Raw genomic sequence first — 267,716 nt, forward strand, 5'->3', positions numbered from 1 at the left:
TTTAAAATTAAATCGCAGCGACGCCATCTTGCGACTGGCCGCAAGACTCCATTTTGGAAATGAGATCGCAAGACGCCATTTTGCGAATGGCCGCCTAAGCGCCATTTTAGATAAACTTACCCTTTAGTACATGTGGCGATATTACTATTAGCAACATGCAATTGCATCTTTCATCATTTCTCATACACACATTAATACGCACAATTGCGCTGTTAACTAGTCACATATTAGCGAATGCATAGGACTTTGTATGAAACCGCTGTATAATTAGCTTTGTGCGCACGCATCTACCCCAAGTTAGCTAGCGTCCTTATATCAAACCCCGAATACTTATACATTACATATTCACACATAAGGTTTAGTAAGTTCTAAAGTATATGATTTAAGTTGGTTCAGTTAGTTTAAATGCTGTGAAATAAAGATATTTGATAACTTAGGTTCTGTACATGATAAGAAAGCAGTGTTTGGGTTCGTATTGATGCGTACTCTTTCATCAGAATTCCGGTACTATCGGTGTGGAGATCGCATCATGCATTCGCAACTTATGGACCGCCGAGACTACAAGCAACAAAATGTATATTTTAGGAACAACTGTTAGGATGCAGCAATGAGGGTGGGAAGGCAAGACCCCCAGCTGTTAGAGGCAGGGAGAGTCTATTTGAACCAGCCTGTTAAAAGCTCTGTAACAGATGCTTCTCCCCTGGGAACCAATGACATCAGCAACAAACTCCTCTATTGTCCGTTCTATTCTGGGGGGTTATAAAAATGTGTGCACAAATGCTGGGTTCTTGTCTTCTTGCTGAATGTTGAATGACGAGGGGTCTCTTGCTGATACCTATCACCGGGTCCGGAAGCTCTGCGTATGTATACTGTGCTTGGGTCTGTATATTTCCTTTGCGTCTAATTGTGTCTGGATCAATAGCGTGTAACTGACTGTACTTTTACTTGAATAATACTTTGTGCTTTGGAACCACATGTTCTAAGTCTGGAGTTTCTATTTACTGTATGATTGCGTACGCAAATTAACATTATTCTTAGAGGTTTATAGGAAGGATTTTAGAAGGTATAGGCAGGGGTATATAGAGGTTCAATTTTAATATCGTCAGATGGGGGCTCGTTGAGTGAAGTCACTTACCTACTTACACAGCACATTAGTTTAGCAATATCTCAGCAAAGGGTGGAGTGGCCACATACAGGGTTTTCCTGTAACCGCTTTGTGCTGAAAGATCGCTATCCATTTTCATGTGAGCCAAGGAAGCTGACTAGAATCTAGGGACAAGAAAGGAAAAAGTTTGTTTTCCTTTGTTGATAGAACCTAACGCTTAAAGGGGTGCCGCAGTATTGAGTACGCGGCTGAGACGCATTTTTGCATACGCAGTTAAAAAGTCATTATACGATTGTGTGGTAGTTGCATTATTGTGTATGCGGCTGGTCGCACAATAGCGTATACGCACTTCCAGTTCTGCTGCCACGTGTTTAAACAAAGCCGTCGAGGTTTACCTTTTTCAATTGTTATCAATATCTGGGTTAACGTGTATTTTTCTGCACAGGAAAAAAGTGTGTAACAGTGAATATTTGTTGGATAAAGTTAAGGATATCGTATGATCCTTAAGGGCTAGGTGCAAGGGTTAGTCTAGCCGCTCGGTAAGTAGCTTTACCGTTCTATACACAGTAGCAGGTGTGCATGTTGTCTTTGTTGTAAAGAGGTGCGTAGGAGCGGCTGACATATAAACTCCTATAGGTGTGGAAGTTGCCTTACTAAATCTTATCCGTGTGTGGAAGTTGCCTTTTTCAAATCTTACCCAGGTGTGTGGGCGCCGCCGATTTAAGTCGTCCACAGGTAAGTGAAAGTATCTTGATTGTCTTTCACCAGTTTAAATCTGTATTGAAAAGCGTAGGATTTTGTCTCAGAATGGGAGCCAAGCAAACAGTGGAGATGTTAGACAATGATGTGCTGCTAATGGAGGCGCCGATCGGATCGGCCCATCGTATTATGCATACTAAGGCCCTGATTCAGACCCACTCGTGAGCAGCTGTCCGCTCGCAAGTGGGTCGATGTTCTGCACTGAGCATGCGCACGACGGAGGGAGCTCCGTCGTGCGCATGCGCCAGACGCGACGAGCGAAGGAAAGTCCTTCGCTCGTTGTGTCTGATCAAAGGGGGCGTGCTGTCGATGTTGATTGACAGCACGCCCCCTTTGGTGGGCGTGCCGGGGGCGTGCCTCCCTGACGGGGGCGTTCCCACGGGAACGCCTCCCATCAGAAGCCGGCCCACTGACATCACTAGTGATGTCAGTGGGAGTGATTTTGGCTCTGATAGAGCCAAAATCACTCCGGAGCTTGCGGTTGAAAACCTCAACCGCAGGCACCAGCTCGCAGTTTCGATGGTCGCGATGGTCACGACCATCGCGGCCATCAAACTGAATGCTCGTATAGGCTGTGGGTGGTGACCCACAGCTATACGAGCATCCAGGAGGACGCTCCATTTTTATGGAGGGCGGCCCTCATTCAGAGCGTGCGCTCTGCTCAGAGCGTACAGCTCTGAATGAGGGCCTAAGTACGGTACTTATGCAATAAGGTATTGTGATGCATGGTTTAAAATGACGATGAAGAGTGTTAGACCGTTTCCCAGAATTGGTAGTTTTGAAAAGGATGTGTTAGATAACGTCTGGGATCACATCAGTCTGATGCGCTCCCGAGAGAAAAAGGTCAAATATTTTGAATGTTTAAAATTGTGGCAGCATGAGGGAGATGCGTGGCTTAAAAATGTGCAAGCGACGCAAACTAGCGTTGCGAGCGCATTGCCAGAAAATACATCCGTGACACTAAATTGCAATACAGGCGAGCCGCAAATTGGCGCGCACGTGCGGCAAGGTAGCATTGTGGAGAGTATTGACAGCAGTTCACGCTCACCTCCCCCACCTTATGTGGATGGAGATGCAAGTACAGTTACCAAAAATACCCATAAAAATGTAACAAGCAATTTGTACCCCCTCTTAAGTAACCATAAAGAAAATGTTTATGATGTAGATGATGAGCCTATTGTAATGTCTGTCATTTCCCATGCTGTGCAGATGATGGATACTGCATCACCACAATCATGAGTGGTGCCGCCATCTCCATCAGTAACAGCAAGGGAAGTGTTAACACACTCTGCACCCGTAGAGGAAGTTGTTAATACCATACGTAGCAGCAGCAGATTAAACCCCCAGCCAGGTAACCAGGTCAGAGGTAGCAACGCTACCAGTCTGGATCCCATTCGGACGATAACTGTTCCGAACGGAAATGCAGATGCGAACGGTGTAGTGCCCATGAGGGAAGTAGTAATGCATTGTCCTTGGACAAGAGCGGAACTAAATTCCATCATAAATTATTTCCCCGATCCCAAAAAGGAACTAGCCAAATGTCAAAGATTTTTGAGGAATTTGGGTAGTTCTCATGAGCCAACTAATAAAGATTGGCGTGTTGTGTTAAGGGCCTGTCTGCCACACAATACCGACGTGACAAAATTTATCACGGATTGTGTATTGGATGGTGACGTTCCCTTAACAGACCAAGTAAACCAAGGTAACATTTCCCGCATTGTGACTCAATTGGGTATATATTTTCCAATAGTAGTTAACTGAATCAAAATTTTCACAATCAAACAAAAGGAGAGTGAAACTGCAGAAGACTATTGCGACCGGGATCTGTAGGCTATCACCCAGTACACTGGGATAGAAGATATTAAAGATAGCACTCACCACAGGGGAATGATAGTCACGATACTAATGGATGGTCTGAAAGAGAATTTAAAGACTCGGGTTCAGACCTCACAGCCTGGCTGGAGGGGACTTACAATAGATAACCTCATAGAGTCTGCCATAGCACATGACAAAAACATCTCAAAAAAGAGGGAGATCCAGAGTGAAAAACTAATGGGTGTCAGTATACAAGCTCTGGAAGGAATGACGGTAACATCACAGCCAACAGACACACTCGCACCTGCACACACTTACACCTGCCCTCACTAACCTCACACAACAACAAACACAGCTCTACTCCACTAACCCAACACAACCACAGGTCCCATACTCAAATCCCCCACAATACCCTTACCCTCCCTATCCTTACCCATATCCACCACCTTTACCCTCTGCTTAAACTTCACCACAACACATGTTGTCACCTTAATCACGGACATGTTTCAATTGTAAACAAACAGGACACTTAAGTAGAAATTGTACTGTAAAACGAGTAGGAATCCCAAATCAGGGGAGATCTGGATATCCCCATAAGGGATATGCACAGAGACCAGTACATGTTCAACAGGCACCAGCTCCAATTGTGGCCATAAATGCTTTATTGGAGAATGGTAGCCAACGCTAGGGGTCAGGTCATACCAGTAGTCTACAGATAGTCAGGTTAACGGGAAGTACTAGGGAAGAACCGGTCATGATGGTTGATGTAGCTGGTACTGAATATCCTTTTCTTGTAGACACAGGGGCGACCAGGTCAGTGATGAAATCTCCCGTTAATTTATAGGTGACCAATGCGACAATACTAACAATGGGTGTAACAGGTAAAGTGGAATGTTATCCTTTAACAAAGTCCACAGAGGTTACTATTGGGCCGTTGCATACCAGACATTCTTTCCTTCTGGCTGCTGCGACTCCTACTAACCTACTGGGAAGAGACTTGTTATGTAAAATGGGATGTGTTATATATTGCACCCCTGATGGTGTATATTTAGATATCCCAGAGAGAATGGTATACGAGGTGCGGGATATGTTAGACACTCCTCAAAGGATAATGTATCACTCTACAGTTTAAAAGAAAATCCATCACAAGTAGATGAAAAGTTGTCCCAAATTCCAAATTCTCTTTGGACTAAGGATGGACAGGACACTGGATTAATGGCAAATGTAAGCCCTGTAATGGTAAACTTAAAAAGCGGTAGGCAAGCTCCAAAAATTCCCCAGTACCCACTAAAACAGGAGGTAGAATTAGGGGTATTTCCAATAGTTGAGCGATTATTGCAACAGGGAATTTTAGTTCGTACAGCTAGTGTAGCCAACAGTCCCATCTTTCCAGTAAAGAAGAGTGGTGGGAGGGGTTATTATCTGGTGCAAGACCTTAGAGGTGTTAATAAGGTAGTAGAGAGCCAATTCCCTGTAGTGCCAAATCCAGCTGTCATCCTGATGCAGATCCCACCAAATGCAACCCATTTCACTGTCATTGACCTCTGTTCTGCTTTCTTCTCTGTGCCTCTCCACCCTGACAGTCAGTACCTATTCGTATTCACATGCAGAGGTGTGCAATATACATGGACACGATTATCCCAAGGTTTCATAGACAGCCCCAGTATCTTCTCCCAGGCATTGCACGACTGTTTACAATCTTTTCAACCTGCCAATGGATCTGTTCTAATTCAATATGTGGACAATTTATTGCTATGTTCTGACTCGTTTATGTCATGTTTGAATGATACTAAACTTTTGTTACTTCATCTCTCGCATACAGGACACAAGGTGGCTAAGGACAAGCTACAACCATGCCAATCCAGAGTAAATTATTTGGGACACTGCCTAACCCAGGGGTTACGACATCTTACAAATGATATAATCCTAGCCATACAAAACATGACACTGCTGCAGAATCAACAGCAAATTCGTACCTTCTTGGGAATGTGTGGATATTGCCGAATGTGGATCCCAGGTATTTCTATTCTGGCCTTGCCTTTACAGGAACTAGTCTCTTCCTCAAAGCCCGATCATGTCATACACACAGAGGAATCAGAGCAGGCTTTCCTTAATCTTAAGGATAGCCTGACAAAAGCTCCTGCATTGGGTATACCCGATTATGAAAAACCTTTTGATTTGTATTGTACGGAAGCCGATGGTTGTGCTGCAGGTGTCCTTACACAAAAACACGGTGATGCCAGTAGGCCCGTAGCATACTACTGTGCCCAATTGGACACGGTAGCAAGATCACTCCCCACTTGTTTGAGAAGTGTAGCAGCTACCGCTCTATTGGTGAGTAAAAGTGAGGACGTAGTATTGGGCCATGATATGATTGTCTACACTCCCCATGCTGTATCTGCTCTGTTGAACTCAGCTCAAACCAGAGACGTCTCTTCAGCTAGGTTTACCAAATGGGAATTAGCCCTAATTGCACCCGCAGACATCACTGTTAAACGTTGCAGCACGCTGAATCCAGCAACGTATCTACCATATGTACAACATGATGTACAAAGGGTGGAGGGAGACGAGTTGCTGGCGGGAGGTGAGTTCAGCGGACATAATGATACGCACGATTGTATGACATATCTGAATCAGACCTTTACTGCTAGACCTGACATACTTGACACACCTTTAGAGAATGTGGATGTGACTTTTTACACGCATGGGAGTTGTCATAGACAAACAGACACAGGTGAATTATGTACAGGTTATGCTGCTGTAAATGACACAGACATCGTGGAAGCTAAACCTCTTGGTCCTCCTCACTCAGCCCAGGTGGCAGAGTTAGTAGCACTAACTAGAGCGTGTGAACTGGCAGCAGGCAAATCTGCTAACATTTACACTGACTCGAGGTATGCGTTCGGGGTGGTGCACGATTTTGGGCCTCTATGGCGTCTGAGAAATTTTATGACAGCAGCAGGCACACCAGTTGCACACTCCCGACACATAAAACACCTTTTAGAAGCAATCCAACTGCCCAAAACAGTGGCAGTAATTAAGTGTAAAGCCCATACATGTGAGGATGACCCGGTGTCATTGGGCAACAGCAGGGCTGATGAAGCTGCAAAATGGGCAGCAGGGTTGAAAATGTTTTCCCCAACTGAAAAACTTATATCTTTCCAAGCAATTGGCATGCTGAAATTAATTGAGATGCAAAATTTGTGTTCAATTCAGGAAAAATCCATGAGGAAGTCCAAGGGATGTGGGCAAGAGTCCTCCGGGCTCTGGAGGGACGGACAAGGTAAACCAGTTGCCCCCAAGGCATATTACCCCAGCCTGGCTGAGGCAACACACGGTCTGACTCATCTAGGAAAACAAGGTATGTGCAAGTTGGTGAGGGCATACTGGTGCGCACCAGGATTTTCTTCACAAGCAGAAAACATAGCAATGTCCTGTCTGACCTGCTTAAGGAAGAACATAGAGAAAGTGATCCCTACCGAAACCGTCCCACATTTCACCGACTGATGGACCTTTCCAGGTGATACAAATTGATTTCATCCAATTACCACCCTGCAGGAACCTTAAGTATGTATTAGTGTGCACCGATGTATTTTCTAACTGGGTTGAGTCCTACCCAGTGGCCACTAATACTGCTGCGTTTACTGCCAAGAAAATAGTCCAGGAATTTGTATGCAGGTACGTTATCCCTAAAATCATCGAGAGTGACAGGGGTACTCATTTCACAGGTGTTGTTTTCCAAAATATGTGTAAGCTGATGGGTATTAATAGCCGACTTCATACCACCTACCGACCGCAAGCATACTGGTGCGCACCGGGGTTTTCTTCTCAAGTGGAAAAGAGAGCAATGTTCTGTCTGACCTGCTTGAGGAAAAACATTGGGAAAACGATCCCTACCGAACCATCCCACATTCCACCGACTGATGGACCTTTCCAGGTAATACAAATTGATTTCATCCAATTACCACCCTGCAGGAATCTCAAGTATGTAATAGTGTGCACTGATGTGTTTTCCAATTGGGTTGAGGCATACCCAGCTTCCACTAATACTGCTACGTTTACTGCCAAGAAAATTGTACAGGAGTTTGTATGCAGATACGGTATCCCTAAAATTATCGAGAGTGATAGGGGTACTAATTTCACAGGTGATGTTTTTCAAAATATGTGTAAACTGATGGGTATTAATAGTCAACTTCACAACCCCTACCGACCGCAAGCTAGTGCCAAGGTAGAGAGGATGAACGAGACTATTAAAAATAAATTAAGTAAAATTATGGCAGAGACTGGACTAGGATGGCCAGAAGTGTTACCTTTGTTCCTACATAGCATAAGGACCACTCCTAGACCCCCTCTAAATCTGTCCCCATTTGAAATACTGTTCGGTAGACAACCTCATTTGATTATAAGTCCTCAGGAAGACTTGAAGGGTAACAGCGAGGTAACTGTAAAGTATCTTATATCAATGAGTAAGCAGTTAAAGCAACAGCAGCAGAAACAGAAATTGTTGTCTAATGATATGCCTAAAACTAGTACTACATCTTTGAAGGTGGCCGAGAGAGATACCTGGGTCCATTCCACTCCCTGCAAAAAGGTCAATCAACCGGTGGAGAAACAAGTCGGAGACAAGGCTGATAGTGTGGACCTGTCGCTCGCGAGCTAGTTCTGGGAGGATTGAAAAGGTCGTAGTGAGATACCTGAACTGAGAGAAATTTTGCAGGACTTGTTGTTAAAATGGACGGGCCTGCTGTGTTAATTTTCATATTCTCTTTTAGAGTGTTCACCATCCTGTTCAGTTCGGAGATATCCAGTGTCTGTGATGGGGGACCGATTGAGGAAACAGGAGCTGATGGCAGTGCTGATGGAGTGGAGTCAGGAGGAGTGTAATGCCAATCAGGGGAGTGTCTGTTATTGTTAAGAGAGCTGTCATTCCAGATACTGGGGGAAGATGTGGAAGTTTATCGTCTGAAGATTCCTGTATTTGTGAGCTTTGTGGGTCCCTAGTTGATGAGAACTGTATCCAACGGTGCCAACCTAAATATAATCCGTACTGGGGTGGGTATCCTCTTGAGGATTATCATAGCATGGTAGGCAAAGTGTTAAATCAAACTGATTGCTGGGTGTTTTCACATGTGCCACAGGGACAGCATTCATTGGTGCCATTTCCACTGAATACCATGGAAAGTTTAGAATTGCAAAAAGGGAAAACCTTGGATGGAAACTTTCTCTCATCCAAACCACCTCATTTCAAACTCTATCAATTTCAAGTAGATAGATCACTTTTGTGTTTAAACATAACCAACCCCAATAAACCCGGAGGTTGGGAAGTGACGGGGAATAATCAGATGATACCTTCTTACAAAGAGCTGATAATGAGTCCATAAACTATGATCTGTTACGCTCAATTAAATCAAGTGGGAAACATTTTAGGTACCGGTATACATTGAATTCCACCAAATAAATTATTGTTAAATTACCAGATGGTTATTGTGCTAAAATAATACAACCAGAAACTTGCATATACCAGATGGAAAAGCCTGAGATAGGATTGTTTGCAAGGAAAATGTGTTTATTGATAATGATGCATACCATTCCTTATGTTCTTCCCGATAATGTATATTTTATATGTGGAAGAAAGGTGTATAAGTGGCTCTCCCCGAGTTCCGAAGGTTTGTGTTACCTGGGAAGAGTAGTCCCAGAAGTTATGACCCTCACACATGTTGAAATGCTTGGTATACATAAAAACACACCATCACCATATCTTCACAAGCAATATGAACACAGAGGCAAGAGAAATATGATACCTGGTGATATGCATAAAGCCGCTCAGTTAATTAGTGAGACAACTGGCTTTCAAGTTTTAGTGGCACTGGATCCCACCAGAATTGCTCAGGGTACATTAAATTTTAAATATATTCAGGAACTTGCTAAATTGATAGATAATATCACCGATATGTACGATGACACATTCAGGTACACAGGGAGAGAATTGCAAGCGTACAAGAAAGAACTGGTGCAACACAGGCTAGTGTTGAATTATTTAACTGCTGTTACTGGAGGGTATTGCATAATGTTAGCCACCCAATTTGGAGTAAAATGTTGCACTTATGTCATCAATGATACCAGCGACCCTAAGGAGGTGATAGACCGGAAGATGGATGAGATTCTGCAGCTAAAGTGGGTATTTTGTAAGAACCATAATGCTTCAGTGGCTGAAGTAGGGGAGAAGATAGAAGGATGGGTGTCATGGCTGAACCCAGTGAAATGGTTCTCAGGTCTAGGAGAATGGGTCCAGGAAGTGATCGCCAGCATAGGCAAATTCTTGATCCTTATACTAATTGTCATCATAATAATTGGCATATGCATCCGGTGTGTTCCTATTGTGTTGAAGTGTGGAAAATGTAAAAATGGAGTGAAATGAAAGAATGAAATAATGATGGTAGCCAGTATGAATGCCGAGGTAAATACAGAACTGCATTACAACCCTGAGCTAGGAAGTACCATCATTTAAAGTACTATATTTAGACATGCATAGAATATAATATTGAAATGTTATTTTTAAAACACCTCAGGTAATGTCAAGTCTCAATTCCCCTTCAAGACTGCTTTTATAAGACTGGTGCATCCCCACACCTTTCACATGATCTTCCAAGATCCGCGGTGTGCGTATACTAGTAGTTTTATGTCCCCACTCAGAGATACATTATTGATGGATTAAGAACCACCTTGTGCCATCCCATAATAACGCTAAATAATATGTAAATGTAAGCCTAAGTTCAGATTCCAGCAACAGATTGTGATAGCAGGTTGTTTGCTAACAAAGGGTGTACTGTCGAAGCTGGATAATTGGCTGAGACTAGATCAGTTTAAAATTAAATTGCAGCGATGCCATCTTGCGACTGGCCGCAAGACTACATTTTGGAAATGAGATCGCAAGACGCCATTTTGCGAATGGCCGCCTAAGCGCCATTTTAGATAAACTTACCCCTTAGTACATGTGGCGATATTACTATTAGCAACATGCGATTGCATCTTTCATCATTTCTCATACACACATTAATACGCACAATTGCGCTGTTAACTAGTCACATATTAGCGAATGCATAGGACTTTGTATGAAACCGCTGTATAATTAGCTTTATGCGCATGCATCTGCCCCAAGTTAGCTAGCATCCTTATATCAAACCCAGAATACTCATACATTACATATTCACACAAAAGGTTTAGTAAGTTCTAAAGTATATGACTTAAGTTGGTTCAGTTAGTTTAAATGCTGTGAAATAAAGATATTTGATAACTTAGGTTCTGTACATGATAAGAAAGCAGTGTTTGGGTTCGTACTGATGCGTTCTCTTTCAACAGAATTCCGGTACTATCGGTGTGGAGATCGCATCATGCATTCGCAACTTATGGACCGCAGAGACTACAAGCAACAAAATGTATATTTTAGGAACAACTGTTAGGATGCAGCAATGAGGGTGGGAAGGGAAGACCCCCAGCTGTTAGAGGCAGGGAGAGTCTATTTGAACCAACCTGTTAAAAGCTCTGTAACAGATGCTTCTCCCCTGGGAACCAATGACATCAGCAACAAACTCCTCTATTGTCCGTTCTATTCTAGGGGGTTATAAAAATGTGTGCTCAAATGCTGGGTTCTTGTCTTCTTGCTGAATGTTGAATGACGAGGGGTCTCTTGCTGATACCTATCACCGGGTCCGGAAGCTCTGTGTATGTATACTGTGCTTGGGTCTGTATATTTCTTTTGCGTCTAATTGTATCTGGATCAATAGCGTGTAACTGACTGTACTTTTACTTGAATAATACTTTGTGCTTTGGAACCACATGTTCTAAGTCTCTATTTACTGTATGATTGCGTACGCAAATTAGCGTTATTCTTAGAGGTTTATAGGAAAGATTTTAGAAGGTATAGGCAGGGGTTTATAGAGATTCAATTTTAATATCATCACCGTATACCCATAACGCCAGCGGGTGGGAGAAAGGCGTGTTTTTTCGGAGCCGGCTATTACTGATTTTAAAAAATCTTCAGGCAGTGCTACGCCCTTCAGGCTTTGGCGTCAGCCCGATGTGTCATAATTGATGTCACAACTAGGCAGGCATTTACATGTGCCCACTCAGCTGAGCTGTCACTCATCGGCAGCCTCTGCAGCAAGTGTGCGGATGGTCAGGTGATGCACAGCACGATGCAATAATATATTCACTGAGCTGATGCCCAATATATATCTGCACAGTCCATGCAAAATTGCTGTGAAAGACGTTGTTCACAAACATATAGGGCCAAATGTAACAGGGTGAGAGGTTTGAAAATGTGAGTTTTCACACACTTTTTAAACACGGCCAATGTAATAGAGTCCGAAATCAAAGCAACAGATCAAACTTGCATGTTTTTCAGACTCAAAAAACTCTCACGATTTAAAATATTCATTCAGATGTTTTCCCATTTTGAAGATAAAACTCGACCAATGTGAGAGATTACTGCTAAACTCTCACATTTTCTAAACTCCCACCCTATTACATTCGGCCCATCGTCTGTAGACACTGGCCGACACACACACAATTGAGTGGCCGATATATCAGCCAGTGTGTACCCAGCATTAGTGTACATTGCCTGTCTCTGTGATTCATTACAAGGCCAGAGGCAGTTATATGACTGGAGGCCATGTGGTGAAATGGGAGGTCTAATAAAGCTTCTTCTCAAAGAGGATAAATAAAGTTAATTTATTAAGCAAACATAAAAAGGATAATGGGCAGAACACAGGGCCTGATTCAGAGCCGGACGCTCTGACCTGAGCGCTCGCTCTGAATCAGGGCCCTCCTACCTAAAAATGGAGCGGCCTCTTCGACGCTCGCATAGCTGTGGGTTACCACCCACAGCTTATGCGAGCGTCCATGATGATGGTCGCGATGGTCAAGACAGAGCCAAAATCACTCCCACTGACATCACTAGTGATGTCAATGGGGCCGGACCCAGACGGTAGGCGTTCCCATGGAAATGCCTCCATCTGGCAGCCTCGCCCCCGGCACGCCCACCAAAGGGGGCATGCTGTCTGTCACCATCAACAGCACGCCCCCTTTGGTGCGAGACCCGGAGCGACAGCTTGGCTGTTGCTATGCGGGTCTCGCGCATGCGCACGACGGAGCTCCCTCCGTCGTGCGCATGTGCATTAGGGCACCATCAACCCACTTGCGAGCGTCCTATGCTCGTGAGTGGGTCTGAATTAGGCCCACAGTTCACAGCCACTGGTTACCAGTAGGCTTGGTGAATATAGTCAGATCAGGAAATGAGATAAGTTAACAGGGAGGAGAAAGCTGAGGGTAGCAGGGATAGGTAAGAGTCATAGGGGTCTATTTGCTAAGCCTTGGATGGAGATAAAATGAACAGAGATAAAGTGCCAGCCAATCAGCTCCTAACTGCCATGTGACAGGCTGTATTTGAAAAATGACAGTTAGGAGCTGGTTGACTGGTACTTTATCTCCATCCACTTTATCTCCATCCAAGGCTTAGTAAATAGACCCACATAGGTTCTTAAATAGTGCTCACCAGCAAGGAGCGTTCTGATGCCCTTGTATAAAGCTTCTCCACTGCGGTGCAAACTGTAGAAGTTTGAGTAGTTATCTCATTGAGTGTCCTATGCATCTATTATGACACTCAACAGCAGAAACGAAATGTGAGTAACGTCCCTGTTATGCTGTTGTTTCTATGGGCATTCTGCTCTCCGGCAATCCCTCACTCCTCACAGATAGCATTTGGCACAGGTGAGGAGCAGTAGAATGAGGAGTAGTAGCTCTATGCTCTGACTTTCCTTATTATATACACTCACTATTCATATGAAATAATGAAATGATGGGTACAAACTATCATATTTTATGATATTATTTGAAGTCTTATTGTAATATATATGTGACTTAATATTTTGCAAGTAAAAGGAGGATATGAATTATTCTCCATTTGCATGAGCATAGTAATGCTAGTTAATGTGATCACGAGTGAAAATGAGAGAATATATTTTGTTAATGATATCTGCAGAATTATTTTTATTGTATATGTCTACACATTCCAGTGGCAGAACTCTCGGAGAATATGGAGTCATGTGCCCCATTGCTCCATTGTCACCCGGCCGGTCCGGATACTGCTGAGGAGGAGCTGCATGGAGAAGGAGAGCCGCTGATTGGCATCCTTCTCTCCGCTCTCCCCCCTCCTGAGCTCCAGCTGCCGGGTCCCGCAGTGCACTATGGGAGTGACGTCAAGACGTCACTCCCATAGTTCCGAGGAGTGGGCGCCGGGGATGGATGGCAGCAGACACTGGAGAGAGGTTTAAGGTAAGTGTTGTGTGTTTGTGCGTGTGCAGGGGGGCTTACTACTGGGGGCACTACAGGGGGCATTACAGGGGCTTTACTACTGGGGGCATCATATGGGGGCACTACAGCAGCCTTACTACTGGGGGCATCTTATGGGGGCACTACATCATATGGTGGCCTTATTACTTGGGGCACTATTGGGAGCACTACAACTGGGAGCACTAAAGGGGCCCTTACTACTGCGGGCACTCAAAGGGGCGTTACTTCTGGGGCACTGCAGGGAGCATTACTACTGGGGGCACTACAAGGGCATTGCAACTGGGGGTACTACAGGGGCCCTTACTACTGGGGGCACTGCAGGGGGCATTACTACTGGGCGCACTACTACAGGGGGCATTACTTTTAGGGGCATTATTACCAGGGGCATTACTACAGGGGGCATTATTACTACTGGGGGCACTGCATAGGGGAACCACTACTGGGGGCACTATATAAGGGGCACTACGGGGGGCACTGCATACGGGGACTACTACTGAGGGCCCTGTGTATAGGACACTGTATAGGGGGACCACAACTGGGGTCACTATATAAAGGGCACTACTGGAGGCACTGCATAGGGGGACCACTACTGGGGGCACTATATTAGGGGCACTACAGGGGGCACTGCATAGGGGAACTACTAATGAGGGACCTGTGTATGGGACACTGTATAGGGGGACCACTACTGGGGGCACTGTATAAGGGGCACTACTGGAGGCACTGCATAAGGGGACCACTACTGGGGGCACTGTATAAGGGAAACTACATAGGGGGACCACTACTACTGCCAATATTTCTCTAAAAACTTGTTACCTGCCAATATTTCTATAGTGTTCAAGTAATCTGGATTCTACTGAAGATCTGCTGAACATCTTGCTACTGTGCAAATTATTTGTGCTGTTCAGAAAATATGCTAGAAACCATGCTATGTGAAAGATCTGCCCAGCAATTATCTGCAGTGCAATCTATTCCGAGGATCTGCCAAGCTTATATATATATATATATATATATATATATATATATATATAAATAATAGTAGTATGAAAATTGCGCCAACTTGGCACAACTCTCCTCTTTGTGATGATTAGAAAGTGTTAAAGGCAACCACACACCCTAATGTGATAGGTGTCTGCTAAAAACAACTGATATAGGACAATGGGTTAATTATCCTCAGAAAAACATGTGTAGGTGTAGTTGAAATAAAGCGCCTGGTGTATTGCATACAATATAAGATAAAACAAAGGGTCTTAATGGATTGTCTACAAAGTGATAAAAGTGATATTCATATACAATTTATTCACATAAAAACATATAAACATAAATCAAGGGGCCTGCAAACAGTAATAGCAGCAATTCAAGCTCTATTAAGATGTTTATTAAGTGCAGTATGCTAGACAAACATATACCATAAAACAGACATAAAAATTAATCAAATGGCCTGCACACAGTAATAGCAGCATACACAGGCTCTATTAGGGTATTATAAAGTGCAGTGTGCTAGACAAACATATATCATAAATATGTAATTCATAATAAATTAATAATGAATAAATACCGCATATAGCCGATCATATGTTTAAAATTCAAACATTAAATAATTCTTTAAAATACAAAAAGAATTATTAAAACGACAATGCTTATCTGGATATATGACAAAAGTTCATCAGGCAAGAATATACGTATTAGCATAATGTATCAATTAGTCCTTATCAATGGGGGTATAAGTAAGATACACCCCAGGACAGCAACACCCCTTGATAAAGTCCCTGAAGGACGAAACGCGTTGGGGGCTGCCTCTTTCTTGCTTGATGAACTTTTGTCATATATCCAGATAAGCATTGTCATTTTAATAATTCTTTTTATATTTATATTGTATGCAACACACCAGGCGCTTTATTTCAACTACACCTACACATGTTTTTCTGAGGATAATTAACCCATTGTCCTATATCAGTTGTTTTTAGCAGACACCTATCAGATTAGGGTGTGTGGTTGCCTTTAACACTTTCTAATCATCACAAAGAGGAGAGTTGTGCCAGGTTGGCGCTATTTTCATACTACTATTATTTATCTATTTTGGGTATTCTTGTTTTGTGCGGCCGCCTGTAGCTACTCCTCACTAAATACAATTATGTTCAGAATTAATGACAGGACAACCAAAAGGAGTGATCTCTGTCAAAAGATCTCCAATGAAAGTAACACTATAATAAATAGTGCAGATCCAATAGAGAACCTAGATAATATGTTTTGGGACATCGAAAAATCAATGATAAAAGAAATTAAGGCATGATGGGACATCAAAGGCTTAGAACATTATATTTCTGTGGATAGAATTCCAAGAGGCCTTAGAATTGTAAAAAATCCCACCTTTTGACTAGTCAAACCTGATTTTATTAAAGAATGGGACAGAATTTTACACAATTGCTCCCTTGACCTCATGAAGCTGATTATATGTGAGAAAAAGAAAACACTCTCTGATCTAGAAAAAGACATTATGAATAAAGAAACACAGATGCAGGATCAGAAAGAGAATGAAGAGTACAAAGAAAATGAGAAAGTACTCATTAAGAAATTGGAGAAAATTGAAGAACTAGTCATCAAAGGCAAAGAAAAGAAATTTATGAGAGATAAACAGGACTACGAATTGAACAAAATTAAGAACTGGAGTAGAACTGGTGCAATAACTAAAGATCGACCTGCATTTCAGCAAGTAGATAATTGGAAGCAAGCCCCGAGACGGAAGTTCTACAATAAAAGATATGAGGATACTGAAGAATGTCCAAGATTGAACACGGTCCAGAATCGTAATAGATTTAGAACATTACAGCGACTTGATTCCAACAGTGATACGGACTATTTTTTATCTCCAGGACCAGACACGCAAGGAAATATAAGAAGACCACCGCTAAGAGAGACCACCAGACTAGCCTCACCTATGAAAAGGAGGAAAAGAGAAGAAGAGGAACTCGTGGCGGTAGGAGGAAGAAACCTCAAAAGGAGGTACCTCTGATAGACCTAAAGCAAAAAAGGTATCTTTAATCTCTCCAACCACACCTTGACCATTCCTGAAATAAATCTGCTCAGTAAAGGACTTAAATATGCTCCTACAAGCAACATGAGCAAATTCGATGTTTTTATTGATTTGAACAAATTTGTGAGGAATTTGAAGTTAAAGAGACATTTTTCAAGAAAAGAATTGGCACCTATTAGGAATTATAATGAAAATCCATCTAAATCAGGCCTGAAGGGGAAATCGACGTACTATCCACTGGAGTCAAAAGGAAGTCACATAGATATTTTTTACGAGAAGGTAAAGAAAGATTTATGTGAAATAGATATGAAAACTTTGAAGAAACAAAATTTAAGGAATGATGAAAAACAGGCGTTGAAAAAATTACAAAAGGATACTGATATTATTATAAAACAAGCTGATAAAGGGGGGGTTGGTCATAATGGATAGATCATCATACTTGAAAGAGGCTATGAGACTATTGGGGGATGCGGATTCCTACACTAAATTGGAGAAGGATCCACTAATTGAATATACAGTCGAATTGAGAACTTTATTGGTGTATGGATTGCATAGTGGAATTTTGACTAAAGATGAATTCCAGTACCTCATGATGACCAATCCCACTACCCCCATATTCTATTTCCTGCCAAAAATACATAAATTGTTGGTAGACCCTCCAGGTAGGCCAATAGTGGCAGGCATAGATTAATTGACTTCACATCTATCCGAATATGTGGACATTTTCCTCCAAAAATATGTTACAGGATTAGAGTCATACTTGAAAGATACTGTTCACATTTTACGATGCATAGAAGGAATAAAATGGCAAGAATCATACAATTGGGTCACAATAGATGTACAAGCATTGTATACATGCATTGAACATGAAAAAGGAGTGAATCCATGTAGAGACATGCTGGAGAAGGATGAGTCCATCAGTGCCACACATCAAAAATTTTTATGTGATCTTATGTATTTTATCTTGAATCACAATTATTTAAAATTTTTAGATGTGTTTTATCGACAAACATGTGGCACTGCAATGGGTACTATCTTTGCCCCAAGTTTCGCTGATATTTTTATGGGATGCTGGGAAAATCAGTTCATATACAAAAATAACCCTTTTAAGGAAAAAAATGTTTTTTATAAGAGGTACATAGACGATATTTTAATGATCTGGGAAGGATCGGAAGAGGATTTTAAACAGTTTTTATTGTATATTCTGGACAATGATATGAGTTTGAAATTCACATCCCATTTTAATAAAACATCCATAGAATTTTTAGAATTAATCCTTATAGGTGAAGGAGAGATAATCCGAACAAAAAATTACATTAAAGAAGTGGATACCAACAGCTATGTACACTATAAGAGTGGACATCAAAAGAAGTGGAAAGAAAACATTCCATATTCCCAGTTCCATAGGGTGAAACGAAATTGCACTTCAAGGAAAGATTCATAGAGAAAGAGTATCCTATAGAACTTCTATCAAAAGCAGAAATCAGAACAAGGAACCTTGATAGAAAAGAACTTTTGGAATATAAAACAAAGCATAATCATAGTGGTACTAGAATACCTTTTACCACCAAATATAATGGGCATGAGAAAGATATTTGCAAATCTCTACATAAGCATTGGCACCTTCTCCAGATGGACCCTGTACTAAAAGAGATCTTGCCCCCGAAACCCAAGATACTGTTTAGAAAGGGGAGAAATTTAAAAGACTCTTTAGCACCCAGTATGATTAAGATTATGGATATTAAACAAAGCCAAAAACTACCGAAATGTCTGGGCAGTTATAAATGCAGACGATGTGTTATATGTAAATATCTACATCCACAAAGGAAGGTTTTTTCCAACTTTGACAACACTAAGGAATTCAAAATAAAAAATTACATGAATTGTAACTCAACGTCTGTCATATATATTTTGGAATGCAAGTGTGGTACTAAATATGTAGGAAAAACCAAGAGACCACTTAAAATAAGAATACAGGAACATATCCGGAATATAAGAAACAAAGTGGAAGGACATGCCGTCTCTAAGCATTTTATCTCACATCACGGATCCAATCCAGAACATCTGACATTTAAAGCAATTGAACATGTCACCCTTGGCGAGAGAGGAGGTGACTTAGGGAATAAACTGTCAAGAAGAGAGATGTTTTGGATTTTCGAATTGAACACTCTGACTCCATACGGCTTTAACGAAAGCTACGAGATAGCCCCATTCCTGTGATGGTTGATTCTTAAAGGGTGTAAATTGCAGTTTTGATACCTGCAGCCAGACCATTATGTTAATGCCCAATCTCGTCCGATCTTGGAAGCTAAGCATAATTGGGCCTGGTTAGTACTTGGATGGGGGACCTCCAGGGAATACCAGGTGCTGTAGATATTACTGCACATATGCCTAAGGGCGCATAAGTGAAGGAATTTTACAGGCTACCTGAAAGGCATATTAGGAATAATATGTTCAGAGTTAAGACCCCCTTTTTTCTTCATGACATTTGGTCTAGAATTATGGACTACAAAATAGTGCTTATCCAGAAGAAACAACTTGAACATTAAATGACTGCATTTTTATAAGAAAATATAGGACATTGGAATTTCTTTAAAATTCCTCTAATTTCTCCTACCATCATGTTTGCCATCTGTGTGGATCTTAAACTCATTATTTCAACATACTCATGATTGTTTATATGTCTACTTGTCGCAGTCATATAAGCCCATTTAGACATGACATTGAAACCTCTTTCTAATTTTTCATATGAGCCCATATAGATATGACATCGACACCTCCTTCTAGGTTTTCAACTTCTACTATCAATATGTTTCCCATAGTTATGAATCTTAACAGAATTATTGGTGTTTATATGTCCATTTGTCACAACTATATGAGCCCATATAGATATAGGCTTAATTTTATCTGCATCTTAGACTTGGAGAAATAATATATATACCCAATCTAATATTGTTCTTTTACCATAGTTTACAGACACTACCTAAATGGTAATTTGGAGAAATGGACTAGCATCATCTGCTGTCTATAACCAATGGACTTCACTAAAATGGCGGTCAGTAACGAGAGGCAAATTGTGACCAGATTTCCACATGAAAGCTAGACGCATGTGCGAAGCCGAATGGAGGTGAATGGACATTGAACAGGAGAAGGGCAGAGAAGGACACTGCCAGTGTCATGGAGCGCGCATGAGCATAGCAATACCAGGAGACGGGCGGAAGCCAGCAATATGTATGGGCAGAAGTGACGTGGAGACCTGGAAGTGGGTCCCACATCCACGATCTCTTGAACTAAGTATCCTTTGGCTATAGACATCTTCACATGGAATCATCTTGATGTAATTACTCTTTTGAGGTGATGGTCACTCCAATCCTGCTGGAATTGTCCCCAGAACATCATGGTTGCTCAGTCGAAAACCAGAAGTGATTTCACGATGAATTACCATAATGTATCAATTAGTCCTTATCAATGGGGGTATAAGTAAGATACACCCCAGGACAGCAACACCCCTTGATAAAGTCCCTGAAGGACGAAACGCGTTGGGTAGCTGCCTCTTTCTTGCCTGATGAACTTTTGTCATATATCCAGATAAGCATTGTCATTTTAATAATTCTTTTTATATTTTAAAGAATTATTTAATGTTTGAATTTTAAACATATGATCAGCTATATGCGGTATTTATTCATTATTAATTTATTATGAATTACATATTTATGATATATGTTTGTCTAGCACACTGCACTTTATAATACCCTAATAGAGCCTGTGTATGCTGCTATTACTGTGTGCAGGCCTTTTGATTAATTTTTATGTCTGTTTTATGGTATATGTTTGTCTAGCATACTGCACTTTATAAACATCTTAATAGAGCTTGAGTTGCTGCTATTACTGTTTGCAGGCCCCTTGATTTATGTTTACATGTTTTTATGTGAATAAATTGTTTGTGAATATCACTTTTATCACTTTGTAGACAATCCATTAAGACCCTATGATTTATCTTATATTGTATGCAACACACCAGGCGCTTTATTTCAACTACATCTACACATCTATATATATATATATATATATATATATATATATATATATATGGAGAAAGGTGCGCCCACCTGAAGACAGTTGCAAAAACTGAAATGTTGTTGACGCTATACTCCAGTCTGTGAATTATTTTCAAGTTGTGAGTGCCGCACCTTTCTCCGTGTATATTTAATATTTAGTGAGGGCACCGACCACAGTTGTTTATCATTATTGGGAGTGCCGGACCAGCCGTGATTATTTATATATATATATATATATATATATATGTGTGTATATATATCTATATTTATATATATATATATATATATATCTATATATAACTATATATATATATATATATATATATATATATGGTTTTAGTATGTTTTTTGAAGTGTCCTCTTCCCTTTAAATATGTTTCTCTGATCTTGTGCCTGTATTACCTAGAGTTTATGAACAAACAGAATCAAACCACAGAATGTTAACAAGTGAATATGTCAGAAATGCTACACAGTACATGGCAAATTAATGAACAAATTAATAATACCAAAAAAAATGGGATTAAAAACTTCCTTCATAATTTGAAAAGTTAATGGAATGTGAAAAGAAAAAGTGAAAAATTAAAAAAAAAAAAAAAATGGAAATGATAAAAATAATCTACATTGAAGGCTGGTTCAATATGCTTTTATCAGCCATTTATGATATGCTGATTCTTTTTGCATGTCCTTAGTCAGCAAGCAGAATCACCCTTCTGTAACATAATGCGTAAAACCATCCGGTAGCTTTCATGGCGAATTGGATCACAGTCTGTCTGATGTTCTCTGATCGATGATTGAAACAACAAGAGTAAATTTACTTGAAGTTGTAACTACTTGTATCTTCTACGCAGCAGGTGAACACAAAATTCATAGGGATGCAAATGATCTCAGGACTCTGGATAACTGCAGATGTGTATTTACTCACTGCATCATGCTGAATAATGGCTGCAGCAGCACTTCCTGAGAACAGTGATGCAACATCCTGCTCTATACATTACAGCAACACAAATTGTTTCAAACATGAACAAACAACAAACAGCTGTGTGGGTGAAAGACAGTGTAACAGGTGTTAGATGCAGGGACAGTGTGCAACAAAGATCAAACACAAACTAAAAAAATGGGAGGTTAAGTAATATAGTACTGGAATTTTGGATTAGGTCTGGAAATTCTCCCAGATATGATGACAAAGAAACTGACTAGTGATGTGGCAAGTGCCTGAATGGGTTCAATATTGGGCAAGGGCATGGTACTGTCCTGATAAGAAATAGGTGCTTCTTCAGGTGTGTCATTGTCCATAATAATGGGGATTAATTGTCTATGATGACTCATTATCCATGATGACACCCTAAGCTGGTGTCAGGGGAGGTGGAAATGTTGGCTCACACACCTCTAGGAGCTGTTGGGCCACATAGCTGTTGGGAAAAAGTTTCAACTCTGTCAAATCCGACAGGGGTCTGGATGTGGACAGTCTGTCCAGGGAACAACAGTCTTAAGCTATGGGATGTTTTATCATGATTGGCTTTGAGCCGCAACCTGGAATTCTGCAAAGTTGCTTGCACATTTTTCTCAACTTGTGGTCTAAGGGCCTGATTCAGAACCGTTTGCTAAGTTGCGTTCGCACGATGCTGGGTGATTTTTGCTATCTGCGCATGCGTAAAAGATGCAGTGAGTGTGCGTGAACCAGTCATTGCAATCGGGAAGCGTTCGCAGTGAGTACACAGACGGCCCACAAGTTTGAGTGACAGAATATGTCGTCTGTGACTGGTGACACGGGGAGGTCGATGGAAACTGGGGTGTGGTGGTGTGAACGCAGGCGTGCCTGAGCATCAAAACGCCGTTTCTTGGGCATGCATAATTAAGATGCAGCATCATAGTACACATCACATGGCTGTATTACACACTGCAGCACTCGCAGTGCTTGCGGTAGGGTATGGTCAGCCATAAGCGCTGTGTATGGTTCCGATGGTACTTGATGTTACCGATTGTTGCATACACTTTCTGGAGATGACGTGTGTAATGAAGGGAGAGTGGGCGTCTTATGGCTGGATGGTGGGCTTCTAAAAACATACCGCGATCGCACGCCAAGACATAGTGGGTGTGCTAATGGTTTGCCGTGCAATCGCAGGATTTGCACACTGTAACAGCTGATTGCTTTGTGCGAACGGGTCTGAATCAAGCCCTAAGTTTGAACTTGGTGGTGGGAATGATGGTGCAGGTACTCCTGGACAGAAGGCGTTGAGCAGGAGAGGGAAGTCCATCTCTCTGAGTATTTTCAAATTGAGGAGCGCCATAAACACATCAGAACCATCTCTATAACATTTATCTAACAAGTACTTTGCAGAATGTACTGCCCTTTCTGCTTGTCTGATGGACTGTGGATAGTGAGGACTGCTTGCTGAGATGTCCCAATCACTCATGAAAGCCTGAAACTCACCATTAATCAGCTGCATGGCATTGTTAGTAAGTATCTTGCCATGGGCAGAAAGGTGTCTTTTCATTTTGCTGATGACTGTGGCACTTGTAAGTTTGGGAAAATAATTTATCTCAAACCAACCACAATATGAATCCACTAAAACAAGGTGCTCTTTCCCGCTCTAGTCAAAGATGTCTGCAGCAATGATGGATGAAGGGAGGTCAGGAATCTCATGGAGAGTGAGCATTTTCTTGACATGATGGACCCATAAAGCATTGCAGAGGGCACAGGTAGAGACAACTTGCTCAATGTCAGCAGCCATTGAGGGTCACAACAGGGCATCCATAGCTTGCTGTATGATGCCCAAAGGGAATACTGGTAGGTAGGCCTGCGGAGCAAAAAAACCATGACGGACATAAGGTATCCCAAAATGCTGATCACAGAGGAGGATGCCATCAGAGAGGGACAATTCATCATGGAAAGCAAAGAAAGACTTGAGGTCACAAGAAAGTTCCTTGGAGTAAAAAGGCCAGCCATGCAGGACAATGCAAGACAACCATTGGCAGAGATTATCCCTGAGTGTCCTCTCCTCCATGCGCCTGGAGGAGAGGACATCAAAGGGTATCCCTCAAAGAATGCTCCATGCAACATTGGAATTCTTCACTGCTAGTGCATATGATGTAGGGCATTCACAGGAAGGTGTACCTGCCCACAGATGTTATGAACAGGGTGAGCATGGATGATTCCCTGTCTAATATGATCTGCCAAAATCTTCACTGGCATCCAGAGTGGTAATTCTGAGGGGATAGTGCGGTCCCATCAGAGCTTTGTTCAGATGCACAGGGTCAATGTAGATGCTTACTGGCAAATTTATTTTTTTGCTGCAGCAACAATAGCAGACACCACACAGGGTGGCTTCTGTGGTATGCAGTCGGGAAGTCGGTGGACCTAATCTCGACAGCCGGCTTCCCGACTGTCAAATCCCGGCAAGGGTCTAAAGACAGACGTCGATATGCCGATGCCTGTTTAGACATATGCTGGGAACCCGACGCCCGGCATCCTGATCGAAGGGACGCCGGGCGCGGATAGCCACGGGAGGGGGAGGGTTAGGTTTGGGGTTCCCGGGGGGGACTTAGGGTTAGGCAGCCCCCCAGAAGGAATCAGTATGAAATACTGCCAGCCGCATGGCCGGCAGTTCGTTTCCCGGCAGCGTCAGGCCGACAGTAGAACAGTTCCCGGAAGCGGCAGCCCGACAGCGCTGGAAATCCCGATCGTCCTCAGGTAAGTATAAACTAACCTAACTTACCCCCCTAACCCTAACCTCCCCCCAAGTGCCTAACCCTAATCCCCCCTCTAAGTGCCTAAACCTAACCACCACTTCCCCGCTGCCTAAACCTAAGTCCCCAGGGGGGGTGCCTAACCCTAACCTCCCCCCAGGGGTGCCTAACCCTAACCCTCCCTCCCCCTAGCCTAGCCCTAACCTCCCGGGGGTGCCTAACTCTAACTCCACCCCGGGGACTTTAAACCTAACCCTCCCCCCCGCGGCTGTTCACTCGCGGTGCCCAGCATACCTTCGATCGGGATGCCGGGCGCCGGTCTCCCAGCGTCGGTGAAATGAGCGGCGGTCATTTCACTCTCGTCGGGATATGACAGTCGGGAAGCCGTCTGTCGGTATAATGTCAGCCGACTTCCCAATTGCATCCCCCCCAGAAGATTAGGTTTAGGCTAGGGGAAGAGGGGGTTAGGGTTAGGCACCCCCATAATACCTCGCAGTCCTGCCTATACATCGGTACCATCAGAGCACATCGGCCTGTCATGCACAATTACAGCAAGTCTGATCCGTCGCAGAATCTGCAAGTCTCGTCACACGCAGAGGGCTCTCAAGCTGCGTATGCAATCATAGTGGCTAATTTATGTAACGACGTTCAAACAGACAGGTACGCCTGCGTTTCTCTGACCACTCCCCTGTCACCATCCCCAAATGCTGTCATCCCGTCACTCACTCTGTGATAGCTTTCTATGTGCGTGCGTGATCGCAGTGCTATTGCTGACACCGTGGAGCATGCGCAGTACACACCATCAGCCGATCTGCGTACGTGGTTGTAATTGCAACCCATGCTGAATCAGGCCCTGAATCAATAACTTGTGAATAGTATCTGTGATGTTCCAAAGAGTTTCTCCATCCACTCCCCCGTCACCATCCCAAAATGCTCACGGCCTGTCACTCACTCTGCGATGGATTCATATGTGCGTCCGTAATCGCAGAGTGATTGCAGCACATGTGCAGTGCCATACAACATGCATCTATAATGCAGTCATAAGCTGGGCTATTAAAAGCCGTGTCGGGGTCCAATACTGATGAGGGTGTGTGACCTAATCGCAGGAGGCTAGGCCACGCCCCATTTACAAAATTTAACAAAACCCTGTTTGCAGCGCCGCGAAGGAGGGGGGCGCATTGAGCCCCTCAGCCTGGCACAAATCCAGGGAGGGGCGCGATCAGTGTGATTGCTATCTCCCACAGGCAGAAGATGGGAGACCACCGCTGCTCAGTGGCAGCAGCAGTCACCGACAGCAGCCCAACACACAGCAGAGTGTGCTGGGCAGCGGACAGGTTGGAGAATGGGGGTGCAGCATCCGATCTGGGCTCCTGCTGGGCCCCTCCAACAAACCCAGTACCTGCCATCCCTCTTTCTGGACACCCCTGGTCATAAGGTTGACCTGTAATTTTGCTGATGGCTATCAGAGATTGATATTGCCCCTTCCACAAATCGTGTTTTTATTTTAAGGACTTGTAATTTATTTAGGGATGTGCGCCGACCACCATGTTTTGGTTTTGGTTTTGAATCTGTATCTCCTTCAACATTTTGGATCTAGATTTGATTTTGGAAACCACCTTCAAGTGTTTTGGTTTTGGTTTTGGAAAAAAAAAGTTTTAAAAACAGCTAAAATCATGTAATTTATGCAATCCAATACCCGAAATTTGGATTTAAAATCCGAATTTCAAACCGCAAAAAGATCAGAACCGTGACCCGGATTTACCCGTATCTCCTCAGGAGATTAGAACTGCGACACGGATTTACCCGGATTCATGAAATTCGGGTGGATTCGGATTTCTGGAGAATGTAACCGCACATATAAAATACAATTTAAAGGTTTATTTGGGTTCCTAAGCAAACAGCCACATTACTCAGTATTTTTTGCTGCTTGCTATTGGAAATCTGATACCGTACCTCACACAAAACCTTTCACATAGTGTATTAGCGCTTGGACTTTTTTTTTACAACTAGAAAGAACTGCAATTAAAATAGGACAGCTCCTGTGCAGATACAAAGCAAGCCACCTGTATTTCTGTGACCTGATATCAAAGATCTACCACTGCCCTCACACTATACCCTTCAAATGCTATATTTTATCATTTATTTTACTTTTTCATTGCTGCTGCTGAAATAGTTAAAGAGCAACCTGTTTTTGGACACTGGCTAAGCTTTAGTCAATGCACTTTGACACACAATTCCGGCAAACTTTGATCACCTGGCTTCACCCCTTCATGTTCTCCAGCCCAATCTTACAACACCTATCATTCAACCTCTTTACTGGCTTTCTAGTGTAATTTGGCGGCTAAGACCAGGAGGGAGCTTACATGTGATCCAAAACACACGCAACACGATATTTCCATGAAAACTAAAATGTTGCCATATTCTCAGATTCAGATTTGGGGGCTTATGTAATAGGTTGCGTTCTGCAACCGCAGTGGGAACTCTTTCAAGTCTTCCCATATTTTTAAAACGGCAATCATTTTACAGGCAAAACCAAAACATGAGAAGACCGGCAGTAGTACACTTGTTGGGGAAGATTTATCAATGAGTTTTATCATACATACCGATTTATAAAAGTCGTTGCGAAAGATAATGGTGCTCCAGACAATCAGCTCCTAACTGTCATCTGTTTGAAAAATGACAGTTGGGAGCTGATTGGCTGGAGCACCATTTATCATACTCAACAAGTTTTAAAACTCGTTGCATATGATAAAACTCGTTGATAAATGAGGCCCTAAATACCATTCATTCAGCTGCTAACTGTAATTTTACAGGCTGTGTTTAAAAAATTACAGTTAGGAGCTGATTGGTTGGTTCTTTATCTCTTTCTACTCTATCTCTATCCAAGCATTGATAAAACTCCCCCTTGAAATAGATGTACAAGTGAGTCCCAATGTGTCTCTTTTATAAATATAAACTTTATCCTATTGCTTAGTAATATAAATGGTTCTACTATTGTTTTCCACGAAGAGTGACAATCTTAGGTGGGCCAGGCACTTGCAGTCCACTGCTAATTTTCAAAGTTTGAACTGACTAGCATGAAAAGCTTTTTGTGATCTTCAGTTTAAACAATAAGACATAAAGCATCGCGTTGGTCGTGGTACAGATGACTGCGTGCTCTATGCCTGACAGTGGTGGAACTAGTGGCGGTGCAGCCGGCAGCTTGCATCGGGGCCTGCTGTGGTGCAGGGACCCATAGCCGCCTGCATCCCACAGTGCCGCTGCACCCGCCCCACAGTATTTAAGTGCAGTGCAGACCGCAGTGAGGGCAGTCTGCACTATACAGTAACAAATACAATAGTGGATGACCTGACCCTCCCACAGAAATCGCTAAACTTCCTGCAGGCAGTGAGTTCTCAGGCTGCATATGGGTTTGCTGTGGATAATTTATGCAAGCCTCTGCAATGGCATTCGAACGCACTGACATGCCTGCGTTCGCACAACCAACCCACCCCCGCTCACCACCCACAAATTGCACTTCCTGTAAATCACTGAGTAATGGGTCAGCATACTGCCTTCGTTTGCATTTCCAAACGCTGCGCCTGGTTCGTGCACACGCCATGCGTCTTATACACATGCGCAGATCGCGAAAATCATCCTTGTGTGTGCATCTAAGCACTTGCGATCCATGCTGAATCAGGCCCTACGAACCCTGGCCTACAGTATAATTCTGTGAACATCAAAAAAAAAATCATGGCAGCGAACTGTTATCAAAGGAAAGTGAATTTTCTCAAACCAGCTGACATAGTAGATTTAATATCAATAATCCAATGAAGATTATATAGTGATTACATGCCCATAAATTATCTACAGTCATCTCTATGTCATCATGCAGTGTCACTTCAATGTCAATAGCTCACTATGGGCTCTATTTATTAACATTATTTTGACAAAAAAAAGTGAAAAAGGGTGTTTTCACACCCTTTTCACATTATTTTAGTATCACCTATAGTTAATACAGGGCAATTGGAGTAGAATTAGTAAAATTCTGCTCCAACCCCTAATTATCACTTATTTTTAGTAAAGTAGATCGCATTTCTCATAACTGTAATGGGAAATGTGATCAGACCAGATTTACTAAAAACAAAATGTGAAAAAATATCGTAGAAAGCCCTGTGATAATAACGCTACCTGGAGGTGGCGTTATCCAGGGTCTCCCCCGGTTACCGGAATCCTGCTCCTCTCTAACGGGGAGAACATAGCCGGGAGTCGGTTCCAGTAATCAGCTTTGTGGTCTAAACAGACCGCAAGCTCATTACTATAAAAAAATGACTGACTCCAGGGACCGGTGATCGGGCATCCGGTGATGACTCCCCTCCGGTCAGCTGGTCTCCCATAGTGCACTGCAGCCCGGTCATCAGGTGATCGGGTCCCAGTGCAGTATGGGAGATCACCTGACCGGAGGAATGGAGAACATCACCGGAGGCCTGGAGCATGCAGGTAAGTGTAATTAAGGGAGAGGGGGGGCGTAGGGGGTCTGCGATCACAGGGGGTAGGGCTTAGCACCGTGGGCGGGGCTTAGCATCGGGGGTAGCAGCGGCTACCGGTCGGTGCATGCGCGGACACTTAGTCACGGTATTTTTTGCGAAAATGCCGTGATAAGGCTCTGAAGGGGATTCGCAGGGACAGATCTTTATCACAAGCTCTGTTCCTGCAAGGGATTTGTAGTAAATCCCTGTGATATTGACTGAATTCGCAATGCGAATTCAGTCGTTAATATCACACTACAATCTGCATTCAATATGCAGATTGTAGTAAATAGAGCCCTATATCAGGTGTCTTATATTATGTCGACACCAGAATGTCAACACCAGAATACCAGTATGGGGCCGTATTCAATTAGTTTTGCACCCGCAATACTTTTTTGCCTGGCGAGGTTTTCGCCTACATTGCGTGTTTTACATGCGAAAAGATATCGGACACTCTCCCGCTATTCCCTGTATTCAAATAGAAAGTATGCGAAAACGGCACCCAATGAAACTTGAACAGGCGAAAAGTCCTGTCAAAAATGGGGAACTCAGCCTGACACCCCCCAAAAGATGCACTAACATTGGGGATCACTATAGTTGCCCCCGATTAGCCCTAATGAATGTATTTGGGGCACTTAAGTTGTGACAATTGCTTTGAATTAGCGCCTTTACACAAGTAGTGAAGAATAGCATTAAGCAGTATTTTTAGGAGAAAATAACTACTCCCATCAAATTTGGGGCACATGAAAATGGAGGCTAGCATATTTTAAAGTTGCTAAAGTGGAGTTTTAAATAATGTAAAAAATCCACCTGCCGCAAGCACCTGCAATCATAAAAACACCTTCCCCACACTTGGGGACGCCTCAGAAGTCTATTTCGCTAGTTTTTAAGTTTGCCCCCCAACTTTGCATGTTTTCGCACCCATTTTTGAAGTAATTTTTTGGGGTGTCCCTTATGTTTTTTTTAGTTTTTTTTTATGCAGTTATCCTTTGGGGGAACTGTCCCAAGGGTGCAGGGAGGTTTCCCCAAGAGTTTGCACCCCAAATTCTGCACTTTTTTCTGCCTGCTATTCATAGGCGCAACTTTTCCGCCGGTACATTGCATTCGCTTTTCACGTATGCAAAAAGTCTTTTCAATTGAATACGGCGGAAACTTTTCGTCTGGCGAAATGACTTCACCCATGATACTTCTTCGCGGATTGGGACTTTTCGCCTGGAATTGGTCTGAAAAAATATCAACATGGTCAAAATGTCAATATTGTGCATGTCTATAGTCAGCATGTCGACACAGCATTTTTCTAATATTAAAGCCCATAACCGTAGCCTAACCATAACCCCAACCTAAACCTGTACTGTCGAAATTGTGTAGTCAGCATTCTTAGGGCTCTGGGCCTGATTCAGAGCCGGACGCAATCAGCCGTTCGCTCGTACGCATTCGATTGTTTTAAACCAGGCATGCGTCCGGTTCTCATTGCGCATGTGCGGCCGGATCATCTTTGCGGTCATTTTTCGTTCGCTCGTTTACACAGTGAACAGGAAGTGACCTATGTAATTTGATTGACAGAATGTTCCGTTTATGGGTGGTAACGTAGGTGTAGATGAGAAAACGCAGGCGTGTCCAGACGTTTTTTGGGCGTACATGTATTATCTTGTGCGAACATCTAATTTGGACGGTCTTTTGGATACGTCACTGTGTGATCCAGTTTCCATTATGACTGCTCGTTCAGCTTGTGGTATGGTATTGGATCTCGCAAAGACGATGGTCTCTTAGTAGCTCCCTTAGCGAATTGATGTTTTGCTACTCTCCTTTACAAGGCACAAGACCAATCACCTAATCATTGGTTCACTTGCGAGAAGGTGATTTGCAATGGCCATGATTTATTAGCTAAATTTGGAATGCATGTTGTGTTCCCTATTTGTTTGTTTTTTTAAATCACAGCAATCACAAAATAAATGTTTTAATAAAGGTAAAAATGTTAGCTGTTTTTGCTGTATTCCGTACGCATGTTGTTGTCAGAATTTATTTTGTTTTTAAAAAGCCAAACACCTTTTTTTTTTCTTTTTTTTAAAAAGCCCAACACCTTTTTTTTTTTTTTTAAAAAGCCCAACACCTTTTTTTTTTTTTTTTTAAAAAGCCCAACACCTTTTTTTTTTGTTTGTTTCTAACATTTTGGTTAAAATATAAAAAGACAATCAGCTACTAATTGCTTTGCTTATGTTATTGTTTACTTACCTGTTACCTTTTGTTTTTTGAACTTAAACCTTCTTTTAAGTATATGACCTTTGTTATGTATTTAATTATGTTTGTTACAGTCCCTTTTAGCCATTTGAGAATGAATTAGATAATTTTATTTGTTTTTTGTTTTTTTATTTTTCAAAAAATAAATGTTCAAATTTTTTTTTAAATTTGGGTATTTTTTCAGTCAAAAATTTTTTTTTTTTACTTCAAAAATATAAAGTAATGTAAAAAAAAAAAACAATTCACAAGAAAGGAGAGGGAGGTTTTGAGGTGCAAAAATATGTGGCAAACACAGATGGAATGTGGGGAAATTTGCCAGTGCTGTCAACGCCTTCTCCCCCGCTTGGCTTCATGTTGGAGGGAGCATGACTTTGTCCGTCTGGTCGTACGCCTTGCCTGGCCAGAGGTAGCTTGTGTTTCCTCTGGCCTAGGCATAGGGCTAGGCACATTTGGAGGGTTGGCTGATGTTGCACCAGAGGTGGAGGGCCCTGATGTTCCAGCAGGAAGGGAGGCCGGCTCCAACATGCGCAGGCGGATGAGCTGCTCCAGGGCATTAACTATTCTGACAATGGCCGCAGCGTTTTCCTCCAGGACGTCCGCCACCCGTAGCAGATTGGCGTCCATCCTCATCAGAATCTCAGTGTTTTTATCCGTTTTTCTCATTGAGATCTGAGAGAAGGGCCACTGACTGCGAGGGGGAAGGCCCTGGACTGTCCGCCACAGGGTCCCCAGCCGGAAATACTGCTTCCTCCCCTGCGGAGCCAGCAGATCTACTGCGGCCAAACCTCAGTTCTGGAGCAGACTCGTCCTCTTCTGTGAAAAAGAGAGATCAGACAAATATTAGTAAATTTTTCAGTTTTCACAAAAAACAAATTTAAACAGTTTTATCTCAATTACCTGCGGGAACATGTGGAGCCGCAAAGTCTGGCATGTCTGTGTCCATGTTGGACACACCAAACACCTCCTCTTCCTGCACACACCCCTGTGCCAGCTCCTCCAAATCGGTCAGCTCCAGTGACACAGGGGTTGGCCCACCACCTGTCCCCCCTGCATGCCTAGCCCTATCAGCCAACTTTTGCTTTAGCCGATATTTGAAGTCACTCCATCTGTTGGTAAAAAAAGTAATTTTAGATTTGAAATGTTCCTCCACAATTTGGAAATTAGGTGAGAGCATTTACGTACTGGTGTTTGACCTCTTTGGTTGAATGGACAAAGTCACCAACCCCATTGACAGCACTGGCTATTTCTTTCCACAGTTTCCATCTCTGGCTTGCACCCATATTTCGGGGTACCTGTGCCAAGTTATCTACGCACTTTTTCACCAAAGCCTCCATCTCCTTTCTTGTGAATTGTGGCTGCCTTTTTCTTTTTGCCATGGCCTGGGTACTAGGCCCCGCAGCCTCCTCATTGTCAGTCTCACCACCTTACAAAAAATATAGAAAAATAAATGAATATATAATTTTATTTTTTTTGTGCGAACTTTCATTTTGGAGCTACTTACTGTGACGTCCTGGATTTGGTCCTTGCTGCTGTTCAGTAGACATGTTTAAAGCCTGGAATTCAGCAGACCCATTGTGTGCTCTCGTGACGTTTTTATAGATGCGTGTGCATTATACGGGCGCATCTATTGTGCGTCATTGATTTGTGCAGGAAAGTTCGGTCTATTTAAGGCTTTTTTGTGGCCTTGTTTCGGGGTGGGATGTTTGAAGTGGTTGGAGTTTGAGATTGAGAGTAGTGGTTGAGAGTAGTGATTGAGAGTAGTAGTTATTTGCGTTTTTGGGGGATTTTGTGAGTTTTCTGTTGTTTGTTTATTTTATTTAGCATTTTTGCGTTTTTTTTATCTCATATTTTTTTTTAGGTAAGTTTTTTGGGGCGTTTTTTGGGTCGATTTAAACTTGCAAATATTTTATTATTTTTTAATGTTAATACGTGTTTTTTTTTTTATTTCCCTTTCATGTTGTGGATCCGTTTATTTTGTTGTGATCGACTTTGTGTGGTAAGTGTTTTTTGTCATACATTAGACCCTGTTATTTTTAATAATTTTTCAAGTTTATTTAACGTACACTATGCATATAGGTGTACGTTTTTTTATTTTGTATTTTTCCAAATGGTTTTTTGCAATGATAAAAGCAAACTGTATTGCGTATATTTTGCTCATCTCCTGTCTGTGGCGTTAGCATACCATTTAGCGGTATTTTGTCACCTCTATTGCGTATATTTTGCTCATCTCCTGTCTGTGGCGTTAGCATACCATTTAGCATTATTTGTCACCTCTATTGCATATATTTTGCTCATCTCCTGTCTGTGGTGTTAGCATACCATTTAGCGTTATTTTGTCACCTCTATTGTGTATATTTTGCTCATCTCCTGTCTGTGGTGTTAGCATACCATTTAGCGTTATTTTGTCACCTCTATTGCGTATATTTTGCTCATCTCCTGTCTGTGGCGTTAGCATACCATTTAGCATTATTTGTCACCTCTATTGCATATATTCTGCTTCTCTCCTGTCTGTGGCATTAGCGTACATTTTATTTTTCAATGAAAATCCTAGAATAACAACATCATCTGTGTAGTGCATGCATTCTTTATATTTTTGCCTTAGCCTGTCTCTATTTTGTGTTAATTTTAACTATTTTTATGGTAAATCTAATTTGTAGGTTTAATTCAAGATGTCACTGCCCGACCCTGTAAGATTCTTCTTAATGTGTCAAAAAGATAAGTATATTTTCACATTTTTAAATGTTGTTTAAATAACTACATTGTCAAACATTTCAGATTGATGTTGGGCGAATTATAGTGGCGATGGTCCACGACCCCGACCAAAATGAACATCCTCCTAGGCGTAGGCATCATAGGCGTGCAAGGCACCTGATATTTAGAACACGTGTCACCCTTTTTGGAATGCCTGATGATGTGGTTTTACAGCGTTATCGCCTACCACCCCAAATCATCATAGACACTCTTTCATTAATAGAGAGGGATCTGGAAAGGCAAATTAACAATCCAACAACAATACCACCACTTACGCAGTTAATGTCGGTGTTACATTTTTGCGCCTCAGGATCCTTCCAGACCACAGTTGAGATTGTTGCTGGCATTTCCCAATCCTCCTTTTCAAGGATGCTGAGGGCAGTAATGGATGCACTCTTTAAGCACCTCCATCATATTATTAATATGCCATTGGATATGGGGTCCCTTAATGTGGTGAAGCAGAAATTTTTAGAAATTGCAGGGACGGCACTCACATACCACTTCAGCCTCCAGCAGCTCTGGAGGCAATATTTAGGAACCACAAACATTTCCATTCAATGAATGTAATGGTGGTATGTGATGCCTCCCTCCAGATCCTGTCCCTAAATGCCAAATTTCCAGGAAGTGCACATGAGTCATTTGTCATCTGGCAATCAGGGCTTTGGCACAAATTAAACAACCTACAAGCTGGTGATGCGTGGCTTCTGGGTAAGTGGTACCCCTAATTTTTAAAGCAAACACTGTTGACTTAGAAATGGTACTGAATGTTTTTTTATTTTCACAGGAGACAGTGGTTACCCTTGCACGCCCTTGATGCTCACTCCTTATTTGGTTCCTACACCAGGGCCACAAAGTCCATATAATTCCACACTTACTGCCACCAGGCAGGTGGTGGAGCATTCTATTGGCCTTTTAAAAGGCCGATTTTGATGCCTCCACCGCTCTGGTGGTGACCTCATGTATTTGCCGGCTATGGTTTCAAAAATTGTGGTCCTGTGTGGGATATTTCACAACATCGCCATAAGGAGTGGTGTCCCAATGCAGCTAGAGGATGCCTTGCCTGAGGATGGCCACCCAGAGGTTGGTCGGAGGAGAGTGTCAGGGGGGGCCATACGTGATGAGGTAGTTACATGCTTTTTCAGGTATTTGAATTTCCTTTTTTTTACATTTGTTGACATTGTGACTAATGAAAATTATGTGTGTTTACTATCCTATTTGAATTTTAACCTTTTTTTTGTGCAAAATCCAAACAACAACCATCTTCCTGAAAATGAACGCCTGTGACATTAATGACTCACAAATGACCTTTACACCTGGACAAATGTGTTTCTTACCTGATTTGGGACAACATGTTGGCATGCACCATCTTCAAGCAGTTCTTGATTTTTTTTGTTCAAATATTTGTGTGTATTTTTTTTGTATTGTGAGAATGTGTAATAAACAAATTTTATTTTTAATCGTTTTTTTTACATGAAAAACCAGCAAATGGACAGTACCTTTTAACTTAATTTCCAAGTGTTTTTGTTGTATTTTTTTTTTTTTAAAACAACATAACAATTAACAACATGTTTGCATAGTTTGCCCTACCTTTTTTCCTCTTTATTATCCTATTTTGGGAGTTTCATGGATAATTTATAATAAATTAAATAATTAAATAAGGGTATTTTAGCGAAACATTATGGAGTTAATGTCAATTGTACCAATTATTTGAATGACAAAATGTCTCTTTAAATTCTTGGAAACCACTCTTTTTTTTTTAATTTAAAATTTTTAAAGAATAATTACTCCAAAAATTTAGTCTGGCACATTGTTTGTATTTTCATATGCAAATTCCAAAAACCCAAATGTTTTAAAAAAAAAAAACATTGATTGACCTTGTGAGCTAATGTTTGAGTCAATAAATGAGATTTGTTTAAATAAATAAAACTTTTCTTAACAAAATCAAATATATAAAAAATTAATTGCGCAAAAAAACAATTAAATGGTGTATTGAGACCAGCAGCTGGACCAAATGGCCCCTCATCACCATTATATGGGCCAAAATCGCCTGATCCCACCTCCTTGGGTCTGTTGAAAGACAAAAATGTGTTTTAATTAAATGTGAATTTTTTAAAGAAAACATAAAAGAAAAACAGTATGATTAACACATCAAAAAAGTTTATATAGCATGCTAATTTTTCTGCTAAAATATAGTGGTAACATGAATTTGCCTAAATTACCAATTGGCACAAAAAACAATTTAACAAAACATGAACATGAGAATAGTGGTTTGAACAATCACTTTGGGATCTAAAATAATCCTTACACAATTTGTATATTGATTTTAGTCTAGAAATTTTAAAAAACACAATGAAACTTGTATTTGGCTCTGGCATTTGTGGTTATTTTAAAGTTTATTTTGTTATGAAACATGAATAAATTTGGCCAAAATTTAGGTAAACAAACTCCAAAAAACTTGAAAAAAAAAAAAACTGAAAAAAAAAAATTAATTTGTATATTGATTTTAGCCTAGAAATTTAAAAAAGCACAATGAAACTTGTATTTGGCTCTGGCATATGTGGTTATTTTAAAGTTTATTTTGTTATGAAACATAAATAAATTTGGCCAAAATTTACGCAAACAAACTCCAAAAAACTTTAAAAAAATAAAAAAATAAAAAAATAAAAAAAAAATTAAAACATTAAATTTGTGCCAAAATGTAAAAAAAATTAGCACCCAAAAGAAAAAAAAGATGTTTTAACCCAAAATAAAATAAAAAAAAAACATTGGACTGCCCTTAGATTGTAAGCAGGGATACCACAGTGTATGCATATAGGGCATATTTTAACAAAATAATTGCAAACATGAAATTCAAAATACCTGCAGGTTCAGGGCCAGGAAGAAGTGGCCAGTGGATGGCTGAAGAAGGTGGGGAAATGTCCAGTGGGGATAAAGGGGAGGGAGTGGAATCAGGAGTGGGTGCATCAGGGCAGGGTGTGGGAATGTGGATGGGTAGGACAGGGGAGGGAGGGGTTATTTGGATTTGGGGAGCAGGAGAGGGAGGGGAAATAGGGATGCCCAGGTTAGGGGAGGGTGGAGAAATTTGGGAGGAGTGGGCAGGGGAGGAGATGGAGGGAGTTGGGGAGAGGGGTCGGGCAGGCCTCCGCCTCCATCTATGGATCCGCTCCTGACCTAAATGATGTATAGTTTGTAATATTAGCAAATATGTATACCAAAAAATATTTAAAATGTAAAACATTAACTCAAAAGAAAATAATAATTAAAAATAAATAACATTAACAAGGTATCATTTAGCCCGAAAAAAAACGCATACTGCACACATGCACACGCATTAATGCAAATTTACATTAGCAAAGACATAAAGTAACAACAGATTGTCATAGATATATAAACATTCAAATATCCACTTACGCCGACGGATCATCATCCGAAGATGCGCAAGCAGGTGTGGGGACCGGCGGCGTAAATCCGACCACCGACGCTCTAATTGGCTGATGGTCCTCCGAAATCCTAATGCCCGCAGCCTGCGCCGCACCTCCGCGTACACCCGTCACTTGCTTTGGTTGGTGACGGGGGAGGCATGTCTGTTATTCGCCGATCCAGCACTTCAATGAGCACCAGCAGCTCACGCCGTGTAAAAGCACTGGCTCTCATGATGGCAATGGTTTTTTTTTTTACACAAATCAGTTTTATTACAGAGACCCCTAAATTTTGATTGGCTAATGTACTTTCATAAATAACATTGGTTCTATTGGTTAATGTGTGAGTCATGTGAACAACCCCTAAAAATATATTGTGACTTAGGATTGGCTTGCTGCATTTGGATGTGTTAGCAACAAGCCGGAAATAAAACAATTTCTAAATTATAAACCAAAATAAATGCTATTAAAAAACCAAACTAACAGCCTTTGGATTTAAAAAAAAAAAGTTTGCCATTAAAAGCGGACGGATTCTACGGACCAAAATGAACACAAAACAAACAATAAAGTTTATTGACATTCAAAAAAGAAACAAGATTGAAAACATTCGACCAACAATTAAGTAAATTAAGGTAATGATTGGCACCAATCGATTCACGGATGTTTGACGAACAAGAAACAAGGCAATCAACAAATGACAGGCCTACTTCTGGTCGTACTTGTACGAGCGAACAATTCATCAAAAAATGAGTAGTGCGCTCGCTATTTCGGACGCTCGTTAGCTAGAGGAGGGGTTGGGGAAATATGGGGCAGAAGACTCGCTACGAGCGACCACACGTGCAAGCATTTGGTTTGACATTTGGACGGACGTACCTCCTGCAGGCGAACGGCTGATTGCGTCCGGCTCTGAATCAGGCCCTCTGTTTATTAATATTTTTTTCTAAAATAAAGTGAAAAAAGGGTGCTTTCACACCCTTTTCACATTATTTTAGTTTCCCCTAAATTTACTAAAGGGCAATTGGAGTAGAGTTCGTAAAATTCTACTCCAATTAATTATCACATATTTTTAGAAAGCAGATTGCATTTCCCATAATTGTAATGAGAAATGTGATCTGCCTGGGATTTACTAAAAATGAAATGTGAAAAAATACCAGGGGAAGCCCTGTGATAATAACCTGGAGGTGGCGTTATCCAGGGTCTCCCCCGGTTACCTGACTCCCGATCTGCTCTAACAGGCAGAGCAGAGCCTGGAGCCGGCCCCAGTGATCAGCTGTGTGGTCTAAACAGACCACACACTGATCACTGCTTAAAGAAAAAAAAAAAACTTTCCTGAGTCCAGGGCGGGTGATCGATGCTCTAGTGATCGATGATCCGGTGATGTCTTCCGTTGCTCCGGTCAGATGGTATCCCATCCTGCACTGTGACTCGGTCAGCTGACCGGGTCACAGTGCAGAATGGGAGGCCAGCTGACCGGAGCCACGGAGGACATCACCAGAGCACCGATCACCGGAGGTAAGTGAAACTAAGGGGGTGGTCGCAGGGGGACCATCGTGGGGGGGGCGCGATTGCGGGGGAGTAGCGGCAGCTGGTTGGTGCATGCGCGAGCACCTTGTTACTGTATTTTTTTAAGTAAAATACAGTGATAAGGCTGCAGAGGGGATTCGCAGGGACAGAGCTTTATCGCAAGCTCTGTCCCTGCAAGGGATTTTTAATAAATCCCTGTGATATTGCCTGAATTCAGTCGGTAATATCACACTACAATCTGCCTTTAAATGCAGATTGTAGTAAATAGGGCCCTTAATGAACACAAATAATAATCTGAATTCTGGCGCAACCTTCTAAAATAACAGGACCAGATAGGGTAAGGTGGGATCTATGGTGAAATGGACAAGTTCACTAAAAATAGAAAAAAAAGTCCTTCTTCAGTTTTCAAACAAACACCAAAATCCAACTGATAAATCCCTCGTAGGTCACATGTAAAAAAGAGAGAGAAAAATCGCAATATAGCGTAATACAATTTAATCACATAAAAAAATCACATATAAAAACATAAATCCTTCACCAACATATGGGAAGCGTACCAGAGATAGCGGTGTATAATGCACACCTATTCACATTTGAATAAATCAATCCCAAAATTTCCCGGGAAGAACCTGCAATTGTGGCTCTTAGGTGTGTTTCTCGCCAAGATGGAAGTCCTCTGGTGCTGGGTCTCTGTCACCAACGCGTTTCAACTCCTTGTTGGAGTCTTTTTCAAGGTGTGTTTGGTTGGTTTTTAAACAGTCTTTAAATACCACTCACATACCTCTGATAGGTGAACAGAGGGGGAGGAGCTAACTGATTACATAAGTTATAACATTAAAAACAACATATAATGTATTTTCCAAAGATTGAAATGTATCATCCATATAGGTTTATCAACAATAAATGGGTAATGTATAATATAGAAAGTGTTTACCTCCTGGAACACATATTCCTAACAGCGGGACGTCACTTCCTGTTTATCCTTTTCCGGAAATCATGTCCCGAAAATTAACATCAGATACTACTTAAAAATCATGCTGTATACTTTACTATAATTTCTATATATTTAAATAACTGGCTGCTGCAATCCTCATAGCTGGAGATCGCGCTCACTCACCTCCTAACTTTACATGCAGATCTGACCAGAGTGTAGCACGCTTCCGATCTAGAGGCGTGGAACGCATAATTACCCCGTGTCCGGAAGTCGCACTCGCGGACCTCTTCCTACGGCAAGGGGATACAACAAAGTTGGGCAGAGTGTGGCACGCTTCCAATCTAGAGGCGTGGAACGCATAAATACCACGTGTCCGGAAGTAGCACTCGCGGACCTCTTCCTACGACATGGGGATATACCGGAAACCTGATAATGTATTCCACACTTCTAATAATGAGGCGTGGAACGCATCATTTCTCAATGTCCGGCTGTCATTCTCACGAATTTTCTCTTATGACATGGGGATAATAATGAACGCCTTAAGTACCCCTTATATTAAGATGTGGAACGTATATACATGGGTGTACCAAAATTGGCATAGCAATGGAAGGGTTAAACAAGGTACTGCACTTCCGATGTAAACAAATACATATAAATACTATAAAAATATTATAAAAGTGGAGTAAAATCTAAAAAATCGTTAAAAGACTAAGGGCTCTATTTACTACAATCCGCATATTGAATGCGGATTGTAGTGTGATCTTACCAAGTGAATTCGCATTGCGAATTCAGGTAATATCACAGGGATTTACTATAAATCCCTTGCAGGGACAGAGCTTGCGATAAAGCTCTGTCCCTGCGGATCCCATCCGCACTCTAGTCGCGGTATTTTCGGAAAAAATACAGCGACTAAGAGCCCGCGCATGCGCCGACCGACCACCGCTACTACCCCCCCACCGACGCTAAGCCCCGCCCCCGGTGCTAAGCCCCGCCCCCCGCGATCGCGGACCCCCGTGACCCCCCCCGCGACCCCTCCTCCCTTCATTACACTTACCTGCATCCTCCTGGCCTCCGGTGGTCTTCGCCGGGCTTCCCGATCAGGTGATCTCCCATACTGCACTGGGGCCCGATCACCTGATGACCGGGCCCCAGTGCACTGTGGGAGACCAGCTGACCGGAGAGGAGCCATCACCGGAGGCCCGATCACCGGTCCCTGCATTCAGGTAAGTAAAAAAAAAAATGTTTAATTCTTTTTTTCTTTTTTTTACAGCAATCAGCTTGCGGTCTATTTAGACCACATAGCTGATTACTGGTACCGGCTCCCGCCTCTGCTCTCCTCGTTAGAGCAGAGTGGGAGCCCGGTAACCGAGGGAGACCCTGGATAACGCCACCTCCAGGTGGCGTTATTATCACAGGGCTTCCCCCGGTATTTTTTTACAATTTATTTTTAGTAACTTGCACACAGATCACATTTCCCATTACAATTATGAGAAATGCGATCTGCTTTACTAAAAATAAGTGATACTGGGGGTTGGAGTAGAATTTTACTAATTCTACTCCAATTGCCCTGTAATAAATACAGGTGAAACTAAAATAATGTGAAAAGGGTGTGAAAACACCCCTTTTCACTTTATTTTAGTAAAAATAATGTTAATAAACAGAGCCCTAAAACCTTTATAGAAACCATTTAAGTTCAAAATCAATATTCAAACCCTTAGGTGCTAAAGTGCCCAGTTCATAAATGGTTTTCATTTCTGATTGTGCCAATGACGTATCTATATCTCTTTTCCTCTAATGTCCCTCAATTTGTTTAATACCTATAACTAATTTCAAATCTTTGATGGAACATTGGTGGAATTCTTTAAAATGTTTAGAAAGTGAATGATTCTCGTATCCCTTTTTTATATTTCTAATATGTTCGGCCCATCTCACTCTCAAAGGTCTAGATGTACGGCCTACATATTGAAGGCCGCAACTACACTGTAATAAATATGAACAGTTTTTATTATTGCACGTAATGAAGTCCCGGATTGTATGTTCTGAATTCCTTGACTTGGCTATATATTTTTCTACTTTACTGGGTTGATTTTGGTGGTTTCTACACATGATGCATACTCCACATCTATGAAATCCTTTTGTCTTTATTCTTCCTTCTCTTTTCTTAGGTATAGCTCCTTTCACTAACTTATTCTTTAACTTCGGAGCTCATCTGTAAATGAATTTGGGATTTTTAGGAATGACCGACTTAAGTATAGGGTCTTCTTCTAGGTGGTGCCAATGTTTTCTTATTATCTTCTCCACTTTTTTATGTTGTCCATTGAAAGTCGTAATAAAGGGAAGAATAATTTCTTTCTTTATCTTTTCTTTCTTAATTAAAAGATCATCCCTATTGACAATGGTCATTTCTTCTATTGTCGGATCAATATCTTCAGTTTTGTATCCTTTGGCTATCCCCGCTCTGTACAAAGGGGAACTCGCAGGGGCAGTGGTTGCGGTAACAACTGTCCCTTCAAGTTACTTCCCTGGCATTTAGTAGAAGTCTTTCACAGTAGTGAAATACTTGCCCTGTGGAAGCTGACACTGCAAGCGCACAGTGTCAGCCTCCGGAGCCAGTGGGGGCTGCGAGAAGAGTTCGAAAGATCTCGCTCCTGCTCCTGGATCCTCCATAAGCTTAAAGCAGTTTACACCATCTAAAGATGGCGTAAACTGCCAGGGCAAAACGCCAAAAAGCTTCACTTGTTGGAGTTTGGTACATAGGGATCAGATCATAGTCCCCATTGATAATTATGAGGACTGTGATCTGAAGTGGTAATTAGCACTTTGCCGGAGATTTCTGTTAAATCTACTGCATTGTGCCATTAGTACATTTGAAAAATACATAAAACTGCAGTTTCTGTATGATTTTACAGTATGTAACAAACAGCTTAATACATAGGCCCCTAATTCCCTATTAATAGTATTTTTATATTGTTATATTGTACAGTAAGTAACTAGTATTATATATATTATTTTAAAGTATTTTTTATTACTTCCGATTGCATTCCATATACTGTAATTTTTTTTTTTTTTATGTTACTGCAGCTACTATTTGATCACAGTACCAGCCCAGATGCCATATCCTTCAGTGGAGAAAGCTTGCATTACCATACTCCATCTGCAGGGGGAGCTAAGACTTAAGATGGAGTTAAAGAAAGATGAGAAAATTAAACTTTTGACAGAGGAAACAATAAACACGCCAAACTATTTCCACTGTTATTCTTTTCAGGTGAGTACAAAATCATGTGTTTGTACTTGGAAAGTAAGCCTGCAAAAAAGTATTGCATCACAGTTTGCTATAGACAAACACAGGCGATAGCATTTTACATGGGCAGACATAGTACCTCTTTACTTCTTCTGCAATCTGCTGTTGTAGCTCACTTTTTCAACACAATTATACTAAACCGTTACTTTGAGGTTTATAAGAATTAAATACACAGAAAAGCATCAACTGAACTGGGAGCACAATCCAATGAATTGGTTGCATCTGAAAATATGACAGTATGGGTTACAGTATGTTAAGTGGATAAATTCACTGAGCAGCATCTTTCAAATAAGAGAGAAAGCCCAACATGTAGTAAATAATAAATTAGGTAATTATAAGCATTGCACCGCTAAGTGAATCGTGCAGGATCGGTGGTGGGTGAATAGAGACCACGGTTTACAATACTCTCATCAATCACACAAAAATGTAAGGGAAGGCCTATCCCACTCACATTAGTGGGTAGTGGATAAAGCCTATAAAAGGTTTCTTTCCTATATCCTGGGTCCTGTAAAGCCTTATTCCCAATGTGTCTAAACTAGAGATGAGCGGTACGGATTCTGTGGAATCCGAACCGCTCCGAACATTGGGGATCCGAGTCCACCCGAACCCTGTTCAGGTGTTCACCGCCTGACTCGGATCCCCGTTCGGGGCCGAACGGCGGCCGCCTGATGTCGGATTCTCACTAGAGAATCCGACATCAGGGCTCCTATTGTGTAGGGCAGAGCGCTGTGATAGCGGTCTGCCCTACACAGACACAAACACACAGCCGCCAGCGGCAGCTGTGTGTTTGTTACAGCAGCCAATGAGAGTCACACAGACTCTCATTGGCTGCTGCACGGAGGGAGCCGGCTGGAGCTCACACATGAGCTCCGTTTTCCGGCTCCCTCCTCAGCGTGTGACAGCAGATCGGACGGCACAGGAGCGGGGATACAGGTAAGCTTTTATTTTTTTATTTTTTATTTGTGCAAGGGCCGGGGGCGCTACTTGGGGGGGTCTGCTACTGGAGGGGTCTGCTACTGGGGGTGCGGGGGGGCCATACTCCTGGGGGGGTCTGCACTACTGGGGGGGTCTGCTACTGGGGGGGGCTATACTACTGGGGGGGCCATACTACTGAGGGGCCTGCTACTGGGGGGGCTTTACTACTGGGGGGGAGTCTGCTACTGGGGGGGCCATACTACCGAGGGGCCTGCTACTGGGGGGGCCATACTACTGGGGGGGCATACTACTTGGGGGGCTTACTACTACTGGGGGGGGGGTTCTGCTGGGGCAGCCTACTACAGGGGGGCCATACTACAGGGGTGCCCATACTACAGGGAGGGCTACTACTGGGGCAGCCTACTACTGGGGGGGCCATACTACTGGGGGGGCATACTACTGGGGGGGCCTGCTAATGGGGGGCATACTACTGGGTGGCATGCTAATGGAGGGGCATACTACTGGGGGGGCCTGCTAATGGGGGGCATACTACTGGGGGGCATTCTACTGGGGGCACTGCAAAGTGGGCCCTACTACTAAGGGGACTGCATAGGGGGCATTGTGTAAGGGACACCGCTACTGTGGGCATTGTGTAAAAGGGGCACTACTGTGGGCATTGTGTAAAAGGGTCACTACTGTGGGCATTGTGTAAAAGGGGCACTACTGTGTGTAGTAACATAAATAAGAGACACTACTTTATGGTGTAATGTGAATCAGGGGCACTATGTGTGGTGTAATGTGACTCCTAGGGCCGTAGCCCACTATGTAAACAAGCAGTGATTCTGCTGGCCGTACCACACTGGGTGGGTGCACTACTTTTCATTTCTGCCACTGCTGTGTGGCAATGTGTCATAGATGTGCTTTATACTGTGGTGTCTGTGTCGTTGTGCCGCTGCTTTGTCGCTTAGAAACCAGTCAGCTCACTGCAACCTTTGGCCAATAATGTTGAAAACAATATTATAAGCTGTGATATGATCTAAATTGACTGGAAATTAATGTTATTGAGGTTAATAATACTCTAGGAAGAAAAAAAAGACCAATTTATGTGATTTTAGCTTTTTTGTCAATTTTTGTAAAAAAATCCAAATCCAAATCCAAATCCAAAGCCAGTCACCGCAGTTTGGCAAATCCAAATCCAAATCCAAAGCCGGACGACGAATTAGAACCAAATCCAAATCCGGCAAAAATGGTCCGGCGCACATCCCTAGTCTAAACGCCATAAGTAAATGGGCATACCTAACTCACTAGTAAACCCTGTATGTCTCGCATATAAAGGTTTCTTCAAAACTTCAAGAATATTTTAATGGGCGTACCGCACTCAGGATTTTGGAGCTCTGTAGGTTCTTATAAAGGTACTTTTGTGCCTTCCACAATTTTGTGGTGTCACTCTCTACAAACCTCCGAAATGATGGTCATATGTGGGAATAAAACAGCCAAAGATGGTCAAATAAAAAACAATGGTGAAATGAGATTTATGCACAAAAATATTCATTAAATAATAACAAATTGATATTGGAGGTAAATTCCATGTATAACCTAACACTCAATAATGTCATAAAATGAGTGGAGATAGTACATACCCCCAGATTAGATGCACATAAAAGACAGAAATTGACTAATGCCAGGGGTACACACCCGCCGATGCACTCGATATATATTGGCCGTTCATCTGAATTAGATTTAATTTATGTAGACTGTGTCCAACAAAAGAATAGATTGGAGCAATAGAACAGAAGAAGGGGTTGGGGCCAAACAGAGTGGACACACACACACACAGACACACAGATACACTCAGTGGGAACAACAGGCAAATAGTGGGCTTTATATTTCCTAGAAGTGCCTAAGGTGCCTGATGATCTGAATCATTCTGTGTCTCTTATCAGCTCCCACCGGTTGTAGAGAAAGAAGAGGTTTTGTTGTTCCATGTGTCTGCTCAAGGGGAGAACATAAACATTGACCAGTCCAAGAAGGTTATGCTATTGAAAACAAGCCATCTGACTTTCATCCAGACGGATAAACCCCACTACAAGCCTGGGCAGACAGGTACTATCATTAAAACGCATCATATAAGTCACTTTTTGAATGTCGTCACATCAATTATCATTATTGTTATTTTTTAGCTTTTCGTTTTAAGAGGCCAAATATTTTCCACATATTATATTATAGGATGTTAGGAACAGTAAATGTCAACAACACAAACAATAAACTTAAGCACTGAGTGATATGGGGGAATAGAGAAAAAAATTATAATGTAAAAAGAAATCTAACGCTAACTCTTACCCCTACCCTCAGGGGCGTCGAGGGGACAGTTGGCGGGTACTAATCACCCAGACCCGGGCTTGCTAGAGGGGCCCGGTACTGCCCCCTCCTCCCTCTTATCGCACAGCAGCCCAGCACACGCTGCTGTGTATAGTTAGAGAAATAGGAATAGGAAGGAAGCAGGGCCGTACTGGGAGTAAAAATAGGCCCTGGCATTTAAAGAGCTCACAGGCCCACTTCGCGTCAGCATCTGGCTCCTGGCATAGACTCCTCCCCTTACTATTCCTGGCCCCTCCCACTTCTTAGTCTATTCTCTTACAAATATAATTGATATTAGAACAACATACTGTACAAGTACACATCATTCTCTGTATTAAAAATGTAATACCTACAACAGAGCTCATCCTGCAGAGGATTCATACATGTGCCATAGTCAGACATTACTGGTGTAGGTCACACACGAAGATAAGGGAACGCATTTTCCCAAATGACCAATCCCTGGTTTAGCAGTTGTACAGGATTAGATAGTGGTCACTGCAGGAATTTTTTAGGGCAGAGGACACATCTGTGCACAACAAAGCAGAGCTGTAACTACACATTTTGTCAAAAGAGCATTTGTGCAGCAAACCACAGGTGAAGCAGGGTGTGGTCTCACTGGGAAGGTGCGTAAGTACATAATAGTACCGCAATTCAAATTATGCAACACAGTAGTGCCTCTTAGTCACATTATTATTATCCTCTATTTCTATGGCACCATAAGTGTTTAGCAGCACCTTACAAAGTACAGTACATAAACAAATAAGTGAACAAGAAACCAGTGACTTTCAGTACAATAGAATACAGAACAAGTATATGCTGCATTAGCAATCATAACGCTCAAAATAAGCAGCAGGGAGTCAGCAATCACGCAGTAGTGCCCCATAGTCATGTTATGTCATACAGTAGTGTCCCTTATTCACATTACACCACACAGTAGAGCCCATTCAGTTATGCCACCTAGAGTCCATTCACGTTATGCCACACAGTAGTAGTGCCCCTTAAACATTATGCTATGCAGTAGTAGTGCGCCTTATACATTATACTACACAGTAATACCCTGGCATTTGCAGATGGCGTCTGTCAGCAGATCATGAGGTGTCCAAAGATGGCATCCAGTCAGCTTCTCACCGCCCTTACCATGCTTTTCATCCATCGGCCGGCCGAGTCATGACATCACTGCGGCCGCAAGTGATACTCCAGTTACTCCACCATGTCCTCAGCATGGTGCCACCGGGCAATCCTGCTGGCAGCTCACAGGAGCTGTCAAAATGCCGTCCAGCCAGTCCTCCCAGATTATTCCCAGGCCCGGCCCCTGCCGTGCATCACATACCAGGCCGCATCACTAAGTAATGACGTGACCCAGGGCTGTATTAAGACTTGTGGGGGCCCCATCAATAAAATTGCCAATGGGAAGGGAGAGAGAGAGACAGAGAGAGGGAGGGAGGGGAGAGAATAATAGAGAGAGAGAGAAGTGGAGGGAGGGAGAGAGAAAGAGGGACGGACAGGGAGTGAGATATATAGCGGCCTATTCATCGTCACTTAATTTTTACAAAAGCAGAGGAAAATTAACATTTTCACCTGCAATTGTAGAAATTAGGTTTTTGGGCCATTCATCAAGAAGGTAAAGCAGGAGATATAACAGATATCTCCTGCTTACCTTCCTCTTGCGGAATGGCCCATGTCCCCATACGCTCTTGTGCGCATGCGTGACCCGTAGGTGATGGAGAGAGACAGAGAGTGAGATAAAGGAAGAGAAAGTGAGGGGGGACAGGAGTGGGGACAAAGAGAGAGTGAAGTGGAGTGAGGAAGAGAGAGAGATTGAGAGGTAGGAAAGGAGTGTGTGTGTGCACTGCACACTCTCTCAATAGCACTTAGTTACCAGCTTTTCTAAAGGGGGCGGGCACTTTGCGGCATAAGGCCACGCCCCCTACTCACTGCATTGTTTCATAAAGTTAAAAGGGTGATGCTGCCGGGACATGGGAGCCAGCCAGGGGGCCCTAGGACGACCGCCCTGCCTTTAATTCGGCCCTGACATGGCCGCACATAGTAGCTGCCAAAGCAGGGCTGCTAGGCACTGTAGGCAGCCCTGCACATTGAAAGCTCGCAGGACCCATCTGACTAATTCACCTGCCCGGGGGTGGATGCTGCCTCGGTGGAGCTTGACCGCCAACCGCGCCATAATGCGCCTGCGTCATGATGCCATCACGCAATGACACGGCCGCGGTTTTAGAGCATGGCGCCACTTGGGAGGTAGTTCTGCCGGGAACGACAGCGCTTTGTCAAACTGGCCCTAGTGGCCATCGGCCCTTCTGGCATTTGTCAGAAGTGCCCGATGGCCAGTACAGCCCTGCCCCAAACCCTCCTTAGGGGTGCCTAACCCTAACCTCCCCCCTGGGCCTAACCCTAATCCCCCCTCTAAGTGCCTAACCCTAACCCGCCCTTCCCCGCTGCCTAAACCTAAGTCCTCCAGGGGGGTGCCTAACCCTAACCCTCCCTCCACCTAGCCTAACCCTAACCCTCCCGGGGGGGTGCCTAACCCTAAGTCCCCCCCCGGGAGCCCTAAACCTAACCAACCCCCCCGCGGCTGTCCCCTGGCTGCGCCCGGCATCCCTTCGATCGGGATGCCAGGCGCCGGTCTCCCGGCATCGGAAAAATGACAGGCGTCTAGGTTTAGACGCCTGTCATTTAACCCTCGCCGGGATAATGCAGTCGGGAAGCCGGCTGTCGGGCTTACATCAGCAGGCTTCCTGATTGCATCCCGAAGGGGGGGTAGTATCGAAATCCTGTCCATGCTTATGTTAGGATTTATTTAGACAATTTGCTTTCATGTAGAGGTCACACTGAGCAAGCACCAGCTGGCCTCTTCTTAAGGTTTTACATTAAATATATATTTTTCAGACCAACTCGTGCCCACGACTGCTGGGGAGCTCCTGTGGAGAGTACAGGGGGAAATCATACACATGGGATTGTGAGCACATCGCCATATGTGTATACACCTTTAATTTGGGCAAGGCAATCCACTCTGAGACCTCTATAATGGAATCACCTGAGACCTGGTGAATGCAGTCATCTCAGAGACTTTGGGAAAGACAGCAAATTGATAAAAAAAAAATGTATGCTCAACTGTAATGATGCTCTGTACAATCATAATAGTTATCTTGAGCAATGGTTCTGAACCCAAAGACTCTGCTGCTATGTAAAAAAAGACCCTAAAAACTCTTAATTAAAAAATATCACAAGAATAGCACTGGGAATTTCTATATCAGTGATATAAAGTTCAGAAAGAACTTTTATTTAAATCTCTCATAAGCATTGATTAAAAATGAAATGCATATGCTACAGTTAACACAACAGGACAAACTTGTCAAAGAAAGCTACACTTGTATAACAGAAATAAAAGGTGAATAATGTAATGTAATGTAATGATTGTAGTAGAGAAATCCAGATTTTCACATTACAATGAAGTCTAATCATTAAGAGAAAAATTTCCCTTCTGATAAGGATTGAAGGATTGAACTCGCATTTATCATGCCTCCTATACATAATTATCACTTCCGCAAAGTTGATCCTTTTCTCTGAGAAAGCTTTTTGGAACAAGGGGACTTTTCTCCTGCTGCCTGGACTCTTCACAGCCTGTCTTCAAGACAGGAGAGAAGTCGGAGCATTCCAGGCCCCCTACCCCCCCAACAGTGCACCTCCTTGCTCACCTTGCTTGCTCCCAGCCAACCCTGCTGCCTGACCCCTGACCGCCTCTGCGCCCCACCGTGTGAATCTCCTGCCGCCGCTGCTGTGCCCTCTCCCTTGCTCCCGGCTCACAGGAACAGAGCTCGGGGAGCTGGGAGGGAGCTGTATTAAGGGCACAGCAGAGAGGGATCTTTTCAGATCCCTCTGCTGTATCGGGTGCTGTACGTCATCTCAGGATGGCATACAGTATCACTGTCAAGTTCTGATAAAAATGCTTTTTTGGAATTTGACGAATTTCATAATTTCCACATCCCCATACTATAGTAGTGGAAGTAATCAGGGGACAATTGTAACCAGGAGATATCTGTGATATGCCCTGCGTTACATGAATGATGAATTACCCAGACACTTAATTTCCACAAAAATAGGCGGAAATCTTAATTTTCAACTACTTTTGTAGAAATTAAGTGATGATGAATAGACCCTAAAGCCTTATTAATAGGTTTGTTCCAGAAGCTTGTTTTGCTCACAGTAACATACCATGCTGACTACCATTACTTGGCATTAAATGTCAGCACTCAATTAGGGAAAAGTCCATCGCATTGATACTATTGTCCGTGAGGTTGAATATAAAGCAAATAAAATACTTGCCAGCAGCTGCAGGACCTTACACATCAGTATCTATCTCCCACAGCAATCTCTCATTATCAGCCAACAGAGAAAACAAACAGAACTAAACCAGAATCCAAGAGGAGGCAAAATGTCCCAGATTATAATCCTCCCTCCAATGACCCTGTAGGCCTTCACTCAGCTAAATGTGGACCAAAATATTATTTTTTGACGCAGGTGTACAGAGAAAATAAAAAAATAAATATATATAGTACAATGCACAGCATTTTCATTATTTACTCACAACAGGTCTCTTGCCACTCCAATCTGTCATCAATGCTGCTGCTTGGCTCATCTTCCTCTCCAAGTATTCTACATCTACCTCCCCTCTCCTACAAGTACTAAACACTACTTCATCTTTATCTTCCATCTCTCATCCTAACACGCTGCTCCATGCTCCTTCTTCCCTGTGTACCGCATCTGTGTCACCTCTGTCTGTCTGTCCCTCCCTTGTACGTATACTTTCACGAGCAGGGCCCTCGTCCCTCATGTGCTTCTCTTTCTTTTAATCATACTATCATCTACTCCTATCTCCCCACAAGGGCACCTAACACCTGCTGACGCGCTGCTGCTTGATAAGTGTTATGGTCACTAATGCAGCACTGTTTATAAACCATGTCCTTGTCCTGCATTGTTTCATACTGTAAGTCACTGTTTTCTTGTTCACACATTTGTTCATGTACATTGTAAGGAGCTGCGGAACACTTGTGGCACCATATACAGTATACAGTAAATAAAGAATAATAATAATAATAATAATAATAATAATAATAATACAGGTTGTGTCTCCCATATCCAAATATTCCGAAATACGGAATATTCCGAAATACGGAATAATTTTGGCATGACTGAGATAATGAAACCTTGATTTTTGATGGTTCACTGTACACAAACTTTGTCTAAGGCACAAATTATTAAAAATATTGTATAAAATGACCTTCAGGCTGTGTGTATAAGGTGTATATGAAACATAAATTAATTTCATTTCTGTACACAAACTTTGCTTGAGCTACAAAAATATTGAAAATATTGTATAAAATGACCTGCAGGCTGTGTGTATAAGGTGTATATAACACATAAATGCATTCTGTGTGTATATTTGGGTCCCATTCCCAAGATATTTCATTATAATATGCAAATATTCCAAAATACAAAATATTCCGTTATCCAAAATACCACTGGTCCCAAGCATTTTGGATATGGGAGACTCAACCTGTAATAATAATAATAATAATAATAATAATAATAATAATAATAACAGGTGAGATCTAGTGGATTTATTGCTTAATGTAAATTGCAGTGTCCTAACCCCTACTCAGGGCCGTGTAGTGTTAGCCATTAGAGGGAGCTTTTGTTGGCAGTAATATTGAGAATATGTATAGAAGTATTTTACTGTTTGACATTGTGACATTAAATTATATTTTCTGTCATTTGTTATGCATATTTTGGTATCCCCTACAATGTGTGTTTCAGTGTTTAACATACATATTACACATACTTACCAACATTTACATTTTCCTCTCCGGGAGGTGACCAGAGAGGAAATGCAGATGGACAGCGATGGGGGGCGGGGCCAGCCTATTTGCATAATTAAGCCCCACCTCCTTCACTGTAAAATGCCAGGAATTCCGCATATTTAACTAGGGACGTTGGCCAAATGACGTGATTCTAATATAATTGTGTCATTAGGCCCCGCCCCCTACTCAAGGACCCACAGATCCCTGGGAACATTCTCCCCATTCTGCCCACTTCACTAGGAATGATACAAAAGTATCTTGTATTAAATGATTGTAACCGCACAGAGGTCTATTTGGTTACTGCTTATTTATGCATGAATAAAGCAGACACAGTGAATGGTTTGGGTACTGGATGCCGGATCTCAGGATCCCGGTGGTCAGAATCATGATGCCAGCATCCCAACTGGAATACTAAACACTAAGCAGCCTAACCCTAACCTTCATACCCGCAGCCTAAACCTAACCCTCAAACTAGTTCCTGACTCTAAACCTAAAAATATATATAATGGAAACCCCCAACAAAAATCCTGCATTTGCCACTGCACAGTATTAAGATTCTTTAATAGCCTTGGACTTTTTACGGAGTTTGCCAATTTGACTTATATTGTACTAGCTGATGTACATGGTTTCACCCAGTTTTACTACTAACACCCCAGCAGCAGCACCCAGACACACACTTCAACCTGCTTTCACTACCAACACCCCAGCAGTGCACAGACACACACCCTCCACCTTACATTCTATGCTAACACAACAGCATCACTCAGACACACTCTCTCCCTGCATTCACTGCCAAAACCCCAGCAGCACCCAAAAACACACACTCCCCCCTTGTGTTCACTGTCAACACCCCAGCAGCACCCAGACACACACCCTACTCCCTGCATTCACTGCCAACACAACAGCAGCACCCCAACACACTCTTCCACCCCCCTGCATTCACTACTAACACCTTAGCAGCACCCAAGCACACACCCTTCCACCTGCATTCACTACTAACACCTTAGAAACACCCAAACACACACTCTTCCCTCTGAATTCATTGTTAACACTAAAGCCATACCCAGCCAGTCTTTCTTCACCCCCCTGGATTCACTACTAACACTCTAGAAGCACCCAAACACACACTCTCTCCCTGCATTAATTGCCATCACTCCATCTGCACCCACAAACACTGTGCCTACCCCTTTGCAGTCACTAACACTGTAGCAGCAGTGAATGCACTCTCTACCCTCCAGCATTCACTGCCAACACCCCAGCAGCAGCACCCAGACACACATTACTCCCCCATTTAGCGACCAACACCCAAGCAAACAAACACTACCTGTTGCTGACTAGGGTCTTCCTTTCTTGCTGTCTGCTGCTCCCACAGCAACAGCAGAGACACCGAGTCCCATGTGTGTGAGGGGGGAGAACAAGCAAAGGAGGGAGAGGGCATGCACTCCGTGCCCTGTCACTTTTATGCACATTGGTGTTGTTTCCTTACTGGAGATCTTTCCCTAGAGACCGGATTCCAGGGTGGGGGCCTGGGAAAAGGAGGACTGTGGCAAGTGTCCCTGGGCTCCCTGCTTATTTATACTCTGGGGAGCATAAAGCAGAATCTGGAGCAATGGAGGAGGTCAGTGTGTCCCCTTCAAGGCTGGTGCCCAGAGGCAACTGACTTCCATTGTCTCCTGTATTTCCGCCTCTGCTAAGTGATGCTTCTATTCTCTGTGATATTGGCTCTGCTATCACAGTGACTGCCACTGCTCTGAGTAAGTGACAGCTACTATTGAAGTAACCTACAGTATATCAACTTAGTTTGTCAATTAACTGTGTTGGGAAGCGATTCACATTTTATGGTATATTGAAGTATTAATATTTAGCAGAGTAAGTCACAGTACAAATGATTCCGTTGCAAATGCATAGTGCTTACAACTATGTAATTTTTATGATTTAGTTGTACAGACAGTACTTAACATTGTTTGAAACTAGTCCATAGTAAACCAGCTAGAAAAGTGCTTACAAAGCAGTATCTATGTATATTAGTTCCAGTTTAGTAACGCAACCTGCACAGAAGATAAAAGGTCATGTGTTGAAACCCGGCTATTCAGCCAAGTCAGAGTGTCTAGCCATAAGTTTAATGTCCTCAGATTCCTCCAGCCGGGGGTGGGGGGTATCAGAAAATATATAGGACGACAGAGAGACATTTTCGGTGGAGGTGACTTGTGATCCAACATGCAGCTTCTCCTGGTGTCCGTCTGCCTGGCCGTCTGCAGCTCAGCCCTTGTATCAGCATCAGACCCGTAAGACAGTTATTCTTGGAAAAGCAATCTTTGTATTGTAGGAAAAGAGTAGAATGTCATACACACACACACACAGTGTAATTGTATAACATATGATGGCATTATCATAATACCGTAGATGTTGAGATCTATGTGCTTGTTGCATTCCAACGTCAATATCAAGGTTTTTATTTTCATATTGCAGTACACACACAAGTTATAACTTGTTTACTATTATGTTTTAAAACATAATGCCGACACGGCAAGCGTGTTGTCAATCTCCCATCAACACAATGCAGTATACATAATGACTGTCAATAGCATTACTGTCGACAAGCTGCATGTATACCTTCTTGTTTAATTCTACAATTGCAGAGGTGATAATAAGAGTAAATTAAGGTGCTCTCTCATTGGGGTCAATCCAAATAGGTGCGAGTTGGGTCCTGCGAGCTGTTCTCATGGTGAACTCGCACTGCGAAATTCATTTGCAATCCAACTCGCACTACTTTTTCAGAGTAAATTTACCTTTTTGTTGCGCACCCCCTTTGAAAAGGTAAGGGAATTTGTTTAAGGTACAAATGTTGGGAAACAGGGCCCAATTCAGCCCCGTTCGCTAGGTTGCGTTTGCACACAGCTGGCCGATTTTTACTATCTGCGCATGCGTATAAGACGCTATGTGCGTGCGCAAACTAGTCACTGCGATCGGGAAGCGATTGCACGTTAAGCTTAGACGGCTCGCTAGAGTGAGTGACAGGATGAGCCATTTGTGGGTGGTGACAGGGGGAGGTACAGTGGATGAAAACGGGGATGTGGTGGTGCGAACGTAGGCGTGACTGTGTGTTCTAACAGCGTTTCTGGGGCGTGCATAATTTACACGCAGCGTGTCACCTGGCTGTGTTTCACACTGCAGCGATCGCAGTGCTTGCGGTAGGGTATGGTCAACAACAAGTGCTGCGTACGGGTCCGACGGTACTCGATGTTACTGATTATTGCATACACTTCCTGGAGATGACGTCTGATACTAAGGGAAAGTGGGCGCCTTACATACAGCCCGCGATCGCACGCTAAGACATACAGTAGCGGGCGTGCTAATGTCTTACCGTGTGATCGCAGCTTTTGCATATTTTAGCAGTTGATGACTACGTGCGAACGCATCTAGCGAGCGGGTCTGAATCAAGCCCACAGTGCAGAACCTCTCCCAATGAAAAATCAGGCACTTGGTGGGGTTTAAATAGCGTAATTTAGCCAATATAATATAAACATGTCAGTTTTCAGGTGTATTTCTCTAAATGTAAATTATATAGGACAGGTATGTGGAGGTGTTAATGACGTGGGACAGGTATGTAGAGATGTAAATGATGTAGAACAGGTATGTGGAGGTGTAAATGATGTGGACAGGTATGTAGAGGTGCAAATGATGTGGGACAGGTAAGTGGAGGTGTAAATGATAGGAGACAGGTATGTAGAGGTGGAAATGATGTGGACAGGTATGTGGAGGTGTAAATGATGTGGGACAGGTATGTGGAGGTGTAAATGATGTAGGACTGGTATGTGGAGGTGTAAATGATGTGGGACAGGTATGTGGAGGTGTAAATGATGTGGGACAGGTATGTGAAGGTGTAAATGATGTAGGACAGGTATGTGGAGGTATAAATGATGTGGACAGGAAGGTGGAGGTGTAAATGATGTGGACAGGTATGTGGAGGTGTAAATGATGTGGGACAGGTATGTGGAGGTGTAAATGATGTAGGACAGGTACGTGGAGGTGTAAATGATGTGGGACAGGTATTTGGAGGTGTAAATGATGGGGGACAGGTATATGGAGGTGTAAATGATGTGGACAGGTATGTGGAGGTGTAAATGATGTAGGACAGGTATGTGGAGGTGTAAATGATGTGGGACAGGTATGTGGAGGTGCAAATGATGTGGACAGGTATGTGGAGGTGTAAATGATGTGGGACAGGTATGTGGAGGAGTACATGATGTGGGACAGGTATGTGGAGGTGTAAATGATGTGGGACAGGTATGTGGAGGTGTAAATGATGTGGGACAGGTATGTGGAGGTGTAAATGATGTGGACAGGTATGTGGAGGTCTAAATGATGTGGACAGGTATGTGGAGGTGTAAATTATGTGGACAGGCATTTGGAGGTGTACATGATGTGGGACAATTATGTGGGGGTGTAAATGATGTGGGACAGGTATGTGGAGGTATAAATGATGTGGGACAGGTATGTGGAGGTGTAAATGATATAGGACAGGTATGTGGAGGTGTAAATGATGTGGGACAGGTATGTGGAGGTGTAAATGATATAGGACAGGTATGTGGAAGTGTAAATGATGTGGGACAGGTACGTGGAGGTGTAAATGATGTGGGACAGGCATGTCAAGGTGTTGCATTGATGGGTGAGGGGTTTTAGAACTACTTGCAGATTAGAGGTAAAAGTGTCTATTTCAAAATGCTATTAAAATACTAAGGGCTATAATCAATTGCCGATGAAAAGCCGTTATCGGCGATACTTTTTCACCAATGATGTCATTTTCGTCAATCTGGACTTATCCCCGTATTCAATTCTTCCGACTTTTTGTCGGTGCGGAAAGTCAGTGGTTCGAACCCAGCGATAAAGTATCATCTATGAATAGGTGTCGAAAAAAAGTGCAGAATTGTGGTTTTGGGGTACATACTTCCAGAAACAAGCGGCGATGATGGCGAAAAGTGAGAGTTTTTAGAAGTGAGTTTTAAAAGAGATGTTGCTCATAGCAACCAATTAGATTCTACTTAACATTTAACTAGCACCTGGACAATAGCTTGTATCTGATTGGTTGCTATGGGCAACATCACTTCTAAAACTCACTTCTAAAAACTCTCACTTTAGTAAATTTACCCCTAAAAATTCACTTTACAGACATGTTCCTATACCCCAAAAATGCTGGAAAGAGTTTAATTTGATGCAAAACAATCACCATCATTTTATTTTACCATTAATAAAAAGAACAAATCAGCTATTTAACTATTTTTAAAAACCTCCAGTACTTTCCTTATGGTCACTAACAGCCCTCTATATAGTCCTTTTATCTCAGTTGACAATTTTTGGGGGTCCAGGAAGGTTTCCCCACTTTTTCATACACTTCTACCAGGTTGCTTTTTTTAGAATAGTCTCACTACAGGTGCTGCAAATTGGCGTTTCACATTGTATCTAGCATTTTTCGGGTGTGCACATTGCTGTGCTGTATGCAAATTTCATGATATAAACTCGCTTTCGCAAAACCTAATAGAATTGACTCCAGATTCTGGTATTTGGAACCTCTGTAATGGTGGTGATGTGACTACCCATGTTTTCTCATATACTGTTGCTCAAGTTGAAAAATTACAGTTAGGAGCTGGTTGGTTGGTACTTTATCTCTGTTCAATTTATCTATTTCCAAGGTTTAGTAAACAGACCACTAATTCCTTTGCAATTAAAGTCACAGACCGGCATCTGAGTGGTGTTTGCTGCATCCGCAATGCAAATAGGGTGCAAAATGTTAAGAAAAGTACAGTCATTACACCCCTCAGAGCATCCCAGACACGGCATATGTCATATAGACGCTAGGTGTATCAGAACATTTAAATCACTATAACATCCAACCTATAGTCACTTTAAGACCACCCTATCCCCTCCCCACCCCCTTCATTAATTTAATCTTTTATGTTTTTGTGTCAAAATATTATTTAGTATAGAAACCGAGGCTTTTGTCACTCAGGTCACTATTGTGTTTTTATAAAGTTTTCTACTATATGGTTGGAAACGCAAAGAGCATTTCGACAGCAATTCTACTCAATGATGTAAAATGTATCCCATTTAAAGTATGGAAGAGGTTTTGTATTCTTTCTGACACCTTTATATATTTGAACTGTATAGGGTTGTCACTAAAGAATGTTCATCTAAAACTTAAATTTTATTACTTCATTAATAAATATTATTAGTTTATTAATAAACAGTCAAAAATGCAAAATATTAAAGTAAAAATAAACAAATTAATCAAAACCGTGAATTACCAATGTCTAATATGACACAAAATTGATTTGGGTTAAAATTATGACTGTAAATGCCTATTATGTCTTTTCACTTGGTTTCCAATTAAATTAACTGAAGTTGTTATTTTATGTATTTGGGACTAAGATTAATTATCCCCCCCACCCGATCTCTCTTAGATCTACCCCTGGCCAAGAGGTATTTTCTTTGTAGGGGGCATGTCTACGTCTGCATGATTAGGCCATGCCCCCTACAGTACCTGAGTCCGGCACCACTCTCTGCAGCAATGATTTTCAACCTTTTTCAACTCGAGGCACACTACGCAAGATTTTAAAATTGCCAAGGCACACCATCCGGCGATACGGCACGGATAGGTTCGAGTTTGCACATTGAGTTCGGATTTTTCCCTCCAAAAAAACGGAACTCAGAAAGAGGCAAAACGTCATCTTGCATGGACGAACATCATCATTCCTGGACAAAAGTCCAGGAATGATGATGTTCGTTCATGCAAGATGGACGAACAAAAGTCCAGGAATGATGATGTTCGTCCATGCAAGATGACGTTTTGCCTCTTTCTGAGTTCCGTTTTTTTGGAGGGAAAAATCCGAACTCAACGTGCAAACTCGAACTTATCCGAGCCTGCTCATCCCTAGAATAAATCACACCACATTGGCCTCCACAGGAATAATACACACTACATTGGCCTCCACAGGAATAAAACACACTACATTGGCCTCCAAAGGAATAAAACACACTACATTGGGCACAGAGAATTAAAACATACAACATTGGCTTCCACAGAAGTAAAACACACATACATTGGCATACTGTACATCAGCCCCAGAGACATAAAACACAAACATTGGCCATAACAGGAATAAAAAGCACATACATTGGCCACAGAGAAATAAAACACATACATTGGCCCCCACAGAAAAAAAATAACATTGGTTGGTCCCCACAGAAACAAAAACAAACACATTGCTCCCCACAAAAAAAAATAATTGGCTGGCCCCCACATAAAAATATCAACCACCAAAAAACAAAAACCTGTCCCTCACACAGTGCAGAGCTGGCAGCAGGGTGCGGGCGTGCAGGCGCGCAGTCAGTTGGGCGGGACTCAGGAGGGAGAGTGGGCTGGCTTGCTGGCGGGGCGGACTGGTTTCCAACGCGGCGTACGTGACCTGTGATGTCACGCTGCCATGTCTAGCCAGGTCCTCCCAGAGGAGCTCAGCAGCAGCCCGGTCTGCACTCTGTTGTACTATAATGTGTGACCGGTGGCTCTGACCGCAGCGGCAAACTTCACAACCACAACCACACTTGAAAACCGCTGCTCCACAGCCCTGCATAAATGTATTTGTGTTTAAGCTGCATTCAACATTTCATTGTTTTCAGTGATTGATTACAGTGTTTAATATTTGTTCTTTCTCTGTATTGTGTCCATGTAGGCACTATGTGATCACAGTTCCTGCACTGTCAGTGCAGGGAACCCAGCAGAAAGCCTGCGTGACCTTCCTTGATCTGGATGGAGAGGTTAACTTCAAACTGGACCTACATGACAAAAATAACCACATTCATGTTATCACTGAGCACAAAGTAGACACCCCGAATTATTCTGAATGTTTCACCTTCCAGGTGAGTGACCATTTTCTAGCATTTAATGTGTTTGTAAACTAACATTTCACCAGAATGTTACTGTGAAATTCATAACTTATCTAAAACAAGTTCAAACCAATTAGGTGCGAGTTGGTTTGTGCAAGCCGTTTTCACGGCAAACTCGCACTTGCACTGTGAAATGCAGTTGCAATCCAATTCTAAACTCACATTTTTTTTCCATAGGATGATCGCCAGTTTTTGTGGGCACCCACCTGAGAAAAATGAGCGATTGAACGATTACGACTTCGTTACCGTTCAATTGTTCATTAATCGTACAACATATTGTTCAGTGTGGGCACATTATCCACTGCACAGTATGATGAACGATTACAATGTTGTAATCGTACAGTCGTTCCACTCTCGTGTAGTGGATACACCGTTTTAGATGGTATGGAAAATCTTTATTCTAAGGTAAAAATACCAGAACCTTTTAAACCCTAATTAATAATTAGGCATTTAAAAGTTTAAGTTTTCATTAAATACATGTCATTTTTGGGTGTTTTAAAAAATGTGGCCTCCTTCTATTTATTATTTAGGCACCCCAAATGTAGCTACATTGCTTTTTTAAATAAAAAATAAATATAAAAAATAAAAATAAAGTTTTTCATTTAAAAAATGTAATAAAAAATTAGGTTAAAGAGGCCTCAAATTAACACAAAATCAATTTGTTTTACTTTCTTTGCATTTTTCATTTAATTAATTTGAGATTAAACAGAAAAAGTTTGCATTTCATATTTTTTTCTATTTCCATAAATCAGCTATTTGACACCATTTAAAAACCTTAAGTACTTTCCTTATGCCCACTAACAGCCTACTATATGATTCTGATAATGATATTGTCACTTTTTTGAGGTGCAGGATGGTTTCCCCACTTTTTCATGCCCATCCCCCAAGTCGCTTTCTATAGAAAATTTGAACACCCTCCCCACGAGTAGCTCGAGTTGGCTTTTCTTATTGGATTGAGCGTTTCTTGTAAGTGAGCATTTGACAAAGTCTTTGAGTTTCATGAAACAAACTCACACTTACAAACTCGTACAGGAGTGCAGGAGTGATAATTAATAAAAAGGGAAAAAATACTTGACTAAGTGACAAGTAGCTTCCAAATGGAAGACGTCTAACTCTCCCACATATGTTGCTACAGCTTATATGTGCCACATATCGTATGAAACGAATCTCAGCAAACCTCTATAACACCCCTGAGCTTCAAGAAGACTTGGGGTACATTTACTAAAGGACTGGTTTGGTGGCATTTTCAACCCATTGTCCATCCATGGTGATTTTTTTCCCCTTATACCACTACATTTACTAATCTTCAGTTTGGATGATATTTGTAAACCTGCTGACGCAGTGTGGGGGATTTAAAATGGCCAAACTACTGCAAAACCGCAGCAGAGCTGATGCATGAATTTGGCAATCAGTGGTAAAGGTCTCCCAATACACTTTCATTGAAGGTAATTATGTATTAATGAATGAGGAAATAACATAAAAAAATACTCTAGTAGGGGAAACATGATTTTATACATTCAGGTGCAAAAAAATTTTTATTTGGATCACTAAAATAATTTTAAAATAGATCTTATCACGCACTTTTCACATTATTTTTATATCATCTAAATCTATCAAAGGGCTTTTGTTAAAACTCCTTCAAGCCCATAAATTTGCATTATTTTAGTAAGCACATCACATTTTCCAAACTTGTAATGGGAAATGCAATATGTTCAAATTTACTAATGTTACAGTGTTAAAAAAATACTGAAGGGAGACTTATGATAATAACACCATCTTCAGATAGCATTATGCAGGCTTCCCTCAATTTCCTGTACTCCTCCTCTGTCCTTCCTGGATGCTCACAGGCAGAGCTGACTTATGTGATCAGACTGTGTGTCTGAATAAACCACAGGCTGATCACATAAAAAATAAATAAATTAAAACTTATCTGAGCCCAGGGATTAGTGGTCAGTGAGCTCCTTTAGTGACCCAGTCACCTGATCTGTACAGTCAGCTGAGATGCCACCCGGGACTTTCACTGCACCTCAGCGGACCATACAGATCAGCTGAATGGGGACACAGAGTAGGAGCCTACCGATAACGATAACTGAGTGCAGCATGCAGGTAAGCTTTATTTATTATTCTGGGGAGTGGCAGCAGAGGAGGCAGGGAACCGGGCAACAGCAGGGGGGCAGACAGGCAGAGATACGACAGCCAGAGCATGTGCAGGCACATATTTATGATATTTTTTGTGAAAAATAGACTGAGAAGTGCAGGGAGGGGATTTGCAGGCATAGAGCTTTTTCACAAGCGCTGTCCCTGCATGCAGATTTTAATACATTGTTACGATATTTGCAAATATCACAATGCAAATGTAATAGATATTTTTGCATTACAATTGCATTTTCTTTGCGAATATTGATAAATATGCCCCTAAGTGAGCACAGTATGAATTAATTATTTTAAAGTGACTATATAAATTAATTCTTAAATGTTAATTTTCTGAAGAGGGCAATTTAATTCGTTGTGAAGTGAGCACCATTTATAGAGCCATAAAATAAGTAAATGGTGCCCCTGTTGTCGATATATATATATATATATATATATATATATGTATTTAAAACCAATTAACAATTAATTAAAATTAATTAATTAAAACTGTCCCTTCAATATAATTAATTCATAATAATTATCTTAACCAAGTTAAGCAATACATTGTGATTGCTTTCATTAAAAGAGTATTTGGAGTCCTCACCTTCTCATTTACAAGATTGTTTCTGGTGGTTTTTCTGCAGTGTCTTTAGTAAATCTGGCACTTTGAAGCAGCCAGAAAACCATCAGTTTTAACAAACTTCCTATTTAGCAGATCCATCCCTTGGTTCCATGGACAGATTACTTTAAAGCTGAACCCTCCCTCACCTTTGTGTAACTGAGTTTTCTTTAGTTATTATTAATTCCTCTGTTGCAAAGATTCCTCTCATTGCTCCCTCTCTTTCCACATCTCCTTCTGGTTGTGGTGCAGTTTGTATTATCTAAATGACACCCTTTGTTTGTTATTATGTTTTTGAGCTGAGTAACATTCACGTCTGTCCCTCTCCTCTGCTTCTGAATCTGAGCCTCCCTACCCTAACCTGTGTATTCCACCTGACTATCCTCACTCTACACAGTTCAAACCAAGCTTATATGTTTTCTTTTCATATACTCAAATATTCTTTGACGTAAGACTAATATTGCTGTGTAACTGAATCATAGATCCTAATCTGGTTGTACCAATAAGCAATAAACAATACATAGAGCTTAAGCTCGTGTACTAATTATATTCCTATTATCCAAAATATTGTAAACTTGCAACCAGTTCCTTTCTACTTTATCTCTGTCTGATAATATTCAGTCTAATTTTATTTTATTGTTATTATTATTATTATTATTATTATTATTATTATTATTATTATTATTATTATTATTATTATTACCAGCCATGTATATGATACAGTTAAACTAAATAGCAAGACAATATTTAAATACATATTGATAAACTTAAAGGGTATCTCCACTAAACAAACATTTTATTTTAATATAGAAACATAAAATTTGATGGCAGATAAGAACCACTTGGCTATCTAGTCAGCCCTATAGAAATATAGAATTTGATGGCAGATATGACATTTTGATTTGTGTATTTGAGTACACGTGTGTTTGCGTATTGGCGTGTGTGAGACAGGGATTAAAAATAGAGCAAATTTTTTGCTAAATTGTCCATTGAGGAAAAATAAAAGCCTATTGTTCACTAATTTCTATTATTAATTATTTTCCTAATTTTTTTACATCAATCAATCATTCAAAAGACAGCCTCCTGGTTTTATTAATTTTCTGCAAGTCAGCACTAGAAGGGCCTAATTATTTTCCAATTACATTAATAATTACCAGTAGCTGATGAAGGATGCACTCTAACACTGATAAGGTTAGTATAAGGCAGTGGCGTTACTAGGGCAGGGCGAGCAGGGTGCGTGCCCTGGGCGCCGTGGGACCGGCGGCGCGGGGGGGTGCGGCCCGCCCTAGTTAGGCACCAGTCTCGCGGCGACTGCAGTGAGTGCGGTCAGCGCTACACATTTACACAGGACCGGCACTAGGCTTCCAGCGCTGGTCCAGTGCTGCACACCTGAGCCCGTTCCCTCCCCCTGAGCGCTTGCCCAATAGCACCAGGAGGTGAGCTCAGGCTGTGCATAACACATGCATCGCCGCCAGCGCTGGCGGCGATGCGTGTGTTAAACAGCAGCCAATGAGAGTCAGATAGACTCTCATTGACTGCTGCTGCACCCACTGCAAGAGCCGGACTTCCGTCCGGCTCCTGCAGTGGGTAATGGGACAGATGTCATGACATCATGACGTCTCTCCCATTATGCTGAGCACGCCAGCCCGGGAGGACTGGTGGGCGGCGGCGGCTGGAGAGGTGTCGCGGTCCGGAGCAGCAGCGTGGATTCAGGTAAGTATGTTTTTATATATATATTTTCAAAAACCTGTCAGCACTACTGGGGGCACAACGGGGGAGGGGGGTGGCTACTACTGGGGGGACCTCTACTGGGGTGGGGGCACAATGGGGGGGTGGCTACTACTGGGGGCACCATTATTGGGAGGACCTCTACTGGGGGCACCATTATTGGGAGGACCTCTACTGGGGGGGCTATTACAGGGGGCACTTAATTGGGAGGGGGAACCTCAACTGGGGACCACTACTTGGGGGGGGGACTGCTACTGGGGGCATTATAAAAGGGGCCTACTACTAGGGGGGACCACTACTGGGGGCACTGCATGGGAGGGGGGGACTACTGCTGGGGGCACTATATAAGGGGCTTACTGCTAGGGGCACTGCAAGGACCACTACAGGGGGCACTAGAGAGGGGGGATCACTACTGGGTGCCTGCATAAGGGTGATCACTACGGGAAAACTGCATGGGGGGGACTACTGCTGGGGGCACTATATAAAGGGCACTGCATAGGGGGGGACCACTACTGGGGGCACTATATAAAGGGCACTGCATAAGGGGTGACACATAGGTCACATTTTCCAGGTCACCCAGCAGTTGCACAGGTGTATTCATTACTCACTGACATATTTTTAAAGATCCACAGGTGGAGCTAATGATTTCACTTATGATTCTGTGAGGAGACCTGGAAAACACGCATTGTTTGGGATCTTGAGGATCAAGTTTGAGAACCTGTGCTTTAGAAGTAACATAATACTTAATTTACAATAAACACAACACAGTAGCTAATAAAAGGAACTATATTAATTAAAATCCAAACTATTGTTTGCAATCTCACAGACATGCAATAAGCCCCAATTGCCAGATAATGATGACTTAGAATGATCCTTAATTTCTCACCAGGTCCCTGTAATAGAAGAAGAAGAACAATCAATCTTACTTTTCCACACATCTGCACATGGGGAACACATAAATGTCAATGAGACCAAGAGAATTGTTGTAATCAAAGGATATGACGTGTGCTTCATCCAGACTGATAAATCCACATACAAGCCGGGTGACACAGGTAGGACTAAATAGCATGGAATCGTACAGTAGCTCATATCAAATGGTTGAGATATTAAATGGTCAACAATGTAAATAACTATATTTTGAGACACTGGAACTCAGTGCAATAAAAAAGAAATATTGTTCCCAAGAGCACCTCTAACTGTCTCTTTAAGTTCTGCTAGACAGAGGAGAGCTACACTGATGCCACCAATTTGTAAGAGACAACAGTGCTTTAGTGTGTAGCTTCAGTGTGTTCAGTTTTATTCAAGATGTGATTTGGATCACTTTAACTGTCTGATTCAGCTCAGCTTATTATTATTATTATTATTATTATTATTATTTATTTATTATCATTTATTTATATATACCACACCACAAGTGTTACACAGCACCTTACAAAGTACATAAACAAATCGGTGACCAGCGACTTAATGTACAATAGAATAAAGTAAGGAAGAGCACACTAGGTTAGAGGGCCCTGTTTGTAAAAGCTTACATTCTAAAGGGGAGGGGCAGAGGTGCCACTATATGTGTCAGTGTCCAGGTGACCTCGGTACATTTTTTTCTCTTGCTTTTTGTACATTTCATATATCTATTTTAAGCCATGTCTCACTTCAGAGGACTTTTTGATGGTAGAAATGGGTGTATCCTTTTTACACCTTCACTATGCTTATGAAAGTTGTATTGTTGTAGAAAATTGCAGGCAATGTGGCATCATTCATATATCTAAGCTACCACTAGCAAAGTATCAAAAACTGGTCTGGATTAAAAATGTATTGTACAACTCTTAATGTATTATGGATGAAGAATTGCATTCTGTTGATCTATATGATTATTTTTTTGACTGAAATACAATAAGTACAGACATTTTTCCTGATATTGTCTATTTAATGATTTCAGTGAGGTTTCGGTTGGTAGCTGTGGACGTGAATTTCCATGCTGCACAAAAAAAGGTGAGACTTTTATTTTTGGTAAAATAAATGAAGCTGGAAGAGTATTGTATATTTTGTCAGGTTATTTTAGGCATTGTAGTGGATCAGAACCTCTGCTAGGTACAAGAACAAGACAATTGAGTGAAACAAAACCAGTTCCCAACTTGCTTTCTTTAACCAAAACAATGGCAATCCCCATCATTAAAATAAATGTGTTAAAAGTAAACATATGACGGTATCTCTATAGGTCTCTATATGACAGCTTTCTCTATGTGTCTCTGTATGACAGCTTTCTCTTTAGGTCTCTATATGACAGCTTTCTCTATGTGTCTCTGTATGACAGCTTTCTCTTTAGGTCTCTAAATGACAGCTTTCTCTATAGGTCTCTATATGACGGGTATCGCTATTGGTCTCTATATGACGGGTATCTCTATATGTCTCTATATGACAGCTTTCTCTAGGTGTCTCCATATGACAGCTTTCTCTATATGTCTCTATATGACAGCTTTCTCTATATATCTCTATATGACAGCTTTCTCTATAGGTCTCTATATGATGGCTTTCTCTATAGGTCTCTATATGACGGGTATCTCTATATGTCTCTGTATGACAGCTTTCTCTATGTGTCTCCATATAACAGCTTCTCTATATGTCTCTATATGATGGATTTCTCTATAGGTCTCTATATTACAGCTTTCTCTATATATCTCTATATGACAGCTTTCTCTTTAGGTCTCTATATGATGAGTATCTCTATATGTCTCTGTATGACAGCTTTCTCTATATGTCTCCATATAACAGCTTCTCTATATGTCTCTATATGATGGATTTCTCTATAGGTCTCTATATAACAACTTTGTTTATATGACAGCTTCTCTCTATGGGTCTTATTTGTCAATAAGTTTTATCATTCACAACGAGTGGTAAATGGTGCTCTAGTTAATCAACTCCCACCAGTGGCAGGTTTTTGCCTAGGGGCTGCAGCCCCCCCAGTAAAATCCGCCACCTCAGTGTAGTCCGTAACTGCACTGGCTACACTATGACTGGCAGTGGCTTCCCATTGGAAGCGCTAACTGCCAGTCACATAAATAACAGACAGTCTCGGGGGGAGGTGTTTCCTCCCCCTGGGCCTGCCAGTCAGGGCTGCTATTAGCATAGAGCAGCTACCAGTAGGAAGCCGCTTCTCTACCTTTCCGCCAGCCCTACCCAGCTCCTTGGTGCTGCAGCCCTTTGGAAGCTGGTGATATGCAGATGCGTGGCGCCTCCTCGCTAATGCGCCTGTCAGATCAATTGCCCAGGTGCCGGGACTCGGCCAGAAGAACCAGGTGAGGGTTTTTCGGTGGCGGCAACCCCCCTCATCTAAGAAGGGAGGAGCTGCCGCTGCTCCCAACAGTCATCTGCTTGACAAATGACAGTTGGGAGCTGATTGGCTGGCACACCATTTATCATACACAATGGGGCATATTCAATTAGCCACGATAAGTCTGTTTCAGCTAAAAAGTTTCGTCATTTCGCCCGGCGAAATCTTATCCCCGTATTCAATTCCAAAGACTTTTTGCCAGTGCGGAAAGTCAATGCATTGGAATAGAGGCAAAAAAAAGTGCAGAATTGGGGTTTTGAGGTGTAAAGTTGCGGGAACCCCCCTGCAGCCTTGGAACAGTCCCCCAAAGGTAAACTGCATCAAAAAAGTAAAAAAAAAACGTAAGAACTCCCCAAAAAACTAATTTGAAAAAGGGGGCGAAAAAGGTCAAAGTTGGGGTACAAACTTAAAAACTAGCGAAATAGACTCAAGGGGGGTCCCCAAGTATGCCCCAGGTGTTTTTAAGATTGCAGGTGCTTGCGGCAGGTGGATCTTTAATGTTTTTTAAAACTTCACTTTAGCAACTTTAAAATATGCTAGCACCCATTTTCGTGTACCCCAAATTTGCTGGGACTACTTATTTTCACCAAAAAAACCCTGCTACAACCTTTTCTTCACCACTTCTGAAAGACGCAATTTAGTGGCTATTGGGAGCATTAAAGTACCCCAAATACCTTCAGCAGGGCTATTCGGGGGTATCTATAGTGATCCCCAATGTTAGTGCATCTTTTGGGAGGTGTCATGTTGATTTCCACAAATCTGACAGCACTTTTTACTGGTTTCGAATTCGCCGGGTTCCGTTTTTGAAGCTTTCTAATTGAATACGGGGATAAGCGGGGACGAGCGCGATACTTTTACACAGGCAAAACCAGCGATGCCAGCGAAAAGTGCGGCATGCGAAAAGTACGGGACTTTTCGCTGCTAATTGAATATGCCTCAATGAGTCTTATCACTCGTTGTGAATGATAAAACTTATGTCTTTATATTACAGCTTTCGCTATATATGTCTCTATGGGCAAAATTCAATTGTTTCCCTGCCCCCTTCGCGCCCGATGGAGCTATTCAATTGTTGCTCCTGTCGGGTGTGATCAGCTGCCAGCGCTCCATTTCAGCTCGCAGCCCCAGGGGGTCGCGATTTGAAATGGGCGAAAAGTGACCTGTTTGGGCGCCCAAACGGCATTTTTTGTGATCGCGCCCAGCACTTTGGTTAGGGGTAGCTGATTTACATGGCTAAACCTGACCACTTTGGGCACGATCAGCACAAAAAGCAGGAACAATTGAATAGCGGCCCAAGATCTTCCGTCACTTTAGACGGGAGATCCGAACCGTGAAAACAATTGAATACTGACAGCTTTCCCTATAGGTCTCTCTATGATGGCTTTCTCTATAGGTCTCTTAATGGGGATGCAGTCGAGAAGCCTATGGACGGAATCCCGACTGTCGGCTTCCCGACTCTCTAATCCCAGCAAGGGCTAAATGACAGGCGTTGACATCCAGATGCCTGTCATTTTACCTATGCCGATCGAAGGTAAGCCGGGTGCGGACAGCCGCGCTGGGGGGAGGGTTTGGTTTAGGGTTAATGGGGGGGTTTGGGGTTAGGCACCCCCCCGGGAGGTTAGGGTTAGGCTAGGGGAAGGGGGGGTTAGGGTTAGGCACCCCCAGGGTGAGGTTAGGGTTATGCCCCCCCCAGGGGACTTAGGTTTATGCGGCGGAGAAGGGGGGTTAGGTTTAGACACTTAGAGGGGGGATTAGGGTTAGGCACTTGGGGGGAGGTTAGGGTTAGGCACCCCTAAGGGAGGGTTAGGGTTAGGGGGCAGAATTAGGTTAGTAAATACTTACCTTGACAATCGGGATTTCCTCCTCTGCCGGGACGCCGCTGTCGGGATTAGAACCGCCGGCCATGTGGCCGGCGGTAAATCGTATGTATTCCCTCTTAATGATTATCTATATGAGAGCATTCTCTATATGTCTGGCTGTTAAATAATTTATTGAGGCAACAATTGGACTTGGCAGCCACCAAAAGTATAAAGCATCTAAACCTGGTTTTTGAGTGGGACCATGCAGCATCCATATTTGGGTCTACAAGTACCACATGCAGATTTTCCATCACAATATAGCCTACAGTGTGAGCGATTAAGCATCTGAACATGTAACCACTTCAGCCACACGCCTACAACACTCCTATGACATGCCCATAAGGCAGACTTGTGTACCTCCCTGTCACCTACAGTCACGGCCCACCACCTTGGATGTATGCGCAGTAGAAAAAAATTGCTTAAGTGCGTCTGACATCAACATTGCATCTCAACACTCAGAATCAGGCCCTACTGTATATATTGCATATACTATGTTTTTCAGATTATTTATACAAATAGGGATCTGTTTATCAGTGAAAATATAAAACAAAATCACCTATTTTTGTATAAATTAAGTAGAATGAATTAGTGAAACTATCTGGAGCAAGGTCCATAATCATCATCACTTTTTTCCACAAAAGTAGGTGAAAATCAACATTTTCACCTACTTTTGTATAAATGAAGTATCGGGGCTATTCATTATAAAGGTAATGCAGGCGATATCTCATGCTTATATTTCAGCCCCGATCTGTCCCGCTGTCCCCATACTCTAGTATGGGGACTTAAAATCATCAAGCTTCGAAAATACAATATTTTTGGAGCTTGTCTGCGGAAACATTCGCCATCTTCATTCAGATCCCTACTTCCCTGTCCGGCTACTTCTGCTGGACGCTGTAGCTTTGTGCTCCTGCATGAATCCTAGTTTACGCAGGTGCACTAGCACTGCCGAGTCAGACATAAGTATTCATGGAGATAGGTGGTTTTCGGACCATCTGTCTCCACGCTGAAAATTGCTACAGCGCTCGCGGCAAGATAGAGGGGTCTATTTACTAAGCAGTGTTAGGAGACAGAGTGAAAATTGATAAGAAAGTGATAAGGTGCCAGCCAATCATCTCACAGGCTGTGTTTGAAAAATGACAGTTGGGAGCGGATTGGCTGGCACCTTATCACTTTCTTATCACTTTTCACTCTGTCTCCTAACACTGCTTAGTAAATAGACCCCAGAGTGTTAATAAATTGATTAACATTGTGAATAGGCCCCATAACGAGACTGTTAAACTCTTGGTTTTAGATAGAGCAGATACAGATGACTGCTTTAAACTCCAGAATGAATGAATATGAGAAGATGAAATTATACTTTTTGCTTGACAAAGTTATGAAGTCATTAACACATATTTTTCATTATGTTTTTTGCTTTTTCTTTCTTTTTAGTTCCCTCTGCTTGAGCTAAAGGTATGTACTGTATTACATTAACAATTCATGTATGTAATCATTATGTTTTCATTGAATCAATTATGCAGATATAAAAACAAGACCAAAGTTTAGTTTGCATTTAAAGGTCCATAAACTCAAGATTTTAATAATATTTGCTTTTATTTATTGCTTTCTTTTATTTTTGGTACTCTATATTCTGCTGTATATTGGATTGTATCTATATAATGTTAACACTTATCTTAACATGAAAACTATCACAAAAGCTTAAACTTGATCAAATGTAATATTTACATATTTCAATAATTTAATTTGCTGAAGAAAATCTCCTAATACATTTTATTCATTGTTGTAGTGAGATTAGCCGCTGGAATATTTTAAATATTTTCTTGCAATTGATAACTAAATAAGACAATCCAATTTAAGCAATTGCCTGTAACATAATCCATGTACTGCAATATCTATTGCAAATGTATTTCTCTCTGGATGTCCCTCTAAGAAACTACATGATGTATAAATATTAACTTGCAATGCCACAATGGGTTACAATAATTCTGTCTTTACCCTCCTTACCCACAGGACCCAAATAAGAACCGCATTGGACAATGGCTGAATGTAACTGTGGACCACGGGTTTGCTGATTTTAGTTTCCCTCTGGCAAATGAACTATCTCTTGGAACATACTCAATTAACTTACCTTCTGCATGTAACAAAGACTTCACTGTCTCCGAATATGGTAAATTGAAATGAAAAATAAACCAATGAGTAGTACTAGATTAACGCATCATAAAAACAATATGGTAAAACTTGTTAATAATGACATTTATAATAGTAATGTTGCTTGCATTTTATACAAACAAGTCTATATTATGCCATCATAACAGCACTTAGACTGTGTATCATAACACACTTTGTACTATTTCATAGCTTGTAGCCTTAGGCACGATACTACTATATTGTCACAGATTTCTATACACCATATTGATGTCCCTGTGTGTATAACCCAGTGTATAGAGTAATAATACCCATGTAATTGATGTCTGATTCAGCTTTTCAGTTTGCTAATTCCAACATTTTGAAATAATTTATAGGAATTTTGCTGTTATGGCGGGAGATCTGTATACTTTGTATAGACCAGATCATGTGCACCTAGAACTAGACATAATCATTACACAATTGCATTACACTCTAAGTGTCACAGTTGGTGCTAGTGAGTTACCTGTATCAGGTGATGAACTGGAATCACTGGAGGCCGGCTGGACTGGAACCATGGTTAACATGAATAGCTCTTTTATTATAAGAAGTGGGTAGCAGTGAGAACTGCCTTTGGTGATGAGTGACTGGAACTGGAAACTGGAGACGTTGGAATGAGACCAGAAGGAACTTGGAGGGACCGGACTGGGACCGGCAGGTAGGCTGACTGAGCTGGTCGGGGTACCAGTAGATGAGCTTGCAGATGGATGGTAGCAAGGAAGCTACTTGGTGCAGCTAATGAGTTGTGAGGTGAGTGGACTTGGAGGAACCGGACTGAGACCGGCAGGAAGGCTGACTGAGCTGGTCGGGTTACTAGTAGATGGGCTTGCAGACGGATGGTAGCGTGGAAGCTACTTGTTGTGGCTTGGGAAGCCGTGGGTAGACGTTGGTAGCTGGGTGGCTACATGGAGCGGCTGGATAGCCGTGGGTAGACGCTGGTAGCTGGGTAGCTACGTGGAGTGGCTGGATAGCCGTGGGTAGTCGCGGGTAGCTGGGTGGCTTCATGGAGTGGCTGGATAGCCGTGGGTAGATGCTGGTAGCTGGGTAGCTACGTGGAGCAGCAGGATAGCCGTGGGTAGATGCTGGTAGCTGGGTAGCTACGTGGAGCGGCTGGATAGCTGTGGGTAGACATTGGTAGCTGGGTGGCTACGTGGAGCGGCTGGATAGCCATGGGTAGACGCTTGTAGCTGGGAAGCTACGTGGAGCGGCTGGAGCCGTGGGTGAGAGATGGTAGCGTGGAAGCTACTTGGTGCGGCCTGGGAGCTGTGTGGAGAAGCTGGTAGCGTGGAAGCTACTTGGAGTGGCCTGGGAGCCGTAGGTGAGAGGCTGGTAGCGTGGATAGCTATTTGGTGCGGCCTGGGAGCCGTGGGTGAGAGATGGTAGCGTGGAAGCTACTTGGTGCGGCCTGGGAGCCATGTGGAGAAGCTGGTAGCATGGAAGCTACTTGGAGTGGCCTGGGAGCCGTAGGTGAGAGGCTGGTAGCCTGGATAGGTACTTGGTGCGGCCTGGGAGCCGTGGGTGAGAGATGGTAGCGTGGAAGCTACTTGGTGCGGCCTGGGAGCTGTGAGGAGAAGCTGATAGCATGGAAGCTACTTGGAGCGGCCTGGGAGCCGTAGGTGAGAGGCTGGTAGCGTGGATAGCTGAACGCAGCAGGCTTATGGATAGCACTGGTCTAGGAACCAGCAGGAGCCTGGGACATACTGGCACACAGAGGTACAGCTATAGCACAAGCAGTACACCACGGAACGTAACAAGATGTTCAAGCCCTGAGTGCTTTTAGAGGAGGATCTATATACCTAGAATAACAAAAAAGAAAAGAAGAATATCAGTTGGCGCTTATCAAAAAGCAGCTGGTTCAGATGGAGGTGTCAGCTCCTGATAATATAATATAGGAAAAAGAAAGGTATGAATAGCGCTACAAAATCTATCAGTATATGTAGATGAAAACCAACATGGCATAGATCATAAATCAATATATATTATCATGAACTACTACATAACTCTATACGGCTTGATTGAAAAAATAATTTAATATGATGTCCACAATCTGGACAGAGAAATAGCAATCAATAAAACTGATACAATGACAATAATCAAAAAAATAATAATAGTAATAAAAAATAAATAAATAATAAACAGTGTAAATAAATAATAACAGTACATAAAAAATGATAATAATAAAAATAAATAAATTAGTGTCCAAATAAAAAGAAGAATAATATCCATAGAATGAATGGTGTAAACCAATCTCAAATAATAACTGAGTATAAAATAAATATATATTTCATTCACATTGTAGTGAGAGATATAGGGGAATGTTGTAACAGTCTCTGGCCTACACAGGTGGATCCGGAATAATATCCAGCTGATATATTACCAGACTTGATTAGATGTCCACAGCCTATAAACAGTATAGAAATCCTCGCACTGGCATGCTGATGTATTGTGAATGGTTGGAGCTGGAAAACGATGATATATTTACCAGACTTAGTAAGATGTCCACAGCCTATAGGTGGTGCAGAATTTCTTGCACTGGCATGCTGACGGTTGTAAATGGCTGGAGCTGGAAAATGATAAATACCGCTGGTCCGGAGAGTATAATCCACATAGGAATCCAAGTGCTGTATAATAAGGGGTGCCAAACGCGTTTCGCTGTGGTAGATCCCACAGCTTCCTCAGTAGCATGATCCCCAAGATACAATGATAGGGCTTTATATACCCATATCTAAATTAAAATGACAATCAGCTGTAGCTAACAGCTGGAATAAATCAATCAAGCCGTATAGAAAATCTAAACAAATTCCCATTGGTAGTGACATAGTATAAATGAAACCGCTAAGTTCTCTCATAGCTGGCATAAAATAATACAAATATACATTTTAAAAACATTAAAAGTTACCCGATCTGGACGGGTATAGAGATCGGCATCTGGTCACATGTTGTCCGTACTGGCACACGTGACTCCGTGCGACCTATAGAAACTTCTATTTCATTCCCACGTCAGATCGGGATGCTTAATCACGTGATGTAAACATACATCACGTGGTCAAATTACGTCACCATCACTAGCGTCTGTTGCTAGGTATACAAAGTTTAAACATGGTGATTAGTTACAGAAGGTCTCCATTAACCTCCAGCGTTAAAGTCGTAATAGCAAGTCCTGTGATGTAAGCAAACACCACGTGACTCGTATCCATGACGTTCAAAGAGGATTGTTTATTTAAAAACACACAGTAATCGTATAATAAGAACATATTTTATAACAATATTTATTATCCTGGATTTTATATAATCCCTTATCATATATTATATTGTGATTCATCTGTTATGTGGAATTCCCGATCAACTCTTAATATATGTAAAGACCATACGTCTGAATGGTTATGATTCTAGTTCATCTAAGATAATGAGTCGAGATACAAATCAATCCTAAGAGAACTGGAATATCTATTATACTAAGGGATACATCCTTCACGTTATTCTTATAAACCGTTTAGTAAAGCTCCCAAATATTATCTTAAAGGCATATCATGAATCATCTAATTTGCTTCAATCACTTATTCCTAGTGATAAAAGCCCATAGATATAATTTAAATAGCTCATGGGCATGGGGCATGTTCACTCAAAAAGGCAGTATGTATCATCACAATAGATCACATCAATGGGTCTCTATATCTGCCGAGGTTCCTACATAATATAATATTTAGTAGTAAACAAATAGTACAATAATTAGTGGAAAATTATACCACTTATACAGATACCAAGAGACCTACAAATCTAAATGACTAACATTATATGTAGAGAAGACAAGAAGATGAAAACCTGAGGAGGTATAAATATTATCTATTCATCCTTGTTGTGGCAGGGAACAGATGAAGGGGACCCTATCTATCTATTCTCCTCCACCCCAGTTATATGAATGAATGAAGTTCTTAAGATTCATTGAGGCCCTCTGGATGTAGAGAGTTTAATTTGAACATCCAGAAGACCTCCTGACGACAAAGGGTTTTAAATCTGTCTCCGCCTCTTAGGGTTTTCTGAATGTGTTCAAGTCCTATAATTCTAAGTGTCCGTGGATCACTATTATGCTCTCTCACATAATGTGAAGATAAGCTATGTGTGGTGATTTTATTAATAATATTTCGGCGATGCTCCAAGAAGCGTCTTTTTAATGGTCTCGTAGTACGACCCACATAGAGTAGTCCACAGCCACAGGTAAGCAAGTAAATGACATATGTAGAATCGCAATTCATGAAGTTGGTGATTATATATGGATATCTCGTGTCTTTGATCATTAAAGTGGTTGTTTTTGTATTGGTATAAGAGCACATGGTACACCTGGTCTTACCACATCGGTGGAAGCCCGGTGGTCTATATGGTAACCACTGTTCTGAAATGGTAGTTGTGTTACCAACACTTGTATGTGGTTTTAAATGACTGGGCGCCAGGATTGATTTTAAAGATTTATTTTTCCTGTAAATAACACATGGTTTGGAGGGTAGAATATTTCTTAGGATATTGTCCTGTTGAAGAATACGATAGTTCTTATGAATTATATCCCTAATTTGTCTATGACAAGAATTATATTTGCAAATAAATGCTATATTAACATCTGTAGTCAAATTGGAATCTTGTGCTGATTTTTTAGTTTTGAAAAGAAGTGATCTATCCATATTATGAACTTCTAGAAAAGCTTTTTGGAGAATATATTCAGGATAGCCTCTCCTTCTAAAGGAGGAAAGCATATCATTCGCTTGAACACTGAAACTATCCAAAGATGAGCAGTTTCTGCGTAGTCTCATCAACTGTCCTTTAGGGATGTTAGCTTTCCAAGGATAGCGATGAGCACTTTTAAAGTGTAGATATGACTGAGTATCCACATTCTTCTTGTAATTAGAAGAATGTATGGTGCAGTCCCTAGCCTCCAGAGTCACATCGAGAAAGTCAATGCAAGTAGTGTTATATTGGTATGTAAAAGTGAGATTAAAGGAATTCTGATTCAGTGAAGAAACAAAATGTGAAGCAGAGGATAGATCCCCATCCCAAATGAAAAATACGTTATCTATGTAACGGCCATAAAAGACCAGGTTCGCGCCGAACCCCCCACCCCACACCCGGAGGTCCTCGCACTCTCCCATGTAGAGGTTCACGTAGCTCGGCGCAAACCTGGTCCCCATGGCCGTCCCCATGATTTGAAGATAAACAGTGTTCAGAAACAAAAAATAATTATGAGTGAGAATGAAAGTTATACAATCCAAAATAAATCGTCTATGTTCCTGAGTGAGACCCCCATCTCGAATTAATCGGGAAGCGATACACTGCACACCCAATTGGTTGGGGATGTTGGTATAGAGTGCTGAAACATCCATAGTGAGGAAGGCATATGAGGGCTTCCACACTATTGTCTCTATTTTTTGTAAAAAATGAGTAGTATCCTTCAAATGTGATCTCAACTCAGGAACATAGGGTTGAAGGAACGTGTTGATATAATGAGAAAGATTGGAAGTGAGGGAATTAATACCAGAGATGATGGGATGCCCAGGTGGTGAAGTGAGAGATTTGTGGATTTTAGGGAGATGGTAATAAATGGGTGTGACTGGATGTGGATCGTATAAAAATCGCCAGATTTCCCTCGATATGACTCCAGAGGCAAGGGCATCATCTAATAGAAGCTTTAATTCAGAAAGAAAAATATCTGTTGGATCTGACAGTAATGCACGGTAGAATAGCTGATCATTAAGTTGTTTGGAAGCTTCTTTTAAATAATCAGCTTTGTCTTGAACTACAAGTCCCCCCCTTTATCTGCCTCTTTAATGATTATGGATGTTTCTTTGGTTAATAATTTCAAAGCTCTTTTCTCCTTTCTCGTAAGATTGGAGATGGGTTTTTCTTTTTCTATTAGTTGACACAGAGACTTGAAATCTTCCAATGTGATTTTATAGAAAGATTCAACTGTATTGCTTCTCGCACTCAGGGGATAAAATTCAGATCTCTGTTTCAATCTATTTAGTGATACTCGTGCATTAATATCATAGGTTTTAATTATAGTATTAGATTCAGTGGGAGAGGTTCTACCTTCTTCCCAAAGATCTTCAAGAGTCAAAATAGCTGAAAGATCGTCATGATCCAGAAGAATGGGTGTTGAATCATCCTCATATTTCTTCACATTTTTGTTGGTGAAATATCTTTGTCTACATAAGTTACGTACAAATTTGTTAAGGTCTACAAATAGATCAAAAATGCTTGGATCTGTTGTGGGAGAGAATTTTAATCCCTTATTTAATAATGAAATCTGATCTTGATCTAATTGTTTCGAGGAAAGATTGAAAACATTACAGGGTATATCATCTCTCTGATTATTTGTCTCATTCTGATGATTCGTAAGGGGAACTAGGTTCTTTTTAGATTTTTTCTTGTTGGTACGTAGACCTCCTCTTCTACCTCTGGGCTTCTGTCTCTTAATCATTTTTGATTTGAAATATAGTGACGAAGCTGAGGGTCCCCTCCCCAATGATTGGGTGGGGGTCGTGCTTCTTGAAAATCCTCCAAGACAAATCTTTGTCTCGGGGGATATTCTTTATTTTGAGGTCTAATTTTAGGCCTAGCTCCCCCAACCGAATATCTGGGAGATCCTATTCCAGTGGAGATCTCTGTGGTTCTAAATCTCTGCTCTCTAGGATATTTGGTAATAGAATTAGAATCAAATCTGTTATGGGGTTTTCTATCATGATTCCGATAATCATGTATTCTGATGTTATTTGTAGAATTATTTCTGGAGTCCTTTTTGAAGTTTTTATATGATCTAATCCTATTCTCATTATAATCTGTTAAATTTGTCTTAAATTTCTTTTGTTTATTTTCAAAAAGTTGTTTCTCGTATCTCTCAATTCTTTCACAAATGATATGGTCCTTCTCTATAAATTCTGGTGATTTCTCAAAGGGAACCAAGCTCTTTTTGAGTTCCTCTATTTCTTTCTCACACTCTTGAACTTTAGTGGATCTATATTTAACTACCATTTTCATGAGTGACAGGGAACAGGTGTCTAGAATTTTATCCCATTCCATTTGGAAATCAGTGTTCTCATTAAAAATCGAAGGTTTAGTTTTTCTAAGACCACGGGGAATAATGCCCTTATCTAAGCATTTTTCTAAGTGTACACTATCCAACCAATGTTTGGATTCTGCTTTAAGCAGATCCTCTAATTTATAGAGCATTTTATGGAGACCTATATTGTCCGGTTCCTCGGGAGTTTCTAAGTTAGTATCCCATTGTGTTTATATAGGAGCGTCGTCTTGTCTCTCTATTTTTATAACTTGTCATGACAGCTGCCACTGATAAAAAAGACTAAATGTAATAACAAAAAAGAAAAGAAGAATATCAGTTGGCGCTTATCAAAAAGCAGCTGGTTCAGATGGAGGTGTCAGCTCCTGATAATATAATATAGGAAAAAGATAGGTATGAACAGCACTAGAAAATCTATCAGTATATGTATATGAAAACAAACATGGCATAGATCATAAATCAATATATATTATCATGAACTACTACATGACTCTATACGGCTTGATTGAAAAAATAATTTAATATGATGTCCACAATCTGGACAGAGAAATAGCAATCAATAAAACCGATACAATGACAATAATCAAAAAAATAATAATAGTAATAAAAAATAAATAAATAATAAACAGTGTAAATAAATAATAACAGTACATAAAAAATGATAATAATAAAAATAAATAAATTAGTGTCCAAATCAAAAAGAAAGAAAAATATCCATAGATGAATGGTGTAAACCAATCTCAAATAATAACTGAGTATAAAATAAATATATATTTCATTCACATTGTAGTGAGAGATATAGGGGAATGTTGTAACAGTCACTGGCCTACACAGGTGGATCCGGAATAATATCCAGCTGATATATTACCAGACTTGATTAGATGTCCACAGCCTATAAACAGTATAGAAATCCTCGCACTGGCATGCTGACGTATTGTGAATGGTTGGAGCTGGAAAACGATGATATATTTACCAGACTTAGTAAGATGTCCACAGCCTATAGGTGGTGCAGAATTTCTTGCACTGGCATGCTGACGGTTGTAAATGGCTGGAGCTTGAAAATGATAAATACCGCTGGTCCGGAGAGTATAATCCACATAGGAATCCAAGTGCTGTATAATAAAGGGGTGCCAAATGCGTTTCGCTGTGGTAGATCCCACAGCTTCCTCAGTAGCATGATCCCCATGATACAATGATAGGGCTTTATATACCCATATCTAAATTAAAATGACAATCAGCTGTAGCTAACAGCTGGAATAAATCAATCAAGCCGTATAGAAAATCTAAACAAATTCCCATTGTCAGTGACATAGTATAAATGAAACCGCTAAGTTCTCTCATAGCTGGCATAAAATAATACAAATATACATTTTAAAAACATTAAAAGTTACCCGATCTGGACGGGTATAGAGATCGGCATCTGGTCACATGTTGTCCGTACTGGCACACGTGACTCCGTGCGACCTATAGAAACTTCTATTTCATTCCCACGTCAGATCGGGATGCTTAATCACGTGATGTAAACATACATCACGTGGTCAAATTACGTCACCATCACTAGCGTCTGTTGCTAGGTATACAGAGTTTAAACATGGTGATTAGTTACAGAAGGTCTCCATTAACCTCCAGCGTTAAAGTCGTAATAGCAAGTCACGTGATGTAAACAAACACCACGTGACTCATATCCATGACGCTCAAAGAGGATTGTTTATTTAAAAACACACAGTAATCGTATAATAAGAACATATTTTATAACAATATTTATTATCCTGGATTTTATATAATCCCTTATCATATATTATATTGTGATTCATCTGTTATGTGGAATTCCCGATCCACTCTTAATATATGTAAAGACCATACGTCAGAATGGTTATGATTCTAGTTCATCTAAGATAATGAGTCGAGATACAAATCAATCCTAAGAGAACTGGAATATCTATTATACTAAGGGATACATCCTTCACGTTATTCTTATAAACCGTTTAGTAAAGCTCCCAAATATTATCTTAAAGGCATATCATGAATCATCTAATTTGCTTCAATCACTTATTCCTAGTGATAAAAGCCCATAGATATAATGTAAATAGCTCATGGGCATGGGGCATGCTCACTCAAAAAGGCAGTATGTATCATCACAATAGATCACATCAATGGGTCTCTATATCTGCCGAGGTTCCTACATAATATAATGTTTAGTAGTAAACAAATAGTACAATAATTAGTGGAAAATTATACCACTTATACAGATACCAAGAGACCTACAAATCTAAATGACTAACATTATATGTAGAGAAGACATGAAGATAAAAACCTGAGGAGGTATAAATATTATCTATTCATCCTTGTTGTGGCAGGGAACAGATGAAGGGGACCCTATCTATCTACTCTCCTCCACCCCAGTTATATGAATGAATGAAATAATATGGATAGATCACTTCTTTTCAAAACTAAAAAATCAGCACAAGATTCCAATTTGACTACAAATGTTAATATAGCATTTATTTGCAAATATAATTCTTGTCATAGACAAATTAGGGATATAATTCATAAGAACTATCGTATTCTTCAAAAGGACAATATCCTAAGAAATATTCTACCCTCCAAACCATGTGTTATTTACAGGAAAAATAAATCTTTAAAATCAATCCTGGCGCCCAGTCATTTAAAACCACATACAAGTGTTGGTAACACAACTACCATTTCAGAACAGTGGTTACCATATAGACCACCGGGCTTCCACCGATGTGGTAAGACCAGGTGTACCATGTGCTCTTATACCAATAAAAAAACAACCACTTTAATGATCAAAAACACGAGAGATCCATATATAATCACCAACTTCATGAATTGCGATTCTACATATGTCATTTACTTGCTTACCTGTGGCTGTGGACTACTCTATGTGGGTCGTACTACGAGACCATTAAAAAGACGCTTCTTGGAGCATCGCCGAAATATTATTAATAAAGTCACCACACATAGCTTATCTTCACATTATGTGAGAGAGCATAATAGTGATCCACGGACACTTAGAATTATAGGACTTGAACACATTCAGAAAACCCAAAGAGGCGGAGACAGGTTTAAAATCCTTTGTCGTCAGGAGGTCTTCTGTATGTTCAAATTGAACTCTCTACATCCAGAGGGCCTCAATGAATCTATAGAACTTAATTCATTCATATAACTGGGGTGGAGGAGAATAGATAGATAGGGTCCCCTTCATCTGTTCCCTGCCACAACAAGGATGAATAGATATTTATACCTCCTCAGGTTTTTATCTTCATGTCTTCTCTACATATAATGTTAGTCATTTAGATTTGTTAGTCTCTTGGTATCTGTATAAGTGGTATAATTTTCCACTAATTATTGTACTATTTGTTTACTACTAAATATTATATTATGTAGGAACCTCGGCAGATATAGAGACCCATTGATGTGATCTATTGTGATGATACATACTGCCTTTTTGAGTGAACATGCCCCATGCCCATGAGCTATTTAAATTATATCTATGGGCTTTTATCACTAGGAATAAGTGATTGAAGCAAATTAGATGATTCATGATATGCCTTTAAGATAATATTTGGGAGCTTTACTAAACGGTTTATAAGAATAACGTGAAGGATGTATCCCTTAGTATAATAGATATTCCAGTTCTCTTAGGATTGATTTGTATCTCGACTCATTATCTTAGATGAACTAGAATCATAACCATTCAGACGTATGGTCTTTACATATATTAAGAGTGGATCGGGAATTCCACATAACAGATGAATCACAATATAATATATGATAAGGGATTATATAAAATCCAGGATAATAAATATTGTTATTATACGATTACTGTGTGTTTTTAAATAAACAATCCTCTTTGAGCATCATGGATACGAGTCACGTGGTGTTTGTTTACATCACGTGACTTGCTATTACGACTTTAACGCTGGAGCTTAATGGAGACCTTCTGTAACTAATCACCATGTTTAAACTCTGTATACCTAGCAACAGACGCTAGTGATGGTGACGTAATTTGACCACGTGATGTATGTTTACATCACGTGATTAAGCATCCCGATCTGACGTGGGAATGAAATAGAAGTTTCTATAGGCCGCACGGAGTCACGTGTGCCAGTACGGACAACATGTGACCAGATGCCGATCTCTATACCCGTCCAGATCGGGTAACTTTTAATGTTTTTAAAATGTATATTTGTATTATTTTATGCCAGCTATGAGAGAACTTAGCGGTTTCATTTATACTATGTCACTGACAATGGGAATTTGTTTAGATTTTCTATACGGCTTGATTGATTTATTCCAGCTGTTAGCTACAGCTGATTGTCATTTTAATTTAGATATGGGTATATAAAGCCCTATCATTGTATCATGGGGATCATGCTACTGAGGAAGCTGTGGGATCTACCACAGCGAAACGCATTTGGCACCCCTTTATTATACAGCACTTGGATTCCTATGTGGATTATACTCTCCGGACCAGCGGTATTTATCATTTTCCAGCTCCAGCCATTTACAACCGTCAGCATGCCAGTGCAAGAAATTCTGCACCACCTATAGGCTGTGGACATCTTACTAAGTCTGGTAAATATATCATCGTTTTCCAGCTCCAACCATTCACAATACGTCAGCATGCCAGTGCGAGGATTTCTATACTGTTTATAGGCTGTGGACATCTAATCAAGTCTGGTAATATATCAGCTGGATATTATTCCGGATCCACCTGTGTAGGCCAGTGACTGTTACAACATTCCCCTATATCTCTCACTACAATGTGAATGAAATATATATTTATTTTATACTCAGTTATTATTTGAGATTGGTTTACACCATTCATTCTATGGATATTTTTCTTTCTTTTTGATTTGGACACTAATTTATTTATTTTTATTATTATCATTTTTTATGTACTGTTATTATTTATTTACACTGTTTATTATTTATTTATTTTTTATTACTATTATTATTTTTTTGATTATTGTCATTGTATCGGTTTTATTGATTGCTATTTCTCTGTCCAGATTGTGGACATCATATTAAATTATTTTTTCAATCAAGCCGTATAGAGTTATGTAGTAGTTCATGATAATATATATTGATTTATGATCTATGCCATGTTGGTTTTAATCTACATATACTGATAGATTTTCTAGCGCTGTTCATACCTATCTTTTTCTATATACCTAGAGTCTGGCAGCGATTGGTGGATACAGACAGGTTGTCTGGCAGTGGCATTCAGAGTGGAGCAAGGCACAGCATGCAGATGGAGTATGCATCTCTGCAGCCCTTGAGAATCAGGATCACACCTGTGATTCCAATTAAGACTAGCAATGCTCACAGGCAGAGCAGGGTCCATGTGTTTAATCAGTGTGGGGAGGTGAGAGCTCTGCACACACAGATATGTAACAGCCAGCATGATTCAGCCAGAGCAGATGTCCCAGGAGAATTACAAACACAGATCCATGGAGCATCTGGCAGAGGTAAGTCACAAAAGGTAAAAACTAGCCAGGATTGTGACAGTACCCCCCTCTTCATGGGTGGACTCTGAACACCCAAATAAATACATAGGAGAACATGAAAAAATGAGACACCCAGGAAACTGAAAAACTTTCTTCCAAACATGACATTACAGGAGCTTCAAACATAGGGGCACCATCACTCTAGAAACATCTCTTTAGACATCCTCTTAATTCTTACATTTATTGGGATACCAGGAGTGGAAATTCTTCAAAGGGGATGGTTCAAGACCTTCGTCGATTCTTCTTTCTGCTGCGAGAACATTTTGTGCCAACCAACGGACTTGGGATCTCTGGTAACTCCTGTGGAAACACATGACTGGAAAGGACAGGGTCAAATGGCAGATGGTTTTCAGGGAATGGAGAATTATCATATGCAGGATCGAGTTCAGACTCCGAGTCAGTATCTAAAAGGTAAAATCGAAGGCTTAGTAGGACTTGAACATTGATAGGACTCCTGGGAGGAACTAAGCAAAATATAACCAATTTTGATGGTGTTTTGGGAGTTACCGCAGTATGAAGAGGACAAGGAGGTGGGCGCACATCTCATGTTCAGGGAAGTGGAGGACTCAGCAGAGGATGATTCTTTAGTAGGACCGACAGACAGCTTGGACCGATTTTCAGAACTGAGAATTTCACTAGAATTTCATTTGACAGGTTTAAGACCAAATTCTTTAATAACAGCTTCACTGAAAGTCTTTATTTTTAGAAGCACAGGATCTTTAGACTCGATGAGAGGATTGGTCCAGTCCAACGCCTTACCTCTAAAGGAAGAGAGAAGGTACTTAGTAAAGTTGGTAGGAGTGATACCACAAGCTGGATCTGCTTCCATGATTGCAGCATATTGCTCCAGTATTGCAAAGTATTACGATAAGTCCCCATCAAAATATATGTATCCTGGAGTATCCAATGAAGTTTGTTTGTTTGAGGATTGTGGAGCACATTCTGGTGCAGGGCTGGAAGAGACTTGAGGATGCTCTGATTGTTGAGGAATCAAAATAACTGAAGTTGACAGCTGTTCGGTACTTGGACCAACTAAAGGAACTGGAAGGAGTCCTGAGGAGCCAGAGACAGCAGCTTCAACATTCGAGGCTGAGAACAGGCTACAGAAACTGTCATCCTCTGGAATGATATTTTCAGGAGATGCTGAACAGGAGCCATGATCAGGATTAGTAGTACATGCATGATCAGGATTAGTAGTACATGACACTTCTCCCTGGGAACTGGAACCTGGAACCCACTCCTGGGGCATGAGACTTGAGACCACCTCCTGGGGTGCGATACTTGAGGCCCCTTGCTGGAGTGTGAGACTTGAAACCCCCTCTTGGAGTATGAGATTTGAGACCCCTTGCTGGGGTGCGAGACTTGAGACCCCCTCCTGGGGCGTGAGACCTGAGACCCCCTCCTGGGGCACGATACCTGAGACCCCCTCCTGGGGTGCGAGACCTGAGACCCCCTCCTGGGGCGCGAGACTTGAGACCCCTTCCTGGGGCGCAAACTTGAGACCCCCTCCTGGGGTGTGAGACTTGAAAGCCCCTCCTGGGGTGCGAGACTGGAGGCCCCTTCCTGGGGTGCGAGACTGGAGGCTCCTACCTGGTGTGCGAGACTGGAGGCCCCTTCCAGGGGTGCGAGACTTGAGACCCCCTCCTGGGGCATAATTCTTGTGACCCTCTCCTGGGGTGAGAGACTTAAGGTCCCCTCCTGGAGTACAGAACTTGACACTCCCTGTTGGAGTATGGGACCCAAAATCCATTCTGGGGAAGCTGACTCGACTTTTCCTTTTGGGGTATGGAACATGAACCCCCCTTTTGGGATGCGAGGACAGAGACTTCCTCCTGGGGTGAGTGACTCAAAACCCCTTCTTGGGTTACGAGACTTGGGGACCCTCCTGGGGTTGAGACTCTGGAGACCCCTCCTGGGGTTGCCAACTGGAGTCCCCTACCAGAGCAGGCAGAATCCGGGCTGGGACCGGAATAGGCAGAATCCGGGACGGGACCGGAACAGGCATAATCCGGGATGGGACCGGAACAGGCAGAATCCGGGATGTGACCGAACAGGCAGAATCCGGGACGGGACCGGAACAGGCATTGAGATGTTGACATATTGTTATACTGCTGGAATTGCAAAGGGAACAGCCTTTGATAAAGTGGTCAGAAGCTCCACAATAGCGACAGAGATGTAAATCTTTATGCCGCTGGCGTTCAGCCACAGAGAGCTTGGAGCGCGGGTAACTTCGATGTCTCACTTTACTTGGCATGGAAGAATCTTTGGTTCTTAGAGATTCCAAGACAGAGTTTTTAGTTGAGATAGAGGTAGCTCTAAGAAATTCAGGAATGATCTGAAAGATTTTGTTGAGTAGAGCCTGTATCTGTTCCAGCAGTTGATGGAAAGTAGTTAGGGGTTCAGGTAAGATTTGGGTATCATCTAGCCGGTTAGTCAGAATTTGCAGAAGCTGTAGTACTTGATGCTGTACCACCTCCTGTGAATCCAAATGAGTGATTAGGTTACGGAAAGCACTTGATCCAGGATTTGGTGCTTGATCCGCTACCATCATTAGGCTTGAACATACTGTCACAGTTGGTGCTAGTGAGTTACCTGTATCAGGTGATGAACTGGAATCACTGGAGGCCGGCTGGACTGGAACCATGGTTAACATGAATAGCTCTTTTATTATAAGAAGTGGGTAGCAGTGAGAACTGCCTTTGGTGATGAGTGACTGGAACTGGAAACTGGAGACGTTGGAATGAGACCAGAAGGAACTTGGAGGGACCGGACTGGGATCGGCAGGTAGGCTGACTGAGCTGGTTGGGGTACCAGTAGATGAGCTTGCAGATGGATGGTAGCACGGAAGCTACTTGGTGCAGCTAATGAGCCGTGAGGTAAGTGGACTTGGAGGAACCGGACTGGGACCGGCAGGAAGGCTGACTGAGCTGGTCGGGTTACTAGTAGATGGGCTTGCAGATGGATGGTAGTGTGGAAGCTACTTGTTGTGGCTTGGGAAGCCACGGGTAGACGTTGGTAGCTGGGTGGCTACGTGGAGCGGCTGGATAGCCGTGGGTAGATGCTGGTATCTGGGTAGCTACGTGGAGTGGCAGGATAGCCGTGGGTGGACGCTGGTATCTGGGTGGCTACGTGGAGCAGCTGGATAGCCGTGGGTAGATGCTGGTAGCTGGGTAGCTACGTGGAGCGGCTGGATAGCTGTGGGTAGACGCTGGTAGCTGGGTGGCTTCGTGGAGCGGCTGGATAGCCGTGGGTAGACTCTGGTAGCTGGGTGACCAAGTGGAGTGGCTGGATAGCCGTGGGTAGACACTGGTAGCTGGGTAGCTACGTGGAGTGGCTGGATAGCCGTGGGTAGACGTTGGTAGCTGGGTGGCTACGTGGAGCGGCTGGATAGCCATGGGTAGACGCTGGTAGCTGGGTAGCTACGTGGAGTGGCTGGAGCCATGGGTGAGAGATGGTAGCGTGGAAACTACTTGGTGCGGCCTGGGAGCCGTGGGTGAGAGATGGTAGCGTGGAAGCTACTTGGTGCGGCCTGGGAGCTGTGTGGAGAAGCTGGTAGTGTGGAAGCTACTTGGAGTGACCTGGGAGCCATAGGTGAGAGGATGGTAGCGTGGATAGCTACTTGGTGCGGCCTGGGAGCCGTGGGTGAGAGATGGTAGCGTGGAAGCTATTTGGTGCGGCCTGGGAGCCGTGTGGAGAAGCTGGTAGCATGGAAGCTACTTGGAGCGGCCTGGGAGCCATAGGTGAGAGGCTGGTAGCGTGTATAGCTACTTGGTGCAGCCTGGGAGCCGTGGGTGAGAGATGGTAGCATGGAAGCTACTTGGTGCAGCCTGGGAGCCGTGTGGAGAAGCTGATAGCATGGAAACTACTTGGAGCGGCCTGGGAGCCGTAGGTGAGAGGCTGGTAGCATGGATAGCTGAACGCAGCAGGCTTACGGATAGCACTGGTCTAGGAACCAGCTGGAGCCTGGAACATACTGGCACACAGAGGTACAGCTATAGCACAAGCAGTACACCACGGTACGTAACAAGATGTTCAAGCCCTGAGTGCTATTAGAGGAGGATCTATATACCTAGAGTCTGGCAGCGATTGGTGGATACAGACAGGTGGTCTGGCAGTGGCATTCAGAGTGGAGCAAGGCACAGCATGCAGAGGGAGTATTCATCTCTGCAGCCCTTGAGAATCAGGACCACACCTGTGATTCCAATTAAGACTAGCAATGCTCACAGACAGAGCAGGGTCCAGGTGTTTAATCAGTGTGGGGAGGTGAGAGCTCTGCACACACAGAGATGTAACAGCCAGCATGATTCAGCCAGAGCAGATGTCCCAGGAGAATTACAAACACAGATCCATGGAGCAGCTGGCAGAGGTAAGTCACAAAAGGTAAAAACTATCCAGGATTGTGACACTAAGGGTCTGATTCTGCGGTGGACGTATGTTGCAGCATCATTTGCAGCACTGTGACTGTGTCTTCATGCTAATGCTAATGTAGCACTTATTAAGATGTATCATACGGTTGCAGATTAGAGATTTCACCAGCCCTATTGATGCTCAGGATCTCTGTCTGAACATGGCCACCTGGGTCAGTTACATCTGTATCTTTAGACACACCCACGATGGTTAGCCCCCCCGTAACCATCCACAAAAGTCCAAAGAAATTGCATCTATCTGCGTGCAATCTTGATCTGTGTCTTTGTGCCATAGCCATTGGATCACATGCACAGTACAACTCAGCCTGTAAACATCAGCACCTTGCGGCCGACATCGCCACAGTGTCCACCTCTGAATCAGATCCATATTGTTGTACCAATATCACCTGATTACTGGACGTGATTATAATATGATATTCAGTGGTGTAACTCCAAGAGGCATGGAAATTGTGCATCTCACACTCTCAGATGTGGGGGGTAAGGGTTCAGAGGTGTCATGAGGGGAAACAAATACTGACCCCTTGAGCTGTGAATGGAGTTTCCACCACATTTTGTGCATCTCTTTGACAATTTAGACAAGTGAGTCTTTTTATTGGGGGAGTGGAGTCATATGATCTTGCCTTGGGGTTATTGAGTCAGATGATCTTGCCTTGGGGTTATTGAGTCGGATGATCTTGCCTTGGGGTTATTGAGTCACATGATCTTGCCTTGGGGTTATTCAGTCACATGATCTTGCCTCCATGTGCTGAAATCGAAGTTCCACTGTAGATGACTTGGTCAGCAAAAATAATTTGAATCACCCTAACTGTATCACACTAGCGCCAGGATTGCGATCACACAGATAGTGAGGTCAGAGCCAAATATAATATATTGCATATTCTATCTCTCTGTCTTTGTACCATACACCTATTTACTGTCACCTTCTATGGAAATTAAAGAGACCACAGATCCACTTACACTACCCTAACTGTGCAAGCTTGACAACACAGACTACTACACAGTTAGCTGGACTCCCCCAGCTTCTAGCAATTAATAACAGTTATAGCTTAAACTTACCAATCTTATAGCTTCCTAAATGATTGGGTTGTGGATAGAGATGAGTTGTTCGGTTTTGCTGAAAACCGAACACACCCGAACTTTGGGGTTCCAAGTCAAACCAAGTCCTGGCTCGGATCACTTTGGTCTTCCGAGTAGTACCGAGACCCGACTCAGGTTTCTCACCAAGTTCAGAACTTGGATCTATAGTAAAAAACAATCTTGCAAATTTGGGATTGCATTTAAGTCCCTTACTTGTGATCTCATGTGCTGTGAGTTTGTAAAAATTAACTGGTAATTACTGGATGTTTATTAACCAGCAAACTAATGTCAGGTATATTTTTATAATTACTGATGCACCCAGCTAGTTTACAAATATTAATTTTCTGTCAAAATGGATACCATATGGTTTTGGTCTTTGATCTCTTTTTGTCTGATTACACCTTTTAGTTAGATGGCTGAATGTTTATCCCTGCATAACCCTGCTGTATTCGGTGCCAACTTCACAATTACATGTAATCAATAAGCAGCCACATACTGTACAAAAGGCTTTGTTTATAATTCTTGTTCAGTTACTCGTGCTTCCTGGTCACAGGATGTCCTCAGAGACCAAACCTTTTCTACAGAGTGAAATTAACATTCTAATGATTTGTGTGAGACATATTTATAAACTAATGTCCTATGAAAAACATAACTCGCAATATGTCCTAATATACCCATACTGCATCTGTACAGTCATTTTGTGCCCACCATTTTCTACAGTATATAATTTTAATGTATGTTTCTATTTCTTTCAGTACTGAAGAGATTTGAACTACATTTGAACATACCATCCAATATAGCATTGACAGATAAATCCTTTCACCTAGAGGCTTGTGGCAGGTAAGAAGAACCGTATTTTTATAGCATGACTCCACACACTCATACCCTCCTCTTCCATCATCACTAGATTTTATTTATGTATTTATTTAATCTTACACATCTGAAAGTTAAGAGGAACAAACTAAAAAAAATTTTTGACAGATAAAATGATCCAGAGATTCCGATTTCCTATACATACACTACACAATTATCAGTTTTATATGAACAATGAATTTTTTGGGTGATGTCTTTTAGATGCAGCTAGACAGGCGATCTCTGTACACACTGTATATGCTACACAACGCAAGCTGGTCTGGACCGGCAAACGCCGTGCAGCACTCCGGACACCGGTAGCCAATCTATTGGATTTATGAGCGACCGTCTGCTCTGGGTGCTGTGTACACACTGTGTAATAATTGGACTGATCAGCCTGATAATTGCACAGTGTGTACCTATCATATCACAGTAGTCCTAGATGCTGAGAAATTTACACAGTGTTAACCTCTTAGTTCCAGATTCCTGGCTGCACAGAAGTCGGCTTCAAGTGCGGCCGCATTGCATGCTCATAAGTAAATGGTGATCGTTGCCAAATATTCAGAGTAGTATGCACCTATGCGGCCACATCCCCTCCATCTATCTGCTTACAAATGTGTCTATCATGACTGTCAGTGCGTATTTGCTCCAATTTGTCATGGTCGTGCATAAATAAGCCACTACGTGCGAGGAGACTTGCAGTGTCTGCGGCTTGTCAGATCTATTGTAAATGCTGTGTGACTGGCCAAGGTGCATCGATGGTACCGATGTTTACACTGAAAAGCGACATTGGACGCATATGAGAAAGCAGCAGTAGACATCTTTGTGCTGGCTGAATTTTGGCAAGCATTAGCCTATTTTCGCACGGAAGAGATAAAAGTGGTATTGTGTCCTCTTGCATGCAATCATAGCGATGTAGAATTTGTTTATGGATGTGCCGGTAACCTGTCACAGTGTCATTAGCAAGGACTTTTACCCCCCACCCATATGTATTTAAACAAGTAAACTTTAATACATTTATTACAAAGTCCATATATTCCACATAATCAGAATGGTGTTTATACAAAATACTGTGTAATATTCACAACTTTTTATTTTACCCACATAATTGGTGCTGTCACATGGGATGAGACCGCAGCCAGCTATGCTTTAGCTGCCACACTGTGCAATCCTACTGCGTCCCCTGGTATATAAGGAGGAAATCCGTTCTGTGCAGAATGCAATTCCTCCTGCTTGTCCGACTCCCCCATCAGTGATACGGCTGTCACTGCTGAAATTGCCTCCAAGAGTACGGGGACAAAGTGCAAAGAGGGGAACTTCATGCCTCCTTCAAGCACTATTTGGCTGATCTCTGCAAATGCAGAGATCAGCTGTAGCAGGAAGGACTGATGATCAGTCCCCTCTGGACCATGCGGGGGTGGCAGCGGGTACAAATTGCCTGGGCTTGCTGGAGGGGCCTGAGTCCGGCACTGCTCCCTCCCCCTCTTTCATCACAGCAGCCCAGCACATGCTGCTGTGTGCTGGGCTGCACTGGGAGACTGCTCGCCAGTGGCGTAACTAGGGTATTTGGAGCCCAGGACAAATTTTAAAATGGAGCCCCCCACCTATGTGTGCGCGCCACAGGCGCACGTGGCAAAAAATGGGTGTGGCTACTGAAAAATGGGGCGTGTGAACATGACACACACCCCTTTCTTGTCACTGTGAACATTTCTTTCCATTTGCACCTTAATGCAGTGCCCCTTATACAGTCCCCCATATGCAGTGCCGCTAGTAGTGGTCCCCTTTATGCAGGCCCCCAGTAGTGCCGCTTATACTGTACCCCCACTAGTGGTCCCCCTTATGCAGCTCCCGATTAGTTCCCCTTATACAGGCCCCCAGTAGTGGTCCCCCATATGCAGTGCCCCTTACACAGTGCCCCCTGTAGTGGTCTCCCTTATGCAGCCCCCCCATTAGTTCCCCTTATACAGTGCCCCCAGTGGTGATCCCCCATATGCAGGCCCCCAGTAGTGATCCCCCATATACAGGGTCCCCTTATACAGTGCCCCCAGTAGTTGTCCCCCTTATGCAGTGCCCCCTGTAGTGGTTCTCCCTTTTCATTACACTGAAATGAAACAAAAGAAAAATACTTACCTGTATCCACGCTCCTGCTCCCGCCGCCATCCGCACGTCCATCCTCCCGGGCTGGGCCGCTCTGCATCATGGGAGAGACGTCATGACGCCTCTCCCATTACCCACTGCAGGAGCCGAACGGAAGCCCGGCTCTTGCAGTGGGCGCGCAGCAGTCAGTGAGAGTCTATCTGACTCTCATTGGCTGCTGATTCACACACACATCTCTGCCGCTCCGCGGGGATGTGTGTGCAGCAGCAGCCAATGACAGTCTGTCTGACTCTCATTGGCTGCTGATTAACACACATTGCCGCCAGCACTGGCGGCGATGTGTGTTAATCAGCAGCCAATGAGAGTGTGTTATGCACAGCCTGAGCCCGCCTGCCACCCTCCTCCTGGCGCTATTGGGCAGGCGCTCAGGGGGAGGGAAGGGGCTCAGCTGTGCAGCACAGGACCGGCGCTGGAAGCCTAGAGCCGGTCCTGAGTAAATGTGTAGTGCTGACCGCACTCACTGCGGTCGGCGCTACACTGGCTAACTAGGGCGGGCCGGTACGGTGGCCGGCAGCGCCCCCCCCCGCGCCGCCGGTCCCACGGCACCCTGGGCACGTATCCCGCTCGCCCTGCCCTAGTTACGCCACTGCTGCTCGCAGCTGCTAAGAAGCAGCCACAGCAGTCTCCTATGACTGTGGGGGAGCGATCAAGCTGATTGTGCCCCCACTGCTTATGCACCGGGCTGAGGGGGCTCAGAGTTCCTCCCTCTGCAGCGCGCAGCGTCGCTTTGTGGCGCTGCAAAATTTATTGGTTTATAAGCCCCCCCATTAGTTCCCCTTATACAGTGCCCCCAGTGGTGATCCCCCATATGCAGGCCCCCAGTAGTGATCCCCCATATACAGGGTCCCCTTATACAGTGCCCCCAGTAGTTGTCCCCCTTATGCAGTGCCCCCTGTAGTGGTTATCCCTTTTCAGTGCCCCCTGTAGTGGTCCCCCCTGTGCAGTGCCCCCAGTAGTGAGCCCCTTATATAGTGCCCCGAGTAGTAGTCCCTCCTATTCAATGCCCTTTATATTGTTCCCCCAGTAGGAGTCCCCCTTGATGCAGTTCCCCCTGTAGTAGTCCCCAGTAGTGGTCCCCCACACTGCAGTGCCCCCAGTAGTATCCCCCCCAGTGGGAGTCCCCAGTAGTGGTCCCCCACGATGCAGTGCCCACAGTAGTATCCCCCCCCAGTAGTAGTCCCCCCCTGAAGAAGTGCCCCCAGTAGTGGTCCCCCCAGTAGTGTTCCCCCCAGTAGTGGTCCCCCCGAAGCAGTGCCCCAGTAGTATCCCACCCAAGTAGTTGTCCCCAGTAGTGTTCCCCCACGATGCAGTGCCCACAGTAGTATCCCTCCCCCAGTAGTAGTCCCCAGTAGTGGTCCCCCCGAAGCAGTGCCCACAGTAGTATCCCTCCCCCAGTAGTAGTCCCCAGTAGTGGTCCCCCCCGAAGCAGTGCCCCCAATAGTATCCCCCCCAGTAGTGGCCCCTCCCCTGAAGCAGTGCCCCCAGTAGTATCTCCCCCCAGTAGTAGTCCCCAGTAGAGGTCCCCCCCGAAGCAATGCCCCCAGTGGTAGTCCCCAGTAGTGGTTCTCCCTCACCTGAAGCAGTGCCCCCAGTAGTATCCCCCCCAGTGGTGCCCCCAGTAGTAGTCCCCTCCTTTGTAATAGAGCGCGCCCCCCCCCCCCGAAATACACACTGAAATGAAACAAAAGAAAAATACTTACCTGTATCCACGCTCCTGCTCCCGCCACCATCCGCACGTCCATCCTCCCGGGCTGGGCCGCTCTGCATTATGGGAGAGACGTCATGACGTCTCTCCCATTACCCACTGCAGGAGCCGGACGGAAGCCCGGCTCTTGCAGTGGGCGCGCAGCAGTCAGTGAGAGTCTATCTGACTCTCATTGGCTGCTGATTCACACACACATCTCTGCCGCTCCGCGGGGATGTGTGTGCAGCAGCAGCCAATGACAGTCTGTCTGACTCTCATTGGCTGCTGATTAACACACATTGCCGCCAGCACTGGCGGCGATGTGTGTTAATCAGCAGCCAATGAGAGTGTGTTATGCACAGCCTGAGCCCGCCTGCCACCCTCCTCCTGGCGCTATTGGGCAGGCGCTCAGGGGGAGGGAAGGGGTACAGCTGTGCAGCACAGGACCGGCGCTGGAAGCCTAGAACCGGTCCTGAGTAAATGTGTAGTGCTGACCGCACTCACTGCGGTCGGCGCTACACTGGCTAACTAGGGCGGGCCGGTACGGTGGCCGGCAGCGCCCCCCCCGCGCCGCCGGTCCCACGGCACCCAGGGCACGTATCCCGCTCGCCCTGCCTAGTTACGCCACTGCTGCTCGCAGCTGCTAAGAAGCAGCCACAACAGTCTCCTATGACTGTGGGGGAGCGATCAAGCTGATTGTGCCCCCACTGCTTATGCACCGGGCTGAGGGGGCTCAGAGTTCCTCCCTCTGCAGCGCGCAGCGTCGCTTTGCGGCGCTGCAAAACTTATTGGTTGTTTTTCTTTCCTCGAAGGGGGCGTGGCCACACCTCCCACGATTAGACCACACCCCCTTTTACCTGGGCCCGCCGAGGCTCTCGGAGGGCCTGACCATGCTTGGCTGCGCTCTGCAAGATGGTAATTTGGGAGGGTTGTGGGTGAAATTGCATTAATTTACTGTGACCAAATTTATTGTAAAAATATTAAAAGTCATAAGCAACAACATGTCATATTGCATGTTATATTCTCATAAAAGCAATAACATATTACAGTCTGTCGACTTCGGTCACCTCACAGATCGTTCAAAGACCACCTGCCTATAACTCCTACCTCAATAGATGTAAAATAAATTACGTGTAATATTGAATAAAGTTATTAAATTGGGTTCTGGTCCTGCAGTTATAACACTGTTTAAACCTAAGAAGGGATAGATTATAAGGTAGAATCATCATATTTATCTCATCTCTCCACTTTCAAGTTACACCTATGGAAAACCAGTACAGGGCTCCGTTAACCTCACAGTCTGTCCTACTGAAAATTACGGTGCTTGGCATTATGGCAGCAGCAGTGAGGAAGATGATGAAAAACACTCAGATCAATGCATACGAATGCAGGATGTTAAGGTGAGAAAAGCCCTTTTAAGGATTAGTGTAGACTGATTAACAGAATCTAAATGTATAAGTACAGTAGTCATACTGATTTGTACAGAAAATATTGTTATTCTTTCCCATTTAATTCATTTGTTGAGACTCAGGCCCTCATTCAGAGGCGCTCGCAAGAAGCGAGCGCTCGTTCTGAATGAGGGCGGCTGCTTCATTTTTGAAGTGCGGCCTCCTGGTCGTTAGGTAAGCTGTGGGTTATGGTTAGGTTGATGGTCGCGATGGTGAACACCATCGCGACCATCGGGGCTTGCGACAAGACTCTAAGGTTGGGTATTGGCAGGCGATGTCAGTGCGGCTACCCACAAAACGGCAGGCGTTCCTTAAGGAACGCCTCCGTTTTGGAAACCACCCCCCAGCCCGCCTACAAAACGGGGCGAGCTGTCGATCAACATCGACAACCGCCCCTTTTGTAGAGAGCTCCGGAGCAAGAGAGTTTCTCTCTCGCTCCGGGGCTTGCGCACGCGCAGGGCTAACTGTCGACCCGGTTGCGAGCACATCAGTGCTTGCGACCGGGTCTGAATGAAGGCCTCAGTGTGATCTATGTGGTATATCAATAGCACTCATAAAGGAAATGTCCAGTTCTATGAAAGGATAACACTTTATAATACTAGTTACTATAATATATAATAACAGTTAGGACTAGCCCAGACAGAGACAGCTTTGTCAAAGACATAATTGGGCAAAATTTTGTGTATTTCTTGTATAAAATACAAACTAAGTCTATAATTTAGCAATAAAATAGGAAAAAGTTTATTTCTATATAAGAAGTTACAGGTTTTCCTAATTAAAAGTGTCCGCACAGTATCTATGGAAATGTGTAATTATTTTTGCTAAAGTACCGTTTCAAAAAATACATTGATAATGTTGTATTGTAGCCACAATACATTCAGGCAAATTAAAGGAGCAGCAGTGATATTTAACAGTGTAAATTTTGCTTGTGAGCTTCTCACTCTCAGAGGCCTATTCGTTATTCTTCAAAGTAGGAGAAAATATTTATTTTCATCTACTTGTGTAAAACTTAAGTAGCTGCCTGATTCATTAGCTAACTCAGGGGATTTCACTGAAATCTCCTGCTTACTTGTCAGCCCGAAACGGAACACAGGTCCCATATACTAGCATAGGCTCCTCCTTATATCCCCATTCATCAAACTCTGAAAATACATAATTTTCAGAATCTGATTGTGAGAACGGACATCATTTTTAGAACAAGTTAGAGGACTTAATATAGTATTGGAGGTTTGGTGTTCAAATCCCTTGCTTGGAGTGTCAGTGGCAAACGCAGGATTTCTAGAGGGGGGTTTCCAAATGCCTGATTTTAGAGTGAGTGTGGCCAGTCCATAGGGAGGGTAGAATTAGCACTTAACCAGCTTTAATATGCATCATACAAAGTATATTGTGTGTCATAATTCCAGCATATAGAGGACCAGTGATCACAGTAAGCCATTAAATGCGGCAGTAGGGCCATCCTGCCTGAGCTGAATGTTTGTATTTTAGATGTGGGCACCATTCCAGAGCATTAGAGCAAGTCCGGGAGCCTGGGAGCAGCAGAATAACCTAGCGGTGTCCTGGACATATATGTACATATTGGGCTCTATAGCAGCACATCCCTAACAGTGAATGTTTTCAAGATCTCCTAGTTGGTGCACAGGTTATTTATAAAGGTGCATACACACGTAACGATTTTTTGAACAATTTAACTATAACGAAGTCGTTATCGTTCAATCGTTGAAAAAATCGTTGAGTTTCTGAGTTATAACGATGAGCGATTATCGTATAGTTTGTAGTTCATTCTAACTCACCAACTGAACGATTTTCATTAAGGGAAGTTACAAAAATCGTTTGTAGTTTAAAAAAACGTTCATTACACTTTAAAAAATCTGACAGAAAATCGTTCATAAAATCGTTCATAAAATCGTTGGTAACAAAATCGTTGTTTGTGTATGCAGCTTTACTGGCTGATACATGTTACAAGATCCACAGGTGGTGCTAATTATTTCATTTGTGATACTGAGAAGAACTTGCAGCACTAGCAAAATTCTATTATATTACTATTTCTATTGTGGTCATGGAGTGGGCTGGGGAGGGGTGTTTCCAAGCAAATGGAAACCCCCCTGCGTTTGCCTATGAGTGTCGCGTAGTTTAATAAAATGTGATTACGTAAGTGAAGGTTTTCCTTACCATGGATCAAGCACATATGTACAAGACTATATAATTACAGATGAGCAGTTACAGTGTCTGCAGCTGTGGCAATGTAACGTAGCATTTCGCATGCAGATACAGCCGCAGTCACATGCCGCATACCATTTCAATAAGCAGAAACGTCTTGTGTGTCCTATTTGCATCGATATGTGAATAAAATGCATTTGAAAAGAAAAAGTCGCACGAAAAAGACACTTGGCACTAGAAAGGCTATTTAATGAGCAAGGAGGCTAGATGTGTGTGGGCACATCTGTGCTTCTGTAGAAATGAAGGAATGACGAATATGGCCCTTGGGCCCAAAAGTTTCACTAATTTATTTTACAAAACGTTCTATGAACCAGTTACCCCACTGTCAATTGTATCATTTGGACATCAAACATGGTTCCATCCCTGAAGAAATGCAGATTTCCATGATCCCAAAGCTGAGAAAATATCATAGTGTTTGCGAAAACTATCATAGTATTGTGCTCCATAAAACTGATGTTAAAATGTAAGAAATTCAGCACACATAGCCATCCAATAACACCCCGGGTGTTCGGCTTACTTGATTTGGTGTGACAGAGGTGCATCTCTGTAGATGTTGAAAATATATTCGACCATCTTCATTGGTTGTACCAGCGTACTACCCTGATACACTTTGGTTTCAAAGGCAACATTCTCCCATCAGTTTTTTCCCTATATAAATGCTCTACAGCAAATGTTTTTAGAAATTGATTTCTATTGGATGCTTACCCTATATCAAATTATACAGGAAATACAGGTTTACCATACTCCACCTCTGCCTCCTCCCCAATAGTCAAGTGGTTCAAATGACACAAGTATGTTACTGATGAGGAAGGGGCTACATACATCCTAGCTTCCCGTCTGGCCCCATTGCCTGTATCTTCAAAACCTCCATGCTTGCTGCTCTTATATGCATTGCCTTTTCCTTTGGTGTAATTAATCTATGTTACTGTAACCTTTAATGGGTTCCCCCTTATAACCCCCTCCCACCTTCTGTTTTCTATAAACTACTCTCCATATTTATACTTTTGAAACTTTTTCAGAAAAAAACGATTGATGATAAAATGTGTTAGTCAGTAATAAATACACCTGTGCTCTAGCCCGGAGTATGGGAGACATGCACTGTTAGGGTTCCGTGAGGACTGAAGTTGGTCTACATCACGTGATACTGTATATCTGTGGTTCCAATTGTAAATTGCATTTTGTACTGTAGGAAAATTATAAAATATGTTATTTTAAATACAGCAGTGGATGGATGGATGGATGGATGGATGGATGGATGGAGGAATGTATTGTCTGTTTAGATCTACTCCAGCTGCATTTTCCTTTTCTTATTGGCTTCACTCTTCCTATTATAAATAAAGGAAACTCACGATAATTAAATTCTGGGTGCATCTGAATACCCGGGATTACCTTCTCATGAGAAAGGCACTTGTTATATGGGAAAGCAATGTAAAGAGAGGGGCTCAAGTTCTCCGCTAGTTGTCTTTGTGTGTAATACTATTTTTCTGTGTCAATCCTTTGTGAAACTCTTTAGTGTATTTTCTGTAATGGCTATACCACTTATGATACCACAACTATGCTGGCTGACATGCTGTCCAGATTGCTATTTTTGTGTTTTCTAACTTTAATACTCAAATTCTGGTTAAACCATTGTGGCATACAATCTATCTCTTTCCGTTTAGCTCCTTTGCTTGCTTATTTTTAATAGTATTGTTAACCCATCTCAATTTATTGTTTTTTTTCCTAGGTTCAGTGGGCTTCCAATCCCTATACCATCATGTTCCCCTTCTTAAACCCCTACTTTTCCATCCAGCCTAACCATACTCTCCTTGCATCTCTCCATCAATGGGGAGGATTTCTGCTTACAGTATTTTTGGCTTCCTCTGATTACTTAATCATGCATTTATATTATATATACTTTTGATTTTGTCTTTTATAGACTGACAGCAAAGGATGCCTATCCAAAGGTATTGACCTTAGTCTTCTCAAACTTTCAAAATCAAGTTCACAGTATTTACAAGTTTCATCTTCACTGATAGAAGATGGCACAGGTAAGAATTAAGAAGGAAATAATGATGTTGATTAAAAGGGGAAAATCTACACTAAATCCATAGCAACCTATCTGCAGTTATATTTTTTATTTCTAGTGGAAGTCAGACATTAAAGAATGTTGCCAACATTTAAAAAAAATCTTGGATATTTTACTGCTAGAGAGGTGCAAATAATCAAATTAGTCACAGGCATTTTCTAAAACGTTATAATTAAATGTATGACATGTTAATTGAACATAAATATAATGAAGGTTTTCTTTGGTACATTAAATATTCCTCTTCAATATACCTCCATAAGCCATAACATTGAAAACACTGATAGGTATTATCCACTTACAATTTCATCTGTCAAGGGATATTTTAGACAACAAGTGAACACTTAGTCCTTGAAGTTAATGTGTTGAAAGTAGGAAAAATGGGCAAGCAAAAGGATCTGAGCAATGCTGACAAAGGCCAAATTGGGATAGTTAAATGACTCTCCAGGTCTTGTGGGGTGTTCCCAGAGTGCATCGGTTAGTACCTACCAAAAGTGGTTTAAGAAAAAACAGGTAGTGAACTGGCAAGAGGGTCATGGGTGCCCATGGCTCAATAAAGTTCAGGAGGAGTGAAGGCTAGCCCAGCTGGTCCAGTCCCACAGAAGAGCTACTTTAGCACAAATTGTGTAAAAGTTAATTCTGGCTATGATAGAAAGGTGTCAGAACACACAGAGCATTTAATCTTGCATAGACTGGTCAGAGTGGCCATGCTAATCCCTATCCACCACTGAAAGTACCTACAATGGGCACATGAGCATCAGGATTGGATCATGGAGCAATAGAAGAAGGTGGCCTAATCTAATGAATCACATTTTATTTTACATCATGTGGATGGCTGGCTGCATGTGCATTGTTTACCTTGGGAAAAGATGTCACCAGGATACGCTATGGGAAGAAGGCAAGCTGACAGAGGCAGGGGGTGTACATTGGCTTCCCCTGGGTGCACAAACATGGCTGGCAGTGTGGGCGTTAGCAGCGGTGGAACCCGGCAGAGGTAAATGGCGTTAGCAGATGACTGGATGTGGTGGACGTAGCGGGCAGCAGCAGCCGCAGGGACATGGCAGCGATGTAGGCGTTAGTAGCGGTGGGGACTCGGTGACGGTGTGGGCACCTCAGCAACATTTTTGAAATTCAATATGGCCACCATGAGCCAATCATAGCTTCTGCCCCCCTCGGCTAGTTTATATAGGCCAGCGTGAGGCAGCAGCATGGCAGTCCGTCGGAAGGAAGGGAGCATGGAAGACCTCCTGATGAAAGAAGATGGCCAAAGTCCTAGTGAGTAGTGGTCATGCAAAAGAGCTCAAAGGTTGCCGTCCACTAGGCGAAGAGGACACCAGAACCCCTGGCGAGGTGGCAGTCATGAAAAAGAACTACTTGGCTGCCAACCCCTAGGGGAAGACACTGGAAGCCCTGGTGGTTTGGCAGCCATGCAAAAGAGCTAACTGGCAGCCACCCGCCAGGCAAAGATGGCGGAAGTCCTGGTGCAATGGCACCTGCCAAGCGAAGATGCCTGAATTAGGTAGCTGAATTTGTATTCTGAATGAGATGGATGTATGGCATGAGAAGGATGTTGGAACCCAGTGGGACTGTTGAGGTCACCGAATGGGAAGATTGTGGGCACTGAGTGGGATGTGTGTGCCACATAAATGCTCAGACCTAAATTGCATAGACTGCATGTGTGTATTCCAATGAGCACACAATTCTGTGAATTAGCAGCTCCATCATTTTGTGAGTGACAGCAATCTCACTCTGTGAAGGTGCTGAATCTGCAGTTAACCACAGGGTGTGATGACATACCATATCTGTATTGCGCAAGGAACATGTCCACTAAGGCGTCAGCCTTAATGATCAGAATTTCATTGCTTTTATAAATTTGAGCGGCAGAAAATTAGTAGGCTTGTGAAATATCAGATCATCTCTAAGAAGCAGGGACATGTGAAACCGTAAGGTTATTTGTCTATGGAGTATATATATATATATATATATATTTATTGTGACACAGTCAGATTAGGGGTTCCCTCTCCTGGGTAGAAGGACTCCTTTCTTACACACACCCACAGCAGCAGGGAAGCAGCACACCAGCCTGGATGCAAGTACAAGCTGGTCGGCACCAGTCTTTATTGTACAATGTCAGAAATAACATAAAGAAAACATAAACATAAATCCTAGCCCTGTCGGGGCACTAACTTCACAGGTAGTTCCCTCACTACAAGAACCTGGCAGGGCCTAATGTCCTCACCAGCAACAAAAGCACAGCACAACACTTACAGTTAGGTTTTTCCAGTGTCTCTGAGCAAACTCCCTGTCTGCTCTCCCAGGTGAGACAATCAGCCCTCAACACACTAGGCTTATATTGGCCACCCTCAGGTGGGAACCCAATCAAGCCTGTTACCAGGTTGCGAGAACCAAAACCTGGAGTGGCCGTGGGTGGAGCCCTCCCTCTCCTCTCACCCACAACCCCCAGGTCCCAAACCGGCTTTTCAAAAAGCCGAGACTCAAGCCTGCTACACTGCAGACTTTCTCCTGGGGATTTTAAACACATAGGACAGGAATCTGGGATAAATGTCCCTGCCACAGACCACTTTACCAGTGATCCTATCACATATCCCCCCCCTTTGTTTCGACCTATGGGGCTGAACAAGTGAAGCCCCCAAACAATGAACGCGTGACAACGCATCTGCTTTAAACAGGCCCCCTGGCCTGTGTTCCACCGAAAATTTAAACGTTTGTAACGCCAAGAACCATCTCGTATTACTGTCCTTATTTTCGGACATCCACTTTATGGCCAACGCCTCCTTCTCCACTGTGGCATCGGGTAGGCATCGAATTTTGAAACACTGCTCAACTTTCGGAAGTCATTGCAGAAACGCTCACTCCCGTCGGGCTTTGGAATCAACCCAATGGGACTTGACCATTCACTATGTGATTCTTCAATAACCCCTAACTCTAGCATATTTTTAATTTCTTTCGACACCGATTCTCTTTGTGCTACTGGTAACCTATAGGGCTTTAGATTTACTGGAGGGGCTCGGTCAGCCGACAGTACCGTTCTATCTTTCCAGGGATTTAACAGATTTATATGGTATATCTGTTCCGGCTTTCTTTTCCCCGGCTGGTAAACTTTGTAATTGACCTGTCCCACTCTTTCTAAGATTTCAAAGGGCCCTTGCCATTTAGCCAAAAGTTTATTTTCCACAGTGGGAACCAACACTAACACTCTGTCCCCAGGAGCAAAGCTGCGTAACCGAGCATTGTGGATGTATACCCTCTGCTGTGCCTGTTGAGCCTGTTCCAGGTGCTCTCTCACTATCGGCACCTCTATAATAGGCAATGGAACTAGTGGACACTTAAAAGGTGGTCTGGGAGAATGATACTGACACTCAGGGCAGGATGCGCAGAAGTCAGATACCTCTTTATGAAGCCCGGGCCAGAAAAACCTCTGCATTATTCGCTCAGTGGTTTTCTCTACCCCTAGATGGCCTGCCGTTATATGACCATGGGCCAGACCCAACACTGTTCTTCTGTAGGCTTTGGGAAGTATTAGTTGTTCCACAATATCTTCCCCCTTCTAAGTCACCTGATATAACAAATCCTGACACATTGCCATGTGGGGATAGGACAAAGGACTATCAGGGTCTACGGGTTTACCATCAACTACTTTTACATTCTCCCTGGCTTTTACCAAAGTAGGGTCATTCAACTGCTCCACGGCAAAGACCTCTCTTCTGACCTCTAAATCAGGCAGACGATCAACTGGCCCAACAACACGTCCCACCTCAATGGGAGGCACATCAGTTGGCGGGCCACCGTCACGCTCCGCATTCTCTAGTTCGCCAACCATAGTAGGAAAAGGGAATAACTCTGACTCAGAAGAAACTCCCTCCTCCACTATATCGACAACCTTCTCAAGTGGACCGGGGTTGTTCACTTCTGGAACAAAATGGCTTTCCCACAATTTCCAGAAGTGAGCAAAGTCTCTCCCCAATATTGCATCGTACATCAGACCAGGCACCAAACCCACAGAAACTATAGCAGAGCCACATGGTGTCTCGGTGTTCACCTCGGCAGTAACATAATATCGATTATCCCCATGTATGCAAGTCACACCAACAGTTTTCCCCTTATGCCTCAAGGGGTTCACCAGCTCAGCTTTTATAAGTGTCACCAAGCTACCAGAGTCTAACAGTGCCTCTACTCGGTTGCCATCTACAGTGAGTACACACATGTGCTTATCAGTCTCAGCCTGCCGGTCAGCCGTACAGGCTATCTGTGCAAAGAACGACCCCCTGCGGTAGACATGAGCAGTATCACATTACATAGGTTCAGTTGTAAGTGAACAATTAGCGGAAATATGGCCGAAGTCACCACACCAGAAACACTGAATCATATTAATGTCTAGTCGTTTACGGGGCAAGAACCTTCCTGGCCTGGCAGGCCTGTCTCCAGGTTCTACACCCTCAGTCTTAGGTACATCCCACCGCCCAGCACCCTTCTCCCCTGGAACAGTCTTACCAGTGTCGTTGGGAGTTCGCCGGGGCGCCATCGGGGCTTGGTGGGGCATACTCCTCAGCTCCTCAGCCGCCACGTACCTCTCCACTAGCTCGACCAACTGGTCTGCGGTCTTAGGGTCTGCATGGCTCACACACTTGCACAGAGTCGCGGGTAATGATCGCAGGTACCGGTCCATCATGACCGTTTCCACGATCTGTGGTCCCGTCAGCGTCTCGGGCTGTAGCCATTTTGAGGACAGATGGACAAGGTCATGCATCTGTGAACGTGGAGGCTTGTCCATATGGAACTCCCAGCGGTGGACCCATTGGGCACGAACAAAGGTGGTGACTCCCAAGCGAGTTAGGATCTTCTGTTTTAGTTTTTTATAGTCCTTGGCATCAGCCAGGCATAAGTCAAAATATGCTTTTTGTGGCTCCCCAGACAAAAAAGGTGCCACCAGACTTGCCCACTGCTCCTGGAGCCAACTCTCCCTTTCGGCCGTTCTTTCAAATGTGGCGAGATAGGCCTCCACATCATCACCCGAAGTCATCTTTTGGAGGAGGTGACTGGCTCGTACGGAGTGAGTGGTGGTGGGAAGACCAGTATTAACATCCCTGGGCCGGGCGACCAGGTGCTGTACCACCTCTCTTATGGCCTGGCTGTTTTCTGCTAAGGCCTGGCGGGTTTCCTCAATGGCGACTTGTTGAAGTCAGTTAGATTCCTGCTGAATTTTGTTTGTCTCCTGCTGATCTGCTGTAGCTTGAAGCAAGGCCTTAATAATGTCCTCCATTTTGTCCTGGGGTGTAGGTTGGAAGCTGAACCTTGTCTTTCTGAGCATTGGCTGATGCCTCCTCTATGGGACTCCAAGGACACAGTGTTATTTCCACACTCACAAATTGGGTGTCTGTCCCTTTAATTTTTAGATGGAAAGTTTTCCTCTCGCTGCAACTTCAGTGTGTGTGGGTGCCCGCATTCTCCACCATATTGTGACACAGTCAGATTAGGGGTTCCCTCTCCTGGGTAGAATGACTCCTTTCTTACACACACCCACAGCAGCAGGGAAGCAGCACACCAGTCTGGATGCAAGTACTAGCTGGTCGGCGCCAGTCTTTATTGTACAATGTCAGAAATAACATAAAGAAAACATAAACATAAATCCTAGCCCTGTCGGGGCACTAACTTCATAGGTAGTTCCCTCACTACCAGAACCTGGCAGGGCCTAATGCCCTCACCAGCAACAAAAGCACAGCACAACACTTACAGTTAGGTTTTTCCAGTGTCTCTGAGCAAACTCCCTGTCTGCTCTCCCAGGTGAGACATCAGACCTCAACACACTAGGCTTATATTGGCCACCCTCAGGTGGGAACCCAATCAAGCCTGTTACCAGGCTGCGAGAACCAAAACCTGGAGTGGCCGTGGGTGGAGCCCTCCCTCTCCTCTCACCCACAACCCCCAGGTCCCAAACCGGCTTTTCAAAAAGCCGAGACTCAAGCCTGCTACACTGCAGACTTTCTCCTGGGGATTTTAAACACATAGGATAGGAATCTGGGATAAATGTCCCTGCCACAGACCACTTTACCAGTGATCCTATCACAATATATATATATATAGTTAATATGAATAGATAGTGAGAATTGTATTTAATGTTTAAAATGTAAGAAATATATAAAAATAAGAGTACTGATATCTTATATATAAAATTAATTGGTCAAATTGTTTGCTTGTTTTTTATCCGGTTATGCATTTGGACGGGATGTAGTCATGAAGCCACCGGTCGAAATGCAGAATGCCGGCTTCCCGACAGTGAAATCCTGGCATGGGACTAATGATAGGCGTCTAAATACCGACGCCTATCATTAGCCCCACACCGAAATCCCAATGCCCAGCACACCGATCGTAGGTAAGCCAGGCATTGGGAGTGGATATCCGCGGGGGGATGGTTAAGTTTAGCATCACCCGGTGGGACTTAGGGTCAGGAACCCCCCCAAGAGGATTAGGGTTAGGCTAGGGGTAGGGGTGTTTTGGTCAGGCGCACACGGAGGGAGGGTAGGGTTAGATACCCTCCAGGAGGGTTAGGTTTAGGGTGCGGGGAGAGGGGGGTAGGTTTAGGCACCCCTGGGGGGAGGTTAGGCTTAGGCACTAGAGGGGGAGGTTAGAGTTAGACACCCCTAAGGGAGGGTTAAGGGGGGAGAGGGTTAGGGATAGCCTTTATACTTAACCTGTTGGGATCTCCATCTGCTGGCCTTCTGGCGTCTGTATTTCATCTGCTGGGTTGACGTCCAGCGGTATAACATACCGATTCCATTTGGACACCCCTGCACTGATTAGGATGAAACCAATGCAAGGTGGTCCTGGCTAGGTTTTAGGGGGATTAGAGTCTCAGTTGGACTGGGCAGAACTTGGACCCTGGGAGCCTGTTCTGAGCCACCCACTAGATGGATTTGGACAAAAACTTCATAGAGTGGTAACATTGGATCCCAGAAGACATTCAGTACTAGGGGGTTAAGGTCTCGGTCAGATCTCCTGTTGGTGTACACTGGGCAGTACTTTGGCATGGGGACGCTGGGCAGAACTTTAACCCAGGGAGTCTGTTCTGGGCCTTCCACTGGATGGATTTGGATGAAAACTTCACAAAGGGGTGATAATTGGTCTGGGATGCCTATTGGAGTGGTTGGGGTCACGATTGGAATTCATGGCAGAGTGCGCAGAGCAGAACTTTGACCCAAGGAGCCTGTTCTGTGTCTTCCACTGGATGGATTTGGATGACATCCCAGACTTTGGATTAAAACTTCACAGAGTCGTAACTTTGGATTCCAGAAGACATACAAGGGGGTTGAGGTCCTGGTGGGACCTCCTGTTGGTGTACGCTGAGCAGAACTTTGACCAGTGGAGCCTATTTTGGGCCTTCCACTGTATGTATTTGGATGAAAAATTCATAGAGGGGTGGCAATTGATCTGGGATGCCTAATGGAGTGGTTGGGGTCCTGGTCGGACCTCACTGCAAAATGCGCTGGGCAGAACTTTGACTCTGATCACCAACTGGATGGATTTGGTAGACATCACATAATAAAATGTACCATATATACTCAAGTATAAGCCGAGTTTTTCAGCACAAAAAATGTGCTGAAAAAGTACCCCCTCGGCTTATACTCGAGTCAAGTGTAGCGCTGACTGGACGTAGTTCGGTCAGCGCTACACACTGCCAAACACACAGCCACCGGAGCCGGCAGCTGCGTGTTTGGTGTAATCAGCAGCCGCTGAGAGTCTGTCAGACTCTCAACGGCTGCTGCTGCTCCCACTGCGGGAGCCATCTTCCGGCTCCCGCAGTGGGTGATGGGAGACACGTTGTCATGACGACGTCTCTCCCATGCAAAGCGTCCAGAGGAGCGGACAGCGGCGGGACCGGGAGCGGGAGTTTAAGGTAAGTGTTTATTTTTTTTTTATTCTTTTCACGTCTCTCTCTACTAGGGGGGGGGGGGACTACAGGGGGCACTACCAGGGGGCGATGACTACAGGGGGCACTACCAGGGGGCATTATCAGGGGGCGACTACTACAGGGGGCACTACCAAGGGGCATTATCAGGGGGCGATTACTACAGGGGGCACTAAAAGGGGGGATTACCACTGGGGGAACTACAAGGGGGGGATTACTACAGGGGGCACTACCAGGGGGGATTACTACAGGGGGGGATTACTACAGGGGGCACTAAAAGGGGGGATTACTACAGGGGGCACTAAAATGGGGGATTACCACTGGGGGAACTACCAGGGGAGGATTACTACTGGGGGTACTACCAGGGGGGGATTACTACTGGAGGCACTGAAAGGGGGGATTACCACTGGGGGCACTACCAGGAGGGATTACTACTGGGGGCACAACCAGGGGAAATTACTACTGGGGGCACTACCAGCTGCTGCCATTTCCCACACTAGGCTTATACTCGAGTCAGTAAGTTTTCCCAGTTTTTTGGGGTAAAAGTAGGTACCTCAGCTTATATTCGGGTCGACTTATACTCGAGTATATACGGTAAGTTGAATATTCAAACCCCGGCAATGCCAGGTACTTCAGCTAGTTATGTATGAAGATCTGGCACAACTGTTTCAATACTGCTAATATCTACTATTAAATTAGAAAAGTTGGTAACAATGTTAAAGTAAATTTTTGATTCTATACTTCCTGATATACCCTAAGATACTCCTTACAGGGGACTGGGCAGGATGCTACCTATTGAGCTTTAGTAACTGTACTCTACAGATCTACAGTCCCTTATATAGTGATAAATGGACAATATGGCAGCCACAGGAGGGTGTGAAACTATACCAATTAGGAACCATTGCAATCTTTCCATTTGTCAATGGCATTAGACCACCCCTTAGACTGTGTGCAGTACTACCCAGAGTAATTTTACTTTACATCTGTTCCAACTGGTTGTGTCACATGATGATTGCCGCTGCCTGAGAGCAAGGGGATCAGAATCACTAGTCCTCCCCGCCCTCAGGGCTTCATATCCACCGAACCCTTGCTGTGTTACTTTGCCACTGGCCACAGAAAATAAGAGGTGAATGCAGAAGTGACTTTAAGAGAAAAAAAATGTACCCACTTTTTTCATGTCTAGTAAAAAAGGTTAACTTTTTATTATACCAGTAGGAAGCTATATCTGTCCTCAAACACAATATACATTTCACTAGGGTAAGGCTGAAAAGGAAATGTATAAAGTGAAAAATGCTACTTTCTGGGGTACATTGTAGGAAATGATAGTGTGACATAAATGTCCAGTCAATTGCCAGTAAATTTGTACTTTTGTACTAAACAGTATTTGTCTTCATATAGGCCACATTGAAACAGCCTCAGATAAAGTGTATTTCACTAATTACAAAACAATTACATTTGTGGATACTGGAGACTTGTTCCATATAGGTGTTCCCTTCCATGTCAAGGTAAGTACATTTCCAGAGACCTATCGGTTTTTTGGACTAAATGAATTAGATACAAGCATACACACTTGTTATTTTATTTTAAATGGGTTATCTATTATAATTTGTAGAAATAGTGAAAAACAATGACAAATACAGATATGTCCTCCTGTTGCGCCCCCACAAATGGGTATGCGCGCTGCATTCGCACCCGTGAATCCATAGGATTGCATAGTGTGAACGAAGCGCGCAGCATGATGTAGCGTGGCGCAGGCGGCATTGGCTAATCACATGGCACATTTACAGAGCAATTTGCAATTTACAGGAAAATAGACAAATAAAATCAGTAAATATCCAGTTTTTTAAACCTCCACAACAAATGCTCAGAGATCTCAAAATCTCCATAATCCTTGGTGAGTCTATAGAGTATGTGCGGGTCACCAGGAAAATTTCCGCCGCGGCCATTTTCCAGTCGTTTTTACAGCACCATACCCCCACGCCAACATGGACTCCAGAGAGGTAAGTAATACTATGGGTGCATGGTGTGCGGTGTGGAGCCCCCCTGGACCTAGGGGCCCGTGTGCCCCGCACACCCTGCACCCATTATAGATACGCCCTGCAGGTAAGTAAAACCCTTTATGGGTGTAAGGTTTGTGCGGTGTGAGCTCCCTGGACCCAGGGGCCTGTTTGACTCCACACCCTGCAACCATTATAGATATGTCTCTGAGTACTTATAGTATCTGCCAGATAATGTCTGGGTAATCTTAAATTCATGTAAGGAGCATATAATGGGGACTATAAGGGTGGTGGTACGTTATAGCTGTAAATATCAGAGAAAGGAAAAGAAAAAATTAATTTTTTGAAAATGGATGCACTCTGATCCTCTAATGGAGAAATAAAATGCATCTCTATACGGCATGCATTAAAATGGAGGAATATAAAACTTTATACCTAGTTTTTCTTTTTCCTCTCTAAAAAAAAAAAAAGCCTGGAGAGTAAATCCAGCTCACAACTTCAGGGGCGGGGCAAGGCTTTTGAAGTCCGCGACCCATCATGGCAAAATGCAGCAAATCACAGGTCTGTGGGCAGGTCTAAAATAATGCGATTTGCATTATTGCATTTTAGCCTGGCCCCTCCCTACGGATGCACAATTCCCGGTATTATCTTTCCATCCTGCTCACTTCACTAAGGGGCCAGGGGATACCCGAACTACCAGGACTCTCCTGCACCTTCCTGGAGAGTAGGTAAGCATGCTTTACACAGAATTTACTGGTATTATAAATGATGTAATATATAGGGGACTAATGGAGAGGAGGATCCTGAGCTCTAAGAATCACTGGTAAACTGCTGTGATGGGTTGATATAGATTTAATCCAGAGTAAATAAACTGTCCTGAGTGGAAGGATATAGGTTTGTGGAGGGAAATCCTTGAGAGTCAAAACAGTGATATCGAAAAAGGATAAAAAGTACTCTCAGGTTTAGGGGCCCTGTAACCAAGGGCCTGATTCAATACAGATCACAATTTTGATCGCAGCTGCAAATTCTTACAGTTCGCAGCTGCTCAAATATGTTAATGCTTGCCATTGACGCACATTGGTCAGTCACACAGCATTTACAGCAGGTCTGACCAGCGCAGACACTGCAAGTCTCTTTGCACACAGAGGGCTCTCATGCTGCGTATGCAATCACAGTGGCTAATTTATGCACACCCAGGAATCGGCGTTCAAAGACAGACATACCTGCAACCACTCCCCCGTCACCACCCCCACACACTGACAGCCTGTCACTCACTCTGCAATGGGGTCTTCTGTGTGTCCATAATCACAGTGTGATTGCTGCATGCACGCGCTGCGGCTTGTACGCATGCGCGATGGCAAACAATCGATTGATGTGCATCCGTAGTTGCACTTGCAATCGGTACGGCATCTCAAAACATGTTTGCAAAATATTTATAGAATTGAGTTTGTAAATATAGAGTTAAATACTCCCAAATAATCTGACAGCTACTGTCTAATGTCTTGTTATATTACAGTGTCATATAATACGGGCAGGTATTGAACATAAATCCTTTGGTACAATCGCTTAAAATCTTGTTGGATCTAAACATAGAAGAAATACACAAGTTGCCTCCGACTGGATCAAACAGAGAGATATTTACATACAGTATACTGCGCATGTAGATCACCATAAAAATATCAAACACCTGTGTCTCAAAAGGATCCAAGAGAATATCATATGGCAGCAACACCTTATATTAAATCAGTGAGGGTATAGTACAGCAGAGACCTGCACTTGCGAACTACGGATCCTGCGCATATGCAGGTCTCTCGCAATCAGTGTTGCATGCAAACCATCGGACACAGTACTCTTTTACACATTGTCACAAAGTAGAGACCCTTGTTTACATTATGCCACACAGTAGTGCCCCTTAAACTTTGTGTCACACAGTAATGCCCCTTACATATTATGCCACACAGTAGAGCCCCTTATAAACATTATGCCACACAGTAGTGCACCTTACACTTTATGCCACCCTTATATTTTATATCACAGTGTAATACCCCTTACACATTAATGTCCCTTATGCCACCTTACACATTATGCCACACCATAGTGCCCCTTATACGTTATGCCACACAGTAGTGCCCTTTACACATTATGCCACACAGTAGTTCTCACTTACAATTATGCCACACCATAGTGCCCCTTAAACTTTATGCCACACAATAGTGCCCCTTACACATTATGCCACATAGTAGTGCCACCTTACAATTATGCCACACCATAGTGCCCCGTACACTTTATGCCAGACAGAAATGAAACTGTAAGTTTCCAGCACAGAATAGAGGCTTTTGTAAATGTGTGCACAGGCTTGGGGTAGAAGTTTGGCAGAGTAGCATCTACTTTTGTAAAGTAATGTAGTGCGGAAATGAGAATTCCTTTTGTGGAGCAGAATTCTTAAAATGAAGTAATGGGACAAAGAGGGCTCTTTCTTAGGGGCATTTCTTGCTGTGTATTGGTGCAGGACCATTTTCTCTTCTGAATATTTCAGGTTGTGTCTCATGCTACATTTTAATTGGGACCAATTTTACGTCTCCACATTGTCTATAGCAGAGAAACAGATTTAGAGTTATACTCAGAGCAATGTAATAAAATGCTTCACACACACAAAATTCACCTCCATTGGCTGACATGCCTGCAGATATGGGTCAATGATTTCACAAAAGTTCAAATACATGTAGACATGGCCTAGTCACTGGTGTCAAGTAATAGTAGGATGTTGTCCTAAAGATGAAGGAATGGCTTTACTCTTATCCCTTATGGACTGCACTCCCTCTCCCCAGTAAAATCTGCCACCCGCAAGGACTCCCTAGCAGTGGTACTGTCTTCTCATTGGAAGCACTTTCTGCTGACCACAGCCATATAGGCAGTCCCAGGGGAGGTGTTTTATCCCCCTGGGACTGCCAGTCCAGACTCTAATAGCAGAGAGAGTGCTTCCCATAGGAAGTCACTCCCCTGCTATAAGGCAGCCTTATCTGGCTTCTAGAAGTTGCGGTTGACGCAGTCCCTAGAAGCCAGCCTGTTTGCTAGCAGTGCCAGACTTAAGCCACGCCCCCATATTTTGCTTTGCTGCCGCTAGATTTCAGCCCCACCTCCCAGTGACATCAGCTATTAATCACCGGGATGGCAGGGAGGAGAGGGCTGCATAGACTGCAGCCTATGACATTCAGACCTCCAAGCCAGGCAGGTAAGGAGCCGCGGCTGATCCTGATTATGGCATATGTAAAGCTACACTTCATTTATCTTGTGAAAGGAATCATGTGATTTATGCAGATCATTCTATACTGAATATGTAACAGGGGTGGGCAATAAGCTGCCCTCCAGCTGTTGTTGGACTACAGTACAAATCCCAGCATGCCCTGCAACTTTTTTAACATGACCAAATAGTAAAACTGTTGCAGGGCATGCTGGGATGTGTAGTTCTACAACATCTGGGGGGGGCGCTTTTTGCCCACCCGTAGTTTACAATATGAAAGTTTCCGATCAGCAGTCTGCATTTCACATCCCCAGGTGCTTGTTGTTGATGAGAAAAAACAGCCCATGGCTAATAAAGCCATATCCTTATACGTGGATGAACATAATGAAAAGGTCTCAGAAATAGTTACTGACGTAAATGGAATAGCTCATGGTACACTGAACACCTCTACCTGGCACAGCTTTATATTAATAATGGTAAGGTTACTTGCCACAAAGTGGGGCTGTTGTATATTCCTGTTTTATTAATGTACATAAGGTAAGTGACAAAGGTAAGTAACAGAAAACATAAATTATGAACCTGCACTAATAGGGCCATTGGCCCAGATTCTGTTTTATGTTGTCATGGTCTAATTTCTGTGTAGATATGTCTGTGAATAATTGACTACAGCAATGCAACATTTTGTGCCTTCTAATGATAGTTCAGTATCTGGGCAGATGTATACACTCCTCGCTGAAAGTGTTCATTCACACTTGTACACTTGGCATTGCTCCCATATTCAAAATGCAATTTTGTACCAATGCCGGCAATTTTGCTTATGGTGAACAGCAAGCTGTAATTGTACATGGTCATGCTTTCTTGGGCAAATAGGTCTTGTAGTATTAGTTACAGGGGGAGATGTATCAAGACTTGGGGGCCTATTTACTAAGCAGTGTTAGGAGACAGAGTGAAAAGTGATAAGAAAGTGATAAGGTGCCAGCCAATCAGCTCCCAATTGTCATCTCACAAGCTCACACTGCTTAGTAACTAGGCCCCTTGGAGAGAGATAAAGTGCCTAAAGAAACCCATCAGCTCCTGTCATTTAACTAGCACAGTCTTTGGAATTTCATTATATGCCTGACCTTCAAGAGTTGCTTTGAGCAGTTATCCTTGTTGAATCCTCAGCATATTTCTATACTAGAGAATGGATGTTTCTCCCAGAATGTATTGAAGGTTGGGCATACGTTTAGTGTTGGTAAGATTCTTCATACGAATATCTGTTGCTTCAGCCAAATCTAATAAATACAGCTTTGTACTGTATATTGAGCTCAAATGCCAATATTAGTATGTATTACCATAGTAACGTGATTCATTTGGCCAGGTATCTGGTAGAATGGACCTTGTTCCAATGTGATATAAGTATCCACCTGTGCTCGAATAGATACAAAAGATTTGTAATTCTCATGTTTCACTGTCGGAGTCACATGTAAATCCCATCATCACTGACCTGCACACGCCATGGGTGTGATACCTCGATGCACGCCACGGACATGGGGGCGCATGCCCCATCCATTAAAGAATTAAAAAATGGCTGCCAATTTGTGGTGACATTAAAAATGAGATTATATCTGGATAAATGAAGGTATGGAGAGGTGTTGGCAAGCTGGCCATGGGTACTAATATCCCCAGCATGTTGTCCCGTAAAGTATATGATTAATGTAAGCAAGAATTTATAGTGCAAAGCAATTTATTAACATTACTTCTAACTTACATCACAACGTACATGTGGAATAACTCGTCTCATATGCTGTGTCCCCAGGCAAGGCTTTCATCTGACAGTGATGATGACCACAGTGCATTTCGCCATGAGCAGGCAGACAAATGGCTAGCCTCCTATTACTCTGAGAGTCACAGTTTTCTGAATATACAAACTAGTTCAGAGAAGATTCCCTGTGACTCCGATCTGCCGGTGACTGTGGAATACGACATCAATAAGAATGATCCAAAATCTGATCATCTCTCTTTCTTCTACTTTGTAAGTATCCTGCCTATAGTGACTGATACAGTAGCTGTAATGTGTGAGCTAATTAATGAGCAAATGGAGCTTTTATCAAATAAAATTGTAATAATTGAAGCATCCTTAGAACACTAGCCTTCTCTTTTTTATGTGTACTAAATACCACCTACAGTACTTGCTCTTTTTGCAGCATGGTATCACAGTGGTTAGCATTGTTGCTTCATAACACTGGGGCCAAAGGATGGATGCTGATGATAATGTTTACTAGAGATGTGCGCTGACCCCCGTATTTTCGGTTTTGTTGTTGCTGCAGTCCTGAAAACATGCTAGTAACAGAATTGTCCTCTGTCCATATGAACCCAAATGTGTGTTTGTGTGGCAACAAATTTAAACTGGGGCACAGTGCTACAGATGAAAGGGTCTTATTTAGAGTTGAACAAACACCTTTTATTTGTTTGAGTCAGATATGCGTTATCACACTGCTCCTGTGCACAAAGATATGTACTCATAACTGTATGGACATTTTTTCATATCTTCAACATATCACTACTTACAATTAGGGGAAGGGAATTTAGAGGATAGTGAAGGCCGAGTACAGTAAGTGCTGTTAGGTGTAATTGCATCTCAGTCATGGATGTATACACAGATACCCCAGTAAGGAGGCGTGTGCTGGAGAACTGATGCATAGGGCTAAATTTACTAAGATGGGAGTTCTTTTAAGAAGTGATGTTGCCCATAGCAACCAATCAGATTCTATTTCTCATTTATCTAGCACCTTCTGGAATCTGATTGGTTGCTATGGGCAACATCACTTCTTAATAGAACTCCCATCTTAGTAAATTTACCCCATAATATGTGATGATGTTGAATATCAGCAGCACTATGAGGCCTCTTCTGTTTGGCAGATTGCACATTGAAACCAAACTGATAGTATGCCATGCATTAGTAGTTATCTATTTGCAACCACCATTCAAGTTTAATGGGATAAATAAAGGAGGGTAGGTGCACTTGGTTCCAAAAAATATAAAAATATAACTTTTATTCTTTCGACATTAAAAATGTATATTTTTAAATGGCAATAGACACGTAGATCATATTAAAAAGAAATGCTTCATTTCCAATAGTAACATCCTCCTATTTCTGATGTTTTTTATAATATTTATAAATACTTATATACAGTATGTTGTAATTACTGGAGCTTGTTATATGTTGCTGTATAGGTATACAGCTGAAAAATATCTGGAAAATATCAGAGCCTAATTTGCAATATGCGTAAATAGCCTTAACTCAATATCATACATTTTACTTATATTATATTATGTGAATTTGGCTCAATGTAATGAATGTCTGTTGTTTTCCAAGTCTGAAAATTAATAAAAATGACAACTGAAACTATACAGTGACCGTTTTTTATTATATAATCTACAGTATAAATTTACAAAGCCCTAATGGCAGTAAATTATGTTTCAATTAGATATTCAGTTGTGTTATAGCTACATATTATCTTAAGGGTACGTTGAAATTTTGTATCAAGTCTCTTAGCAGGAAATATTGCAGTTGTGTTTTTTCTTAATAAAAGGAATTCATTCCTTATGAATTAGTATGTGAAGCCTTTTAACAGAGGACAACTGCATTTCTGATTTGACGTGATAGAAAGGGAGTTCATTGCTTTTATTAAGCCAAAACACAAATGCAGTATTTCCTGCTAATGACCAAATATTCTCTGTAAAGCACTGTGGAATATGTGTTAATATTGGATATATAATTGGCAATCATAGTATTTCTTTTTAATATGTTGTACATGTCTATTGTCATTTAAAAGTATATTGTTTTTAATATCTATGCTGATTTTATATAAAAAATAATAAATGTTTTATTTTAATATATTTTTAATCGTAGTGCACTTACCCTCCAAGGTCCTACATTTCTTTCTCTACTCTTTGGGGTAAATTTACTAAGAACTGAGTCTGATCAAGTTTTTTATTTTTTCCAACTCGATTAGCATCGCCGAAACTCGGGTGATTTGATGCTTCTGAAACTCACAAATTTACTAAGAAGTGAGTGTAGCTGAGAGTGAGTTGGCCGATGGTGAAGCAGATGGAGATATCTCTCCTGAGTAGTAAGTTTTGAAGGAGATCACTTACCTGAGATTGCAGTGTCTTCTCTCTGCCAAACTCTCCCGAACAAGTAGCCTGCACATGTCAGTGAGATATGTGCAGGCTGCTTGTGCTAAACCTGTAAAAAAATAGGTTTAAATGTTTTAAAAAAATGATGTACAGTATGGTCTACCCCCTGGGCTGCTCAGCCAGTCCTGGTTCCTAAAATTATGGGGGGGAAAACATGTAGGGTTCCCACATACTTTAGAAACCAGCATCTGGCTGCAGGGCCTGTTCTGGTTTTAAATATAGGGGGGGGAATGCATAGGGGTCCCCTTATATTTAAAACTAGCACTAGACACAAACTGACCGGGGTGTAATGCCACAGCTAGGGCACCCTATCACTGGTTTGCCACAGCCAAAGCATTCACATCCCAAGCTGATCTGGCCAAGCCGGTGATCTCAGGGGTGATGGGAATCCCCCCAAGAAGGGGTCACCCCTCTCCTGACACCCCAGGCTTAGTCTGAAGCGCGGGCTCTTCCCTGCACCATGGGCTGTGGGTACGGGGTTAAAAATGGGGAAAACAGTTCAAAATTTTTGTATATTACAGTGGAACTACAGATGCCAGCTTGCCTGCCCATTGGCACCTGTGGAACTACAAATGCCAGCAGGTGGATGGCACCCATTCCCTCACTGTAAAATAAATAGTTAAATAACCACAAGACATACACACCGTGTATAGTACAGCTTTATTACATACTCCTACCTACCTCATTCACACATACTTACCTGCTGCCAGCTGTTCTGTCTCTTTGTGTAGTATAATCCAATGGGAATACCTGGAGAAAAGATCCCATACTCCCCATCATCCTGGCAGCACTCTCCATAGCATCCCCATACTTGGCAAAATAAAAAAAACGACTGACCCGATCCATGCCCGACATGTGTAGGTATATGTTGTCACATATACTTACACTACGCAAAATTACAGATGATCGATATCATCTGTAGCTCCCAAGGACCACTAGCAAATCAGCAGCCACTTTACATGTAGCGGACGCTCATTGGCTGGTTACACGTGGGTCCCAGCCAATGAGCGTCCGCTTTACATGTAAAGCGGGCGCTGATTGGCTAGCGGTCCATGGGAAATACAGTTGATATCGATCATCTGTCATTTTGCATAGTGTAATTATACTGTATGTGACAACATATTCTTACACATGTTCGTCATGGATCGGGTCAGTTGTTTTCTTATTTTGCCAAGTATGGGGATGCTACAGAGAGCGGCGCGAGGCTGGAGGTGAGTATAGGATTTTTTTTTCCAAGTACTCCCAGTGGATTCTACATGGAGAAGGGGACAGAATAGCTGGCAGCAAGTATGTGTGAATTAGTTAGACATGGTGTGTGTGTATTGTGGTTATTTAACTATTTATTTTACAGTGGGGGACAGGTGCCAGCCGCCTGCTGGCACTTGTAGTTCCGTAAGTGCCAAAGGGCAGACAAGCTGGTACCTGTCTGTGGCTCCCTTGGCTGTGGCATTACACCCCGGTCGGTATGGGTCTGGTGCTGGTTTCAAAAATAGGGGCACCCCTACGCATTTTTTATCCCTCTCAATTTAAAACCAGGACTGTCCCTACAGCCAGGTGCTGGTTCCCAAATTATGGGGGAACCCTACACGTTTTTTTCCCTGCAATTTTAGGTACCATGACTGGCTGAGGAGCCCAGGGCTGGTTATTAATTTTTTTTTTTTTTTCGGGGGGGGAGGGACCTTACGTCATTTAAAAAAATAAATGAACCCTTCATGCATCACATTCCAGAGTTTGATAAATTTGGCAATAAACCAGAACGTGCAGCAGATATCTTTGCTATAAAACACATCGATCCCCACATAAATTGCCCCAGCCCCCCACAGAACACTAATCTGTCAGTTGCTGCAGGGTGAATTGGGCTAGATATATTTAAACTCTGTAAAGTATTTCCACTAATAAAAAAATAACAGACACATTAGTCCGCACAGGAAAAAATAACACACATTGGCCCCACAGGAAAAAAAAACCCAATGGCTCCTATGGGAAAAAAATAAAACACATTGGTCCCCACAGTAATTGCCTCTGAATACCACAGAACACTGACCTGCCAGTTGCTGCAGAGTGAATCTGGCCAGATCCAACTACCTTGCGAGCCACATCCGGACGGTAGAGGCAACTGCAGAACTCCCTGGTGATCCATCTCTTGGCTAATGGCACCCAAAAGTGACCGCTAGCCTGAGGAGATTACAGCTTCTAGTTTGTGTTCCACAGTGGAAGTGTGGCAGCAAGCAGCCAGTGTGAATTTACCACGCGTGGGGGAGGAGCCAGGGGCTTTTGTGCCACTGAGAGGACTACAGAGTGGCCCAGTGGGAATTGTACCTGTGTTCCCTGTGGCCCAATTTGCCTCTGGGTCCATCAGACAGCTGATCTCTGGTGCCTGGCCCAACCTCGCTGTGCCCTTGCGTGACATTTATCCCAATAAAAGTGTTTCCTGAAAAGTTTGTTTGCAAAATATATGTTGTACATTGTCCATAGGGATTAGTTTAAATCTATTTAATCCAACAGATGTTTTTTTTCAACCAATAGGCATCTGTGTTTTCATTCTAGATCTAATTTCTCAAAGTTGTGTTTAATATAAAGACTGTTTTAATATATCAAATACAGTAGATTGTGATTTTTACAAATACATTTATTTACATACTTTAGGGCGCAGCGAAGGGGAGCGTTTGACAAAAAAGGGTTGTGTCAGCCCTGTTGTCTGTGCATGCTGAGGGTAGGGTCTGCATCTTCCAAGGCAGATTTACTGGCCTCTGCAGCGTGCTTACACCGGACATCCTGCGTAATCTTAGGGTTACTCAGATGTCTGATGTTCACGCAGTTAATCTGCGATCTTAGATGCGGCAGCGTATCATAGAAGCCTGCAGCTGGTGTCTATTTACACAAGATACCTCCGGTGGTTTTTGCATATGTTAGCATAGCCAGTGTGTAAAAAAGCAGCAGCTCTGCTATAGCGTCCATCTCTGCGTCAGGCACTTAGTTGGGAGCAAAGCAATTAAATCAAGTAACTTTGCACCTGGAGAAAACTATGTTGCAATGCAAGGTGTGCACATCATTTGTTTATGCATGCAGGGTAAATACTGGCTGCCTCTACATGTAGCCCACAAATGCTGGACATCTTAAATTTTACTTTTAATTTTGATTTGAGTTTGGACATGTCACTCTCAAATCTAAAACTCTCACACTGCATACTTTAAATCCTGCTGCATATGGGGGTTTGTAGCCAAAAGCCAATCCCCATGCTAACCCTTGTCCACCGTTGAAATTGCATACAATGGGCAGGTGGGCATCAGAACTGGACCTTGGATCAAAGAAGAAGGTTGTCTGATCTGATGAATCCCATTTTATTTTTCTTAATGTGGTCAACTAGGTATTTTTGCATTGTTTGCCTAGGGAAATGATAGCACGATGATGCATAGTGGGAAGAAACCAAGTCAGTAGAGGGAGTGTGATGTTTTAGATCACATGGATATTAATTTAATGCGTACCATCTATCTAAACACCATTGCGGTCCAGGTAAGTCCTTTCATGGCACCGGTATTCTCCAATGGAAGTGGCCTCTTTCAGCAGGGTAATGTGCCATGCCACCCTGCATGGATTAGGGGTGAGCGGATTCGGTTCTACTCGGTTCCGTTCGGATTTAAAAACCGAATCTTATTGGCTATCAGCTGTCACAAGTTTTGGATAGCCAATAAGATTCGGTTTATAAAACCGAACGGAACCGAGTAGAACCGAACCCGCTCACCCCTAGCATGGATTGTTATAAATTGGTTAGAAGAGCACTATGAAGAGTTTAAGCTGTCGCCTTGGCTTCCAAATTCACTAGATCTCAGTCCAGTAGAGCACTGTGGTACTGTATGTGTTGCAACAACAAAACTGATCTGCGGTGGCAGCACTTTGCAACTTACAGGAGTAAAGCTGGCCACACACTAGACCAACTTACATCCAAACATCCAACTAGTTGATTGGTTGGAATGAAAATCTGGTAAGTTATGAAAGCAAATGACAATCAGCAATTTGCTCCCAAACGCTGGAAAATGAACACAAACTGTTGTTTGAACAAATTGTTTAGATCAAACATTTAACAAACTTGTCTGACGACCATTTTCATCTGTTTTCTGGCATTAAGGAGCAAATTGCTGATCATCATTTCCTCCCATCCGTTACCAGATTTTCATTCCAACCAGCCAATTAGTTGGATGGTTGGATGAAAGTTGGTCTAGTGTGTGGCCAGCTTAAGAGTAATGTCCTGGTAGCAGATATCGCAGGACAAATTCATAACGAAGTCTTGTAAAGTCCATGTCTCAGCAACAACAGCAAATTGTTCAAAATTTGGCTCATCAGTGTATATTTTTATCTTCCAATCATCTCTATTATATTACATTACTTTTCTATAAACAATGTATGACTTTCTTTTTTTTCCCTCAGCTGCTCTCTAAAAGTGGAATCAATTCTTGCAAAGAACATAAATTAGACCTTAAAGAGCAAGTGCATAACCCAAGTGAGTATAATAATCATACATACAAAACATAAATGTTGCAATGCAGTCAGGGGTACAGAGGGGGGAGGACTAATATCCCAGGCCCAGGTTTGTTAGAGGAGCCTGGCCCGGGTCAATGCTAAGGTGGCGGCTGCCAGTGCCCCTTGTACAGGAGCGGCTGCCAACACATACTATTTTTTAGCATTTTGTAAAAAGGGCCGTGGCCACTCCTCCCGAGATTGGCCACTCCCCCTCAGTACTGGGGCATGTGGCCACACTCGACAGCCCAGCTGAAGGACCCCACCCCCTCCTCTAATGTTATCTTTTAGACCATGCACTGAAATGATACATTATTAATTTTTTATAGGGACATTTACCTGATACAACAGGAACATGGATGACCATATGTGCTTGGTTTGTTTCTATAGAAATGTCATGCTGTCAATCAAAATTAGTGATTCAGTTAACAGATCTAATTTTTTGTTGTTTCAAAATACAGCATATTACAGACTATGAATGCCATTGTGAAAAAAAAATAAAATAACCAACACTTAACTCATCCCAGTGATAACCTAACCTTCTCTTTTTACAATGGCATGTATTTTGCCTTTACTATACCTAATGCAGTTCTAATTTAGTTTTAGACACTGGCTGGTGTGTACAGGGGTCCCCTATTATAAGTAGAATGCATTAATGGGGTATATATAATCCATACTTGTCGACATTCAGCTCCCTCCTTCCGAGAGGGAGCTGAATGCGTGCATACAGCGGGGGGCGTGGCCGGGCACTGACTCCATATGGGGTCACAATGCCGAAAATAAAAGCAGTATGAAGCAGGGGGCGGAGCCACGATGACGCGTTTCGGCATGATTCGCGTCATCGTTCCCCCCACTGCGGGGGTTTCTAGTACTAGTCCAGGGGGGGGGGGCAGGCGGCAGCCGGGAGGCTTGCCTGCCTTTCCTGGGGGTCGGGAGCAGCACCCGATATTCGGGAGGCTCCCGACCAAATCGGGAGGGTAGGCAAGCCTGATATACTCAGGATCACCATCATGGGATATATTGTATATCATTCCTGTCATCCTGATGAAGGGGCATGTGGCCCCGAAACATTGATGTATAGCACCTATTACTGATTAAATCAGCACTTGTTTCACCTACTACAACGACTCTGAGTGCCACCTCTTGTGGGCATGTATAGTGGGAACGCCATTCCCTGTAAAGGATGGCACCGGAGGTAGTATTATTGCACTACCATTGTGAGTGCCGGATCACTGCTGTTCTATATAATATATATATATATATATATATATATATTCTGTATATATGTTACATTATTGCAATAGGTCTATGGTCTATTCACTACAGTGCATTGTCTGGTAGATCACACTGCATGAACTATCAGTACTTTATTTAGTATGTGTATATATATATATTTATTTATTTATGCCATGCACTGTAGTATTCATGTTGTTTGCAGACTTCATCCTCTCTACTGGTTGGCAAAGCCTCTGCTTTGAGATGTTTGCTATACGGTCACCAATGCAGGATTGTGTCTGATTTATGTTATTTACTTTGTTTGCAGCAGTACATGGGTCATTCTCTATAAATGTCCATGTAGACACAAATTTGGCTCCTGCTTTTGAGATCTTAATTTTCGCTGTATTGCACAACGGAGAAACTGTTGTAGGTAGAGCACAATACAACGTTGCAGACTGTTCCAAGAATCACGTGAGTAAATAAGAATCAACAATACCAGAATGCTTCATAGAGGTGGTAAATGTGTATGAAGAGGATAGTTGTTGACTTAAATTACATTGTTACTATCATCCTCTATTTATATGGTGCCACAAGTGGTCCATAGTGCCTTACAGAGGGGTCTATTCATAAAGAACATGAAGTGGCTCACAATAAATGACACTATAGTAGTAGCCATTCATGCATCCTTACCTCTCCGGCATCTTCTGGCGCTGTCTGTCCCCTCCACGATCCCTGGAAGCAGTGAGAATGCAGACGTATCAGGAGACCGTTATGCCTGCTTCTCACTGCACATGCCTTGGCGTCTGAGACCAGCAGGTCACATCAGACCTGATGCAAAGGACACTGGGAAAAGGGGGGTGGAGCCAATGCCGGGTGCCGGACAGAGAGCAGGGAACTATGCCACTTCCCTGCTCTGTTTGGTGCGTTGTACAGATTAATTTATCCTCAGATGGCAAATCTGTACCGCAGGAGAGGAAAGGAAAGCTGAGCTTTCCGTGCCTTTATGAATCGCACTCACCATACAAAAGTATGCAGGCATACCTTCTCCATTGTAACTTTGCTCCATTAATTGCATGAAGCAGGGAAGATCCCTGATTTCAGCTAAACAGGGCTCTTTTCTGCTTTATGAATAGACCCCCATAGTGCATAAACATAACTAGTGCAAACAAACAAGAAAAAAGTGCAAAAGACTTACAGTACGAAACATTGCATAACATGGTATACACGCTATACAGTATAAACATTGCTACATATGCAGTCAAAATACTCACAAAATAAGCCATATCTGAACCCATAGGTTCAATGCCTATGTTGGTAGTGTGGAGGAAATTATGTTATAAGTGAGGGGATCAAAAGCACAAGAGAAGAGGGTCCTGCTCGTGAGAACTTACAAACTAAAGAGAAGGGGCCGACAGACAGGCATGAAACAGATGGGAGACAGTGAGCAAGGAGCATAGAGCAGAGGGTTAGACTGAGAGCTGGAAGGTTTTAAGGTGGAAATTAACATTGACAATTGACAACAAATTAAGGTCTAAATGTTACTGCTTTTTCAGCAAACTGCTGCTTTGTGAACTATGCAAATTACTAAAGGCAAAACTGCACATAATACTAATTATTATGTAAACATTTGTGAATCTTGTAGTTCTCTGATCTGTTCCTCACACCACCCTAAAGCCAGGTACACACGAGACAATATGTCACCCGATCTGGCGCACCGGAGCGACATATATCGGGCACATCGTCCGACAGGCGATATCGTTATAATTTGCATTTGGCAGCATGGCCCCCGTCATCACTCCATCGTTGATTGCATCGGTAAATGTGTATGCACTTGTCGATGCCGGCACCCCTGCCTGGTCCCATCGCTAACGAGATCGTACACACTAGACATCGTCTAGTGCGTACCTTTAGAGACCGAGGCAAATTCTGAGTAGACTGAGCTGTATTAAATGAGAAAAAGAGGTGATATTGGTGTTTAAAATTTGGTTTTGTTTGCTGGCCTAAGCCATATGCTGCTTGTTGTTAATAGGTTAGCAAAACCCCCACAAACTGACCTGTCGCTTGCCAAGCTGCAGGATGAAAATGCCTTAGTCCTGCAGTTTGGATGTGTGGTGAATTGCACAATATATATTAAACCACAGTTTAGTTAATTGTCCCCCAAAGATTTGAATGTACAGTATAAGTTATTGAATTTTCTGTAAATGGCTGTATCAGGTATTGTTATACACCAGAGTAGTCCACAAACCTGATAATTTAACCTTGCATATGCTGGTGTTGAGTCAGAGTTGCCTACCCTTCCGATTTTAGCGGGAGTCTCCCGATTTATAACCCACACTCCCGCTCCCCCGCAAACACTACTGTTGGTCCCGGTTTTTCACTGCCCCCGTTAAAAATCTGGGTTGCGCATGTGCGAGTCCGGAGATACCAGGGGGCGGGGCCTGCGCTGAAGACTTCATGACGCATGATGTGATGTACCTAAGGGCCGACCACCGCGGCGCGGGAGTTATGGGTAGCGGTGGCAGCCTATCAGTGTGCGATTAGCGTCTGGGTGATTGGCGGGCGGCATCAGCAGGTGACGCTGCATCAGATCAGCGGGGAGCGCGGTCTCAGATCAGCGCGGGACCCGGCATTCCCAGCAGAGGTGGCAGTAATGATAGTTGGAAATTATAAAAAAAACTAGTAGTGGGAACTGTGCCATGGGTACATCCATGGTGGCTGGATGCTAAGTGTCACAGGCATTAACTACACTGTGAAAGGGCACTCAGTAACAGCCATCCATTCCATGGCTGTCAGTAAGTGCCCTCTCTGGGGGCAGGTAATATATGTGACACTCAGCACTTTCTTCCCTTTCTCCTGTCAGCATTTATTTATTTATGTTGGTCTGTGAAATGTAGTATTGTCTTTACAGTTTACTCTGCCCTACAGTAGCCTCACAAGTTCACAATGTGGCATAAATCATGTGTATATATATCTGTATTAGGTGGGAGCACAAGGTCCAATATGATTTTCAAATAAATTTGACCTCACCTTACCCACAAACTTCCATATTGCTGGTACTCCCAGCACTGGGTAATTGTGTCTGTTACAGAGATGGATGCAATGGCTATATTTACACTATATTAGAGCAATTTGACATTGCGCTTTTGTATTGCGAGTCTGCATGCACAGGGAACTGATTTACAACGTTAGAGTGACAGGTAGTAAACATTTGGGGGAGGTAACGGAGTGGTCAATAAAATACAGTGACAATAGACACACCCACAGGTGGAGCTAGACACACCCTTTGGGCAGGGTTATGACACACCCCCAGCGGCGTGCCATGCGAAGTACGACACATTCTGCTACAACCTACAATCTCCCTGAAACTAGTTTTCAAAAATAGGCCAGTTTGTGTTGAGTATTTTTTCAGGTACTATGCTACAGGGTCAGTCAATAATAAATGGCAAATGTCCCAGTAACTATACAGGATAACTCTTATAGTAATTAGATAAAACTTAGCATATTTAGGATGCTCCAGACAGTGCTCCACTTCCTAAGATCGGGGGGCCTACCCCCTAGGCTTGAATATCATGATGTCATAGGTTTAGGGGGCTTGGCTGGCCCAGGGCACAGTGCTGCACTGTAGCAGCATTGACTGACAGCCAACATAAAGTATTAGAATACATGGATCTCCATGATTGCCCCTGGACCCCCCTCTACAGTTATCTCATTGCTTCCTCACTCCATATCACACTGACCCCGTATTGTTTTTTATTTATTTTATGTAGTTCCAGATCTCTGTGTCTGGCTGCGATATACACTATTTCCGAAATGTTTTTGCCACATTAATTTCCTGCCTATATTTTGGCTTAGAAGTACTATTTTACTAAGAAGATTGGCGAGATTGCATTCACGGGTGTGTTTGGGCATTTTTTCAAACTCAGAAATTTACTAAAGGCAAACACAGGTGTAAAATCATGATTCTATATGGAAAACACAGGATGAAAACATAAATAGAAATAAATACACCTTAATCCAAACTCACAAGTACTTTCCATGGACAGGAATTTAACACAGGAATTTACCAAGAATCGTGATTGCAATCACGGGTATAAATAAATCAAACTCGGTCCAAAATTGAAGTTTAACATAGACGCCCTTCTGAGCAGCGTGTTTAGCGAAAACATACAAAGATCATTGTGATCCATGCATGGTTCTACTGTAATAAAGCCATTGAAGTGTTAAAATTAAAAAAATGTCAAAGGGTTCCCACCCAAAAGCATAACCAGCCCGTGCTCTTTGAGCCAGCCCTGGTTCCAAAAATACAGGGGAAAAATGTGTTGTGGTCCCCTGTATTTAATGAACCAGCACCATGCTCTGTGAGCTAGTCCTGGTTCTAAAAATACAGGGATAAATTTGCATAGTGGCAGTGGCGTATCTATAATGGGTGCAGTGTGTCCAGGGGGGCCCCGCACTGCACACCCTGCACCCATTTTTTTTTTTAAAACTTACCTGTCCGTGGCCCCGCTCGGGTCTCAGCGCAGCTCAGAACACCCGAAAATGGCTGCCACGGCCATTTTCCCAGTGTTCTGCACATGCGCAGTAGACTCCGGGCACTAGATTGTGCCCGGAGTCTACTGCGCATCCGCAGAATACCGGAAAATGGCCGCCGTGGCCATTTTCTGCCGTTCTGCGCATGTGAAGTAGACTCCAGGCACACTCTAGTGCCCGGAGTCTACTAAGGCTCCGGTGGCAGGCCAGCTGCATCAGTTGGCTGCAAGCCAGCAGGGATAGAGGAGGGGGCCCCGCACAGTGAGTGCACACGGGCCCCCTCCTCTCATAAGACGCCCCTGCATAGTGGCCCCCGTATTTTTAGAACCAGCACCGAGCTCCACTAGCGGAGGGTGTAATACTGCAGCCAGGGGATATACTTGACGATGTCCCCTGGCCAAAGAATTCTCACTCCCAACTAGTCAGCCCAGACTTGGAATTTCTGGGGAGGTGGGGACCCTCCAACAAACAGGTAAACCCTCTCCAGTGTTGTCTAGGTCGGGGGTGAAGCCCGGGACTAATCCCCACAACCCTGGGCAGTGGGTGTAAAAAATAGAATTAAACTAATATTGTCTTTCACATGGGGACTATAGGTCCCAGCAAGCCTTCCCCGCATGCCAGTACTTGTAGAACCACAAGTACCAGCATGTGCGGCATTAAGGACCCGCTGGTACCTCTAGTCCTCCTGTAAAGGAAATATTAAAATAAACAAAGCATTCACACACTACAGCACCACCTACTGCCGTTCTCACATCACAGAATGTCTTCCTCACAGCACCACATACAGCCCTCCTCACACCACAGAATGTCTTCCTCACAGCACCACATACTGCCCTCCTCACACCACAGAATGTCTTCCTCTCAGCACTACATATTGTCCCCCTCTCAGCACATATTGTCCCCCTCTCAGCACAGTATGTCATCTTTACAGCACCGCATACTGCCCTCCTCACACCACAGAATGTCTTCCTCACAGCAACAAATACTGCCCTCCTCACAGCACAGAATATCTTCCTCACAGCAACACATACTGCCCTCCTCACACCACAGAATGTCTTCCTCACAGCAACACATACTGCCCTCCTCACACCACAGAATGTCTTCCTCACAGCACCACATACTGCCCTCCTCACACCACAGAATGTCTTCCTCACAGCACTACATATTGTCCCCCTCTCAGCACATAATGTCCCCATCTCAGCACAGAATGTTCCCCTCTCAGCACAGAATGTCCCTCTTTCAGCACTGCATGCTGCCCTCCTCACACCACAGAATGTCTTCCTCACAGCACTACATATTGTCCCCCTCTCAGCACATATTGTCCCCCTCTCAGCACAGAATGTCCCCTTTACAGCACCGCATACTGCCCTCCTCACACCGCAGAATATCTTCCTCACAGCAACACATACTGCCCTCCTCACAGCACAGAATATCTTCCTCACAGCATCACATACTGCCATCCTCACACCACAGAATGGCTTCCTCACAGCAACACACACTGCCCTCCTCACAGCACAGAATATCTTCCACACAGAAACACATACTGCCCTCCTCACAGCACAGAATATCTTCCTCACAACACCACATACTGCCCTCCTCACACCACAGAATGTCTTCCTCACAGCACTACATATTGTCCCCCTCTCAGCACATAATGTCCCCCTCTCAGCACAGAATGTCCCCCTCTCAGCACAGAAGGTCCCCCTTCAAGCACTGCATGCTGCCCTCCTCACACCACAGAATGTCTTCCTCACAGCAACACATACTGCCCTCCTGACACCACAGAATGTCTTCCTCACAGCACTACATATTGTCCCCCTCTCAGCACATATTGTCCCCCTCTCAGCACAGAATGTCCCCTTTACAGCACCGCATACTGCCCTCCTCACACCGCAGTATATCTTCCTCACAGCAACACATACTGCCCTCCTCACAGCACAGAATATCTTCCTCACAGCATAAAATACTACCCTCCTCACACCACAGAATGTCTTCCTCACAGCACCACATACTGCCCTCCTCACACCACAGAATGGCTTTCTCACAGCAACACAGACTGCCCTCCTCACAGCACAGAATATCTTCCTCACAGCACCACATACTGCCCTCCTCACAACACAGAATGCCTTCCTTACAGCACTACATATTGTCTCTCTCTCTGCACAGAATGTCCCCATCTCAGCACAGAATGTTCCCCACTTAGCACAGAATGTCCCCCTCTCAGCACAGAATGTTCCCCTCTCAGCATAGAATGTCCCACTTTCAGTACTGCATGCTGCCCTCCTCACACCACAGAATATCTTCCTCACAGCAACACATACTGCCCTCCTCGCACCACAGACTGTCTTCCTCACAGCAACACATACTGCCCTCCTTACACCCCAGAATATCTTCCTTACAGCAACACATACTGCCCTCCTCACACCACAGAATATCTTCCTCACAGAAACACATACTGCCCTCCTCACACCACAGAATGTCTTCCTCACAGAACCACATACTGCCCTCCTCACACCACAGAATGTCTTCTTCACAGCACTACATACTGCCCTCCTCACATCACAGAATGTCTTCCTCACAGCACCACATACTGCCCTCCTCACACCATGGAATGTCTTCCTCACAGCACTACATATTGTCCCCCTCTCAGCACATAATGTCCCCATCTCAGCACAGAATGTCCCCTTTACAGAACCGCATACTGCCCTCCTCACACCACAGAATGTCTTCCTCACAGCACTACATATTGTCTCCCTCTCAGCACATAATGTCCCCATCTCAGAACAGAATGTTCCCCACTCAGCACAGAATGTCCCCCTCTCAGCACAGAATGACCCCCTCTCAGCACAGAATGTCCCCCTTTCAGCACTGCATGCTGCCTTCCTCACACCACAGAATGTCTTCCTCACAGCAACACATACTGCCCTCCTCACACCACAGAATGTCTTCCTCACAGCACTACATATTGTCCCCCTCTCAGCACATATTGTCCCCCTCTCAGCACAGAATGTCCCCTTTACAGCACCGCATACTGCCCTCCTCACACCGCAGAATATCTTCCTCACAGCAACACATACTGCCCTCCTCACAGCACAGAATATCTTCCTCACAGCATCACATACTGCCCTCCTCACACCACAGAATGTCTTCCTCACAGCACCACATACTGCCCTCCTCACACCACAGAATGGCTTCCTCACAGCAACACATACTGCCCTCCTCACAGCACAGAATATCTTCCTCACAGCAACACATACTGCCCTCCTCACATCACAGAATGTCTTCCTCACAGCACCACATACTGCCCTCCTCACACCACAGAATGTCTTCCTCACAGCACTACATATAGTCTCCCTCTCAGCACAGAATGTCCCCATCTCAGCACAGAATGTTCCCCACTCAGCACAGAATGTCCCCCTCTCAGCACAGAATGTCCCCCTCTCAGTACAGAATGTCCCCCTTTCAGCACTGCATGCTGCCCTCCTCACACCGCAGAATATCTTCCTCACAGCAACACATACTGCCCTCCTCACACCACAGAATGTCTTCCTCACAGCACTACATATTGTCCCCCTCTCAGCACATATTGTCCCCCTCTCAGCACAGGATGTCCCCTTTACAGCACCTCATACTGCCCTCCTCACACCGCAGAATATCTTCCTTACAGCAAAACATACTGCCCTCCTCACACCACAGAATATCTTCCTCACAGCAACACATACTGCCCTCCTCACACCACAGAATGTCTTCCTCACAGCACTACATACTGCCCTCCTCACATCACAGAATATCTTGCTCACAGCACTACAAAATGTCCCCCTCACATCACAGAATATCTTGCTCACAGCACTACAAAATGTCCCCCTCTCAGTACAGAGTATCTTCCTCACAGCATCACATACTGCCTTCCTCACACCACAAAATGTCTTCCTCACAGCACAACATAATGCCCCCCTCTCAGCACAGAATTTCCCCCTCTCAGTACAGAATGTCCCCCTCTCAGCACATAATGTCCCCCTCTCAGCACAGAATGTCCCCCTTTCAGCACTGCATGCTGCCCTCCTCACACCGCAGAATATCTTCCTCACAGCATCACCTACTGCCCTCCTCACACCACAGAATGTCTTCCTCACAGCACCACATACTGCCCTCCTCACACCACAGAATGGCTTCCTCACAGCAACACATACAGCCCTCCTCACAGCACAGAATATCTTACTCACAGCAAGACATACTGCCCTCCTCGCACCACAGAATGTCTTCCTCACAGCAACACATACTGCCCTCCTTACACCCCAGAATATCTTCCTCACAGCAACACATACTGCCCTCCTCACACCACAGAATGGCTTCCTCACAGCAACACATACTGCCCTCCTCACACCACAGAATATCTTCCTCACAGCAACACATACTGCCCTCCTCACACCACAGAATGTCTTCCTCACAGCACCACATACTGCCCTCCTCACACCACAGAATGTCTTCCTCACAGCACTACATACTGCCCTCCTCACATCACAGAATGTCTTCCTCACAGCAACACATACTGCCCTCCACACACCCCAGAATATCTTCCTCACAGCATCACATACTGCCCTCCTCAAACAACAGAATGTCTTCCTCACAGCAACACATACTGCCCTCCTCACAGCACAGAATATCTTCCTCACAGCAACACATACTGCCCTCCTCACATCACAGAATGTCTTCCTCACAGCAACACATACTGCACTACTCACACCACAGAATGTCTTCCTCACAGCACCACATACTGCCCTCCTCACACCACAGAATGTCTTCCTCACAGCACTACATACTGCCCTCCTCACATCACAGAATGTCTTCCTCACAGCAACACATACTGCCCTCCACACACCCCAGAATATCTTCCTCACAGCATCACATACTGCCCTCCTCACACAACAGAATGTCTTCCTCACAGCACCACATACTGCCCTCCTCACAGCACAGAATATCTTCCTCACAGCAACACATACTGCCCTCCTCACACCACAGAATGTCTTCCTCACAGCACTACATACTGCCCTCCTCACATCACAGAATGTCTTCCTCACAGCAACGCAAACTGCCCTCCACACACCCGAGAATATCTTCCTCACAGCATCACATACTGCCCTCCTCACACCACAGAATTTCTTCCTCACAGCAACACATACTGCCCTCCTCACACCACAGAATGTCTTCCTCACAGAACTACATACTGCCCTCCTCACATCACAGAATATCTTCCTCACAACTCTACATAATGTCCCCCTCTCATTACAGAATATCTTCCTCACAGCATCACATACTGCCCTCCTCACACCTCAAAATGTCTTCCTCACAGCACTACATACTGCCCTCCTCACATCACAGAATATCTTCCTCACAGCACTACATAATGTCAACCTCTCAGCACAGAATTACCCCCTCTCAGCACTGAATGTCCCCCTCTCATCACATAATGTCCCCCTCTCTGCACAGAATGTCCCCCTTTCAGCACTGCATGCTGCCCTCCTCACACCACAGAATGTCTTCCTCACAGCAACACATACTGCCCTCCTCACAGCACAGAATGTCTTCCTCACAGCACCACATACTGCCCTCCTCACACCCCAGAATGTCTTCCTCACAGCACCACATAATGTCCCCTTCTCAGCAACCAATACTGCCGTCCTCACAGCACAGAATGTCAACCTCACAGCACAATATAATGTCCCCCTCTCAGCACTTTTCTGCCCTCCTCACAGTACATATTGTCCTCCTCACAGCATTACTTAATGTTCCCCTCTCAGCACATAATGTCCCCCTCACAGCACCACATACTGCCCCCTCAGAGCACATAATGGCCCCCTCTCAGCTCCACATACTGCCCCGCTCACAGCACATAATGTCTTCCTAACAGCAACACATGCTTCCCCCCTCACAGCACAGAATGTCCACCACTCAGCACAGAGCCGACCCTAACCAGTTTGATGCCCTACGCAAGATTTTGGGTGGTGCCCCCTAGCACCATCTCTAGTTCCGCCTCTGACCCAGCACCCCTCTCCGAGCACAGCACCAATCAACCAGCAGTACAGATCACAGTAGCAGCCTGCAACATCCATCACCCCTCACTCTTGCAATCCTCATCCACAGAACTGTAACTAGACATTTTAGTGCCCTGTACCAGCAAGAGCATTGGTGCCCCAAAACCCCTGTATGTCTCCCTACAGATAGGCCCAGGCTACTGGACTCTGCAAAGGTCCATGGGAGGAGGAGCTGCTGTTGGCTGGGCATGCCCAGTAGCTCTCCACCAGTGGCAATTTTTGTTACTGCCTGCTACCCCCACTGTCTCTGCTGCCCATTCCCGCTGCTGTTGGCTGTATGAGCTGCCACCCGATCAGAGCTGAGCTGAGAGCTCCAAATGCATTAGAACAGCAAGAGCAGAGGTGTGTCTGCCTGTCTCAGGCCCATCACTGCTTTGCTTTCAAGCTGAGTTGGCCCTAGGCTTGGAATGCATGTCCCTAGGCATATCAATTGCACTAGGCATTTGCCTAATTTGTCTATGCCTAGGGCCGACTCTGACTCAGCACATAATATCCTCCTCATAGCAACACATACTGCCCTCCTCACAGCACATAATGTCAACCTCACAACACCACATAATCAGGGCCGGATTAAAGGCAGGGCGACAGGGGCGGTCGTCCAGGGGCCCCTGCCACTACTGCCCTTCCAATATTAAGACCGGCAGAGTACAGCATTTAGCTGTCTCCGCTTCGGTTCTCCTCGGCAGTCACCGGTGACTGCAGGCGGGTAGCACTCACTGAGCACTTTAGATCAGAGTGCAGCGCTGCTTTGGAAAGCGGGCAGGCTGTGCAGCACTGCAGGCGTGACGTCAAAGGTCGCGCTGCGCAGCCCCACGCCAGCCCACTTCCTCGACAGCTGCATCTGAAGACCACGGATGTGAAAATACAGGACCTGCAGCTGCTGCTCCGGGTCTGCTGCTGTGTGATTGCCCTGGCGTGGAGCCTGGAAGGTGAGTCAAATAATGTTTTTTTTATATGTGTGGTGGTGCTACTGGTTCTGGGGTTGGGCGGGCACAATATTAAATTATATATATATATATATATTATATATATTATACACCCACTGAGTGTGTGTGTATATATATATATATATATATATATACACACACACACACACTATAGATAGATTATATATATATATATATATATATATATCTATAGTGTGTGTGTATATATATATATATATATATATGTATATGTGTGTGTATATATATATATATATATATATATTGTGACACAGTCAGATTAGGAGGTCCCTCTCCTGGGTAGGGGACTCCTTCCTTACACACACACAGCAGCAGGGAAGCAGCACACCAGTCTGGAAGCGAGTACAAGCTGGTCGGCGCCAGTCTTTATTGTGCAAAACAGAAACAACAAAAGAAACCATAAACATAAAACCTAGCCCTGGCCGGGCTCTAACTTTACAGGTGGTTCCCTCACTACCAGAACCTGGCAGGGCCTAATGCCCTCACCAGCAAACAAGGCACAGCACAACACTCACAGTTAGGTTTTCCAGTGTCTCTGAGCAAACTCCCTGTCTGCTCTCCCAGGTGAGACACTCAGCCCTAAACACACTAGGCTTATATTGGCCACTCTCAGGTGGAAAACTAACAAGCCTGTTACCAGGCTGCGAGAACCAAAACCTGCAGTGGCCATGGGTGGAGCCCTCCCTCTCCTCTCACCCACAACCCCCAGGTCCCAAACCGGCTTTTCAAAAAGCCAAAACTCAAGCCTGCTACACTGCAGACTTTCTGCTGGGGGTTTAAAAAACAAAAGACAGGAATCTGGGACAAATGTACCTGCCACAGACCACTTTACCAGTGATCCTATCACAATATATATATATTTGGATCACTGTTAGGGCCCCCGGTCAAGTTTGTTGCCCAGGGGCCCCCACAGACCTCAATCCGGCCCTGCACATAATGTCCCCCTCTTCACACATAATATCCCTCTCACAGCAACACAATACTGCCATCCTCACAGCACATAATATCTTCCTCACAGCACAGAATATCTTCCTCACAGCACTACATAATGTCCCTCTCACAGCACATAATGTCCACCTCTCAGCAACGCATACTGCCCCCCTCACAGCAACGCAAACTGCCCCCCTCACAGCAACACATACTGCCCTCCTCCCACCACAGAATGTCTTCCTCACAGCACCACATACTGCCCTCCTCACACCACAGAATGTCTTCCTCACAGCACTACATACTGCCCTCCTCACATCACAGAATATCCTCCTCACAGCACAACATAATGCCCCCCTCTCAGCACAGAATATCCCCCTCTCAGTACAGAATGTCCCCCTCTCAGCACATAATGTCCCCCTCTCAGCACAGAATGTCCCCCTTTCAGCACTGCATGCTGCCCTCCTCACACCGCAGAATATCTTCCTCACAGCATCACCTACTGCCCTCCTCACACCACAGAATGTCTTCCTCACAGCACCACATACTGCCCTCCTCACACCACAGAATGGCTTCCTCACAGCAACACATACAGCCCTCCTCACAGCACACAATATCTTCCTCACAGCAACACATACTGCCCTCCTCACTTCACAAAATGTCTTCGTCACAGCACCACATACTGCCCTCCTCACACCATGGAATGTCTTCCTCACAGCACTACATATTGTCCCCATCTCAGCACATAATGTCCCCAACTCAGCACAGAATGTCTCCTTTACAGCACCGCATACTACCCTCCTCACACCACAGAATTTCTTCCTCACAGCACTACATATTGTCTCCCTCTCAGCACATAATGTTCCCATCTCAGCACAGAATGTTCCCCACTCAGCACAGAATGTCCCCCTCTCAGCACAGAATGTCCCCCTTTCAGCACAGAATGTCCCCCTTTCAGCACTGCATGCTGCCCTACTCACACCACAGAATGTCTTCCTCACAGCAACACATACTGCCCTCCTCACACCACAGAATGTTTTCCTCACAGCACTACATATTGTCCCCTTCTCAGCAACCAATACTGCCGTCCTCACAGCACAGAATGTCAACCTCACAGCACAATATAATGTCCCCCTCTCAGCACTTTTCTGCCCTCCTCACATTACATATTGTCCTCCTCACAGCATTACTTAATGTTCCCCTCTCAGCACATAATGTCCCCCTCACAGCACCACATACTGCCCCCTCAGAGCACATAATGGCCCCCTCTCAGCTCCACATACTGCCCCGCTCACAGCACATAATGTCTTCCTAACAGCAACACATGCTTCCCCCCTCACAGCACAGAATGTCCACCACTCAGCACAGAGCCGACCCTAACCAGTTTGATGCCCTACGCAAGATTTTGGGTGGTGCCCCCTAGCACCATCTCTAGTTCCGCCTCTGACCCAGCACCCCTCTCCGAGCACAGCACCAATCAACCAGCAGTACAGATCACAGTAGCAGCCTGCAACATCCATCACCCCTCACTCTTGCAATCCTCATCCACAGAACTGTAACTAGACATTTTAGTGCCCTGTACCAGCAAGAGCATTGGTGCCCCAAAACCCCTGTATGTCTCCCTACAGATAGGCCCAGGCTACTGGACTCTGCAAAGGTCCATGGGAGGAGGAGCTGCTGTTGGCTGGGCATGCCCAGTAGCTCTCCACCAGTGGCAATTTTTGTTACTGCCTGCTACCCCCACTGTCTCTGCTGCCCATTCCCGCTGCTGTTGGCTGTATGAGCTGCCACCCGATCAGAGCTGAGCTGAGAGCTCCAAATGCATTAGAACAGCAAGAGCAGAGGTGTGTCTGCCTGTCTCAGGCCCATCACTGCTTTGCTTTCAAGCTGAGTTGGCCCTAGGCTTGGAATGCATGTCCCTAGGCATATCAATTGCACTAGGCATTTGCCTAATTTGTCTATGCCTAGGGCCGACTCTGACTCAGCACATAATATCCTCCTCATAGCAACACATACTGCCCTCCTCACAGCACATAATGTCAACCTCACAACACCACATAATCAGGGCCGGATTAAAGGCAGGGCGACAGGGGCGGTCGTCCAGGGGCCCCCACACATAGGGGGCCCCCACACCCTGTCCCCTGCCTTTACTGCCCTTCCAATACTAAGACTGGCAGAGTACAGCATTTAGCTGTCTCCGCTTCGGTTCTCCTCGGCAGTCACCGGTGACTGCAGGCGGGTAGCACTCACTGAGCACTTTAGATCAGAGTGCAGCGCTGCTTCGGAAAGCGGGCAGGCTGTGCGGCACTGCAGGCGTGACATCAAAGGTCGCGCTGCGCAGCCCCACGCCAGCCCACTTCCTCGACAGCTGCATCTGAAGACCACGGATGTGAAAATACAGGACCTGCAGCTGCTGCTCCGGGTCTGCTGCTGTGTGATTGCCCTGGCGTGGAGCTTGGAAGGTGAGTCAAATAATGTTTTTTTTATATGTGTGGTGGTGCTACTGGTTCTGGGGTTGGGCGGGCACAATATTAAATTATATATATATATATATATATATATATATATTATACTCCCACTGAGTGTGTGTGTATATATATATATATATATATATATATACACACACTATAGATAGATTATATATATATATATATATATATAGTGTGTGTGTATATATATATATATATATATATATATAGTGTGTATGTATGTATATATGTGTGTGTGTGTATATATATATATATATATATATATATATATATATATTGTGACACAGTCAGATTAGGAGGTCCCTCTCCTGGGTAGGGGACTCCTTCCTTACACACACACAGCAGCAGGGAAGCAGCACACCAGTCTGGAAGCGAGTACAAGCTGGTCGGCGCCAGTCTTTATTGTGCAAAACAGAAACAACAAAAGAAACCATAAACATAAAACCTAGCCCTGGCTGGGCTCTAACTTTACAGGTGGTTCCCTCACTACCAGAACCTGGCAGGGCCTAATGCCCTCACCAGCAAACAAGGCACAGCACAACACTCACAGTTAGGTTTTCCAGTGTCTCTGAGCAAACTCCCTGTCTGCTCTCCCAGGTGAGACACTCAGCCCTAAACACACTAGGCTTATATTGGCCACTCTCAGGTGGAAAACTAACAAGCCTGTTACCAGGCTGCGAGAACCAAAACCTGGAGTGGCCATGGGTGGAGCCCTCCCTCTCCTCTCACCCACAACCCCAAGGTCCCAAACCGGCTTTTCAAAAAGCCGAAACTCAAGCCTGCTACACTGCAGACTTTCTCCTGGGGGTTTAAAACACAAAAGACAGGAATCTGGGACAAATGTACCTGCCACAGACCACTTTACCAGTGATCCTATCACATATCCCCCCCCTTTATTTCGACCTGTGGGGCGGAACAACTGAAGCCCCCAAACAATGAACGCGTGACAACGTGTCAGCATTGGCCAGCTGGCTTCCTGGCCTGTGTTCCACTGAAAATTTAAAAGTTTGTAACGCCAAGAACCATCTTGTAAATCTCGCATTACTGTCCTTATTTTCAGACATCCACTTCAGAGGGGCATGGTCAATGATCAATTTGAACTTTCTTCTGACCAAGTAGTACCTGAGAGCCTCTAACGCCCACTTTATGGCCAACGCCTCCTTCTCCACTGTGGCATACTTTCTCTGATGTACATTCAACTTTCTGCTAAGATAGAAAATAGGGTGTTCCTCACCCTCCTTGTTCTGGGACAGGACCGCTCCTACACCTACTTCTGATGCATCGGTTTGTACTATGAATTCCCTTTCAAAATTAGGAGTCATCAGGACTGGTTGGGAACACAACGCTACTTTCAACTCCTGAAAAGCTTTCTCTGCCTCAGGACTCCATTCTACCATGACTTTTTGTTTGCCTTTGGTCAGGTCAGTCAGTGGGACTGCCATGGTGGCAAAGTTGGGTATAAACCTCCTGTAGTACCCCGTAATTCCCAAGAAGGCTCTCACCTGCTTCTTATTCAGAGGCCGTAGCCAGTTTTGTATGGCATCAACTTTATTGAGCTGAGGCTTTATCAGGCCTCTGCCAATGGTGTATCCCAGATATTTTACTTCCTCCATGCCTAGACAACACTTTTTTGGGTTGGCTGTCAAACCTGCCTTCTAGATGGAGTCCAACACTGCTTGTACCCTGGGTAAGTGAGACTGCCAATCAGGACTATGAACGACCACGTCATCCAGATAAGCAGCCACATACCATCTATGGGGCCTTAGAATCCTGTCCATCATTCTTTGGAAGGTAGCAGGTGCCTCATGTAGCCCGAAGGGCAACATCTTGTACTGAAACAAGCCCTCTGGCGCTGAAAAAGCTGTGTTTTGTTTGGCGCTCTCGGTTAACAGTACTTGCCAATACCCTTTGGTTAGGTCAAGAGTGGTTAAATACCTTGCCGTCCCTAGTCTCTCAATCAGTTCATCCACTCTTGGCATCGGGTAGGCATCGAATTTTGAAACACTGTTCAACTTTCGGAAGTCATTGCAGAAACGCACACTCCGGTCGGGCTTTGGAATCAACACAATGGGACTTGACCATTCACTATGTGATTCTTCAATAACCCCTAACTCTAGCATATTTTTAATTTCTTTCGACACCAATTCTCTTTGTGCTTCTGGTAACCTATAGGGCTTTAGATTAACTTTAACCCCTGGGTCAGTGATGATGTCATGTTTAATGACTGAGGTTTTCCCAGGTACGTCAGAGAACAGCACCCTATTTCTAATCAGAAACTCCTTGACCTCTTGTTGTTGAATTGCCAACAGGGTTTTTGCCACTGTCACTTCGGGAACTAAGGGCCCTGGACTTACTGGAGGGTCTCGGACGGCCGACAGTACCGTTCTATCTTTCCAGGGCTTTAACAGATTTATATGGTATATCTGTTCCGGCTTTCTTTTCCCCGGCTGGTAAACTTTGTAATTGACCTGCCCCACTCTTTCTAAGATTTCAAGGGGCCCTTGCCATTTAGCCAAAAGTTTATTTTCCACAGTGGGAACCAATACTAACACTCTGTCTCCAGGAGCAAAGCTGTGTAACCGAGCATTGCGGTTGTATACCCTCTGCTGTGCCTGTTGAGCCTGTTCCAGGTGCTCTCTCACTATCGGCACTACCGCAGCAATTCTCTCCTGCATTTGAGAAACATACTCAATCACCGTTTTGTAAGGACTAGACTGCCCCTCCCCTGTCTCTTTGGCAATGTCTAGTAACCCCCTTGGGTGTCTCCCATACAACAAGTCGAAGGGTGAAAACCCGGTGGAGGACTGGGGAACTTCTCTTATGGCCAACAATAAATACGGCAATAAGTTATCCCAATCCCTACCATCCTTGTCGACCACTTTCCTAAGCATGTGTTTTAACGTCTTGTTAAACCTCTCGACCAGCCCATCGGTTTGGGGGTGATAAACCAAAGTTCTTAACTGTTCGATTTTGAACAGGCGGCATAACTCTTTCATGACTTTGGACATAAACGGTGTACCCTGGTCAGTTAGTATCTCCTTAGGTATACCCAGCCTGCTAAAGACATGAACTAGCTCTCTGGCAATGGTCTTGGTTGACGTATTGCGCAACGGGATCGCTTCCGGGTACCTGGTAGCGTAATCCATTATGACCAGAATACACTGGTGTCCCCTGGCAGACTTCATTAAGGGTCCAACCAAATCCATCGCTATTCTTTCAAACGGCACCTCTATAATAGGCAATGGAACTAGTGGACCCTTAAAATGTGGCCTGGGAGCATGATACTGACACTCAGGGCAGGATGCGCAAAAGTCAGATACCTCTTTATGAAGCCCGGGCCAGAAAAACCTCTGCATTATTCACTCAGTGGTTTTCTCTACCCCTAGATGGCCTGCCATTATATGACCATGGGCCAGATCCAACACTGTTCTTCTGTAGGCTTTGGGAACTATTAGTTGTTCCACAACATCTTCCCCATCTTAGTCACCTGATATAACAAATCCTGCCACATTGCCATGTGGGGATAGGACAAAGGACTATCAGGGTCTACGGGTTTACCATCAACTACTTTTACATTCTCCCTGGCTTTTACCAAAGTAGGGTCATTCAACTGCTCCACGGCAAAGACCTCTCTTCTGACCTCTAAATCAGGCAGACGATCACCTGGCCCAACAACACTTCCCACCTCAATGGGAGGCACATCAGTTGGCGGGCCACCATCACGCTCCGCATTCTCTAGTTCGCCAATCATAGTAGAAAAAGGGAATAACCCTGACTCAGAATAAACTCCCTCCTCCACTACATCGACAACCTTCTCAAATGGATCGGGGTTGTTCATCTCTGGAACAAAATGGCTTTCCCACAACTTCCAGAAGTGAGCAAAGTCTCTCCCCAATATTGCATCGTACATCAGACCATGCACCAAACCTACAGAAACGATAGCAGAACCACATGGTGTCTCGATGTTCACCTCGGCAGTAACATAATATCGAGTATCCCCATGTATGCAGGTCACACCAACAGTTTTCCCCTCACGCCGCAAGGGGTTCACCAGCTCAGCTTTTATAAGTGTCACCAAGCTACCAGAGTCTAACAGTGCCTCTACTCGGTTGCCATCTACAGTGAGTACACACATGTGCTTATCAGTCTCAGCCTGCCGGTCAGCCGTACAGGCTATCTGTGCAAAGAACGACCCCCTGCGGTAGACATGAGCAGTATCACATTGCATAGGTTCAGTTGTAAGTGAACAATTAGCGGCAATATGGCCGAAGCCACCACATCGGAAACACTGAGTCATCTTAATGTCTAGTCGTTTACGGGGCAAGAACCTTCCCGGCCTGGCAGGCCTGTCTCCAGGTTCTACACCCTCAGTCTTAGGTACATTCCACCGCCCAGCACCCTTCTCCCCTGGAACAGTCTTATCAGTGTCTGTGGGAGTTCGCCGGTTCGCCATCAGGGCTCGGTGGGGCATACTCATCAGCTCCTCAGCCGCCACATACCTCTCCACCAGCTCGACCAACTGGTCCGCGGACTTAGGGTCTGCATGGCTCACCCACTTGTGCAGAGTCACAGGTAATGATCGCAGGTACCGGTTCATCACGACCCTTTCCACGATCTGTGGTCCTGTCAGCGTCTCGGGCTGTAGCCATTTTGAGGACAGATGGACGAGGTCATGCATCTGTGAACGTGGAGGCTTGTCCTTATGGATCTCCCAGCGGTGGACCCGTTGGGCACGAACAAAGGTGGTGAATCCCAAGCGAGTTAGGATCTCCTGTTTTAGTTTTTTATAGTCCTTGGCATCAGCCAGGCATAAGTCGAAATAGGCTTTTGTGACTCCCCAGACAAAAAAGGTGCCACCAGACTTGCCCACTGCTCCTGGGGCCAACTCTCCCTTTCGGCCATTCTTTCAAATGCGGCGAGATAGGCCTCCACATCATCGCCCGAAGTCATCTTTTGGAGGAAGTGACTGGCTCGTACGGAGTGAGTGGTGGTGGGAGGACCAGTAGTAACATCTCTGGGCCGGGCGACCAGGTGCTGTACCACCTCTCTTATGGCCTGGCTGTTTTCTGCTAAGGCCTGGCGGGTTTCCTCGATGGCGACCTGTTGTTGCCTCTGGGCTGTCTCCAAGGCCAACAGTTGCACCCTGGTGGATTCCTGCTTAGCCCTGGTAGATTCCTGCTGAGCCCAGGTAGATTCCTGCTGAAGTTTGTTCGTCTCCTGCTGAGCTCTGGTAGATTCCTGCTGAGCTGTTGTAGCTTGGAGCAAGGCCTTAATAATGTCCTCCATTTTGTCCTGGGGTGTAGGTTGGAAGCTGAACCTTGCCTCTCTGAGCATTGGCTGACGCCTCCTCTATGGGACTCCAAGGACACAGTGTTATTTCCACACTCACAAATTGGGTGTCTGTCCCTTTAATTGTTAAATGGAAAGTTTTCCTCTCACTGCAACTTCAGTGTGAGTGGATGCCCGCATTCTCCACCATATTGTGACACAGTCAGATTAGGAGGTCCCTCTCCTGGGTAAGGGACTCCTTCCTTACACACACAGCAGCAGCAGGGAAGCAGCACACCAGTCTGGAAGCGAGTACAAGCTGGTCGGCACCAGTCTTTATTGTGCAAAACAGAAACAACAAAAGAAACCATAAACATAAAACCTAGCCCTGGCTGGGCTCTAACTTACAGGTGGTTCCCTCACTACCAGAACCTGGCAGGGCCTAATGCCCTCACCAGCAAACAAGGCACAGCACAACACTCACCGTTAGGTTTTCCAGTGTCTCTGAGCAAACTCCCTGTCTGCTCTCCCAGGTGAGACACTCAGGCCTAAACACACTAGGCTTATATTGGCCACTCTCAGGTGGAAAACTAACAAGCCTGTTACCAGGCTGCGAGAACCAAAACCTGGAGTGGCCGTGGGTGGAGCCCTCCCTCTCCTCTCACCCACAACCCCCAGGTCCCAAACTGGCTTTTCAAAAAGCCAAAACTCAAGCCTGCTACACTGCAGACTTTCTCCTGGGGGTTTAAAACACAAAAGACAGGAATCTGGGACAAATGTACCTGCCACAGACCATTTTACCAGTGATCCTATCACAATATATATATATTTGGATCACTGTTAGGGCCCCCGGTCAAGTTTGTTGCCCAGGGGCCCCCACAGACCTCAATCCGGCCCTGCACATAATGTCCCCCTCTTCACACATAATGTCCCTCTCACAGCAACACAATACTGCCATCCTCACAGCACATAATATCTTCCTCACAGCACAGAATATCTTCCTCACAGCACTACATAATGTCCCTCTCACAGCACATAATGTCCACCTCTCAGCAACGCATACTGCCCCCCTCACAGCAACGCATACTGCCCCCCTCACAGCAACACATACTGCCCTCCTCACACCACAGAATATCTTCCTCACAGCACTACATAATGTCCCTCTCACAGCAACACATACTGCCCTCCTCACACCACAGAATATCTTCCTCACAGCACTACATAATGTCCCTCTCACACCACAGAATATCTTCCTCACAGCACTACATAATGTCCCTCTCACAGCACATAATGTCCCTCTCACAGCAACACATACTGCCCTCCTCACAGCACATAATATCTTCATCACAGCACAGAATGTCCCTCTCACAGCAACACATACTGCCCTCATCACAGCACAGAATATCTTCCTCACAGCACAGAATGTCCCTCTCACAGCACATGTTGTCCACCTCTCAGCAACACATACTGCCCTCCTCACAGCAACACATACTGCCCTCCTCACAGCAACACATCCTGCCCTCATCACAGCACAGAATATCTTCCTCACAGCACAGAATGTCCCTCTCACAGCACATGTTGTCCACCTCTCAGCAACACATACGGCCCCCCTCACAGCAACACATACTGCCCCCCTCACAGCAACACATACTGCCCCCCTCACAGCAACATACACTGCCCCCCTCACAGCAACACATACTGCCCCCCTCACAGCAACGCATACTGCCCCCCTCACAGCAACACATACTGCCCCCCTCACAGCAACGCATACTGCCCCCCTCACAGCAACACATACTGCCCCCCTCACAGCAACACATACAGCCCCCCTCACAGCACAGAATGTTAACCTCACAGCACCACATAATGCCCCCCTCTCAGCACAGAATGTTAACCTCACAGCACAACATACTGCCCCCCTCACAGCACAGAATGTTAACCTCAGAGCACCACATAATGTCCCCCTCTCAGCACATAGGGGCCTATTCCTTATCATTAGTGATAATTATGTTTTAAACTCGCTGCAAGCTTAAAAGATGTTTTGGAGACATTCATTATGCCTCACTCACAAAAGCATCACTTCCTTAAAAACTGCTCTTTTTGCAGAGTCAGCTTTTCGGGATTGTGATACTTTTCCCCTGCAGCTGAGGTATCCACAAGGATTTCCTCACTGCTCCCCCCCCCCTCCCTCACTCTTTATTCCCCGCTGGCTAAAACCCCCTTCCACCGCATGTCCTCTCCTCTGGTGTCCGATCAAGCCCCCCTGCGGGTGTCCGGTGCGGCCCCCCTCCCCCCTGCAGGTGCCCTGCTGCCTCTCCCTCCCCCCTGCTGGTGTCCAGAGCTGCCCCCCCTGCGGGTGTCCGGCGCATCCCCCCCTCCCCCCTGCAGATTCCCAATGCGGCCGCCCTCCTTTCCCGCAGGTGTCCGATGCGGAATGCAGCTGCGAAAATATGCTAATGCCTGGCCCAGCTCAGCCAGCATAAAGACACCCACTGCTGCTTTCTCAATTCCCTCCAATGTTGCTGTTTTGTGTAAACATCGTTACCATCAACGCACCTGCTGTGCTTTTGTTATACCTCCTAGGAAAGGATTTTGGAGAACTCCAGAGAACTTCAGATTTGGGCTTAATATCTGGTGGTGTGAAGAAATACTAGCCTAATTCATCAGGACTATCTCCAACGAGTTCTCACACCACCCACCCAAAACGGTAACCTACCAGGAGGACTCTTATTGCTTCATTTTGCACATTATATGTAATTGTTTTTTATTCTATTTTTATTCCATTTTTATATTCGAAATTCATGAAATAAATACACCTTTTTATTGAGATACCTCTTGTGTGATTCCAAGGTGTTATATACTGTGTGGTACAACACACTATACATCTATCAAGTGGGAGCGCTATCAGTCTCATAAATATTTTTTGGTTTTTAGTTTCGCTGATTATGGTGTATAATCTATTTTCTATGAGGAAGTAAGCTGCACCCCATTTGTTCACTGCGCAAATTTTATTCCCCATATTTTTTCTTTTATAATCATCAACTTAACGCAAAAGAGAAAATAGTTACACTGTAGGTAACTTAGTGCACCTTTGATAGATGTACATGCTACTGTATATGTAGTATTATTGTAATGCTAACGGTGGTTCTTGATTTAACTGGATATAGATAGTCTATAGAATAACTTACAGTTTAGGCGATTACTCTAGGTGGGATTCAATTTTATGTTCGGATTAAGATTCATTAGAAGGTAATGTTGCAGTAGAACAGAGACCAGGTAAAGACATTTTTGTGTTCCTATTGTATGCACATATTATAGGTGGAGATGGCAAAACTGGTCGGCTGATGTTGATGTTTTCTATTAGCAGTTTCTTAGTTTACCCACCTGGGTTTCCCAGTAGAAGTTTTTGTGATTTACTCTATTAAGTGCTGAGTCTTCTCTTTTAAGAAGACAGGGAAATGCCCAGTAACAAGAATGTAAGTGAATACGTCATATGCGTTTCGTCTGTGTTAATCCAGACTTCTTCAGAGAATGACAGTTGGTGGAATAACATTACAATGTGAGAGAGTAATTCTTGAATGGCTCATTGGGCTAACATCAGGATGTGATGTTTGCCAAGTTAATGGTTAATGTATCTTTGTGACAACAGAGTTGATAGGGCAGCTGTCCTTCATTAGTTATAAGACCACATAAAATTTACCAGTATTTCAGCTGCTTTTCTTTCATTTTCAATGTAAAGTACATTGAGTGTTTTTTCTTTTTTATATTACCACAAAAGAAATATCTATATTTGCGTACACAGCTCAGCAATGCCCTTTGTAGTGACTAGTTCTACTGCCACAAAAAAAGTGTTCATCCCATTGTCATTTTATGGAATTTGCTGGTTGGTTCCTCTTTAGGCATGCAGGGAGTATTTTGATTTTGTCTGTCCATGATCATAGCAAGGAGGGGATCCCTTTGTCTCTGAAGATTAGTTTTGGCCTCATGAACTCCCTGTGTATAGAATATTAGGACTTCTCAAGGCATAATAACTTTAAAAGTAAACAATGCGTAGTAGAATGTTGTCAACACAGTTGACATTCTTACACTGAGCATTGTTTAATTTCACATTTTCCCAGGCTGGTGTGAGAGGCAGCATTTTCAGGTATGAAACTCAAAGCCCATCCATAACTGGGCTATAATCCTAGCCGCAAGGAGTACAAATCTTATTGAATAAAAATATACAAGAATCAAAAAAAAAAAAAAGCTATACGAGTTTATGTGATTACTGAACCAAGTATTCTTTTTACTTTAAAATCTTACTTTTGTCTTCTGCTTAATGCTCAATAATTCAAACAGGTACAACTCAGTTTCTCTGAAGATCAGGTCCGTCCTGGAGAAAAGGTGAAGCTTAAGGTTACAGCAGAGTCTGGATCCTGGTGCTCTGTGCGATCTGTGGATAAAGGTTTCTTACTTCATGCACCTCATGAGGAAATATCATTACCAAGAGTTTTGGTAAGGTTAGATTTATACTTATACTATGGTTAAAAATAAGTATTATGGCTCATCATTCCTTTTTTCAAAACATTCATTACCTAATGTGGTCTTCTGGTAATACTTTTATTTAATTAGCCAAAATATTTGGAGAATCTGAGCGGGATGTACTAAAGCTGGAAATTTGGCCAAAACTTAGAAAAAGAAGTTTTCTCAGTTTTGGCTGCATTCCCTTATGTACAAAACTCCAGAATGCAATAAATTCCGGAACTTTGACCCGTTGCCCAGTAGAAGACTATGAGCTTCTTTTCGCATTTGCTTCTGAGAGGGATCCATTAGGAAACCTGTCCCCCGGTCCCATGCATCACGCACTATTCTGCGCAATCACAGAAGGACTCCTGGGTCATAAATCCAGAAGTCCTTCTATCGCAAAGGACAACTATTATCGGGAGAGCTGCACTTTTTCTAGGTACATACCAGCATTATTAAAGCCAGTGTGTCCCCAATAAGTTGCGGGATGTATCACATCCACGATGCGATGCTTAATACTTTCCACCCTATAAAAGTGAATGGTTCACCTGATTTCTGGATTTTAAGTTGTAAAGCAGACTCCATCAACTTTACAACTTTTTGGCCTATTCTGCATTGAAGATGATTTTACTTGAATAAGAACACCTGCACACTTTCTTTCTGGATTACACAACAACCTCCCACAGTTCCAAAGCGACTCACTCCAATGGCTTAAGAACCTGAAAAGTTGAAAAAGTGCACTGCTTAATGCAGTGTGTGATGACTGGCATGCTGCCACCCAGCTATCAGGAGAGAGTAGCTTCAGGATCTCTGACAGGGTAACTGTGTGTATATGTCACTATGCTGGGTTGAGTACACGGTCCCAGCAGTTGGAATCCTGACAGTGAAAATTCTGGCTCCGGAATCCCATCAGTCAATATCCTGAAGCATGTTGGTGAGTATTCTAACCCTTACTCTAACCCTTCCCATAACCCTAATCCACTCCTCCAACAGTCTAACTCTAACCACCCACTCCCACAGCATAACCCTAACACACACCACTTGCAGTCTAACCTATCCCTCCCCCTAGTGCCTAAACCTTAACACTAAGGGATCTATTTGCTAAGCTGTGTTAGGAGATAAAGTGGACGGTGATAAGGTACCAGCCAATCAGCTCCTAACTGCCATTTTTCAAACACAGCCCGTGTCATGGCAGTTAGGAGTTGATTGACTGGTACCTTATTACTGTTCACTTTATCTCCTAACACAGCTTAGTAAATAGACCCCTAAGCCTAATACATACCATCGGGATTCCGCAGCCGGTATTCTAACCGTCAGGATCCTGAGCACCAGGATGCTGACTATATCCCATTTTGCCAATTGAAAGAAGCTAGTTTAGCCCTAAATACAATTTAGGGGAAGGTTTCTGACTTTAGTATACTTGTTTTACTATAAATTGTATCAGACAGGCGCTAAGGGATATAAAAAAAAAAAAAATGTAAAAATAATAGAAGCAAATTAAATATCTTGAAAGCATAGAATATATATTTAAATAAAATTTTAAAGGTAAAATGTTTAAGCTCTTTTATTGAAAAGATGGTAGAAGTGGCGCTGGCAGAATAGTCCTTATTGCCGCACGTATACTGAGCACACTGCTACCCCTAACTAGCCCTCACTTACCGCTAGACCACGTCCGGTCTTTGCTTTGGTAGATGCGGTATAGTGCCTTGGCAATGTCCCGTGTTGTTTCTCCATCTCTGCTCCGGTATCCTTCGCGTCCACGGCGCTCGATAATGACGTCAGATGCCGGGCAGGTGTAATGTCGCGGCTCCCGATACATTAGCTCGATGTCTCTAATAGAGATGCTGCCTCCGTTCTTCAATCCAACACGTTTCACACACAGCATGCTCAGTATACGTGCGGCAATAAGGACTATTCTGCCAGCCCCGCTTCTACCATCTTTTCAATAAAAGAGCTTAAACATTTTACCTTTAAAATTTTATTTAAATATATATTCTATTTTTTCAAGATATTTAATTTGCTTCTATTATTTTTTAATTTTATTTATATTCTTATTTATATCCCTTAGCGCCTGGCTGATACAATTTATAGATACTTTCATAGTGGTAAACGGGCTGCTTTTTTCCCTTATCTCACAAGCGCAGACAACTGTTTTTTAAATACCAATACTTGTTTTACTGTTTGTTTATACACTTGCTTTTCCGGTGGCCTTTTCTGTTACAGTTATACTTGCCTACCCTCCAGATTTGGTCGGGAGCCTCCCGAAAATCGGGTGCAGCTCCCGACCTCCCGAGAAGACAGGCAAGTCTCCCGGCAGCCGCCCGCTCCCCCGGAATTGCAAGTAAATCCCAGGCATCAGGGGGCCTGTGACGCGATTCACAGGCCGAATCGCGTCATTTTGGCCCTGCCCCCTGCTTCACAATGCTGGGATTATCGGCATTGTGTAGCGGGTGCGGGGCCAAAATGACGTGATCGCATGGTCACACCCACAGTTCCGCCCACAAGTGCCGGCCACACCCCCCCTCACCCCTCCCCCCGTTTTGCCGATCTGGCTGCCCCCTCCCGGGCAAAATCTGATACCTACCCCAGAGGAGCGCGGGAACTGCAAGTACTGTGTTTATTGATGTTAATAGGGTGTAAGTGGCCACCCAAGCATTTCCATTGTCTTGGCGTGCTCATTTCATTGTGAATTATTTATTATTTATAATGTACTTGTTTGGATCCCCTCTTTCCTTTTTTCGAGCTACAGATTTGTCCTTACACATCTTTGATGCAGTCATGTCAAAAAGCTCCTCTCCGCGTGTCAGGTCCCATGAGACTCTGCTACAACCCTTGTACAGTATATCTGAGTGCAGCTGATTCTCTGAATCTGTATATGGTAACGGCCGCAGCTTATTTCATTACAAGTTCCGTTGTGCTTCATATACAGACTCAGGTGCACAGAGATATACAAGTGTCACATATCACTCATGCCATAGAGCACTGTGTGACGTTTGGAGGCTAGATGTATGAGGACACATCTGTGTATGCACTTTACTATAAGTTTAGAGAACACAGTGAAGTCTTATTACATGGTAATGGATGTTCTACAGCTTATTGTCTTATCTTTTATATTACTGAAAGCATTTCTTGAAAGTGTGCTCCCAAAGGTATAGCCAGTTAGGCTTGGCAAAAAGAAAGGGATGTGTCTTGTGTTTAGAGGTGATACAGATGCAGCTGTCAGAAATATAGAAGGATGTGCATATCCCCCCGCAAAACAATGTAGGAACACGAGTACTTGACTGCAGATATGTTGACCAAATCTGAAATATTCAATATAATATATAAATAAATAAGTCACAATAAATTCCAGTGAATTCAGAATTTTTAAAATGAGCAAATAAAGTATGTAATCGGTGGTCAGTAATAGGTAGTGTTTGATTGCCCAATAGGGATAGTAGTCTTAAAATAATTACCCATTGGAAAGATCTACGAGTTAATAAGTCTTGCATCCAGATGAACAGGGGATGAAACACAGACTTGATAATAGATAAATCTGGGGCTATGATGGAGTCAAGAACCGGCATTGTATCCAAGGTTTCCCTATGAGCAGCACGTCTTCATTGAAATGTATTCGCCACTGCACAGTGAATGAGAAACCCGGTGCTCTCCAGCTGTCCAGGTGAAGGGAGCTGTCTCCCAGTATTCGGACCTAGATAGAGCGATACAGTAGAAACATTTTTGATTCACCCGGTGGCGGTGATGTACGACGTATCTCATTCCGTATGATGCATCCCGCCACTCTTCGCATACATGCCAGCATTATTCACTCGGTTAAAAGTGGTCCTTTGTGAATGACGGACTTTTGGGTCTAAGACCCAGGAGAGACCCGCTGGTGGCCATCTGTGCATGCGCAGAAGGCCACGTGCCAGCAGGGACATCGCAAATAGAAGCCCACAGGCTTCTAATGGACAATGCCATCTGACGATGGCGTTGCCCACCGCATCAAAGTCCTGGAATGTATTGCATTCTGGCCTGATGCATTTGAGAAATGCGGTCAAATCCCCGAAAGTGTCATTTTCAGAGGTTTGACTGCATCTCTGAAGTTAGTGCATCCTGCCCCTGGGCACAGGTTGTAGCTGATGTTTAGGTTTTAATGGGGGCTGCACTTTAATGCTATATATAGAGCTAAATGAAGCGATGCTTCTCTCAGAGACATAACACCATTTTTTGGATGGCGTTTTATCTCCTGTCACTGGAGAAAAACAGGGAAGACAACAATGCTCTTCCTGCTTCCTCCGTTGGACCCTGCTCAGTGCATGCGCCGGGTTCATGCTTACGTACGGTGCCGTCTTTTGTAATAGCAAACGTCACAGCAGCCACGTTTTCTCCTTGCTAGGACTTACCTTTATCACATGGTCTGTTCCACCAGGAAATTTACATATAAATGCGGAGAGTAAAATGTGAGAAAAAACGTTAATTATGAATTGGCTTCTGCATGTTTTACTAATAAGAGCCCTATATTACTGGTGGCCAGTTCAAAAGAAATTGTATATAGTTTATTTATTTTTTTATTGTAAACACTAACATTGCACAAATTTATTTCTGCTATCATCTTGTGCACAGTCAGATGGTTTAACAGAAACCCTACGTTCACAAATATCTTACCAACATCTACTTTTTATATATGAACCTGTAACGCTCCAATGCCAAGAAAATGAGACCGCTTTACATCGTAATATGGATTTCCGATTAGATGCTTCCTCTTTGTTTTTGGTATGTCAAAACTGTATTTATTTCCTTTTATGTTTCATGTACTGTACAGTATGTCAGTTTTTTTATCTGCTGTTTATAAAAGTCTCCAGCTAGTAACACAGTGTTTTATCTTGACATTTATATTCATCACAGAGATGAATTTTAGACCCACCCATTTGCAGCACGCCACTAAAGTCCGCAAGGTTCATGCAAAGTGGTCTCACATGCATATCTGATATATTTTACCTCATTATCACTGGCATACCATTAACACATACCACTGACTTGATGGATAAACATATGAAAGTACCATTCTTACAAAAGTATAGCATATTATTATTTCTAGAGATGAGCTGTTCTGTTTAGCTGAAAACCGAACACACCCGAACTCTGGGGCTTCGAGTCGAACCGAGTCTCGGCTTGGGAACCCGGATCTAAAAACTAAATATTGGGTTATGGATTGCATGTAAGCAAGTCCAAATTGCATGGTTCTGGCTTTTTTATCAATTTTACAGTACTCCAAAACCAAAACCGAGCCAGAGCACTTAAGGATGATTTTGCCAAAACCAAAATCATTACATTTGAGAGCAGTGGCGTCCCTCCCCTCTTGGACATCCGGGCCGGGGAGGGTTATAGTGTGAGCGGCGAAGCCAAGCGTCCAGGAAAGGGGGCATGGCCTCAAGTGCAGGGGGCATGACCTCACGCACCCAAAACCCCCCCATTTTAGTAACTCAGGGGTGTCCCGGAGGTGTGGACTGCCCCCGGGGACTACTCTGTTTGCAGTGCCAGCTCCCTCACTGTGTTAGAAGTTGGCACTTTGCTGTCACCCCTCGGCGGGTAACACCCGGGTGCGGCCTGCACCTCCCATACTGCCCTTGTGATGCCAGTGTTTGAGAGCGGTTTTGCCAAACACAAAACCAAGACACTGGGGTCTGCACACATCTCTAATTATTTCCCAGTGTAATGTATAAGGATATAGATAAAATTGAGGTGTTCATTGACTACAAAAATATACATGTTTAAAGGTCCAGTGGTTTATGTAAGACACATCCTATTGTACTGGTATGTGCATCAGCACATGGAAAATTCTAAAATTTACAGTGTAAAATTTTAAATGAATCATTAAGATTTTAAAATGTGGTTCTGGCAATAGAGTAGTTGACTTTCATGTGCCTTATTTTCAGTGCTTTGAATTGCGATTTGATTGTGTGCTATAGTCAGTATGAACTTTTTATAACTCCGGGAGACATCTCAGAGGACGACTTAAGTGGCCAAGGTGGGGAGCTGGCAATATGTGTCATTAGGCTTTACTCTCCACAATAATTCCGGGATCATGCAGCAGGGTTAAAATGATGTCGCAAATTACATCATCGTACCCCATGTTCCATCCATTTTACAAGTGAGTGGGTGGGGTACAGAAGTGAGATCTAAAGTCCTGGGTTTCTGTGGAAACTCCCTCAAATTCAGGAGTCTCGCAGATGTTTGGGAACAGTAGGTAAGTACGATTATATTATATATGAAAGGAGCCTTAATAACATATTTGTTTATTCCTGAATCCTGATGTAGCTGCTATTGTTTACTGAACAAAATACTGTACTGAATATAAAACTAGGACAATCCATGACAAATGCTGTAGTTTACTTTCTTGGCATCTGTAGAATACAATATTTATGTGTCTACTTAAAAGTATTTGCTATATTTAATTTAACTAATAAAGTTTTTTGTTCTTTTATAGATGCAAAATCTAGTCGTTTTTACCAATACTCGAATAACAAAACCAGCGATCTGTGTTCCACAAGGGTTCACAGGCCGCTCTGCATTGAGTCAAAAAAAAGTTAAAAGCACTAAAGGTAAATACAAATTTATGTACTAAACATTATATATTTAAATTGGGCCAGTTGAAGGGGAAACTTTACAGACATAAATAAATAATATTTTGTTACTCTAACAATTTATTGTCTTCTACAGTACATGCATTTTTAAGTGATAAAAAATGTTTAGTGACCCATTGGTTTTACTATTTCATCCTAAACCATAAACTAATGAGAAATACCTACAGTATGCAGACAAAGTGATTGGAGAAAGAGGTTACAGTCCAGAGTATTGGAATAAATTAATTTTAATCAGGCTTGGTGGTAAGAAAGCAGAGCACAACTTCGTCAAAAGCCAAAGAAGGTCAATTAAATGATCGATGTGGCACCCACTCTGGGGAGAATCATCCCCACCTCTTAATTGGCCTAGTACTTTTCCCTCCATAGGATGGCAACCAGATCCTCACTTTGAGGTAGAAAATAAGACACCAATATCAAAGGGGAAGTGCTGCTTAATCACTATTGTTCCAAAAATGGCTACTGAAGAGCACCAGTTTCCCACCAATGCCATGTTGAAAGAACCACCCAAAAGTGACTTTATTCAAGCTCTCAATAAATAACACCAGGCCTTGTCCAGCTAAATGGACTCCATCAGGCTTGTAGAATGTCACCTCCCTTTACTTTAGCTTTGGGTAATTGCAGACACAGGACTGCATAGAAGAGCGGCACTAGGAGGAGTCAGTACACGAATGCTGTCCTGAGTACACACGCTGGTGATCCAGAAGCAGGCACAGGAGAATGATACTTGGAGTCAGTACACAGATGCTGTACTGAGTACACAGGCTGGTGATCCAGAAGCAGGTACAGGAGAATGACACTTGGAGTCAATATACGAATGCTGTACTGAGTACACACGCTGGTGATCCAGAAGCAGGCACAGGAGAATGACACTAGGAGTCAGTACACAGATACTGTACTGAGTACACATGCTGGTGATCCAGAAGCAGGCACAGGAGAATGGCACTAGGAGGAGTCAGTACACAGATGCTGCACTGAGTACACACGCTGGTGATCCAGAAGCAGGCACAGGAGTGACACTTGGAGTCAGTACACAGATGCTATACTGAGTACACATGCTGGTGATCCAGAAGCATGCACAGGAGAATGACACTTGGAGACAGTACATGAATGCTGTACTGAGTACACATGCTGGTGATCCAGAAGCAGGCACAGGAGAATGACACTTGGAGTCAGTATACAGATGCTTTACTGAGTACACACGCTGGTGATCCAGAAGCAGGTACAGGAGAATGACACTTGGAGTCACTACACAGATACTGTACTGAGTACACACGCTGGTGATCCAGAAGCAGGCACAGGAGAATGACACTTGGAGTCACTACACAGATACTGTACTGAGTACACACGCTGGTGATCCAGAAGCAGACACAGGAGAATGACACTTGGAGTCACTACACAGATACTGTACTGAGTACACGCGCTGGTGATCCAGAAGCAGGCACAGGAGAATGACACTTGGAGTCAGTACACAGATGCTATACTGAGTACACACGCTGGTGATCCAGAAGCAGGCACAGGAGAATGACACTTGGAGTCAGTACACAGATGCTGTACTGAATACACATGCTGGTGATCCAGAAGCAGGCACAGGAGAATGACACTTGGAGTCAGTACACAGATGCTGTACTGAGTACACATTCTGGTGATCCAGATGCAGGCACAGACACAGGAGATTTATAACTAGAGTTTCAGCACACAGACAGGTGCTGAAGTAATCACTGGAGAAGTCTGACGTTGATTAGTGCTGAAGTTGTTAACTGGAGTTAGCACACTGACAAGTACAGAAGAAATCACTGGAGAAGTCTGATGCTGACTAGCATTGGTAGGAATCACTGGAAATAGATAGCATACAGTCAGGATCAAATCCATACACTAAGACAGTGGTTCTCAAACTCGGTCCTCAGGACCCCACACAGTTCACGTTTTGCAGGTCACCCAGCAGTGGCACATGTGTAATCATTACTCAATGACACATTTTAAAAGGTCCACAGGTGGAGCTAATTATTTCACTTGATTCAGTGTGGATACATGGAAAACATGCACTGTTTGGGGTCCTGAGGACCAAGTTTGAGAACCTGTGCACTAGGATATAACACTGATAGGAAGGAAAGTGGAACCTGGAAAGCTGCAACAGCTAGTAATCACTGGGAGTAGCGAAGTTGAACAGCAGCTTCCTGTTCCTGGAGTCAGACTAAATACCCTATGGTAGCAGTCCATTGAGAGGATAGTGTTGGCTGAAAGCAACCAATGCTACCATTGGGTAAAGGGCTAATCAGGTGATGTAGATTGTCATGGCTGCGTCCATGAAGGTAACCGCAGGAACCAGATCATGGAGCAACACATGGGTGTCCTAGCAGACCCTGGGGAGAATACTCAGCATGCCACCTGCCGCTGAACCCAACGTCTGACGTTCTAAATATCAGGGGAAGCCAGTGCAGTGGTGAGTAGCGGCTGATCCCAGGCCGCATCCTGACACCTACCTCCTAACAACTGAGGGTCTTTTTTAGTTAGCAGGTACCTACTAGCACAATAGTAGGTATTGTAGTAAGTTCTAAAATGGCCACCAGGACTGGGTGGATCGGGTAGGTCTCCAAGAGAGCTGACTGTAGACTAATACACATCAGGGTGGTCAAAGAATCAAGTAAGGAGTGGCACCCCATGAACCAAGCAGCAAGACGGGAAGGGGAGGCTGCGGTCACAACACTCCCCCCCCCATAATGGTGGGTGGGAGTGTGGTATTGTATTACATCATAGGCTACGATCCCCTCCTCTCAACAGCGAGGGCAACTGATATAAAAAGCCTGGAAGCCTCATCCAGGTCTAGGTCGGTGGGTCATTGTGATGTGGATGTGGCATCACAAAGTGTGGCACTTAGACAAGAAGAGAAAAGGTGAGAAATTAAACTAGAAAAAGGGATTGGGGAAAATACAGAAAAGGGGGAAGGGGAAAGAACTGAGAAGAGATAAAGAACAGAAAGAAAAGTGGCAAAAATGAAGTTAACAAGAAATGTGAAAAACTAAAACAGTGCAAAAAGAATACACCCAGAGCGGTGATATACAAAATTAATTGAGAGAAGTTGTAAAGCATTAAAAATCAAACAGTAACACACGTAGCCAGTCTGTGTCCTGGTGGATCAGTACTGGAAAACAAAAAGATGGTTCCTCTTTATAAACTATTACTCCTCCCACTAATGTCCCCATAGGCTAACTAGTAGTTTCAAATAAAATTGACTACCATAAACTATATTAATCCTTGCAACCCTGAAACAACTTGATTTCTAACTTGACTGGGCTAAAAATACAGTATCCTCAGACTTAAATAAGTGTTTATACTTATACGGTCTACTGTAATTCCAATTTAAATATATTCTCATGCAACAATAATATAAAAGTCAATATACTGTAGCAAAATATAATTTAAATGAGTTGCAATCTCTTTACGAACCTTAACGTCTTTTCACTTGATTTCCATCTGTGCTGGGAATAATTTTTAAACTTGTTACCTTTGCTTGAAGTTTACATTTTGTTTTGATTTATACACACTTAGGGTATATATTATTATTTTTTTATATTTTTTTTATTATTATTATAAAGCAATACAAAAATAATCCTCAAGATGGCACGCAATGCATTCACAGTTGTCTGTTTGCGCACGTGCACTGCGATACATACGCATGCGCAGAATGCAACAATTGGCCAGCTGAGTATGCTTTTACATGAGGAAATAGATTTTGTATTTTATTGTAATACTTTTGGGCATGTCATTATATTGAAGGTGTCTCTTCCTCCATTTTGTATTTTTATTGTATTATTTATGTGCTTTTCTAATTTGTCTAATGTTGACTGATCGTTACCTAAATTCTAAACATAATTTATAAACCTATAAACATGCTAACTGCAGACATACAATATCGGCTGATCCAAGATGTGCTGCAAGATATTACATCTTATTTCCGGGTGTGAGTTATCACAGGATGCAGTAAGATACACATGTTACTTAATTTATTTGTTTATTTCATTTACTGTCACTTAATTCCTTCTTCCTTTCACCTATCAATTAATATTTCATTCATTTTCCAAGAAAAAGGTCAAGAGCTGAAGAAGCCTCACACAAGAGGATACTTCCCAGACACCTGGTTGTTTGATTTAGTTCCTGTGGGGTACGTATTCCTCTGTTCTAGCTGTCATACGATGTCTAGCCTTATTACTGTGGTTGTTACTGTACAGTGTGTAACATATAATTGCTCAAAGCAACATGAGATGCAAAGGCTCATGTAGAACAATGCACGTTTTTTTCTGCTGCTCTTGTGCACCAGCTGGTGACTTGAATGCATTTTGCTATTACGACAGGTCAGTGGCATAAATTCATCCCAGATGCCCGGAGGCAAATTATAATTTGGTGCCCCCCCGTCACAGCCGCTGACACTGTAATGTAGCAATTTGCATGCAAACAGGCTATAGATAGTCAGCAGATGATGGTCTGACATGGAGCTCTCCACTAATGTATGGTGGCTTCTCAGGTGTCGGGAAGAGGTGCCATGTATTGGCCGGCCGTGACGGTACACTCCAGGGTACATAGTTACAGCCCTAAGTGGGGTGAATATGTTGAGGACAATGGAGGAGGTGCCCCTTCAGAGCTGGAGCCCAGCGGCAGGCGCCTCCATTGTCTCCCATAGTTCTGCCCCTGTGACAGGTATCAATGCATAACTGTTAATCAAAATGCCTAAAGGTCTGGGATGAGAAATACAGAGACTGAGGAATTTGATGTAACCTTTTCCAAATATCTTACTCTTAAGCAGGGTACACACTAGATGACCTGTGTACCCAGCCGACGGAAGATCATGCGACGCTTGACATATCATGAGGTCCGTACACATCTCACGATTTGGTGAATGATTGCACGTTTTTACTGTTCCCCCACTGCATCCAAATACATGGGTTTATGAGTCACATACTCAGATTGAGCATCATGTTCAGAAGATCTGAGGATGCGACAGACGACACCGCAGGAGCGCGCAGAGTGCGTACACACTGGACGATTGAATTGATCCATTTGAAAACAACAACTCATTCAAAAAATGGTCTAGTGTATACCGAGCTTAGAGGGCCACTGATGACAAACATGCTAGTGACTACAGATGAATTAATCCCATGTGGTATGGATTGTGGAACTATTCTAAAAACAAGTAAATAATTATTTGGTCATATATATATTAGGTGTGTTGCACTGAAATGTGTTTATTGAATTTAATCTGAAATTGCTGATGTCCAGGTTGCCTACAGTCTGAGATGTGAATGCATAGGGAGTAATATAGTAATACAGTGAGCAAGATTCCTCAATTTTATCAGAGCACGGATCAACATTTCCTTCTCTAAGCAACAATATACTGTAGTTAATTACTGTATCATAACAATAAAATAATTAACTGTCCCTGGAATATACTGTATGATGACATCTTATAAGACTTCTAAGATGCTTTCAACAGTGCTGGGGTTTGTCCCTGGAACACTGGAGCATTAAATGAAACTTGGCTATATTTTTACTTCCAAAGCAGCTGAAGAGCCACTTGTGGCTTAAACCTAGGAAATTGACATAGATACAAAATAAAGATAGAAATGAAAGTGAAAAACACACGCACTTGAAACACACACAAAAAGCAATTTGACAACAATACTTCTGATGCTAAGGAGGAGATTCATGAAACCTTTTAAAGAGGAAACGTGGAGCAAACAATCGGACTCCAGATATCATTTATAGACTGTTCTAGATAAATGATAACTAATCACCAGTTTGGATATGAACAGCCCATTGCAATGTATAGCTTATTGTAACTAATAGAGAGGGGTTATGCTCTTTTGTTTGATCGCTTCTCTGCTAAAAATGATCATCCAAACACTGAGTAGCCCATGTTCTAGGCTAGGGATGCCGGGTCCAGGGGTAGCCGCGCTCTGTGCCGCCTGGGTGATGGTCGCCCCCTCTAGTTGCGGCGAAGCCGCACGTGACCAAAAATGGGGGTGTGGTCTAATATCAAAGACCACCCCCCCCATAATGACGTTATTTGGGGGTGTGCCCGCATGGCACACCTCCCGTGTAACATCAGGCTGGAGAGAGCCCAGCTCTTCGTCACTAGCTGGACTTCACCCAGCCCTCTCCCGGCACTGAATGGATGCCATGTGCATGAACACAGCAACCATTCAGACTACGGGGTCCGGCACTGCCGCATAGCTGCGGTGGTGGGGGTACCCAACCTCCCAACCAACAGTAAAAAGGTAGACAATATCTATATAGAAATGGTAGACAGTCAATAGATCGACAGGGACAGAAGGTCGACAGGTACAAAAGGTCGACACGCATTATTATTATTATTTCTTTTGCTTGGATACTTTCAAACTATGGTATGAATCAAAGCTTGGAGAGACAAAAAATAGTGAGAGAAAAAGTACAGACCAATCAGCTCCTAACTGTCATATTTCAAACACAGCCTGTACAATGTAAGTCAGAGGCTGAGTGATTGGTACTTTATTCTTTCACAATTTTATCTCTCTCCAAGCTTTGATAAACTCCCCTACAATAATTTTAACACAACACTAATCTTGCTTTACAGACCAGAGGGACACACAGTACTGAACCTGACTACCCCAGATAGTATCACTAAGTGGGTAACTGATGCCTTCTGCCTGGGGAATTCTGGAATTAGTGAGATAAAGGATGTTGGGCTCACCACCTTCCAACCATACTTCATTGACCTGATATTACCCCACTCTGTGGTACAAGGGGAGAAATTTACAATCCAAGCCCTGGTGTTTAACCATGTGAAGAGCTGTATGCTGGTAAGTACACTCATAAAACAATAGGATAATATTCTGCCAAGTTTGCCACCTGTAGAAACCAACAAATGAAAGCAGACATTCCACAGATCCAACTATGTCCCTTTTAAAGATCCATCAGTGTTTAGAGTGGGTGAATACAAAATATAAAATACACAGTAGAAGATACCAACAGACTCATCAGTTCCACAAACCGTTCATCCTACCCACAAACTTTACAGTGCACTTCTTGGGTGCACTACATACTGTAGTTTACACTGAGTGGTGATAACCAAAAGTGGAGATATGATCAGATTTTGGGGAGACACAAAATATGAAAAACAATATACAACGAACATAATACCCACAGTAGTTCCAAAGATTGTTCCATGGGCATTAAGCCTGCCTCATCTGTACATTATTGTGAAATGAAACAGCTGGAATTGCAAGGACATCTGAAATAGTGCTATCATAGGGGCATATGTACTAAGCTCTGGAAAGTGATACATTGGAGAGTGATAAATTACCAACCAATCAGTTCCTAGCTGTCATTTTTCAAACACAGCCTGTAACATGACAGTTAGGAGCTGTTTAGTTGGTAGTTTATCACTTTCGAGATCTTAGTACATCTCCCCTATATGAGAAGGTATAGATTACAAATCTTTGGCCTACATTGTTTCTGATGTAATAAGATTGGTTTAGCATTGGCTGAATGTAGTTGTACAGCAGGCATCTTTACATTTGAAAATTAAGATATAGGACATTTTTATGGTGAATTATTGTATTATGATAGAGATGCAGGAGATGTCATCACTGAGGAACTGGAGTTAGCACTTTGTGCAAAATAAAACCAGTAAAATAAATGTCCTAATATATCTGTACTTGCAAAGTCTGTATACTGTATGTGCACAGTAAAGACACTTCTCACCAGGGTCAGACTGCATCAACAGCATCTCAGATATTAAAGGAATCAGTCATACCCCTCATCACTACTTAGGTGGACTTAAGTTTGAGCTTAAATCTACTATGAGTGCTCCAATACTGTCAAATGATTTTTATTTTTAGTTGAACTTTAAAGTATATTAAATATGTAGCAGTTTTTGCATAGCTACCCTGGTACATTTTCGGCAATTGTTGGAGACAGATACCAGTGATGGGCTGTATAACAAAGTTGTATGTGCAATATATGCATATATAGGGGTAGATGTGCTAAGTCTTGGGGCCTAGTCATCAACACTAAAATAACAGTTTTAAGGAAATTTTCCTTAATGACCATTTTTTTTAGTATTCATTAATACACTTAACACAGGAGAGATCACTGATATCTCCTGGTTAAGTCCGCCTGCGTTAATTTCCACACTCCCCATACTTTAGTATGGGGATGTAGAAATTAGGCTATTCATCAAATTCCGAAAATTATTTATTTTCGGAATTTGTTGGTGTTACTATACGCCATTCTCAGGTGGCGTATAGAGGGTTACAATTACAGTGCATCCGGAAAGTATTCACAACGCTTCACTTTTTCCACATTTTGTTATGTTACAGCCTTATTCCAAAATGGAATAAATTCATTTTTGTCCTCAAAATTCTACACACAATACCCCATAATGACAACATGTAATTTTTTTTTTAGATTTCTGCAAATTTAATAAAAATAAACACTAAGAAATCATATGTACATAAATATTAAAAATTGAGCTCAGGTGCATCCTGTTTCCACTGATCATCCTTGAGATGTTCCTACAGCTTAATTGGAGTCCACCTGTGGTAAATTCAGTTGATTTGACATGATTTTGAAATGCATACACCTGTCTATATTAGGGGTGTGCACCGGCCACTTTTCGTGTTTTGTGTTTTGGTTTTGGATCTGGATCTTTCTTCGTGTTTTGGATCTGGATTGGTTTTGCCAAAACCACCCTTCCGTGTTTTGGGTTCTGGGTTTTGTGTTTTGGATCTGTATTTTTTTTTAAAAAAGCATAAAAACAGCTAAAATCACAGAATTTGTAGGTTTTTCTGCTCCTATGCTATTATTAACCTCAATAACCTTAATTTCCACTCATTTCCAGTCTATTCTGAACACCTCACACCTCACAATAGTGTTTTTATGTCCAAAACGTTGCACCGAGGTAGCTGGATGACTATGCTAAGCAACACGAGTGGGCGGCACAAACACGTGACCCATCTAGGCGTGAAACTGCAGTGGCAGACAGGATGGCAGTTTGAAAAACTAGGCCCCAAACTGTACATAATGCAAAGAAAAAAAAGAGGTGCAAGATGGAATTGTCCTTGGGCCCTCCCACCCACCCTTATGTTGTATAAACAGGACATGCACACTTTAACAAACCAATCATTTCAGCGCCAGGGTCTGCCACACAACTGTGGCTGAAATGATTGGTTCGTTTGGGCCCCCACAAAACAAGCTGGCAATTAATGTGTCCCTGCACAAACTGGCTCTATGGAGGCAAGATGTCATCCTCATCCTCCTCATCCACCGATTCCTCACCCTCTTCAGTGTGTACATCCTCATCCTCACAAAGTATTAACTCGTCCCCACTTGAATCCACCACCACAGGTCCCTCTGTACCTTCTGGAGGCTGGTCTCCCTGGAAGAGCTGATAATTCATTTTGATGAACATCATCTTCTCCACATTCTGTGGAAGCAACCTCCTACGCCTTTCGCTGACAAGGTTCCCGGCTGCACTAAACACTCTTTCGGAGTACACACTGGAGGGGGGGCAACTCAGGTAAAATAGAGCCAGTTTGTACAGGGGCCTCCAAATTGCCTCTTTTTCCTGCCAGTACAGGTATGGACTGTCTGCCATGCCTACTTGGATGCTGTCACCGATGTAATCCTCCACCATTCTGTCAATGGTGACAGTATCATATGCAGTGACAGTAGACATGTCAGAAATTGTTGCCAGGTCCTTCAGTCCGGACCAGATGTCCAAACTTGGTCCTGCCTGCCCTGCATCACCGCCAGCGGGTTGCTTAGGATACCTAAGTTTTTTCCTGGCAGCCCCAGTTGCAGGAGAAAATGAAGAAGGAGCCGTTGACGTGTCACGTTCCGCTTCAGCTGACAGTGTGTTCACCAGCAGGTCTTTGCACCTCTGCAGGCTTGTGTCGGCCGGAAAGAGAGACACCACATAGGCTTTAAACCTAGGATCGAGCACGGTGGCCAAAACGTAGTGGTCTGATTTCAACAGATTGACCACCCTGGAATCCTGGCAAAGCGAATGAAGGGCTTCATCCACAAGTCCCACATGCCGAGCGGAATCGCTCCGTCTTAGCTCCTCCTTCACTTTCTCCAGCTGCTTCTGCAAAAGCCTGATGAGGGGAATGACCTGACTCAAGCTGGCAGTGTCTGAACTGACTTCACGTGTGGCAAGTTCGAAGGGCTGGAGAACCTTGCACAACACGGAAATCATTCTCCACTGCGCTTGAGTCAGGTGCATACCCCCTCCTTTGCCTATGTCATAGGTGGATGTATAGGCTTGTATGGCCTTTTGCTGCTCCTCCATCCTCTGAAGCATATAGAGGGTTGAGTTCCACCGCGTCACAACCTCTTGCTTCAGGTGATGGCGGGGCAGGTTCAAGAGTGTTTGCTGGCGCTCCAGTCTTCGGCACGCAGTCGCTGAATGGCGAAAGTGGCCAGAAATTTTTCGGGCCACCCAAAGCGTCTCCTGCACGCCCCTGTCGCTTTTCAGAAAATTCTGCACCACCAAGTTTATTGTGTGAGCAAAACATGGGACGTGCTGGAATTTGCCCAGATGTAATGCCCGCACAATATTGGTGGCGTTGTCAGATATCACAAATCCCCAGGAGAGTCTAAGTGGGGTAAGCCACTGGGCGATGATTTCCCTCAGTTTCTCTAAGAGGTTGTCGGCGGTGTGCCTCTTACTGAAACCGGTGATACACAGCGTAGCCTGCCTTGTAACGAGCTGGCATTTCTGAGATGCTGCTACTGGTGACGCTGCTGCTGTTGCTGCGTAAGGTGATACATCTACCCAGTGGGCTGTCACAGTCATATAGTCCTTAGTCTGCCCTGTTCCACTTGTCCACATGTCCGTGGTTAAGTGGACATTGTGTACAACGGCATTTTTCAGGACACTGAGGACACTTTTTCTGACGTTTCTGTACAGTCTCGGTATCGCCTGCCTAGTGAAGTGGAATCTAGACGGGATTTGGAACCGGGGACACACTACCTCCATCAATTGTCTAAATCCCACTGCACTAATGGCGGATACCGGACGCACGTCTAACACCAACATAGCAGTCAAGGCCTCAGTTATACGTTTTGCTTCAGGATGACTGCTGTCGTACTTCATCCTCCTCGCTAAGGACTGTTGGAGGGTCAATTGTTTAGTAAAAGTAGTGGTGTTCCTACTTCCTCTCTGGGATGATGAACGACTCCCAGCAGCAGCAACAGCAGCAGCGGTAGCAGTAGGCGTAGCAATGCAGGATCCTCCAGAGGAATCCCGGATAGGAGAGTCAGTCATGCCAGTGACATGGCCTGCAGGACTACTTCCGATCCTGACTAAGGAGGAAATTGACGAGGAGGGAGTTGACGGTGTGGTTTGCAGGCGCTTGGATACAACAGGACAACGGGATTAGGTGTCCCTGGACTGCTTACGGTCTTAGCCAAAGTTTCTGAACTTGACAGTAACTTTTTATGAACGCGCTGCAGGTGCCGTATAAGGGAGGATGTTCCTAGGTGGTTGACGTCCCTACCCCTACTTATTTCACCTTTACATATGGTACATATGGCAAGACAGTTGTTGTCCGGATTTGGATAGAAATATTGCCAGACCAAAGAGGTGGAATGTTTGGTCTTCTGCCCAGGCATGACCGTGATGGGCTTTTTCATCCCACGGACAACAACTGTCTCCCCCGGAGCCTGATTTAAACAAACCACATCACCATCAGAATCCTCCTCGCCAACTTCCTCCTCAGCGCCAGCTACACCAGTATCCTCATCCTGTTGTACTTCAACAGTGACATCTTCAATTTGCATATCAGCAAGTGGACTGTGGGTGCTCCTTTCAGCACTTGCAGGGGGCGTGCAAATGGTGGAAAGAGCCACCTCTTCCCGTCCAGTGCTGGGAAGGTCAGGCATCGCAACCACCACCACACTTGGACTCTCCTTGGGGATTTGTGATATCTTCTTAGAAAGCACAGTTCTTCGCTGTGCTTTTGCCAGCTTAACTCTTTTGATTTTTTTAGTGGGAGGAGGGCTTCCATCGTCATGTGAAGCTGAACCACTAGTCATGAACATACTAGGGATCAACCTTAGCCGTTCCTTGCTACTCCGTGTCGTAAATGGCATATTGGCAAGTTTACGTTTCTCTTCAGCTGATTTAAATGTCTTTTTCAAGGTCATTTTCCTGAACTTTGCCATTTGGGATTGTATGTGCCCTCTACTATGACATTGGGCATCGGCCTTGGCAGACGACGTTGATGGCATGTTATCGTCTATGTCATGACTAGTGGCAGCAGCTTCAGCACTAGGAGGAAGTGGTTCTTGATCTTTCTCTATTTTATTTTTATCGGAGAAAGTTTGGTCCTCCATTTATGTTATATCGATTTGATATATACGTGCGGCTAAACACAGAAAATAATTTTTTTTTTGGTTTGGACTGGAGTGTACTTTGTGGGTTACAGCACCCTTTAACGGTCAAGCCAGCCGGCCCTTTACTTATGACACAGGCGCACGCTTGGCACTACTTTGTTGATGCACGTGCGGCTACTGCGCACACAATTCACAAACACAGAAAATAATTTTTTTTGGTTTGGACTGGAGTGTACTTTCGGGGGTTACAGCACCCTTTAACGGTCAAGCCAGCCAGCCCTTTACTTATGACACAGGCGCACGCTTGGCACTACTTTGTTGATGCACGTGCGGCTACTGCGCACACAATTCACAAACACAGAAAATAATTTTTTTTTTGGTTTGGACTGGAGTGTACTTTCGGGGGTTACAGCACCCTTAACAGTCAAGCCAGCCGGCCCTTTACTTATGACACAGGCGCACGCTTGGCACTACTTTGTTGATGCACGTGCGGCTACTGCGCACACAATTCACAAACACAGAAAATAATTTTTTTTTGGTTTGGACTGGAGTGTACTTTCGGGGGTTACAGCACCCTTTAATGGTCAAGCCAGCCGGCCCTTTACTTATGACACAGGCGCACGCTTGGCACTACTTTGTTGATGCACGTGCGGCTACTGCGCACACAATTCACAAACACAGAAAATAATTTTTTTTTGGTTTGGACTGGAGTGTACTTTCGGGGGTTACAGCACCCTTTAACGGTCAAGCCAGCCGGCCCTTTACTTATGACACAGGCGCACGCTTGGCACTACTTTGTTGATGCACGTGCGGCTACTGCGCACACAATTCACAAACACAGAAAATAATTTTTTTTTTGGTTTGGACTGGAGTGTACTTTGGGGGTTACAGCACCCTTTAACGGTCAAGCCAGCCGGCCCTTTACTTATGACACAGGCGCACGCTTGGCACTACTTTGTTGATGCACGTGCGGCTACTGCGCACACAATTCACAAACACAGAAAATAATTTTTTTTTGGTTTGGACTGGAGTGTACTTTCGGGGGTTACAGCACCCTTTAACGGTCAAGCCAGCCGGCCCTTTACTTATGACACAGGCGCACGCTTGGCACTACTTTGTTGATGCACGTGCGGCTACTGCGCACACAATTCACAAACACAGAAAATAATTTTTTTTTTGGTTTGGACTGGAGTGTACTTTCGGGGGTTACAGCACCCTTAACGGTCAAGCCAGCCGGCCCTTTACTTATGACACAGGCGCACGCTTGGCACTACTTTGTTGATGCACGTGCGGCTACTGCGCACACAATTCACAAACACAGAAAATAATTTTTTTTTTGGTTTGGACTGGAGTGTACTTTCGGGGGTTACAGCACCCTTAACGGTCAAGCCAGCCGGCCCTTTACTTATGACACAGGCGCACGCTTGGCACTACTTTGTTGATGCACGTGCGGCTACTGCGCACACAATTCACAAACACAGAAAATAATTTTTTTTTTGGTTTGGACTGGAGTGTACTTTCGGGGGTTACAGCACCCTTAACGGTCAAGCCAGCCGGCCCTTTACTTATGACACAGGCGCACGCTTGGCACTACTTTGTTGATGCACGTGCGGCTACTGCGCACACAATTCACAAACACAGAAAATAATTTTTTTTTTGGTTTGGACTGGAGTGTACTTTCGGGGGTTACAGCACCCTTAACGGTCAAGCCAGCCGGCCCTTTACTTATGACACAGGCGCACGCTTGGCACTACTTTGTTGATGCACGTGCGGCTACTGCGCACACAATTCACAAACACAGAAAATAATTTTTTTTTTGGTTTGGACTGGAGTGTACTTTCGGGGGTTACAGCACCCTTAACGGTCAAGCCAGCCGGCCCTTTACTTATGACACAGGCGCACGCTTGGCACTACTTTGTTGATGCACGTGCGGCTACTGCGCACACAATTCACAAACACAGAAAATAATTTTTTTTTGGGTTTGGACTGGAGTGTACTTTCGGGGGTTACAGCACCCTTAACGGTCAAGCCAGCCGGCCCTTTACTTATGACACAGGCGCACGCTTGGCACTACTTTGTTGATGCACGTGCGGCTACTGCGCACACAATTCACAAACACAGAAAATAATTTTTTTTTTGGTTTGGACTGGAGTGTACTTTCGGGGGTTACAGCACCCTTAACGGTCAAGCCAGCCGGCCCTTTACTTATGACACAGGCGCACGCTTGGCACTACTTTGTTGATGCACGTGCGGCTACTGCGCACACAATTCACAAACACAGAAAATAATTTTTTTTTTGGTTTGGACTGGAGTGTACTTTCGGGGGTTACAGCACCCTTAACGGTCAAGCCAGCCGGCCCTTTACTTATGACACAGGCGCACGCTTGGCACTACTTTGTTGATGCACGTGCGGCTACTGCGCACACAATTCACAAACACAGAAAATAATTTTTTTTTTGGTTTGGACTGGAGTGTACTTTCGGGGGTTACAGCACCCTTAACGGTCAAGCCAGCCGGCCCTTTACTTATGACACAGGCGCACGCTTGGCACTACTTTGTTGATGCACGTGCGGCTACTGCGCACACAATTCACAAACACAGAAAATAATTTTTTTTTTGGTTTGGACTGGAGTGTACTTTCGGGGGTTACAGCACCCTTAACGGTCAAGCCAGCCGGCCCTTTACTTATGACACAGGCGCACGCTTGGCACTACTTTGTTGATGCACGTGCGGCTACTGCGCACACAATTCACAAACACAGAAAATAATTTTTTTTTTGGTTTGGACTGGAGTGTACTTTCGGGGGTTACAGCACCCTTAACGGTCAAGCCAGCCGGCCCTTTACTTATGACACAGGCGCACGCTTGGCACTACTTTGTTGATGCACGTGCGGCTACTGCGCACACAATTCACAAACACAGAAAATATATTATTTTTTTAGCACTTGGGGGGAGCACCCCTGATGGACAGAGCACCCCCTGGACAACACTGCAGCACTCCTTTAGGACTGGGACACTGCACAGGACTTTGGAGTGGACACAGCCCCTATGGAGAACTGACTGCACAACACAGTCCAGCCAGCCCCTATGGACTTTGAAGTAGTGGACACAGCCCCTATTAACAACAGCAGCACAGCACAACACAGCCAGCCCCTATGGACTTTGAAGTAGTGGACAACAGCAGCACTACACTACACTACACTACACAGCCCTAACTCCCACCCTCCCTCTTCACTGTCCACAGCCGAGTGAGAAAATGGCGCCGACGTGGGTACCTTATATAGGATCCAAAACCCGCGAGACTCGGAAGGCGGGATGATGACGTTTTGCCTCGATTTCAGATCCGAGTCAGGCGGGAAAAGTCGAGCCTGATTCGGATCGGACTCGGATCGGGGGGGCTCGGGGGGGTTCGGATTTCAGAAATCCGAACCCGCTCACCCCTAGTCTATATAAGGTCCCACACTTGACAGTGCATGTCAGAGCACAAACCAAGCATGAAGTCCAAGGAATTGTCTGTAGACCTCCGAGTCAGGATTGCCTCGAGGCACAAATCTGGGGAAGGGTATAGAAATATATCTACTGCTTTGAAGTATATTTTGAAAGGGGTATAATTCCTACCCAACCTTGTTTAAATATTTTCTGTTTTAGCTGGAATCACCTCTAAATATACATTTTGTTCCTCTTGTACATTTCTGCTATAATTAGCACCTTTTTTTTTTTAATTTTCAAAGACCTCATTGTCTTGAAACATAGGCTTTCGTGTATTAATGTTGTTCTTACTGTTACTGTGTCATTATTACAGGTGGTGGTATCACTGTCTGATTCCGAGGATTTCACAACACAACAAAAGTTGGAGCAGGCCAGATGTGTCTGTGAAGGCCAATCAACACATTTTAGCTGGGAAGCCACAGTCCTAAATCTAAGTACTGTATAACTATGTGCTAAATTTGAAATTCAGGGGTTTAAAGACATTTATACTTCAAAGCAATGGCGTATCTATAATGGGGGCAAGGCATATGATGCAAATGGGCCACTGGGTCCAAGGGGACCCACACCACACACCCTGCACCCATGCAAAGTTATACTTACCTATCTGCGGTCTCCATAGTGCGCTGCAAAGCTGCAAAAATAACAGGGAAATTGGCATGCGCAATAGATTCTGGCACCAAGACAAAATCTACTGCGCTGCCAGAGAGGAGGGGCCCGTAATGGGTCTGCACACGGGCCCTCTCCTCTTTTAAAATTCCCCTGGCTTCTACCTATTATTTTATAGAATGTACTACCTTAAAGTCCATTGGTTGCTATGGGGAACTTTTCCACTCTTTTCACTGTTAGATACATTAAACCCTGAGTTTAGCATGCACTAAATGTAATGATTACATGGAGCGCCAAACAATGTCACTGAGTCACACAATACAGAGATGGTTTATTTTTAGTTATTGAGTCTGTCAACCTCTGCTACTTCACAAATATACTAGAGATATTTGAATCACGTACAATGCACATTGTGCAAGGTCACATGTACATTAGTAGTGATAATTATAATTAATTATATTTAGCATGGGTTTAAAATACCATAGAGATGAAGTTTATAAGAGTAGAACATTCCAGCCAACTAGATTTCCCTGTGGGAAAGGTATACGTTCAGGAAGCCAGCGGACGGAATGCCGACCGCCGGCTTCTAGACATTGTAATCCCGACTAGGGACGAATGACAGGCGTCTAAATCTAGACGCCTGTCATTTGATTGACGCCGGGAGACCGGCACCCGGCATCCCGATCGAGCAGATGTCGGGCGCCACAGCGGACAGCCGCGGTGGGGAGGGTTAGGTTTAGGGCTCCCGGGGGGGACTTAGGGTTAGGCATCCCCCAGGGAGGTTAGGGTTAGGCTAGGGGGAGGGAGGGTCAGGGTTAGGCATGCCTGGGGGGACTTAGGGTTAGGCACCCCCCAAGGGGAATTAGGTTTAGGGGGCGGGGAAGGGGGAGTTAGGTTTAGGCACTTAGAGAGGGGATTAGGGTTAGGCACAGGAGGGGAAAGTTAGGGTTAGGCATCCTAAAGGAGGGTTAGGGTGTAGATTAGGTTAGTGAATACTTACCTAGGGACGATCAGGATTTCTTCCTCTGTCGGCAAGGCGCTGTCGGGATTTGAACTGCCGGACAGGTGTCCAGCGGTAATTCATACCGATTCCATGGGAAAAGATGAAAGAATGACTGACCTAGCCTACGTTCCCCTGGACACGACTAAGATCATCTTAAAACAAGATTGGAATTGGGAATGCATTCTATAGTGGATAACTCCTCCCTCATGGGGCGACTGCCAAGTTCTGGAGAGCTGTGCTCAGAGACATGGGAGTATATTTACTAAAGTGAGGGTTTATAATAGTGTAGGTGTTGCCAATAGCAACCAATAAGATTCTACTTATCATTTATCTAGCACCTTCTAGAAGATAATAGATAGAATCTGATTAGTTGCTATGGGCAACATCTCCACTTCTATAAACCCGCACTTTATTTGAGTAAATATACCCCCTGGGCTCCATTTGTTAATTACTAGGAGATCAGAGTGAAACAAAATAATAGTCTAACTTTTATGATATTAAATAATAATGTATAGAGATTGTGGATATAATAAGAATAAGGTAGCAGAAGAAGCCATTTAAAAATGTGATATCTGGTCTTTGTGCTGCATATCATTGTCCTATCTTCGCTTTACAGATAACTTAAAGATCCATGTGAGCAGCGGTTCTCTGCAGTTGGAGGGGGAATGCACTGCAGATCCGCTTTTGCTGGGAAAAGATCACAGAGAAGACGCTATTGAGAAAACCGTTGTGGTCAAGGTAAGAATGAAAACATTGGGCCTGATTCAGCAAGGATCGCTGATGCGATTTACGACTACAATCGTGCGCTCAGGTCTGCTGTGAAAGTATGCTAATGTTTGCAATCATAGGCGCTATTTTTCAGCAGGAACTCTATTCCTGAACATCTCATTAACTGTGATGTAATGGCCTGGGCCAAAATGTATTTTTAATTCCTTTTGAGTTCCTTCTACATAAAACCCAGACTGAGACAGTCATATGCCACGAGAGCCAGATACAGTCATGTGTGTGGAGCACATGAGTTCTCAGTTCGCATCTCTCATTGCCACCCATAACGGGCAGTTAAAACATGCCACATATCTAACACTATGGAGCTTATGCAGGGGTGCACGCAGTACCGATGTTTGTACAGTTGAGTGATTATATGATACAGGTCATGCGTGAAAAGTCTAGAGGACTCTTGTTGTACAAGCACAAAGCATTGTTAGCGATGGCTTAGGCATTTGCGTACAACATCAATATGACTTGAAGCAACTGAGGCTGTGCGCCAGACAGGGGCTGCTGGAGTAGTTGATGATGCCGTGATCAGATCCACCAGCGTAGTTGAGCATTTCTGAGATATGCAAAGTGGCAGTCGCAGGGTTTGCTCAGCCCGTTGCACGGAAGCGCACAAAACGAATGCTCAAGCTGACATTTGCATATTTTTGCAATTGCAAATCCATGAAAATTCACAGTTGCCCATGAACTGCGTGCGCCTCTGCCTCAGGCCCTAGATTTCCTAGCTTGGCCAGGTCACTTTCGCCCTAAATGTAACTAATGCTCAGTTCATTCCACACCTCGTGCTGTTCAGGTACTTCTACATGTCACGGCAGGAAGCACATTTGTGCACAATGAAATACAAACATAAGAGATAAAGGGACCAATCCTATTTCATGCAATTTTTTCATGGGTGTAAGTCATCGCAACAATGTCCGCACTTGGTGGCAGCCTGGATTTTCCCCATAGGGCTCCGAGCAAAATTAAGCAAATTTGGGCTCGGAGCGGGCCGCGAAGGGCGCAAGATGCCGATCTGTTGCTGGCGTTTTAATGCCGCTGCAACAGCAACTTGCACCCTTTGCATAGAAAAGTATTGACTCCAAAGTATGTGGAGTGGATACATCCATGCTATTGGTTCATGAATGTGAGATCCCAGATAGATATATAGATAGATAGACAGACAGACAGACAATAGGCTGTCTGTAAAGGATTCACTCTGATCCTCTTCTGCTACCTTCCACTGCTCCATCAGTGACATTTTATCTTTTCTGCTTATTTTAGCCTAGGGGCCATGAAGAGCAGAAGACAGAGACCTTCCTTCTGTACCCAGCAGGTGAGTAGAGGGGTATGCAGTTATGAGGCCGCCGGTCTCAATACCGAGAGTGGAATCCCAGCAACGAATCTAACATAGGCGTCGAAATACCGATGCCTATGTTAATCCGGACGCCGCAACGCCGACCGGACGCCGGACCGATCGTTCAACACCAGGGGTAAGTATCTATGTAGCCGGGGATGGGGGGGTTAGGTTTAGGGACCCTCGGGGTGACTTAGGTTAGGCACCTCCCCCCTGATTTTTGGGAATATTTGAAATGTGTAGACAGATTAAGATTTGAGAGGGGCGTGTTACAGCTGAACTCTAAACTGCAGTGTAAACATAAAGCTGTCTAGAATTTGTGGGCTACTTACAAAAGCAGCCAGTATTCCCTCTGCATGCAAAAATAGTAAATGTATTTGCACCCCTTGCATTGCAACATGTTTTGGTCTAGATACAAAAGTACTTGCTTTTTTTTTGCTTACTCCCAAATCATAATCAGCTCCAATGTGACCAGCCAAGGTGTAGAAAATTGCAAACTGAATCTATGGTTTACTGACAACCAGCGGCGAATATGTAGTATCTATGTAGCCGGGGATGGGGGGGTTAGGTTTAGGGACCCCCGGGGTGACTTAGGTTAGGCACCTCCCCCCTGATTTTTGGGAATATTTGAAATGTGTAGACAGATTAAGATTTGAGAGGGGCGTGTTACAGCTGAACTCTAAACTGCAGTGTAAACATAAAGCTGTCTAGAATTTGTGGGCTACTAACAAAAGCAGCCAGTATTCCCTCTGCATGCAAAAATAGTAAATGTATTTGCACTAGGGGTGAGCGGGTTCGGATTTCTGAAATCCGAACCCCCCCGAGCCCCCCCGATCCGAGTCCGATCCGAATCAGGCTCGACTTTTCCCGCCTGACTCGGATCTGAAATCGAGGCAAAACGTCATCATCCCGCCTTCCGAGTCTCGCGGGTTTTGGATCCTATATAAGGTACCCACGTCGGCGCCATTTTCTCACTCGGCTGTGGACAGTGAAGAGGGAGGGTGGGAGTTAGGGCTGTGTAGTGTAGTGTAGTGTAGTGCTGCTGTTGTCCACTACTTCAAAGTCCATAGGGGCTGGCTGTGTTGTGCTGTGCTGCTGTTGTTAATAGGGGCTGTGTCCACTACTTCAAAGTCCATAGGTGCTGGCTGGACTGTGTTGTGCAGTCAGTTCTCCATAGGGGCTGTGTCCACTCCAAAGTCCTGTGCAGTGTCCCAGTCCTAAAGAGGTGCTGTAGTGTTGTCCAGGGGGTGCTCTGTCCATCAGGGGTGCTCCCCCCAAGTGCTAAAAAAATAATATATTTTCTGTGTTTGTGAATTGTGTGTGCGCAGTAGCCGCACGTGCATCAACAAAGTAGTGCCAAGCGTGCGCCTGTGTCATAAGTAAAGGGCCGGCTGGCTTGACCGTTAAGGGTGCTGTAACCCCCGAAAGTACACTCCAGTCCAAACCAAAAAAAAAATTATTTTCTGTGTTTGTGAATTGTGTGCGCAGTAGCCGCACGTGCATCAACAAAGTAGTGCCAAGCGTGCGCCTGTGTCATAAGTAAAGGGCCGGCTGGCTTGACCGTTAAGGGTGCTGTAACCCCCGAAAGTACACTCCAGTCCAAACCAAAAAAAAAATTATTTTCTGTGTTTGTGAATTGTGTGCGCAGTAGCCGCACGTGCATCAACAAAGTAGTGCCAAGCGTGCGCCTGTGTCATAAGTAAAGGGCCGGCTGGCTTGACCGTTAAGGGTGCTGTAACCCCCGAAAGTACACTCCAGTCCAAACCAAAAAAAAAATTATTTTCTGTGTTTGTGAATTGTGTGCGCAGTAGCCGCACATGCATCAACAAAGTAGTGCCAAGCGTGCGCCTGTGTCATAAGTAAAGGGCCGGCTGGCTTGACCGTTAAGGGTGCTGTAACCCCCGAAAGTACACTCCAGTCCAAACCAAAAAAAAAATTATTTTCTGTGTTTGTGAATTGTGTGCGCAGTAGCCCGCACGTGCATCAACAAAGTAGTGCCAAGCGTGCGCCTGTGTCATAAGTAAAGGGCCGGCTGGCTTGACCGTTAAGGGTGCTGTAACCCCCGAAAGTACACTCCAGTCCAAACCAAAAAAAAAATTATTTTCTGTGTTTGTGAATTGTGTGCACAGTAGCCGCACGTGCATCAACAAAGTAGTGCCAAGCGTGCGCCTGTGTCATAAGTAAAGGGCCGGCTGGCTTGACCGTTAAGGGTGCTGTAACCCCCGAAAGTACACTCCAGTCCAAACCAAAAAAAAAATTATTTTCTGTGTTTGTGAATTGTGTGCGCAGTAGCCGCACGTGCATCAACAAAGTAGTGCCAAGCGTGCGCCTGTGTCATAAGTAAAGGGCCGGCTGGCTTGACCGTTAAGGGTGCTGTAACCCCCGAAAGTACACTCCAGTCCAAACCAAAAAAAAAATTATTTTCTGTGTTTGTGAATTGTGTGCGCAGTAGCCGCACGTGCATCAACAAAGTAGTGCCAAGCGTGCACCTGTGTCATAAGTAAAGGGCCGGCTGGCTTGACCGTTAAGGGTGCTGTAACCCCCGAAAGTACACTCCAGTCCAAACCAAAAAAAAAATTATTTTCTGTGTTTGTGAATTGTGTGCACAGTAGCCGCACGTGCATCAACAAAGTAGTGCCAAGCGTGCGCCTGTGTCATAAGTAAAGGGCCGGCTGGCTTGACCGTTAAGGGTGCTGTAACCCCCGAAAGTACACTCCAGTCCAAACCAAAAAAAAAATTATTTTCTGTGTTTGTGAATTGTGTGCGCAGTAGCCGCACGTGCATCAACAAAGTAGTGCCAAGCGTGCGCCTGTGTCATAAGTAAAGGGCCGGCTGGCTTGACCGTTAAGGGTGCTGTAACCCCCGAAAGTACACTCCAGTCCAAACCAAAAAAAAAATTATTTTCTGTGTTTGTGAATTGTGTGCGCAGTAGCCGCACGTGCATCAACAAAGTAGTGCCAAGCGTGCACCTGTGTCATAAGTAAAGGGCCGGCTGGCTTGACCGTTAAGGGTGCTGTAACCCCCGAAAGTACACTCCAGTCCAAACCAAAAAAAAAATTATTTTCTGTGTTTGTGAATTGTGTGCGCAGTAGCCGCACGTGCATCAACAAAGTAGTGCCAAGCGTGCGCCTGTGTCATAAGTAAAGGGCCGGCTGGCTTGACCGTTAAGGGTGCTGTAACCCCCGAAAGTACACTCCAGTCCAAACCAAAAAAAAAATTATTTTCTGTGTTTGTGAATTGTGTGCACTGTGGCTGCACGTGCATCAACAAAGGAGCAGCGCCAAGCGTGCGCCTGTGTCCCATAAGTAAAGAGCCGGCTGGCTCATTTCTTAAAGGGTGGTGTAACCCACAAAGTGCACTACTCTCCAGCAAAAATAAAATAATATTTTCTGTGTTTGTGTGCGCTTTAGCCGCACGTATATATATCAATATAACATAAATGGAGGACCAAACTTTCTCCGATAAAAATAAAATAGGGAAAGATCAAGAACCACTTCCTCCTAGTGCTGTTGCTGCTGCTGGGAGTTGTTCATCATCCCAGAGAGGAAGTAGGAACATCACTACTTTTACTAAACAATTGACCCTCCAACAGTCCCTAGCGATGAGGATGAAGTACGACAGCAGTCATCCTGAAGCAAAACGTATAACTGAGGCCTTGACTGCTATGTTGGTGTTAGACGTGCGTCCGGTATCCGACATTAGTGCAGTGGGATTTAGACAATTGATGGAGGTAGTGTGTCCTCGGTTCCAAATCCCGTCTAGATTCCACCTGCATCCTCAAAGCAGCAGCGACAAGCGTGCGTCTGTCTGTTAAAGGGTGGTGACACCCTCAAAGTGTGCTACACAAACAATTAAAATATTGTTCTTTTTTTTTCTGTCTTTGTGAATTGTGTGGGCTGTAGCCGCACCTGCATCCTTAAAGCAGCAGCGACAAGCGTGCGTCTGTCTGTTAAAGGGTGGTGACACCCTCAAAGTGTGCTACACAAACAATTAAAATATTGTTCTTTTTTTTTCTGTCTTTGTGAATTGTGTGGGCTGTAGCCGCACCTGCATCCTTAAAGCAGCAGCGACAAGCGTGCGTCTGTCTGTTAAAGGGTGGTGACACCCTCAAAGTGTGCTACACAAACAATTAAAATATTGTTCTTTTTTTTTTGGTCTTTGTGAAATGTGTGGGCTGTAGCCGCACCTGCATCCTTAAAGCAGCAGCGACAAGCGCGCGTCTGTCTGTTAAAGGGTGGTGACACCCTCAAAGTGTGCTACACAAACAATTAAAATATTGTTCTTTTTTTTTCTGTCTTTGTGAATTGTGTGGGCTGTAGCCGCACCTGCATCCTTAAAGCAGCAGCGACAAGCGTGCGTCTGTCTGTTAAAGGGTGGTGACACCCTCAAAGTGTGCTACACTAACAATTAGAATATTGTTCTTTTTTTTTTGGTCTTTGTGAAATGTGTGGGCTGTAGCCGCACCTGCATCCTTAAAGCAGCAGCGACAAGCGTGCGTCTGTCTGTTAAAGGGTGGTGTAACTCTCAAAGTGCTCCAAAAAATAAAAAACTATTTTTTTAATGTGTTTGTGACTTGTGTGCGATGTAGCCGCACCTGCATCCTTAAAGCAGCAGCGACAAGCGTGCGTCTGTCTGTTAAAGGGTGGTGACACCCTCAAAGTGTGCTACACAAACAATAAAAATATTCTTCTTTTTTCTGTCTATGTGAATTGTGTGGGCTGTAGCCGCACCTGCATCCTTAAAGCAGCAGCGACAAGCGTGCGTCTGTCTGTTAAAGGGTGGTGACACCCTCAAAGTGTTCTACACAAACAATTAAAATATTGTTCTTTTTTTTTCGGTCTTTGTGAAATGTGTGGGCTGTAGCCGCACCTGCATCCTTAAAGCAGCAGCGACAAGCGTGCGTCTGTCTGTTAAAGGGTGGTGTAACTCTCAAAATGTTCCAAAAAATAAAAAACTATTTTTTAATGTGTTTGTGACTTGTGTGCGATGTAGCCACACTTGCATCCTCAAAGCAGCAGCGACAAGCGTGCGTCTGTCTGTTAAAGGGTGGTGACACCCTCAAAGTGTGCTACACAAACAATTAAAATATTGTTCTTTTTTTTTCTGTCTATGTGAATTGTGTGGGCTGTAGCCGCACCTGCATCCTTAAAGCAGCAGCGACAAGCGTGCGTCTGTCTGTTAAAGGGTGGTGACACCTCAAAGTGTTCTACACAAACAATTAAAATATTGTTCTTTTTTTTTTGGTCTTTGTGAAATGTGTGGGCTGTAGCCGCACCTGCATCCTTAAAGCAGCAGCGACAAGCGTGCGTCTGTCTGTTAAAGGGTGGTGACACCTCAAAGTGTTCTACACAAACAATTAAAATATTGTTCTTTTTTTTTTGGTCTTTGTGAAATGTGTGGGCTGTAGCCGCACCTGCATCCTTAAAGCAGCAGCGACAAGCGTGCGTCTGTCTGTTAAAGGGTGGTGACACCTCAAAGTGTTCTACACAAACAATTAAAATATTCTTCTTCTTTTTTCTGTCTTTGTGAATTGTGTGGGCTGTAGCCGCACTTGCATCCTCAAAGCAGCAGCGACAAGCGTGCGTCTGTCTGTTAAAGGGTGGTGTAACCCTCAAAGTGTGCTCCACAAACAATAAAAATATTCTTTTTTTTTTCTGTCTTTGTGAATTGTGTGGGCTGTAGCCGCACTTGAATCCTCAAAGCAGCAGCGACAAGCGTGCGTCTGTCTGTTAAAGGATTACATCGGTGACAGCATCCAAGTAGGCATGTCAGACAGTCCGTACCTGTACTGGCAGGAAAAAGAAGCAATTTGGAGGTCCCTGTACAAACTGGCTCTATTTTACCTGAGTTGCCCCCCCTCCAGTGTGTACTCCGAAAGAGTGTTTAGTGCAGCCGGGAACCTTGTCAGCGAAAGGCGTAGGAGGTTGCTTCCACAAAATGTGGAGAAGATGATGTTCATAAAATGAATTATCAACTCTTCCAGGGAGACCAGCCTCCAGAACGTACAGAGGGACCTGTGGTTCCAGCAGGGACGAATTAATACTCTGTGAGGATGAGGATGTACACACTGAAGAGGGTGAGGAATCGGTGGATGAGGAGGATGAGGATGACATCTTGCCTCCGTAGAGCCAGTTTGTGCAGGGACAGATAAATTGCCAGCTTGTTTTGTGGGGGCCCAAACGAACCAATCATTTCAGCCACAGTTGTGTGGCAGACCCTGGCGCTGAAATGATTGGTTTGTTAAAGTGTGCATGTCCTGTTTATACAACATAAGGGTGGGTGGGAGGGCCCAAGGACAATTCCATCTTGCACCTCTTTTTTTTCTTTGCATTATGTACAGTTTGGGGCCTAGTTTTTCAATGCCATCCTGTCTGCCACTGCAGTTTCACGCCTAGATGGGTCACGTGTTTGTGCCGCCCACTTGTGTCGCTTAGCATAGTCATCCAGCTACCTCGGTGCAACCTTTTGGACATAAAAACACTATTGTGAGGTGTGAGGTATTCAGAATAGACTGGAAATGAGTGGAAATTAAGGTTATTGAGGTTAATAATAGCATAGGAGCAGAAAAACCTACAAATTCTGTGATTTTAGCTGTTTTTATGCTTTTTTTCAAAAAAATACAGATCCAAAACACAAAACCCAGAACCCAAAACACGCAAGGGTGGTTTTGGCAAAACCAATCCAGATCCAAAACACGAAGAAAGATCCAGATCCAAAACCAAAACACAAAACACGAAAAGTGGCCGGTGCACACCCCTAATTTGCACCCCTTGCATTGCAACATGTTTTGGTCTAGATACAAAAGTACTTGCTTTTTTTTTGCTTACTCCCAAATCATAATCAGCCCCAATGTGACCAGCCAAGGTGTAGAAAATTGCAAACTGAATCTATGGTTTACTGACAACCAGCGGCGACTCCTACCTCTATCCTCCAGGGGTTCTGCTGGTCTGAAATGAGCACATACTGTATATGGGATCGTTATGCGCACATGTGCACAAATCAACAAGCAGGCTTCTAGGGACTTCATTGGCTTCAGTCCCCAGAAGTCAGTTTGGGCTGCCATTATAACATAGGAGTGGCTTCCAATTTGTAAGTGCTCGCTTTGCTAATTCCATGCTGCGTAGACAGTCCTAGGAGAATAAGACACCTCCCCCTGGTACTCTATGTCTGGCTGTGTTTAGTATGGAGCACTTGCAATGGGATGGCACTACCAAGTTGTCACTCGGCTGGTGGATTTTATGGTAGAGGGCGGAGGGGGCTTCCACTGTTAACAAGACATCTAAAAGGGAATCAAACTACAAACTCCCATTTTGCACACTCACACATATATAATCAGTTGAACATTAAATATGTAGGTTTATATGAAATATTTTTGATAACACCTCCTTTAAATAAATATCCCGTCTGCTGAACCTGTTGTGGAAAATATCTTCCAATTGGTAATTTTTATTGTTAACAACAAATTATGTTTTGTTTTGTTTTTTCCCAGATACCAGTGAGAAAATCCAAATTTCCTACCACGAACAAGATAGATTAGTGCCAGGGTCCGCACGTGCCCACATCATTGTACTGGGTGAGGAAACCGATGAGGAAGAACCTCAGTGAGACTGGAAAATATTATTATGCTCTGCGCTATTGCATTAAAACTATTACAACATGCTTTTCAGGTGACCTCATGGACAATATTGTCATTAACTTGGATGACGTGCTTCGTATGCCTGATGGATGTGGGGAGCAGAACTTAGCAAAACTCTCTAGATATGCTTACACGCTGCAATATCTACAGAGTACCAAAGAACTAACACCAAAAATCAAGGAAAAGGCAATAGAAGCCATGATTGAAGGTACATTATGTGAGCTTTGTATCTTAAAAAATGCTGAGGACTGTTATTGATAGAGGGGAACGGAGCTCCAAGAAAGGAAAACATCTTAATTAGACAGAACTTTCTAACAGCCCAAATATTCCTGTTACAACTAGAGACGTGCAGTTCAATTTTCATGAAAAACGAACATACCCGAACTTAGGTCTGATCACTTTTGGGGTTCTGAGTAGAACAGAGGGCCTGATTCAGAGCCGGATGCTCTGACAGAGCGCTCGCTCTGAATCAGGGCCGTCCTTCTTGTTTTTCAGAGCGGCCTCCTGGCCGCTCGCATAGCTGTGGGTGACCACCCACAGCTATAGCGGGCGGCCAGGAAGATGGTCGCGATGGTGAAGACCATCACGACCATCGGGCTTGCGATGAGACCCTTGTGGTAGGGTCTCGTTGCCGCAAGCCCCAGAGTGCTTTCGGCTCTAACAGAGCCGAAAGCACTCCCACTGACATCACTTGTTATGTCAGTGGGGCCGGCCCCAGACGGTAGGCGTTCCCATGGGAACGCCTCTGTCTGGGCAGCCACGCCCCAGCCCGCCCACCAAAGGGGGCGTGCTGTCACTCAACATCGACAGCACGCCCCCTTTGGTACGAGACCTGGAGCGACGGATTGCCCGTCGCTATTCGGTTCTCGTGCATGCGCACGACGGAGCCAGCTCCATCGTGCGCATGCACACTGGGCCACCATCGACCCACTTGTGAGCGCGTAGTGCTTGCAAGCGGGTCTGAATCAGGCCCAGAGTCCAGACTCGGGTCTGCTTTAAGTTCGGATTTAAAAAAATAAATCACGGCTTTGGGTTGTATGTCAGCAGGTCCAAATCGCATGATGTTAGCTGTTTTTCCCACTTTTAAAGAAAACAAAAACCAATTCTGAACCATAAAATTTGAGGGTAGTTTTTGCCAAAACCAAAACAAGGGGGTCCGCGCACTTCTCTACTCATAACCTAAAATTGCCCCTCATTTGGGTGATTCCTAAACCTTTGCTAACAGTTCTATTGTTGTTATATTTTTATTTCTTTGCTCCTAAATGTATTATAGCACTCACTCAGTGTATTGATACAGATTTGTTGTGTTTTGTATCCATACTGTGCTAAGTTCTACTCTATGATAAATTGTATCCAAAAGAGGAGAGAAACAAAAAAAGTTAAGAAGTTGCCTAAAGCAACCAATCAGCTTCTGTCATTTTACAGATTGTGGTGGATAAATAACCAAAGCGGATTGGTTGGTTTGGGCAACTTCTCCAATTCATCTCTCTCCGAGGCTTGATACATCTCCCCTATAGTCTTTAAGCACTCGTCACGAGTGGGACCCTCTAAACTCTCATCTCTTTCTGCACTATCCTTGCATTATACCACTCCAGGGTGCTCCCACTTCCAGTCTTCAACTCTGATTCTTTCTGTCTGCTCTTCCCATGGCAATGGGTCATTGAGCATTACTATTCTTAACTGTCACTTAGGGGACTATTTACTAAGCCTCAGATGGAGATAAAGTGAATGGAGATAAAGTACCAGCCAATCAGCTCCTAACTCCCATGTCACAGGCTTTATCCACTTTATCTCCTTCCAAGGCTTAATAAATAGCCCCATAGTTGTCTAAATAATTCACAGTTTGATTTTTTTCTCTGGTATAGTCTATTTTCTCCTTTTTGCATTAAATTGTTTGTGCTTTACAGTATATTTACTACGTACGGCACTATGGGTCTTAGTGGTGCCCTATAAGCAAACAACCAGTGGTGTATTTATAATGGGTACAGGGTGTGTGGTGCACACGGGCCTCTAGGTCCAGAGGGGTCTTCACTGCACACCCTGCACCCAGATGTTTTAATACTTACCCCTCCAAAGTCATGAATTGGCTGTAACACTTGACAAAACACCTGGAAAATGGGCACCGCAGCCTTTTTCCAAGCATTTTGCTCATGTGCAGTAGGGAAATCACCGGGAAAATAGTGGCTGCACCATTCTCCCAGTGACCTGCGCATGTGCAGTAGACTCTAGGTACAGACTAGTGCCCAGAGTTTACTGCTGCAGTGATGCAGCCGGCTGCTGGGGAGAGAGGAGGTGGCGTCGGATGGAGAATGTACATGGGCCCTCTCCTCTCTTAATATGCCTCTGCAAACAATAATAATAATATACAAAGTTTAGATGTGTGTACTTTTGGGAAGTTTAAATAGAGTGGTCTACTAAAACTCTTACCTGAAATATACCTTTGAAGTGTGCACTTCACCTTATAAATAAATACCACCTCTTGTCATTTTTGAGGTGGAAGCGGCAGGACTGCATTACGTGCTGGATGTGTGGTTTGAAGGAGAGGGAGGAGTTAAGGATGACTCCAAGACAGCGCATTTGCGGGCTAAAGGAGGTGGTGGTTGTGTCAATACAGTAGATAAAAAAATTGTGGGAGGTTATGGCATTCGGGAGGGTGGGAAGATTACAGTATCATCTCAATCTTGGACATGTTAAGTTTAAGAAAGCACTGGGCAGCCAAGAGGAAATAACAGAGAGCTGATGAGCTCAACTAGTAAGGATGCTTAGAGAGGGAATAGGAGAGGTCCAAGAAAATAACCTTGGGGAACAGCTACTGGCAGAGGATGTGGGGGGAAAGTGGAGTCATGAGAGGATACAGAGAAAGAATGGTTGGAGAGGAAGGAGAACTGCCATGGGAGGCCAGTATCACGTAGACCAAGGGAGTAGAGGATTTGGAGGAGGAGAGGATGATCCAGATTGTCAAAAGCAGCAGAGAGATCAAGGAGAATGAGCAGAGAGTGTTGGCTCTTGGATTTGGCAGCAAGGAGGTCATTTTAGTGTGGGCAGTTTCTGTGGAAGTTTGTATGTTCTCCCAATATTTGTTTGGATTTTCTCCTGGTTGCTCCGATTTCTTACCACATTCTAAAGCATAATTTTAGGCAGTGGCATCACAAGGGGGGTGTGGGCCGCACCCGGGTGTCACTCGCTGAGGGGTGACACCAAGGTACAGACTCCCCCTGAGTGACAGGAGCCGGGTGCTGCACTGTAGTATTAAGTGCAGCACTCAGCTCCTGACATTGAGAGCACCTCCCCTCCTGCACACCCAACTTCCCCCACCGGTAAGAAGAACGGGACCATGGGGTTTGGGCTGTGAGGCCACGCCCCCTTTTCGGCGTCGTGCGGCTACACCACGCACACAGCGTCCATCCCCGCCCCAGATGACAACATGGGGAGGGATGCCACTGATGTTAAGTTAATTTGTTTCTTATGTTATGTTAATTGGTTTCTTATGTTAATGACTAAATGTTCTCTGTAAAGTGCTGCATACTATAAATAACTGTTAATAAATAACAAATAAAGTAACCACTATACTACATAAAATTTGGGGCAATAGTAGATATTTCTACTGTTCTATTCAGTGCACAGAATATTAGTAAAAAAAAAATAACTGGGGCACTAATTTTATTATTTATTAGGAAGGGGGCACTAAAAATATTTATTACTAAGTGGGCATTAAAAAGGTTGGGACCGATTTTGATGCTACTGTAAGTAGCATGGTTTGTTTGGTTTTTTTACAGATTAACAGGCCTGATATTGCCTATTTTTGACAAATTTGCAGTGGGCTTTTCCTTTAGTTTTCTGAACCTCAGTTTAAATAATGTGGCAGTTTATATTTTTAAAACTTTTTAATGTAAGAATTGGGAATGGGAATTTGTGGTGGGTCACGTTTGAAAATATCCTATGATTTTACTGCAATATTGCTTTGATAAATCAGACAATTTTTAACGTGCCCAAAATTAAGACAAAAAATGGTGCTTTCAACAAATCTTTGCTTCATAAGATCTCCAATAAAGGTGGTTACAGAATATGTGTATGCTATATAAATAACTGGTAATAATAATACGGATTATCAGCCATTCTTGCGATCTACGACGGATCTCAGTGCCCATCGAATGGTGTGTACGGGCAAATTCACCCTATCCATCATTTGGTGAATTGGGTTGTTGCATCGTCCCATCTGATGTCCTGCACATAAGAAGGTAAAATTCCACGGACGATGCAGTATTCTTATATGAAGCATGTAACAATATATGGCATCGTTGTACGGCGACGCGATATATCATTGCTTAAGTGTGATTTGGAAAGGGGAATAGGTAAACCTGAGGAGCTGCACAGAGCACAATCCAGGTGTGTAGGGGGAAAAATGTACCATGAGAGCGTCTTAGGGGTCTATTTACTAAGCAGTGTTAGGAGAAAGAGTGGAAAGTGATAAGAAAGTGATAAGGTGCCAGCCAATCAGCCCCCAACTGTCATCTCACAGGTTGTGTTTGAAAAATGACAATTGGGAGCTGATTGGCTGGCACCATATCACTTTCTTATCACTTTCCACTCTTTCTCCTAACACTGCTTAGTAAATAGACCCCTAAGACGCTTTCATGGTACATTTTTCCCCCTACACACCTGGATTGTGCTCTGTGCAGCTCCTCAGGTTTACCTATATCACTTTCTTATCACTTTTCACTAAGGGGTCTAGTTACTAAGCAGCAGGGCTGGACTGGGAATAAAAATCATCCCTGGCACTTAAAGCACACAGGCCAACCTGCTGTGGACTTTATGCACAAAATCATGCCAGTGCTAGTAAAACATGGGCTATCACTTTTGGGCCCATATATGATGTACATGTAGTGTTCACTCCCTGCCTGCTGCCGGACCCAGAGCTAGGGCACGCACGTGCCAGAAAAGGGGCGTGGTCAATTAAAAGGGGGCGTGTGTTTACGACACGTTCTCTTTTCATCACTCTTGATCGGCACTTACGGACATGCCGGGCAGTCCCCAAGCACCGCGGTCACTGTGAATGTATGCCGGGCGCATGCACCTGGCATTCATTCACTGGCGGTGACTGCTGCTCTGCCGTTTTCCCAACCCGCGGGACACTGCGGCCCGCGGGTGGAGGACAGAACCCGCAGGCTGTTTCAGCAGGGGGCCGCGCTGAAGGGCAGGGAGAGGTAATGGGTGAAAGGCAGTGGGTGATGGGGAGATGCAGTGGGTGATATATAGGAGGGCACTGCGCTAGATGGGAAGGGGGCAGTGAGATGGTGGTGGGAGGTGCAAACACTAGGCTGGAAAAGGGGGTACACTGGGCTGAATGAGGGGGGCACTGACTGGACTGTCTAGGTGTTCTTGCCGAGTGGCAGTTAGATGGGACAGTGGGCTGATTGGGGAATGAAGGGGAGAGACACTGGGCTGGCAGGGTGGGAGGCACTGCAATGAGGGATCAGTGAGATAGTGGGGAACACTGGGCTGGATAGGGGGGTCACTGTGGATAGGGGGACTGGGCAGGATGGGAAAGGGCAGAGAGATAAAGTTGGGAACTCTAGGCTGAATGAGGGGGATCACTGTGACTGGCTTGGGGCTTATAGGTGGGGGGCAGTGAGAAGGGTGCAGTGGGATGGTTGGGGAGGGAAGAAGGGAGACACTGGGCTTGCAGGATTGGAGACACTGGGATTGGGGAGTCAGTAATGGTGGGGAACACTTGGTTGGAGAAGGGTTAAACACTGGGATGGAAGCACTGACCTGCTGCTGTTCCATTTCTGCCTGGTTCCGCACACTTGCTGCAGCACCGAGCGCTCACACGGCAGCTCAGCCTCCTGAGCAGCCTCCTTCAACGTTAATAACCCTTGGCCGCCGCCCCTGCCACGCTTCTTCAAAACCCACTGACGCATCATGTCATGACGCGGACACGTCATAACGTCATGACGCGGACGCGTAATGAAGCGCCCGGACATAGCACCGGGCAGACGCAGCAAGTTTCCAGCTCACAGGAGCTGGCTAAAAATCCTCCAGGCGCACAATTCACATGGGCCGCCGGCCGCGTAATGATGTCATGACGGTCCACGTTATGACGTCATTACGCAATTATGCAACCAAGGTAAATGTTAAAAAACAGGGTGAACGTCGCAGTGCCGGCGGTAACCCTGCGTTCAGCTGCATCGGCCCGTCTGCCCATCGGCCCTTCTGGCATTTGCCAGAAGTGCCCGATGGCCAGTCCGGCCCTGCTAAGCAGTGTTATGAGGCAGAGTGAAAAGTGATAAGTCTGTGATAAGGTGCCAGCCAATCAGCTCTCAACTGCCATCTCACAGGCTGTGTTCGAAAAATGACAGTTGGGAGCTGATTGGCTGGCACCTTATCACAGACTTATCACTTTTCACTCTGTCTCATAACACTGCTTAGTAACTAGACCAGTCTGTCTCCTAACACTGCTTAGTAAATAGACCCCTAAATAATGATTCAGTTAACAATATGTACAGTAGGTGGAATTTAGTGACGGAATCAATGCAGTGCTGCCAGTTGATACGGTATAGTCACCCACAAACAAAGTACAACAGCGGAAAGGGAAGACGTCGCAGTGTATTAAACCATAAATAGTGTCTGAATAATCTACATTAAATGCATCAATTGACCATAGTGTAAACATTTAGCAGCTATTTAATATATCTTAAGTAATAAACGCATTAATTAAAATGAATAAGAATATAAAAATTATATACAGTAGGTGAATGCTTGCCTCTGATGAAGCTGGTATATCCAATGAAATGCATTAAGGTGGACTCACATTTTGGGGTACACCTGGGAAATTTCATTCCTACTGTTTCTTTGCTCACTGATTTGGGATATAGTGACCCTGCACCTCAAGGGTCCAAGATCCAAGATCTGTGCGGATTCCTACCCCTGGCGACATCTCCTTATAGGATTCTCATCTGTATCAATTATTGGCACCTTACACTAAAGGCAATCTTATTTTCATCATAACGCCCACCTCCCACATATGGGTCTGCACAGGCTGTAGTCAAGAGGTGGACACCCATGCGGATTTTCTCATTGTGCCACAAATGGTCATCCAGGAAGAGACCCATACCTCACATCAGATCTGGTAACCACACAGTTCACGGTTTATAGGTCACCTAGCAGGAGCACAGGTGTACTCATTACTCACTGACACAGTTTAAAAGATCCACAGGTGGAGCTAATTAAATCACTTGGCCTTAAATCAGGGGTAGCCAACCGCGGTCCTCGAGAGCTACTAACAGTTCATGTTTTCCAGACCACCTAGCTGGTGCACAGGTGTATTCATTACTCAGAAACACATTTGAAAAGATCCACAGGTGGAATTAATTAGAACACTCGTGATTCTGTGAGGACACCTGGAAAACATGCACTGTTGGGGTCCTGAGGACCGAGTCTGAGAACCTGTGTGGTAATTTATTTAATCTGGAGAGACTCACTCCCAGTTGGAGTTTCTATATTCTCATGTGACCCCCAATAGTTCATACCTATTGGTTTTTATTGCACTACCAATCATATATATTTTTGTTTTTGTAGCTCTTTATGTATGAACCTGCAGATGCGCTCCTTGTGACTAATTGCATGGTGAACTATGCTTTCAACATTTTAATAACTTGTATAATTTTTATATGCATAATAGTTTTTATTTTTTCTGCTTGAGATATATTAAATAGCTGCTGAATGTTTACAACATGGTCAATTGATGCATTTAATGCATATTACTTAGGTACTACTTACGGTTCAATACATTGCGCCTTCACTGCCTACACTGCACTTTCCGCTGATTTGACAAAGGGATTCACATTCACTCCAAGAAATATACAGGGGAAAAATGGATTGAAATTTAGGGTTATAATTACTAAAGTGCGGGTTTTTAGAAGTGGAGTTGTTGCCCATAGCAACCAATAATATTCTACTTCTCATTCACTTAGCACCATCTAGAAGATAAGAGCTAGAATCTGATTGGTTGCTATGGCCAATATATCCACTTCTACAAACCCTGACTTTATTTTAGTAAATATACCCCCTGGGCTAGAAATCCGCAATTTAGTAAATACTGTATACCCCTTAGATTCTGAACTTAATATTATTACAGTTCTATGGATTCACACAAATGAGCTAATATCAGGCTTGCTGACATTCTGGCAGCCCCCTCCAGGAGCGGACAGCCAGGTCGGGCAAGTAGGAAGGAGTGACACGTATAGAGGGGGCGTGGCCAGGGATATTACACTGCAATGGAGACGGGGCAGGGGGCATGGCTTCGAAATTGCGTAATTTTGCCCCCATCCCCACTTCAGGTTTTCGGCATTGTAAAGCAGGGTGCAGGATCAGGATGGCGTAATTTAGCGCAAATCACGTCATCCCCCCCCTCCCGCTGTGGGGGGATTTGTGGGGGTCTGGGGGAACGGCGGCTGGCCGAGAGGCTTACCTTCTTTTCCGGGGGGTCGGGAGGATCCCGACCAAATCGGGAGAGTAGGTAAGTATGGCTAATATTCATCTCCACCTTGTTCATAGGTGATTTTCTTTATACAGGAATCAATTTTTTTCAAATGAGAACATTTTTCTATTTCAATGCAATAGGAATAAACTGTTTTATTTTACCTTTCATTGTTTACGCTTTTAGTTAAGTTCAGTAATTATCTCTCACTTTTCATAGGTGAAATGTGGTAATTTCTCGTTGCTTTTAAATTCTAACAGAAAAAGACATTTCTGGCGAAAAAAGGAACCTACAGAGAATTATGTATTACTGACATTTTGTTTATCTTTTTTTTCAGGTTACCAGAAACAACTGATATTTAAAAGTGGAAACGGCTCATATGGACTATTCCCAGGCTCTGAACCAAATTTCTGGTATGTATAAAACATTTATACAACGAGCAATTTTGAAACATGCTCTACACATAAAAAACACGGTAGTAAAGTTCATCCTTCTATACAGGTATGAAAATATTCTGAATACAATATACCTATACAGTATATCTATCTAACGATGCAGTATCGGATCAACTGCATGATCATCGGACAACTGAGTAACCCTCATTTTCTGAAATGTTCCCCATGGCCGTCCCAAAATTCCAGCAACATGTCAATCATGCTGCTGCTTTTGGGGTACTGCGACCGAGGTTGCAGGAACAGATATGCACATGAAGAAGACATAAATTCAGCTAAAGTGATGGGTACTTTAGAAGAAATACTAAAAGCTTAATTTAATGAATGGGGTCAATTTAAAGTTGTAGGAGCAGTTGTGGCTCCTACTGTACCTTTAGCTGCTGCAGCTGCATGGGATTCCTCATAATGACATCATTCGTACGTTGTATTTCGGCTGCCGCCAGCATCAAGTTTTGCACAGGTGAACTAAAACAGCTTCTAGGGACTGCATAGTCTACAGCCCCTAGAAGCATTGTAAGCCCAGCGGTTAGCAGTGTGGGCTTCCTACTGAACGCTCGGCCCCCATACATGGTAAGATTTTACACACGATATGCACGATTTCGATCGATCACAACGATTAATCGTGCATATCGTGTGTGTTTTGGCATGCTGTACGATGGCGATGCTAGACCCCGCCGTCGTACGTCGGCTTCGTAGATCTTATGGAAAAACCATAACATATGCGATCCTTTATGCTGTTAAATAGGTAAACTAAGCATCTTCTAAGATGCATCGTTTACCATTCACAGCAGCATGCGATGCATCGGGCTGAATTTGAAAACGTACTGAGGTGTCATACGTTTTCAAATCGCCCCATGAATGGCCGGCTAATCGCACACCAAACTGACAGTCCCAGGGGGAGGAGTTTCTCCCTGGGACTGCTAGCCTGGTGTGAGATTAGCACTAGGAGCTTCCAATAGAAAGCCACTACATGTATTTAGGGGCCGGTCTATGTGCTCCAGGGTCCGGGACCATCTCCATCCACTCCTGCACTGCCAGCAAATGCTCCCGTGGACCTGGGCTCTTCTGGTGATGGCATGCAGTGGTGGAGGTAACTGGGGAAAGACGGGCTGCAGTGCTGCAGCTGAAATCTGCCACTGCCTAGGGGTGATGTTATGTTTATACTTTTATGCAGTCCACTTTTTGGACTATTTCTGACTCTCCGCACACCCACTGTAGGCATACTTTTAGGCACATACAGTACAGTGGATGTGCAGGAGAGACAGAGGTGTCTCCAGAGAGAGGACAGTATTCATGCACCTTCATGTGTGCTAAGAGAGCGATCTAGCTAAGAGAACCATCTTAGGTACTTTTTGTAAATGGTCTTGACTAAATACTGGAACATTGAAAAACATTGGGGGAGATTTATCAAAGCTTAGAGAGAGATAAAGTGGAGAAAGATAAAGTACCAACAAATCAACTCCTAACTGTGATATTACAAGCTGTGTTATTACAATTGTAGTTAGGAGCTGATTGGTTTGCTCCTTTATATCTTTCCACCTGATCTCTCGCCAAGCTTTGAAAAATCTCCCCAATTGTATGTTATGATGAATGTTCTAAGGACATGACAAGTAAGTTCAACAAAATGTAGTGGTCTCTGCAGTCACTGGATCTATGTTATGAAACACTGGTAACACAGTGATAAACCTCTAGATCAGTGATTCCCAACCTCGGTCCTCAAGGCACACTAAAAGTCTAGTTAACAAATGAAGCAGAGTATGAATTCCTGCCTACTGCTAAGGCATGGTCAGCAGCACAACCCAGGGGAGACAGAAAAGCAGCCTATGTACCCTAGGTAACCTGCAACAGTGCCTGGCTGGTTCCAACACAAACTACAGAGTTTAGATAATTCAAGAAGTCTCAATGTACAGTAATTAAGAACTGGTTGGATTAGATAAAATGACCAGTTTGGAGTAGATATCCATGGCTTACTGATTTGCAGTAACTACAGTATGAGACATAGAAAGAAAGTGAAAACCTTTGTGCATCAAAGCTCTTGTCCACTTTTAAGGTGCCCACACACATAGCGACCTGCACACGATCCCACGATGTGTAAGATTTCCCCTGAACCCTCCCCCGGCAGCTCCCCGGCAATCCTACACACGATTTGGAGTAAAAAAATGTCCAATCTGATCTAAGATCTATCGTACATCCAGTGCATTGTGTCCCAGATTGGCAAATCTGCCCTACAGCACGGCAGATCTGAAGATGCGATGTACGACCAGCGGGGACGCGCATTGGCATCGTGATCGTGAGTGGACACTCACAATTTGGGCATATTTTACACAATTTGTTGTCACGATTCGACCAAATCGACCAAATCAGGTAAAATATTGCTATGTGTGTGGGCAGATTTACTCTTACTTCAGTACAGCAACCAGACATATTACATATATTACAGAGATTTATTTAATTAAAATGCCTTATTAGTTTATGCATGATCTATCTGTTTAGTATACAGTACCAGCAATGGATTTATTTGGCCTTTAATAACCAATATTTTGAACCCTGTTGCAGGCTCACAGCATTATCAGTAAAGACTTTCAGCAGTATTGATGACTTCATCTACACAGACAATACCAACATCCATCAAGCTGTGACATGGTTACAGGAGCATCAGTTACCAAATGGTTGCTTTAATACTTCGGACTCTTACTTTAATAATGATCTAGAGGTAAGCACAAATCTATTACATTTTGACTGGGAATCTAATTTAAAATATGTAACACCATCCACAATATTCTGATGTCTATTTTATTGCTGGAATTTGAAATGTAAACTATGTGCAGGATGTAGTCGGCATCCTGGCTAATACCAGCGCCGATCTCGGCACCAGTATCCCGACGTCGGCATCCTGAAGGTAAGTATTGGGGTGCAGGGGGAGGGTAGCATTAGCTAGCGGGGTTCGGCACTAGGGGGAGGGTTAAGGTTAGACACCGGAGAGGGAGGGTTAGGATTATGGTGCGGGGAACAGGAGGTTAGGTTTAGGCACTATGGTGGGAGGATATGTTTAGGCACTGGGGAGGGAGTGTTAGGTTTAGGGTGTGGGGAGGGGGAGGTTAGGTTTAGGCACTGGGGGGGGAGTTTAGGGTTAGGCAAAGGGGAGGGTGGGTTAGGGTAGGGGCTAGGGTAGGGGTTAGAAAAGTACTCACCATAGCGTCCTATGGGTGTGGGTATTCAGGCTGTTGGAATGTCGCTGTCGGTATTATGACCAGCGGCATCCCGACAGCCGCGATGTCATACCCAACCCCTATGTACACTTGCTGATTTTCAGATGTAATATACATTACACCATAAAAACATGGGTGTAACTACCATGGATGCAAGGGATGCAGCTGTTATGGGGTCCAGAGCTGAGGGGGGCCCATCTTCCTTGTCAAAGTTACATGTGTTATATACACTGCATAAGAACACTATTTCAAATTTGTTATTAAGACCTGTATGTACACAGTATATACTAATTTCCAAACAGAGTAACAAAACTTGAGCAACCCACATACAGTATGTCCTAAGTTAAGGGTTCTGTGCCCCATATGTTCTTGCTCAGTATCTGACATTACCTCCCCCCATATATTGCTGTACAAATAGGTGATTTTAAAAAACAAATAAAAAAAAAACAATGTAATGGAAAATAACTATACAGAAAGCATAAAACCAGTTCTACCATATACTTTGAAATTCGGTCAGAGATTGGTCTGTTTTTTCCATTTCCATATAGGCAGAGACTGAAGTTGCAGTAGCTGCTTTCGTCGTTGTCTCACTGCTGGAGCATCACGTGGTCTGCAATGTAAGTTATCTAACTGTATTTCATACGTTTTGTGCATTTGATAATCCTCCTGGAAACATGTTTAGTGGAAAGAATGAAAGCGCAATTTAAGACCACCTCTTCCAATCATTAACTTCTTTGACACTGATGTATACACTCTCGCTCCATGAAGATCATCTTTTGTGTGAGTTTACGGGGGGGTTGAAACTATGAAGCAAGAGGAGCAATGGAAGTAATATGAACACAGGGGTGGTGCAGCAATTGGTCTGTGTAGGCTTTACTATGAGTAACAAAGTAATTTAACACTAGAGATGTGCGGATTCGGTTTACTGAAATATGAACACACCCAAACTTAGGGGTTCCGAGTCGAATTTCCTAGTTCTTAATCACTTTGGGGTTCCAAGTAGAATTAATTCCTGACTTGGATCTTCTTGAAATCTGGAAAAAATGTCTTGTTTGTATTGGCTTGCATGTAAATGCCGCCCTCATGATTTCAGGTGCTGTGAGGTGATCAAAATTGACTGCAAATGAATGTTATTGATGTTGATAATACTAAAGTTACATAAACAGGTCCAAATGAAATGATTTTAGCTGTTTTTATAAATAGTTAAGAAATCCAAACCAGATCCAAACCAAAACCAGGGGTCTATCCACATCTGTTTTACACTTGAGAGGAAACTAGGTTAAATGCGAGTGCTGGCATGAAAACAGTTATTATCAACAGGTTTAGGACTTGAGGGCCTGATTCAGACCCGGTCGCTAAGCTGCATTCGCACGCAGCGGTCCGCAGTTAAAGTATGTAAATTCCGCAGTCGCTAGCAAAACAATAGCACGCCACTATGTTTTGCCGTGCAATCGGCATGGTGCATGGTGAGCAACTAGACGCCCACCAGTCTGACACAAGACGCCCACTTGCCCTTCGTAACCTACGTCATCTCCAGGAAGTGTATTAAACCATTGGTACCATCGGCCGACATCAGACCCATATGCAGCACTTGTGGTTGACCATAGACTACCACAAGCACTGCGAACGTTGCTGTCTATATTTCGGTCGTATGACATGTATGCAGATGCTGCGTCTTAATTATGCACACCCCTGAAACGGCATTTTGACACTCAGACATGCCTGCATTCGCACCACCACACCCCCGTTACCATTACCCTCCCCCTGTCACCACCCACCAATGGGACATCCTGTCAGTCATGCTTGCGGGGCATCTGTGTACTCGCTGTGATAATTTCCCGATCGCAGCAACTGGTTCATGCATACACACTGCGTCATATACGCATGCGATTGCGATAATCAACCAGAAGCGTGCGAACGCAGCTTAGCGACCGAGTCTGAATCAGGCCCTGAGTGTGGGGCAGTATAATGCTGAGTTATGGAGTGGAAGACTGGAGAAGAGGACTATGAAACATGTATTGACTTTGCTTCAGAGCAATAGTGGTGATGGATGATGCTGTGCAAAGTGACTGCAGGTCACAATGTCCTGGTCCACACGTTCAGGGTTGGACTGGCCCACAGGAGTACAGGGGAAATCCCCAGTGGACTCCACTGCCTGAGTGCCCCATCTCTTCTACTGTCAGGTTTTAGACAGTGCACTTGAATTATGCAAGCATTGTTATTCTATTGCAGAGTCAGTTGCCTGGTAGAGCAGGAACATGAACAGGCCATGCCCTGTTGTATCTATATTGTCTATTTATTTCTGGTTGCTGCCCACACTTTTTAAGATGGGCCACTTCCAATGACTTCCCTTGGTGGGCCCTTTTTGCACCAGTCCGACACTGCACATGTTAAATGGCTGTAAGACAATTGTTGTCCAGATGCATGGTGAGTAATAAGAATACAGTCTTGTTTAATATGTGATTCATACATTCTGCACTGTATAAACACAGTTTTACTGTAGTATTGGAAACTGATGAACCAAGTAATTAACCTTTCTGCCATCTCTTTGTGGGGAAAACATTTTAATCACTTCTACCTTCCTTTACCCATTTTGTCCCTCATGTCAATGTTCTCTGTTTAGGGGAGTATTGTGGAGAATGCATTGAAGTGTATGAGGAATGGAGCACCCCACGTTACATCTGCCTTCAACCTGGCTCTTCTGGCCTATGCCTCCACTCTGTCAGGAGACAGTGAACTAAGAGAGGAGGCACTTAAGCGTTTGGACAAGGCTGCCATAAAGAAAGGTGTGAGGAGTAACAGAGTATTTAAGATGTAAAGGTCTAGAAATCATTTTTGATTGGCTGTGGCTCAGTTTGGACAAAGGTGTAAGCGTGTGTGTGTGTGCCTGCGTATGTGTGCTTGTGCATGTGCGTGTGCGTGTTTGTGTTGAGGGGTTGATGGAGAAGGAGGTTGAAGAGACACTGAAAGCTGTAAACAGTGGCCACAAATGAGACTTGATAATACCAGTATAAGTACTTTTTATGGCAGCTTCAGGAAAAATATACGGGTACAATTCTTGTCGGAAGATGTGTGTTGGAACAAATAATATAAAATTGTTATTGTGAATCTCCATATAGAAGGATCTAAGCATTGGGAAACGAGAACGTACCGCCAAGGAGACGTTGAGATATCTGCCTATGTTGTTCTGGCTTTGCTTTCTGAAAAGACAACAACCCCCAGAGAAGTTGAGGAGAGCGCAGATATCATCCGTTGGATTGTGACACAACAATCACCTTGGGGAGGATTCCACTCATCTCAGGTTGCACATCTTAGATATTATAAATGCCTAAATCTATCTTACACTGGTTGTGGCAAACAAATATCAGTCTCCATTTTTCAAACTGGATTTTTTTGGTGCTGCCTCAGTCACTTTTGTTAAAAGGTTAAAAAGGAGATCAAATGTGCCACTCTAAAGAAGGGTGTATCTTAGTCTAAACTTATATCTACAATGTAATGTTAAAGAAATACTATAAATAGCAGTGTTATGGCCCGTACACATGGTTCGCGATAACGATATCGCTGACTGATCTTCCTGGAGTGCTGGATGATCGATATCGATCATCCAGTACACCACCAACTCACCAATGACTATAGCAACCTGCGATCAACAATCACGGGTCCCTATGGTAACCTGGTCGATATCGACCAGGTTGACCAACATCGTACTGTGTGTATGCACCTTTAGTCCCTTAATTAATTCTAATGCATTTTATTAAACAAAAGAATGTTAAAGGCAATGTAACAGGAATTAGTAATGAGTAGACATTTAGCTGTATAACATATTCTTTAAGTTACTCACGCTATGATTGGTGGAATAGAGAAGCAGCGATAATCAGGCAATCTTACTTACTTAACTGGATGTGAGAATCCTGTATCCTATTGCTATAAAACACATTACATTGTAATGAGGAGACTTACTTTGTAGGGGATTTCATCCTGTGCACTGAATGGACTCAGTCATGATCAGCATTTGACTTAGCTTTCACTTCAAAGTACTGTAGGACAGTGATTGACACTTCAGATGAATTGTGATAAAATGTTTAAAAAAATTAACATTTATTCATATCCGAGTAGTCTTAGTATACTTACTTAAATATCTAATGATAGGTAAATAACATTGATTATAGGTAAAAGTCTTAATGGTAATATACTTAAAATTGTAAAAATTACCCAAGATCAACATCTAAATTTAAAACGGATGGTGACATCTATTAAGCCTAATGCCTTGAAATTGTAAACTTTCCTTTTCCAGGTTTTTATTGCTTGTTCAGTCCCCCATGAAGTAAAGAACTGCAGTGTTTCCTACCTGCCACTACCTTAGAGAATGTGTAGAAATCAATTGCCAGGGCTAATATAATCTATGAACATCCACCAAACTGAGATGCCCCAGAATTGCCATATCTACTTATTTCCACCACCGCTGTAGCTGTTCTCGGTGGAACAAAATATGATTCTTTGGATACTAAGGGGGGTATTCAATTTGGCTGCGAATAGCCGTCATTTTCGCCTGTTTGGATTATCCCCATATTCAATTTCAAAGACTTTCCGCCGGCGCGGATAAGTGGATAAGTTTTCACCATGTTTTACATGGCGAAAAAAAGTGCAGAATTGGGGTTTAGGGGTGCAGCCTTAAAAAAAATAGCCTGCACCCCAGGGAGCGTCCCCTAAAAATAATCTGTGTCAAAAAAAGTTAAAATAAAAAATCGGGACACTCCAAAAAAATAACTTTAATTTTGGGGGTGAAAAATAAAATAGGGAACAAACTTCTAAAATAGCAAAATTAATTCCAGAGGGGTCCCCATGTTTGCGGCAGGTGTTTTCTTCATTGCGGGTAGTAGCGGCAGGTACATTTTTGAAGAATTAAAAAAAAATATTTTAGGGACTTAAAAATATGCTTGCACCCATCTTCATATACCCCAAATTTGATGGCCATAGTTATTTTTCCTCCCAAAAAAAGCTAAATGCTCTTCTGCATCACCTTCTTCCAGGCACATTTATGCACCTTCCGCAGCTATTTAAAAACCCTGACTCCCTTCAGCAGGCAAAAAGGGGGGTACCCATAGTGATCCCCCATGTCTGGACATCTTTAAGGGGGTCCCAGGAACATTTCCCAAAAAATCCAGAATTTTTTCGATACTTACCTTTCCGCTGGGTTCTGTTTTTCACTGATTCCTTATTGAATACGGGGATATAGCAGGCATGCGCCCGATACATTATCCCCGTCAAAACCACCGATGTGGAGTGAAAGGTCCGGCACGGACTTTTCGCTCCAAATTGAATACCCCCAAAGATGTTAATCAAGTCAAACAAACAAATATCAGTTTAAAAAGACATTTATTACAAAGTTAAAAAAGAGGGTAAAGTAATAATAAACATTTAACTTGCTTGTCGGATAATCTTTTCAGAACATAGATGGCTTCATTCCCAGGAGACTCTCCAACACCTTGAAGCTGGGATCTCGTACATCGAGCATAGGACTTGACCATAGGCTGATCATATAAGCTCTAGGCTGAATGTATGCTGACACATTACAGATTTATATAGGAAGAAAACTCATGCATAAGCATTTAACAAGTATAAAGGTCACATATATACAAAGTAAAAGAAAGAATAGACAGTAGGGGGCACTGTTGCCTCAAATATGAATGTTGGACATCTCAGAGACATTTATGGTATTTTCTTAGATTGACTCAGGATAAGTATGTCTGGCCAAAGAGACCTTTGTGTCAAGAAAACCTTATGCAATGCTTTACCATTTTCTAATCTCTAACCATTGTCTGATGCCTTATACATTTATAAAATCACACAACAATATGGCTTTCAGCAACCATTTTCTGTACTCCCATTACAGTAGCTAAATATAAATGTAAGTTAGTAAGCAGCATTTATGAATTAAAAAAGTAAAAAGAAACAAGAAATGTGCTTCACATGGCATAAAATCATTTCATCACCATACACATAGACATATTTCACATGTTTTCTTTCACATATCTTGTCTATGTGTATGGTAATTAAATAATTTTATTCCATGAGAAGCACATTTCTTGTTTCTTTTGAGGTCCCATGTAAATACAGTGGTTAAGAAAGAATTTGGATAACGAGTACTGCATGGCTATTGGATTATACATTTATGAAGTTGGAACTTTGGGAGATATTATACTTCTGTGTGGAACTTTTCCATCAATAGACTTTTATTTGTTCACTGTATTGCAATAAGGAGCGTGTGTCCTTTGTTATTATTATATGGATAGGCCTGCTGGTCTTGTGTTTCTCTTCTCTTTCTGCATTACCTTTGTGGCCTTCTCTTTTTCTATTTGGTAGTCGAAACCAGTAATGAGCACCATCTGTAATTTGATACCAGCTTTATCCCATTCCCGACAGCCAAGGTCCTCAAAAATACATCTATATCTGGTCCATTCTGTCCTGCCCTTACTGTAACTGCCAGTCTCTGCCCATTGTTGAATTTTTCCCTTGACATTCTGCATTGACCCTGCTTATATCTATGGCTAATGCGGACATACATCTACAGCCCTGATTCCCCATTCTGCTGATCCATCCCGGCCATCGATGATCTGCAATCTGCTGGTGAATCGAGAGTATTCAAGATCTAAAAAAATCCTGACTTGTCGATTCTGATCATTTTAAAAATTGAGATTGTTTAACATCTTGAATATCCCTGATTCCTCAACCCTGGAGTCGTCAGAATGGGTAATTGAAATGATCAGTCACAGGTGTATAGCTCCCTTAAGCCTACTGTGTGGACACTGTCCTTCTCTGGGTTTAGTTACTATACTGCACTTAGATCTCTATTGGATATCTAGCTTTGTTGGTTCCTCTGTGTCTTTCCTATTCATTAAAAACTGCTTGTGACATATACTATATGGACAAAATTATTCAGACAATAGCACCAACAGGGACTGTAATGACATTGTATTTAAATACATATACTTTAATATGGAGTTGGTACCCCTTTTTGCTGCTATAACAGCTTTCACTCTTCTTGGAAGGCTTTCAACAAGATTTTGGAGTGTTTCTGTGGGAATTTATGCACATTCATTCTGTAGATCATTTATGAGGTCAGGCGCTGATGTTGGGCGAATAGGCCTGGCTCGCAATCTCTGTTCCAGTTCATCCCAAAGGTGCTCGATGAGGTTGAGGTCAGGGCTCTGTGCAGGCCAGTCAAGTTCTTCCACACCGAACTTATCAAACCATGTAGTTATAGTCTTTTTATTTTGTTCACTGGGGCACAGTCATATTGGAATAGAAAAGTGCCTTCCCCAAACTGTTGCCACAAAGTTGGAAGCATAGCATTGTCCAAAATTTCTTGGTATGCTGAAGCATTAAGATTGCCCTTCACTGGAGATAAGGAACCTTGCCCAAACCCTTAAAAACAGGCCCGTATCATTATCCTTAACTAAACTTCACAATTGGCACAATGCAGTCAGACAACTAACGTTCTCCCGGGATCTACCAAACTCAGACTCACCCATCTGATTGCCAAATAGAGAAGCGTGATTCCTCACACCACAGAACATGTTCCACTGCTCCACAGTCCAGTGTCTTTGTGCTTTACACCACTCCGTCCATACAATACTTGGCATTGACCTTGGTGATGTGAGGCTTGCATGCAGCTGCTCGGCCATGGAAACCCATTCCATTAAGCTCCTGCCACACAGTTTTTGTGCTTACGTTAATGCCAGTGGAAATTTGGAACTCTACAGCTATGGAATCAGCAGAGCATTGGTGACTTTTACGCACCATGCGCTTTAGCAGTTGTTGAACCCCCTCTGTGATTTTACGTGGTCTTCCGCTTCGTGGCTGAGTTGCTGTTGTTCCTAAACACTTCCACTTTCTGATAATATCACTTACAGTTGACTGTGGAATATCCAGCAGGGATGAAATTTCACGAACTGTCTAATTGCAAAGGTGGCATCCTATCTCAATACCACACTAGAAGTCACTGAGCAATTCCGAATGATCCATTTTGTATCACAAATGTTTGCAAATGGAGACTGCATGGTTAGGTGCTTTATTTTATACACTTGTGGCAATGGGTCTGATTGAAACACCTCAATTCAATAATTAACAGGTGTGGAAAATACTTTTGTCCATATAGTGTATGTTTGGTTTAGCTACAACCAACCAACCAGTCTATAATAGGAACTCTTAAGAACACCTTAACATAGCCTGAATGATATGAATAGTAGATGTTCACACTTGAGGTTTGGGGAAAAAATCCTTATTATTTCTTTATGTTCTGGCCAATGCATCTCCTTTTATGGTCAAAATAGTTACTATCAAATATTACATGAACAAAAACATAGATAATTTCAGATAGGCTTATGCTCTGAAAAAAAAATGATTGTTTTTGTTTTGCAGGACACTACAGTAGCTATTCAGGCTCTGTCTAAGTATGCCCAAGCCACACACCACAAAAAGGGAGATGCAACAGTGACAGTTGAGTCAAAGTCAGGGTTCCACAAAGAAATTACTCTGAACAAAGACAAAAGTGGTCTTCTGCAAACAGTAGACCTGCCAGAATTCCCCTGTGAATATACAGTAACTGCCACTGGAAATGGCTGTGTCTATTTGCAAGTAAGTAGAATATTGTCTTTTCAGAGCAATCTAAATTGTATTGGTCATATTGGGGGCTGTCAAGGGTGCAATACAGAAAAATCTTCATAACAATTTTTGAAAAAGAAACAAATTTAATGTGTATTTCCTTAAACTTTCTCTGTATCAAGTTCTTATTTGTTAGTAAAGCTCAGTGTATATCTGCAAGAGGGATCACTGTGAGCAGCATACATACAGCATTTCTGTGGCCGTATGAATCCAGCATAAGGGCAAGATAAACTTAAGGTTGCTGTGGAAGATATACATTGAGTTCTGGAAGCACCAGTGTGCTACTACCTTAAGGATCATTTTATTCACAGTATTCTAGGGAACCATTAACTCAAAACGAACCCATGCAGTTTTTATTAATGTCCATGATTTTTAATAGTGTGAAAATCAATAGTTGTTATAAAATATATTTGTGAACAATTTTGGCAAGCATTACAAAATGAATGAGACTTGTTATTGGTAGAGATTAGTAGAGATGTGCGGTTTGTTTCTCCAAAAATCTCATGAATCTAGACAGATACAAATCATGGTTCTAATTCTGAGATTAATCTGAGTCATGGTTCTGATCATCCATCGGTTTGGAATTCGGATTTTAAATCTCGGGTTTTGGATTGCCAAAATCACATAATTTGAGTTGTTTTTAAAATCTTTTTTTATAAAATATAAAAAAAAAAATCCTTATCCAAAACTAAAACCAAAATGAAAACACTTGAGGGTACTATTGCAAAACCTAAACCAAAACATGAAGATGAATCCAGATCCAAAACCAAAACACCGGGGTCAGTGCACATCCCTAGTTATTACCAAGTCTCTAACATAAGATATATAATAATATTAAGTTATTTATTTACGCATAAGACAGGTCAAACCTAGTTGTTTGCTGTTTTTGAAAGAAAACAATTTAGGACATTATGTTATTATACATTTACAGATAAAGCAGTGCAAATACTGTAATATTTAAAAATGTATCTTAAATGAAAATTGTATATGGCATTCATTATTTAATAAGCTTCCATAGGAGTAATGTGCAGACACGACAGGATAATCTATTGAATGACATACAGTATATAACACAGCTCTATAGATGGTGGTGAGTGAATAAAGCCTTAATACATCAATTGTCTTGCGTTGTTGTCATACTTTTTTTTAAAGTTTGACATTTTATTTTTTGAGTAATTGTACCTCTCTTTGAACCAAATAAAGATGGAGAGGATTTTATTGGATATTGGTTACATTAGTTGTAAATAGTTTGAAATATGAGTTCTCTGCAAAAAAAAAAAAATAATGTCATGTTGCATCCTATACTGTAACAGAGTTTTCTGCATCTTTATGATATTAATTGATCAAGGATAAGTGCCAAGGTTTTTTTTTTTTTTTAATATATACTCCTTAATTCAGTCTCTGCCAATTTAATAATATTAATTGCTCCATATATTGTTATCTATATATTGTAGTTTAGCACCGGTTGTCTTTTGTGCATCTTTTTGTGCCTAAAATGCATCTAAGTCACAAAGTGGTGCAACTAGGAAGCAGCAGTAGACTGTTCTGATTAATTTGATATATGACACCATTGTAAAATATTGAGGAGTATACTGTATTATTTTCCTTACTTATATATTTTCTTTTTTTATGGTATTTTTATAATGGTTTTATCATAGCAATCAATCAGATACTAGCTATGATTTTATAGAATGTAATAGATAAATGATAATGAGAATCTGATTGGTTACTCCTGTCCTACAGTTTCTAAGATTTTTATAAATTTCCCCTTTTATGGAGCAAATACATTTATAAAGTGCAAAAGTTACATAATAACATCACAAATAGGCAAATTTGCAATTCATGGACATTATAAATTACCTTTTTAATTACTATGAATCTGAAAGGTGAATATTTCACAACACGGGTCAACAATTCCATTTTGCTTTGATTGTAGCTTAAATCAAATATATGATACAATTAAAAGTTTTATTAGTATAATACCTATAGTAGATATTCATGAGAGGACCTGTAGATATATAAATATATATATATATATATATATGTATATATATATAGATATATATATTAGGGATGTGCGCCGGACCATTTTTGCCGGATTTGGATTTGGTTCTAATTCGTCGTCCGGCTTTGGATTTGGATTTGGATTTGCCAAACTGCGGTGACTGGCTTTGGATTTGGATTTGGATTTGGATTTGGATTTTTTTACAAAAATTGACAAAAAAAGCTAAAATCACATAAATTGGTCTTTTTTTTTTCCTAGAGTATTATTAACCTCAATAACATTAATTTCCAGTCAATTTAGACCATATCACAGCTTATAATATTGTTTTCAACATTATTGGCCAAAGGTTGCAGTGAGCTGACTGGTTACTAAGCGACAAAGCAGCTGCACAACGACACAGGCACCACAGTATAAAGCACATCTATGACACATTGCCATACAGCAGTGGCAGAAATGAAAAGTAGTGCACCCACCCAGTGGGGTACGGCCAACAGAGTCACAGTACTTGTTTACAAAGTGGGCTACGGCCCTAGGAGTCACAGTGCACAATCTTATTCGCATTACACCGCACATAGGGCCTGATTCACATTACACCATAAAGTAGTGTCTCTTATTTATGTTACGACACACAGTAGTGCCCCTTTTACACAATGCCCACAGTAGTGACCCTTTTACACAATGCCCACAGTAGCGGTGTCCCTTACACAATGCCCCCCAGCAGTGGTGCCCCCTATGCAGTCCCCTTAGTAGTAGGGTCCACTATGCAGTGCCCCCAGTAGAATGCCCCCCAGTAGTATGCCCCCCATTAGCAGGCCCCCCCAGTAGTATGCCCCCCATTAGCATGCCACCCAGTAGTATGCCCCCCATTAGCAGGCCCCCCCAGTAGTATGCCCCCCATTAGCATGCCACCCAGTAGTATGCCCCCCCAGTAGTATGGCCCCCCCAGTAGTATGGCCCCCCCCAGTAGTAGGCTGCCCCAGTAGCAGGCCCCCCCCAGTAGTAGGCTGCCCCAGTAGTAGCCCCCCCTGTAGTATGGGCCCCCCCTGTAGTATGGCCCCCCTGTAGTAGGCTGCCCCAGTAGCAGCCCCCCCCAGTAGTAGTAAGCCCCCCAGTAGTATGGCCCCCCCCAGTAGCAGGCCCCTCAGTAGTATGGCCCCCCCCAGTAGCAGACCCCCCCCAGTAGTATAGCCTCCCCAGTAGCAGGCTCCACTGTAGTATGGCCCCCCCAGTAGTATAGCCCCCCCAGTAGCAGACCCCCCCAGTAGTGCAGACCCCCCCCAGTAGTATGGCCCCCCCCCAGTAGCGCCCCCGGCCCTTGCACAAATTAAAAAATAAAAACTTACCTGTATCCCCGCTCCCGCGCCGTCCGCTCTGTCACACGCTGAGGAGGGAGCCGGAAGACGGAGCTCATCTGTGAGCTCCAGCCGGCTCCCTCCGTGCAGCAGCCAATGAGAGTCTGTGTGACTCTCATTGGCTGCTGTAACAAACACACAGCTGCCGCTGGCGGCTGTGTGTCTGTGCCTGTGTAGGGCAGAGCGCTATCACTGCGCTCTGCCCTACACGCGAGGAGACCTGATGACGGATTCTCTAGTGAGAATCCGACATCAGGCGGCCGCCGTTCGGCCCCGAACGGGGATCTGAGTCAGGCGGTGAACACCCGAACAGGGTTCGGGTGGACTCGGATCCCCAATGTTCGGAGCGGTTCGGATTCCACAGAATCCGAACCGCTCATCTCTAATATATATATATATATATATATATATATATATATATATATATATATATGAAAAGGGGTTTAAAGACACATGCACCTGATAGTGTAGTAAATTAAATAAGGTGATAATTGGTGCTCAAAATTAGTGTGCGCACCAAAGAAAAGCACTTTAAAGCTTAACTGGTTTCCAATGGTATGGTTCATATATAGATGAGTAAATGGGATGTCATCTACTGGAACACCTTTGAAAAAGGCTCGTTCAAGCCAGGGAAAGACAAGGTGATATAGTGTAGTTTGTTTTTACAGAACTAGCAAGACAGGACTACAATTAACTGCGTACCATATATCGTAGTAAATCAAGCATGTAGTAAGTACAACCAAGGTATCTCCCAGTATTCCTTTTTCTCCTCACTATTCCTTGGAGGAGTAGATAATGCGTACAAGCTTTGGTATATATATAAAATTGATCCCCCGTCAGTAAATTTTATCAAATGGTTTATTTGGATATATTTAACATAGGGAAACAACTTGTAGGAAAATACAAAAAAGGGGGAAAAATAAATAAATGCTTATCTTTCAAAATGGTAACCAGTCCTCTTGGATGTGAGTGTCTACTGTCTAGAGAGCCTGGGTCATACAAGCATGCATGCATGCATACATACATACATACACACACACACACACACACAAACATACAATAAACACTGTTCATTTAGTAGGTTTTGTAACTGTAAATATTATGTTCAGTTGAGTCACACATTGTTGCTTGTTCAATTAGGGTAAGATGTTTTATATGAACAACTTCGATTTAATATTTGTGACCACTTATCTGGTGTATAGTACAGACGGGAAACCATTACAACAAATATGGTTACAATGCAGCTCTACCCCACATAAAACTGAGCTGCCTGATTGGTCACTGCCAGCTGTTAATGTGTGCAGTGGGGATGATTATTAGCAGCAAGTGTGTCACGTGATTGGATCAAGGAAGATTTCTTGGCAACTGTAACCCTCCTAAATATACCCCTGTGTACTGTAATAGTTTGCCTTAAAAGCACAATATCATCTCAAATAATGTAGTAGAAGAACAGATGATTACTTGTAGGAAGACACATGAAAATGATTATTTTTCTCTAGGATTGTATTTCAACCTATGATTTACAGGGTAATACTGTAATTGTTATGTGATAACCATGGCAATCACAGTCACGTGACATATGATGTAGTGAGAAGAGAGAATTTAGAAAGGTTATAACATTGCCTTCACCTCTCTTTCCTTAATCATCATGTGATCATTAAAGACCTTGTAAACTGACTGGCTCCGAATAAAAGATCAGTTTAAATACTGCTAGGAACAAACATAAACCAAATGTTTCCATGGTAGATACATATTGCACAGTGTAAATGTGCCTTACAAATGAGTGTTTTAGAGGGAACATTGATGTATAGGCCAAAAAAAATCTGCTCAATTTTAAAAAGATACAAAAGTTGCTGTAAAAATAATAAAAAAACTAGTACATTTTCAAAATGAACTAAATTAAATTATGATTTGTTCATTACTGGTTGTGAACTGATTTAAAAGCCAGATTATTGCTGACACCATATTTATTTGTCTGCAGTCACATCTGCACTATAACATTCTTCCTGACCATTCGGATGACCACTTTGCCGTCAATGTAAGCACCCATCCAACTGTCTGCACCCATGAAGTAGAAACAAAATTTGAGGTCCATGTGGATGTCAGGTAAGAATAAAACCGTAAAGCTTTACAGCCCAACCCATTGTCACATCTACTTTCCTTCAATATACTGTATTAGGCAATTCCTGAAGAAAAAAAACTTCAGAGACATAAAATAATATAAATAATTTGCATGAACTTTCTGCGAATGATGTAACAGGGAGGAGGTGCCTAGATGATTAACGCCCCTCCCTCTACTGACTTTGGCCTCACAAATGGTACAGATGTCTTGAAAAATGGTGTCAGAATTTGGAAAAAATATGATTCCACACAAAAGAGGGGACTTCTTTGGTCTTATGCCCAGGCATGACAACATCCTTCTTCTTACCACTGGTGACTTAATTACTTTGACACAAACAACATCCTCCTACTGAATTTTATCAACTTCTTGTCCGACACATTCATCATTAACATCCTCATTAGCGTCAGATACACAAATATCCCCCTCACCCTGCTGGACTTCTACAGTAGCATCCTACATTTGTATAACCATTAATACCTTTACTACTACTCAACCTCATATTGCAGCAGAGGGTGCAGAAACAGTATGGTGGAAAGAGTCTTCTCTAGGATTAAAATGTCATTCTCACACATACAGTAGCACTTAATAGCACTTGTTGACACCCTTAGACTCTCCTAGGGGATCTGTAATGTTTGTGAGCACAAAGTTTGTTCTTCAGCCTTAATGTTCTTTTTGTGCCCTGATTTGCTTGTTTTTTAAAGGTGAAACCTCTAGACTCAGAACGAGAAGGTGTTGCATGCAAGGTTTCAGAAGATGCCTGACTGTGTTTTGCCCCGACTTCAGCAATAGGCATTCTAGTGCATGAAAAAGCAGTATCATGACCACCATTTGCAAAGAAAGGCTATGGTCTGGGTCTTTCCTTTCCACTGCATGTGGTGTATGGCATGTTGGCAACTTTATATTTTTTGACAGTAAATTTTAATTTCATAGTTAGAAGTAATGTTTTATTTCTGATTGTGAAATACTGTCTAGATTTGATTTTCCCTTTATACCTTCTTTCCCCTTCACCACCTTTATTAGGTGTTGAATAAGTACTATGACTGGCAGCAGCCGCAGCACTAGTACTGGGTTGCTCCTACTCTTCTATCGACTGATCCATGATTGGTTTAATTTTTTTACACCAGCAAATTACTACTACTGTTGTTGAACTTAACTACCACCACACCAAGTGAACATACACTGAGACAGGGAATGGAGGGACGTACTAGGAACAGAAAAGGTTTCCTTTGCAAATATTGTTTTGGGGTGCAGATGTTGGGGAAACCATTGTACACAGTAGTTGCCACTGAAGACACACACCATGCAAATTTTTAAATTCCTTTACAAAACACTGACAATTTGTTTTTACACACCAGCAATAGAAAAGGTCTCCTTTGCAAGAGTTGGTTTGGGATGCAGATGATAGGGATACCACCACACACATGTAGAACAGTACTATATTCTGCGTCACAGCACACACTTCTTGAAATATATAAAATTTATATTTTTGCAAACGAGGACTTCTTGGGGTGCAGCTCAGACACAGCATAATATTTTTTGGAAAATAATCTTAAAATCAACTCTTTCTGTGCCCTCATACACAAGTGACAAACAGTATACTGCAGTGTAGATAGATTTCCATGAGACAAAAATGTGCAAACAATCTAGAGACTTTTTTAATTTTTGCAGCACCACATAGAGAAGTTTGTTTGCAGTGTGTGCAGTGTGTGTCTGACAAACAAACAGCCGCCCTTCCCACACCCACTGCGTCTACCTACTAAAACTACAACTCTTTCTGCCCTGACATCCTGGTGGCATCTTGGTGGCATCATAAAGAACTCCTAATGTAGTTTAGAAATGTTTCAGATACAGCCCACAGTCTCACCTCTTCTCCCCCAATCTCCTGTGGGGGCACCTGATTATGCAGGAGGGACTCTTATATGCAATCCAAAACAAACGAGATCTGGCTCCTTGAAAATGATTCGCGTTCTGCGATCCGAACTTGGCTGTAGGACCATAAGCCAAACTCAGATATACTTTGATCGCCTAAATTGTTCAATGCTCACAAAAACTAAGCCATTTATCTCCATTAAGAACAGATTTACGTAGTGATGAACGGTTTCCTTTTACTCGGTTATGTTCGGATGTCAAAAACAGCAAAAACAGCATCTTATTGGCTATCTAGCTCTCGGAAAACCAAAAACTGAACTGCTCATTTCAAAATTTAAGTGTGGAGAGGTAATAGAGAAGGACCAGAGAGGAGGAGGTTACAATAGTCTAAGTAGCAAATGTAGTGTAATCTGTGTTCCTTTCTTAATATCCACTAATGTTGAGTGGCCATATTTGGCATGTTTGCTCAGGAACCTAGAGTTCCCTGAATTTAATCTTCCATTTTGTTGTAGATACACAGGAAAGCGAGCGGAGACCAACATGGCAATGGTGGTGGTGGAGTTTCTGTCAGGATTTGTTCCTGATAAAAAGAGTATTAAAAAGGTGGGAGACATAATTCAATCAGTCATTTGCTCTTAAAATGTTGCAGCTCTTCAGATTTAGAGTCTGTCATTGTGTTTTGCTGACCTTGGCAGCCGGCCTGACAGCATTGGCAAGTGTCAGAACAGGGCTGTCATGCATATGGGGTATATTTATTAATTATCGTGTTTTAGACCTGATAATTGTAATTTGTTATTGCTGTTTATTGTGGCAATATGAGGTGAAGGTTCGCAGGTGTCTATTTAAAACAACCACAGGGATGGACAAGGAGCCCAATGTGTAACAGTACAATGATAGCTAAACTGATCACTTTATTTCTTGGTTTGGGGGTCGGTCGCGCAACTGCGCATGCGCCGTAATTAGACCACACATGTGCATGCGCCCATTGATGATGAAGGATCCTACAGATCTCCCTCCAGGTAAACGTTGTGATCTGTAGCCTATAGGCTACAATAACTAACGTCATATGAATGCCTGAAGATGATGCTAGCTACCGGGGCTCAAGCTCCAGAATGTTTTGCATTGCAGAGCCTGGTAAATTCGTCATTTTAGCAGCCCCCATAGAAAACTGTGAGGGCTGCTTTTGCGATCAAAAATGGGGCCTCGCAGAAGATACTCAAATATCCTCTGTGATCCCCGATCCCCTGTACATACATCTGGGTGGTATATTAATATTAGTAAGTAACTCCCCAAAACAGTTTTTTTAAGGGGATTTTCCATAAATATTCTTTAATAATAAGGTGCACAATATATATGTAGATTATATTGCAATATATTAAAATAAATACATATATTTTATTATAATAAATAAATATTGGAATTGTTGCCCAGATGTAACATTATTTTGGGTGGACATCACATTTAGGGAGATGGCTTCCACTTCTGCTAAGAATAAATAACAGTCATTTTTGTATACTGTTTTTAATACCTTCCTTATGATTTGCTCCAATCTTGTTCTCACTTAAATATCCTGAGCCCTTAGCAGATCTGAAAGCATTTTATAACAAAATGCACATGGAAAATGTGTCCAAAAAAGTTACAATTACAGGGGTATGCTGATCTGCATCTATCTTAAAAATATATATTTACTCTTTAAGCACATCATGTGATAGGGAGACGCCAGTCACCATCAATACCTTGACAATGACTGGCATTTTAATGCAAAAAAAAAAGCCCCCCTCTCAAAAGTGCTACCACCACCAGTGCTTATAGCCTAAGCTGGCAAATGCTAAATACCAAGAGGGGTCAATAACACAGCACAAGGTCTCCCCAAAAAGACTCTGTCAGCACTAGGCTATGGCAGTCTGTTCTGGTGACTCTATACAGAGAAATCTGCATCATGTAGTCCCACTGTCATAATGTCCACCAGACCTACAGTAGCCTGGTCAGCACAGGGTTGAATTCCTTATGCCAGTAAAAAAAATTCAGTCCAGCTCACCTACAATAACTTTTTTCGGGTGCTCCAGCAAAAAGAGACGCAGTTTTTATTTGAATCTACTGCTGGTTTTTCGGACCACTGTGACGGATAACCCAGACCACTCCTCCTATATGTGGATAATTGTTAGCTCTCCAAAAAGAGCTCCCATATATTTGCATGATGTTCTCTTGTATGTGCCTGTAACCTAGTGCTGTTATTAGATTGATTTTAAATATACACAGTGCCTTAAAAGGTACCAATTATGTACCTTATCAATTGTACTGCTAAAATGTAGACTTATCTTTAATATGATTAATATCACTCAACATAAATGGAATACCAAGCTATTAGAACCTCTAGAAGAGTTATGATCACATTTTAATTGGACAAGATGGTTGTTATGAAGCCACAGATAGATAAAGGGCGGCCTTATCAAGTTTCAAACAGTTTGAATATCCCCATTGATGTTTTACTTCCACTTGGGGAAACTCATGGCTCTAATACGTTTATCTCCTGCAGTTGGAGAAGAATCCTACAGTGAAAAAAACAGAGGTCTCAGCAGATCATGTCACCATTTACTTGGACAAGGTAAGGAATGGCTGAGTCTATTTACAAACACGGCTTTATTGACACATCAACCGTCAAAATAAACAATAATTTCCATGGAAACAACTAACAAATCATAAAATATAAGAGTTGACTATGGTCCCTTAAACATTTTCTGGTCAACTCACTTTCTTCATTGTGTAGCATTTCTATCCTGTGGAGGGAAGAATGCGTCCATTTGTTGCAAAAACACTAACGTGTCCAACATGACCCAATAATGTTTGGCTGCATTTAGAACAAATAAACGTCATACATGTGCATTTGGTTATGATAGGATAGATAACAGACAAGAATAATGTATTGTCTGCCAAAGGAGCTAATCCATACAGGTGCAGACAGTTACCAACCATTCTGCCATCCAACCAGTTTCATAGATATGTTGTGTGGACTTGACAGCAAGCAGAAGATTAGAATATTTGACCCAGGGCCAGCTCCAAGGTTCAGAACACCCTGTGCCAGCACTTCAAAGTGCGCCCTCACATCGCATGCGGAGAAGGGGGTGTGGCCTAATTACCATAGGCCCCACTCGTATGTGAAGTTATTTGAAGGCGTGCCCGCATGGCACGCCTCCAAATAACGTCAGGCTAGGAGGAGCCTCACTAGCTGGGCTTCCCCCAGCCCTCTCTTGTCACTGAATGGATGCCGCCTGCATGCGCGCAGCATCCACTCAGACTCTGGGGTCTGGCACCGATGCACAACTGCAGCAGTGGGGGTCCCCAACCTACGGATTTCACCACCCGTGGGCCACTTCGGCCCACAGGTGGAACAGCAGGGAGTCCCCAGCCTACCAATTTCACCACACGCGGGCCACTTCAGCCCATGGGTGGAACAGCGGGACATTACTGTCCTGCTGAAATTGGGATGTTGGGGAGGGGTGCGCCCTCTATGGGTGGTGCCCCTGTTCAACTGCACTGGTCGAACACCCCTAGAGCCGGCTCTGATTTGACCAATAAATGCAGATGGTATTGATGACTGAGCTTTGGAGTTCCACATTCACTATCAATATGTAAACACAAGCTTTTCCTCTCAGGAAACCAGTCTCTGCATGCTTTCATATTTGCTATACAATCTCTTTATCTCTCTCTCGTAGTGATTCTTATAGAGAGGAAACCCAGTTAGTTATAAATGTGGTCATGTTCCAAGGCTCCCCTCTGGAAACCCTGAGCTAGTGGCATCCTTATGCCCCACCAAAGAACTGAAAACACAGGAAACTCCAGTCCTTACACAGACTAGGATCCACACATTATGGCCATGCAGTTCCACCCAGGGTATGCAGTCTATTTACCGGCGTCCAGAATGCCGGACGTCAGAATACCAGCACTGGAAGCCCGACTCTGTTCTAAAGATAGGTATCTAAATACTGATGCCGAAATCCCAACGCTCGGCATCCCGAATGAAGGAAGGCTGGCAGTGTTAGCTGTTAACCGGGGGGGAGGCTATGTTTTAAGCACCCCAGGGGGATTTATGGTTAGGCACCCCCAGCGAGTGTTAGGCTAGGAAAATGGGGGGTTAGGGTTAGGGGCCACTCAGGGAAGGTTAGGGTTAGGCACCCCCCGTGGGGGTTAGCTTTAGGGTTCGGGAAGAGGAGGTTAGGGTTAGGCACTACTGGGGGAGGTTAGGGTTAGGAACCACTATGGGAGTGTTAGGGTTAGGGGGGAGTACAGGGGAGGGTTAGGGTACTTACCAGCCCCAGTCAGGATCCTGATGGTTCGGGATTCCAGCGTCGGTAATTAGTCCGCCAGCAATAGATCCGGCGGCATTACATACTGATTCCCCACCCAGGCATATTTGTGCTCCTCTGGTCTGTTATGCCCCAACAATGACCTTCAGCTTGCCATGTCTCCACATGCCAACCATCATGAGGAACACACCTCAATAGCATTCTTTGCCCATTGGTGATGTCTGCCTAAACATAACCAGAGACATTGTTTCTGATTTTCTGGGAAGCTGGTGTTGCAAAAACTAATTATGCAATGACTACCCTCCACAAATAAGAATTATAGATAAATATATGTGTCAATAATCATGTATATACTACAGATAAATAGGACACAGAAGCACGGTGGGGAAATCTGCATGCACCAAATGTTTTTATTTTCGATGTCACTATACAGGATACCTATACTATTCACATTCAGGTTATGCCTACATGGTGGATTTGTTACAGAATACCAGCATGAAAACCTGTTAAAAAATATAATAATTACAAATATGAAAACAGAAAAAACAATTCAAGCTATTTATCTGCAAAAAAGGGGAAATTGTGTCGATTTCCACTGCGCATTAGTAAAAAAACAGACGTCTGTTTGAAATCTACGTTAAATTACAGTTTGTGTGAGTAAAAAATATCACTCAGCATGAAGCAAAGTCTGTTTTATGCAGTCTGCAACTGGGAAGCACTACAGTAAATTCAATGCCATAACTAGGGTTGTGCGACCTGTGCCATGGCACAGGGCACCACAGGGCAGGTGGCGCTGTTTGGGCCTGTAAATTTTCCTGTTTATTATCATCTTACTGGCAGCTTCCTCTGCTTTTATCCCCAGCATCTCCTGGCCTCCCCTATCTCTTCCCTGGCCCTTCCCCATGAGGCCATGGCCCTTTATCTTATGTCCCTATTTAAAATATAGGGGGGAGGGCGCCACTGCTCTCTCGGGCACAGGGCACCAAAAATTCTAGTTACAGCTCTGAGTAAATGTACCCACATGCCTACCATAGAGAAACAAATGCACCCATCCTACAAGTGGACACAATTGCTCCCTCTGCTGTTGTCTAATGTAAACATGTCTGAGTACTGGTACTGTAAGCCACCTGTCGCTTATTTATGTTTGATGCCGGGTGATCCTTACCATGGCCAGAGCTGCAGTGCACACTGCTGGGATGGAGAGCCACATTGTTGGGATGGAGAGCCAGGGCTGGCCCTTGCAGGGGCTGAGAACGCTGCTGCTGGCGTCTATGTCCTCCCATTCATGCTTCCTGGCTGCAGTTGGTACAAAGCACACACACTTGTGTGAGGTTAGTGGAGGGGGCCTCTCAGAGACATCATTGTACCGGGCCCCAAGTATCCTGTTGCCACCTCTGAGTAAATCTTTATAAATATAAAGTTGAAAATTGGCAGAACTAACATTCACTGAAGGCAGTGAGACTGTTACAGGATCTAACAATCCAGGTCGCCCTCCAGTAACCCCTGTTCTGCTCTTCCTTGTGATTGCCTGACATTATAAGACGGTATTTGCGCTTCGCTATTCTGGTTCCTAGATTCCGTACAATGACATGCTCTGTTCTTCCACAGCTCACTCACAAAGATGAAAACTTTATTTTTGTACTGAAAGAAGAAACACACGTGAAAAATCTGCAGCCAGCAAATGTCGTGGTTTATGATTATTATGAACCAAGTAGGTGTAAATACAAAATTTTTTTATTGTCTAAAGCGAGGACTAAGTATAGTCTCTGAAGTCTGACATGTCTTCTCCCAGCATTATGTGCTCTAGTAATAGGATGGCTTATTTGCATGTTTATCTCTGGGGTTGGCTCGCAAAACCCTTTTAAGTTTAATCACAGTACTTTGGATCTCTCTGCCCAACTTCACCAGCTGTGATCTTTATCATACAAAGGTGAAGGGTGTGGTAGAGACATGGATGGGAGGTCGGCAAGTCACACGTCGACCATCACAAAGTTGACATTGACATAGTGTCAGCATTGTAAGAATGTCAACAGCATTTCGACAGACTGCATGTCAAGCATGTGGTTGTCCATTCCAGAGATGCTACCCCTAACACTACCGCTACCGCTAACCCTAATCCTAACGCTACCCCTAATACTAATCCTAACACTAACCCGAACGCTACCCATAACACCACCCCTAATCCTAACACTAACCCTAATGCTACCCCTAACACTAACGCTACCCCTAACCTAACACTAACACTACCCCTAACCTAACACTAAGGCTACCTCTAACACTACCACTAATCCTAACACTAACGCTACCCCTAACCTAACATTAACACTACCCCTAACCTAACACTAAGGCTACCTCTAACACTACCCCTAATCCTAACACTAACCCTGACACTACCCTTAACACTAACGCTAACCCTAAGATAACACTAACGCTACCCCTAACACTTAAGGTGCATACACATGTAACGATTTTTTTAACGATTTGTCGTAATCGTTCAAAAAATCATTCAGTTTCAGAGTTATAACGATGAACGATAATCGTTCAAGCGCGCTCCCGTTTGTAGCTTGTAGTCATCGTTCATCGTCCCTTTCAGACTGTCCAAAATAACGATTTTCATTAAGGGAAGGAACAGTGGGCCTGATTCAGAGCCGCTCGCTCGCGCTGTGCGTTCGCAAGCAGCCCGAAGTTCTGTGTACGTGTATACGCACGCTTCGTTCTGCGCGTGTGTGAACTACACATTGCGATCGCAATCCTCTCGCTCACCCAGCAAAGGCAGCCCAGGGTAGTGAGTGACAGGAGAGGCATTTGTGGGTGGTAACAGGGGCAGGACACTAAGAATGGGCGCTTGGAGATGCGAACGCAGGCGTGCCTGAGTGTTTCAACTCTGTTTTAGAGGCGTACATAATTAACAGGCAGCGTCATAGTACATGTCACTTGCCTTTTTTTTACACTGATTTCCTCGCTATGCTTGCGGTAAGGTAAAGCTACCTTAAGCACTGCGTTCACATCCGATGGTGCTCGATGTACCAATATTTTAATACACTTCCTGGAGATGACGTGTTGCTGGTGGGTGGCTCTGCCTGTGCATTTGGGCGTATGCATACACAAAGTGGCCGCTCGCTAAGACATGGTGGGTGTGCTTATGCCTTGGCGAGCGATCGCTTCCCGTTGCGTCACTTTGATAGCGAACAGGTCTGAGTAAGGCCCATTAGGGTTAGGTTTAGGGTTAGACAATAGGGGGAGAATTAGGTTTAGGCTGTGGGAGAGGAGGGTTAGAGTTAGGCTGCAGGAGGGGAGGGTTAGGGTTCGGGAGGGGAGGGTTAGAGTTAGGCTGCGGGAGCGGAGGGTTAGGTTGCAGGAAGCGAGGGTTAGGGTTAGGCTTTGGGAGGGGAAGGTTAGGGTTAGGCTATAGGAGTGGAGGGTTAGGCTATGGGAGGGGAGGTTAGGGTTAGGCTATGGGAGGGAAGGTTAGGGTTAGTCTATGGGAGGGGAGGTTAGGGAAAGGGTTAGTAGTGAAGGTAAGGCACTAGGGGGAGGGTTAGGGTTAGGCTGCGGGAGGGGAGGGTTAGGTTTAGGCTATGGGAGGGGAAGTTAGAGTTAGGCTGTGGGAGAGGAGGTTACAGTTAGGCTTTGGGAGGGGAGGTTAGGGTTAGACTATAGGAGGGGAGATTAGGGTTAGGTAAATGGTTAGGAGTGAAGGTAAGACACCAGTTGGAGGGTTAGGTTTAGGCTGCGGGAGGGGAGGGTTAGGGTTAGGCTATGTGAGGGGAGGTTAGGGAAAGGTTTAGGAGTGAAGCTAAGGCACTAGGGGGAGGGTTAGGTTTAGGCTGCGGGAGGGGAAGGTTAGGGTTAGGCTATGGGAGGGGAGAGTTAGGCTATGGGAGGGGAGATTAGGGTTATGCTATGGGTGCGGAGGTTAGGCTGTGGGAGGGGAGGTTAGGGTTAGAATATGGGAGGGGAGATTATGGTTAGGGAAGGGTTAGGAGTGAAGGTAAGGCACCAGTTGGAGGGTTAGGGTTAGACTGCGGGAGGGAATGGTTAGGGTTAGGCTGTAGGGGGAGGGTTAGTATAATACAAAATTCTGTTAGTATTCTGAATGTACCCAACCCGTCTAGTGAATGTCGAGATATTGAATATCAACATACTGTCTATGTCAACATTATGAATTTCGACATTCAGACCATGAAGACATTCCCGTGTAGACACTCTGAATGTCGGCATTAAGAACATATACAAAGATAAAGTTAAGCAATAGGACATTTCTCCATTAATCAAACATAATATCTTTTCTGTTCTAGATATACGTGCTGTGACCGAGTACAACTCTCCTTGTGCTGGAAGTAAGCAAACTCTTTGAATATTTCAGCGTAGTTATGTGTCCTGTAATGCAGAGGTTTTGGGGGAAATGTAATGGAGTGTGATTTTGGCAGTGACTTCAGACTTAATACAATTTGTCAGCGATTCTGATGCCCAAAATGTTTGATTTATTAGAGTGTGATTTATAGGGTGTAATAGTAAATCACTGTTGATGTTTGGCAGGCTGAAAATTGGTATAAAGTGCGGGTTTTGGACCCAGCGACATAGTAAACACAGATGCTGATTGGATGTTTTGAATTTGTTGGCTGTTTGCACTGTACGGCTTGTAGTAAACCATATGGATGTCACTCAGGTATAGGAGGCGGATTTTGCACACCGATAGCAATAAGTAAAAGAAAACTCTCAGTAACATTTTATCATGCATAAATATACAGTATGATAGATTGTGTGCAGTTTAGAATTATATGTACTGCTAGAGACAGGTCTGTGTGTGATTGATTCTGCAGTTAATTGCTAATATTAGGAGAAGGATGTTTTATGAGAAAATGTATTCTGGACATTGCCAATGGGATATACACTGGTAAAAACAAAACAGAGATAATCTTTGGGGTGACCTTTAACAGCAGTCAAGGAGACAAAAGCATCCCAATGAGCTCCAGAGAACAGGTATACATCAGGTCATTTTCCGACAGTTGGAGTTCCCATGCAATAAATAAAGTCTTATAATCGCAAATCCTTATGAAGTTAAGGTACTAAGGGCCTGATTCAGACCCGCTCGCGAGCGCTATGCGCTCGCAAGCGGGTCGATGGTGGCCCAGTGCGCATGCACCATCTCATGCACATGCACCGGCTCCATCGTGCGCATGTGCGAGACCCGGATAGCGACGGGCAATCCGTCGCTCCGCGTCTCGTACCAAAGGGGGTGTGCTGTTGATGTTGAGTGACAGCACGCCCCCTTTGGTGGGCGCGGCCGGGGGCTTGGCTGCCCAGATGGAGGCGTTCCCATGGAAACGCCTACCGTCTCGGGCCGGCCCCACTGACATCACAAGTGATGTCAGTGGGAGTGCTTTCGGCTCTGTTAGAGCCGAAAGCACTCTAGGGCTTGCGGCAATGAGACCCTACCACAAGGGTCTCGTCGCAAGCCCGATGGTTGCGATGGTCTTGATCATCGTGACCATCTTCCTGGCCGCTCGCTATAGCGCCATGCAAGCAGCCAGGAGGCCGCTCTAAAAAAACAGAAGGCCGGTCCTGATTCAGAGCGAGCGCTCTGTCAGAGCGTTCGGCTATGAATCAGGCCCTAAATGTCTTCAAATTATTTGCTTATTAGTGAGAAACACAATGGCGGATTATGTGTTGGCACCTGGGCAGGGTACCAAATTTTACTCACTCCATTGACCCAAAAACATAAAAATGTCCATTCAATTTGGTTGAAAGCAATTATAAACATTATTTCAAAATCTACAACATTGTATTGGAATTAAAAATATCTCTCCAAGTGCACAGATGTTTTCTATGTAATATTTGTAAACTAATATTCACAGTATCACTGAGAGAATAATAAAACAAAAGATAGAAAAATGTATCTGGGACATTTGACACATGGTTACACATATGGTTACACATTATGTATTTAAACTGTGTTTCATGCATACCTTTGTAGTCCCTGGGGAAAGTCTTATTAAAGGAGTCTGAAACATTGGAAACTAGTTAGTAAATTACAGGTATTAATTTAAATGTCCTGTTAGCGCCACCTATAAAGATTTTTTTATATATATAGCCAATTTTAACGGAATTGAGTCCACTTCCTCACTCCTCATTCAATACTGAGATTCCGTTTGGAGTGGGTAAATTCTTCCTACAAATGGAGTGGTAAATAGCATTTAAACATTCCTCTAGAGAGAACTCACAAATAGATCATATCAATGGCTTTCATTAGCACAATAGGCCATCCCATGATTGCTCAGCACACAAGACACAACTACAAGCTGTACACTTAGACCTACACACAGACAATAATAATAATAATCAGTAATTGTATTAATTTTGCCCATCTGCAGCAGCCATGTGGAGAAGGTTCTGGAAGAACCCTAGCCCACCAATTTTTGCAGAATGTAGCCCGTAGGCTACAATGGCTAACATCAAATTCAGATGGCGTTAGCTGCCAGGGCCAAACTCCAGGATGCTTTGTATTCTGGAGCTTGGTAAATCTGACAATCCCATAGGGGGTGTGGCTGCTGTCAGATATTGAGGGACCATGGCAAATATTGAGGTATCTGCTTCCATTCTACTTTCATACATTGGGGTGATACTTAATATTAGTGGGTATTCCCCGAAACCGCAGGTTTTTTAGTCTATATGCCACACATACTGAATGAGAAATAAAGCCTCTTTGAGTCAATTATATAAACATTAAACTGAATCTATAACTTGTGATGAGTATCTATGAACTTCCAAGGTTTTTCTCTTAGCAATGACCCCTCCATGTATCTCTCCCAGTGAAAGGTCACTGCAAAGTCGGTGTCTCTGTGAGGGCGGATTGCGGGTATGCGGGTATTACCAAGGAGGAGTGTGAGCAGAAAGCCTGTTGCTTTGATTCCAGTATTACTCAGGCCAAATGGTGTTTCTTCCAAGGTTTGTCTATAATTTATATTAGACACTCTGATCTTCCCTGTCCCAAAGTTCTAATCTTCTGCTCTTCTGGTTGAAATGTTTCATGGCTATCTATAATTTATAATCTGGTTTTTCATTTCTAAAACTCTGCTTAGAGTAATTTCATGTCAACTTAAACTTACTGTATCCAAGTTTAACTGTTACTATATTAGAGATGTGCGCAGACCCCCGTGTTTTTGTTTTTGTTTTGGATCTAGATTCATTTTTCATGTTTTGGTTTTGCAAAACCATGCTCAAAAATGTTTTGGTTTTGGTTTTAGATTCGGATAAAAAATTGACTAAAAATGTATGAGTTGATAAAATCAATATAAAACGCAAAAATGTCCAAGTTCGGTTTTAAATCCCAGTTCTGAACCGGCCACAGATCCGAACCAGGACACAAAAGTGAATCCGAACCTTGATCCATTCAGGTGTTTTCGGATTTCAGAAATCCGGACCCATACATCTCTCTCTCTCTCTCTCTCTCTCTCTCTCTCTCTCTCTTCCTCTCTCTCTCTCTCTCTCTCTCTCTCTCGCTCTCTCGTCATGTTTAAATGTTGTCAGTGTATCATGTACAGTGATTGTATAATAATCTGATCTAATTCTCTCTAAAATAGGATATGAAAAAGAAGAATCTCACTAGTGAAGAATTAGAATTGGAAGACATCAATCACTGAGCCTGAATCAGAGTTGTAAGGAAACCCAATGGTTTGTGTACTACTCTCATGGTGGAAGGACGATGCCTCCTGCAGGCATTAGCATATTTAGTACATCAGCTGCATCCAAAGAAACAATCACTGTACAATAGCATATAACTCTGAATTAGGCCCACTGTGTCCCCTGCGACAATGAATATATACAGTATACCAGCATGTAGCAGACAGGAAAATAACTCCATCATCGACCCAAGCTAAAGGATTCTGTTTCCTGTAATGCAACATTCAATAAACAATACACAGTATAATATTGTGGGTGGCTTATTTGTAATAAATGTTATAAATCAATGCATATTCATATTAGTTACAGAGGTGTATCTAGGGGTGCATCTAGTTACAGAGGTGTATTGAGCGCCCCTGGCAAAGTAAGGGACTGGTGCCCCTCCCATGTCACTCTAGGCTCCCCTGTGTCAATTCAGGCTCGCCTGTGTCAATTCAGGCCCCCTACTGTGTCATTCCAGGTCCCCTCCTTTGGTACTACAGGTCTCCTCCTCGGTCACTCCAGGCCCACCCTGTGTCTCTCCAGGCCCACCCTGTGTCTCTCCTGGCTCCCCTGTGTCTCTCCTGGCTTCCCAGTGTCACTCAAGGTCCCCCATGTCACCCACTGTGTCTCTCCTGACTCCACTGTGTCACTCCAAGACCCCCCTGTGTCAACCCTCCGTGTCTCTCCATGCCCCCCCTTCCTTGTCTCTCAAGGGTCTCTGTATCAATCCATACTCTTACATCCCTCTGGCTCCAGTCTCACTTACTGTATTCTCTTCTGGCAGCTGCTCCCCTTTGTACCGGGATGCTGCTCATCTGCTTTTCAGTGGTGCAATGCGGTGTGACATCACAACAACAAAAAAACTCTTTTGTACTGGCCACCTGTGTCGGATGGGGGCTGGTGAATTGGCCCAGTGGGGATGGGATGACTCCCCTGGGTGGTGTCGTCCGGTGCCCCTGGTGAGTGCCATCCTGGCAAAGGGGTAGATACACCCCTGATTATTTATACATCAGATGTTTTAAGCAATAGTTCTTATCTTAATTTCAAACAAATTCTGGCTAAATTACTCTTTGCATAATGTCTCAAAGATGCATCTTTTTCAATAATTTCCTGTTAAATTCAAGTAATATTTTAAAATGCAAATATAATCTTTAGCCATGGTATACAGATCCCCCCACTGCTTGACAGTAGAAAATTCTATACATAATTCTTAGATACTTTTTACCATTTCAGCCATAAACAATAAATTCCTACAACAAGATGATAAAAAGAGCATTACAAAGTAGTATCTCTGTATATTGACACACGATCATTAAAAAAAATCCTATATAGAAAAAGTCATATGTTAGTGATCAAATCCTGATATTCACCCAAGTGTCTCACATGTAAGTTTAATGTCCTCTGATGTCACCACCTAAAGTGATAACAGATAATATATAGAGCTATGGAGGGAGAATGACTGAGTTTTACTGAGGATGACCTCTGTTTCAACATTCAGCATCAACATCCAGCTGCCCAAATCTCTGCCAGTACCATCACCAGAGCCAGCTACACCAAACAAATCTGTCTGAATTTAAAACAGTAAACAATTTGCACTTGTGAATTTAAAGTAACAAGCAACTTGCACTTGTGACCCTCTATGCTTAGATTAGTAAGCTTAGTTTGTATCTCCAAATCCATCTTTTGCATATACCTAATTGATGGCATAAAGATAAATACTGCTAATGAGAATAATTATTTATAAATAAATAAAAAATTTAATTCCTCACCTCTCAAATGAATTACCAACAGTAGTGCTGTGGTTAGGACTATATGAAATAGCTGCAGCCCTCCAATATGACCCCTTCCACCAGGTACAAAATCATACATGCCTACTCTCCCGGGATGGCCGAGAGTCTCCCGAATATTTGGTGGCGCTTACAGATCCCCTGGAAAAGTAGGCAAATCTCCCGGCCGCCATCAACCCCCGTGTTGCTGGTGGGTGGCTCTGCCTGTGCAATTGGGCGTATGCATACACAAAGTGGCCGCTCGCTAAGACATGGTGGGCGTGCTTATGCCTTGGCGAGCGATCGCTTCCCGTGGCGTCACTTTGACAAATTTGCATACGCATATAGCGAGCGTACGCAGATAGCAAACAGGTCTGAATAAGGCCCATTAGGGTTAGGTTTAGGGTGAGACAATAGGGGGAGAATTAGGTTTAGGCTGTGGGAGAGGAGGGTTAGAGTTAGGCTGCAGGAGGGGAGGGTTAGGTTGCGGGAGGGGAGGGTTAGAGTTAGGCCCGCAGGAGCGGATGGTTAGGTTGCGGGAAGCAAGGGTTAGGGTTAGACTTTGGGAGGGGAAGGTTAGGGTTAGGCTATAGGAGTGGAGGGTTAGGCTATGGGAGGGGAGGTTAGGGTTAGGCTATGGGAAGGGAGGTTAGAGTTAGGCTATGGGAGGGGAGGTTAGGGTTAGGCTATGGGAGGGGAGGTTAGGGTTAGTCTATGGGAGGGATGGGTAGGGCTCTGATAGAGCCAAAAGCACTCCAGGGCTTGCGGCAGCGAGACACTACTGCAAGGGTCTCGTCGCAAGCCCGATGGTCGCGATGGTCTTGACCATCGCGACCATCATTTTGGCCGCTAGCTATAGCTGTGGGTGGTCACCCACAGTTATGCGAGCGGCCAGGAGGCCGCTCCAAAAAGTAGGAGGGACGGCCCTGATTCAGAGCGAGCGCTCTGTCAGAGCGTCCAGCTCTGAATCAGGGTCAGAGTTAGCCAAAAGATGAATCAAAAGATGTAGGGGGAGGTGGATTTTAATGCTGCACAGAGGTCCTCCTAGCCCCACCTTTCTGGCTAACTCTCCCAGTGAAAATGTTAGTCCTTTGTGCCTCACAGACATTTCATTGGTCAGACTTTCTACAGTCAAGTTTTTCACATTTTTGCAAAGGGTCTGTTTGAAGCATCCTATAGCTGTCTGCATAGGATATAAGATGCAATTGTATCAACATATCACAAATGTTTGCGAATATTCTGTCATGTTCTGGCTTTACACACACTTAGGCATAATCCTCATAAAGTTATCTCTCTCCTGACCCACTGCCCAACACCCACTCTTTTGGGAAAACTGTCAATCTGGAGATAGATGGTTATCTATTCTTTTCCTGGTCTGTGTTGGCTTTAAAGGGCTCAGTGGTTGTAAACTTCATTCTACCCATCAGCCCCTCTGCAGTACAGAACCAGGTCATTCATAGAGCATAGTACCTGGCATCCATTTTGATACATGTTACAGGAACCATTTAACACACTGAACACACATATGTCAATAGAATACAGTTGCTTTATACATACAAAGTTCAAGAAATATAATTTCTGATTACTACTGGGCCTAAACGCTACAGCTCCCCCTGACAATTTGGCATGGAGGACTGTAACCTACTAGTTACAGACCCTCCTGCACACCTCTATTTACTTCCTCACCCTACCGGGATTTCTGAAAACTGAACCTTTGTGATGCTGTATAGTGAAATTGTATTGCTGGAGGTGCAAGTTCCACAATAATAGCTTGCAATTGTCCCCACATATCCTATTGAACTAGTTTAAAAGAGTATGGTAGGGAATCATAGTATAATTGTGCCCATACAGGTATGATTGTAACTTTTGTAAGGCCCACGCAATTGTGAGACATTCTTCCTCTATGGTGGCATAAGCTACTTCTATGGGGAGCAATTTCAGGCTGAGGAAAATTATTTCACCTCATTGAGCACAGCACTTAACTCAGAGTTGTAGGCAAATGTTTGTACAATAAACTTCCTTTCGAAATTGGGGACCTGCAACAAGTCACTATGATGGTTGTCAGTGAGGAATCTACAGATATGAGTGTCTATGTGTGAGTGAGTGAAGACATCAAGGAGAAGATAAACACTCTGTATATCTGTCCTTTGTGGCTGCTATCAAACCACTGCTCATTCTTTCAGGGGTCAATGCACAGCTCCTCTGTGCTGCTGTCTGCCTGGTACTCACAGCTAGGACAGGAATCACATCCAACACATTTTTATATGCTTGGTTCTCATCAACCCCTGGAACATGATGAACCAGCATAATATCTGCCCCAGAGTAACATCAACCTACAGTTACCTGATCTCTGACTGTGACAAATTGAAGATGTTCTCGGGGGTGCTCCTGGGGTCATACCTCACACAGGACTGCAGTTAATGGTAATTTTCTTTTTGGGACAGGTGACACTGATGTATCCCAAAAACAGGTCCACCCCCCACCCTGTCAAACTGTGCAGACTCAGCTGGTTCAGTTGCAAGAAACAATTGGGGTGATACAGGTTGCTTATTTTTCCAGGCCGATTGCCTGGCGTCTCTCAAGATTTTTTTGCAGCAGGAGCTCTGGGGACAGTGTATTTTGTACTTGTTGGGCCAATGTTCTAAAGTGTTCTAAAGTTGGCTTTTTGGTCAGTTATCTTTCGGTTTTGCCTTTTATAATGATCAGTTTCCATAACCGACTAAAAATTGCACAAAAAGCTAGAACTAACCTTCAGTAAATGTACCCTGTGTACTTAAACTTTGGTCCACTCTGAGACCTCAATAATGAATTCACCTGAGACCTCAGGCAAGCAATCATCTCAGAGACATTGGGGACGATAGCAAATAGCTAAAAAAAACTAAAAAATACAATAAACTCAAGCATAATGATATATTGTACAATCATAACAGGTATCTTAAGCAATGATTCTGAACCCAAAGACTGCTGATACACAAATAAACTCCACAAAAAAACTCTTTAACACAACAAAAATAGCACTGGGAATTTCTACGTGAGCGATATAATGTTTAGAAACAACTTTTATTTAAATCTCTCACAAGCATTGATTAAAAACTAAATTAATAAATGTACTCATACAGTGAACAAGCCAATTAATGGTGAAACGCGCATCTGTAAGTAAGAGGTGCCATCCTCTGCATAGACTGGACCACAGGAGACTAATTTTGGGAATAAATGCAAACAGAGGGCCTTATTCACAGATGAACACTAACCTGATGGTTTGCGCACATCTCCGATGGTTGGAGGATGGCGCATGTGCAGGAGGTGTACTGCGCATGTGCAGCCTTCCATCTGTGAGTTCGCTCACAGAGTTTCCCAGCCGTAACTTGATTGACAGGCTGCGGGATTTTGGAGGCAGAGCGGAGGCGTTGCCTGGCAGCATTCCCTGAAACAGGGGAGTGTCACCTCCATTTTCTGGGAGGGACCAGGCGAGGGTCTACATGGGTGCATGCAGACTTCCTGGCCTTGCAAGCTGCTAGGACCCGGTCAGGCTGCGGGAACCTTTAGCTCCCGCAGCCTGGCCGAAGGGACAACAATCATTACTGATGGTCGCAATTGTCCGGTCGGAGCGCTGGGATCACGCAGTTGCAGAAAGGATGTGTCTGACACCTCCTTCTGCATTTGCATTTTAAATGGATGGAATTGCACAGCCGCTTGAGTGTGCGACTCCGTCCATCTCTGTATCAGGCCCAGAGCTAATGATATTGTATTGTTGTGAATTACCTTAATGCACTCTATGAGATAGAATACCTCTCTCTATTTCTTATGGTGAACTCTCATTACTGGCTGGTCAGTTTTTAGATCCCCCGCATTGGATCTCCATCAGGGGTCTTACTCTCCAGTTCCCGTAACAGCAGATTCACTGTTATACTTATTTCTATTTGTTAGTACCTGTTGCCCGCTCTCTCATCTTTTGTTCACTGGCAGATTATTATGACCACACAGAGCCAAAGCAGACGTTTATTCAGTATTACTACAGACACTTTTATCTTTTCAGCATATATTATATGTTATATTGGATTGTCCGAACATGCATTTTTTAGGAAATGGTATACAATTACTATGATATGATCCTCTATCCTTATGTTAAGAAAGTATTTGGGAATATATACTGTACACTATATTCTTAGAGTTGCCAGAGAGATAATTAACATATGCACGGAATGGCTGTCCTTTTTAAAATGTGAATCCTGAAGCATGGTTTACTGCTTACATAGGGGGAGGGGCCCTAGATTGCACACCCTAAGCACAATGTGAGGTGCTACCTGCTGAGACTTGTAGTACTGCAAGCATAAAGAGACAAATGCAAGTGCACACTCTAACCATTCTGAACCTAATAATATAACTGCTAAATAGCATCAAAGAGGTTCTTTGCATAATAATGGCCATAATTATGGGCCTGCCCACCACGTCCAGGTGACCTCTATCAGACAGGTCCCTAACACTCCTATGGAACAAATATAGGGCATGGGACCCCCCAGGTCAACCCAGCAGAACCGCCCCATGGCATCACACTAGTGTGAGATTTAAAGTGAAGGTTAATGAATAATAAAGAAAGCCTATGTGTTAAGTCCTACAGAAGTAGAAGGTTACAATAAAAAGTGTATAAAGTGCTACATATATAAAAAACTAACTAAAGAAGTAATAAAGTGTACATTATCATGGCATGAAGCAGTCCAGCCACATCAGCCCAGAGAGCCCTGCACCCCAATACCAGTCACAAAACTGACACAGCATATATATATAATAGGTCTTACCCTCAGTGTGCCTCATTAGATGCACAGTCTTGGAGTGCAAGGACTCCTTGCTAATTAAAAACACCCTGGAATAGGTGGGAGGGGTGCTAATCAAGGTGGAAGGAGTCTGGTCCTTCCAGTGTACATACATACACACAGTACAAAATACATAGGGGGAGGGGCCCTAGATTGCACACCCTAAGCACAATGTGAAGTGCTACCTGCTGAGACTTGTAGTACTGCAAGCATAAAGAGACAAATGCAAGTGCACACTCTAACCATGCTGAACCTAACAATATAACTGCTAAATAGCATCAAAGAGGTTCTTTGCATACTAATGCCCATAATTATTGGCCTGCCAACCGCGTCCAGGTGACCTCTATCAGGCAGGTCCCTAACACTCCTATGGAACAAATATAGGGCAGGCCTACTATTATGCAAAGAACCTCTTTGATGCTATTTAGCAGTTATATTATTAGGTTCAGCATGGTTAGAGTGTGCACTTGCATTTGTCTCTTTATGCTTGCAGCATGGTCTACTGCTATAAGAGCGATGAATGGGCATCAATATCTGAAAATATATATTTTTTTATACTATTGCTATTTTGTAACACAAATTTATTACTTCACTGTTGCAAATAATTTTTGTTGAGCATACAAGTCCTCACAATACTGAAGGGCTTATCTTCAGATTCGTATAGAATCCAGAGAATAGATTGCCTCAGGAGGGACAAATAACATCTGTATGAGAAGCCCGTCTCTTTTAAACGGTAATCCTGAAGCACAGTTTGTTATTGGAAGCTCTACCTATGAATATGTAGGTCTAATTGTATCCTCTCATATATAAATGTTTTGATGCTATGCCAATCCTACATATCACTGCCAGAAAAAGAAAAAGGTTGGAATACACATGATTATGTGAGGTTATGATTGCTTAAGGTAAACTCTCCACCCAGTTTGATTTACAAGATTGCTTTACTATTATAAAATCTATTGTAACTCCTCTTTACTCTCTGTAAAGGGACCATAGGTTACTAGCGCCCTTGTTGTCTAATGTACCCACCAATAACATTGCTATAAGTGGTGTACATCCTTTTCTCAGTGACTCCACCCAAGTATTAGTATTAGTGGGCTTACTTGGGAAAACCCAAATGTTAATAGGGATTAAGGGCCTGATTCAGACCCGCTCACGAGCGCACAGAGGGTCGCTGGTCCCCGAATGTGCATGCGCCGCCTCCTCTGTTGATAGACAGCTCGCCCTTTTTTGTAGGCGGGGAGAGGGCTTGGCTGCACAAACGCAGGCTTTCCCTTAGGAACGCCTGCCGTTTGTGGGCGGCCCTACTGACATCACTTGTGATGTCAGTAGTGGACTTCCTCCTCTATTAGAGCAGGAAGTCCACTCGGGCTTGCGAGAGCTGAGACCCTATCACAGGGTTTCCTCGCATGCCCGATGGTCGTGACCATTGCCAGGCCGCTCGCAAAAGCTGTGGGTGGTCATCCACAGCTTAGCGAGCAGCCTGGAGGCCGAAAAAAATAAATAAATCCCCGCCCTGATTCAGCGAGCGGATCTGAATCAGGCCCTAAGTAATATGGTGTAGATAAATTATGATAGTAGTCCTGTTCGAATCCTGTCCCTCTTTGGTTAGATGTTCTACAATAACTCTCAAAGTTCCTCCAGGTAAGTAACACACTAAAGGTGCGTACACACTGGGCGATTAAAGTGGACTTTATCGTCCATTTTTAACACCAAAACAATGAACGATAACGACGACGCGCGTTCCCGCGGGTCGTTCGTCATTATCGTTCATCGAGTAAACATGCAGGCCAACTTGACGATGTCGTCAGGTTGCTGCATGTTGGGGAATGGGGAAGAGAGCCCGGCGCTGAACGATATCGTTAATGATATCGTTCAGCGGGTGTGCTCAATGTCATGAACGACATTGATAACACCCTGCCGGGCACACACTAGACGATATCGCTCAGGGAGCATATCGTCTAGTGTGTATGCTCCTTTAGATTATAATTTATATATGTTATATGAATAAGTAATACCTAGGTGATATCAAATATTTGCTATATACTTTAACTTTGAAATACATAGTTATACATATTTATATATCCATAAATTATAACTGAACAATAGATTTATACCAAATCAGAATTATATGTATAAATATATATTGAGTTTGATAAGTGAAACTGATTCAAGCGACTAGCGTGTCTTATGTATAATGACGTTTTACAACCCACTGGGTTAAGAATGAAGTGCAGTAGTGTTCAAGTCTTGTAGCAGAGTGGAGATGTAAAGTAATCATTTAAAATTACCCCCTCTCGCTCCCTCCGCTCCCCTCCTCCCCCTTGAGCACTTACCTTTTCGTCTGGATGCTGGGTGGAGGGCGAGATCTTCGTTGGCGCTGCTAGTGCGCCACGCAGAACTACAGGAGGTCTCTTCCTGTAGACCTCTCCGGAGCCGGGCAGTTAGTGGCCGGTGCCTTTACAGGATTCCGCCCTGTGCCGAGGCACCGGCCACACCACCCTCCCTACGGCGCTGCATAGATATATATTGATCCGTAAATTGAAAGTATGCACGAATGTAGAATGTTGCAGAGAATCTGACATCCCTCAAAAGATCACAGTTATATACAATTATCCATTTCCACTTGTTAAAATAGTCTCATACAGTACAGTAGTTGGTTCAGAGTAATAAGGATGTATCATAAAGCCAGCAGAGGAAGAAGCCATAGAATAAACTTATGTGCTGATTTGTGGCTCTGGCATGCTCTATACTCTATCTGCAACTGTAGTAACATACTTCTTATTTTATCCATACTAAAATGTATATCCTGTAATTGGCAACACTTGTATTTCTAGTTAGAGCTGCTGCAAAGTCTGTGCCTCCTACAAAATGGATGATTAGTGCTGTAGTAAAGTTGTTAAGAAACAGGTATTACCTTTTGAGGGTATAGTCCTGAAACAGCCTTGAGGGCTGGAATGCTTGGCTAGCTGAGGCCGTGGAGCAGCTTTGAGAGCTGGTAACTCTTGGCTTGATGTGGCCTGCAGGCCGTGGAACAAGATGCGGCCTTTGGGCCGTGCAGCAGTCTTGAGGGCTGATAAGCCTTGGCTTGTTGTGGCCTGTGAGCAGTAGGACAAGATACAGCCTTTGGGACGTGGAGCAGCCTTGAGGGCTGGTGAGCCTTGGCTAGTTGTGGCCTGTGGGCCGTAGAACAAGATGCGGCCTTTGGGCCGTGCAGCAGTCTTGAGGGCTGATAAGCCTTGGCTTGTTGTGGCCTGTGAGCAGTAGGACAAGATACAGCCTTTGGGACGTGCAGTAGCCTTTAGGGCTGGTGAGCCTTGGCTAGTTGTGGCCTGTGGGCCATAGGACAAGATGCAGCCTTTGGGCCATGTGGCAGCCTTGAGGACTGATAAGCCTAGGCTAGATGTTGCAGATGTGATATTTGCGCCACCAGATTGACACAGGCGTTGGTACGCTGGCTTGCGTACTTTGAACGCTGGATTGCAACCTGTGCCACTGGGTTGACACAGGCCACTGGACATTGAAGTGCGGCTTGTGTTGACACAAGCAGCTGTTGCTGGAGTGCGACAGCCAACCCTCCTCTTGGCTGCCAGAGCCCACCAAAGAGAAGCAGTTCCAGCCATCACATTAGGGTTGAGTTAATTACATTTTTGACCAAATAAAGCAGGCTAATTTTTAAGTTGATAATTTTGTATGGCCCGCAAATGATTTTAAAAATATCCAAATGGCCCTTGGCAGAATAAAGGTTAGAGAAACAAGCACATCAGTAGTATCACAGGTTTAGTATTTCTGATTAGATGAGTTCATTGTGAAGATAACTGTATATAAAGTAAAATGGAACGTTTAAGGATAATTTATTCAGAAATTAAGTATAATATATATTTTTGTATTAAAAATTATTATATAAATTTGTACTTTGGTATCAAACACAACTCCGTGCTAATTTTGCAAATATTGGGACAATTATGACACCCCCTATTAGAAGTTTGGTTTCGGCAGGGTCCAGATTACAGGTGGTGGAATGCAGCTTTTAGGTAATTTTAACAATGTCTTCTATATCCAGGGGGTCAAAGCTGGTAGCAGCCCGGGCTGATTGGGGCCAATAAGGTGAGATGCGGTGAGATGCGGCCTGCTACCGGCCCGGCTGATTCTCACCTTATTGGGGCCAATAAGGTGAGATGCGGGCTTTTGCCCGGTAGCAGCCTCTGGGCTGTGTGGCAGCCTTGAGGGCTAAAAAACCTTGCATAGCTGCAGCCTGTGGGCCGAGGATGAGATGCAGCCTTTGGGCTGTGTAGCAGCCTTGAGGGCTGGGAAACCATGGCTACCTGCGGCCTGTGGGCTGAGAATGAGATGCAGCCTTTCAGCTGTGTGGCAGCCTTGACGGCTGAAAAGTGACTGGTTAGGATGCAAACAATGATGATGAGATGTGACCAATGTCCCTGGGTTGACACTGATGTTGATTCGCTGGATTACGCACTTAGGACGCTGAGGTGCAGCCAATGGCGCCGGGTTGACACTGGGGTTGGTGCACCAGATTGTGTACTTTGGATGCTGATGTGCGGCCAGTGCCGCCAGGTTGAAACTGGTGTTGGTACACAGAACTGTGCACCCTGAATGCTGAGGTGCGGCCAATGTCGCCGGGTTGACACTGGCGTTGGTACGCTGGGATGTGTACTCAAAATGCTGGGATGCGGCCAATGTCACCGGGTTGACACAAGCCACCAGACACTGGCATGCGCCCCAGCACATGGTGCACTCTGTACCGCTGGGATGACACAAGCGGCTGAGGGCAGAGATGCGCACTGTGCTGCTTAGATGACTCAAGCAGCACACATCAGGTGGAATGCAGACCGTGCCATCTGGATGGAACAAATGGCAGAGGATAGATTGCAAACTGGACACAGGAACGCGACTGGATAACAGGAGCCTGGCACAACCGGAAACACGAGTAATGCTATCACTGGCATCGGGGCAGTGTCAGCGTCAGCAGGATATAGATGTAGGCTGAATTTTTATGGTCCATGAGAACTGTCACCACATGATTAGCTTCCTCTAACCAGTGCCTCCAGTCCTCAAAGGCCCATTTGATGGCCAAAAACTCCCGGTTGCCAATATCATAGTTCCACTCTGCAGAGTCAAACTTCCGGGAATAGAAGGTACATGGGTGCAGTTTGCCATCTTTGACATCCTTTTGAGAAAGGATAGCGCCCAATCCAACTTCAGATGCCTCAACCTCAATAATGAACAGGAACTCTAGATTGGGGTGCAGGAGGACAGGAGTGGACACAAAAGCCTCTTTCATGGTATTAAAGGCCCAAATAGCCTCAGATGACCAATTCATGACCTCAACTCCTTTTTTTAGTTGACTCCACAATGGGCTACACAATTGAGGGGAAGGACTTAATGAACCCACGATAATAATTGGCAAACCCTAGGAACCGCTGGATGGCCTTAGCATCGTGGGTTGTTCCCAATCTAGAATAGCTTTCACCTTGCCTGAGTCCATAGAGAAGCTTTGCGTAGAGATTATTTAACTTAGAAATGACACATTCTCCTTCAAGTCAAATTTATGCTTCTCTAATTTGGCATATAAGTTGTTAGCCAAAAGTCTTTGCCCACGGTGTTCCTCTATGGACTTGGAATAGATGAGGATATCATCTAGATAAACCACTGCAGAGACTCCCTAGAAATCTCTTAACACCTCATTGATGAAATCTTGAAAACTGCTGGAGCGTAGGAGAGGCCAACGGCATGACAAGATATTCAAAATGTCCCAAATGAGTGCTGAATGACACCTTCCACTCATCTCCTTTCCTGATGCAAATGAGGTTGTTCTATCTTAAAAAACATGGAAGCCTCTCGCAGTTGATCAAAGTGAATGGAGAAGAGTAGCAAGGGATACGCATATTTGACTGTGATCTTATTCAGTCCTCGGAAGTCTATGCAGTGTCTAAGGTATCCATCTTTCTTCTCAACTAAGTAAAACCCTGCTCCCAAAGGGAATTTGGAAGGACGAATGAATCCTTTATCCAGAGCCTCTTAAATATATTCCAGCATAGCCTTATCCTCTGGAATAGATAAAGCATATAATCTGCCCTTTGGAAGTCTAGCACCAGGTAACAGATCTATGGCACAGTCAAAAGATCGGTGCAGCGGCAGGACGTCAGCCTTCTTCTTGGAAAAAACCTCGGCAAGATCACAGTAAAGAGCAGGAAAAGACAAAGGTTTGGATGAGATGGTGGCAGCCAAATGAATCAGACGAGACAAACATTGAGAAAAGCAAGACAATCCCCACTCAAGAATCTGGCCAGTTTGCCACTGGATCATGGGATTATGACATCTTAACCACGGTAACCCTAACACAGCTGGAGCCAGTGGACACTGCAGGAGAAGAAACAACAATTCTTCCCGATGAAGAGCTCCAACGAACAACTGCAAGGGTGGCGTACAGCAGGTAACTGGGAGTTTGGACAGACTTATCCCATCTAATCTGATCACCGACATAGGTGAGGACAAGAACTCTGGATTCAGGCTCAGGGTTTTGAAAAATACAATGTCCATGAAGTTTTCCACAGCTCCGATGTCAACAAATGCAGGAACACAGACCTGACCATAGAACAGAGGGCCTGATTCAGAGCCGCTCGTAAGCGGCCACTCATTCGTTCCGAGTGATGTTTGCACAACTGCGCATGCGTACGGATCGTAATACGCATGCGCGAACCAGTCAGTATGGCCGAAAATTGTTTGTTCACTAAATAGCGAATGCCTGCTATTTTGAGTGACAGGAGGAGGCGTATGTGGGTGGTAACAGGGGAAGGTGCTTGAAAACGGGGAATGGAGATCCGAACGCAGGCGTGCTTAAAGGTCAAAACAGGCGTTTTATGGGTGTGCATAATTAATACAGCAGCGTCATTGACCACGTCACTGGGTTATTTTATAGTCAGAACTGCTCGCAAGTTTGCGGTAGGAAAAATCAACCACAAGAATAGCGAGCAGTTCATACGCTGGTCGATGTACTCGATTAATCTAATAAATAGCGGACATGACGTAGGATGCGAGCGGCCAGGGGGCGTAGTTTCCCAAAAAACGACCGCAAGTTTTGTTCACTTGTTCAGACATAGAGGCGTGAACAGACCGCAAAGAGCGAACGGTTCATTTGAATAGCCACCCCTTTTTTCTGAACAAGCGAGCGCGAATAGTGTCCGGCTCTGAATCAGGCCCAGAGTGATAATTGCAATGATGAAAACCGAATTATCTGGGGAGATGGATGCAAGGCCTAGATGTACCTCTCCTAACTCATCTAGACCTTGCCTTTTCTCGACTTCAAAGGACAGAATTGGGCTACATGTCCTTTACTGCTGCAGTAAAGGCACAGGGCCTGATTCAGAGCCGAACGCTCAGACCAGAGTGCTCGCTCTGAATCAGGGCCCTCCTTCCTGTTCTTGGAGCGGCCTCTTGGACGCTCGCATAGCTGTGGGTTACCACCCACAGCTATAGTGAGCGTCCATGATGATGGTCGTGATGGTCAAGTGATTCATTACAAGGCCAGAGGCAGTTATATGACTGGAGGCCATGTGGTGAAATGGGAGGTCTAATAAAGTTTCTTCTCAAAGAGGATAAATAAAGTTAATTTATTAAGCAAACATAAAAAGGATAATGGACAGAACACAATTCACAGTTACTGGTTACCAGTAGGCCTGGTGAATATAGTCAGATCAGGAAATGAGATAAGTTAACAGGGAGGAGAAAGCTGAGGGTAGCAGGGATAGGTAAGAGTCATAGGGGTCTATTTGCTAAGCCTTGGATGGAGATAAAATGAACAGAGATAAAGTGCCAGCCAATCAGCTCCTAACTGCCATGTGACAGGCTGTATTTGAAAAATGACAGTTAGGAGCTGGTTGACTGGTACTTTAACTCCATCCACTTTATCTCCATCCAAGGCTTAGTAAATAGACCCATATAGGTTCTTAAATAGTGCTCACCAGCAAGGAGCATTCTGGTTCTCTTGTATAAAGCTTCTACACTGCGGTGCAAACTGTAGAAGTTTGAGTAGTTATCTCATTGAGTGTCCTATGCATCTAGTATGACACTCAACAGCAGAAATGAAATGTGAGTAACGTCCCTGTTATACTGTTGTTTCTAAGGGCAATCTGCTCTCCGGCAATCCCTCACTCCTCACAGATAGCATTTGGCACAGGTGAGGAGCAGTAGAATGAGGAGTAGTAGCTCTATGCTCTGACTTTCCTTATTATATACACTCACTATTCATATGAAATAATGAAATGATGGGTACAAACTATCATATTTTATGATATTATTTGATGTCTTAATGTAATATATATGTGACTTAATATTTTGCCAGTAAAAGGAGGATATGAATTATTCTCCATTTGCATGAGCATAGTAATGCTAGTTAATGTGATCACGAGTGAAAATGAGAGAATATATTTTGTTAATGATATCTGCAGAATTATTTTTGTTGTATATGTCTACTCATTCCAGTGACAGAACTCTCGGAGACAATGGAGTCATGTGCCCCATTGCTCCATTGTCACCCGGCCGGTCCGGACACTGCTGAGGAGGAGCTGCATGGAGAAGGAGCACCGCTGATTGGCATCCTTCTCTCTGCTCTCCCCCCTCCTGAGCTCCGGGTGCCAGGTCCCGCAGTGCACTATGGGAGTGACGTCATGACGTCACTCCCATAGTTCCGAGGAGTGGGCGCCGGGGACAGATGGCAGCAGACACTGGAGAGAGGTTTAAGGTAAGTGTTGTGTGTTTGTGCGTGTGCAGGGGGGCTTACTACTGGGGGCACTACAGGGGGCATTACAGGGGCTTTACTACTGGGGGCATCATATGGGGCACTACAGCAGCCTTACTACTGGGGGCATCATATGGGGGCACTACAGGGGCCTTATTACTTGGGGCACTTTTGGGAGCACTACAACTGGGGGCACTATAGGGGCCCTTACTACTGCGGGCACTCAAAGGGGCGTTACTTCTGGGGCACTGCAGGGAGCATTACTACTGGGGGCACTATAAGGGCATTGCAACTGGGGGCACTACAGGGGCTCTTACTACTGGGGGCACTGCAGGGGGCATTACTACTGGGCGCAGTACTACAGGGGGCATTACTTTTAGGGGCATTATTACCAGGGGCATTACTACAGGGGGCATTATTACTACTGGGGGCACTGCATAGGGGAACCACTACTGGGGGTACTACGGGGGGCACTGCATAGGGGGACTTACTGAGGGCCCTGTGTATAGGACATTGTATAGGGGGACCACAATTGGGGTCACTGTATAAAAGGCACTACTGGAGCCACTGCATAGGGGGACCACTACTGGGGGCACTATATTAGGGGCACTACGGTGGGCACTGCATAGGGGAACTACTACTGAGGGCCCTGTGTATGGGACACTGTATAGGGGGACCACTACTGGAGGCACTGCATAGGGGGACCACTACTGGGGGCACTGTATAAGGGAAACTACATAGGGGGACCACTACTACTGCCAATATTTCTCTAAAAACTTGTTACCTGCCAATATTTCTATAGTGTTCAAGTAATCTGGATTCTACTGAAGATCTGCTGAACATCTTGCTACTGTGCAAATTATTTGTGCTGTTCAGAAAATATGTTAGAAATCATGCTATGTAAAAGATCTGCCCAGCAATTATCTGCAGTGCAATCTATTCTGAGGATCTGCCAAGCTTATATATATATATATATATATATATATATATATATATATATAAATAAATAAATAAAAGTAGTATGAAAATAGCGCCAACCTGGCACAACTCTCCTCTTTGTGATGATTAGAAAGTGTTAAAGGAAACCACACACCCTAATGTGATAGGTGTCTGCTAAAAACAACTGCTATAGGACAATGGGTTAATTATCCTCAGAAAAACATGTGTAGATGTAGTTGAAATAAAGCGCCTAGTGTTTTGCATACAATATAAGATAAAACAAAGGGTCTTAATGGATTGTCTACAAAGTGATAAAAGTGATATTCATATACAATTTATTCACATAAAAACATATAAACATAAATCAAGGTGCCTGCAAACAGTAATAGCAGCAATTCAAGCTCTATTAAGATGTTTATAAAGTGCAGTATGCTAGACAAACATATACCATAAAACAGACATAAAAATTAATCAAAGGGCCTGCACACAGTAATAGCAGCATACACAGGCTCTATTAGGGTATTATAAAGTGCAGTGTGCTAGACAAACATATATCATAAATATGTAATTCATAATAAATTAATAATGAATAAATACCGCATATAGCTGATCATATGTTTAACATTCAAACATTAAATAATTCCTTAAAATGTAAAAATAATTATTAAAACGACAATGCTTATCTGGATATATGACAAAAGTTCATCAAGCAAGAAAGAGGCAGCTACCCAACGCGTTTCATCCTTCAGGGACTTTATCAAGGGGTGTTGCTGTCCTGGGGTGTATCTTACTTATACCCCCATTGATAAGGACTAATTGATACATTATGGTAATTCATCGTGAAATCACTTCCGGTTTTCGACTGAGCAACCATGATGTTCTGGGGACAATTCCAGCAGGATTGGAGTGACCATCACCTCAAAAGAGTAATTACATCAAGATGATTCCATGTGAAGATGTCTATAGCCAAAGGATACTTAGTTCAAGAGATCGTGGATGTGGGACCCACTTCCGGGTCTCCACGTCACTTCTGCCCATACATATTGCTGGCTTCCAGCCTTCTCCTGGTCCTGCTATGCGCACGCATGCTCCATGACACTGTCAGCGTCCTTCTCCGCCCTTCTCCTGTTCAATGTCCATTCACCTCCATTCGGCTTAGACAAACATATATCATAAATATGGAATTCATAATAAATTAATAATGAATAAATACCGCATATAGCTGATCATATGTTTAAAATTCAAACATGAAATAATTCTTTAAAATATAAAAAGAATTATTAAAACAACAATGCTTATCTGGATATATGACAAAAGTTCATCAGGCAAGAATAGACATATTAGCATAATGTATCAATTAGTCCTTATCAATGGGGGTATAAGTAAGATACACCCCAGGACAGCAACACCCCTTGATAAAGTCCCTGAAAGATGAAACGCATTGGAAGCTGCCTCTTTCTTGCTTGATGAACTTTTGTCATATATCCAGATAAGCATTGTTGTTTTAATAATTCTTTTTATATTTATATTGTATGCAACACACCAGGCGCTTTATTTCAACTACACCTACACATGTTTTTCTTAGGATAATTAACCCATTGTCCTATATCAGTTGTTTTTAGCAGACACCTATCACATTAGGGTGTGTGGTTGCCTTTAACACTTTCTAATCATCACAAAGAGGAGAGTTGTGCCAGGTTGGCGCTATTTTCATACTACTATTATTTATCTATTTTGGGTATTCTTGTTTTGTGCGGCCGCCTGTAGCTACTCCTCACTAAATACAATTATGTTCAGAATTAATAACAGGACAACCAAAAGGAGTGATCTCTGTCAAAAGATCTTCAATGAAAGTAACACTATAATAAATAGTGCAGATCCGATAGAGAACCTAGATATTATGTTTTGGGACATCGAAAAATCAATGATAAAAGAAATTAAGGCATGATGGGACATCAAAGGCTTAGAACATTATATTTCTTTGGATAGAATTCCAAGAGGCCTTAGAATTGTAAAAAATCCCACCTTTGGACTAGACAAACCTGATTTTATTAAAGAATGGGACAGAATTTTACACAATTGCTCCCTTGACCTCATGAAGCTGATTATATGTGAGAAAAAGAAAACACTCTCTGATCTAGAAAAAGACATTATGAATAAAGAAACACAGATGCAGGATCAGAAAGAGAATGAGGAGTACAAAGAAAATGAGAAAGTACTCATTAAGAAATTGGAGAAAATTGAAGAACTAGTCATCAAAGGCAAAGAAAAGAAATTTATGAGAGATAAACAGGACTACGAATTGAACAAAATTAAGAACTGGAGTAGAACTGGTGCAATAACTAAAGATCGACCCGCATTTCAGCAAGTAGATAATTGGAAGCAAGCCCTGAGATGGAAGTTCTACAATAAAAGATATGAGGATACTGAAGAATGTCCAAGATTGAACACGGTCCAGAATCGTAATAGATTTAGAGCATTACAGCGTCTTGATTCCAACAGTGATACGAACTATTTTTTATCTCCAGGACCAGACACGCAAGGAAATATAAGAAGACCACCGCTAAGAGAGACAACCAGTCTAGCCTCACCTATGAAAAGGAGGAAAAGAGAAGAAGAGGAACTCGGGGCGGTAGGAGGAAGAAGCCTCAAAAGGAGGTACCTCTGATAGACCTAAAGCAAAAAGGTATCTTTAATCTCTCCAACCACACCTTGACCATTCCTGAAATAAATCTGCTCAGTAAAGGACTTAAATATGCTCCTACAAGCAACATGAGCAAATTCGATGTTTTTATTGATTTGAACAAATTTGTGAGGAATTTGAAGTTAAAGAGACATTTTTTAAGAAAAGAATTGGCACCTATTAGGAATTATAATGAAAATCCATCTAAATCAGGCCTGAAGGGGAAATCGACGTACTATCCACTGGAGTCAAAAGGAAGTCACATAGATATTTTTTACGAGAAGGTAAAGACAGATTTATGTGAAATAGATATGAAACCTTTCAAGAAACAAAATTTAAGGAATGATGAAAAACAGGCGTTGAAAAAATTACAAAAGGATACTGATATTATTATAAAACAAGCTGATAAAGGGGGGGTTGGTCATAATGGATAGATCATCATACTTGAAAGAGGCTATGAGACTATTGGGGGATGTGGATTCCTACACTAAATTGGAGAAGGATCCACTATTTGAATATACAGACGAATTGAGAACTTTATTGGTGTATGGATTGCATAGTGGAATTTTGACTAAAGATGAATTCCAGTACCTCATGATGACCAATCCCACTACCCCCATATTCTATTTCCTGCCAAAAACACATAAATTGTTGGTAGATCCTCTAGGTAGGCCAATAGTGGCAGGCATAGATTCATTGACTTCACATCTATCCGAATATGTGGACATTTTCCTCCAAAAATATGTTACAGGATTAGAGTCATACTTGAAAAATACTGTTCACATTTTACGATGCATAGAAGGAATAAAATGGCAAGAATCATACAATTGGGTCACAATAGATGTACAAGCATTGTATACATGCATTGAACATGAAAAAGGAGTGAATGCATGTAGAGACATGCTGGAGAAGGATGAGTCCATCAGTGCCACACATCAAAAAATTTTATGTGATCTTATGTATTTTATCTTGAATCACAATTATTTAAAATTTTTAGATGTGTTTTATCGACAAACATGTGGCACTGCAATGGGTACTATCTTTGCCCAAAGTTTCGCTAATATTTTTATGGGATGCTGGGAACATCAGTTCATATATAAAAATAACCCTTTTAAGGAAAAAAATGTTTTTTATAAGAGGTACATAGATGATATTTTAATGATCTGGGAAGGATCGGAAGAGGATTTTAAACAGTTTTTATTGTATATTCTGGACAATGATATGAATTTGAAATTCACATCCCATTTTAATAAAACATCCATAGAATTTTTAGACTTAATCCTTATAGGTGAAGGAGAGATAATCCGAACAAAAAATTACATTAAAGAAGTGGATACCAACAGCTATGTACACTATAAGAGTGGACATCAAAAGAAGTGGAAAGAAAACATTCCGTATTCCCAGTTCCATAGGGTGAAACAAAATTGCACTGAAGAAAAAGACTTTGATGAACAAATACAGACCTTCAAAGAAAGATTCATAGAGAAAGAGTATCCTATAGAACTTCTATCAAAAGCAGAAATAAGAACAAGGAACCTGGATAGAAAAGAACTTTTGGAATATAAAACAAAGGATAATCATAGTGGTACTAGAATACCTTTTACCACCAAATATAATGGGCATGAGAAAGATATTTGCAAATCTCTACATAAGCATTAGCACCTTCTCCAGATGGACCCTGTACTAAAAGAGATCTTGCCCCCGAAACCCAAGATACTGTTTAGAAAGGGGAGAAATTTAAAAGACTCTTTAGCACCCAGTATGATTAAGAATATGGATATTAAACAAAGCCAAATACTACCGAAATGTCTGGGCAGTTATAAATGCAGACGATGTGTTATATGTAAATATTTACATCCACAATGGAAGGTTTTTTCCAACTTTGACAACACTAAGGAATTCAAAATAAAAAATTACATGAATTGTAACTCAACGTCTGTCATATATATTTTGGAATGCAAGTGTGGTACTAAATATGTAGGAAAAACCAAGAGACCACTTAAAATAAGAATACAGGAACATATCCGGAATATAAGAAACAAAGTGGAAGGACATGCCGTCTCTAAGCATTTTATCTCACATCACGGATCCAATCCAGAACATCTGACATTTAAAGCAATTGAACATGTCACCCTTGGCAAGAGAGGAGGTGACTTAGGGAATAAACTGTCAAGAAGAGAGATGTTTTGGATTTTCGTATTGAACACTCTGACTCCATATGGCTTTAATGAAAGCTACGAGATAGCCCCATTCCGGTGATGGTTGATTCTTAAGCGTAAATTGCAGTTTTGATAACTGCATCCAGACCATTATGTTAATGCCCAATCTCGTCCGATCTTGGAAGCTAAGCATAATTGGGCCTGGTTAGTACTTGGATGGGGGACCTCCAGGGAATACCAGGTGCTGTAGATATAATTGCACATATGCCTAAGGGCGCATAAGTGAAGGACTTTTACTGGCTACCTGAAAGGCATATTAGGAATAATATGTTCAGAGTTAAGACCCCCTTTTTCTTCAGGACATTTGGTCTAGAATTATGGACTACAAAATAGTGCTTATCCAGAAGAAACAACTTGAACATTGAATGACTGGACATTGGAATTTCTTTAAAATTCCTATAATTTCTCCTGCCATCATGTTTGCCATCTGTGTGGATCTTAAACTCGTTATTTCAACATACTCATGATTGTTTATATATCTACTTGTCGCATTCATATAAGCCCATTTAGACATGACATTGAAACCTCTTTCTAATTTTTCATATGAGCCCATATAGATATGACATCGACACCTCCTTCTAGGTTTTCAACTTCTACTATCAATATGTTTCCCATAGTTATGAATCTTAACAGAATTATTGGTGTTTATATGTCCATTTGTCACAACTATATGAGCCCATATAGATATAGGCTTAATTTTATCTGCATCTTAGACTTGGAGAAATAATATATATACCCAATCTAACATTGTTCTTTTACCATAGTTTACAGACACTAACTAAATGGTAATTTGGAGAAATGGACTAGCGTCATCTGCTGTCTATAACCAATGGACTTCACTAAAATGGCGGTCAGTAACGAGAGGCAAATTGTGACCAGATTTCCACATGAGAGCTAGATGCATGCGCGAAGCCGAATGGAGGTGAATGGACATTGAACAGGAGAAGGGCGGAGAAGGACGCTGACAGTGTCATGGAGCATGCGTGCGCATAGCAGGACCAGGAGACGGCTGGAAGCCAGCAATATGTATGGGCAGAAGTGACGTGGAGACCCGGAAGTGGGTCCCACATCCACGATCTCTTGAACTAAGTATCCTTTGGCTATAGACATCTTCACATGGAATCATCTTGATGCAATTACTCTTTTGAGGTGATGGTCACTCCAATCCTGCTGGAATTGTCCCCAGAACATCATGGTTGCTCAGTCGAAAACCGGAAGTGATTTCACGATGAATTACCATAATGTATCAATTAGTCCTTATCAATGGGGGTATAAGTAAGATACACCCCAGGACAGCAACACCCCTTGATAAAGTCCCTGAAGGATGAAACGCGTTGGGTAGCTGCCTCTTTCTTGCTTGATGAACTTTTGTCATATATCCAGATAAGCATTGTCGTTTTAATAATTATTTTTACATTTTAAGGAATTATTTAATGTTTGAATGTTAAACATATGATCAGCTATATGCGGTATTTATTCATTATTAATTTATTATGAATTACATATTTATGATATATGTTTGTCTAGCACACTGCACTTTATAATACCCTAATAGAGCCTGTGTATGCTGCTATTACTGTGTGCAGGCCCTTTGATTAATTTTTATGTCTGTCTTATGGTATATGTTTGTCTAGCATACTGCACTTTATAAACATCTTAATAGAGCTTGAATTGCTGCTATTACTGTTTGCAGGCACCTTGATTTATGTTTATATGTTTTTATGTGAATAAATTGTATGTGAATATCACTTTTATCACTTTGTAGACAATCCATTAAGACCCTTTGTTTTATCTTATATTGAATGCAACACATCAGGCGCTTTATTTCAACTACATCTACATATATATATATATATATATATATATATATATATATATATATACACGGAGAAAGGTGCGCCTACCTGAAGACAGTTGCAAAAACTGAAATGTTGTTGACGCTATGCTCCAGTCTGTGAATTATTTTCGAGTTGTGAGTGCCGCACCTTTCTCCGTGTATATTTAATATTTAGTGAGGGCACCGACCACAGTTGTTTATCATTATTGGGAGTGCCGGACCAGCCATGATTATATATATATACATATATATATATATGTGTGTGTGTATATATATCTATATATATCTATATATAATTATATATATATATATATATATATGGTTTTAGTATTAGTTTTTTTAAGTGTCCTCTTCCCTTTAAATATGTTTCTCTGATCTTGTGCCTGTATTACCTAGAGTTTATGAACAAACAGAATCAAACCACAGAATGTTAACAAGTGAATATGTCAGAAATGCTACACAGTACATGGCAAATAAATGAACAAATTAATAATACCAAAAAAAATGGGATTAAAAAATTCCTTCATAAATTGAAAAGTTAATGGAATGTGAAAAGAAAAAGTGAAAAATTAAAAAAAAAAAAAAATGGAAATGATAAAAATAATCTACATTGAAGGCTGGTTCAATATGCTTTTATCAGCCATTTATGATATGCTGATTCTTTTTGCATGTCCTTAGTCAGGAAGCAGAATCACCCTTCTGTAACATAATGCGTAAAACCATCCGGTGGCTTTCATGGCGAATTGGATCACAGTCTGTCTGATGTTCTATATTTGTTTTTACAATCTTATTCTACAGACTGATCGATGATTGAAACAACAAGAGTAAATTTACTTGAAGTTGTAACTACTTGTATCTTCTTCGCAGCAGGTGAACACAAAATTCATAGGGATGCAAATGACCTCAGGACTCTAGATAACTGCTGATGTGTATTTACTCACTGCATCATGCTGAATAATGGCTGCAGCAGCACTTCCTGAGAACAGTGAAGCAACATCCTGCTCTATACATTACAGCAACACAAATTGTTTCAAACATGAACAAACAACAAACAGCTGTGTGGGTGAAAGACAGTGTAACAGGTTTTAGATGCAGGGACAGTGTGCAACAAAGATCAAACACAAACTGAAAAAATGAGAGGTTAAGTAATATAGTACTGGAATTTTGGATTAGGTCTGGAAATTCTCCCAGATATGATGACAAAGAAAGGGACTAGTGATGTGGCAAGTGCCTGAATGGGTTCAATATTGGGCAAGGGCATGGTACTGTCCTGATAAGAAATAGGTGCTTCTTCAGGGGTGTCATTGTCCATAATAATGGGGATTAATTGTCTATGATGACTCATTATCCATGATGACACCCTAAGCTGGTGTCAGGGGAGGTGGAAATGTTGGCTCACACACCTCTAGGAGCTGTTGGGCCACATAGCTGTTGGGAAAAAGTTTCAACTCTGTCAAATCCGACAGGGGTCTGGATGTGGACAGTCTGTCCAGGGAACAACAGTCTTAAGCTATGGGATGTTTTATCATGATTGGCTTTGAGCCGCAACCTGGAATTCTGCAAAGTTGCTTGCACATTTTTCTCAACTTGTGGTCTAAGGGCCTGATTCAGACCCGTTTGCTAAGCTGCGTTCGCACGATGCTGGGTGATTTTTGCTATCTGCGCATGCGTAAAAGATGCAGTGAGTGTGCGTGAACCAGTCATTGCAATTGGGAAGCGTTCGCAGTGAGTACACAGACGGCCCACAAGTTTGAGTGACAGAATATGTTGTCTGTGACTGGTGACATGGGGAGGTCGATGGAAACTGGGGTGTGGTGGTGTGAACGCAGGCGTGCCTGAGCATCAAAACGCCGTTTCTTGGGCATGCATAATTAAGATGCAGCATCATAGTACACATCACATGGCTGTATTACACACTGCAGCACTCGCAGTGCTTGCGGTAGGGTATGGTCAGCCATAAGCACTGTGTATGGTTCCGATGGTACTCGATGTTAACGATTGTTGCATACACTTCCTGGAGATGACGTGTGTAGTGAAGGGAGAGTGGGAGTCTTATGGCTGGCTGGTGGGCGTCTAAAAACATACCACGATCGCACACCAAGACATAGTGGGTGTGCTAATGGTTTGCCGTGCAATCGCAGGATTTGCATACTGTAACAGCTGATTACTTTGTGCGAACGGGTCTGAATCGAGCCCTAAGTTTGAACTTGGTGGTCAGAATGATGGTGCAGGTACTCCTGGACAGAAGGCGTTGAGCAGGAGAGGGAAGTCCATCTCTCTGAGTATTTTCAAATTGAGGAGCGCCATAAACACATCAGAACCATCTCTATAACATTTATCTAACAAGTACTTTGCAGAATGTACTGCCCTTTCTGCTTGTCCGATGGACTGTGGATAGTGAGGACTGCTTGCTGAGATGTCCCAATCACTCGTGAAAGCCTGAAACTCACCACTAATGAGCTGCATGGCATTGTTAGTAAGTAGCTTGTGTGGTATGCCATGGGCAGAAAGGTGTCTTTTCATTTTGCTGATGACTGTGGCACTTGTAAGTTTGGGAAAATAATTTATCTCAAACCAACCACAATATGAATCCACTAAAACAAGGTGCTCTTTCCCGCTCTAGTCAAAGATGTCTGCAGCAATGATGGATGAAGGGAGGTCAGGAATCTCATGGAGAGTGAGCATTTTCTTGACATGATGGACCCATAAAGCATTGCAGAGGGCACAGGTAGAGACAACTTGCTCAATGTCAGCAGCCATTGAGGGTCAAAACACGGCATCCATAACTTGCTGTATGATGCCCAAAGGGATACTGGTAGGTAGGCCTGCGGAGCATAAAAACCATGACGGACATAAGGTATCCCAAAATGCTGATCACAGAGGAGGATGCCATCAGAGAGGGACAATTCATCATGGAAAGCAAAGAAAGACTTGAGGTCACAAGAAAGTTCCTTGGAGTAAAAAGGCCAGCCATGCAGGACAATGCAAGACAACCATTGGCAGAGATTATCCCTGAGTGTCCTCTCCTCCATGTGCCTGGAGGAGAGGACATCAAAGGGTATCCCTCAAAGAATGCTCCATGCAACATTGGAATTCTTCACTGCTAGTGCATATGCTGTACGGCATTCACAGGAAGGTGTACCTGCCCACAGATGTTATGAACAGGGTGAGCATGGATGATTTCCTGTCTAATATGATCTGCCAAAATCTTCACTGGCATCCAGAGTGGTAATTCTGAGGGGATAGTGCGGTCCCATCAGAGCTTTGTTCAGATGCACAGGGTCAATGAAGATGCTTACCGGCAAATTTATTTTTTTGCTGCAGCAACAATAGCTGACACCCACAGGGTGGCTTCTGCGGTATGCAGTCGGGAAGTCGGTGGACCTAATCCCGACAGCCGGCTTCCCGACTGTCAAATCCCAGCAAGGGTCTAAAGACAGACGTCGATATGCCGACGCCTGTTTTAGACATATGCTGTGAGCCCGATGCCCGGCATCCTGATCGAAGGGATGCCGGGTGCGGATAGCCACGGGAGGGGGAGGGTTAGGTTTAGGGTTCCCGGGGGGGGACTTAGGGTTAGGCAGCCCCCCAGAAGGAATCAGTATGAAATACTGCCAGCCGCATGGCCGGCAGTTCGATTCCCGGCAGCGTCAGGCCGACAGTGGAACAGATCCCGGCAGCGGCAGCCCGACAGCGCTGGAAATCCCGATCGTCCTCAGGTAAGTATAAACTAACCTAACCTACCCCCCTAACCCTAACCCTCCCTTAGGAGTGCCTAACCCTAACCTCCCCCCCCAAAGTGCCTAACCCTAATCCCCCCTCTAAGTGCCTAAACCTAACCCCCCCTTCCCCGCTGCCTAAACCTAAGTCCCCCGGGGGGTGTCTAACCCTAACCTCCCCCCAGGGGTGCCTAACCCTAACCCTCCCTCCCCCTAGCCTAGCCCTAACCTCCCAGGGGTGCCTAACCCTAACTCCACCCCGGGGACTTTAAACCTAACCCTCCCCCCCGGCGGCTGTTCACTCGCGGTGCCCAGCATACCTTCAATCGGGATGCCGGGCGCCGGTCTCCCGGTGTCGGTGAAATGAGCGGCGGTCATTTCACTCTCGCCGCGATATAACAGTCGGGAAGCCGTCTGTCGGTATAATGTCAGCCGAATTCCCGATTGCATCCCCCCCAGAAGATTAGGTTTAGGCTAGGGGAAGAGGGGGTTAGGGTTAGGCACCCCCATAATACCTCGCAGTCCTGCCTATACATCGGTACCATCAGAGCACATCGGCCTGTCATGCACAATTACAGCAAGTCTGATCCGTCGCAGAATCTGCAAGTCTCGTCACACGCAGAGGGCTCTCAAGCTGCGTATGCAATTATAGTGGCTAATTTATGTAACGACGTTCAAACAGACAGGTACGCCTGCGTTTCTCTGACCACTCCCCTGTCACCACCCCCAAATGCTGTCATCCCGTCACTCACTCTGTGATGGCTTTCTATGTGCGTGCGTGATCGCACTACTTTTGCTGACACCGCGGAGCATGCGCAGTACACACCATCAGCCGATCTGCGTACGTGGTTGTAATTGCAACCCATGCTGAATCAGGCCCTGAATCAATAACTTGTGAATAGTATCTGTGAAGTTCCAAAGAGTTTCTCCAACCACTCCCCCGTCACCATCCCAAAACGCTCACGGCCTGTCACTCACTCTGCGATGGATTCATATGTGCGTCCGTAATCGCAGAGTGATTGCAGCACACGTGCAGTGCCATACAACATGCATCTACAATGCAGTCATAAGCTGGGCTATTAAAAGCCGTCTCGGGTTCCAATACTGATGAGGGTGTGTGACCTAATCGCAGGAGGCTAGGCCACGCCCCATTTAAAAAATTTAACAAAACCCTGTTTGCAGCTCCGCGAAGGAGGGGGGCGCATTGAGCCCCTCAGCCTGGCACAAAACTAGGGAGGGACGTGATCAGTGTGATTGCTATCTCCCACAGGCAGAAGATGAGAGACCACCGCTGCTCAGCGGCAGCAGCAGTCACCGACAGCAGCCGAACACACAGCAGAGTGTGCTGGGCAGCAGACAGGTTGGAGAATGGGGGTGCAGCATCCGATCTGGGCCCCTGCTGGGCCCCTCCAACAAACCCAGTACCTGCCACCCCCCTTTTCTGGACACCCCTGGTCATAAGGTTGACCTGTATTTTTGCTGATGGCTATCAGAAACCTGATATTGCCCCTTCCACAAATCGTGTTTTTATTTTAAGGACTTGTAATTTATTTAGGGATGTGCGCCGACCACCATATTTTGGTTTTGGTTTTGGATCTGTATCTCCTTCAACATTTTGGATCTAGATTTGATTTTGGAAACCACCCTCAAGTGTATTGGTTTTGGAAAAAAAAAGTTTTAAAAACAGCTAAAATCATGTAATTTATGCAATCCAATACCCGAAATTTGGATTTAAAATCCGAATTTCAAACCGCAAAAAGATCAGAACCGTGACCCTGATTTACCCGTATCTCCTCAGGAGATTAGAACTGCGACACGGATTTACCCGGATTCATGAAATTCGGGTGGATTCGGATTTCTGGAGAATGTAACCGCACATATAAAATACAATTTAAAGGTTTATTTGGGTTCCTAAGCAAACAGCCACATTACTCAGTATTTTTTGCTGCTTGCTATTGGAAATCTGATACCGTACCTCACACAAAACCTTTCACATAGTGTATCAGCGCTTGGACTTTTTTTTTACAACTGGAAAGAACAGCAATTAAAATAGGACAGCTCCTGTGCAGATACAAAGCAAGCCACCTGTATTTCTGTGACCTGATATCAAAGATCTACCACTGCCCTCACACTATACCCTTCAAATGCTATATTTTATCATTTATTTTACTTTTTCATTGCTGCTGCTGAAATAGTTAAAGAGCAACCTGTTTTTGGACACTGGCTAAGCTTTAGTCAATGCACTTTGACACACAATTCCTGCAAACTTTGATCACCTGGCTTCACCCCTTCATGTTCTCCAGCCCAATCTTACAACACCTATCATTCAACCTCTTTACTGGCTTTCTAGTGTAATTTGGCAGCTAAGACCAGGAGGGAGCTTACATGTGATCCAAAACACATGCAACACGATATTTCCATGAAAATTAAAATGTTGCCATATTCTCAGATTCAGATTTGGGGGCTTATGTAATAGGTTGCGTTCTGCAACCGCAGTGGGAACTCTTTCAAGTCTTCCCATATTTTTAAAGCGGCAATCATTTTACAGGCAAAACCAAAACATGAGAAGACCGGCAGTAGTACACTTGTTGGGGAAGATTTATCAATGAGTTTTATCATACGTACCGATTTATAAAAGTCGTTGCGAAAGATAATGATGCTCCAGACAATCAGCTCCTAACTGTCATCTGTTTGAAAAATGACAGTTGGGAGCTGATTGGCTGGAGCACCATTTATCATACTCAACAAGTTTTAAAACTCGTTGCATATGATAAAACTCGTTGATAAATGAGGCCCTAACTACCATTCAATCAGCTGCTAACTGTAATTTTACAGGCTGTGTTTAAAAAATTACAGTTAGGAGCTGATTGGTTGGTTCTTTATCTCTTTCTACTCTATCTCTATCCAAGCATTGATAAACCTCCCCCTTGAAATAGATGTACAAGTGAGTCCCAATGTGTCTCTTTTATAAATATAAACTTTATCCTACTGCTTAGTAATATAAATGGTTCTACTATTGTTTTCCACGAAGAGTGACAATCTTAGGTGGGCCAGGCACTTGCAGTCCACTGCTAATTTTCAAAGTTTGAACTGACTAGCATGAAAAGCTTTTTGTGATCTTCAGTTTAAACAATAAGACATAAAGCATCGCGTTGGTCGTGGTACAGATGACTGCGTGCTCTATGCCTGACAGTGGTGGAACTAGAGGCGGTGCAGTCGGCAGCTTGCAACGGGGCCCGCTGTGGTGCAGGGACCCATAGCCGCCTGCATCCCACAGTGCCGCTGCACCCGCCGCCAGTGTCCCCGGGCCCCACAGTATTTAAGTGCAGTGCAGACCGCAGTCTGCACTACACAGTAATAGATACAACGCCGTCACCGGTGGCTGTGTGATGAGAGTCAGACAGACACTCACTTGCTGCTGCGTCTACGGAGTGAGCCGACTGGAGCTCACTCATGAGCTCCGTCTTCCAGCTCCCCCCAGAGAAGGTGATGGGAGAGACGCCTCTCCCATAGTGCAGAAGAGCGGGCCTGGAGGAGCGGACAACGGCAGTCGGAGCTGGAGCAGGGATTCAGGTAAGTTATGTATTTTTTTTGTGTGTAAGGGGCACGGGCAATGACACTGGCACTACATAGGGGGGGTGCTACTAGGGGCACTGTATGGGAGGGAGCTACTGGGTGGCCACTCTGAAGGCACTGTATAGGGGGGACTACTGCTGGGGGCACTGCGTAGGGGGGACCACTTCTGAGGGCACTGTATAAGGGGCACTGCATAACGGGACCACTACTGGGGCACTGCATAGGGAGACCACTACTGGGGCACTATATATGGGGCACTACTGGGGGCACTGCATAGGGGGGCCCAAAGCATATTCTTGCAACTTGGCCCGCCACTCTCCAGTTCCGCCACTGATGCCTGATTACTGCGGTCCATTGGTAGGATAGGGACCGGTGATCGGGCCTCCGGTGATGACTCCCCTCTGGTCAGCTGATCTCCCATAGTGCACTGCTGCCCGGTCATCAGGTGATTGGGTCCCAGCGCAGTATGGGAGATCACCTGACTAGAGGAATGGAGAACATCACCGGAGGCCCGGAGCATGCAGGTAAGTGTAATTAAGGGAGATGGGGGGCGCGGGGGTCCGCGATCGCAGGGGCGGGGCTTAGCGCCGGGGGGGGTAGCAGCGGCGACCGGTCGGCGCATGCGCGGGCACTTAGTCACGGTATTTTTTGCGAAAATGCCGTGATAAGGCTCTGAAGGGTATGCGCAGGGACAGAGCTTTATCGCAAGCTCTGTCCCTGCAAGGGATTTTTAGTAAATCCCTGTGATATTGCCTGAATTCGCAATACGAATTCAGTCGTTAATATCACACTACAATCTGCATTCAATATGCGGATTGTAGTAAATAGAGCCCTATATCAGGTGTGATATATTATGTCGACACCAGAATGTCAACACCAGAATACCAGCATGGGGCCGTATTCAATTAGTTTTGCACCCGCAATACTTTTTTGCCTGGCGAGGTTTTCGCCTACATTGCATGTTTTACATGCGAAAAGATATCGGACACTCTCCCACTATTCCCCGCATTCAATTAGAAAGGATGCGAAAACGGCACCCAACGAAACTTGAACAGGCGAAAAGTCCTGTCAAAAATGGGGAACTCAGACTGACACCCCCCAAAAGATGCACTAACATTGGGGATCACTATAGATGCCCCCAATTAACCCTAATGAAAGTATTTGGGGCACTTAAGTTGTGACAATTGCTTTGAATTAGCGCCTTTACACAAGTAGTGAAGAATAGTATTAAGCAGTATTTTTAGGAGAAAATAACTACTCCCATCAAATTTGGGGCACATGAAAATGGAGGCTAGCATATTTTAAAGTTGCTAAAGTGGAGTTTTAAATAATGTAAAAAATCCACCTGCTGCAAGCACCTGCAATCATAAAAACACCTTTCCCACCCAGAAGTCTATTTCGCTAGTTTTTAAGTTTCCCCCCCAACTTTGCATTTTTTCGCCCCCATTTTTGAAGTAATTTTTTGGGGTGTCCCTCATGTTTTTTTTAGTTTTTTTTATGCAGTTATCCTTTGGGGGAACTGTCCCAAGGGTGCAGGGAGGTTTCCCCAAGAGTTTGCACCCCAAATTCTGCACTTTTTTCCGCCTGCTATTCATAGGTGCAACTTTTCCGCCGGGTACATTGCATTCGCTTTTCATGTATGCGAAAAGTCTTTTCAATTGAATACGGTGGAAACTTTTCGTCTGGCGAAATGACTTCACCCGTGATACTTCTTCGCGGATTCGGACTTTTCGCCTGGAATTGGTCTGAAAAAATATCAACATGGTCAAAATGTCAATATTGTGCATGTCTATAGTCAGCATGTCGACACAGCATTTTTCTAGTAATAAAGCCCATAACCGCAGCCTAACCTTAACCCCAACCTAAACCTGTACTTTCGAAATTGTGTAGTCAGCATTCTTAGGACTCTGTTTATTAATATTTTTTTCGAAAAAAAAGTGAAAAAAGGGTGCTTTCACACCCTTTTCACATTATTTTAGTTTCCCCTAAATTTACTAAAGGGCAATTGGAGTAGAATTCGTAAAATTCTACTCCAAGTAATTATCACATATTTTTAGAAAGCAGATCGCATTTTCCATAATTGTAATGAGAAATGTGATCTGCCTGTGATTTACTAAAAATGAAATGTGAAAAAATACCGGGGGAAGCCCTATGATAATAACCTGGAGGTGGCGTTATCCAGGGTCTCCCCCGGTTACCTGACTCCCACTCTGCTCTAACAGGCAGAGCAGAGCCCGGAGCCGGCCCCAGTGATCAGGGGTATCAGGGACAGAGCTTTATCGCAAGCTCTGTCCCTGCAAGGGATTTTTAGTAAATCCCTGTGATATTGCCTGAATTCGCAATACGAATTCAGTCGTTAATATCACACTACAATCTGCATTCAATATGCGGATTGTAGTAAATAGAGCCCTATATCAGGTGTGATATATTATGTCGACACCAGAATGTCAACACCAGAATACCAGCATGGGGCCGTATTCAATTAGTTTTGCACCCGCAATACTTTTTTGCCTGGCGAGGTTTTCGCCTACATTGCATGTTTTACATGCGAAAAGATATCGGACACTCTCCCACTATTCCCCGCATTCAATTAGAAAGGATGCGAAAACGGCACCCAACGAAACTTGAACAGGCGAAAAGTCCTGTCAAAAATGGGGAACTCAGACTGACACCCCCCAAAAGATGCACTAACATTGGGGATCACTATAGATGCCCCCAATTAACCCTAATGAAAGTATTTGGGGCACTTAAGTTGTGACAATTGCTTTGAATTAGCGCCTTTACACAAGTAGTGAAGAATAGTATTAAGCAGTATTTTTAGGAGAAAATAACTACTCCCATCAAATTTGGGGCACATGAAAATGGAGGCTAGCATATTTTAAAGTTGCTAAAGTGGAGTTTTAAATAATGTAAAAAATCCACCTGCTGCAAGCACCTGCAATCATAAAAACACCTTTCCCACCCAGAAGTCTATTTCGCTAGTTTTTAAGTTTGCCCCCCAACTTTGCATTTTTTCGCCCCCATTTTTGAAGTAATTTTTTGGGGTGTCCCTCATGGTTTTTTTAGTTTTTTTTATGCAGTTATCCTTTGGGGGAACTGTCCCAAGGGTGCAGGGAGGTTTCCCCAAGAGTTTGCACCCCAAATTCTGCACTTTTTTCCGCCTGCTATTCATAGGTGCAACTTTTCCGCCGGGTACATTGCATTCGCTTTTCATGTATGCGAAAAGTCTTTTCAATTGAATACGGTGGAAACTTTTCGTCTGGCGAAATGACTTCACCCGTGATACTTCTTCGCGGATTCGGACTTTTCGCCTGGAATTGGTCTGAAAAAATATCAACATGGTCAAAATGTCAATATTGTGCATGTCTATAGTCAGCATGTCGACACAGCATTTTTCTAGTAATAAAGCCCATAACCGCAGCCTAACCTTAACCCCAACCTAAACCTGTACTTTCGAAATTGTGTAGTCAGCATTCTTAGGACTCTGTTTATTAATATTTTTTTCGAAAAAAAAGTGAAAAAAGGGTGCTTTCACACCCTTTTCACATTATTTTAGTTTCCCCTAAATTTACTAAAGGGCAATTGGAGTAGAATTCGTAAAATTCTACTCCAAGTAATTATCACATATTTTTAGAAAGCAGATCGCATTTTCCATAATTGTAATGAGAAATGTGATCTGCCTGTGATTTACTAAAAATGAAATGTGAAAAAATACCGGGGGAAGCCCTATGATAATAACCTGGAGGTGGCGTTATCCAGGGTCTCCCCCGGTTACCTGACTCCCACTCTGCTCTAACAGGCAGAGCAGAGCCCGGAGCCGGCCCCAGTGATCAGCTGTGTGGTCTAAACAGACCACATACTGATCATTGCTAAAAGAAAAAAAAAAAAACTTTCCTGAGTCCAGGGCGGGTGATCGATGCTCTGGTGATCGATGCTCCGGTGATGTCTTCCGTTGCTCCGGTCAGATGGTCTCCCATCCTGCACTGTGACTCGGTCAGCTGACCGGGTCACAGTGCAGAAAGGGAGGCCAGCTGACCGGAGATACGGAGGACATCACCGGAGCACCGATCACCGGAGGTAAGTGAAACTGAGGGGGTGGTCGCAGGGGGACCATTCGTGGGGGGGGCGCGATTGCGGGGGAGTAGCGGCGGCGGGTTGGTGCATTCGCGAGCACCTTGTTACTGTATTTTTTCAGAAAAATACAGTGATAAGGCTGCAGAGGGGATTCGCAGGGACAGAGCTTTATCGCAAGCTCTGTCCCTGCAAGGGATTTTTAATAAATCCCTGTGATATTACCTGAATTCGCAATGCGAATTCAGTCGGTAATATCACACTACAATCTGCCTTTAAATGCAGATTGTAGTAAATAGGGCCCTTAATGAACACAAATGATAATGTGGATTCTGGTGCAACCTTCTAAAATAACAGGACCAGATAGGGTAAGGTGGGATCTATGGTGAAATGGACAAGTTCACTCAAAATTCAAGTTCACTAAAAATGGAAAAAAATGTCCTTCTTCAGTTTTCAAACAACACCAAAATCCAACTGATAAATCCCTCGTAGGTCACATGTAAAAAAGAGAGAGAAAAATCGCAATATAGCGTAATACAATTTAATCACATAAAAAAATCATATATAAAAACATAAATCCTTCACCAACATATGGAAAGCGTACCAGAGATAGCACACATAGCGTAATGCACACCTATTCACCTTTGAATAAATCAATCCCAAAATTTCCCGGGAAGAACCTGGAATTGTGGCTCCTAGGTGTGTTTCTCGCCAAGATGGAAGTCCTCTGGTGCTGGCTCGTTTCAACTCATTGTTGGAGTCTTTTTCAAGGTGTGTTTGGTTGGTGTTCAAACAGTCTTTAAATACCTCTCACATACCTCTGATAGGTGAACAGAGGGGGAGGAGCTAACTGATTACATAAGTTATAACATTAAAAACAACATATAATGTATTTTCCAAAGAATCAAATGTATCATCCATATAGGTTTATCAACAATAAATGGGTAATGTATAATATAGAAAGTGTGTCCCTCCTGGAACGCATATTCCTAACAGCGGGACATCACTTCCTGTTTATCCTTTTCCGGAAATCATGTCCCGAAATTAACATTAGATACTACTTAAAAATCATGCAGTATACTTTACTATAATTTCTATATACTTAAATAACCGGCTACTGCAATCCTCATAGCCGGAATCGCGCTCACTCACCTCCTAACTTTACATGCAGATCTGACCAGAGTGTAGCACGCTTCCGATCTAGAGGCGTGGAACGCATAATTACCCCGTGTCCGGAAGTCGCACTCGCGGACCTCTTCCTACGGCAAGGGGATACAACAAAGTTGGGCAGAGTGTGGCACGCTTCCAATCTAGAGGCGTGGAACGCATAAATACCACGTGTCCGGAAGTAGCACTCGCGGACCTCTTCCTACGACATGGGGATATACCGGAAACCTGATAATGTATTCCACACTTCTAATAATGAGGCGTGGAACGCATCATTTCTCAATGTCCGGCTGTCATTCTCACAAATTTCCTCTTATGACATGGGGATAATAATGAACGCCTTAAGTACCCCTTATATTAAGATGTGGAATGTATATACATGGGTGTACCAAAATTGGCATAGCAATGGAAGGGTTAAACAAGGTACTGCACTTCCGATGTAAACAAATACATATAAATACTATAAAAATATTATAAAAGTGGAGTAAAATCTAAAAAATCGTTAAAAGACTAAGGGCCTGATTCAGACCCACTCGCAAGCGGGCGAACGTACGTTAGGCGTACGTACAAAAATATTTAAATTCAAGGGCTCGCTCGTATTTTCGAACGCATCTAAAAATCCTCCCCAAACTCAGACGACCCCTCCTCTAACTAACGAGCGTGCGAAATAGCGAGCGTACATCCCCGAAATGGCTTGAAGGGAACGCACGCACAAGTATAAACCGGATGTGGCCTTGTCAGATGTCGATTACCTGCTCCTTTATTCTGCCTACCTCCATCAATCGTATCATGCCAATCAATGTATCAATTAGCTTTATTGTTGTTTTTTTTTCAACACAATGCAAGAAACTTTACTCTTGTCCGTGTTTGTGTTTTCCCGCAGAATACGTACGGCTTAAACATTCGCTTTTATTGCTCAAAAAACATGTTACCCACAATTAAACAATTGTTCTATTGCTTTGGATCCCCGCATATTTCCCGGGGTTCATTTCTTTATTTAAATTTGCTTACGCATGTCACTGCATCAAGCCTATCATAACTCTCCAGAGATTTCTGGCCCTGTCGAACACATGACTCATACACTAGCCAATAGAATTGCTCCTGTTAATTTCCCAAATACATTAGCCAATCAGAAATTTTTTGGCCACTTTATCAAAAATGATTTTTAAGAAAAACACCATTGCCATCATGAGAGCCTCCGCATTCACCAGGCGCGAGCTGCTGGTGCTAACGGAGGTGATGGATAGGCGTATCACCAGCCAGCCTCCACCCATCACCAACCGGCAGAAGTGTTCCGCATATGCGGAGGCACGGGCCCGCCTGCGCTCCTTCGGCTCACGACGCAACATCGGCCAGCTGGAGCGCAGGTGGTCGGACCTGCAACGGCGAACGCCCCGCTTGCTGGCATGCTTTCGCATGCAGATCTCAGAAAGTAAGTTTTATGTATTGTGGTTTTCATGTTTGTCTTTGTGGCCCAAACTGCGTGTGCATGTTTTCATGTCTGTCCTATTTATTAATTCTACTCATATCTGCATAGCCATGTTTTCCCTCTATTTCATAATTATTCATTCTACTCATATTTGCATGGCCATATTTTCCCTCTATTTCATATTTATTCATTCTCCTCATATTTGCATGTTTTTTGTTGGTGGGGGGTGATTTTAAATTGTTTTTTGGCCAGGATTTGTGCTGAAACTAACCACAATTTGTTTTACATCTTTTAGGGGGACATCCAAGACTACGCCGTCACCGTCCGGCCAGACGGCGGTCACGCCCACTCTCCCCAACCCCCAGCCAACACTCCACCCCCAATAATTCTCCTATTCCCCACTCCTCCCCAGCCTTCCAAGACCCTCTCCCGGAAATGTCGGGCCTCCTTCCCCTCCGTCCCACTTCCCCCTCTCCTCCAACCACCCCTCTTCCAATTACCCCCTCCCCGGAGTCCGTAATAACCCCGCCCCGATCTTTGGGGAATGGAGGCTCCTCCGAGGAGGACGATGGTGGGACTTCCGGAGCTGCCGTTTTGTCTACCGGTATGTTTTTCTTTAGCCTTTTTTTTAACCACAAACTGTTTGTATGTAATCATGTGTCGTTCCTTTATTCGGGGTTTTTGGGTAGACTTTTGGTGATTTAGCAGATTGCCTTTACCTGTTCCTGCTGATTTCAACATACACATATCACACCTGTGGGAATTTGTACATAGGCCTTGTATTTTTTGCAGCCCCCATTTCCGTGTTTTTTTTTTTGTTTTTTTGTTTTTGGAGTGATTTTGTTGTGTTTTTGAAATTTTAATGTGGTTTCCCTATTGTTGTATTAATCCACACACTTTTCTCACCCACAGAGGAACAGAGGCGTCGGCAAGAAGTCCAAGACTGTGTGGCCCAGATGCGCCAACATATAATTGGGGTGCTCGTGGCCCTTGACCGTCTGTCTGGCATCCTTCGTCAGTAGTTTTATTTTTGGTTTTTCTTTTTCAAAATAAATTTTTTTTTTCGAACATACGTTCTGGCTCATTAGTTTTTTCAAAACCAAAGATTGTTTACCCTGACATAAGTAGACTGTTCCTGCAAGGATTTCCATTTTTTTAAAGTAAGATTGTGTTTTGTATTTGTATGTAAAACAGCCACAAGAAACACATAACAGTCACAATGTCATTTCCCTTTTTGGGTGTAGTGTCAATTAGATATTTCTACATTTTACAGGTTCCTAGTTGGTGTGCAAGCTGCTTAGGCCAATCTTACAAAGCCAAATGATTGTACAGGCTTCCTTTTGGTGTGGGTTTGGAACCTGAAAACATATTTCATTTTAGCTCAACTGGCGTCAGTACTGGATTACCCCTTAGTCAAATGTAACTTGTGTGAACCTGGTTACACTTGCTGGTAACGTCCAAAAAAAGGAAGAACATTTCACTCTACAAAGATTTATTCACAACATAACTGATAAATCAAAGTGGTCACTCACAAAAAAAACACACAGTGATAATCTCAAATACAACACATACCAAACAAAAACAAACCAAAAACAACAAATCAAGAACTGGTTGACGAAGGACCATGCCAACATGATTCCACAAACATGGCGTTGCGATATGGGTTCCAGAATATATTCCCAAAATGTCCAGATCCAGGTTTGGTAAGGGTAGCAGGAAGTAGTGAGCGTTGGAGTGCCAATGATTATGTGAACAAACAGAAGATGGTGCAAAAAACAACAAAAAATTAGATGTTCGCAAACAAACCCAAACACATTAGGTATAAACACTGTTGTTTTGTGAAAACTTACCTAAGAAATCTGGCCACCACATCATCGCGTATGGCCCCCCCACATACTGACCTCCGACCAACCTCGGGGGGGCCATCCTCAGGTAAGGCATCCTCTGGCTGCATTGGGACACCACTCCTTATGGCGATGTTGTGAAATATCCCACACAGGACCACAATTTTTGACACCATATCCGGTAAATACATGAGCTCGCCACCAGAGCGGTGGAGGCATCGGAATCGGCCTTTTAAAAGGCCGATACAGTGCTCCACCACTTGCCTGGTGGCTGTAAGTGCGGAATTATACGCACTTTGTGGGCCTGGTGTGGGAGCCAAATAAGGAGTGAGCAGCCAGGACATGCAAGGATATCCACTGTCTCCTGTGAAAAAGAATAGACAACATCAGGAACACTGTGTATCAAGCTTAACATTGTTATGTACTAAAGGTCTCCACTTACCCAGAAGCCACGCATCACCAGCTTGTAGGTTGTTTAATTTGTGTCATATCCCTGATTGCCGGATGACGAAGGAGTCATGTGCACTTCCTGGTAATTTAGCATTCAGGGACAGGATCTGGAGGGAGGCATCACATACCACCATTACATTCAGGGAGTGATAGTGTTTCCTGTTTCGAAATATGGCCTCCAGCCATGCTGGAGGCTGAAGTGGTATGTGAGTACCATCCACAACCCCTATGATGTGTGGGAAGCCAGCTATTTGGTAAAAATTGGCCTTGGCCACACTAAGGGCACCCATATCCAAAAGCATTTGAATAAAATGATGGAGGTGCTTGAAAAGTGCCTCCATCACTGCCCTCAGGATCCGGGAAAAGGAGGATTGGGAGATGCCCGCCACTATTCCCACCATTGTTTGAAACGATCCTGAGGCACAGAAATGTAACACCGCCATAAATTGCGTAAGTGGTGGTATTGCTGTTGGACTGTCAATTTGCCGCTCAAGATCACTTTCTATTAATGAGAGAGTGTCTATGATGATTTTGGGAGGTAGACGGTAGCGTCTTAAAACCTCATCATCGGGCATTCCAAAAAGGGTGACACGTGTTCGAAATATCTGGGGCCTTGCATGCCTACGATGCCTACGCCTGGGACGAGATTGAGGTTGGTCGGCTTCCGGGAGCATGGCCAGAACAATCCGCCCCAGATCTACCTGAAATTCAAAGATTTCAATGTAAGGCTTTTGACCCACCCCAAAAGTAAATTAAAACAACTTAGCTTGATGATACCATCCTTTGCTGCTTACATGCCGGGGTATTGTCATGATACGTCCAAACTGAAATTAATCACAAAAATTATTTGACAAATTTCACTCTGTGCATTTTTGTTTCTAAATTTTGTGCTAGACCAAACTTAAAATATGCGAAACACACATTTGGCAAAACAGAAAAACGACATTGCACACAGTACATCAAAATGGGTTGAAATGTTTGCACAAAAAGCGAAAGGGCAACCTCAAAAAAGTTAAAATGATTAATAAGCATTTTAAAATGCGCTAATTAGTTCGCAAATACAAGTCACAATAGTAAGTAGTAAAAATGCGCTAATTAGTTGGCAAATACAAGTCACAATAGTAAGTGTTAAAAATGCGCTAATTAGTTCGCAAATACAAGTCACAATAGTAAGTGTTAAAAATGCGCTAATTAGTTCGCAAATACAAGTCACAATAGTAAGTAGTAAAAATGCGCTAATTAGTTCGCAAATACAAGTCACAATAGTAAGTGTTAAAAATGCGCTAATTAGTTCGCAAATACAAGTCACAATAGTAAGTAGTAAAAATGCGCTAATTAGTTGGCAAATACAAGTCACAATAGTAAGTGTTAAAAATGCGCTAATTAGTTCGCAAATACAAGTCACAATAGTAAGTAGTAAAAATGCGCTAATTAGTTCGCAAATACAAGTCACAATAGTAAGTAGTAAAAATGCGCTAATTAGTTCGCAAATACAAGATAAAAAATGGACTTACCAAGAGCAAATATATAAGAGTCCAAATCAAAAGGTCTTTTTCTCCGAAATTAATCAAAAACTAAAATAGATGAAATTATGGATCCAAAATTTAAAAAAAAGAAGAAACACAATGAAACAACAATTGATCAAAAGTTAGACTTCACAAAACTTACCAAATCAAGAAACGAGGCCAAAAAAATCTAAACCAACAAAGAGAACGGAAAATAAAAACGCAAATCTACCAAACAAAAGAATCTCCAACCGCCAACTCCTTTATACGCAATCAATAAACTCCAGCCAAGGTAACCTCCAACAATCTAAAAACGCCACCTCGACTCGAGACACACCAAGCCATAAATAGTGTTTAGTTTCCCGCACAAATTAAGGAGGGATCATAGGAACGCACAATCTATGATGCGGCCGCAAAATAAGGACGCATGTATAAATACGTCACGAAAACACATTAAAATTCGGGTGTATTTCTTGTTTGGACCTCAGACATGGCGACAGACCAGGGAAACAATGCCCAAGAGTCAGGTGGTAAGTCTTTCATGCATTTTGTATCAATGATTAATTTGAAACATAAGATTGGGCAAGTTGTGATTTTGTGAAATCTGAATATTTACACAAATAGGTGAGGAGGATGACATGGAAGAGGCTGCTGGGCACAGTATTCCGGCCAAAGCTGCCAAAAAAAAAAGGCAGCCACATTTCACAAGAAAGGAGATGGAGGTTTTGATACAGAAGTGTGTGGACATCCTGCCACAGGCAGACAGGAATATGAGTCTAAGCCAGAAGGGGAGAATGTGGGAAGAGGTAGCCGTTGCTGTCAATAGGGTGGGTGATTATGTCCGTCTAGCCCGGGATGTCAAACGACGGTAAGTAAACACTTGCCCCCCCTAAAAACAAACACCATTTTAAACCAAAGGATAATGGCTTCCATTTTTTCCCACGACTTCAAATATCGCCTAAAGCAAAAACTCGCGGACAGGGCTAGGCATGCAAGGGGGACAGGTGGGGGTCCCACCCCTGTGTCATTGGAGTTGACGGATTTAGAAGAGCTGGCACAGGGGTGTGTGCAGCCTGTGGAGGTGTTTGGCGTGTCCAACATGGATACGGACAAGCCAGACTTTGCGGCTCCTCATGTTGTCCCAGGTAAATCTTTTGATGTCATCAACTCAGAAATGTTATTGTGCCAATATGTAGATTCTAATGTGAGGCTTTTCTCTTTTTTCTTAACAGAGACACAGGCGGATGAGTCTGCTCCAGAGGGGAGCCTTGGCCGCCGAATTTCTGCTGGCTCGGCAGGGGAGGAACCAGTACATCCGGCTGAGGACCCTGCAGAAGCCAGTCCAGGGCAATCCCCCTCGCAGGCAGTGTCCCTCCTCACAGAACTCAATTTCAAATCGGATTTCCATACGGAGATTCTGCAGAGGATGGACGCCAGTCTGCTACGGGTGGCTGAGGCCCTGGAGCAAAATGCTGCGGCCAACGTGACCATTGGTCAGGCCCTGGCGGAAAATACCAGGGCCAACATCCGCATCGCCAATGCCCTGGAGCAGCTCGTTCGCCAGCACATGGTGGAGCCGACCTCCCTTCCTGCCGGAACATCAGGATCCTCCACCTCTGGCACAACATCAGCCAATCCTCCAAATGTGCCTAGCCCTGTGCCTAGTCCAGAGGCCACAACATCTGCCTCTGGACAGGCCAGCCCGATGACATCCCGGACCCGGTCTGGCGCCCTCCCTCCCCCATCCAAACGGGTGAAAAAACGGTGACAGCAATGGTGACTTTTCCCACAATCCTTCTGTGCTTGGCTCATATTCCTTTCTGGTCAAAACTTCCCTCTCCTTTCTTGTGAAATGTTTTTATTTTTTTGTTGTATGTTTATGTCAACAGTTATGTTGGTCCAATTTGTTTGATTTTGGAACATATCTTTGGCCAAAAAAGATGTCCCCAATATTTTTTTTTGTTGTTTTTTGTTTGAGCAATAAATTGAAACAAAAAATCTGACATTGGATTGTGAAATTATTGTACAAATGGGTTACATTTAATCCTGGACCAAAAGGCAAAAACTGGCCCCAAAAAAAAAAAAAAAAAAATGGGCTCTTTAAGGAACGTTTAAAAATTCATATAACGAGGCAAATTCAAGAGGCACAAATAAAATGGTGCGAAAATTAAAACATGATGACATTATTGTTACAATAGGCCCTAACCACCAAATTGAGGGCAAAATAAACCCCCACAAATGTACGCAAATTGATTGTGTCATCCTGACATTAGCAGCTCTGAGTTCCACCTGCGTACGGTTTTGTGCTATCCCAAAAAACTGATTTCAAAACACATACCAAGCCGGTTCTCAATCCAACACTAATTGCTTTTCTGGCCTCCCGCGATTAATCGCAACAACATCGTGGAGTCCCGGGACGGAGGAGAAGGCCATCGCCAATGTGGTCGAGTAATCCAGACCCTAAGCTGTGCGAGCATTTTGAAGTGAAAGAGGATCACCCAGTGACGTATGAGTCGGTCCGAACACATTTTACGCTCGCATCTGCTAATGTATGTACGCCCCAAAAACGCCTCGCCACGCTTGCGTTTTTCCATCTCCACCCCGTCAACACCCTAAAACGCCCTGTTCTGTCAATCTCATTTGACATGTCACTTCCTGTACGCTATTTTAGGAACGAGTCAAAAAAAGCTCGCAATCTGCCGTACGCACATGCGCAGTGTAATACGCATGCGCGGTTAGTCAACATCGGAACGCAACGAGCGTACTGCTGTTAACGAGCGGCTCTGAATGAGGGCCTAAAACCTTTATAGAAACCATTTAAGTTCAAAATCAATATTCAAACCCTTAGGTGCTAAAGTGCCCAGTTCATAAATGGTTTTCATTTCTGATTGTGCCAATGACGTATCTATATCTCTTTTCCTCCAATGTCCCTCAATTTGTTTAATACCTATAACTCATTTCAAATCTTTGATGTGGAACATTGGTGGAATTCTTTAAAATGTTTAGAAAGTGAATGATTCTCATATCCCTTTTTTATATTTCTAATATGTTCGGCCCATCTCACTCTCAAAGGTCTAGATGTATGGCCTACATATTGAAGGCCGCAACTACACTCTAATAAATATAAACAGTTTTTATTATTGCACGTAATGAAATCCCGGATTATATGTTCTGAGGGCCTGATTCTGACCCGCTCGCGAGCGCTATACGCTTGCAAGCGGGTCGATGGTGCCAAAGTGCGCATGCGCACGACGGAGGGAGCTCCGTCGTCGCATACGCGAGACCCGGCGAGCGACGAGGAAGCCATCGCTCGGGGTCTCGCACCAAAGGGGGCGTGCTGTCGATGGTGACTGACAGCACGCCCCCTTTGGTGGGCGTGCCGGGGGCATGGCTGCTAGACGGAGGCGTTCCCATGTTAATGCCTACCGTCTGGAGCGGGCCCCACTGACATCAATAGTGATGTCAGTGGGAGTGATTTTGGCTCTGATAGAGCCAAAATCAATCAAGGGCTTGCGGCAGCGAGACCCTACCGCTGGGTCTCGTCGCGCGCCCGATGGTCGCGATGGTTTTGACCATCGCGACCATCATCATGGACGCTCGCTATAGCTGTGGGTGGTAACCCACAGCTATGCGAGCGTCCATGAGGCTGCTCCAAGAACAGGTAGGAGGGCCCTGATTCAGAGCGAGCGCTCTGGTCAAAGCGTTCGGCTCTGAATCAGGCCCTGAATTCCTTGACTTGGCTATATATTTTTCTACTTTACTGGGTTGATTTTGGTGGTTTCTACACATGATGCATACTCCACATCTATGAAATCCTTTTGTCTTTATTCTTCCTTCTCTTTTCTTAGGTATAGCTCCTTTCACTAACTTATTCTTTAAGTTCAGAGCTCATCTGTAAATGAAATTGTGATTTTTAGGAATGACCGACTTAAGTATAGGGTCTTCTTCTAGGTGGTGCCAATGTTTTCTTATTATCTTCTCCACTTTTTTATGTTGTCCATTGAAAGTCGTAATAAAGGGAAGAATAATTTCTTTCTTTATCTTTTCTTTCTTAATTAAAAGATCATCCCTATTGGTCATTTCTTCTATTGTCGGATCAATATCTTCAGTTTTGTATCCTTTGGCTATAAATATTTGTTTAAAAACTCTCGCCTGTTCTTTAAATACTTTAACATCGGTACAGTTCTGTCTAATGCATCTAA

At 43.5% G+C, this 267,716-nt stretch overlaps 1 protein-coding gene and 2 pseudogenes across 2 annotated transcripts; all 3 read left to right on the forward strand.

The window, feature by feature from the left end:
- The first annotated feature begins 19,317 nt into the window (after positions 1-19,317).
- LOC148518861 (5S ribosomal RNA) lies at positions 19,318-19,436 on the forward strand (annotated as a pseudogene).
- A 35,404-nt stretch (positions 19,437-54,840) lies between these two features.
- Positions 54,841-222,746, forward strand: LOC148518862 (alpha-2-macroglobulin-like). 2 transcript variants are annotated; one of them, XM_088476976.1, is made up of 37 exons: positions 54,841-54,908; positions 60,351-60,537; positions 65,934-66,096; positions 66,981-67,033; positions 71,660-71,680; positions 72,239-72,395; positions 91,269-91,353; positions 96,462-96,606; positions 100,790-100,901; positions 110,259-110,365; positions 114,413-114,574; positions 115,897-116,112; positions 122,706-122,778; positions 124,339-124,484; positions 148,620-148,775; positions 153,390-153,539; positions 155,254-155,368; positions 159,491-159,569; positions 162,015-162,240; positions 171,584-171,704; positions 173,496-173,617; positions 174,914-174,965; positions 182,476-182,559; positions 182,654-182,830; positions 191,439-191,514; positions 194,110-194,266; positions 195,311-195,379; positions 197,386-197,548; positions 197,882-198,063; positions 203,184-203,399; positions 208,765-208,889; positions 211,287-211,377; positions 213,311-213,379; positions 216,687-216,789; positions 219,377-219,418; positions 221,892-222,026; positions 222,662-222,746. In XM_088476976.1, exons 1-37 carry the CDS (start codon positions 54,841-54,843, stop codon positions 222,685-222,687), a joined length of 4,431 nt encoding a protein of 1,476 aa, XP_088333102.1. In that variant the 3' UTR covers positions 222,688-222,746. The 2 variants fall into 2 exon arrangements, with proteins under 2 accessions (XP_088333102.1, XP_088333103.1); XM_088476977.1 differs by having other exon boundaries at positions 159,497-159,569.
- Positions 222,747-243,990: 21,244 nt separating this feature from the next.
- On the forward strand, positions 243,991-244,109 carry LOC148518863 (5S ribosomal RNA; annotated as a pseudogene).
- The last annotated feature ends 23,607 nt before the right edge of the window (positions 244,110-267,716 follow it).

Source organism: Taudactylus pleione, unplaced genomic scaffold (genome assembly GCF_031769625.1).
Source record: "Taudactylus pleione unplaced genomic scaffold, aTauple2 ptg000198l, whole genome shotgun sequence".
Lineage (NCBI taxonomy): Eukaryota > Metazoa > Chordata > Amphibia > Anura > Myobatrachidae > Taudactylus > Taudactylus pleione.

Excerpts from the sequence above, each read along its gene's own strand:
- LOC148518862 (XM_088476976.1), top strand. The coding sequence starts at position 54,841 with ATGCAGCTTCTCCTGGTGTCCGTCTGCCTGGCCGTCTGCAGCTCAGCC. Across the intron at positions 91,354-96,461 it reads CACCTAGAGGCTTGTGGCAG|TTACACCTATGGAAAACCAG; the intron begins GTAAGAAGAACC and ends TCCACTTTCAAG. Across the intron at positions 222,027-222,661 it reads CAAATGGTGTTTCTTCCAAG|GATATGAAAAAGAAGAATCT; the intron begins GTTTGTCTATAA and ends TCTCTAAAATAG.